This window comes from Tachypleus tridentatus, chromosome 7 (genome assembly GCF_004210375.1).
Source record: "Tachypleus tridentatus isolate NWPU-2018 chromosome 7, ASM421037v1, whole genome shotgun sequence".
Lineage (NCBI taxonomy): Eukaryota > Metazoa > Arthropoda > Merostomata > Xiphosura > Limulidae > Tachypleus > Tachypleus tridentatus.
This window is the reverse complement of record NC_134831.1, coordinates 101,178,463-101,466,820: the sequence shown is the minus strand read 5'-3', so window position 1 is coordinate 101,466,820 and position 288,358 is coordinate 101,178,463. Positions and strand designations below refer to the sequence as shown.

The 288,358-nt window shown below is 32.0% G+C and overlaps 6 protein-coding genes across 13 annotated transcripts in view; 4 read left to right on the top strand and 2 right to left on the bottom strand.

Annotated features, from left to right (window-relative positions):
* Window positions 1-65,793: 65,793 nt before the first annotated feature.
* LOC143256304 (ATP-binding cassette sub-family C member 9-like) lies at window positions 65,794-178,388 on the top strand. Its single transcript, XM_076513376.1, is given in 35 exon segments — window positions 65,794-66,313; window positions 72,708-73,372; window positions 86,408-86,540; window positions 86,543-86,586; window positions 91,865-91,921; window positions 94,954-95,154; window positions 98,974-98,998; window positions 99,001-99,122; window positions 103,990-104,133; window positions 105,314-105,448; window positions 107,786-107,948; window positions 109,896-109,936; window positions 111,117-111,254; window positions 111,817-111,939; window positions 114,255-114,459; window positions 124,869-124,974; window positions 129,584-129,679; window positions 136,582-136,747; window positions 141,756-141,893; window positions 146,399-146,608; window positions 146,999-147,302; window positions 148,476-148,708; window positions 153,215-153,375; window positions 154,281-154,350; window positions 155,248-155,405; window positions 160,477-160,569; window positions 161,730-161,832; window positions 162,709-162,822; window positions 163,601-163,724; window positions 170,266-170,387; window positions 171,828-172,015; window positions 172,584-172,687; window positions 174,834-174,883; window positions 175,166-175,312; window positions 178,109-178,388. Coding segments are annotated over 34 exon segments (4,941 nt in total). The 5' UTR covers window positions 65,794-66,313; window positions 72,708-72,796; the 3' UTR covers window positions 178,256-178,388.
* An 18,849-nt stretch (window positions 178,389-197,237) lies between these two features.
* Window positions 197,238-198,715, bottom strand: LOC143257743 (zinc finger MYM-type protein 1-like). Its single transcript, XM_076516777.1, has 4 exons — window positions 198,622-198,715; window positions 198,177-198,313; window positions 197,811-197,993; window positions 197,238-197,666 (listed from the first exon to the last, which is right to left on the bottom strand). Exons 1-4 carry the CDS (start codon window positions 198,713-198,715, stop codon window positions 197,238-197,240), a joined length of 843 nt encoding a protein of 280 aa, XP_076372892.1.
* Window positions 198,716-204,170: 5,455 nt separating this feature from the next.
* Ssrp (structure specific recognition protein) lies at window positions 204,171-237,722 on the top strand. 2 transcript variants are annotated; one of them, XM_076513373.1, is made up of 17 exons: window positions 204,208-204,301; window positions 204,558-204,646; window positions 208,168-208,353; window positions 212,829-212,934; window positions 216,644-216,834; window positions 220,955-221,049; window positions 223,046-223,181; window positions 223,734-223,837; window positions 224,046-224,174; window positions 224,569-224,790; window positions 226,675-226,747; window positions 227,825-228,027; window positions 229,460-229,592; window positions 232,312-232,503; window positions 233,158-233,234; window positions 235,907-236,075; window positions 237,415-237,722. In XM_076513373.1, exons 2-17 carry the CDS (start codon window positions 204,596-204,598, stop codon window positions 237,481-237,483), a joined length of 2,136 nt encoding a protein of 711 aa, XP_076369488.1. In that variant the 5' UTR covers window positions 204,208-204,301; window positions 204,558-204,595; the 3' UTR covers window positions 237,484-237,722. The 2 variants fall into 2 exon arrangements, with proteins under 2 accessions (XP_076369487.1, XP_076369488.1); XM_076513372.1 differs by having other exon boundaries at window positions 204,171-204,646.
* A 1,588-nt stretch (window positions 237,723-239,310) lies between these two features.
* LOC143256303 (inositol oxygenase-like) lies at window positions 239,311-245,748 on the bottom strand. The gene is made up of 5 exons (XM_076513375.1): window positions 245,511-245,748; window positions 245,016-245,096; window positions 243,519-244,090; window positions 243,108-243,272; window positions 239,311-240,704 (listed from the first exon to the last, which is right to left on the bottom strand). Exons 1-4 carry the CDS (start codon window positions 245,613-245,615, stop codon window positions 243,164-243,166), a joined length of 867 nt encoding a protein of 288 aa, XP_076369490.1. The 5' UTR covers window positions 245,616-245,748; the 3' UTR covers window positions 239,311-240,704; window positions 243,108-243,163.
* Window positions 245,749-260,550: 14,802 nt separating this feature from the next.
* Window positions 260,551-271,900, top strand: LOC143256301 (protein HGH1 homolog). 4 transcript variants are annotated; one of them, XM_076513368.1, is made up of 6 exons: window positions 260,551-260,745; window positions 261,811-261,905; window positions 263,171-263,585; window positions 264,385-264,506; window positions 268,743-268,933; window positions 269,874-271,900. In XM_076513368.1, the coding sequence occupies exons 2-6, from the start codon at window positions 261,815-261,817 to the stop codon at window positions 270,105-270,107; spliced, it is 1,053 nt and encodes a 350-aa protein (XP_076369483.1). In that variant the 5' UTR covers window positions 260,551-260,745; window positions 261,811-261,814; the 3' UTR covers window positions 270,108-271,900. The 4 variants fall into 4 exon arrangements, with proteins under 4 accessions (XP_076369483.1, XP_076369486.1, XP_076369484.1 ...); XM_076513371.1 differs by having other exon boundaries at window positions 268,743-268,998; XM_076513369.1 differs by having other exon boundaries at window positions 260,563-260,841.
* A 6,212-nt stretch (window positions 271,901-278,112) lies between these two features.
* Pgam5 (Phosphoglycerate mutase 5) overlaps window positions 278,113-288,358 on the top strand; it is a 25,179-nt gene continuing 14,933 nt past the window's right edge. For 2 of the 4 annotated variants that reach the window (XM_076513367.1, XM_076513365.1), the window contains exons 1-2: window positions 278,573-278,908; window positions 284,426-284,605. In XM_076513367.1, coding sequence (XP_076369482.1) covers window positions 284,448-284,605 — 158 coding nt within the window. In that variant the 5' untranslated portion in view covers window positions 278,573-278,908; window positions 284,426-284,447. Of the gene's footprint in view, window positions 278,480-278,572; window positions 278,909-284,425; window positions 284,606-288,358 lie in introns of those variants that run through there. The other 2 variants (XM_076513364.1, XM_076513366.1) reach the window with 2 other exon arrangements.

The window sequence follows — 288,358 nt, the reverse complement described above, 5'->3', positions numbered from 1 at the left end:
TTCTGAAGTTTCATTCTCTTACAAAGTTAACTCTCACCATTCTCTAATGAAATATAATACCAGTATTTCTCTGATTCTGAAGTTTCATTCTCTTACAAAGTTAACTCTCACCATTCTCTAATGAAATATAATACCAGTATTTCTCTGATTCTGAAGTTTCATTCTCTTACAAAGTTAACTCTCACCATTCTCTAATGAAATATAATACCAGTATTTCTCTGATTCTGAGTATTTCTCTGATTCTCTAAGTTTCATTCTCTTACAAAGTTAACTCTCACCATTCTCTAATGAAATATAATACCAGTATTTCTCTGATTCTGAAGTTTCATTCTCTTACAAAGTTAACTCTCACCATTCTCTAATGAAATATAATACCAGTATTTCTCTGATTCTGAAGTTTCATTCTCTTACAAAGTTAACTCTCACCATTCTCTAATGAAATATAATACCAGTATTTCTCTGATTCTGAAGTTTCATTCTCTTACAAAGTTAACTCTCACCATTCTCTAATGAAATATAATACCAGTATTTCTCTGATTCTGAAGTTTCATTCTCTTACAAAGTTAACTCTCACCATTCTCTAATGAAATATAATACCAGTATTTCTCTGATTCTGAAGTTTCATTCTCTTACAAAGTTAACTCTCACCATTCTCTAATGAAATATAATACCAGTATTTCTCTGATTCTGAAGTTTCATTCTCTTACAAAGTTAACTCTCACCATTCTCTAATGAAATATAATACCAGTATTTCTCTGATTCTGAAGTTTCATTCTCTTACAAAGTTAACTCTCACCATTCTCTAATGAAATATAATACCAGTATTTCTCTGATTCTGAAGTTTCATTCTCTTACAAAGTTAACTCTCACCATTCTCTAATGAAATATAATACCAGTATTTCTCTGATTCTGAAGTTTCATTCTCTTACAAAGTTAACTCTCACCATTCTCTAATGAAATATAATACCAGTATTTCTCTGATTCTGAAGTTTCATTCTCTTACAAAGTTAACTCTCACCATTCTCTAATGAAATATAATACCAGTATTTCTCTGATTCTGAAGTTTCATTCTCTTACAAAGTTAACTCACCACCATTCTCTAATTTCATATAATACCAGTATTTCTCTGTATTTCTGAAGTTTCATTCTCTTACAAAGTTAACTCTCACCATTCTCTAATGAAATATAATACCAGTATTTCTCTGATTCTGAAGTTTCATTCTCTTACAAAGTTAACTCTCACCATTCTCTAATGAAATATAATACCAGTATTTCTCTGATTCTGAAGTTTCATTCTCTTACAAAGTTAACTCTCACCATTCTCTAATGAAATATAATACCAGTATTTCTCTGATTCTGAAGTTTCATTCTCTTACAAAGTTAACTCTCACCATTCTCTAATGAAATATAATACCAGTATTTCTCTGATTCTGAAGTTTCATTCTCTTACAAAGTTAACTCTCACCATTCTCTAATGAAATATAATACCAGTATTTCTCTGATTCTGAAGTTTCATTCTCTTACAAAGTTAACTCTCACCATTCTCTAATGAAATATAATACCAGTATTTCTCTGATTCTGAAGTTTCATTCTCTTACAAAGTTAACTCTCACCATTCTCTAATGAAATATAATACCAGTATTTCTCTGATTCTGAAGTTTCATTCTCTTACAAAGTTAACTCTCACCATTCTCTAATGAAATATAATACCAGTATTTCTCTGATTCTGAAGTTTCATTCTCTTACAAAGTTAACTCTCACCATTCTCTAATGAAATATAATACCAGTATTTCTCTGATTCTGAAGTTTCATTCTCTTACAAAGTTAACTCTCACCATTCTCTAATGAAATATAATACCAGTATTTCTCTGATTCTGAAGTTTCATTCTCTTACAAAGTTAACTCTCACCATTCTCTAATGAAATATAATACCAGTATTTCTCTGATTCTGAAGTTTCATTCTCTTACAAAGTTAACTCTCACCATTCTCTAATGAAATATAATACCAGTATTTCTCTGATTCTGAAGTTTCATTCTCTTACAAAGTTAACTCTCACCATTCTCTAATGAAATATAATACCAGTATTTCTCTGATTCTGAAGTTTCATTCTCTTACAAAGTTAACTCTCACCATTCTCTAATGAAATATAATACCAGTATTTCTCTGATTCTGAAGTTTCATTCTCTTACAAAGTTAACTCTCACCATTCTCTAATGAAATATAATACCAGTATTTCTCTGATTCTGAAGTTTCATTCTCTTACAAAGTTAACTCTCACCATTCTTTAATTAAATATAATACCAGTATTTCTCTTTCTCTGTTTCATTCTGAAAAGTTTCACCATTCTCTTAAATATAATACCAGTTAACTCTCACCATTCTCTAATGAAATATAATACCAGTATTTCTCTGATTCTGAAGTTTCATTCTCTTACAAAGTTAACTCTCACCATTCTCTAATGAAATATAATACCAGTATTTCTCTGATTCTGAAGTTTCATTCTCTTACAAAGTTAACTCTCACCATTCTCTAATGAAATATAATACCAGTATTTCTCTGATTCTGAAGTTTCATTCTCTTACAAAGTTAACTCTCACCATTCTCTAATGAAATATAATACCAGTATTTCTCTGATTCTGAGATTTCATTCTCTTACAAAGTTAACTCTCACCATTCTCTAATGAAATATAATACCAGTATTTCTCTGATTCTGAAGTTTCATTCTCTTACAAAGTTAACTCTCACCATTCTCTAATGAAATATAATACCAGTATTTCTCTGATTCTGAAGTTTCATTCTCTTACAAAGTTAACTCTCACCATTCTCTAATGAAATATAATACCAGTATTTCTCTGATTCTGAAGTTTCACCATTCTCTAATGAAATATAATACAGTATTTCTCTGAGTTAACTCTCACCATTCTCTAATGAAATATAATACCAGTATTTCTCTGATTCTGAAGTTTCATTCTCTTACAAAGTTAACTCTCACCATTCTCTAATGAAATATAATATCAGTATTTCTCAGATTCTGAAGTTTCATTCTCTTACGAAGTTAACTCTCACCATTCTCTAATGAAATATAATACCAGTATTTCTCTGATTCTCAAGTTTCATTCTCTTACAAAGTTAACTCTCACCATTCTCTAATGAAATATAATACCAGTATTTCTCTGATTCTGAAGTTTCATTCTCTTACAAAGTTAACTCTCACCATTCTCTAATGAAATATAATACCAGTATTTCTCTGATTCTGAAGTTTCATTCTCTTACAAAGTTAACTCTCACCATTCTCTAATGAAATATAATACCAGTATTTCTCTGATTCTGAAGTTTCATTCTCTTACAAAGTTAACTCTCACCATTCTCTAATGAAATATAATACCAGTATTTCTCTGATTCTGAAGTTTCATTCTCTTACAAAGTTAACTCTCACCATTCTCTAATGAAATATAATACCAGTATTTCTCTGATTCTGAAGTTTCATTCTCTTACAAAGTTAACTCTCACCATTCTCTAATGAAATATAATACCAGTATTTCTCTGATTCTGAAGTTTCATTCTCTTACAAAGTTAACTCTCACCATTCTCTAATGAAATATAATACCAGTATTTCTCTGATTCTGAAGTTTCATTCTCTTACAAAGTTAACTCTCACCATTCTCTAATGAAATATAATACCAGTATTTCTCTGATTCTGAAGTTTCATTCTCTTACAAAGTTAACTCTCACCATTCTCTAATGAAATATAATACCAGTATTTCTCTGATTCTGAAGTTTCATTCTCTTACAAAGTTAACTCTCACCATTCTCTAATGAAATATAATACCAGTATTTCTCTGATTCTGAAGTTTCATTCTCTTACAAAGTTAACTCTCACCATTCTCTAATGAAATATAATACCAGTATTTCTCTGATTCTGAAGTTTCATTCTCTTACAAAGTTAACTCTCACCATTCTCTAATGAAATATAATACCAGTATTTCTCTGATTCTGAAGTTTCATTCTCTTACAAAGTTAACTCTCACCATTCTCTAATGAAATATAATACCAGTATTTCTCTGATTCTGAAGTTTCATTCTCTTACAAAGTTAACTCTCACCATTCTCTAATGAAATATAATACCAGTATTTCTCTGCTTCTGATGTTTTATTATCTTACAAAGTTAACTCTCACCATTCTCTAATTAAATATAATACCAGTATTTCTCTGCTTCTGATGTTTTATTCTCTTACAAAGTTAACTCTCCATTCTCTAATGAAATATAATACCAGTATTTCTCTGATTAACTCTCACCATTCTCTAATGAAATATAATACCAGTATTTCTCTGATTCTGAAGTTTCATTCTCTTACAAAGTTAACTCTCACCATTCTCTAATGAAATATAATACCAGTATTTCTCTGATTCTGAAGTTTCATTCTCTTACAAAGTTAACTCTCACCATTCTCTAATGAAATATAATACCAGTATTTCTCTGATTCTGAAGTTTCATTCTCTTACAAAGTTAACTCTCACCATTCTCTAATGAAATATAATACCAGTATTTCTCTGATTCTGAAGTTTCATTCTCTTACAAAGTTAACTCTCACCATTCTCTAATGAAATATAATACCAGTATTTCTCTGATTCTGAAGTTTCATTCTCTTACAAAGTTAACTCTCACCATTCTCTAATGAAATATAATACCAGTATTTCTCTGATTCTGAAGTTTCATTCTCTTACAAAGTTAACTCTCACCATTCTCTAATGAAATATAATACCAGTATTTCTCTGATTCTGAAGTTTCATTCTCTTACAAAGTTAACTCTCACCATTCTCTAATGAAATATAATACCAGTATTTCTCTGATTCTGAAGTTTCATTCTCTTACAAAGTTAACTCTCACCATTCTCTAATGAAATATAATACCAGTATTTCTCTGATTCTGAAGTTTCATTCTCTTACAAAGTTAACTCTCACCATTCTCTAATGAAATATAATACCAGTATTTCTCTGATTCTGAAGTTTCATTCTCTTACAAAGTTAACTCTCACCATTCTCTAATGAAATATAATACCAGTATTTCTCTGATTCTGAAGTGTCATTCTCTTACAAAGTCATTCTCTTACAAAGTTAACTCTCACCATTCTCTAATGAAATATAATACCAGTATTTCTCTGATTCTGAAGTTTCATTCTCTTACAAAGTTAACTCTCACCATTCTCTAATGAAATATAATACCAGTATTTCTCTGATTCTGAAGTTTCATTCTCTTACAAAGTTAACTCTCACCATTCTCTAATGAAATATAATACCAGTATTTCTCTGATTCTGAAGTTTCATTCTCTTACAAAGTTAACTCTCACCATTCTCTAATGAAATATAATACCAGTATTTCTCTGATTCTGAAGTTTCATTCTCTTACAAAGTTAACTCTCACCATTCTCTAATGAAATATAATACCAGTATTTCTCTGATTCTGAAGTTTCATTCTCTTACAAAGTTAACTCTCACCATTCTCTAATGAAATATAATACCAGTATTTCTCTGATTCTGAAGTTTCATTCTCTTACAAAGTTAACTCTCACCATTCTCTAATGAAATATAATACCAGTATTTCTCTGATTCTGAAGTTTCATTCTCTTACAAAGTTAACTCTCACCATTCTCTAATGAAATATAATACCAGTATTTCTCTGATTCTGAAGTTTCATTCTCTTACAAAGTTAACTCTCACCATTCTCTAATGAAATATAATACCAGTATTTCTCTGATTCTGAAGTTTCATTCTCTTACAAAGTTAACTCTCACCATTCTCTAATGAAATATAATACCAGTATTTCTCTGATTCTGAAGTTTCATTCTCTTACAAAGTTAACTCTCACCATTCTCTAATGAAATATAATACCAGTATTTCTCTGATTCTGAAGTTTCATTCTCTTACAAAGTTAACTCTCACCATTCTCTAATGAAATATAATACCAGTATTTCTCTGAACTTCTCTAAGTTTCATTCTCTTACAAAGTTAACTCTCACCATTCTCTAATGAAATATAATACCAGTATTTCTCTGATTCTGAAGTTTCATTCTCTTACAAAGTTAACTCTCACCATTCTCTAATGAAATATAATACCAGTATTTCTCTGATTCTGAAGTTTCATTCTCTTACAAAGTTAACTCTCACCATTCTCTAATGAAATATAATACCAGTTAACTCTCACCATTCTCTAATGAAATATAATACCAGTATTTCTCTGATTCTGAAGTTTCATTCTCTTACAAAGTTAACTCTCACCATTCTCTAATGAAATATAATACCAGTATTTCTCTGATTCTGAAGTTTCATTCTCTTACAAAGTTAACTCTCACCATTCTCTAATGAAATATAATACCAGTATTTCTCTGATTCTGAAGTTTCATTCTCTTACAAAGTTAACTCTCACCATTCTCTAATGAAATATAATACCAGTATTTCTCTGATTCTGAAGTTTCATTCTCTTACAAAGTTAACTCTCACCATTCTCTAATGAAATATAATACCAGTATTTCTCTGATTCTGAAGTTTCATTCTCTTACAAAGTTAACTCTCACCATTCTCTAATGAAATATAATACCAGTATTTCTCTGATTCTGAAGTTTCATTCTCTTACAAAGTTAACTCTCACCATTCTCTAATGAAATATAATACCAGTATTTCTCTGATTCTGAAGTTTCATTCTCTTACAAAGTTAACTCTCACCATTCTCTAATGAAATATAATACCAGTATTTCTCTGATTCTGAAGTTTCATTCTCTTACAAAGTTAACTCTCACCATTCTCTAATGAAATATAATACCAGTATTTCTCTGATTCTGAAGTTTCATTCTCTTACAAAGTTAACTCTCACCATTCTCTAATGAAATATAATACCAGTATTTCTCTGAAGTTCTCTTAAGTTTCATTCTCTTACAAAGTTAACTCTCACCATTCTCTAATGAAATATAATACCAGTATTTCTCTGATTCTGAAGTTTCATTCTCTTACAAAGTTAACTCTCACCATTCTCTAATGAAATATAATACCAGTATTTCTCTGATTCTGAAGTTTCATTCTCTTACAAAGTTAACTCTCACCATTCTCTAATGAAATATAATACCTCTGTATTTCTCTGTTAACTTCTGAAATATTTCATTCTCTTTTCACAAAGTTAACTCTCACCATTCTCTAATGAAATATAATACCAGTATTTCTCTGATTCTGAAGTTTCATTCTCTTACAAAGTTAACTCTCACCATTCTCTAATGAAATATAATACCAGTATTTCTCTGATTCTGAAGTTTCATTCTCTTACAAAGTTAACTCTCACCATTCTCTAATGAAATATAATACCAGTATTTCTCTGATTCTGAAGTTTCATTCTCTTACAAAGTTAACTCTCACCATTCTCTAATGAAATATAATACCAGTATTTCTCTGATTCTGAAGTTTCATTCTCTTACAAAGTTAACTCTCACCATTCTCTAATGAAATATAATACCAGTATTTCTCTGATTCTGAAGTTTCATTCTCTTACAAAGTTAACTCTCACCATTCTCTAATGAAATATAATACCAGTATTTCTCTGATTCTGAAGTTTCATTCTCTTACAAAGTTAACTCTCACCATTCTCTAATGAAATATAATACCAGTATTTCTCTGATTCTGAAGTTTCATTCTCTTACAAAGTTAACTCTCACCATTCTCTAATGAAATATAATACCAGTATTTCTCTGATTCTGAAGTTTCATTCTCTTACAAAGTTAACTCTCACCATTCTCTAATGAAATATAATACCAGTATTTCTCTGATTCTGAAGTTTCATTCTCTTACAAAGTTAACTCTCACCATTCTCTAATGAAATATAATACCAGTATTTCTCTGATTCTGAAGTTTCATTCTCTTACAAAGTTAACTCTCACCATTCTCTAATGAAATATAATACCAGTATTTCTCTGATTCTGAAGTTTCATTCTCTTACAAAGTTAACTCTCACCATTCTCTAATGAAATATAATACCAGTATTTCTCTGAAGTTCTTCTCTTAAAAGTTTCTCATATTTCTCTGATTCTGAAGTTTCATTCTCTTACAAAGTTAACTCTCACCATTCTCTAATGAAATATAATACCAGTATTTCTCTGATTCTGAAGTTTCATTCTCTTACAAAGTTAACTCTCACCATTCTCTAATACCAATATAATACCAGTATTTCTCTAATGAAATATAATACCAGTATTTCTCTGTTTCATCATTCTCTTACAAAGTTAACTCTCACCATTCTCTAATGAAATATAATACCAGTATTTCTCTGATTCTGAAGTTTCATTCTCTTACAAAGTTAACTCTCACCATTCTCTAATGAAATATAATACCAGTATTTCTCTGATTCTGAAGTTTCATTCTCTTACAAAGTTAACTCTCACCATTCTCTAATGAAATATAATACCAGTATTTCTCTGATTCTGAAGTTTCATTCTCTTACAAAGTAACTCTCTCTGACTGAAGTTTCATTCTCTTACAAAGTTAACTCTCACCATTCTATAATGAAATATAATACCAGTATTTCTCTGATTCTGAAGTTTCATTCTCTTACAAAGTTAACTCTCACCATTCTCTAATGAAATATAATACCAGTATTTCTCTGATTCTGAAGTTTCATTCTCTTACAAAGTTAACTCTCACCATTCTCTAATGAAATATAATACCAGTATTTCTCTGATTCTGAAGTTTCATTCTCTTACAAAGTTAACTCTCACCATTCTCTAATGAAATATAATACCAGTATTTCTCTGATTCTGAAGTTTCATTCTCTTACAAAGTTAACTCTCACCATTCTCTAATGAAATATAATACCAGTATTTCTCTGATTCTGAAGTTTCATTCTCTTACAAAGTTAACTCTCACCATTCTCTAATGAAATATAATACCAGTATTTCTCTGATTCTGAAGTTTCATTCTCTTACAAAGTTAACTCTCACCATTCTCTAATGAAATATAATACCAGTATTTCTCTGATTCTGAAGTTTCATTCTCTTACAAAGTTAACTCTCACCATTCTCTAATGAAATATAATACCAGTATTTCTCTGATTCTGAAGTTTCATTCTCTTACAAAGTTAACTCTCACCATTCTCTAATGAAATATAATACCAGTATTTCTCTGATTCTGAAGTTTCATTCTCTTACAAAGTTAACTCTCACCATTCTCTAATGAAATATAATACCAGTATTTCTCTGATTCTGAAGTTTCATTCTCTTACAAAGTTAACTCTCACCATTCTCTAATGAAATATAATACCAGTATTTCTCTGATTCTGAAGTTTCATTCTCTTACAAAGTTAACTCTCACCATTCTCTAATGAAATATAATACCAGTATTTCTCTGATCTCTGAGTTTCATTCTCTTACAAAGTTAACTCTCACCATTCTCTAATGAAATATAATACCAGTATTTCTCTGATTCTGAAGTTTCATTCTCTTACAAAGTTAACTCTCACCATTCTCTAATGAAATATAATACCAGTATTTCTCTGATTCTGAAGTTTCATTCTCTTACAAAGTTAACTCTCACCATTCTCTAATGAAATATAATACCAGTATTTCTCTGATTCTGAAGTTTCATTCTCTTACAAAGTTAACTCTCACCATTCTCTAATGAAATATAATACCAGTATTTCTCTGATTCTGAAGTTTCATTCTCTTACAAAGTTAACTCTCACCATTCTTTAATGAAATATAATAACAGTATTTCTCTCATACTGAAGTTTCATTCTCTTACAAAGTTAACTCTCAATTCTCTAATGAAATATAATACCAGTATTTCTCTGATTCTGAAGTTTCATTCTCTTACAAAGTTAACTCTCACCATTCTCTAATGAAATATAATACCAGTATTTCTCTGATTCTGAAGTTTCATTCTCTTACAAAGTTAACTCTCACCATTCTCTAATGAAATATAATACCAGTATTTCTCTGATTCTGAAGTTTCATTCTCTTACAAAGTTAACTCTCACCATTCTCTAATGAAATATAATACCAGTATTTCTCTGATTCTGAAGTTTCATTCTCTTACAAAGTTAACTCTCACCATTCTCTAATGAAATATAATACCAGTATTTCTCTGATTCTGAAGTTTCATTCTCTTACAAAGTTAACTCTCACCATTCTCTAATGAAATATAATACCAGTATTTCTCTGATTCTGAAGTTTCATTCTCTTACAAAGTTAACTCTCACCATTCTCTAATGAAATATAATACCAGTATTTCTCTGATTCTGAAGTTTCATTCTCTTACAAAGTTAACTCTCACCATTCTCTAATGAAATATAATACCAGTATTTCTCTGATTCTGAAGTTTCATTCTCTTACAAAGTTAACTCTCACCATTCTCTAATGAAATATAATACCAGTATTTCTCTGATTCTCATTCTGAAGTTTCATTCTCTTACAAAGTTAACTCTCACCATTCTCTAATGAAATATAATACCAGTATTTCTCTGATTCTGAAGTTTCATTCTCTTACAAAGTTAACTCTCACCATTCTCTAATGAAATATAATACCAGTATTTCTCTGATTCTGAAGTTTCATTCTCTTACAAAGTTAACTCTCACCATTCTCTAATGAAATATAATACCAGTATTTCTCTGATTCTGAAGTTTCATTCTCTTACAAAGTTAACTCTCACCATTCTCTAATGAAATATAATACCAGTATTTCTCTGATTCTGAAGTTTCATTCTCTTACAAAGTTAACTCTCACCATTCTCTAATGAAATATAATACCAGTATTTCTCTGATTCTGAAGTTTCATTCTCTTACAAAGTTAACTCTCACCATTCTCTAATGAAATATAATACCAGTATTTCTCTGATTCTGAAGTTTCATTCTCTTACAAAGTTAACTCTCACCATTCTCTAATGAAATATAATACCAGTATTTCTCTGATTCTGAAGTTTCATTCTCTTACAAAGTTAACTCTCACCATTCTCTAATGAAATATAATACCAGTATTTCTCTGATTCTGAAGTTTCATTCTCTTACAAAGTTAACTCTCACCATTCTCTAATGAAATATAATACCAGTATTTCTCTGATTCTGAAGTTTCATTCTCTTACAAAGTTAACTCTCACCATTCTCTAATGAAATATAATACCAGTATTTCTCTGATTCTGAAGTTTCATTCTCTTACAAAGTTAACTCTCACCATTCTCTAATGAAATATAATACCAGTATTTCTCTGTTCTGAAATTTCATTCTCTTACAAAGTTAACTCTCACCATTCTCTAATGAAATATAATACCAGTATTTCTCTGATTCTGAAGTTTCATTCTCTTACAAAGTTAACTCTCACCATTCTCTAATGAAATATAATACCAGTATTTCTCTGATTCTGAAGTTTCATTCTCTTACAAAGTTAACTCTCACCATTCTCTAATGAAATATAATACCAGTATTTCTCTGATTCTCACCATTCTCTAATGAAATATAATACCAGTATTTCTCTGTTTCTGAAGTTTTCATTCTCTTACAAAGTTAACTCTCACCATTCTCTAATGAAATATAATACCAGTATTTCTCTGATTCTGAAGTTTCATTCTCTTACAAAGTTAACTCTCACCATTCTCTAATGAAATATAATACCAGTATTTCTCTGATTCTGAAGTTTCATTCTCTTACAAAGTTAACTCTCACCATTCTCTAATGAAATATAATACCAGTATTTCTCTGATTCTGAAGTTTCATTCTCTTACAAAGTTAACTCTCACCATTCTCTAATGAAATATAATACCAGTATTTCTCTGATTCTGAAGTTTCATTCTCTTACAAAGTTAACTCTCACCATTCTCTAATGAAATATAATACCAGTATTTCTCTGATTCTGAAGTTTCATTCTCTTACAAAGTTAACTCTCACCATTCTCTAATGAAATATAATACCAGTATTTCTCTGATTCTGAAGTTTCATTCTCTTACAAAGTTAACTCTCACCATTCTCTAATGAAATATAATACCAGTATTTCTCTGATTCTGAAGTTTCATTCTCTTACAAAGTTAACTCTCACCATTCTCTAATGAAATATAATACCAGTATTTCTCTGATTCTGAAGTTTCATTCTCTTACAAAGTTAACTCTCACCATTCTCTAATGAAATATAATACCAGTATTTCTCTGATTCTGAAGTTTCATTCTCTTACAAAGTTAACTCTCACCATTCTCTAATGAAATATAATACCAGTATTTCTCTGATTCTGAAGTTTCATTCTCTTACAAAGTTAACTCTCACCATTCTCTAATGAAATATAATACCAGTATTTCTCTGATTCTGAAGTTTCATTCTCTTACAAAGTTAACTCTCACCATTCTCTAATGAAATATAATACCAGTATTTCTCTGATTCTGAAGTTTCATTCTCTTACAAAGTTAACTCTCACCATTCTCTAATGAAATATAATACCAGTATTTCTCTGATTCTGAAGTTTCATTCTCTTACAAAATTAACTCTCACCATTCTCTAATGAAATATAATACCAGTATTTCTCTGATTCTGAAGTTTCATTCTCTTACAAAGTTAACTCTCACCATTCTCTAATGAAATATAATACCAGTATTTCTCTGATTCTGAAGTTTCATTCTCTTACAAAGTTAACTCTCACCATTCTCTAATGAAATATAATACCAGTATTTCTCTGATTCTGAAGTTTCATTCTCTTACAAAGTTAACTCTCACCATTCTCTAATGAAATATAATACCAGTATTTCTCTGATTCTGAAGTTTCATTCTCTTACAAAGTTAACTCTCACCATTCTCTAATGAAATATAATACCAGTATTTCTCTGATTCTGAAGTTTCATTCTCTTACAAAGTTAACTCTCACCATTCTCTAATGAAATATAATACCAGTATTTCTCTGTATCTGAAATTTCATTCTCTTACAAAGTTAACTCTCACCATTCTCTAATGAAATATAATACCAGTATTTCTCTGATTCTGAAGTTTCATTCTCTTACAAAGTTAACTCTCACCATTCTCTAATGAAATATAATACCAGTATTTCTCTGATTCTGAAGTTTCATTCTCTTACAAAGTTAACTCTCACCATTCTCTAATGAAATATAATACCAGTATTTCTCTGAAGTTTCTTCTCTTACAAAGAATTTCATTCTCTTACAAAGAAACCATTCTCTAATGAATACCAGTATTTCTCTGATTCTGAAGTTTCATTCTCTTACAAAGTTAACTCTCACCATTCTCTAATGAAATATAATACCAGTATTTCTCTGATTCTGAAGTTTCATTCTCTTACAAAGTTAACTCTCACCATTCTCTAATGAAATATAATACCAGTATTTCTCTGATTCTGAAGTTTCATTCTCTTACAAAGTTAACTCTCACCATTCTCTAATGAAATATAATACCAGTATTTCTCTGATTCTGAAGTTTCATTCTCTTACAAAGTTAACTCTCACCATTCTCTAATGAAATATAATACCAGTATTTCTCTGATTCTGAAGTTTCATTCTCTTACAAAGTTAACTCTCACCATTCTCTAATGAAATATAATACCAGTATTTCTCTGATTCTGAAGTTTCATTCTCTTACAAAGTTAACTCTCACCATTCTCTAATGAAATATAATACCAGTATTTCTCTGATTCTGAAGTTTCATTCTCTTACAAAGTTAACTCTCACCATTCTCTAATGAAATATAATACCAGTATTTCTCTGATTCTGAAGTTTCATTCTCTTACAAAGTTAACTCTCACCATTCTCTAATGAAATATAATACCAGTATTTCTCTGATTCTGAAGTTTCATTCTCTTACAAAGTTAACTCTCACCATTCTCTAATGAAATATAATACCAGTATTTCTCTGATTCTGAAGTTTCATTCTCTTTCTGACAAAGTTAACTCTCACCATTCTCTAATTAAATATAATACCAGTATTTCTCTAGTTCTGAAGTTTCATTTTCTCTTACAAAGTTAACTCTCACCATTCTCTAATGAAATATAATACCAGTATTTCTCTGATTCTGAAGTTTCATTCTCTTACAAAGTTAACTCTCACCATTCTCTAATGAAATATAATACCAGTATTTCTCTGATTCTGAAGTTTCATTCTCTTACAAAGTTAACTCTCACCATTCTCTAATGAAATATAATACCAGTATTTCTCTGATTCTGAAGTTTCATTCTCTTACAAAGTTAACTCTCACCATTCTCTAATGAAATATAATACCAGTATTTCTCTGATTCTGAAGTTTCATTCTCTTACAAAGTTAACTCTCACCATTCTCTAATGAAATATAATACCAGTATTTCTCTGATTCTGAAGTTTCATTCTCTTACAAAGTTAACTCTCACCATTCTCTAATGAAATATAATACCAGTATTTCTCTGATTCTGAAGTTTCATTCTCTTACAAAGTTAACTCTCACCATTCTCTAATGAAATATAATACCAGTATTTCTCTGAAGTTTCATTCTCTTAAAAGTTTCACCATTCTCTATTTCTCTGACAAATTCTCTTACAAAGTTAACTCTCACCATTCTCTAATGAAATATAATACCAGTATTTCTCTGATTCTGAAGTTTCATTCTCTTACAAAGTTAACTCTCACCATTCTCTAATGAAATATAATACCAGTATTTCTCTGATTCTGAAGTTTCATTCTCTTACAAAGTTAACTCTCACCATTCTCTAATGAAATATAATACCAGTATTTCTCTGATTCTGAAGTTTCATTCTCTTACAAAGTTAACTCTCACCATTCTCTAATGAAATATAATACCAGTATTTCTCTGATTCTGAAGTTTCATTCTCTTACAAAGTTAACTCTCACCATTCTCTAATGAAATATAATACCAGTATTTCTCTGAAGTTTCTGTTAAGTTTCATTTTCTCTTTCTGACAAAGTTAACTCTCACCATTCTCTAATGAAATATAATACCAGTATTTCTCTGATTCTGAAGTTTCATTCTCTTACAAAGTTAACTCTCACCATTCTCTAATGAAATATAATACCAGTATTTCTCTGATTCTGAAGTTTCATTCTCTTACAAAGTTAACTCTCACCATTCTCTAATGAAATATAATACCAGTATTTCTCTGTTAACTTCTGAAATATAATACCAGTATTTCTCTGATTCTGTTTCATTCTCTTACAAAAGTTAACTCTCACCATTCTCTAATGAAATATAATACCAGTATTTCTCTGATTCTGAAGTTTCATTCTCTTACAAAGTTAACTCTCACCATTCTCTAATGAAATATAATACCAGTATTTCTCTGATTCTGAAGTTTCATTCTCTTACAAAGTTAACTCTCACCATTCTCTAATGAAATATAATACCAGTATTTCTCTGATTCTGAAGTTTCATTCTCTTACAAAGTTAACTCTCACCATTCTCTAATGAAATATAATACCAGTATTTCTCTGATTCTGAAGTTTCATTCTCTTACAAAGTTAACTCTCACCATTCTCTAATGAAATATAATACCAGTATTTCTCTGATTCTGAAGTTTCATTCTCTTACAAAGTTAACTCTCACCATTCTCTAATGAAATATAATACCAGTATTTCTCTGATTCTGAAGTTTCATTCTCTTACAAAGTTAACTCTCACCATTCTCTAATGAAATATAATACCAGTATTTCTCTGATTCTGAAGTTTCATTCTCTTACAAAGTTAACTCTCACCATTCTCTAATGAAATATAATACCAGTATTTCTCTGATTCTGAAGTTTCATTCTCTTACAAAGTTAACTCTCACCATTCTCTAATGAAATATAATACCAGTATTTCTCTGATTCTGAAGTTTCATTCTCTTACCATTCTCTAATGAAATAAATACCAGTTAACTCTCACCATTCTCTAATGAAATATAATACCAGTATTTCTCTGATTCTGAAGTTTCATTCTCTTACAAAGTTAACTCTCACCATTCTCTAATGAAATATAATACCAGTATTTCTCTGATTCTGAAGTTTCATTCTCTTACAAAGTTAACTCTCACCATTCTCTAATGAAATATAATACCAGTATTTCTCTGATTCTGAAGTTTCATTCTCTTACAAAGTTAACTCTCACCATTCTCTAATGAAATATAATACCAGTATTTCTCTGATTCTGAAGTTTCATTCTCTTACAAAGTTAACTCTCACCATTCTCTAATGAAATATAATACCAGTATTTCTCTGATTCTGAAGTTTCATTCTCTTACAAAGTTAACTCTCACCATTCTCTAATGAAATATAATACCAGTATTTCTCTGATTCTGAAGTTTCATTCTCTTACAAAGTTAACTCTCACCATTCTCTAATGAAATATAATACCAGTATTTCTCTGATTCTGAAGTTTCATTCTCTTACAAAGTTAACTCTCACCATTCTCTAATGAAATATAATACCAGTATTTCTCTGATTCTGAAGTTTCATTCTCTTACAAAGTTAACTCTCACCATTCTCTAATGAAATATAATACCAGTATTTCTCTGATTCTGAAGTTTCATTCTCTTACAAAGTTAACTCTCACCATTCTCTAATGAAATATAATACCAGTATTTCTCTGATTCTGAAGTTTCATTCTCTTACAAAGTTAACTCTCACCATTCTCTAATGAAATATAATACCAGTATTTCTCTGATTCTGAAGTTTCATTCTCTTACAAAGTTAACTCTCACCATTCTCTAATGAAATATAATACCAGTATTTCTCTGTTTCATTCTGAAGTTTCATTCTCTTACTCTTAAAAGTTAACTCTCACCATTCTCTAATGAAATATAATACCAGTATTTCTCTGATTCTGAAGTTTCATTCTCTTACAAAGTTAACTCTCACCATTCTCTAATGAAATATAATACCAGTATTTCTCTGATTCTGAAGTTTCATTCTCTTACAAAGTTAACTCTCACCATTCTCTAATGAAATATAATACCAGTATTTCTCTGATTCTGAAGTTTCATTCTCTTACAAAGTTAACTCTCACCATTCTCTAATGAAATATAATACCAGTATTTCTCTGATTCTGAAAAGTTTCACCATTCTCTTACAAAGTTAACTCTCACCATTCTCTAATGAAATATAATACCAGTATTTCTCTGATTCTGAAGTTTCATTCTCTTACAAAGTTAACTCTCACCATTCTCTAATGAAATATAATACCAGTATTTCTCTGATTCTGAAGTTTCATTCTCTTACAAAGTTAACTCTCACCATTCTCTAATGAAATATAATACCAGTATTTCTCTGTTAACTTCTGAAGTTTTCTCTGATTCTCTTCTCTTACAAAGTTAACTCTCACCATTCTCTAATGAAATATAATACCAGTATTTCTCTGATTCTGAAGTTTCATTCTCTTACAAAGTTAACTCTCACCATTCTCTAATGAAATATAATACCAGTATTTCTCTGATTCTGAAGTTTCATTCTCTTACAAAGTTAACTCTCACCATTCTCTAATGAAATATAATACCAGTATTTCTCTGATTCTGAAGTTTCATTCTCTTACAAAGTTAACTCTCACCATTCTCTAATGAAATATAATACCAGTATTTCTCTGATTCTGAAGTTTCATTCTCTTACAAAGTTAACTCTCACCATTCTCTAATGAAATATAATACCAGTATTTCTCTGATTCTGAAGTTTCATTCTCTTACAAAGTTAACTCTCACCATTCTCTAATGAAATATAATACCAGTATTTCTCTGATTCTGAAGTTTCATTCTCTTACAAAGTTAACTCTCACCATTCTCTAATGAAATATAATACCAGTATTTCTCTGATTCTGAAGTTTCATTCTCTTACAAAGTTAACTCTCACCATTCTCTAATGAAATATAATACCAGTATTTCTCTGATTCTGAAGTTTCATTCTCTTACAAAGTTAACTCTCACCATTCTCTAATGAAATATAATACCAGTATTTCTCTGATTCTGAAGTTTCATTCTCTTACAAAGTTAACTCTCACCATTCTCTAATGAAATATAATACCAGTATTTCTCTGATTCTGAAGTTTCATTCTCTTACAAAGTTAACTCTCACCATTCTCTAATGAAATATAATACCAGTATTTCTCTGATTCTGAAGTTTCATTCTCTTACAAAGTTAACTCTCACCATTCTCTAATGAAATATAATACCAGTATTTCTCTGGTTCTGAAGTTTCATTCTCTTACAAAGTTAACTCTCACCATTCTCTAATGAAATATAATACCAGTATTTCTCTGATTCTGAAGTTTTCATTCTCTTACAAAGTTAACTCTCACCATTCTCTAATGAAATATAATACCAGTATTTCTCTGATTCTGAAGTTTCATTCTCTTACAAAGTTAACTCTCACCATTCTCTAATGAAATATAATACCAGTATTTCTCTGATTCTGAAGTTTCATTCTCTTACAAAGTTAACTCTCACCATTCTCTAATGAAATATAATACCAGTATTTCTCTGAATCTCAAGTTTCATTCTCTTTCAAAGTTAACTCTCACCATTCTCTAATGAAATATAATACCAGTATTTCTCTGAAACTAAAGAACTCAAGTTTCATTCTTACTTAGTTTTCAATAGCTGTAAATGAGTGAACATACCAGATGATAGAAACCGTTTGTACATTTCCTTACTTTGTTTTCAATAGCTGTAAATAAGTGAATATACCAGATGATAGAAACCGTTTGTACATTTCCTTGCTTACTTTTCAATAGCTGTAAATAAGTGAACATACCAGATTTACATACAGCAGAATAAAAGTTAGAAATGCGAAGTATATTTTTACAGTTGGATTCTGTAAACCTTCTAGTATTGTAGATGCCAAAGTCATCCCATCTTCTGATGCCACTGAAATAAAAAATAAGACAAGTGCTGATCATTGATTCAGTAGTCTTTCTACCACTTGTTGAAGTGATAACCATCGAGTACAGTTGTGATATAAAATCATGTTAGGATAAGTCCGGATAAATTCCTAAAATTCTGCATATTCAGTTCATCTCTTTGGGCTGTTTGACAAATATGAATAAATATTTCTAGTCAGCTCCATTGAAAAAGTTGGAAGTTCAGAACATGCATAGGATGCATATAAACACATTGAATGACATATACAACCTGGTACACAGAGATATGTCACTTTTATGCCCTAGAAGACTTTGAACACCACTTTTTGACCGCATCATTACACTTGCATTATAACTTACATAGCCTACTAGTTTTTTAAATGGGATCCCATGTTTTTCAAAATTTACTATAGAATTCTAAGTGCCTTGGGCAGTACAGAAATTGTCCGTAAAGACGAAAAAACTCACTTGTAGAGAAAAATATATATGTAAAAACGGCTGTTATGGATAGAGAAAGCACAATGTAGAAAGGCCGAATACCGTTTCGACCTCCTTTGGTCATCATCAGGTTCACAAAGAAAGAAAGAGGTAACTGACCGATAGCTGACCACATGTTTGAAGGCGGTTGTGTAATTGAGTGTATGAATGTAGAGGGCATGCTTAGATGTTTGATTATATTTATTAATATAGGTATAAAGGTGTTTCTTTGTATTGGTTTATTATTTTGGGCTTGAGTTGTTGTATAAGTAAGGCTTCTTTAATTTTGCATTTATGTCTGTTTATGTTTGTTTCTTTATTTAGTATTTGAGTGTTTTCTACGGTTATGTTGTGTTTATTTGATTTACAGTGTTCGAAAACGTGTGAAGGTGACTTTTGTTCTTTAAATCTGGTTTCCATATTTCTACTTGTTTTTCAATATAAAAGTCGTGGTAGAAGGTCGAAACGTTCGCTCTTCTACAGAGTGCTTTCTATACCCATACCAGCCGTTTTTACATATATATACAATACAGCAATTGATTTCCAAAAGAGTTAAAAATTTGCCAACTGTTTTTCAAACATGGCTATCAAAAATCTAGCTATTAGAACAAGTTGTTTTTTTGTAGATGCATCTGTACTTTCATCAATAATTAATGAACATTTAATATTCCTGAATAGTGCTATAAAGATTTCCAAGTATTTCTCACCAGTGACATTACGAAAAACAACTGTTCCTTTTGTTCCTGCACGTTTCATTTTCTTAGCAATTTTAGAATCAAGGCATGCATTAGATAGAAAGCCTGGAAGATGATCTCGTATTGAAATGGGGAAATTGTGTTCTGTTACAAACACACACATTTTTAGTTCAGTGGAAGCCACTTGAAACATGCTATATGAAGAATTAGCAGTCCGTAAGAAATCACTTACTTTAGAAGTCTGGGCACTTGGTTTAATATGTTTTAATGTTTTCACTCTCAAGATGTTTCTCAAGTATGGTAACACTCCCACATAAGTCACAACTGCATATTTTACTAAATGCGTTATTTAAGTTTTTCGAACTTCGATTAAAACAACTAAACTTAGGATCATTTGGCCAAATCTTGTGGCAACTGACGTTTTTATTTGTAACTAGGCTTATGCTGGCTTACTTTCTTCCATGGACTTTCTAATAAATCACGATACTTATTGTTCCTTTATGCCATTGTGATCTATGGGTTAGGTTAAATGTAAATTAAACAAAATTATAAAAATTAAGCAAAACAAATCTAAAATTAAACAATACATTACACTGCAAAGTAATACTGACACTTACCAGTCACAACTCACTAAATCATAACAACAGTTATGACATACGAAAAAAAGACTAAAACAGCCACCAGGAATTATCATTGTCTGAAATTATCTTGCGCCTGCGCAATAAGTCCACATAAAGGACATTGAAACATTTAGACATCAGACTCGCCCTTATAAATCATTATCACAAGGTCAAATTTCACGTAAGAAGCAATAAATCTGAAAATCTTTCACTAGCCATGCAACAGGCAAATTAGCAAAATTTACCAAATTTGATAAAAAATTACCGGTTCGGCAACATTGATTGACAGTCCTTCTACAAACTGGGTCATCTTGTATTATTCTATAATGGCATCTGAGATCGCTTTTAGTATAGCAAAGTTATTTATTTATTGCTTTGCTTTGAGAGGCAAATATTTTAATATTGAAATATTTCTTCTCCAGAAGTATGTTTGTTTTGGTTTTTTGGAATTTCGCACAAAGCTACTCGAGGGCTATCTACACCAGACGTCCCTAATTTCCCAGTATAAAACTAGAGGGAAGGCAGCTAGTCATCACCACCCACCGCCAACCCTTGGGCTACTCTTTTACCAACGAATAGTGGGATTGACTGTCACATTATAACACCCCCACGGCTGAAAGGACGAGCATGTTTGGTGCAACGGGGATTCGAACCCGCGACCCTCAGATTAAGAGTGGAACGCCTTAACCCACCTGGCCATGCTGGGGCTATCCAGAAGTAAACAGTAATAATGTAACTCGTTGTTAAAAGAGATGTTTAATACACCAACGACTAAGCATTTTATGAGAATGAAGTTACCGTAAAGAAGCACTGTTCACGAATGTTCTTTTGTTTACTAGTGCAAACAAAAATCTTGTATAAATTCAACTGCGAATAAAAATACTATTTCGTGCAGTAGAAAAAATGGAGGAACGAGTAGAGATCTACAGATGACTAGCTCCATCTATTGACCAAATGTGATAAAAACATGAACAGCAGTAAAGTCGTACCTAGAGTATTTATAATGCAAGTTTATAAGAAGACTTTAGTTCCCATTATTTACCAGTAATGTTACCCTTGTATCTTTCTGTAACATTTCAGATACATATACGTAAATTTGTTTCCGTTTTCGAAGATTAATTTAATATCATACGTTATTAAAATAACTTTGTCAGAAGACCCTTGAAGATGGATTACGTATAAACTGAAAAGTCAAAATAAAATGTTTGTTTCCATGATGTTTTAATCACATCAAAACTAATAGAAAATAATAATTATTGATATTGAGAAAATTTTAATTCAACATTAAATGAACCTTGTTTCAGCAATATTACCTATACTGAACACAACATAACTAAACTGAATCTCAGGACAGCTGGTATGGGTATTAACACTTTTACTAATACAGCAGAGAACAGTGTTTCGACCTTCTTAGGTTGTCAGTCGAGATGTTGTTCTCTGATGTATTAGTAAAGCCCCCCCCCGCTAGTACAACGGTCTGTCTCCGGATTTACAACGCTAAAATCAGCGGTTCGAGTCCCATGGGTGGGCTCAGCAGATAGCCCAATGTGGCTTTGCTCTAAGAAAACACACTTATTAGTAAAAGTGTTAACACCCATAACAAGCGTCGTAAGATACACTTTTACTTCAAGCTGGTTTCTCGTCATCGCGGTTAAACTGAAACTTGTTAACATTTAACACAAAAACAAAATAAGAGAAAAACGTTTTGTAAGTTAAAACTGTTGGTTTGGAGATGATTTGAAAGTTGTACTTTAGTTAAAACTGTTGGTTTGGAGATGATTTGAAAGTTGTACTTCAGTTAAAACTGTTGGTTTGGAGATGATTTGAAAGTTGTACTTCAGTTAAAACTGTTGGTTTGGAGATGATTTGAAAGTTGTACTTTAGTTAAAACTGTTGGTTTGGAGATGACTTGAAAGTTGTACTTTAGTTAAAACTGTTGGTTTGGAGATGATTTGAAAGTTGTACTTCAGTTAAAACTGTTGGTTTGGAGATGATTTGAAAGTTGTACTTCAGTTAAAACTGTTGGTTTGGAGATGATTTGAAAGTTGTACTTTAGTTAAAACTGTTGGTTTGGAGATTATTTGAAAGTTGTACTTTAGTTAAAACTGTTGGTTTGGAGATGAGTTGAAAGTTGTAAACAACTGAATCTTTGTTACTCAGCCTTAATCCCGTTAGCTAATTCACATAACATGTAAAGTTGAGGGTCGGGGGTTCGAGACGCGATGGCGCCGAACACACACCGCACTTTCAACTTTGGGCGCGTTATAAAAGTGACAGTCAATCCCGTTATTTACTTCAAATAAGTTTTACAAAAACCTTGTAGGACGGAGGGAATAGTCAGTTGTTCAAACGGTCTCCGATAAGGCTGTTTGATCCACGGACGTTTATAATCCTGTTTTAAAGTTGAAAGTTTGTAATGATACTATACCTAACAGATATTTCTATTCTTCAGCAACTATCATTATTGTACCGTACCTCACAAAACTACAGAGCCTGTTTAAATCAATAGCACGTGATATAAACAAACCACACTTTAAAACTCCTTATTTCATTTTTAGTATCAGATTACTAAGTTAACAAAGCAATTTTTGCTTTGCCCACTGCGAGTATCGAAACCTGTCTTATCAGTTTAGTGTTTGTGGGTTTAAAGTGAAGCACAAAGCTAATAACTGGCTATATGTTCTTTGCCCACTACGATCATCAAAACCCGGTTTCTAGCATTGTAAGTCCGAAGACATGCCGCTGTGTCACTGGGGTAGGATATATTAATTTAATATTATGAAATATGTAAGTGGATATTTATGTGTTAGAAGTTATGAACCTGTTTCCTAAAACAAATGTTCAATAAAATTTCAAACAATTAAAGTCTAGACCTCTGTTTCTAAAACCAAATCTTCCTGTGTGGTATAAAAATAAAGTCTTTCAATGAATACATGCTCGGAAAATTTCAAAACAAAGTCGAGACGGTAGCGTCCCCAGTGGATCAGCAGTTGATTGGAAGGCTAAAGACCACGTTTAGATCGAAGTAACAGGCACAGCACGGATGGCCCATTGTGTAACTTTAACAACACTAAATATATGATTTAGAACGGTATGCAGTATAACAGCATGTGATAAAGCAAGATGTTTAGTTACTAGTATATCACGTTTGTGAACTGCTAACTAAAAACTAGAACTGTTATACACACTTTATTAACTGAATGAGGCCAACACAGCTTTAGTAAACATACAGTTACTACGTGTTCAGTTCCTCTAAACGCACGTCTATCCTCGGAGTTAGAACCGCAGAATACCACTATAACTGTTAGTAGCTTTGCAGAGAGTCTGTGTTCCGGGACGGTTGTTAGAGAGCCTATATCGATATAACTATCTGCTACTCAGTAAACACGCAGACTTTCCCCTTCCTGAAACAGGATATCCACAGTGGAAAGAAACTGTGGCCCGCCCAGTCATAATAAACCTGCTCAGAAACGAGTGCTGTCCAGATCTATGTTGAACGCCACACCCGAGGGAAAATTACAGCTCACTTATATAATATAAAAGTACTTCTTTGAAACCCTAACAAGTGCAGGGTGTGGTTCCCAAGAAATCTACCCCGGCTTGTGCTCGTTAATCGAGTGACACCCGTGGAACTGAATATAGTCACGTTTCTCAAAGTAAATCACACATACCTTAGATAGCAGCATATCAACCTCACCTTTCAAAGTTTAACTTGTCCAATCAACAACAAAGAGAGATGTGGGATATTCTTTCCCGCGTCATTTGTTTGAATACGTGACCTTTGGCTAAACGATACCGTAAACGTATTTCTCAGTTCTTTGCCAGCTTGGGACTCTGTATAATTACAGTGTCTATAAAAATGTTAATTATCGCAAAACGTTTCAGACGATGATTATGTGTCACAGAGAGAAACGCTTCTCGCTGAATCTAACACAAAATTTTAACGCTATCAACTGAGGCCACTATTATCAATGACGTATATATTACATATACTTAAGCCTAAAGTGTTTTAAGAAAACAAAACCTACGAAGACGGTAGAGACTGTGCACTTAAGACAGTATAATTTCGTCATTTGGAGTAATGAAAGATATCACTGTTAACCGACTTAACAAAATCACAAAAATTCTTGTACAGAAAGCACATTTTCCACAAGAAACTCATCACCTAAGTTTTAGTTAGGGCTACACGCCACGTAAAAATAAGTCGCCCTGTATATACCAGGAATATATACATTAAACAATACTGTCACCTAATCCAACCATCTTTAAATCATTAGACTTGTACAACCAATCAAATCGTCTTTAAATTGACTGTACAGTCTAAAGTACTGAGTATTATTTTTGTTTTTTAATAATGCTGTTAAAGACAACAAATAAAGGACACTCCTTCGAATACAACATTACTAGATTGAATAAATATGATTTTTGTACGACAGACCTGCATAATAAGGGAAAAAGTTACTCTTATTGTCTGAATAATAAATATATGCTGGACGCCCTTTCTTCACTCATCTATATAAATAACAGTCCTCAAGTGTTCCATATAAAAACAAAACAACGAAGATACCAAACGCTTTCTACAGGTGGAAGGAAACCTGTGGGTTAAAGAAAGAATGCTATTGTTATAGGTTGGATACCTAATTTTTCTTGATGTTTTTATTTCAATATTAATAAATCTTCTTTCTCAAACAAGTATAAACTTTTTTTTTATTCGAAAATGTTTTATTTTACTATAATCTCTAGCTAATATATGTATGTATGTGTAAAAGAACCACAGGTATAGGATATATATATATTTCAACCGTGAAACAACCAACCTTTTCTCTACCGTCAGGTTATGGTGTCATTCAACCCTTTATCTCGTGTAACTGTGCACTGAGATAATAGGGTAGACTTTACAGGCACGTATACGAACCTGGCCCCACACTCGCACGACTCGGCGTACGCGCAGCCAGCAGGGGCCGGGACCACAGATCCCAGGTAATTACGGTTGGCCGATAAGGTCTATCAGTAAAACAAACAAGGCGGTGGGAGGCTGTCAGGCGGCTCCAGGCGGGCGGGCCGCGGTGTAAACTGAGCCGACCAGGTAGCAGCGGGAGGTCGGCTCCAACGCCACCGGCCCAAAAGGCCTGGGATCGTCGGTTGGCAGACTCTAACCTCAGCCGTCACTCAGTGCAGACTCTTACCTCACCGACCACGGTGGATACTCACGTATGGCACCCTCTCAATTAAGTACACCTTTCCTTAATATTAACTTCAGAATTCGTGACAACGGAAAGTCATGTAAGCCTCAATAACGTTAGCACGTTGTATTAATAACAAACATTTCACATGGATATGCACAGTACTGCACACAACGAGAGGTACGTTTTAGTTTTGTTTAATAAAGAAGTTACGAAAATATATCAAATAAATGTACGAAGTGCACCACGATCAAAGTCACCAAGTAAATTACACTTCTAATTATTTCTGAATTCAAATATTGTAGAAAACTTATGGTTTAGTAACAATAGTTCGTATATAAATAATAAAGTGAGAACTGTGATAACTAAAAGGGTCGGTAACACTTACGTGTGCGTGAGTGAGTCCAACACTACGTTTAACATAAGGTTAATTCGAAAGTCATAGTATATTCTTTTGAAAAATCTCTTTTTATATAACTCTTCCAGAATGTTCGTTGTGTTGTAAATAATAAAACTATTAATGATTTTAAATATAGAGATTATATACAACTCAGAGTTTTAGGTTTATGTACAGTTAAGTTGATGTTACCGTTATAATGTGGATACCCTTTTCGAAATAATTACTATTTTTATAGAAGCTAACACGAAACTTAATATTAGAATATGAAAATTTGGTAATTATATCTCATATTCTGTATTTGCTGAATAGAAGCAGCCGCTAAATGTGAAATCTAATAACAATTAAAAAAAGGACCATATAATATGATGTAACAAGTAATGAAGAAATTCTAGAGAACTGGTGATTGCTTAACTGGGGGCAAAAGTAAGTAAATATTGGGTAATTATTGGTGAAAAAACAACAAACCAAAACTAAGAAATCATATAAAGATTGTGTTAAGAAATAAATATATTAGGTAACTATAACTGAAGAAAAATCAAAATAAGAAATGTAACAAGTCGTATAAATATTTTGTCACGTAATGAATACCTCTTCCGATAATATTCTTCCCTTGACACCTATTCCGCTAATAACAACCCCTTGACACCTATTCCGCTAATATTGTTCTCTTAACACCTTTTCCTGTGAGATTATCTCATCTACGCATATTTCGATAATATTATTCCAACCGATTATTCTCAATGAAAGAGGCCTCGACTCGTAATCTGAGGGTCGCGGGTTAGAATCCCCGTCACACCAAACATGCTCGCCCTTTCACCCGTTATAATGTGACGGTCAATCTCACTATTCGTTGGTAAAAGAGTAGCCCAAGAGTTGGCGGTGGGTGGTGATGCCTAGCTGCCTTCCCTCCAGTCTTACACTACTAAATTAGGGACGGCTAGCGCAGATAGCCCTCGAGTACCTTTCCGTGAAATTCAAAAAAAAAAAAAACTCACTAAAAGATAAAAGCGAGTAATAGTCCCCAGTTGTGCCCTACGCTACAATAAATCTTTATTAAATCTAAACAGTGTAGCATCCATACAGCGAAAACCTGATCTATCTTACATGGGAAGAGGCTAGTAAAAAGGACATTTCTGCCTTAATATTATGAACATCATGAGAGGTTAATAAATAAAGTTGGTATTCCGATAATTGTTTAATTTCAAAGTCTTAAGTTCAAAGGAGTTTCAGTTTAATATACACCCTGATCAACGTGTGTTACTGGGTTATATTAGTTACCTATCTAGTGTATATATTTTCCTTATACTAAATGTTAAGCATATTCACTCCGATAGTATGTTTCTTTATGAAACGTTAACTACATACAACTAATACGTTATTAAAATTACTCCTTTAAAAACACAGTTCTGAGTAAGTCCGCCAGGAACACAACAGGTCACCTCATTCTGTTTCTTTTCTTTTAGCAAAGTCATATCGAACTATCTGCTGTGTCCACCGAGGGAAATCGAACCCTGATTTTAGCGTTGTAAATCCGTAGACTTATCGCTGTACCAGCGGGGGACCGCCACATACACTAAAATATAACTAAACATTCGTAAAATAAATATATAAAAACTCGCGTTCGTATTGATTTTTTACGAAAACACGAGTAAAGTATAACATTTTTTTACGGACGAAAATTATAGTTTATTTTTCACCAAGTCAGTTTTATTAAAGACTACGATAAACCAGTTAATAAAATTAGGTAAAGTTCAGAAATGTTACATTATATAAAAACTGAAAATTTTGTTGTTGTTGTTTTTTTTATATTCCCCTTAATAAGTCCAATACGGTTCAAACTCGGAAGTGTTTAGAAAGTAGCATTTCAGGTCAATCTTTTGCCTTCCAGAAGTCACTGCCCAATAGGCTTTTCGTTCAATACTAGATGTCAACAGCTGGGTTCGATTATGACAAACAAAAAGCTTAATTTGTTTTATAACACCTTATTGGTTTGTTGGTTTTCTAATATTTCAGTGTTTAAACTGTACCTTCTATATTTACTGAGACTGCAAAGCACGAGACTTAAGAAGTCCAATACTATGTCTTAATTTTTTATAAGTAATAATCCCTTTACTACTCACGAGATGGATTCTCACAAAATATTTTAGCCGAAAATAACATAATCTGACAAAAAACATATTATTTCCCGTTGACAGGATTTAATAATGATCGCATTTCTTACACACAGGATAGATTATTGTGCATTTTATAAAACACGTCGAACGTAAGTTACATAACAGTCAAGTTGATTATAACATTAAGTGTTAGGACACTTGCATTATATCGACAGTCTTAATTCAACACACATTGAATAACGAGTCTATGTACTCAGAACGTGTTGTAACCATGACAACCAACGATACCATGCAGTTGACTAGGATCATTCGCGCCTAAATTTTTATATCAGAACTGAAATTTCAATAAGAAGCACTTGTTTTGTTTTTTTATATACAGTACAGAAACACAGCTAACATTGCTTAAGTCAGTTTAGTTAATATATAACCTCATTATATCACTACTTCTTTCTATTCGTTTCAATCTAAATTGCACCTCGTTTGAGGTCGAATAGGCTTGTATTTTATCTCTTCCGTTACGGATTTGTTTGAGTGCTTATAACGCTAAATTACACGTTCGGTCTGTTCGGTTAACACATAACTTACTGTATAGTTTTGTTCTCTATAACAAACAAACAGATATTTAAAGTTGTTATCCAGCCGACTGTACTGAGCTAAAATTGTCGTCGACAGTGGCTATGGTGGATAATATAGTTGAAAATCCATAATGGACTCAATATAAAAATATAGTTTTAAAAATATAATAGCCCTAATATTAACGGCCTATGATAAGTAAAATTAATTATCGTAATAATAGGACAATATCTGACCGTTTAGGCTCATCGATATAGTACCAGCATACTGTCAGAACGAGTAGAATTATATCTCTTGTAAGCCTATCTTACAAAATTATAAATTCCTAAAATGAAATGTATAATTTTTGACCGCTATATTTTCATACTAATTATTATTATTCATTAAATGGTTTAAAATATATGAAAATTTGAGAAAACGTTCAGCCGTATCAGTTGACCGATATGTTGAGCTAAGTAGCCCCCTCAACGTAAAGTAACAGATATTTTAAATTAAACAAATACAAAAATATATAACATATATATATAAATTAGGCTATGCATAAATTAATTTTTCTGTAGTACTCGTGATAACATGTATTTATGTAGTGTAGATTCTGTTTTACATTTTGGTATTCAATATTTATGGATAAAAATCATGAGAAAAATTTAATATTTTTTAAGCTTGTCATGACCTTTCATGCTTTTTGCTTAACGAGTGTAAACTTCTAGAAATCGCAAACTAAAAAAAGAAAACAACCCGTCGGACAAAAGGTTCAACAGATCAGGAAAATATTGCAGCCTTTGTGTAAACCAACTACGGCGGAAAATTTCTAACTGCACTCCTGATAGATCTCAAGGTTAGGTCAAATATGAAAGTAGGTACGATGCTTGAATAGGTAGCGTGAATAATGTCTACATGTCAGAGTAAATAATCGAACAGATAACAATTAGTTACCACAAAGAAGCCGCCAAAACCACGCATAGCCGCATCTGGGCTGCCACATAATGTCACAAAACCACGCATAGCCGCATCTGGGCTGCCACATAATGTCACATACTTATTGTTAACCCTGCTTCTTGTAATGGTCAACCACCAGAACTAATTTGTATAAACCTCGTAGGATCAGTCTCCATGTTGACCTATGTGCACCACGTGTTTTCTAATCTTTAAGTCCATGAAGATTGCAACAAATAAACATATAAACATCTACTTGTAATAAAAACTCTCCAATAATAAGCATTCCAATATACCTGTATCCCTGTGGGTAATGTTGCTTTAGCAACCACAATGAATAATATAAATAAATAAAATTTATAATAAACAACATTTATAGTTGTAGCTTTCTATAACTTTTGATAAAACAAAAGTTCCACAAATTAAAACAAGAGGGTACTACCCAATGAAAAAATAAATTACACACAAATTTGTGGTCAACCAGTTCTGAAAATCAAAACTTTTGTGTGGCGTCGAACACATAGAATGACTACAAACATAGGATTAATTAGGATGACGTCACACGTGTAGAATGATTACAAAACTCAGATTAATTAGTACATTGAAATGACGTTACACGTGTAGAATGATTACAAACATCGGATTAATTAGGATACTGAAATGACGCCATACATGTAGAATTATTACAAACATCAGATTAATTAAAACTTTGAAACACGTATTAAGTCTAAAAGTCTGCCCTGAACAAATATATACCAGTACTCAATCCCAAAGAAAGGTAAAGCATTATTTCTTTGAGAATAAACCTACATTCGAAATGTTTGGCTTACCTGTTGTTAAGCACAAAGCTACACAACAGGCTATCTCTGCTCTTTCCACCGAGGGCATCGAAACCCGAGGTTCAGCATTATAAGTCCTCAGACTTACAACTGAGTCACCAGGGTACCTGTGTTCATGGAAGCAGTGTCTGTTGCCATATATTTAAACACATATATAAAAATCACAAACACAGATCTCTGTTCGATCAATACTTTAATTTTCAAGTATCGAGCATTATTTTCAAAATGTAAATTACTGGGTGCTAGATAGAAAGCTAATGTTTATCCATACCTCTAAAGAATCTATGTTACATAGACACGTCGCATGGTCCAGCCCATCTTTCTTATACGAAACTCTGGAACAGAATAAACCACTGGTTCAGTATACAAGAGTGTAGATTAACACAGCACAAGTTTGTTTATATATATAGCATGTGCCTCTCGTACATGTATTTATATATTTCAGTCTCGTGACGAAGCCACGAATTCCATCATCAGGAAGAAAATTACATTGTCTTAATTTGAAATTCTGATAGTGGTAGAATCATCAGCGTCAACGTTGAAACAAATTGAAAATTTCGACTGTTTTTTAGCACCAAGACTATAAAGTAATCTCTGAGTGGTTTCTAACGCCACCACGCGTGATTATGTACCGCTCTGAAGGCAATAATATTGTTGTTGGAAAAATGAGTGTTGACGATCAGTGTTCACTCGCGGTGATTTACATTATCCGCCAGTGAAACTAACTAGGCGTAAAAGAACCTCTAAAGGACTGAAATAAGAAAGGGAAAAAAATCTAAAACAAGCAAGTTTTCTTGTGGTTTTAGTACATACAAAATTTTGTGTATCAGTGAGTGTAAAAACTGTATCCTAGAGTTCACAATTGTCAGTCACTTGAATAATATTTTATCGAATCAGAGACTTTGCATAACAAGTCTTAAAAAGGTATATATAACCTAGAGATACAAGAAAGATATTAAGTTCACGGCAAAGTTTGGACAATAACTTTAGATTCGTTACACACGTGAAACAATAAACAATAAACACCAAACAATAAATACACACTAAACAATAAATACACCCCAAACTGCAACTGAGTTGGAACTTATAATCGTTTGGTCATTCAATAATCTCGTTCTCAGTCTTCACAGATAGGAACACAGTGGATTTACTTTGTCCTTCGACCATGTAATAATCTCGTTGTTGGAGAGTTTGATATATTTCTGATAAAAGGTTCTCACCCAGGTGCCTGAACTAAAAGCAACTATGACCCCCATCCCTGGTGGCTCAGAGGTAAGTCTGAAGGCTTATAATGCTGAAAACTGGGTTTCGATACGCGTGTTAGGCACAGCACAGACAGCCTATTGTATAGCTTAACAATAAACAATAAACAAAAATTCAACAGATGGACAAACTGTTGGCAGATATCGTATCTTATTATAAATATAATTCAGACATGTGAAATTTACTTTATCAATCAATCTCTGAAATTAAAACTGACTTCTTACAGCTAGATAAAGAGACCTGGGTTTTTGTTGTAAGCACAAAGATACATAATAGGTTATCTATTCTGTGCCCAAAACGAGTATTAAGACCCGGTTTTTAACGTTATAAGCCTTCAGATTTACCGATGAGGAAGTAGTCAAGACAGTCACACAGATATATAGATTAATGAACATATGTCTTGAATGTATGTTCACACACACACAAAGCGTTATATATAGAATGAACAAAATCATATATAAACAATGTACGCAGTTTTCTTTAGAATCTTACAACTATACAAAAAGCCATAAGTTTATTGTGCAAAATACACGGAAATGTAATGAAAGACACCCTATTGATCTCCTATAGGGAAGAATATAAAACAGTTACAAATGACATTGTTACAAACCAAGTGTTCTAACTGACATTGTTACAATGAAAGTGTTCTAACTGACAATATCACAAGTCAGATGTTCTAACTGACACTGTTACAAACCAAATGCTCTAACTGACACTGTTACAAACCAAGTGCTCTAACTGACATTGTTACAAACCAAGTGTTCTAACTGGCACTGTTATAAACTAAGTGTTCCAACTGACAATATCACAAGTCAGATGTTCTAACTGGCATTGTTACAAACCAAGTGTTCCAACTGACATTGTTACAATAATAGCGTTCTAACTGACATTGTTACAATAAAAGTGTTCCAACTGACAATATCACAAGTCAGATGTCGCGAACCAAGTGTTCCAGCTGACATTGTTAGAAACCAAATTCTCTAACTGACGCAGTTAAAAACCAAGTGTTTTAGCTGATATTGCTACAATTAAAGTGTTCTAAATGATATTGTTACAATCAAAGTGTTCTAACTAACAATATCACAAATCAGATGTTCTAACGCAGTTAAAAAACCAAGTGTTCTAACTGATATCGTTACAATTATCGTGTTCTAAGTTATATTATTACAATCAAAATGTTCTAAATGACACTGTTGCAAACCAATTGTTCTAACTGATATTATTATAATCAGTGTTCTAACTGACATTGTTACAAGTGAAGTGTTCTAACTGGCATTGTTACAAGCCAAGCGTTCTATTTCAGTAACACATGTTTGTATCGTCTTCCAACAAGAAAAAAATGCAGAATCTCTTGTTGGGTCACCGTGTACATCCAATCAGTACGTACAGGTTATCTTGTGTGTTACAAGAATAGCCTACCTAACCGTCCATAATATATAAAATTAACTAAAAAGAAACAAACACGTCTATAAGTTGTTCAGCCAGAACTGATTCTTTATATTTTAGTGTCAATAGCACAACGATGTCAGAAAATCATAACGTTTGTAAATACCAACGAGTTTTACCGATTATGTAATGATGTTGTAAAACGAACCACAACAGTTATTAAAGGTTTTAAACCTCTGGATTACCGAATACTAACAGTGACGTCAAAGCACGTGCAAGTTAAACGAGTTACATATTCACCTGTAGAAAACATCTAACATGAGCAGACTGTTTCTGGTTATATTCTTTCCAGATTCATACAGCTCCTTTGTCAGTAAGTTTGGTCCCAAGGATAAATTAGCTTTTGACAACCTCATGTAATGAATTAAATGAACTGGGTATGGAGATTAGATTGAAATCCTATGCATATTGTGTCATTTTCAACCAATACCAAAAGGGAACGGTGATGTAAACAAACGCTCGTTTTATCTTGACGCCAGAGTACAGCTACAAGGGGACGAGTTAACTTCAAGTCACACGTCGATCTCACACAAATACCCACACTGTTTTAGCTGCTAATAGTTGATTTTGTTACTAAGATAGGCCTTTTACGATACTTGATCGCCCTAGAAATACTGTCTAGTCAAGTTATGTTTCAAACAATACACCTATTGGTTTACAATTATTTGAACAAAGATCTACTAAGAAATCATACTTGATCTTACGACTACATATTCAAGGAAATCAGAAGAGAACATAAAATTACACACTCCAAAGAAATCGAACGTGATCTTGAAATAACACACTGCAAAGAAATCATATTTAATCTTAAAACTTCACATAGCAAGGAAATCAGACATGATCTTAAAATTACACACTGCAAGGCAATCAGATGTGACCGGCCTAGCATAGCGAGATAGTTAAAGCGACTGTTAATGCAAGGGTTGCGGGTTCGAATCCCCTTCATACCAAACATGCTCTCCCTTTCAGCCATGGGGGCGTTATAAATGTAACGGTCAATCCCACTATTCGTTGGTAAAAGAATAGCCCAAGAGTTGGCGGTGGGTGGTGATGACTAGCTACCTTCCCTCTAGTCTTATACTCCTAAATGAAAGACGACTTGCTCAGATAGCACTTGGGTATATTTGGGCGAAATTCCAAAAACAAACACGTTTATTGTTTTGTTTTTTTTCACAATGCAAAATTTAGATGGCTAACATTTTTAATACCTTGAACATATGTTCCATGATGTGAATATATAAATATATACAAAGCCACATCAAGAGAATAAAGTTCAACTCTGCGTTTGTTGTCGTGCTTTCGCTAGTTTAAACATATTGTATCCAGATAAAGATCGTGCAAAAATTAAACGTCTTTGTTCCTGCAATTCAAATCTGTCGTGGTTGTCACACCAATCTGACGGTCGATACTGCGTGTTCCATTGTAGCTGGTCCGCCATGGTCAGATGGGTTAAGGCGTTCGACTTGTAATCTGAGGGTCGTGGGTTCGAATACCCGTCGTACCAAACATGCTCTCCCTTTCAGCCGTGGAGGTGTTATAATGTAACGGTCAATCCCACTATTCGTTGGTAAAAGAACAGCCCAAGAGTTAGTGATGGGTGGTGGCACCTAGCTGCCTTCCCTCTAGTCTTACACTACTAAAATAGGTACGGCTAGCACAGATAGCCTCGTGTAGCTTTGGGTGAAATTCAAAACAAACAAACAATCTATTGTAGCTTGAGTGACACATGACCTTTACAGTTGGAGAACGTTTACAATCGAACTTGGTTTTCAGAGTTTTTATGTTTATTTTTAAAATATTTGTTGGTTTTTTTTAGTCTATTTTCGGGACCAGTTTCTGTTTATGGCCGTTAGTTGTACTTTAGTTTCTCGGATTGTAATAACAATAATAACAAAACCAAAAGGAAGAAAAGATTTATTCAGAAGAACTGCATCAGTCTTTACCCATACAACTGTTGTAAATTCAGATCAGCTATATGGTAATATACATGAATATTTTGTCCATGGAACACTAGCTATTCTTCAGTCCATTACGTTGCTATGAAAATCTAACAATAATAATATTAAAATACAACACTAAACAAAATGGTGATGCGGTGATGGGCTGAAGAAAACTGCAACACTATAATTTTATAATATATTCAAGTTGTTGCTAGTAGATGGCAGCACACAGCAACAGGCTAACCACGCAACTCTATAAGAGTTGAACATTATTTTCACAGTAGGTTTTCTTTTATGCTACAATAAATAAAATAAAATAAATATCATATACATTTTATTTGACCTAAGACCTGACATACAAACGAATGAAATGTAACCTTTCACCGATTAGGTCACAATAACCATTCACTACAGTAGGTTAGTTAATTTTAAACGCTGGCTTTTCTCACTTGTATACCATGTGGAATTAGATAAAATTTCGCATTAATGAAAAAATCAAACTTCTAACTTACACAATTTTTTTCCAGCAATACTTTTGTTATTTTATTCTTTTCATTAAATAACTTCGAAATCGTTAGATGGACTGTTGGATGGATTTCGATAAATTAAATATGGTACTGTGAAAACTGTTGTATTTGGAGTTATAATTTTACGAACATTCTTATGCACCGTTTATTGGACTGCTACTAACCAACGACTCAGGTAATGCTGCAAATATTATTAGTTTGAGAAATTACAACCTCTTTCGCTGAAAAAGTCGTGGGGACTCCACTGAGAAAAATTTCATTATTTTATAAATTCTAAATAAATAGAGTTTCGTTTGACATATTAATCATTTCTCATACTATGTTCGTCGTTCTAACAAACCAAGGCATTTTGATATTATGTGTTACTTCACTTCTCTCTAGGCCCGGCATTCGACTCGTAATCTGAGGGTCGCGGGTTCGAATCGGAATGCACCAAACATGCTCGCCCATTTCAGCCATGGGGGCGTTATAAATGTGACGGTCAATCCCACTATTCGTTGGTAAAAGAATAGCCCAAGAGTTATTGATGGGTGGTGATGACTAGCTGTCTTCTCTCTAGTCTTACACCGCTAAAGTATGGATGGCTAGCACAGATAGCCCTCGAGTAGCTTTGTGCGAAATTAAAAACAAACAAACACTTCTCTCTATGTTCGTCCTACCAACAAACCAAGGTATTTTGATACAGAAATATAAAGAGATTTTGACAAAAACACTTCAATACCTTTAGGCCATTTTCGTATATCCTAAATACATAATTCAACCGTCACTAAAACATACAAATCTGACGTAAATCGCGTAGGTTTAAAATTGCGACAAATTCAACACTGACGACGATTACTCTAAAAACAAATAGATGAAACCTTTGATGATTTACGAAACCTACACAGACTTTGAACATATTATTCACCGAGCGGAAGCGACCCAAAGACCCAGGATTCGTATCAATTATTGCTCAGTACTGAAGTTACGTTTTCCGTCGGTCTTTCGAAAACGTTTCTATTTTACGTGCTATTTTTCACGACTTAACTTCCTTTATTCTTGGAGAGAAAATAAACAAGGGGAAAAACTGTAAAAATGTTATATATTTCAGGAATGTAATACTAATATAGTTGTATTTTACTTTTTCTATAGGCCCAGCATGGACACGTAGTTAGGGCGTTCGATTCGTAATCTGAGGGTCGAAGGTTCGAATCCATATCACACCAAACATGCTCATCGTTTCAGCCATGGGGGCGTTGTAATGTGACGATCATTGCTGCTATGTCAATTTTACTATTCGTCAGTAAACGGTAGCCCAATAGTTGACGTTTGGTGGTGATGACTAGTTGCCTTTCGTCTAGTCTTACACTCCTAAATTAGGGATGGCTACTGCATATATCCCTCGCGTAGCTTTGCGTGAAATTCAAAATAAACAAACAAACAAAAATTATTTTTTTCATAAGTTACTCAGTAATCCAGTTCCGAAAGCTCATAATGCCATAAACTTCTTTCAATACACGAGGTGGGCACAACCCAGATAGCCCATTGTGTAGCTTTGTGCTTAACAATAAAAGATAAAATAATAAACATTATTAAAATACGTTTTTGTGGTTAATATTGAAGCTATCTAACTAATAGTGTAATTAATTACATTATAAATAGTAAACTTAATCGAGACCTTAAAGCCCAAGTTGTGAGGTTATTTAAATATTTTAAAAAAAGAACAAAGTTCAGAACCCAGAACAAACATATAAACAAACAGTTAGACATAATGTCAAATTTTAAAACAATAAGACTGAAAACGATTCCTAAAGCCACATCTGGACAATTTCACCTTTTTAAATTGTAGGATCGCACAACGTTTTCTAAAGTCACTTGTTCAATTACTGTGTCTTCGTATTCAACCCCAAGCAAACCAGGACATGGGTTTATATAAATTTCAAACCAACTGGTTGAACTGGAATTGTATATCTGTGTGTCTTCATCTCGCCTGGAAACTGTGGTTTAATATGTAATCCATATCTGGTAGCTTGCTGGCTTCACATAATATCTCTGTTTCTGATCAGTCAGTGAAATAGTATACGTCAGGATAATTGTGTTCGCCGAGCCAGAAAGTAGCACCACGTGATTTTGTCTAAATCATCTTGTTCCACATAGAGGCTTTTAAGGGGTCTTCAATAAATCCTCGAACCGTTATGGTCAGAAAAACCGCACGGATTCCTGCCAATTCCGATTTTATGACAATCGAGGCAAGTAAGTTAAGCTCGTGCCAACAAAACCATGTGAAGCGCCTTAGTCTCGCCAACCACTTTGACCAAATCTCACTTCTCCCTGTTCTCCATCAAGCTTCCTGGATTTAAGAATACAAGCAAACGGTAAATGAGCCGTTGCTGAAAAACTCCCCACGAATATTCCCCCAATAGGGGGCAGTTGATGAGATGGTCTAAAGTCAACGAAACGGAACCGGACCGTCAATCACAACTGACAGTGAGAAATTAATTTCAAAATGTCGTTTAGTCTGCAAAACATAACCCCAAAAAGACTATCCAAAAACTAGATTCGCCTTTGTGCTGGAGTAAGTAACTCTGGAATTTTTCTGACCAAATGACACCCTCCACGTGTCCAGTAAAGTTTAAAGGCAGTATCTATTGATCATTACCACCTCACATTTAAATGCAGTATCTATTGATCATTACCACCTCACATTTAAATGCAGTATCTATTGATCATTACCACCTCACATTTAAAGGCAGTATCTATTGATCATTACCACCTCACATTTAAAGGCAGTATCTATTGATCATTACCACCTCACATTTAAATGCAGTATCTATTGATCATTACCACCTCACATTTAAATGCAGTATCTATTGATCATTACCACCTCACATTTAAAGGCAGTATCTATTGATCATTACCACCTCACATTTAAATGCAGTATCTATTGATCATTACCACCTCACATTTAAAGGCAGTATCTATTGATCATTACCACCCCACATTTAAAGGCAGTATCTATTGATCATTACCACCTCACATTTAAATGCAGTATCTATTGATCATTACCACCTCACATTTAAATGCAGTATCTATTGATCATTACCACCCCACATTTAAAGGCAGTATCTATTGATCATTACCACCTCACATTTAAAGGCAGTAATTACCACCCCACATTTAAAGGCAGTATCTATTGATCATTACCACCCCACATTTAAAGGCAGTATCTATTGATCATTACCACCCCACACCCTCACATTTTGTTTCATTTCACTCATTTAAATCACAACTGTAGCTAAGTTTCCAAACGTTTTATAAAACAAATATTAATAAAACACTAATTTCTAAATAAGCACAAAGCCACACAGTCAGCAATCGGTGCTCCGCTCACTAGAGGTATGGAAACCCGGTTTCGGAAGTCTGCTGACATACTGTTGTGTAACTAGAAGACATATAAAAACAGTAAGGTTACAATACTGAATAATATTTCACTCTCTCTCTAAATTTTTTATTTTTCTTGAAATGTACCGCGTAAGAAAGTCTTAAATATAGAAGACCATATATATACCCACATTATTTGTTTTTAAATGCAAAGCTAAATCGCATGGATCGAACATCCATTTTTAGCATTATAAGCCATCAAGCTGAGTTCTATACAAAACAGAGAGAACAAGATTATCTTATAACTGAATTATTTTTATTTTGGTCAGAATAAAGATATACCTTGTGCCTTTAATAGTCATTAATAAAGAAAGAAAGATTAGAACATCTTGTGTAGCTATGGTCTAGAGAAATAAGTGTAAAACAAATTAAAGATCAGAACATCTTGTACAGCTATGATCTAGAGAAATAAGTGTAAAACAAATTAAAGATTAGAACATCTTGTATAGCTATGGTCTAGAGAAATGAGTGTAAAACAAATTAAAGATTAGAACATCTTGTGTAGCTATGGTCTTGAGAAATAAGTGAAAAACAAATTAAAGATTAGAACATCTTGTATAGCTATGGTCTAGAGAAATAAGTGTAAAACAAATTAAAGATTAGAACAGCTTGTATAGCTATGGTCTAGAGAAATAAGTGTAAGACAAATTAAAGATTAGAACATCTTGTATAGCTATGGTCTAGAGAAATAAGTGTAAAACAAATTAAAGATTAGAACATCTTGTATAGCTATGGTCTAGAGAAATAAGTGTAAAACAAATTAAAGATTAGAACATCTTGTATAGTTATGGTCTAGAGAAATAAGTGTAAAACAAATTAAAGATTAGAACATCTTGTATAGCTATGGTCTAGAGAAATAAGTGTAAAACAAATTAAAGATTAGAACATCTTGTATAGCTATGGTCTAGAGAAATGAATGTAAAACAAATTAAAGATTAGAACATCTTGTATAGCTATGGTCTAGAGAAATAAGTGTAAAACAAATTAAAGATTAGAACATCTTGTATAGTTATGGTCTAGAGAAATAAGTGTAAAACAAATTAAAGATTAGAACATCTTGTATAGCTATGGTCTAGAGAAATAAGTGTAAAACAAATTAAAGATTAGAACATCTTGTGTAGCTATGGTCTAGAGAAATAAGTGTAAAACAAATTAAAGATTAGAACATCTTGTGTAGCTATGGTCTAGAGAAATAAGTGTAAAACAAATTAAAGATTAGAACATCTTGTGTAGCTATGGTCTAGAGAAATAAGTGTAAAACAAATTAAAGATTAGAACATCTTGTATAGCTATGGTCTAGAGAAATAAGTGTAAAACAAATTAAAGATTAGAACATCTTGTGTAGCTATGGTCTAGAGAAATAAGTGTAAAACAAATTAAAGATTAGAACATCTTGTGTAGCTATGGTCTAGAGAAATAAGTGTAAAACAAATTAAAGATTAGAACATCTTGTGTAGCTATGATCTAGAGAAATAAGTGTAAAACAAATTAAAGATTAGAACATCTTGTATAGCTATGGTCTAGAGAAATGAATGTAAAACAAATTAAAGATTAGAACATCTTGTATAGCTATGGTCTAGAGAAATAAGTGTAAAACAAATTAAAGATTAGAACATCTTGTATAGCTATGGTCAAGAGAAATAAGTGTAAAATAAATTAAAGATTAGAACATCTTGTGTAGCTATGGTCTTGAGAAATAAGTGTAAAACAAATTAAAGATTAGAACATCTTGTATAGTTATGGTCTAGAGAAATAAGTGTAAAACAAATTAAAGATTAGAACATCTTGTGTAGCTATGGTCTAGAGAAATAAGTGTAAAACAAATTAAAGATTAGAACATCTTGTATAGTTATGGTCTAGAGAAATAAGTGTAAAACAAATTAAAGATTAGAACATCTTGTGTAGCTATGGTCTAGAGAAATAAGTGTAAAACAAATTAAAGATTAGAACATCTCAAGCTTAGTGATAAGATAATACAAAAATTCAACTTTAATATTAAAACTTTCTGGCCAGGCCCGGCCTTAAGACAAAAGATACTTGACTTATAAAATAATGTACAAAAATGTGTTCATAATACTAATAGATTCTAGAAAATTTGCCTCAATTCGAGTTTTACACGTATCGTTAAAATACTTAAAATTTGAAAACGTTTACTTTCAGTAATTAAGTTGGATCCATTTTCGCGTTCGTAAACATTCAGTTGGTAACAAGGACGGAGATTTATTATTATTCATATTTGGTAAAAGATAGGTATTTAGGGATTTTAACTTGCTACGTGATTTCTTCAATCCAGGTAGACAGTTGAAATAAGTTTATTTGGAAAGTTATTAGTAATCTTAACAAAACCGTATCTTATCCTACGTCACATAGCTCTGTTTTAAACGGAGAAGTGTGACCCTTGGGAGAAAGAAAAGACGTATGACAGAAGCCCACTAGACTCAACACAAGCGTATAACGCTAGAAGCCGGGTATCGATACCCGTGTTGAGTACAGCAGAGATAGTTCATTGTGTTGCTTTGTGATTTAGTACAAACAAATAAGTTCTTGTTTTAAAAATTTGGCAAAAATAATCCCCAACCAAAATACGACTTCAAATTTAGACGTCTCGCTTTCAATTAATGCATTTTAAACTGAGGAAATAGAAGCAAACACATAAAAAACACACACAACACACTCTTTGAGTTTTGAATAAAAAGTTATTAACTCTGGTGGTGTGTAATGTTATCACATTTCTTAGGTTCGTTAATTTAGGTTGCTCAAGACATGACCTAATAGTTTGTGTGCCCATTTTATGAAGACAAATGTTTAAGGTTTGAGTCTCCGAACTTTGAAGCCTCGAATACTCTAAAAAGGTATGGCCAAGTTCCACTATTTCATCAGACTAGAGAAACGATAGAAGCTGTTGACCATCCGCCTTCTCACTAGTCTATCAGTTAAAACAAGTAACTTGAGTGTGTTATCAGTGGAAAAGTACCTATGGCATATATTACCAATGGTTTTCAAAAGTACAGAGGAAGTGCAGAACTTCATCCCTACCAAAGTTGAGATATAATTATGGAACTAAAGTTTGTCGTCTAGACGTAAGAAAGTCCGCGAAAGAAAATAACTACTTTTTTATTAAATACGTGTATTACTGTATACCTAAAGACGTGTATTACTGTATACATAAGGACGTGTATTACTGTATACCTAAGAACGTGTATCACTCTATACCTAAGAACGTGTATTACTGTACACCTAAAGATGTGTATTACTGTATACCTAAAGACGTGTATTACTGTATACCTAAAGACGTGTATTACTGTACACCTAAAGATGTGTATTACTGTATACCTAAGGACGTGTATTACTGTATACATAAGGACGTGTATTACTGTATACCTAAGAACGTGTATTACTGTACACCTAAAGATGTGTATTACTGTACACCTAAAGACTTGTATTACTGTATACCTAAAGACATGTATTACTGTATACCTAAAGACGTGTATTACTGTATACCTAAGGACGTGTATTACTGTATACCTAAAGACATGTATTACTGTATACCTAAAGACATGTGTTACTGTATACCTAAAGAGATGTTTGTACGAATGCACTAAAATCTTTAATATTTAGGGATAATTACATATATAGGATTTTTAAACTGATAAATGCCGTAGATGACATCAGATACCACAGACAAAAAAAGAGACATTGTATAAAACATTAAAGAACGACTACTGTTATTATTATTAACAACACAGCTGAATAAATTTATAATTTAATTTATAGACGTGACTATAAATTAAGTTTGTTGATTAATTAGGTTTTATTGGTACAAAGCCATAAGAACAACTTGCACCATACCATGTTTAATTTATTTGAAATTTTTGGATTTTGTTGTATAAATTACGTCGCCAGAGAGCACTCCTAATTAATACTAACCTCCGATCAAAGTAAACTATGTACTTAGAAAGAAAATAAACATCAGCCTAGCAATCAGTACACCTAATTAAATATATATATTTTCTTAACTTTATATATATTTTTGGTTGCTTCAGTAGTTTGGTACAGTTGCTGTTAACGATACTTTCGGCCGTAAACCCAATACTACGTCACAAGGTTTGTTAAACACATACAATCTAATCATACCATAAACACTGTTTATGTAATTTCAAATGACAACGAAAATTCTATATTCTCAAAGAACTTTCTAGAAACATAAACTAAAAAGGTTCGCGTGATTGACGATACAAGAAAACATATAATATATCGAGAAACGATTCCCAAGTATCCAACATCGCAAGCGTGTAAACTATGTGGACGAACATTGATGTAAGGGAGGGGGGCGCAACTGAGCAGTTCTACATTTTCTGTTGTTTTGGTTTTTATGACGCCCAGTTTCCAATAAATGTGGCTCTCCAACACTATCTACTCTATAATCACTAGTAGGAAATTGACCAAGAGAGGAGATATTGACTGCATTTCGAAACAACAAGGCCAAATCACCTCTAGAACAACTATCCATTTCCAGCAACATCAAACGTTTTTAATGGCCGGCAAATAACATGACAAAGCAAGGACACGTGCAAAGGCTATTCCCACTAACAGTGTGGCTAAAAGTACGAACACCCATCAACGCTAATTTAAATATATCGACAGTAAAATAGCTGTCATCACGGCATGTATGTATCGTTTATAGCTTGAAAAATTACACAACGTCTACATGTACATTTATATGAATATCTGACGTATTTATACCTAAGTTACTTAAACTAGTTTGTTGATTTGAAGGCTTTACTTTGAGCATTGGTGAACGTTTCGGTCGAACTGTCGCTAACAATAGTAATTTGTTCGACATTTTCATCGACGATGTTATTTAGTTAATTATATAATTAATTAACACATTATTTCCCTTATGTCTACCGCCATCATTGGTTATACATCCGTTTAACTGAACCTAAACTCACAGGCCATTAGATGTTTCAGAATTCTAATGTATTTTAATTAGTTTAGTTTCACAGTTAAAAGATGTAGTTTATAAATACAAAAGTAACATTACATTATTTATTATATACAAAGAGCGGGACAAAAGTCACAACATAATTTGTACAGTTGGTACAGTTTGAACTATACCGCTGGTACTAAAGAAAATATTATGAAGACATCTCAAACTAGTTTAATTGTTGTTTGTTTTGAATTTTCGCACTAAGCTACTCGAGGGGTATCTGTGCTAGCCGTCCCTAATTTTGCAGTGTAAGACTAGAGGGAAGGCAGCTAGTCATCACCACCCACCGCCAACTCTTGGGCTACTCTTTTACCAACGAAAAGTGGGATTGACCAACACATTATAACGCCCCCACGGCTGGGAGGGCGGGCATGTTTAGCGCGACTCGGATGCGAACCCGTGACCCTCAGATTACGAGCGCATGCCTTAACGCGCTCGGCCAAAGAAAGAAAAAACTATATTTTTTAATAATACAATAATATAGCCACTTTTGCCCCACCCTGTATACTAATAAATTAATAGTTGCGCCATCCGAGTCTTTTTTTATTTGTTGTTCTATAAAGTCTACCTAAAACTTTAAAATTGTTCGTTCATCAAAACAACTTGCATTTATTTATGAATTAATTTTCCTCGCCGAAACACGAATTTCAGTGAATTAATAACGACATATAAGCACTTCAAAGAATTTCGAGTTATTAAAGGTAAGTAAACGATTTTGTACCGGAAAAACTTGTACTTGATATAAATAAAACTGTGTGCAAGATGCAAATCATTGTGTTAACACTGCTTATAGTTAGGGTATTGTATGCCTGTCTCTCAAAGTTTCATATTAGCTTAATAGCACTTGTCAAGATACTCTCACAAACTTAAGCCTAAAGCTTTCCCATGTCGTAGTATACTTCACTAAACACATTTAATACAAAGACGAAATGTAAATTACATCACATCGCGAAGAAGGAAAGCTAAACGAGAAGAAATAGTTAGATTTTTTTAAACTAGTCTTATTACTTACATGCCAAATAAAGACTGTGAAAATAAATAAACAAGTGCTCACACTTAAACAATCCCTTCTTAGCACCATGGTCAGTACACATTTGTGATACCTCAAACGTTACACTATTGTTAGTACCCGATTGAGTTAAATTAAGACATACGAGGGCTGTTAAAAAAATACGCGGACTGACGTCATAAAACAAAATGTACTTTATTTAGAAGTTACAGGTCTGGGACTCCTTCAAAGTACTCTCTTCCCCAACGCATACACTTATCCCAACGGTGTTTCCACTTGTTGAAACAGTCCTGGTACGCTTCTTTTGTAATGTCCTCCAGCTCCTTCGTCGTATTTGCCTTAATCTCGGAAATCGTTTCAAATCTTCTTCCTTTCAAGGGTCTTTTGAGTTTGGGGAACAAGAAAAAATCGCAAGGAGCAAGGTCAGGTGAGTAGGGGGGGGGAGAACAGTGATCGAGTGTTTGGCCAAAAACTCATGAGTTCTGAGGCACAAATTTCGCAGCAACGCAGTGCATCTTCAATTTTTCGGTCAAAATCTCGTAACAAGATCCAACTGATATCTCACACTCTTCAGCAAGTTCCCTGACAGTCAGACGTCGATTTGCCCACACCAGGGTGTTGATTTTGTCGACGTGTGGGTCGTCAGTTGACGTAGAAGGACGTCCATCTTCAATGGACTGTCGACCATCCTTAAAACGTTCATGCCACTTGAAACATGCCGTACGCTTCATAGCAACATCACCGTAAGCCGTGTTAAGCATAGCAAAAGTTTCAGTTGCAGATTTTCCAAGTTTAACACAAAATTTCACAGCAAGTCGTTGCTCCTTCAGGTCATTCATTCTGAAATCCGCCAAACGAAAAAATCGCACTTCACTTAAAACCGCGTAGCTAATACACAAATGAAGATATCTGCAATCGGGAAATGGCGTCGTAATCAGCTGATCAGTGCGAACCTAGCGACACTAAGCGGATTCCCTGGAACCAACTGGAGCCGCGCAATTCAAACAGTCCGCGTATTTTTTGAACAGACCTCGTACACAATACTTGGCTTCAGTACAGCAGTTAGAATCTTGGTCGTAACTTATACACACATTCTTTAAGTTAAATCTATTTTATTAAATAGGTGTTTAAAATTTAGTTTTAGAACATTAATTATGACAATTTATCACAAAAATGAAAACTTATCAAATGATGCAAATCCATTAGCATTATTTTCCCTATATTGAATATATGTATTAACAAGTGTTATTATCGACTGCTAAACTAAGCCTAGTTCATTTGCAAATAAATAAATAAACGCGGAGCACATCGTGTTTGATACAATACTTTCTAACCTATTGAGTATTACACTTGAAATATCTCTCCAGTTAGTTTATTTATTTCTTTTTTCTTACTAACATTTCTTCTCAACAAAGTTTACAGGATTTTCAATACAGTCTAACGTTTTCGATTAAAATCGCAGGATAATCTTAAATAAATCGAAAATTCTACCAACAGGTGACGCCTATCAACCCAGAATATACCATACAAATATTTAACATGAATTTATGCTTAATAGCGCCACAATATATTTTATCTCTTTTATAATTGTCAAAATTCAACAAGTCATACTTTAATAATGTTCAAAGATTTTTGTCACTAAGTTAGTCATATTAAGAAATAGTCTAAAATTCAAATACGGACCTTTCATTTTGTAGTATGAACTTTAAAACACAACAAAAAAGAATTAATAATAAGTTAAGCAATGAACACACGAAGTTGTTATTTGATTTTTACTATAGTTTTTCGACAGTTAAAAATTGGCCTAATCAATTTACCACTAAAAGAGTGAACTTTTTAAAGCTATTTTTTCTAACAAATTGAGGGTACAGCTGTAAGTCTACAGATTTATAACGCTACCATCAAGGGTTCGATCTCCCCTCAATGGACTCAGCAGGTAGCCCGATGTGGCTTTGTCATAAGAAAACACTAATAAGTTTAAGGGAGTTAATTTAGAAGTTAGTTAAAACAAGAATGAAGAATCGAAAACAAAATAAAACATTAACCAGAGAAATATAAACATTTTGATTCGCTTGCCACTTTACAGATACAATTAGATAAAGAAATACCCATTATTTTTATCTGAATAGTTTTTTCTATAACATTGTCTAGGGAAATTGTCAAATGCTGGTTTCACAAAATGTGGAATAAAATCAATTGAGAAATACTTCACAATAAACGAGAACCACACATTATTCTCAAGAAATATAACGGGCTTGCTGTTATCAGCCGTCTCTCACTACATAACTTGTTTTCTTCAATCGAGGACCTTGTTTATTGCACGACGAAAACTGTCTCAGATAGTATTGCCATAGCAACAGTTACACCATTGATTACAGTATCAATAATGCTTCAAAATTCAGATCAGCATAGATTCAGAGATCAGGCTCTTGCGAAAAGGAGATATAAATATGTTATGATCAAATTACTGTCGTACTTTTGTTGTTCTCCGAGTTTCGTGGCGAGAGAATAATCAATGATTCGTAAACACACGCATTTCGAAATGTTTACATGGAACTTCAAATATTGATGTCAGGTGTTGTTTGTTTGGTTTCAGTTACAAAGATAAGAATGGTGTCATTTGGACAACTAAGACACTTGTTTGAAAGCGATCAATGGATTTTTGTGAAAGTATAAAAAGGTTCTACAGAGATAACGTGAAGTATGTAAATCGTGGACGACATGTATTGAATCTACTATTTGAAAATTTGCTGAAATTATTACAATTTAGTTTTTAAGGATACTGAGTAAAAATTCGTAAGTCAAAAATGAGGAGTATAGCTTTTATGTTTCTTGTCTATTTCGTAGAATTAGAGCCACCCAGATAGGGAGGGTTGATGGAATCTGTGACATTTTGTCACGGATGACCAAGAGAAATTACTGCTGAATAAAAAATAAAAAAGAGAGAGAGAAAACGGGTCAGAAAAAATAAGTTGATGAAAATAGAGAGTGGATCATATAGGATATGGAGCTGTAAACGGCAAAATGTTTTGGGTGCTGTTAATTATCTTTACAAATGACATTCAATGAAATTGCCATGACAAATTGATTAACATTATCTGGATATGCTAATTATTTAACTAATTTTCAAAATGATGTCATAAAATACATATAAGGCCCTAAAGTAAATAAATATACATACATGGTTGTTATGGAGAAGGGTCTCCATAATTAAAGTATGCTTTGACACCCTCTAATCTCTGAGCAGCCCCACTAAATACGTAACATATACGTAAAATATGTCAGACTGAAATGTAGAGAAGATATATAAATAAATATATGTCCAAATCACTGAAAATGTTAAAAAAGAAAGAAGATATTCTCTGCTCAAACGATTTTGTTTAAAGTTAAGCCTAAAGCAACACAATGGGTTACCTGCAGTTTACCTGCCAGGGATATCGAAACCCGGATTCTAACGTTCTAAATTGGCAGAAATATTGTTATGCCATTTACAAGAAAATCAAACTTACAATTATTGTTTCTTTGAGTCAAGGATACTTGATAAGTAAAGCATTTTCATTGCATATCGATTTGATTGTAGTTAAGCACAAAGCTCCGAGAATATCGAAACCTGAATTTTAGCGTTGTAAGTTCACATACATACCACTGTGGATTGTTTTGAATTTCGAGCAAAGCTACATGAGGACTATCTGCGCTAGCAATCCCTAATTTAGCAGTGTAAGACTAGAAGGAAGGCAGTCAGTCAGTCATCATCACCCGTCGCCAACTCTAGGACTGTTCCTTTACCAACGAATAGTGCGATTGACTGTAACATTATAACGCTCCCCCCACGGTTGAAAAGGCGAGTATGTTTGGTGTGACGGGGATTCGAACCCGCGACCCTAGGATTACGAGTCGAGTGCCTTGAACCACCTAGCCATGCTGGGCCCATACCACTGTGTCACTCGGGGGGGGGGGAGACTACATATCGGTCTCGCTTTTAGAATGGTAGATGACAATGTAAAACCAAAAAAAAATCAAAGCATTTTGTGCCTGTACAAAATGTACTTTTTCCACGCTATTTTACCTCGAGGAAAATAATGCTATGAATTAAAAGTGTTTCATTGAGTCATGCTAACTACTGATTTTAAAAAAAATAATGATTTGTAAATTTGAATAAAAATTAATAGACGTCCTTAGAACAACGATATTCATAATATTAGTGACATTTGTGACAATAAAGATTACTATAATAAAAACATCGAACTGATTTTTAAAATTGCGAAAAAACTTAAATTTATAGATCCTAATAAACAACACAAATCACGTTCGATTTCAAAACTTTAATAATCTTCCTCCAACAAAGGACTTATTTTGAAACAATAGAACTAACTGTCAATACTTTAGGACGTAAAACAACCGAGCGAAGAAATAGTTGATACCAATCAAGACTGGGAAAACATTTCTGGTATTTTCCATACCCCTCACTATCAAGACTGAGAAAACATTTCTGGTGTTTTCCATGCCCCTCACTATCAAGACTGAGAAAACATTTCTGGTGTTTTTCATGCCCCTCACTACCAAGACTGAGAAAACATTTCTGGTATTTTCCATACCCCTCACTATCAAGACTGAGAAAACATTTCTGGTGTTTTTCATGCCCCTCACTATCAAGACTGAGAAAACATTTCTGGTGTTTTTCATGCCCCTCACTACCAAGACGGGGAAAACATTTCTGGTATTTTCCATGCCCCTCACTATCAAGACTGAGAAAACATTTCTGGTATTTTCCATACCCCTCACTATCAAGACTGAGAAAACATTTCTGGTGTTTTCCATGCCCCTCACTATCAAGACTGAGAAAACATTTCTGGTATTTTCCATGCCTCTCACTACCAAGACGGGGAAAACATTTCTGGTATTTTCCATGCCCCTCACTATCAAGACTGAGAAAACATTTCTGGTATTTTCCATGCCTCTCACTACCAAGACGGGGAAAACATTTCTGGTGTTTTTCATGCCTCTCACTACCAAGACGGGGAAAACATTTCTGGTATTTTCCATGCCCCTCACTATCAAGACTGAGAAAACATTTCTGGTGTTTTTCATGCCCCTCACTATCAAGACTGAGAAAACATTTCTGGTGTTTTTCATGCCCCTCACTACCAAGACGGGGAAAACATTTCTGGTATTTTCCATGCCTCTCACTACCAAGACGGGGAAAACATTTCTGGTATTTTCCATGCCCCTCACTATCAAGACTGAGAAAACATTTCTGGTGTTTTTCATGCCCCTCACTACCAAGACGGGGAAAACATTTCTGGTATTTTCCATGCCTCTCACTACCAAGACGGGGAAAACATTTCTGGTATTTTCCATGCCCCTCACTACCAAGACGGGGAAAACATTTCTGGTATTTTCCATGCCCCTCACTACCAAGACGGGGAAAACATTTCTGGTATTTTCCATGCCCCTCACTATCAAGACTGAGAAAACATTTCTGGTGTTTTTCATGCCCCTCACTACCAAGACGGGGAAACATTTCTGGTATTTTCCATGCCTCTCACTACCAAGACGGGGAAAACATTTCTGGTATTTTCCATACCCCTCACTATCAAGACTGAGAAAACATTTCTGGTGTTTTTCATGCCCCTCACTACCAAGACGGGGAAAACATTTCTGGTATTTTCCATGCCCCTCACTATCAAGACTGAGAAAACATTTCTGGTGTTTTTCATGCCCCTCACTACCAAGACGGGGAAACATTTCTGGTATTTTCCATGCCTCTCACTACCAAGACGGGGAAAACATTTCTGGTATTTTCCATACCCCTCACTATCAAGACTGAGAAAACATTTCTGGTGTTTTTCATGCCCCTCACTACCAAGACGGGGAAAACATTTCTGGTATTTTCCATGCCCCTCACTATCAAGACTGGGAAAACATTTCTGGTATTTTTCATGCCCCTCACTACCAAGACTAGGAACACATTTCTGGTATTTTCCATGTCCCTCACTTGTATTTTCCTTATTCTATCATTTTCATGCCCGCTATTTAAGTAACGCTTTCTTATATTATGTGTTAGTTCGATAAATCATGTTCTATTAGAAAATAATATTTTACGCTGTCGTGCTAACAAACTCACGTAGACATAACTTTATTTGATAAAATTAGACGTACAGTAAACAATAAAGTAATTGAAATGATAATAGCGTACACAGTATGAAATAGCTATGAGTGTTCAGTGTATAACTGAAACAAAGAAACTCACAAAAACGAAGAATAAAACCCCTAAAATTAACTAAAGGACGTTTATAGTAGTCTATGAAACGAAATGAAACTAAATTGTTACAAATTAAAGTAAATGTAAAGCTATAATAAATGCTAACTTAGCTAATTATGCAAAAACGTCTAAATACGTGTTCGTAAAGTGATATATATACGGTTTTGAACGAACTGCGCATGAGTATTTTAGACCTAAGTCGACAAATCCGATAGCAATTGTATTTATTGTACTCTTATATTTTAATAGAAAATTGTGCTTTGTTTGAAATACCCTGTAAATAAAAAACTAAAGTAGAAATCGAAGCAACTCATGACGTGATAACAATGACTGAGCCATTATGTACCATACTAATTTAATAGAAAAGTTTGACTGAGCTAAAAAGAGGTAAGGTGATTTTGAATTAAAAAACTAATATGCAATTCTAACTTCTTGGAGAAAGGCCTGACTAATAAGGTTTGTAGCGTTTTATCGAGAAATGTGCGAGAAAAGTTCTGAACAGACGAACGCAAGCTTATTATTTACATAGATAGGCTTAGTTCCATCCTCACAACAACCTAACTCCCTCTACCTTTGAGAAATACTTCAGTGAAAACTCACTGTATATTATATAGCAATTATACAAGTGAACCAAATGATAAATCAAGTGACTTCAGCTACCGAATCTGTTCAAAATATTATAATACCAAAATAAACCAATGACGAAATCTTAAAGCGACTTCTAAATAGTTTATTTTATTTTGTTTTTAAATTTCGCCCAAACCTACACAAGGATTATCTGCGCTAGCCGTTCCTAATTTTTCAATGTAAGACTAGAGAGGAGGCAGCTAGTCACCACCACCCTCCGCCAACTCTTGGGCTACTCTTCTACCAACGAATAGTAGCATTGACCGTCACATTATAACGCCCCCACGGCTGAAAGGGCGAGCATGTTTGGTACTTCTAGATAGAAATAATGAATTAAAATTTCAGTCTACTCAAAGAAAATTCAGTTCAAGTTTCACTATATCAAGGCCCAGCATGGCCAGGTGGTTAAGGAGCTCGACCCGTAATCTAAGGGTACCAGGTTTGAATCCCAGTCACACCAAAACATGCTCGCCCTCCCAGCCGTGAGGGCGTTATAATGTGACGGTCAATCCAACAATTCGTTGTTAAAATAGTATCCCAATAGTTGGCGGTGAGTGATGATAACTAGCTGCCTTCCCTCTCGTTTTGCACTGCTAAATTAGCGACGGCTAGTGCAGATAACCCTCGTGTAGCTTTGCGCGATATTCAAAACAAACAAACAAACATGGTGTCAAAAATGAAATGTAATATTTTCTGTTGGATTTCAGTTACGGATTTTAACAGATATAACAAAATGTATACATATGTTATATTAACATATTTCAGTTGGAACAGATATAACAAAATGTATACATATGTTCTATTAACATATTTCAGTTGGAACAGATATAACAAAATGTATACATATGTTCTATTAACATATTTCAGTTGGAACAGATCTAACAAAATGTATACATATGTTATATTAACATATTTCAGTTGGAACAGATATAACAAAATGTATACATATGTTATATTAACATATTTCAGTTGGAACAGATATAACAAAATCTATACATATGTTATATTAACATATTTCAATTGGAACAGATATAACAAAATGTATACATATGTTATATTAACATATTTCAGTTGGAACAGATATAACAAAATGTATACATATGTTATATTAACATATTTCAGTTGGAACAGATATAACAAAATGTATACATATGTTATATTAACATATTTCAATTGGAACAGATATAACAAAATGTATACATATGTTATATCAACATATTTCAGTTGGAACAGATATAACAAAATGTATACATATGTTATATTAACATATTTCAGTTGGAACAGACATAACAAAATGTATACATATGTTATATTAACATATTTCAGTTGGAACAGACATAACAAAATGTATACATATGTTATATTAACATATTTCAGTTGGAACAGATATAACAAAATGTATACATATGTTATATTAACATATTTCAATTGGAACAGATATAACAAAATGTATACATATGTTATATTAACATATTTCAGTTGGAACAGATATAACAAAATGTATACATATGTTATATTAACATATTTCAATTGGAACAGATATAACAAAATGTATACATATGTTATATCAACATATTTCAGTTGGAACAGATATAACAAAATGTATACATATGTTATATTAACATATTTCAGTTGGAACAGACATAACAAAATGTATACATATGTTATATTAACATATTTCAGTTGGAACAGACATAACAAAATGTATACATATGTTATATTAACATATTTCAGTTGGAACAGATATAACAAAATGTATACATATGTTATATTAACATATTTCAATTGGAACAGATATAACAAAATGTATACATATGTTATATTAACATATTTCAGTTGGAACAGATATAACAAAATGTATACATATGTTATATTAACATATTTCAATTGGAACAGATATAACAAAATGTATACATATGTTATATCAACATATTTCAGTTGGAACAGATATAACAAAATGTATACATATGTTATATTAACATATTTCAGTTGGAACAGACATAACAAAATGTATACATATGTTATATTAACATATTTCAGTTGGAACAGACATAACAAAATGTATACATATGTTATATTAACATATTTCAGTTGGAACAGATATAACAAAATGTATACATATGTTATATTAACATATTTCAATTGGAACAGATATAACAAAATGTATACATATGTTATATTAACATATTTCAGTTGGAACAGATATAACAAAATGTATACATATGTTCTATTAACATATTTCAGTTGGAACAGATATAACAAAATGTATACATATGTTATATTAACATATTTCAGTTGGAACAGATATAACAAAATGTATACATATGTTATATTAACATATTTCAGTTGGAACAGATATAACAAAATGTATACATATGTTATATTAACATATTTCAGTTGGAACAGATATAACAAAATGTATACATATGTTATATTAACATATTTCAGTTGGAACAGATATAACAAAATGTATACATGTGTTATATTAGCATATTTCAAAAGTATAATATTAAACATACATCTTTAAAGGTACATCAATCAAATTATGTCTGTGCTTAAATTGCAAACACGAAACAAATAAAACATAACGTTTTAAATTTTGTTCTTGTGCTGCCATCTGTTGGCTTTATTTGTGGTTAATTAAATTGTGTTATCGGACAATTAATTCCATTTATCTTTTATATCAACTACTTGCTTTTCTTTGTACACGAAGCCAACAATTAAAACTTGTAATGATGAAAATCTGTTGGCGTGTGTTTAAAATATTAACTCAAAAGAACAGTTTTGTTGCACATCTAATAATATTGATAATAATTATCTCTGTCAATATGTCGTTTCAATATTATATAAATTGTTTTGGTTTCTTTTAAATTCCACGCAAAGCTATACGAGGGCTATCTGCGCTAGCCGTCCTTAATTTAACAGTGTAAGACTAGAAGGAAGACAGCTAGTCACCACCACCCACCGCCAACTCTTGGGCTACTCTTTTCCCAACAAATTGGAATTAACCGTCACATTATAACGCCCCACGGCTGAAAGGGCGAACATGTTTGGCGTGACGGGGATTCGAACCCACGACCCTCAGCTTACGAGTCGAATGCCTTAACCACCTGGCCATGCCGGGCCCTCATATAAATGAAATAAAACCCTTGGTGGAATAGTTCTAAAGTAGTGATCATAAAAATCACATCTCTACTGTATGTGGAAAACTTTGTTAAAACACATCTCTACTGTATGTGGAAAATTTTGTAGAAAAAAATTGGAACAAGTTTCAAGTTTAAAAACTGCAATAGAAGCTATGAACATCGTATATCACAGAGAAATACATCACGTCATCCCATAAGTGATGTCCGAAAATTTAATACAGAAAGTGCATCACAATTTCTGTCTTTGTAAAAGCTTTAATGACTAAAGTATGTAATAGAACGTGTATAAAAATGTTCAGACAAATAAAAGAAACTAACCTAACTCCACTTTTCAGATCATAAATCAAATAAACCCTTATGAAGATGGATGTGTTTGAGGAATACATCAGGCATATAATGTTTTATGTGTTTAAAAAACACAATAGTGCAGCAGAAACCACACGAAACATTCAAAGTGTTTCTGGTGCGGAGTTTCTCAATGAAAGAAAATGTTGAATGTGGTTTCAGAAGTTCAAATCATGTGACTACAGTTTAAGTGATACGCCACGTTCAGGTCTTCCTGTTGAGTTTAACGATAACTTGCTGCTGGCTGTACTTGATGAAGATGGTATTGTAACAGTTGAAGAACTAGCACAGAAGCTCAATTCAACCCATTTAACAGTTCACCGTCATCTCTCACAGCTTGAAAAGGTGTTAAAACTTGGAAAATGGGTCTCCCATGATTTGACAGAAGCCAACCTTAGAGAAAGAATGGACATTTGCAATTTTCTGCATTCTGGTGAACGTAACTCACCTTTTTTGGACAGGTTGGTGACTGGAGATGAAAAATGGATATATAAAAATGTTAAGCGCCCGCAGACAATGACTCAGTGCAGGTAAACTGGCTAACGCACAGCCCAAAATGAACCTCCACCCTAGGAAAGTCTTGTGAAGCGTTTGGTGTGATCCACTTTGAGTTACTGCCACTCAATGTAACGATTACATCAGACTTCTATTGTCAACAGTTAGAGCGCTTGAATGTTGGGGTTTGTATGATACGATATAAAGAAATATGTAAGAATCATTTATTCAATTATATATATAAGTTCTCTATACATTGTATACACTCTACTGCTTATTAGGTTTAGGTAAGATATTCATTAAGTTTCTTATGAGAACTGTTGACGAATTCTACGAAATTAACCTTCTATTCCCAAATAATCAACAGATGGCGCTACATCCGTTTATGTTTAAATGATTGTTTTGTTATTACGCTCAAATTTAAAGTAAGGGATATCTGTGCTCTGCCCACCACGAGTCTCGAAACCCGGTTTTTTGTAGTACAAGTCCGCACTGTGCCACTAGGGGCATGTTTAAATGAACTGTGTTGAATTTGCTATTTTGTATTAAATATTAATCAGTGTTATCAGAAGCGTCGCTCGGTGCTTAAGAGATTCTAGGTTCGAGCCCAGAGGCACGGCAATGTTCGTTATTTGAGTTCAGTTCCGATCACGGTTTTATATTCTGATTTTTCAGAACACTAGTTGAGGATTCGGGGCACTCAAATAAAATCATGGCAAGGATCCGAGTGCCTATTCCCAGCGACGTCTTTGAGTGTTGACACTTATACTTGTAGAAATATCAACACTAAAGATGCTATTTTGTTTTAGTGTTTCTGAGGGTAAGGTAGTCCGTACATTTTGTTTTATGTGTTATGTAAACACTAAGAAAAGCCCGGCGTGGCCAAGTGAGCAAGGCTCTCGACTTGTATTCTGAGGGTCGAGAGTTGGAATCTCTGTTACACCAAACATGCTCGTCCTTTCAGCCGTGGGTGTTTTATAGTGAGACGGTCAATCCCATTATTCGTCAATAAAAGAGTAGCCCAAGAATTGGCGATGGGTAATGATGACTAGCTGCCTTCCCTCTTGTTTTACGCTACTAAATTAGGGACGGCTAGCACAGATAGACCTTATGTAGCTCTGCGTGAAATCCGAAACAAACAAATAATATGAAAAAAAACTTTTTTTTACTTAATTAAAATAAACCTGTACATACACAGAGTTTATAAGAAAACAGAAAGGTCAATTAATGAGAAAATGTCAAGTGTATATTCCTCCATCTCTGTTATGACTCAGCAGACAAACAACTCGAATAGAAAATTAGTTTGTCTATACACCACGTGATGTTTTCTGTTGAACCCGCACACTGGTAAATCTGAAGGCTTATAACGCTAAGAAACCGAGTTTGATACCAGTGGTGGCACAGCATAGCTAACCATCTGTGCAGCTTTGTGCTTAACGTAAACAAACAAACCGGTTTACATATCCTTCTTTATTTCTGGTTTTTAACTACACGTTTTCATCGAATATTCAAGGTCAACGCCATGCTCAGAAATGTATTAAATAACATTCTTTTGGTTATGCTAGAATGAGAATTCGATTACAAGAAAGGTTTGCTGATATGTGCCCCAACGTTGAGGTCTGGGTTGTATTTTTTAGCACAACTTAAATCAGGACTCATATAATTTCCCAACATTTCTAATTGATCTGGTTTTTCAAGTAACCTATAAACAGGTTCAATAAATTCAATTACTCGTACACCCAAATTCTTTGTAGTCTAAGCACGTTAATTCTGCCCGAGATTTATTGACTTTGCCCACTAAACCAAAAAAAGAGAATCATCTGATTTATGTAGTATGTAATACACTCTTTCTAGTGGTTGTAAATGCACAATAACAATGTATGATTAACATTTCTTAAACGACAGAAAATATGGAAAGGGTGTGTCGGTGCGAGCTGAGCAAATATATCGATTACTCAGTAAATCAAGAACATAAGTGGTTGAATGTTCCGATTTGTTACTACTTATAATATGTGCTTCTAATTGATTGAACAATCTCGAATCCTTATAAATAAAGAAACAATCTATAAATGAAAAGTCAAGCACCATTTTAAGACGCGACTTAGAAGTGTAAACTGAGAATTTTGAGTTTAAGAAATTAAAACTTAAATAATAAAAAACGTGAATGAACAGGTGCATTTTCATGCCAGATTTATTAACTTTAATTGATAATAAAATTGTTTTATTAAATTTTAAATGCAGTCCTTTAAAAGGTCGTGGAATATGCACTTTGGCCTTTCCCTGTATAGAGAATTAAATGGTTCAGTTTCCTATTCATGTATCATTATGTTGTTTTAAGATTATATTTGAGATAACTTATTTAAATTTATTTGTTGGTTTAAAAGCACTTGTTTTCCTGTTTTGACACATTTGTGTGTATTTTCAGGGGAAAACAAAACATAATGAACCATCAATCAGCGTGAATTTAAAGTTCATTACAATTGAAGGTAATCGTCGGCTTGAAAATAAATCTAAAGTGGGGAACACAGAATATATAGTATTTAAATATACCGTGTGTTACTATCTTCGATGAACGTTACGGTATTTACCCTGAATGTACCCTTTGTTCTTTACATGTGAATATTTCACATAACATATGATCTAGAAAACTGTTAAACTGATTTAGCTTTCTTTGTTTCTGTGTTATTCTTGGAATGGGTGATGTCTATCACTGCCCATGGAGAATACCACTCAATATGACACACTGTGTAAGGATGTCAACAGTAGTATCCTCCAATGGTCGTTCAGGTGGTATCCACAAGTTACTACCCTACCTATGTTGTAATGAAAATAACCAGTTACATGAGTACTGCTGGTTGCACCGGATAAACGCAGTATTTATCACATGCTAAAGAGCATTACGTTCAGCAAGAATAATATGGAACATCATTTAGTCAGTCTGGTTGAGACACTCAATACTTTTAGCAGGATACAGTAAAAGCAATTATTGTATGTGAGTGACAGCAAGTGCACACTACGTGTTTGTGTTGAGTGTTCTAATAGATATTGTTCATTTCATATTACACTTTGTGCTTAGCCTAGTTACTTCACTTTACATTGATTGAGTTACGAAGAAATTTAGTAATAATCCATAATCAGTGTCTTCAGCAACTCTTTTATATAGAAGACCTGTCTAATACATCTATAAAGATAATTCAGTTTCATTTGAACATGCAACCTTACATAATACTTAGTAGTGTGAAAATCCTCAAGTAACTGTTTCTTTTAGTGCAAGATATTTTGCAATGTATAATAAATTACTAAGAAAAATGACGAATATTCATGTTGTTGTCTGCAGTATTGGGACTAATATATTGTGAAATATACACAAAAAGAGCAACACAGACAAACTTGTTGATGTATAGTTTGGAAAGATAATTTGATATTATTGATGTAGTGGATATTTTCTACATTATATATTTTTTGGTGTTACAAAGAAGGATCTTTATCATACAATAATCGAAAAGGTTCGAGACAAATGTGGAAGTAAAAAGTACATATAACTATAAGTAATTAGTTTAGTCATTCAGATTAAGGTAGTGAGATTATTCATGTCTGTTCTGCCATTTATTTACCTGGAAAGTTATATGTGTGATATTCAGGCATGTCATATGTTTTAACCCGCTCAAGTGAAAAAAATTTTTTTTTAATAATTATCTAATTTCCATGTTGTAGTGTTGGTAACATTGAGATTGTTTTATTCTAGCTACAACGTTTTTTGTTATTTCGGTACATGATGTCTATTCTGTTCAAGATAATATTGGAATAATATATATCATTCATGTTGGAATGATTAGAAGTGTAATAATATATATCATTCATGTTGGAATGATTAGCACTGTAATAATATATATCATTCATGTTGGAATGATTAGCACTGTAATAATATATATAATTCATGTTGGAATAATTAGCACTGTAATATATTTCTTGGACTGACTGAATATTGTCTAAATGGAACAATTGATCAATGCTGTGGGATAGCCAAAGTCATGAAGTGACCTTGTCAACTGGACAAATAAAATGAGTTCACCTGTTAAATGCAAGTGTCATTTCTTAAGTTGGTTCTTCTAATATATCTTACGACCATTCTCGTGCATATATTTCATAAAATGCGCAAGAAAATGGTGGAACGTTTTCTACCAAAATGTGTAGAGTTTTTATTTGTATATTCTAGTTTCAAATTTTTACTATAAATTATTGTACATTTTTAGTGTTGATTGTTCTTGCTTATTTAGTTCAACTGAGATCGAACTGAAAATTATCACATTTCAGCCCTACAAAGATCAATCTCATGAGATGGAAACTATAGGATTACACACAGCCTACTAGAAGTGGCTGTCGTTTTTTGCGTGCAATGTTAGATACTGTCCCTAGGATAATAAAGACTGTTTTCATTTCTTACCAATTGTGCGTTATTTTATGTACACTCGAAAGACTTCATTATGTTATCGAATACATAATATTGCCGGTATTTCATGATTGACTCTGCTATTATTAGCAGAATTACTTATACAATACTTTCTGGGCCATTGATTTTACTTGAAACCTGAAAGTACCACAAGTAAAGAAAAAGAAAGATTTTATGTTATAGCATCAGGATTGTTTCAGTGTTTCTGAAGTGATAAAGTGCACTAGTCATTGTTTGATCTTTCTCAAGTTTAAAGAAACACTTATTAGAAAAACAATGACATTTTTTGGACATAGAAGGACCCTCAAGCAAGAGGGGAAGATTATAAGTGAAAGAGAGATGGTTGCGTTGAGAAAATATTGAGTCTAGAAGAAGCCTTCATCTGGACATATGACTCTTGTCAATACTGCAAAGGTTCATGACATTGATTAACCTGACACTGCTAACTTAGAAGAATTAGCTAGCATCTGGTGCACCCAAAACTCTCAAGCAGACGATTTCACTGAAAATCAGTCTCGTATGAAAGGAAACATGGATGACTGAGATACTTTGAAATAGTTGGCATCTGGAGAGTTCCAAACTATATGGGTAAATCTGTACCAGACACCTAGACTGTCACCAGTCAGTACACAACATCCCGAGTCTTAGTCAAGACAACTAGCAACCAATAGATAAAAGCTGGAAGAGTTGCTGGTAGATGATTTCTGTCAGTCAGGGCTGTCTTTCCAGCTGGTAAAAACGAACAAACAAGGAGCACACCTGAGTGAAGATCATGACTCATGAACTAAGATAACATTCAGGACAAAATAGTTTTCCATGGCATAAAAAACAGTTCACTTTGTATCATCAAGGACTTTACAAGTGGGTGATCACTCTATAGCCCTGGACTAGGACCTCACTTTCTGTTGGGGCCTTGAAGTCCCTATGAGTGACTTCCACCAAGAACCAATAATGTTGACAGCACCTTCATCAGGCATTAATTGGAGTTATTAAAAAGAGAGGTTGGGTCTGGCATACAGAGTCCTGTAAGCAAGCCAAAGCAGATCACATCTTTGATGCTCAAAGAACAATAAGAGAGAACATGAATCAGGTCTAAAATGATAAGGCAATTCACTTCTTGCAATGAATGGACTCAGAAACATGGTATGTAATTTATGATCCTCATCATAGGCGATCTGGAACTCAATACTGTCGAACACTAGGATAGCTCAATCACTGTAACTTTTGCCACTCCGCTAGCAATAATCAAGCAAAGGCTCGCATGTTTCAAGGCAAGAAATTTGAAAATGTGGCACGAAACATAGAATAATAGCTCATGTGAAACTTTATAAATTTTGAATAGTAATACATAATATTATCTGAGCAATGGAAGACAGTTATATTGAAGAATAAAATCTCTCCTCAGATTACAATAAAACTAGTTATAAATTTTGTTAATTTGTTTTTTGTAGTTGGTTAAACAAGATAGGATATTACACTTCTTGTGGTATGCTCAAACAGACGTGAAACTAGTATTAAACAAAAATATATATAAATTCATTTTCAAATTATGGATAAGTGAAACTCAATCAGAAAGACACAATTAATGGATACAAATGTTTCAATCTGAAATAAAAACACTTTATTAATAAAAGAGAAAACTGAAAAATATGGAAAGTATATAAGTCTCGTTTTAAAATTAACAGCAGCATCTGTGTCTCCATCTTTCCAGTAGCAATTATAGCCTGAAGCATCAACAAATACATAGGTTTGGTTTGGTTTGAATTTTATGCAAAGCTACACAAGGGCTATCTGCGCTAGCCGTCCCTAATTTACTAGTGTAAGACTAGAGGGAAGGCAGCCAGTTATCACTACCACTGCCAACTCTTGGGCTACATTTTTTCCAACGAATAATAGTGGGATTGACCGTGACATTATAATGCCCCCACGGCTGAAAGGGTGAGCATGTTTTGGTGTGACGGGAATTCAAACCCGCGATCCTCAGATTAGGAGTTGAGTGCCTAAACCACCCGGCTATGCTAGGCCTAACAAATACATAGTAGGACCTTTAAAGCAATTCTCATCCACAACTGTCCCTGATAGTAGAATGTCATAGTGTCTGTTTTCTTCTGCCTTAATTAATATTTAAAAATCAACTTATGTATTTCATCACTCCCTGTGTGTGTGTCCTTATAACAAAGCCACATCAGGCTATCTGCTGAGCCCACCGAGGGGAATCGAACTCCTGATTTTAGAGTTGCAAATCCGTAGACTTATCGCTGTGATAGCGGAGTCATCACTCCGTATTTTAATGCAGTGAACCATTCAAGCAAGTTAATACATTTTTTCCTTACAAGCGTGCTATGTGTGATCTTATGATTAAGCTGGCATAAATACTCTCTTACAAGAAAGGTAACTTATTACATATTTAAATAAACAGTTGTTTTGTTTTTTTGTCAGTGAACCAGATACTAACTAAAGCAGTCACGTCATTTAAAATAATATATGAGTTGGGTGGTCTTCATCGGACCCCCTAGATCAGATAATCGATCAAAGAGGTAAAAACTTCACCTCTGGTCAGTGCCGCCCACAGAAGAATGGTGAGGAATACTGATGTTGTATTACTTCCACCAACATGAGCTAATTTGTTGGCAGGTGAGACAGTAAATTGTGATTTATAAAGTTGACACTCGGTGATTCACCCAAAAGCCTATCCACAAAGAAAGGTTCCTATCTGACTAGGACAAGTTACACCATGAGTTGGTGGGCAAGTCATCAACAAAAACATTTTCGCCACCAGACGAGAGAAAAGACCCTTGTGTGAGTAATCGACGATTAATTATGTGTTAATGATATTCTTAATGAATGAAAACACTCAGCCCTACTGAAAGCCAGGAGCAAAATTTCATTTTTCCATCAGTTGAGATGGCAAAAACTTCTAAGGTAAAATATGGACAATCAAGTGTAAGCTGTGGAACCTCTCTGTAAAAGAAAGCAACTTGCCAAGAATCAGAGACGAGAGATAGTTGTTAGGTGAAAGCCATCAACAGAAGCTGTGTCATCAAATGAGACAGCGAGCCTTTGCTCAAAATGTCACAGATCACTAGGCTACCAGAGAACCTCTCTTTTATTGATAAGGAGAGAACAACGTTTCGACCTTCCTAACCTGAAGATGACCTAGGAATGTCTAAGAGTTGTTCTCTCCTTATCAATGAAAGTGTTAATACTCGTACCAGCCGTTCTGAGATACATTTTTATTTCAAGTGGGTTTCTCGTCATCAAGAGAACCTCTCTGTGAAGAGAAGCCCCCAACCATCAAAGAAGGTAGGAGTGAGTACAGTGCAGTGAGTACCCAATTGTAATGAAGAGTGACGTAAAAGAGAACTTTCATAAGAGTAGAGAAATGTCACCAAGATAATTACAGGTTGTATTGCGACTAGGGGTCAAGTATGACCTGTGGAAAAAATGTGGTTCACATCTCATCAATCAAGTACTCTGGGATCAACACCTGAGTGTGAAGCTTTGGATCCAACAGACTTTACTATACTTCCTCTGTACTAGACTTTCCAGTCTGAAAAGACAGACTGTGGGTTTATTTATGAGGGATCTATGTTCAACCCACATGATCCCATGTTTAGGATAAAGGGTAAGAGAGAAGACAGATGGCTGGATCACTGTCTGACATTATTAGATTTTTGGGACAAGCAGTGCTGTGACTAATATTAAATCTCCATTATCCATGACTTAGTTTTCTGAACTATGTAAAATTAGGAAACACCTTCTGTTTCATCACCATTAATGGTCATAATAACAGAGCCTAAGGAACTGTGAATCGTGAGTTGAGACGAGCCCATGATATCAAATGGGTCAACTAGTCAACCTATACTTTAAATATTTTCTCATTTTTGTTAATGTGTAGAAAATTAATCATTCCTTCATGAACGGATGGATGATTTCATTGTTAGAAGGTTTCATTTTTGCTTTTAGCTAAACCTTTTCTCTTAAAGGATTTTTATTTTGTTTAACTCTTAATGGATCGTTGCATACTTTGTTATATTATCTCATCTTAAATGAGGTAGGTGATAATTGTCAAATGATGCATTCATATGTTTATTTTGTTTAATGGTGTTTTCTGTTGTTGTTGTTTTAGCTTTTTCATCACAAGCATTTGTTAAACTACTCCTAAAGATGAAAGTAAGATGTAACCTCGTTTTTCATGGTGTTACTGGGGTAGGAGTGACTTACTTTGATTTTAGTACCATGTGGTAAAGTTTAATCTAGCTTTTTTGTTTCAAAAGTATGGATGATTGCATCATTTTGGAAAGTAAGAGAAGAAAACATGTGTAGTGTTAAAACATACTAGTGTCTGAAATCTGCAGACACTTTAAATGGTCCTTATCAGGTTTAACAGGTCCACTTCAAGAACAGGGCGTAAATTTCTTACACTCGATGGGGAGATGATTTTTGCAACCACTTATGTGGACTGTTCAATTTGCAAATTGGTAATCTCTGATTACGTGAACCTGAAAGCTGTAAACATGTAGTCACAGAGTAATCTTGTTGCCACGATACTTGCATGTATACTTAGGCCTACTGACTGATACTTACGAACTATCGCTTAGATGTACATTTCGGCTACTGAAAAAGCCTACATCTAGGCCTAATTATGTAATTCGATTGGTAAGAACACGAGAATCACAAGAACAAACACACAATTTGTAGGCCTGTGATGCAATAAAACAATTCAACAGACCAAACTGTAGGGGGGGATGATTGTATGCACCATACCCCACACCTAAAGTGAAGGTGGGTGTATACCCCAGGATCTACGCCCCTGTTCGTTACCAAATATATTCTCTTCACAGGGAATACCTAACTAAGCAAAGTAAACCTGTTCTAACATTTTCAAAAGCTATGTGAATATACCCAAATAAAGATGCAATCAAGTTTAATTAATGAAACCAAGTTTTGTTGTTCAGTCATAATACAAACTTTACGTAATATTAATAAAACATCTGCAAGTTTTACTCTGTACGAATCCATAATAAATGATATGAAAATAAAAATATGATATTCCTAAAAAAAAACATTTAGTTTATATGTCATGGAGAGTGTTACAATTGCATAAATACATTGACAAACTTAAAAAGGCGTATTGTGCTTTTCAACAGGAATTCATGTTGCATCGTTACCAACATGTTGATTGCTGAGTCTATAGCACTGGTACTAGTAGTTATAGTTACGAAACTGTATACGTTTGTCTGAATAAAATGTTATTTGAGACCCGGTGTGATTAACATTTGTTTATTTTTAATACTTCTTAAGAGGCATTTTGAAATGTTATATTAATGTAATGAAACACTTAGTAAGTTAGTGACTTAGTGAAAACGCTACTACCACTGTACGAGTAATACCATATTACGTGTAAGTACTTAATTATGTTGGTAAAATGAAGTGTTAAAAGCTTAAGTAAAATCATTTAAGACAACACCATTGAGAACTTTCCTCATCTTCATGTGCTAATGTTCAGCTAGCTAAGAAACGTGATGGTGAGAGTGAGCGTAGGTTGGTTTTCGTTAACCTCGGTCGCGTAACGCATTCGGCCATGGCTTGCGGAGTTAAAATGTTAGACGTAGGAAGAACTGCTGATGTTATATTAACCACGACATGGGTGTTGGCGTTTTATGTCAAACTTGTATGTTATTAAGTACACTGAACTTTTCAAGAAAAGAAGAATGTTACTGTTCTAAACACCTGGTAAGAGTTGTAAAGTGTTTTGATTATTTACGTAAATGTGTGTTTTTAAGAAAAACTAAATACAGCAGTATAAGGTTAGAAATGGCGTTAAGTTGTGGTTTGGAAGAATCACTGTTTAGAAATGTTATATTCGAGTATAAATTAGTATAATAAATCATAAACTCAAATACTCAGACTCACAGGTACTGTTTTAAACTTACGAATTTTAATGTTGTTATTGTTTCTACTAAAAATACGTACGTATATTTTTGTAAGTAAACAGTCAAACAACTTTATCTGTATATGTAAGACTTTTAGTATGTATTTTAATTATTTTATGTATCATTCGGCTGAGGTAGAAAATAAATAATTTTGTCATTTGTTTTAGTAAATCATAGAAGTGTAGTACAAAATGACATAGGACAAAACTATGTTAGTGGAAAATCTGGATCATAAACATAGACAGTGTATTCTTATATTATATTATAGACTACTTATGATTTGGGATACAATCTATTTATATATTATGTTATTTGTCTTCTCTCTCTCCATTCAACCATCCATTAATATTTAAGTTATCTAAGTATATCGTTCAACATTCAGTAACTAAAAATATAACAATTATATAACTGAAGAGTATTAGTTTTACTGAGACGTTTCACATCATTTTGGTATTTTACAGTCCCACACTCTAACGGAATACTTGTAAAATAATATTTAATAATCAACACCACATATAAATAACTCAAACTATGACACTGTTAATTCTTTACATTCTTAAAGCACACTTACTTTTATAATAATATTACTAGTTGCATACTGAATTATAATTCAAGACATAATTACACCAGAGTAAGTATTCGTGGTATGAGTTTATTAATAAAAATTACAAACACATACATTATACTATACAAAAGTAATAAACATAATGTTTGAGTTGGTATGCCAGCTAATTTATAATGTCATATTCACTGCACTTTTTATTTCATTACTTTTTGTACAGAACATAAATTTGCATTTATGTTGATATATCACATAAGACATAAAAAAAATGTAATTAATGTAAATTAATAACTAAATAGTATTACTGTTTGTTGATTAAATTCTGTATCCATAACCCTCTTAAGATACCCCCTCTTGAGAAAAATCTAAACCATCTTTTTTAAGCAAATTATTATTTATTTAGAATTGTTTTTCCAAGGAGTTTAATGATTGTTAAGTGTATAAACAGGACAGGATATTGGTGTTAGAGTCCTTCCTCACTAGCTCAGTGTTTCACATATAGATTCTAAAACACAAGTTTAATTTTTTATAAGAACTTAAGTCTCATTACATTTAGGTTCCAAAGTATCGTTCACATGGATGGTAAGTAACTTAGTTTTCCTGTGACATTTCATTAACAATAAGAAATGAGTTTTGTTTTTTGTAGTTATCTGTATTTTAGTTAAATCTGAGTAAGGATGAAATTTTAAAATAAGTAGAGGTCCTCAGTGAAGTAGATGTGTTCCTGAAAAAAAAATGTTAACATAAAAAATGATAAAAACAAGATATGTTCCGGTACTAGTACCACCTTCAAAAATAAGTCCCAATACTAAGCTCAACAAATATATTACTCACTGAACCTGTTTCGAGAGACATTTCATAGTCCAGTGCTAAACTGATCCACACATTTTAAGTTAATTAATACAGAAAGATATTGTAAGATGAGGAAAAGCCTATTGGCCCACTGAAATTTCCTTCATCAGTTAAAAGAAACAACAAAAACACAAAAGATAAATGTATATCTTAATGACTTTTATTGTTATGAATAATGTATTTATTTTTACCTAGATACTTCAATAATCCATTAATAATATTTCATCATGAATTAATTTTATCACAACTCTCGAATTTGTGATTTTGAAATTTATGTGGATCACCTAAAGTAACACTGAAACAGGATATTTCTTTTGTATTTGTAACACTTGTTGTTACATCCATGATGACATGCTTTAAATTTTGGATTGTTGAACAGTAATTGATGGGATGTAAGTTTGTTGTTATTTTTTAATCTGTTAGTGTATTTTAACCTTTTGTTGGTTAAGTATGTTAACTTAGGTAGATGATCATGTAACTTGAATTCAATTTGTTGGTTGTTTTATTGTAAACTCAGTGACTCAAATGGTCATCTTTCTTTTCTTTCCCAAGGGTCAATTTAGCCCATCAAAACTCTCCCATTTTCTACTGTCACCTTGAATAGAATTTCTTTGTTTGGGCTTTGAAAGATTTGCAAGACCCCTGACACAGTTTAAACAGATATCAAAACCCCATTCAGGCATGTTGCATGATCAGCCATATAGATAAGCATACCAAACAAGCCTAGATATGAGTTTTTAAGTTGAACTCATTACCTCTAATATTTGAGTTTGTATTTTATAATTTTTCATTTCATCAGTTCACTAGTAAACTACTACCCACATGAATATTGTACTGAACCTTAACAACTACTGTCACCTGAATCAACACACCTGCGGTTGTATATATTCATGAATAACTCTCAAAAAACTTGTACCACCTTCTTTTTATCATAATTTAAATTCTTAAAACTACATATTCTATTAACCCATTTTTAAACTATGTTAATATCTTTTTAGCAATGCGTGGACTATGATACTAATGCTACATGCAAAGGTATTAAGCCTTCTTGATTTTAAATCTGAAATTTGTATAAAATTAGGAATTTAAGACTTATTTTCATGCAAAAATGGATTACAAGTATAGGGACTTCATGAATATTTGCTTACTCACTTTCAGATATGAAATAACAGTGGAATCGTACCACTGGTGTTAAATTTATGTCGTATATGAAAACCTTACCATTTAGTTATCATCAGGATATAAAGTTGCTCTATAATACGACAGTATATAGTTATACTGCAGGTTAGAAAGACCTGCACGTTTACATTTTACAAAATGTAGGTTAAGAGACAATTTTTGCCTTGTTTTTATGTCAGTTATTTGTAGAAGTGTTAGAATTCCACCCTATTTAATATTTCTCAACATGTATGTAGTGTTTACTTTCCGAGCAGTACATGTTTTACATATACATATGCTACATAGAGAACTAACTTGTAGTTACATGACAGATCATTGTGGCAAATAATTCCTAATTAAATGATTCATTGCAGTAGATTTTTATCATTATTAAAGTTTGATACTTTTCTCCATATTTCTTTATTGTAAAAATGTAAACATGAGGAAACACAAAGTTACTCAGATTAGGAAATTTCGTCAAAGAACTTGTGCCTTTGTACAAACAGTTTGCCAATTCATTAACAATTGTTATTAATAAAACAGAGTAAAAATAGTTTTATTTGTAACAAATTGAAAGACAAGCATTATTTATTTGGTGTTTTGACACATTTCATTCTTCTAAAATAATTTGTCTGTTAGTTGCAAAGCACTGATGCTGTAAATCAGGATGTATTGAGTACATCATTCCAACCACAGAGAACCAGATATAAACCCAAATAATTGTTTAGTTCAGGAAGTGAGTGGGTTGTGCTGTAGTAGCTACCTGTTTTATACCAGTACATCCAGTTACTCCTATTACTAACTCCCATGTCATGCTCTACGTATTGTCCTTTGTTGTCTGCTTTTCTGCCCTCATATCTGTCATGTTATCAAGAATCCGGTAGTACATGTAACTAGAAATAGAGAACTGAAGTATCATTGACAAATTGCTGGCCTGAAGTAAGGTAAGTGTATCTGCTAAAGCATTTTTGTCTGTACTTCAGAAGTTATCGTTGATGAAAGAACTGAATTAGGGTTCAAGTACTTTTGATGAAACTCTTATGAAAAAAGTTTGATTGAGAATTACATTGTTTTTAATGGTAACTAAAAACTTAGTGATAAATAGTTATTACTCAGTTTTTAAAACTGAATGGCTTAACTTGATCAGATGAGACATATTTATAATACTTAGCAGCCCAACCTTGTTCATTTTGATAGACATTTTTGGTTATATTTAGTTTTATTTTGAAATAGAGCAAACTGTTTTAGTTTGTTACTTCAGCCTGTTATTAATGCTATTTTGTATCACAGTATTTTGTCATTGTTTGTTTTGAAATAGTCAATAGGGTTTGTTATTTTCATTGTTCAGAATAATTTTTTCTGGAGTTGATTGGACTAATAGTGAACATTCTGTCTTTGTGGAGTTTAGTGGTGGATGGCATTTTGTGTTGAAATAGGGTCATGGAGTTTATATCATTGAGGTGCCCAGGACAACAAGACTTTTTTGAAGATAACAAAACTTAATGTATCTTGGATAGTGTTGTTTTGTTTTTCACATTGTTTATTTGTGTTGCTAAAAAAATGAAGAGTATATTTATAAGGAGTTCCTGAACATTTTGAAACTGCAGGATGTGAGAACGTTTTTGAGCTATTTTGTATTCAAGTCAGAAGTGTATGCACAAATGTACAGACAGATGCACAAACCTTCATCCATATTCACAATAAAAAATGTACTGAAGTTAGTACAACATTATTATGATTATTCTGTTTATGTGTGTTACAGAAACCTAGTAATGTTTGTCTGTAAGTTCTAGGAATAGTATGGAGTGTAAGAAAATGTACAAAATATTTTCAATGCTCTCTCTATATATATATATATATATATCTTAAATATTACAGTAATCCCTAATTGCATTTATGTCAATTATGATTTATTTATTGGGGAATGTGTGGGGTTTTACATGCTGGCCTATAAAATTGTATGGATAAATGTTAATATGAATATTGTATGAATGAATATTTATATATATAAAAACTAGTTCCAAAATTACCATTCGTGACAAAATGTTTTTCCAGTGACATTGTATTGATTGTGTTTCCTGTTAAATAAAACTTATAAAGAAAGATTTTTATTGTATGTATGAAAATATTCATTAAATTATGTAAACTTTGTAAATAATGAATTGAACTATAAATTAGGATTCATATTTGTGCGCTAAAGAAAGGTTTTCACTAAACCTTATGTGAAAAAATCACTGAATTGTGTCATATTTGCTACTGGTTAAATATATATGTGTGTGTGTGTGTGTGTAATTTTTGCTTTCCATCAAGTCATTTAATGATACAATTTTCTACTTATATGTGAAAGAGGTAAAGGTACAGTAAAGGATGTTATTTTATGAAAACATAATTTTTTTGTATAAGTTTAGTACATTAGTTAACTAATATTCTTTAAACACAGTTCTGTATTGAACAATGAAACTTTTCATAATAAAATAAATACTTCCCTTCTCCAGAACCATTTATCACCCAGTAAACATTTGATAAAAAGCTTTCTAAAGTCTCCTGCAATTCATATTGTGATGAGGTTACAATAATAAAGTACTCTCCTACAATTCATATTGAGATGAGGTTACAATATTTTATGGTATTAATCTTTACTGGTTCAGTCTTTTATATATGAGTAAAAGGCAAGGTAATGGTTGAAGAGAACTAAACTTCAGGATACAGACAATATGTGTGTGTAATACATAATTAATTTTGTTTCTGGAATACATTTCAGAAATATGTTGTGCAATCTTGGTTTTAGTTAATGGTTTATTATATATGTTCTCCTAATTATTTTAATAATTTTGTATAAAATGTGTTTGTTTAACTTTATAATATTAATGTATTCACACAATTCAAATTTTATGACATTCGTTTAGTTCGTATTGGAATAATTTAGTTCTTATATGACACACTTTGTCTTCCAAAATACTGTATTTATTGTTAGATGTATGCATTTACTTCAGGTCTCATGAGCTAAAGCTTTATCTTATGTTGCTGAGACTTATTGTTCACAAAATTATTTCAACTTATAACTCAGCTGCACCTCTTTAAATTATAAGTGAGTATTAAATATGATTTTAAAAGTTAATTGTTTTTATATCATATGTTGTATCACCATTTTAGTTATAAGAATGCATAGGGATTCCTTTAATATTTGGTGTGACATTAAAACACATCACTGTTGTATCTACCTTACTGTAGTAAAATTTTCTAACCACCTATACTTGTGTATAGTTACTCTAATGAAGTGATATTAAATAGGACATTAAATCAGGTATCGTTAAAAAGATATCTTTCCAATGTCTTGTCATTAAAAGTAAAAATGAAGAAATTGACTATTTTGGTTGCAGTACTGTTTTTATTATTATAGGCTTAACCCATCCATATAGGATGAGTATAATTTTCTATTTCTTGTAAAGAATAAAGCAGAATCAACGTAATATTGCAATATGACTTAATGTACTAAGCAGATACGGTGTTTGGGTTTACATGTACATATTTAAATTACTTGCAGTGTATGTTATAAAGTTATAGATATATATTACATATATTAAATTTCATACAGTTACATGTTTTTGTTTTTCATTTTTAGTATGTGCTAGTTGAAGAAATACTTCTGGAAAGTCTTAATGTGAAAGTTGAGCCACACCCAAAAAAAACATGTTCAACTCCTAGAGAAAGATGGTTTCATTCTGTGGAAATCCTCTTGTGACGAACGTCACTGTTGGTGAAGAAATAATCAGTAAGACTGAATGTTACATTGATGTCGCTCTTACTGTGATTAATTCACTGTTTATCTTGTTAAGTATATGCATCATATTACATCTATCATTGAAGAGGAAAAAATCTACATCAGAAAGTTACATTATTCGTTTCCAGGAGCACAGTTCACGATGGATCTTGACATTCTGTCTCTTCATGTCTACCCTGATGGATCTCGGCGAATGTATTATGGTACTGGAAAGCTATACCACATACGAAAAGTCACTTCATTCGCTTGCTGCCTCTGTTGTCTCATTTCTTGCATGTGTGTTGACTATAGTCTATTACAGTAAAGTTGAATTTGCATATAAGCCCAAGCTTTTGATTGTTTTACTGATTTATTGGCCATCTGTATGTTTAGTCAGTATTGGGAAGTTAGTGAAACTCTATAGCATAGGGCTAAATGTGGAACACCTGAAAATCCAGCTGACGTGGGCCCATATTGTTCTTTACTCTCTTCTGGGTGGTATTGAAGTGTCTTTATTGGTATTTCAGGTGAGGTGGACTTTAATAAAATATCAAGTTTCTAGATGTCATAGTATATCTGTAATGAATAAAAACATTACCATTACATGTAGTGAAATTTGTAGAATTTATGAATTGTAGATTTGTTAATATTAAGTTCAGTTCTAAACACCAACAATGTTCTTCTGTACTCTTTGATGTCGGTCATTATCAGAAATCTACCTACATGAGACTGTATGTCTACTTTAACAGTTTTGTTCCACCTCATTTTACAGAAGAACACATGAAATATCACATACACTCAGAATGACCATTTCCTTTAGTATATTACAACAAGTTACTTAAACTAAAACTGTAATTCCTCCATGAACGTCTTTATAGATTTTCACATCAACAAAACTGTTAAGCAATTACATCTGTGCAGGTCATTAAACTGTGATGTACCAATTCTATGAATAGTGATTTCTCCTTACAATGTTAAGAAGATGATGTTATACATTGTAACCAGTAGAGTCTGTCCATACGACCATCTTCAACATGTGTTTAGAACTTTATTGAGAATTCAAAATTTTTTCAGATATAAATATCGAATTTAGTTCCCTTAATAGTCTCATGCCATTTATGAGTTCTGTTGCCTAACATCTTTAATTAGCTACATTTGTACATCTTCCAGAAAATTATTCTATGGGAAAAGGAGATGCTTCTGATTCTTCAAGAGAAGCTAGAGTTAAATAAATAATGAACATTTACTCACAGTTCAGATAGTTTAAGTAGGTTTCAACTTTCACACTTTATTATGTAGCTCAGTAATATCAATAACTGATAAAAATATATTTTAAATATTTAAATACATTTTTTTTAATTTCAAGACTACAGAGTGAATAATAACAAGACATGGTAATCCTTTAACTTTATAATATTAAAGATCAAATATTTATAGGGATTGTATATTATCTGTTGGAAATCTGACGCCCTCACTATGCAGTTATTGAAACATGCAAAAGGCTACATCATTGGTTCGAGACCTTATTTGATAAGATTACTTTTAACCTATATTCATATTAATTTATTATAGGTACAAGTCTTGAGATATTTAAGTGTGATATTGACTTATCTAGTATTATTTAAAACTGCAATCCACAGTATGATATTTTAATTATTTTCTAACCTTTGTGACCTCTAATGTATACCAAGTTAAGTATTGATAGAGTATCACACATAATCAGTATTTTATTTTGTTTTAATTTATATATGTAGCAGATATATTACCACTTTGTAAACTTGGTCTTGGCTCTCCTGCCATGATACTGCTTGGAGATGTAAACAGTGATTTTTAACTTGTATTCATAGTGATTGAATGATCCACTGGTTAATTTTTTATGGAGAAAATTAACTTATTAGCACCAGTTACTGACATAATGGAGATAGAAAATGTAGAATATTAAAGTGCTTCCAAATGATAATTTTAAACTTAATTGAAAGTGCAAGATTTTCATCTGCATCAAAAGTTGTCATTTTTATTACAGGAAAACGTTTCAAAAATTTCTAAGGATATAAACATTAGATATAAACTATTTTTACTTTTTAAATGTTGACTATTACAGATGCTATGTGTTCTAAAATTTCATTTAATTTTATAGAGTGGTATATTATGTCGAAGTGTTTGCACGGAATCAGTTTCTATCGGTTTTGATGGTTTAAGTATTGTTTAATTATCATGACAATGTTTTGTGCCTATTTTTCCATTGTAAATTGGTTAACACATTTTTAAAACTGTTATGTTCATTATGGAAACAAAAATGTTAAATACTGTAAACATGAATTCCCAGTTATTGTAAAACTTCAAATGTTTTATCAAAATCTGTTAAAGTTTCAATTCTATTATTTGAAACTATATCAACAAGTTAAAAAAATGTCTAATAAATTTCAAAATCAAACAAGTATTTAAAGCTTATAAGTTTACCAAATGTCGACATGAAGATGGTTCTTGAAATTTAGAAAAGGTAGTTATTGGTTACGTATATTTATGTAAGTGGATTCATATTCTGAGGTAAACTGTGGACGGGCTTCCCAAAATTCCATCAATATGAAGTATAGATGGTAAATTATAATAATGTAAATACCAAAGTACATTTCAGAAAGGTGTGCTATTTTGAACTGCATTTTCAATGCAGTTTTCATTGGAAACTCATACTCTGATTAATAATTCATTGTTACAAATTAGAAATAATCTGTTTATGAAAATATGCGTATATGTAAAAGAGGAAGTGTTTTTCATATTTTATGAATATATGTAGGTAACAATATTGGGGCTCTAGCCCCCCCAAACCACCCCTTGGTGTTGCCACTGGGCCTGTGTTATTCCTTTAATATTAACAAATTTAATTATAACTTCAGTTAATTTAACTCATAGTGATAAATATAATCAATGTTCACAGATAGTTGACTATTTTAAATAATCAAGTGAGCTGCCCATCTCTACATTCAAAAGATATGCAGGTGATGATGACAAATCTTCTAGAATTGTTGTATATTTATAGTAAAATTTTTTATCACCCAGTCAAGCCATCTCAAAACGTTTATGTTCTTGAAAGTGGATTTCTTGTTATCAAAATATACAGGTTTCAGAAAAGAAATATGCTGAAGCTTGTGTGCAGTTCAAGTCATTTCAAGCAGTTTTAGTGAAATGCATGTTACTGGTTAAGGATATATAAATTCTAGGGTTAAGCAAATTAATTATTTTCTCTTCTTATAATAATAGTTAAATGTTTGAGCATGTAATTTTTTCATTTAAATTGTTTGAGTTATAGCATCTTACAGTAGGATTCTTTTCGACAATTGTTATTTGGATGTAAAGGGTAAAACTGGTGCTTAGAGAATGATGTTACTACAATCACTGCAACTTGTAGAAACATCATTCGGTGACTTATGTGTACAGATTTCTTTAATTTGCCCAATTCCTCAGAAATGTATGCCATAACCTTGGATACTTGTACAGTACTACGAGTTTTTTTCTTTTGGTTGGTGTTGTTTCTATTTTTCCTGTTTTACTAAGAAAAAAGTAAGAGACTCCTGTCTTTAAATTACGGTTCTGAATGAATTGTCACTTTTACCCACTTGTTGGTTAGCACTGTTACTGTTGATAAGTAAGGACTTTGTGCATTATGCTGAGAGAATATTGCTAGTTACGTATATGTCTACATTCTGAACAGCAAGATTCTTCTTTATGTGTTTGTTGAGAAAACACATAATAGTACACTTTCAAATAATGTTTTAGTTAATAATAATATCCAGAAAAATATAAACTATTAATTTATAATCAAACTATTCTGTATATTGAATAATAAGTAAAACATGTAATATAATTATAAGGTTCGTATTATTCTTCTGTCGCTTTTCATTCTCTACTGATTTTCCAAGTATTAAAAATAAAACGTTAATATATAATATGCATGCACTTTATTCACCGTGTTATATTGCAATTAATGCAAGTACTGTGTACGTGCATCAGTTTGAGGGTCATAACCTAATCACAATGTTCTGTCTGTATACTAACTCTTACAGTGAATATAAATATTGTTTGTGGTTAAGAAGTATTACCCAGACATTAAATAATTTGTGCTTTGGGTTCTCTAATCTGTAGCTTGTTATTATACGTGTGTGTGTGTGTGTAATAAAAAACCAAGAAGAGAATGTTTTTGTTGTATATAAAATTTCAAATGGTTTCATTTTTCTTAATTTTTTAAATTTATTTTTATGAAGTTACCTTGAGTAGCCATTTTTTAACCTATATAACAACAAAGAGTTGGAAAGGGATTATTCTTTAAATAAATGACCAAAAAATTTTGGCCTTAACTTGTTCATTTGTCCCCTAAAGTAGAAATTATAACCAAATCCACGTTGCACTCATATATTTTTGTATCTATGTTTTGTAAGTAGGTATAATTTTATGTTGTATATCTGCATCAAGAGTGATTAGGAAGAACACTTTACGATTCATTACATTACATCTCACAAATTGCACAACAGTGTCAAGAGTATTACATCACATCTCACAAATTGCACAACAGTGTCAAGAGTATTCTGTGGAGGAAAATCTGACGGTTGTCACCAGGAACATCGCTGTGGTTTCTTTTGCATATTTCCCATAGGTATAAATAAGCATATCTACTGTAGTGTCCTTTATTCAACTAAAATGAAACAGACAAGTGCAATAAAGAGGTGAACTAGTGAAATGTTATAACACCAGGAGATGTAAAGTTGAGGGAACTCTCAGGGAGTACAATACAGTACATAACACCCACTGAGAGCATCGTCCAGTTTCGGTGAACTAGTGAAATGTTATAACACCAGGAGATGTAAAGTTGAGGGAACTCTCAGGGAGTACAATACAGTACATAACACCCACTGAGAGCATCATCCAGTTTCGGTGAACTAGTGAAATGTTATAACACCAGGAGATGTAAAGTTGAGGGAACTCTCAGGGAGTACAATACAGTACATAACACCCACTGAGAGCATCATCCAGTTTCGGTGAACTAGTGAAATGTTATAACACCAGGAGATGTAAAGTTGAGGGAACTCTCAGGGAGTACAATACAGTACATAACACCCACTGAGAGCATCGTCCAGTTTCGTGAACTAGTGAAATGTTATAACACCAGGAGATGTAAAGTTGAGGGAACTCTCAGGGAGTACAATACAGTACATAACACCCACTGAGAGCATCGTCCAGTTTCTTAAAAGAACTTGAGGAGACAAGTTGGGATAAGCCTTATACAGGTAGTCCACTGACACCTACTGAAATTGGTTGCTTAGGTTAGCCATACCATAGCAATATAAACATCAGAAGTGTACATTTGGTGCAGCAGTATATGTTGTGTTGTTTGGCTTTAGAACTTCCCAATCTTGTCTATTTGTAAGGCTCTTCAATCAACTTTGTGAATGTTTCCTTGAAAGCTGTATCATGTTCAAACATTATAGATTAATTTAAACTGACATTCATTTTCATCACGTTTCTTGGCACAACTGTAAGTTGGTTAATGGACTGTTGAAGCATAATTCATTCTTCCAAGTGTCAACATCTGTAACTGGATCATGTTGGAAAGTAATCCATGTGTAACATATCCTACACATCTTCATAATGTTAAGACAACAGTGTTATGTTGTTTTACAACTAACTTTGTTATCAGACTGTACACTTTTGGAGAACCATAAATACATGAACCTGCATAGTGCCATGCACTATTTGCAATTAGTGTAATAATCATGCTGCATAATTGAAATATGATTGATATTATGGCTTTTATGAAGAATGGTGCCACTGTTTATATTGTTAACTGGAAAAACATGTCTTGTTGTAACACTTTCAGGACAGAATCATTTCATTTAACTCTCATTGTAAATAACCCTCTCATTTGCCAAACCTATTGTGCCAATTTCTGGCTGTGGGGCTACTTGAAGCTGTGCCTTTACCAAGGAAAGCTTGCACAATTCCAGACCTAATGATATAACTGTTTGGGAAATAGCTCGCATGCCAGATGAGATGCTCTTAAATATACACTGTCACAGGGGTACATTGTAATTTTAACACTGATCACAGTTGCTGATCAGATATTAGGTTGTAGCAGTGCCCTTGGTGGTAACAGGTGACAACTGTGCCATTTTGCACCTGCATGATACCTTTAACACTTCTATATAATTTCACCGTCCTATGTCATACAGTTGTAACATATGACATGTTGGTATGTCAAATGTTTTCTTTATAACCATTGTTTATATTGCATCTTATAAAAAAATTTTTTGGTAAAAACTTTAAGAAACATATATGGCTCAGCGTTGCCAGGTGGTTAGGGCCTCAACTCATAATCTGAGGGTGGTGGGTTTAAATCCCCTGTTACACCAAACGTGCTCATCCTTTCAGCCATGGAAATGTTATAAAGTGATGGTCAATTCTACTATTCATTGGTAAAAAGTATTCTAAGAGTTGACAGTGGGTGGTGGTAACTAGATGTCTTTCTTCTAATCTTACACTACTAAATTAGGGATGGCAAGGGACATTTTGGTATATCAAATTTTCTTTATAACCATTCTGTATATTGCATCTTGTAATAAGTTTTTTTTGGTAAAAGCTTCAAGGAACATCTTTGACATTTCTTAGGTTTCAAACAGCAATTAGAGAAAAAAAATCAGTAATCAATGAATTTGAAAAACAATTAAACTGATACAAAACATATGGTAGTTTAAGACTAGTCTGTAAGAAGATAAATTGCAAGTAAAAACACTGGAAAAATATTGTATAGAAATTATGCTTGTACATTGAAAATGATGTTGTTGGCTCAATTGTTATGGCCTTTTATAAATAACTAGTTTTATGTATACACAATATAATCTGTAGAAATCATAAGTGTTTCTGTGTGCTTATGGTCATAGCATTTAAACATAATATTTTAATAGTAAATCATGATCAAGAGAAACTGACCCAGTTTTCATGAGTGTGAAAATAAGTTATGGAAGTGCACCTGAAGTTTCTGTATTTCATAAGTTTCCAACTTCTTTACCCTGAGTGAAATAGGCATAGTTATTTTAATAAATTCACTAATGTTATCAGTTATCTGTGATCAGTAATTACATCACTGACTGTCAGTTATCTGTGATCAGTAATTACATTGCTGACTGTCAGTTATCTGTGATCAGTAATTACATTGCTGACTGTCAGTTATCTGTGATCAGTAATTACATCACTGACTGTCAGTTACCTGTGATCAGTAATTACATCACTGATTGTCATATAAACTGACCAGTTAAACAAAAATCAACTATTAAAAAATTACTGCTTGTAATTATTACCGTTTTTGAATATCCTAACAGTATGTAAATAGGTTATACTGGCTCTGGAGTTTGTTCTTTCAGGTTTCTCCTGTAGAAACCTTTCACTGCATGAGCAGGACATGATGTTCCTTCTGTCTGTCAATGTCAACACTTGTGTCTGATTATTAGCTCTACAATTTCATTACACCATTACTAATCCCTTCTTTCTGAGTGTTTTTTTCATGTATAAGGTGTGTTTCACTCATTCTTATTTGATTCCAGTTTGGCATATTGTCTTCTGGTGATTATACACTATCTTGCTTGGTTATGCATTTCTTATAATTTATATCAGTGGTCACCAGTTTGTTTGTTTTCAACTGAAAACAAACTAGTTCTGATCCCAAAATTTCACTGACCACTTTCAATATTACATTTTTATAGCACTTTTGGAATTACATTGTAAAACACTAAATTGTATTAGCTATATTTAAAAATACATTTTTTTTATGAACATCTTTCTATTTGGATGAAATCCCTGTTGACCTATGATTATGAATCCATCTTTCTAATTGGAAGAAATCTCTCTCTGCAGACCAATGGTTATGTATCCATCTTTCTAATTGGATGAAATCTCTCTCTGTAGACCAATGGTTATGTATCCATCTTTCTACTTGGATGAAATCTCTCTCTGTTGACCAATGGTTAGGAATCACTAAATTATTATCTTCAAGCTTTCTGTTGTTGTGGTTTTATACATTTTAGTTTTCTCTTGTTCACCAGTTCACAAAACTTTTATTCCATTGGTGTTCTGCTTTTTAGTATCTCAGGAAAATAACCTGAATTGAATCTTACATTTTAAGAATTAAAATAACTTCAAACATGTACTTATCCACAAGTACCCTCACTCTCACCACCTCACAACCAGGTACTTATCCACAAATACCCTCACTCTCACCACCTCACAACCAGGTACTTATCCACAAATACCCTCACTCTCACCACCTCACAACCAGGTACTTATCCACAAATACCCTCACTCTCACCACCTCACAACCAGGTACTTATCCACAAGTACCCTCACTCTCACCACCTCACAACCAGGTACTTATCCACAAGTACCCTCACTCTCACCACCTCACAACCAGGTACTTATCCACAAATACCCTCACTCACCACCTCACAACCAAATTTTCATAGTGACTGCAATTTTCAATAAAATTATCTAGATTATAATGGTAAAGTGGTAATGGAAAAGTGTTATTCAGGTAAGCAGTATATACTAGTACCTTCACATAAAGGATGTTTTAAATTTCAAGTCACATAAGCAGTATATACTAGTACCTTCACATAAAGGATGTTTTAAATTTCAAGTCACATAAGTATATACTAGTACCTTCACATAAAGGATGTTTTAAATTTCAAGTCACATAAGCAGTATATACTAGTACCTTCACATAAAGGATGTTTTAAATTTCAAGTCACATAAGCAGTATATACTAGTACCTTCACATAAAGGATGTTTTAAATTTCAAGTCACATAAGCAGTATATACTAGTACCTTCACATAAAGGATGTTTTAAATTTCAAGTCACATGTTTTATTACTTCAAACTTGAGAAATACAAATTTCCATTATGTCAGAGGGAAACACCTGTTTGAAATTAATTTTAATTCCAATTAAGTATTAGAATTTATAGTTGGTTAAGAGTACGTCCTTTTATTTTAAACATGTATTAAACTTTTAACTTTGGAGAACAAATGAAAGTTACACATACTGTATATAACATCAGACTTGTACAAAGTGAACGTTAACGGCTTTATACGTTCGTGTAAACAACCTGTTTACTAATTTTTGATATTCTTCAGATGGTAAAATTAATTTGTAACAAAATAGTGTTTACATATGAATAATGTTTACACAAAATTAGAAAAACAAATAAATTAGTGGAAATCACTGAAGTATTTCATGCTAACGTGCTAGAAGTGACCCATTAAATTTTATTTCTGGCATTTTGAATTTCATGCTTTTCAAAATCTTACCATAAAAACTTCAATAAAGAAATGAGCTGTTTTATATTATATAAGCACATGTATATATTCTTTACATTACGGTATAGATAAGCATATTAAAACACTTAGAGGAAGAACAAAAGCTCTTCTGTGGCAGTGAAGTGTAAAATGTCATTCATGTTACTTCAAGTGTGAACTTTCTTTCTACAACAACATGTTCTTTATGTATCGCAAAACATCAACTTGAAACAAACAAAATTTGGGATATTAAGTTTCCAATTTAGAAATCTAAGATTTCCTAGAAGATAAACATATGAAACAGGTGTATTTAATAAGCTTGTTGGCACTGCTAACACAACAGCAGTTATAAATTGTAATGATAGCCACACGTTTAATATCTTAGAATTGAACTGATTAATCACTTACGAGCGTTTACAAATGTAAATGTGAAATTAGATCATTAGCTGAATTTGCTCTTATCACATGTTCTTCTAAAGGAAATCTCTCTTTTTATATTTATATGAACCTTTCAAATGTTAAATAAATTATTTGATGTTTTGTTTTACATTAAAGATAAAAATGTATTTGTATTTCACTGTAAAGCCTAAAACTTTCTGGATTTTAATAAATATTTTCACAGTTTTAAAACTAAAAGTAGTTTAATTTAATTTTCAGTGTTTTTGGATTCTACAAGATGATAATGTTTGGCTGCATGTGTACTGTTGTTAACCTTTAGGCTACTGGTGTGTTGTTTTTTTTATAGCACACTGTACAAATGATGGTACATATTTCATCATACTGTGTAGAGCACAAATAGCTCTTGTGTAGCTTTGCACAAAATAATAAAAACATACTTGATAGTATTATTCTTGTGTCTGTTACAACAGTCAATGTTACACACTGGCTTAAAATTAAGTAAAGTCACTTATTGTCTGTTAAAATAAACAATAAATAAACTCTAACAATGATTAATGTTTAACAATGATTTATAGTTTTTAGTTAACATTTGAGGTATTGCCATTCTGATTTCTCATTTTATAGTTTTTAGTTATCCCAGCTAACCAAACATTTGAGGTATTGCCATTCTGATTTCTCATTTTATAGTTTTTAGTTATCCCAGCTAACCAAACATTTGAGGTATTGCCATTCTGATTTCTCATTTTATAGTTTTTAGTTATCCCAGCTAACCAAACATTTGAGGTATTGCCATTCTGATTTCTCATTTTATAGTTTTTAGTTATCCCAGCTAACCAAACATTTGAGGTATTGCCATTCTGATTTCTCATTTTATAGTTTTTAGTTATCCCAGCTAACCAAACATTTGAGGTATTACCATTCTGGATTCTCATTTTATAGTTTTAGTTATCCCAGCTAACCAAACATTTGAGGTATTGCCATTCTGATTTCTCATTTTATAGTTTTTAGTTATCCCAGCTAACCAAACATTTGAGGTATTGCCATTCTGATTTCTCATTTTATAGTTTTAGTTATCCCAGCTAACCAAACATTTGAGGTATTGCCATTCTGATTTCTCATTTTATAGTTTTTAGTTATCCCAGCTAACCAAACATTTGAGGTATTGCCATTCTGATTTCTCATTTTATAGTTTTTAGTTATCCCAGCTAACCAAACATTTGAGGTATTACCATTCTGGATTCTCATTTTATAGTTTTTAGTTATCCCAGCTAACCAAACATTTGAGGTATTGCCATTCTGATTTCTCGTTTTATAGTTTTTAGTTATCCCAGCTAACCAAACATTTGAAGTATTCCCATTCTGATTTCTCATTTTATAGTTTTTAGTTATCCCAGCTAACCAAACATTTGAGGTATTGCCATTCTGATTTCTCATTTTATAGTTTTTAGTTATCCCAGCTAACCAAACATTTGAGGTATTGCCATTCTGATTTCTCATTTTATAGTTTTTAGTTATCCCAGCTAACCAAACATTTGAGGTATTGCCATTCTGATTTCTCGTTTTATAGTTTTTAGTTATCCCAGCTAACCAAACATTTGAGGTATTGCCATTCTGATTTCTTGTTTTATAGTTTTTAGTTATCCCAGCTAACCAAACATGTGAGGTATTACCATTCTGATTTCTCATATTATAGTTTTTAGTTATCCCAGCTAACCTAACATTTGAGGTATTGCCATTCTGATTTCTCATATTATAGTTTTTAGTTATCCCAGCTAACCAAACATTTGAGGTATTGCCATTCTGATTTCTGATTTTATAGTTTTTAGTTATCCCAGCTAACTAAACATTTGAGGTATTGCCATTCTGATTTCTCATTTTATAGTTTTAGTTATCCCAGCTAACCAAACATTTGAGGTATTGCCATTCTGATTTCTCATTTTATAGTTTTTAGTTATCCCAGCTAACCAAACATTTGAGGTATTGCCATTCTGATTTCTCATTTTATAGTTTTTAGTTATCCCAGCTAACCAAACATTTGAGGTATTACCATTCTGGATTCTCATTTTATAGTTTTTAGTTATCCCAGCTAACCAAACATTTGAGGTATTACCATTCTGATTTCTCATTTTATAGTTTTTAGTTATCCCAGCTAACCAAACATTTGAGGTATTACCATTCTGATTCTCATTTTATAGTTTTTAGTTATCCCAGCTAACCAAACATTTGAGGTATTACCATTCTGATTTCTCATTTTATAGTTTTAGTTATCCCAGCTAACCAAACATTTGAGGTATTGCCATTCTGATTTCTCATTTTATAGTTTTTAGTTTTCCTAGCTAACCAAACATTTGAGGTATTGCCATTCTGATTTCTCATTTTATGGTTTTTAGTTTTCCTAGCTAACCAAACATTTGAGGTATTGCCATTCTGATTTCTCATTTTATAGTTTTTAGTTATCCCAGCTAACCAAACATTTGAGGTATTACCATTCTGATTTCTCATTTTATAGTTTTTAGTTATCCCAGCTAACCAAACATTTGAGGTATTGCCATTCTGATTTCTCATTTTATAGTTTTTAGTTATCCCAGCTAACCAAACATTTGAGGTATTGCCATTCTGATTTCTCATTTTATAGTTTTTAGTTTTCCTAGCTAACCAAACATTTGAGGTATTGCCATTCTGATTTCTCATTTTATAGTTTTTAGTTATCCCAGCTAACCAAACATTTGAGGTATTACCATTCTGATTTCTCATTTTATAGTTTTTAGTTATCCCAGCTAACCAAAAATTTGAGGTATTACCATTCTGATTTCTCATTTTATAGTATGTTGTATCTAGTATACAGAATGTAGTATGTAGTATGTTGAATGTAGTATCTAGTATGTAGTATCTAGTCTGCTTTTATTTTAGTAAAACTGACAGTTCTGTTCTGTGTAAAAATTATGCCCATTTCAAATGTATTTGTGAGTTGATTGTGTCAGTCTGACTCAGATTGTGATACATCAGGGTGTGAAAGTAATGTTTATATATAAAATTACTTTTCTCTATTGCATAGTCTGGATATGTTGTATATCTACTGTTGTTTCAATATCCCTATGTTGTACATCTACGGTTGTTTCAGTATCCCTATAATGTGTATCTACTGTTGTTTCAGTATCCCTATATTGTGTATCTACTGTTGTTTCAGAATCTCTATAGTATCTACTGTTGTTTCAGTATCCCTATATTGTGTATCTACTGTTGTTTCAGTATCCCATCATTTTGTTTCTATGTATATATATTGTGTATCTACTGTTTTTCAGTATCCCTATATTGTGTAACTGTTGTTTCTCTAGTATCCCTATGTATTGTGTATATACTGTTGTTTTATTATCCTACTGTTGTTTCAGTATATATTTTATGTGTGTATATATAGTTTTTTATTATCCTATATATTGTATATATATGGTATCCCTATATATTGTGTATATATGGTAACCCTATGTATTGTGTATATATAGTATCCCTATGTATTGTGTATATATAGTATCCCTATGTATTGTGTATATACTGTTGTTTTATTATCCCTATATATTGGGTATATATAGTATATATTGTCCAATAATTTATGTTGGACTAGTTGAAAATAGTGTGATATAAATTAATATTTCGTCTCAGCATTTTTTTTCTTTGAATAATTTTATTGACAAGTAGTAAACGTTCATGTTGGTTTACTAAACGTTTGTTATACTATTTGTGTTTATTTTAAACAAAATAAAGTTTTTATTAAAATAAACATGAAATGGTTGACTATACACCACCTGATACTTGTTTTTTGTTGTCTAATTAGAAATATTTATGGCCCAAAGCTGAAGAAGATGTATCAGTAATGTATGATGTGACCAGACTGAAATACATACATCATTTTACCACACTCTTGTCTAAAGCAACCTTTTCTTGGCTGCTTCCACTTTTGAAAAATGGAAAGAAAACCCTTTGGAATTGGAAGATTTAGGGGACTTGCCTGAAGTAAGTGATATGAAACAAATGAGTTTTTCAACAGAGATACTAAACAAGACTTAATCATTTAGGTTTTAATGAACTAACACTCAACAGTCATTCTTAGGCTTTTACACCAGGTTCATTTGTTATGGTTTCAGTTTTGTGTTCTTTTCGTAGTTAAGAGTAAGAATTGAACATAATCATATTGAGAATACTAATTTAGTGTTTGTTTTGTATTATCTTATGAGATAAAAAGTAAATACATAGAGGAAGTAACACATAAGAATTAAGTGTAAAACTTTAATGCCAAAAACCTTTTACATTTTTACATTATAACTGTTTGTCATGATTAATCACATACTGCAATTAGTTATATGATATAGAATATGTTTACTTGTTCATTGTCAGAATTATTAATATTCATATAGAAAATAATTACAATCTAGAACAGAGAGGATACCTCTGGTAAAAATAATTTATAATCTAGAACAGAGAGGATACCTCTGGTGAAAATAATCTACCATCTAGAACAGAGAGGATACCTCTGATAAAAATAATCTACCATCTTGAGCAGAGAGGATACCTCTGGTAAAAATAATCTACAATCTAGAACAGAGAGGATACCTCTGGTAAAAATAATTTATAATCTAGAACAGAGAGGATACCTCTGGTGAAAATAATCTACCATCTAGAACAGAGAGGATACCTCTGGTAAAAATAATCTACCATCTTGAGCAGAGAGGATACCTCTGGTAAAAATAATCTACCATCTAGAACAGAGAGGATACCTCTGGTAAAAATAATCTACCATCTTGAGCAGAGAGGATACCTCTGGTAAAAATAATCTACCATCTAGAACAGAGAGGATACCTCTGGTAAAAATAATCTACCATCTTGAGCAGAGAGGATACCTCTGGTAAAAATAAATTGACAGAATTGTTGAGTTAATGTTTTGGAAAACAATAAACTAGTGGATTTTTTGAAGATTTGAAATTCTTGCTTTGACTTGTGAGAATCTATAGAAGTAAGGTTTAAGAAAATGTAAACAAAATGTTCAAAACAGTTTTATATTACAGTCATTTATCTTGAAGATAGCAACATGGAATATCTTGATTATTTTATTCAATGTTAATTACTTACTACATTTGCTTTCATATTTTCGATTACTTTTGTATAAGCATTCAAAGAAAAAAGTCAAAGGTTGAATGTAGGATCTACACTGTGATAACTGAATGCAGAGTAACATCATAAAATGTCTTATAGAGTTTTGAGAAACATGACTGGAGTACTTTAAATCATGTCTTAGGTTTTGATCTGAAACTGATCCAGGAAAGTGAATTTGTGCAGATCATGTGATATAAGCTTAGATTCAGTAAAATTTTCAAAACTGTTATTAGTATTTTATCTCAGAGGTACATGTATTTTAAGAAGGATGAGATATTGAGTTTTTGCAGATAGGTGCAGAGGAACATTAAAATGAGTCTTGTTTTTGAGCCACCTAAAGCCTATTATTTTACACTACCTATTTTTGTTAATGTTGTGCATAGCATTTTGTTTTTAGTTTTGTCTTTTTAAAGTTCTAAAACTGTTACTTTGTTCTGTAATGCATGCTATCAAAGTTTACTGGGTATGCACTTTTATTTAGCAGAAAATTTTTAAGACAAGCAGTTTAACATTGGCCACTCAGAAATCCCAGAAAGATGTTAGGTTGTGTATTTTATGTGAGAAATAATTATGGGTAGAGATTGTTGTAATTTAATATCAGTTAATCAAAATTTAAAGTAAGGTTCTGTTTGTGGATTCAGGTGCTAATCAGTGTTATGATTTAGGTGAACAAGCACTACTTGAAGATAATATAAGTTTTCTTGCTTGAAGTGAAACTTTAAATACCTTAAACGTAAAATGTTTTTGTCATCTTCCTAGTACACTTCTGAAGTTGCATAATCGAAATATTGACATTAACATGAGGTTAATATGCCAACTTCTCTTCGTCTATCCCTCTTCCACTGTTTTCCTCCATTCTTCATCAACCTCAACCCCCTATTCTACATCCCAATCTCCCCATGCTTCATTTTCACACCTTAATAAGAATATCTGGCTTCACACTTAGAGTCACATCCTTGTAAGTTACTTCCATACATCCATCTTCCATGGAAGTGTACCAGTGCAAGTGGATAGTTTTATATTTCCTGCATGCAAGCCTTCTGTGGCTTAGGTGGTATAATTTCTCACCGGGGTCTCTGACTGTGAGTCTTACATCTCTTTGCTCTCCAGATATCAAGAGGCTCTCTCCCTTACCTTTCATTTTTTCAGATGCCACAGCAATTGTGCTTCCCTCTTACTGTACTCATGCATTTCCTCCAGATTCAGAGGTTTTCCAGTGAGTCCAATTCATATGGGTAGGAGGGGAAAGATCATAAAGTGAGGCAGATTGCCAAAGAATAAAAAAGATGATTGCACATACCCTGAAGGGTACCTACACATTCTATATAACAATATAGGGCCCTAAATGGATAGATAAGCTTGTTGGAATCTGTAAAAGTGTAAAGATGGAAGACAGAAGGAAGGGAAATACAAGAAAAGGAGAAAATTCTACCAAGTTCCCATGATCTTAGGGAGAAAGGAATGACTGAGAAGATAGTTAGGTTAACACAAGCTACAGGAAACATCAATGGTAAACAAATCAACATCCACAGGACAGATCAAACAAGGAGCGTGAGGAAAGCGTTTCAAACAGAGGTAAAGTTAGGCCATTGAGGACCATATTAATGTCCCAATCTGGAATGTGAGAATTCCTGGAAAACCTCATAACACTTATGAAATAAAGCATGGGTAAAGCAGAAGGGAATTAGTGCCCACCTGCCATGTCTTTAGTGAATAACTCAATATGGTTTGCTTTTGAAAATAAGGTATTGTGGTCACTTATTGCATTGTCTCTTGTGATGATATTCCTTCAGACTCTCTACTGCATTTACATCCTCATTCTCCAACTGTAGTATGAGAGTCATTACCACTTTACAGTTCCAAGCCGCTGTGGTGGTTGGCCACAGAAGCACCCTCCTGAATGGGTTCCACAAAATAATTGGCTGTAAGCATTCAGTTGGGAGTAGGATGGTGGTGTTCTGGTAGTGTAGATGCAATGAATTTATCATTCCCATTTTCTCTTGATCACAATATATACATGGAATTGATCCATCTCGGTACAGGATGATGCAGCCTCCTGATGCTATTTCACAATCACTGGAATTGATCCATCACAAATGCAGTTTACCCCTTTGATTAAATCCCTCATCTTACCTTCATATGGACAACATTTCCCAGCATTGAGTGAACCAATCAACTTAAGTCCTCACTCGTGTTGATTGTATCCTCTCTGTCCTGGATGGCAATTCATGGATTAATGAAGTCGTGATGATCCTTGTGTCGTACTCAGTAATCTATGCAGGTCTCAATCTCTGATTCATGACTTTTAGATGAGGACAATATGTCCTTTATCCTACCCTCATGTGGATGGCAGTACCCCATGATGAGGTTTTAGATGTAACTGACTTGCCAAATATGGTCCAATACACCCTAGCTATTCTATGCCTTCCAGTTTCTGCTCTTGTGTTTTATGAATTATACACACAAGTGAAGAGTATACCTGGCTCAGAAGTGGTGCTGTTCACCTTTTCTGATCTTCAGATCAGTTTCATTATCAGGGTATTCTTCAGATGCTTCTGTTGTTCCCTTCCATTGGTTCCCTCCTCCTCAGTGTAGGATCATAGGTAATCTTGTGAGTAGAGGGAGGTGGTACGCAACATGTGTTATGTGAGCATGCTATGCTATTATTGGTTAATAGATGATGTATAATGACATAGTGACCAAGTATGATCATAACAGACCTTACATTCTTCATAGAGTCATGTTATGTGGCATGCGTAAAGAAAACGTTTGCATATAGATGGCAGTACTGAACAAGAATCGCAAATATTGTGCATAGAAGGAAGTACCTATTAGAAATATACTTTCACTGTAGGAAAATTATAATATTTAACATATTTCAAACCTTAACTCAAAACTTTTAAATATTTAACTATTCTTCTTTATTCTCCTGAAGATGAATAGTCAATTATTTGAAAGTGCTCCAGTTTGGGGTCTCTTTTGGCATTTATCACACTATAACATGGGTTTTTATTTCATTACTTTAGTATAGTGTTAATCAATATATAGCCAAAAGATTAAACAAGTTTTCAGATGCTTAAACTTTTCGTGTAAAAGTTAACTGAAAAATGTCTCCATACTTTGATGTGTAGAATGGTATGTAACTGCTTTGTTCAAAGAAACATAAATATAGTGAGATTGTTTTCAACTATATAGAGCCAAAGAACACATAATTATAAAGAAGGGGGTCTTTAGTGTCTTCTCTGAAAGTTAAAAATCACAGCACATCATTTAGGATAGTCACTATCTGTAAAATAGGATAGTGACTATCTGTAAAATAGGATAGTGACTATCTGTAAAATCATACACCAAGTCAATCAGAAACATTGACTTTGTACAAATGACAGCTATGATTATAAAGAAGAAATCTCCAATTCAAAAAAGTAATGCAGTAAAAGTGGATAATCTTTTCTTAACAAGGTAATAAACAAAGAGTTTAAGTTGATAATGGTTCATAAACCAAGAAATTCATGAGTGTTTGTACATAAGTCACAAATCAGTAGTGCTTTTGTGAAGAAGTTAGTGTTGTAGTAATTTCATTCAGTGACATACCTGCCAAGTCCTAAAATTTAGCTACAGTGATTTTTGTGTGCATTGTTTGCTTAAGCTTGTGATTGAATATCATGGATCATAGAACATACGATAAACTTTGTGAAACCATTATTGAAAAGCACATAGAGCGTGGTCACTAGGAAGATATAATCTTCTGCACTGAATAACTTACACCTAACTACTGCTGCACAAAAGTGTTAGAACTTCTTCAGAAGTAGACTGTTATAATTTTAATTGTTTATATGTTTACATGTCATTTTAAAATCATATTCCTTAATATGTTTATGAATCATCTAGCAATATTAAAATAATGGAAGTTTTGTTGAAAGTTCAGTACTCCCTATGAAATATTATTGAATTTAAAATTGATTCTAACATAACTTGATACAACTTTTATCTTTTTTTTTTTCTTTTCCTTCCTGGTCAGTGGTGAATAAAATTTCTATTTATAACTGACATGAGAACGTGTAATGGGCTAACTCTGAAACTTACATATTTTATGGATAAGACACAGTGTTTATGAATGTAATATTTACTGGTATCTTCTTAGGTGGACCAAGCTGAGAATCAGTTTAAGAGGTTTCATAATATCTATTTCAAAGAAAAGGTAAGAGCTTTATCAAGCATGTACTTGTACTTACTTGTAAACTGTCGTAAAGTTTTTAACAGAATGTTATTGTTACGTGTTACAGCAGAGAAGAGCTCTTCGTGTGAGCTGGCTTTCTGATAACTGTTTGTTGTACATTGTTCTGCATGTCAACTAAAATGTGACAAAATGTCATTAGACTTGACATGCGTACCATCAGGAAAATTTATCAGATGGTTTAAAAGTTGAAAAATTCAAAGCCATAATACTTTTAAAGATCAGTTGTGATTAAAAAAAGCTTATCATATGACACAGTGTCCAAGTACGATCATAACAGACCTCACATTTTTCATACAGTCGTGTTATGTGGTCATAAACATTGTTAAACACAAGGGTACTAAACTGATAAAACCACATATTATGATTGTCATAAGTAAGAACAGTGCACTAAATTATCTGTAGTTATTGCTTGAATGATTTTTTTTAGATATGATTGATATAGATAACTTGCTATAATCAGAAGTTAGTATGAACACAAACTACATAGGAAACTAGGGTTATCCAAGTAAAGCACTTAACACATTTATACCTTACTACCAACTCTTAATACTCTTATATATATAAAGAAAGTAACAAAGTTTAAATTATCCAATTTTTGTAAGTCAAAAGTATTTTACACCTGTCTGGCTAGTTCAGTCAGCAAACATACAAAATGAGCATGTTTGGTGACACGGATTTCAATTTACAACCCTTAGCTAATAAGTCGAGCACCTCAACCACTAGACCATGTCAGGCTTATAAAAAAAACTGTATAACATCTCCATTTCTAGTGTGTTTTAATTTTAGAAATAAATTGTATTAAGTGTAATGAGTATTTTGAAGTGTATTAAAGTATGTGTTATTTACATATAAAATGTATTAAGTGTAATGAGTATTTTGAAGTGTATTAAAGTATGTGTTATTTACATATAAATTGTATTAAGTGTAATGAGTATTTTGAAGTGTATTAAAGTATGTGTTATTTACATATAAAATGTATTAAGTGTAATGAGTATTTTGAAGTGTATTAAAGTATGTGTTATTTACATATAAATTGTATTATGTGTAATGAGTATTTTGAAGTGTATTAAAGTATGTGTTATTTACATATAAATTGTATTAAGTGTAATGAGTATTTTTGATGTATTAAAGTATGTGTTATTTACATATAAAATGTATTAAGTGTAATGAGTATTTTGAAGTGTATTAAAGTATGTGTTATTTACATATAAATTGTATTAAGTGGAATGAGTATTTTGAAGTGTATTAAAGTATGTGTTATTTACATATAAATTGTATTAAGTGTAATGAGTATTTTGAGTGTATTAAAGTATGTGTTATTTACATATAAAATGTATTAAGTGTAATGAGTATTTTGAAGTGTATTAAAGTATGTGTTATTTACATATAAAATGTATTAAGTGTAATGAGTATTTTGAAGTGTATTAAAGTATGTGTTATTTACATATAAAATGTATTAAGTGTAATGAGTATTTTGAAGTGTATTAAAGTATGTGTTATTTACATATAAATTGTATTAAGTGGAATGAGTATTTTGAAGTGTATTAAAGTATGTGTTATTTACATATAAATTGTATACAGTAAAGCTTTCTTTTATGGAACTGAAACTATATAAATGTAAAATGAATGGTAGGAGGGTAAAGTATATGTCCAAAAGCATGTAATGTACAAATTTTGAAACTAGAATAATGGTAAATAAGGAATTATTTAGAGATATGACAAGTGAAAATATATTTAAAAAAAAATGAGCAAAGCTTTTCAAGAAAAGACCAACTATTTGTTAGAACTACAGAGAGATAATGAATTAACTACAGAGAGATACATATAATTAACTACAGAGAGATACATATAATTAACTACAGAGAGATCATTATAATTAACTACAGAGAGATACGAGAGATATAATTAACTACAGAGAGATACATGATAATTAACTACAGAGAGATACATTATAATTAACTACAGAGAGATACATTATAATTAACTACAGAGAGATACATATAATTAACTACAGAGAGATACATATAATTAACTACAGAGAGATAATTATAATTAACTACAGAGAGATAATAACTACAGAGAGATACATTATAATTAACTACAGAGAGATACATATAATTAACTACAGAGAGATACATGCATAATTAACTACAGAGAGATACATTATAATTAACTACAGAGAGATGCGTTAACTACAGATAATAATTAACTACAGAGAGATACATATAATTAACTACAGAGAGATACATATAATTAACTACAGAGAGATACATTATAATTAACTACAGAGAGATACATGATAATTAACTACAGAGAGATACATATAATTAACTACAGAGAGATATAATTAACTACAGAGAGATGCATTATAATTAACTACAGAGAGATACATATAATTAACTACAGAGAGATAATTATAATTAACTACAGAGAGATACATATATTATACATTAACTACAGAGAGATACATATAATTAACTACAGAGAGATACATATATAATTAACTACAGAGAGATACGTATAATTAACTACAGAGATAATTAACTACAGAGAGATACATATAATTAACTACAGAGAGATACATTATAATTAACTACAGAGAGATACATATAATTAACTACAGAGAGATACATATAATTAACTACAGAGAGATACGTATATATTAACTACAGAGATATTACTACAGAGAGTATAATTAACTACAGAGAGATACATATATAATTAACTACAGAGAGATACATATAATTAACTACAGAGAGATACGTATAATTAACTACAGAGAGATACGTATAATTAACTACAGAGAGATACATATAATTAACTACAGAGAGATACATATAATTAACTACAGAGAGATACGTATAATTAACTACAGAGAGATACATATAATTAACTACAGAGAGATACGTATAATTAACTACAGAGAGATACGTATAATTAACTACAGAGAGATACGTATAATTCTTTTCTGGAGTTTCTCTTTCTTTTTTTAGCTTAATGCAGAAAAAGCTGGTAAGGTAGTGTCTCTGTGGAAATGTTATTGGTTGACATTTTGGAAGACCTTAGCACTAGGAGGGATGATGAAAATGGTTGGTGATTTGGTCGGGTTAGTCGGCCCTATGGCCATCAATATTATTGTCTTGTATGCAGCAGCTATTCAAGAGGGGACATTATCTAAGCCTGATCCAACTAAGGTAACGTGAAAAAAAACTAACCCGATAGTTTCTATGTAAACAAATTAGTTAGTAATATATATATATGTTTGTACAGACACAAATGTGAATTTATATTTTACAGACTTTTAGTTTTATTTTAATATTAAATTTAAATTTTAGAATAATCTGTAAAAGTTGTTTGTTTTTCAATATGCAGGGAGCATCATAGGATGTGTGCATATTTTATATCAGTGACACTGTGGAATATGTGCATATTTTGCATCAGGACATTATAGGATGTGTCCTTGTTTTGTATAGAGCATCATAGGATGTGTGCATATTTTATATCAGTGGCACTGTGGAATATCTGCATATTTTATATCAGGACATTATAGGATGTGGCCTTGTTTTGTATAGAGCATCATAGGATGTATGCATATGTTGCATCAGAGTACCATAGGATATTTGCATGTTTTGTGTCCGAGTTACTTAATCCTGTCACTATGGATAGGTCAAAGTATACCTGTTATAGCCTTTTAGAGACTTGCATTCAAAAGTGAATTAAACTTGTTTATTATCCTTATATACTAATAAATTTGGCATCATAACATGATTAGTTAACCAAATTTTAATATAAGTTTTAAGTTCATGATTCATAATAAAATATTTAAAAAATCCTCAATCTTCCCTAGCATGAGTATTTTTGCATTTGTTCTCTAGGTCTTCCATCTTTTCAAATTTATATTCCATCTTTCTAAAAGTATGTCATTTAAAGTAAATTATTCATTATAATATTGATATTGCTAAGACCAAACATAACTTTACAACCTTCAGTTCTATTTGTTTACAGGACCATAAACTACAAAATCAGACCTACTTGCCACCCCCATTTGTCACATCCTCTTAACAAGGAGTCAACAGTTCTCTGTAACGTTTTATACTATATTACTTATAACCAATAGAAAGCCAGAGTTGTAATGTATCAGTTGTAATTTTTCAGAGTAATGTCTATTTTGTTACCAGTTGGAAAATTTCTTTCCTGCTATTCACATTGACAAGTTTAGCTAAATTTTAAAGGTTTTATTACACAGTTTGAAAACCAAACAAATTATAGTACTTATAAGGCATTGTTTGATTTGTGTTATTATTCTATGTTCTATGATGCATTATTTAATCAAATAAAATTTACTTAGTGTATCAGCAATATAAAAAACTAGGCTTAACTTTTATAAACAATTGTCAGCAAAAGAGAACAGAAGTAAGTATTATATTTCTGGTTCTTCATATGCATTCTTTATTTTTTGCTGTAAAAGTAGCTGAAATGTAAAAATTTGGAAACTTACTAGTTTAGATAAGGTAAGACAATGAAAAATAATAATTCTTCACAGGGTATACTCATGAGAAGATTGTGTGTTATGTAATTCATTGTGATAACCTGAACTATACATTTGGTGACTGATTTACAACTCATGTAGTGGGATTATTCATTAGCCATAGGTCAAAGAGCAATAATACAATATAATTTAAGATGTATACTGTTATAAGCTCTGAGCTATTTAGGACAGACAACTGTAGTTTTCTGTTATGATTTGCAGTTATATTAGAAAAAAAATCCTAATTTAGATTTATTTCATGCATTTTTTATGGTAATTACAAGGTCAGTAAAATTAATCAAATATGTATAAAGTTAGGGTAAAGAAAGTAATGAATAAAATACAGAATTTTATGGAAAAAGTGTAATATTTTTTTTAGGTACCTTGCAATATACACTGCTAGCCAAAATCTTAAGTTCAATGAACATAAAGAAAAAATATGCATTTTGCATTGTTAGACTCAACCACCTATTTGAGTAGAGCTTTGAAAGATGAAAATAAGAAAAGGGAAAATAAAAATAAAAAAAACTTTTTTTAGCATTTAATAGGGAAAATATGAACAATATGAAATTAGCCTAAATGCTAGCTGGTCAGTAGTTTAAGACCCTAACAAAAAGAAGTCCTAAACAGGGTAGGAAATGGCCAGTAAGAGGTCTCAGTTGTGAGTTGCACGGCCATTATTGCGAATAGCTTCAAACATTCACTTTGGCATGATCGATATAAGCGTTTGCAGAAGGCTGGCTGGAATGTTATTCCAAGTGGTGAAGATGGCTTCACGAAGATTATGCACTGTTTGGAATTGATGTCCATTTCTATAGACTTCCCTCGCCATCCACCCCCAAATATTTTCAGTTGGGTTCACTTTAGACGAACATGCTGAATGGTCCAAAAGAATCATGTTATTCTCTATGAAAAGTCCTTTGTCCTGTGAACATTGTGGATTGCAGTATTGCCCTGCTAAAATATCCAGTCATTTCCACACAAGCAATGGCCTTCAGTCAATAAGGATGCTCTCTTCAATATGCCAGTGTAGCTAACTGCTGTTTGACGCCCTTGTATAACCTGAAGCTCCATTGTTCCATGGAAGGAGAAAGCATCCCAGATCATGATGGAACCTCCTCCACTGTGTCGTGTAGAACATGTCTTCTGTGGGATATCCTTATCATGCCAGTAATGTTAGAAGCCATCTGAACCATCCATATTAAATTTTTTTCTCGTCAGAGAACAAAACCTTCTTCTACTTTTCTACATCCCATGTTTGATGCTTCTCAGCAAAGTTTAACCGAGCTGTTTCTGGTGTGGAAGGAGGCACGACCTTTGAAGATGTGTACAGTTTTTAAAGCCTTTCTCTCATAGATGCTGTCTTATTGTTCTTGAGCTGCATTCTGCATCCGTAAGGGCCTTAATCTGGTTCGACGATCAGTTGGTGTCTTGCCAGACAACCCGTCAAATCCTCCTGCTCAATACCAGCGAAATTTTCTTTTGGGCGACCACTTGAAATTCTCGCTCCATATCCCTCACGGTCTTTTAAGAAATTGGCAACAGCAATTTTACTACGCCCAGTCTCACCAGCGATGGCACTTTGAGAGAGACCTTGCTTTTGCAGCTCAACAATTCTGCCACGTTCAAAGTCTGTCAACTTTTTAGCCTTTACCATGTTTTTACCCAATGTAACACAGGAGATGTCAGTGGGAGATCTTAACAATGCCAATGCTCGAACACAAATGACTAAATTTTGTTACGTGTTTACCGATTAACGCTTTGTTTCAGTATGGTCTTAAACTTTTAACCAGCTAATATTTAGGCTAATTTCATTCATAGTGTTCACATTTTCCCTATTAAATACTAAAAACGTTTTTTATTTTTATTTTCTCTTTATTTATTTTCATCTTTTGAAGCTCTACTCAAATAAGTGGTTGAATCTAACAATGCAAAATGCATTATTTTCTTTATGCTCATTGGCCTTAAGATTTTGGGCAGCAGTTTATATAGAGGTAACACTTAAGGGTAAACATGACTCTAAATACTTTATAATGCCTTTACTGGCAAAACAATGAATATGAATAAAATAATGTATTTGTGAAACATAGAGTTGTCTTATTCTTTAACTGTATGTCTTTTGTGTCTGTTTATTATAATTACAAAGATAATATGTGGCATTTTACAATTTGTAAATTTGAAGTAAACTACTAGACTCATAGTTGCTTTTATAAAATACTCTTTAAGTTGTTATTTATGTAACATGGCATTTTCAATGAAAAACAAAACTTATCCATAATTCTTCATGTAATATGGCATATTTAATGAAGATTAAATCAAACAAACATGAATATATAGTTTTTCATTTAATATGGCACATATTATGTTAGTTTTTTTGTATAAGTAATATTCATAATGAAAATCAATCTATAAAGGAATATCTCATAATATTTTTTAGTACATTGTTATAAGTGTATGCATAATTCTATCAATTACTCTTTGGCAGCGTTACCACCCAACAACTTGGGAGTTCCTGAAAATGGCTACGTGACATCAGTTATGGTATTGATTGCAACATTTATGCAGAGTACGTTTTCAAACAATTTCAACCATCTAGCCATAACGGAAGGTGTTCATCTACGATCAGCTCTACAAGTGAGACGTTATTTCATATTTCAAAAGTCTTCACATTTATAATGCTAAAAGTAGGTGAACACAGCAGATAGCTCAATGTGGTTTTGCTATAACCAAACAAACACACATACACTTTCTAAACTTAACATTACCAGAATGTTTTTTTTAAATCATGAACTGAAATTATGATCTGTGACACATATCTTTGTATCTTTTACACGAACGTTCTTATACAGGCATACTCTATATATAATTATGTTTCTTACATGTTGTGAATGATTTTAACTCGTGCTTTTAATATTGCACACTTTACTATAGTTTACAAATATGTATCTGATTACTTTAACTTTTACAAGTTATGTGTTTTAGAACAAACCAGTTCTTTTATGGTCCCCTGTTGATAAAGTGGTAAGTTCACAGACACACAATACTCAAACCAGGAAATTGACTTCTTGAGATGGATAAAGCAAATATAGTCCATTGCATAGCTATGGATTAAAACAAAAGCAAACATTTACTTTTGAATGATATGTTTTCGACTAATTTAATACGTTTATGTTGTTTTTTCCCTGAATCTTATCACTGACACACCAGCTGAATTTTTACCTCTCTGTAAAGGTTAACTGGTCATCAGGATTACCACATTTACATTTCCCACATTATCACCACTAACATAATAGCTGTTCTCGTTCAGTGCTGCTCTTCATCTGAAAAAAAACTTGTCTGCCACAAGCCTTCTATCTCCCCTCTATTAGAATTGATTGATTCCAGTGCATTTCTCATGCAAATAATAAAGTATGAACTCTCCACCAATAAGAGTGTAGCATGAAACGTGTGTCTCCTTTTATTCAATTGTTCCAAACTATCTCTTCGAGTCTTGGCAGAAGACGATTTTCAAGGGTGGGAAGTGTGGCAGGAAGTAAGTGTCTATCGGAAATACATTTTCAACGTAGGAAAAATTATAACTTCCAATACGATACGTCACTTCTTCTTACATGAATACCTAGTTCCTCGTGTTCAATAGGTGTAATTTATGTATTCATTTAAACATTGTACAAAAAGAAAACCATTAAAATATATCAAACAGGTCCTTTTGACCAAACGGGAATATCAGTTTTTTCACACGCTCTGAATTCTCTGAACACTTTCTGCTCCTCCTGTTTTTGGTTGTTTGTTTATAAACACTTTATTTGTCCTTCAATTTACATAAAAAATGTATGTAGATGTGTGTTAGTATAATATTTGTAATATACTCTACTTTCATTATCCTAATTGTGATACTTTTTACGTTATGAGGAAAAAACTACTCATGACGCAGGGGTACGAACACTTTTTGTTGTAACTGTATGTGTTCATAAATAATGAAAACTGATATATAATAATCTCTTGTTCTTTAACACATACTGTATTAATAACATCTGAGTGGAAACAATGAAATGTTTTTTATTTAACCCTTTCACAGTGGGTCAGTGTTCATAGGTCATGTCATCGCATTTGTTGACTTGCATTCAAACTTTTATTGAACTTGTAGATTATAAATTTATGTCAGTAAGTTTGGAATCAAATTGTAGATTATAATTTAAACTTTAATATTATGTATGAGTTAATTTCTTAGTTTAAAAGTAAATATTAAAATCACACATTTCAGTATAGATCTTAGTGAGTCAAGTGGTATGTTGAATGTAGCATTGTTTAAAATTAGATGTCTGTAATGTTAAACTACTAAGTCTATAATTTCATACAGATTAAGAACTCAAATTACTAATATTAACAAGCTGTAATATAAAATAGGAACTTCATATCCTTTTATTTTGCTGAAATATGGCTTATGTACTGAACGAAACTCAGTGGCCCTGTTCACCTCTTTCTGTTTTTGGAAATGGTCCCTTACATACACTTACTTCAATACACAACATGTGATTAACCACTTGACAGCTTTGAATGCCCCCCTGTGGTTTTCTCAACCATTTTAATCTGTGTAAAGGCTGTCACGTTCTTTTAATCCATGTTTTTAAGGAGGTAAGTTGTGTCATTAGTCTGCTTGAGGTTTCATATTTTATAAAATTTAAAATACTCTCAGTTACTGAGGTTAATAAATTATAGTGGAATTTTATGATATCAGTATAGTTGTTTATGATTTTTTTGTTATTTTACTGTATATATAAAACCAAAAACAATTTTCTGTTTGATATTCTCCACGTATGAAATTTTAAAAGGCCTTGCAACCTATGTCCAGCAACAAACAAGTACAAAGGTCATAATGAGAAGAGATAATTGATTGCTTTAATTCTTGTATTTATTGTTCTATATTTTAAGAAAAACAAGTTTAATAATTTAATTCTAAATAGTAATAATCTATATACATATATATAATGTATAATAATTGAGATGTGTCTGTATATTATAAAATACTAGTCCACTAAAACACAACTAAGGTGGGAAGACTAAAGGTTAGTTTTATATTACTGAGTACATGACCTGAGTGCACATGAACCACGTCAGTGTAAGTTATGTAATGTAAACTAGACATGACTGGAAGGTCAATATAATAAAAAGTAATAAATATATATGTTCATATATAGCATCGTGAGACTTAAGCTGCTTAGACTAAATATTTGTATTTTTATGTAGTCATTCTGGCACAAAAAAAGCATATTTTATATTTATTTCCTAATTTTTTATGATGGTTACAAGGTTGGTCGAGTGAAAGACCCTACATAGTTAAAGTATAGAAAACATCATAAAATATAAAGTGTTACTGAAAACAAATGTTTAAAATGTAGTTAGGAGGTTTTAGAGATTACACAAATAATACTTTAGTTTCTTTGGATGAAGAGTAGTGTTTTTAATTATAACATGAAGTCACTTTGCACTCAGACTAGTAACAAAACAGATTCTATTTTCACAAACGATGTTTAGTAAAAATATTTCATTAAAAAAATCTGATTTTTTGTTTACAAAATACTTATAACCTTTTCTAAAAGTCTACCAAGTTTTGTGTAAATACACCTGCTGCATCAAAAGTTATAGTGCAAATACTTAACATGTGCAAATGTGTAGATGAACTTGTGTATAATATAGCGAACCTGTTGCAAAAGTGTTAATATGTGCTTTATTGTTAACACCTGAGTGGAGACAATGTTTTTATTTACCTCTATTTTTTAACAATTACATGCTGACAATAGGAGTAGATAAAAGTAAGTTGGAAATGATTTCATTTGGTAATATTTTTAAACTTGTTCACTTAAACCTAGCTTTTAAATATATTAGCAACACCAAACTTTGCAACATTAATATAAAGTAAAACATTGTGCTTGTCATTCCAAAACTTATTTCTTCCTAAGTTGTAGAACTTAAATTTTTTTTTACTGCTTGAAATCTTTTGACACCAATTCAAAATAATCTAGTATACGTTTTTCCTTAATTAGTAATTATTTTAATATAAAAAACATGTTTTTTGCTGTTTTAATTTTATATTTGTGTTCTACTTGTTATTTTTCAGGTCCTCCCACTAAAATTAGTATTAAACGGAAATTAATTATTAGGTGTTTTTTTTAAGACTGGTCTTATCTATGTCTTAAAATTAGTCAACAACTTTTAAAATTATCAGTTTTATATATGTATACACATTCTTCAGACTGGCCTTGTGCCACTAACTCCATATCTCGGCTTATAGTTAAGTTAAAGGTGCCTGTGTTGTTAAACCATACAAGCTGTGAATGGGTTTGTTACACTGTAATATTTTAAATGAAAAACATTTATATTCTGATGCTCAGAAATTCTATAATTGAATTGTATAAAGGTGTATTTCAAAGGAATAAATATTAACTATTTAATTAACATGTGTACAGCAAACAAATATGTTTTTATAAAATGTAAAAGTTTCAATCTGAAGTCAGACCAGTTTTTAAAATCATTTAAAGAATATATATGTAGAAGGCCCCAATAAAATTTAGAAGCACTGAGCTTCCATAAAAATAAATCTGTCTTTGGCTACAGGCAGTAACAAATGTAGACATTTAGTAAATGGATAAAAAAAAAATGAATAAAGAAATAAAAATAAGTGGAATAAAATAATTACATTTAAATGAAGATGAATTAATAAAATCATAAGGAAGGACTGCATTAAAAACAGCCAATCACAACCTCTGATTAATTGTATTATAACATTAAAAACAGCCAATCACAACCTCTGATTAATTATATTATAACATTAAAAACAGCCAATCACAACCTCTGATTAATTATATTATAACCATAGATTTTTAAGCCAAAACAAAACACATTAAAATTAAACAAGATATGCTGCATTTTTTTTAAAAAAGATTGTCAAGTACAAGCTACGATGTGGGATTATAAAATGTATCCAAGGTTTTGGAGGTGACTAGGATACATTTTATGATCCCACATTGCAACTTGTACCCTATGGTCTTTTTTTTTAAAACAAAATGTATTTTAATTTTAATGTGTTTTGTTTTGGCTTAAAGATTTATGGTTATAATATAAATAAAAATATATTTTTAAATTTAAAATTATGCATTACACTATTGTGTACATTAGGATAAAAGTAAGATTATTTTGTACTTTACTATCATTAACAGTATGTCAGAAAAGATCATTAATTTGTCACTGGACTTTATATTATTTTCATTACCTAACTTGGTAATTGTTAATAAAAACTGCAGTAAACTTCTGTTAACTGAGAGAATTTTTAAAACATTGCGAATTTTCATTTCTTATAGGAAATTAATTTTTTTTCTAGTTATTGTTTTAAAAGTAACAATTTGTTTTTCCCCTATTTCAGATTATTGAAAAACTGCCTGTCCTGAAACATATTGATACAATATATAAATAAGTAAACGAACATTTGGTTATGAATTTGTTCTAGTGCCTGGTGTACAAGAAAGCCCTCAAAGTATCGGGAGTGGCAGGGATCGACTCTGGAACTGTTGTTAATCACATGTCTGTAGATGCTTTCAACATGATGATGTTGTTTTCCATGGGACATTACATTTGGGCTGTGCCTTTTAAGGTATCGAAACTGTTCACTCAGAACGAAAACTTGATGTGTCACTTTAATGTCAACAGAAAGATGTGTAGTGTTGATTATATCAGAACATGATCTACATGTATATAAATGTTTAATGTGGCATACATCTTTTGAGTTTGAGAAGCATTCTTTTATAACAGTAAATGTTTTCTTCTGAGTTTCTCACTTACAGGCATTTTTTTTTTAATAATTGTAAACATCATTAATCCAACCTATGCTATTTATAATTAGTTTTTTGGGTACTATGATTTTATTTGCACGTTACAAAATATTTTCAGTGATTGAAAGGAAATTTTCGTTTATTACAACGCTGTACTTTCAGGCTACGGGTTGCAATAAAGCAATGAATGTAATAAATTTTGCTTTTGTGAATTTGAAAATGTTTTATAAACATTTAAAGTTACAGACACAAATCTTGTTCATTAGGAAATAACTTACTTTATTGACTAAAATATTATAGAAGACATTATAAATTGCAGTACATAAAGAAAATTATACACATATTAGTTACATCAATTTTTGTATTGTTTGCTTAGTATGTGAATTTATCATAAACCTAAATCTTCAAAGTTAGCTAAACCATGTAAAGTATTATTCCAGCTATAGCAGATTACACTGTTAATGGATATCCATCTGATGTAATGCATTCTAATTGTTATAGGTTTTAAGGTTTTGATATGTCACATTAATTGTCTCCATTGATTTATTATTCTGGATTATCTTTGTCTATCTGGACGATTTTTAGGGTAGATTAGTTCTGTTATATTGAATCTACTTTATGATCAGAAGTTCTTAATACATGTTGTGAATAATTGATTGCTGCTACAGTATATCTGTAACAATGATCTGCTTGACAAATTACTTCTTTTAGCACTCATCAAATTATAAACGGTACAGGAATTGTTGTATTAACATGTATAAGCCTAATCTCAGATTTATTATGATGTTCCAAGAAAGTTCTAAAGAATCAAACTTTGGACAGATCAATGTAACTGATTCCTTAAAAAATTACATACCTCTGAATTTAAAAAAATTTTAATTTATTTCAACAGTTAAGAACTTTGTTGAGTGTCTGCTTACTCATTCTTGAGTATTTAGTAGTAGGTTAAATGTAAATTTTATTCTGTACCATGCATTAAAGAACAATCTTTTCATGTTTCAGATAACCTTGCTTTTAATGCTTTTGTATATGCAGTTAGGATATAGTGCTTTAATTGGAGCAGCTACAATATATGTTCTTGCTCCAGTTCAGTATTACATTTGTAAACTTCTGTCCCGAATCCAAAAAAAAGCTTTGGTAAGTTGGATGATAGTTTATACTATTAAATGTTGAAAAGAAAATTTATAAAAAAACTACATGAATAGTTTTCAAAGAAGATTAAGTTTGTTTTGACAGTTGTGACGTATTGACAAGATTAATGACGTACCACTTTATTAGAAACTGAAATAACTGTTTAGACGTACCACTTTATTAGAAACTGAAATAACTGTTTAGACGTACCACTTTATTAGAAACTGAAATAACTGTTTAGACGTACCACTTTATTAGAAACTGAAATAACTGTTTAGACGCATTACCACTTTATTAGAAACTGAAATAACTGTTTAGACGCACTACCACTTTATTAGAAACTGAAATAACTGTTTAGACGCACCACTTTATTAGAAACTGAAATAACTGTTTAGGCGCACCACTTTATTAGAAACTGAAATAACTGTTTAGACGCATACCACTTTATTAGAAACTGAAATAACTGTTTAGACGTACCACTTTATTAGAAACTGAAATAACTGTTTAGATGTACCACTTTATTAGAAACTGAAATAACTGTTTAGACGTACCACTTTATTAGAAACTGAAATAACTGTTTAGACGTACCACTTTATTAGAAACTGAAATAACTGTTTAGACGTACCACTTTATTAGAAACTGATATAATTTTATAGTTGTGTTCCATTCAATCTCAATGTCTTGTGACTTGTGACTCATACTTGCTAACTTTCTAGATTCTTTTTGTGTAACATTTTCAAATTCAAACACACTCAGAATTGTCCCATGTTCATAACTGTATGCAAAAAATAACAGAGGCATTCCTATTTTTTAGAAATTATTCTCAACAAAATGTTTTTATACTTAGCTAATTCTAAGTGTTAAAGAAAAGATAAACCAATTTTCTAGTTGTTTACATGTAGCTTGTGATGGCTAGGCTTTGTTTAGTCGAGCTTAATTTAAAGGCTCTGTGGTCTGGCTTGACTCACAAGCTGCTTTGAATCCCATCACTGAAAATGTTTGCCCTTGGAAGGGGCTTTATATTGTTAAAGTCAATTGCACTTTTTATTGGTAAAAAAGCATTATCTCGAGAGTTGGTGATGGATGTTTTATGCAGGTAGCGCTCTAGTATCTTTACACAAAAGTAAACAATCTTTATTACAAATATTTTGTATTTTTTTGCTTTCAGTTACAATTGGGTAATGTTTTTATTGTACTTTTCATTAAAACATATTCAACTAGCCATATTATATATAATATAATGGAAAGTAGTCTGTTAATGAAGGCAAAAATCCTTAAGATGACCTCTAATGACCATGTATCTTATGAAAAATATGATAAACTTTCATAATAATGATTTATTTATTTTATTTTTATTTACTTATCGGTTTTTTCCAATCAAGTTATACTTTTTTTTACTCTCTTCATGGTCAATTTTTGGATGGTCGAACCTCTCAAATGATAATAATAAAAATGGCTAGTAGAGATAGCTCTTGTTTAGCTTTGTACAAAATTCAAAACATACCAGAAAAATCTATTCTACATGATTGTTACTGTCATGAACAAAGAAAATTTCCTGTAACCTTGTTCATTTCAGTGTGACATTGAAAGGAAAAAAGGAAATTTTTCTGGAAATTATTCTTGTGTTAATATTTTTTCTGTTAAGTAGTTAATAAAAACATAATTTATCTAAAACTGGATGTTATTTCAGAAACTCGTGTCTTGTGAGAACAATGAACAGTTTGCTTTGTACAGAAACTTACATTTACATTGAATGTAAAGTGTTAGTGAAGACAGTACTTAAACTGTGTTTTGTATCTAAAGGAAAATATTGTACCTAAACTATATTTACATATCTCAGAACTGTTTATAGATTTTTCTGACAAGTGTCTTATTGTATTAGAAAGAATTTACATGCCAAAAATAAGCCACAGCAGTTAGAAAACACTAAATGTATGTTGAAAATGTTTTGGGCTGAGAGATTTCTTCAGGTATTGCTTAAAATCATTGTAAACATAAAATAAAAACAAATTTAAAAGTCAATGTTAGAACCAAAAAGCTTGTAATACTGTTTATTTTTAACATTTTGTTTTTATTATATTACACTCTTTTATACCGATTCTCTTCTGTTTCTTTTTTATTCAGTTTATTTTCCATACATGTGAAACTTTTTGTTTTTTGTTGAACAACTTGTTAAAAACCATGAAGAGAGATATCAAACTATGTTTAGGATAGTGTTAAAGCAAAGTTTTGTGTTTTGTTCTTGGCTAAAGTATTTATAAGTGTTATTTACTTAACTTTGGTGTGATATAAGGAACATTTTATCCTTTATTTAATGTGAAAAAAATTGAATTATTGTTTCAGAAAGTAGCCGATGAACGTCTACAGCGAACCAGTGAACTTTTGCAAGGAATTAAACTTTTAAAGTTATATGGCTGGGAAACAATGTATGGAAACCTCATTCAGATTGTCAGAGAAAAAGAGCTGAAGCTGCTTCGCTCAGATGCAATTTACGTGGCTCTGAACAGTGAGTTTTTCAAGAATTTTGTTAAAAAGTTAGCAAGTCAGAATATGAAGATGTCCAAAATTATTCCTCAAGTATTACAAACTGATTTATCTATGTTAAGTATTACAAACTGATTATTCCTCAAGTATTACAAACTGATTATTCCTCAAGTATTACAAACTGATTTATCTATGTTAAGTATTACAAACTGATTATTCCTCAAGTATTACAAACTGATTATTCCTCAAGTATTACAAACTGATTTATCTATGTTAAGTATTACAAACTGATTATTCCTCAAGTATTACAAACTGATTATTCCTCAAGTATTACAAACTGATTTATCTATGTTAAGTATTACAAACTGATTATTCCTCAAGTATTACAAACTGATTTATCTATGTTAAGTATTACAAACTGATTTATCTATGTTAAGTATTACAAACTGATTATTCCCCTTATCAAGTATTACAAACTGATTATTCCTCAAGTATTACAAACTGATTTATCTATGTTAAGTATTACAAACTGATTATTCCTCAAGTATTACAAACTGATTATTCCTCAAGTATTACAAACTGATTATTCCTCAAGTATTACAAACTGATTTATCTATGTTAAGTATTACAAACTGATTTATCTATGTTAAGTATTACAAACTGATTTATCTATGTTAAGTATTACAAACTGATTTATCTATGTTAAGTATTACAAACTGATTTATCTATGTTAAGTATTACAAACTGATTTATCTATGTTAAGTATTACAAACTGATTTATCTATGTTAAGTATTACAAACTGATTTATCTATGTTAAGTATTACAAACTGATTTATCTATGTTAAGTATTACAAACTGAGTTATCTATGTTAAGTATTACAAACTGAGTTATCTATGTTAAGTATTACAAACTGATTTATCTATGTTAAGTATTACAAACTGATTTATCTATGTTAAGTATTACAAACTGATTTATCTATGTTAAGTATTACAAACTGAGTTATCTATGTTAAGTATTACAAACTGATTTATCTATGTTAAGTATTACAAACTGATTTATCTATGTTAAGTATTACAAACTGAGTTATCTATGTTAAGTATTACAAACTGAGTTATCTATGTTAAGTATTACAAACTGAGTTATCTATGTTAAGTATTACAAACTGATTTATCTATGTTAAGTATTACAAACTGATTTATCTATGTTAAGTATTACAAACTGATTTATCTATGTTAAGTATTACAAACTGATTTATCTATGTTAAGTATTACAAACTGATTATTCCTCTATGTTAAGTATTACAAACTGATTATTCCTCTATGTTAAGTATTACAAACTGATTATTCCTCTATGTTAAGTATTACAAACTGATTATTCCTCTATGTTAAGTATTACAAACTGATTTATCTATGTTAAGTATTACAAACTGATTTATCTATGTTAAGTATTACAAACTGATTTATCTATGTTAAGTATTACAAACTGATTTATCTATGTTAAGTATTACAAACTGATTTATCTATGTTAAGTATTACAAACTGATTTATCTATGTTAAGTGCTGATGAAGTAATTGTATAAAAAGAAAATGGAGGCTGAATTTTGTTTAATGTTTTGTGATGAAATTTAAACATTGCTTATGTCATTCATGAACGATCTCTCCTGCTTGGGTGAATTATCATTCATGAACAATCTCTCATGCTTGGGTGAAATATCATTCATGAATGATCTCTCCTGCTTGGGTGAATTATCATTCATGAACGATCTCTCCTGCTTTGGTGAATTAAACACTGTACATTAATTTTGGTATACATAAAAGCAATTTAAATATAGTTTTATGTTAGAGTTACACGTTTGAAGTTACCTTTGAATATCATGTTTGTCTCTAAACTTTTGCTGGTTTTGTAAGTGTTCTCCTCATATATGAGATCTAGCTCAAATTTGACTGTACTTGTTCTTTTATTTCCAGCATTTCTTACACAGGCATCTTCAATTGTGGTTACTCTAGTGGTAAGTGACATTTTACTTCATTGTACTTTGTCTCCTACACAGGTAGCTTTCTCCTTGCTCATTTTGCCACCACTTTATATTATGTAATACAAGGAGAGAAAAGTTATTTCAATGATTCAAAATAAGAATCCAAATGCTTATAATATTAACTACAACATTCATCCTTCAAACTATTTATCAGGAATCTTATTATTTAGATATATTCTGATAATGTTGGCCATATGAAAGCTTGATATTTTGTGTCACTTGTGATAAGAATTAGTAGCAACCTATTAAAGAAAGAGTGTATTAATACTCCAATTATTGTAGCTGTGTAACGTTTATGCAGAAACATTCCTAACTTAATTTTTTCCACTTGGTGAAAGGCCTGTAATATTCTAACCTTTTTATCCAAATTGAATACTGTCTTTTTTATAGACTAAAATGTAATATTTTGATAATTTTTAAAAGTTTTAAACAAATTTTAATTATCACTAGTTTATGTTTGATCAATAGATTTTTTGTGTTCTATTTTTTCAGCTAAATAATGACTATTTCATAATCATCGTTGTTGTTCAAATGAATGATGGAAACACCTGATGAAACCCTGACATTTTATACGTGATGCCTACTTATCATAAGTTAATAAGGTTTTTAAATTTGTTTAACCCTTTTTTAATTCTACTGGGCCTAGCATGTCCAGGTGATTTGGATGCTCGAATCATAATGTGCTTGCTCTCTCAGTCATGTGGTGTTATAATGTAACAGTCAATCCCACTATACACTGGTAAAACTGTAGCCCAAGAATTGGTGTTTGGGTGGTGATTACTAACTGTCTTCCCTCAAGTCACACATTGCTAAATTAGGGACAGCTAATGCAGATAGCCCTCGTTTAGCTTTGTGCAAAATTCAAAACAAACCAGGCAATTTATTTCCACTTGATTTTTACTGTCATGAACAAAGAAGACCCCCTGTAACCTTAAGTTCCACATCGTGCCAAAAATACTTGCTTATACAAACTCAAGTGTATCAATTTTAAAGAAGCAATTCTTATATTCAAACTAAATAGTACTGAAGAACCTGGTTTTTTTTAAATATATTTGTTGTTCTCTACTTTTTAATTTGTAGAATTAGAGATTAATAATTTTAACAGTTCCTTATTTTTTTTTTTATAAACTTCTAAAATTAATTTTTTTTCCAGACATTTGCATTGTATTCAACAATTGAAGGAAAGCCCCTTGCATCATCAGAAGTCTTTACTGGTCTTGCCCTCTTCAATCAGCTCACTGTGCCACTGTATATTATTCCTTTTGTTATTCCAATTGTTATCAATGCAATGGTACAGTCTGTAATGCCAAATGATTATTCTCTATAAGATTTAGTGTAACACTAAATCATTAGCTATACTGAGAGTTCTTTAACAAAACGTTTTTCAACAGTTGATAGTTGGCTTTTATATGGTTTATTTTTTAGATATAACATATTTTTAGCAAATCATTGAACTAAATCCATTATCTTATATCTACTTTTTCACTAACCTCAACATGCTATGATAAAAATCTTTTATTATGATGTAGGACTTATTTATCTCTATTGCATTATTTATGTTGACACAAACTAAATAATACAGTTGTTTAGTTTTTTATACTTAATTGTTGGATGTTATCAAAGTACAAACTTTAAATTGTTCACATTTAGTTATTGGATATTAACTACAAATTTTGAATTGTTTATATTTGATTTTTAGGTGTTAACTAAATACAAATTTGTAGTTGTTTATACTTGATTATTGCACATTAAATAAATACAAATTTTTAATTGTTTTGTACTTGACTACTGGGCATAATTCAAGTGGTCGTTAATTAGTGGATATCACTGATTGATTGTCTATTACAAACTAGGTGAGCACCAAACGTTTGAGGCACTTTCTACAGATGCCCGAAGTTGACTCTAACACTCCATGGAGAGAACAGGATAGTCCTGCAGCCACTGTTGAATACAATCCAGACAGTGGAAGTGTATTGGTATGTGCTACTGTAATGTTTTCTGTTGAGGATAAAGTATTATTTACTACTTTATTTATTTATTATTTACCCCTTTATTCTCCTGAACAAGAAGAATCAACTTGTGATGATGAGAAACCCACTTGAATTACAAATGTATCTGTGGATGGCTGGTATGTGAAGAATCAACTTGTGATGATGAGAAACCCACTTGAATTACAAATGTATCTGTAGATGGTTGGTATGTGAAGAATCAACTTGTGATGATGAGAAACCCACTTGAATTACAAATGTATTTGTGGATGGCTGGTATGTGAAGAATCAACTTGTGATGATGAGAAACCCACTTGAATTACAAATGTATCTGTAGATGGCTGGTATGTGAAGAATCAACTTGTGATGATGAGAAACCCACTTGAATTACAAATGTATCTGTAGATGGCTGGTATGTGAAGAATCAACTTGTGATGATGAGAAACCCACTTGAATTACAAATGTATCTGTGGATGGCTGGTATCTGAAGAATCAACTTGTGATGATGAGAAACCCACTTGAATTACAAATGTATCTGTAGATGGCTGGTATGTGAAGAATCAACTTGTGATGAAGAGAAACCCACTTGAATTACAAATGTATCTGTGGATGTTTGGTATGTGAAGAATCAACTTGTGATGATGAGAAACCCACTTGAATTACAAATGTATCTGTGGATGGCTGGTATGGGTATTAGCACTTTTACCAAAATAAAACAGAGAACAACATTTCAAACTTCTTAGGTCATCTTCAGGTCATCTATTCGAAGGGCTTGAGTTTTGGTTATTGTTTTTATAGGTGATCCTGTGTGTTAACTACTTAGCCTGAATGTATTACTTATCAGATTATGGAGTATTTCTGTTAACAGTAAAATGGCTTAAAATTGTATTTTACTGTTTCCAGCCAAGTAATTTTTGAATTTGCATTCACAAAAAAAATCACCATGTTTGAAGCTGAGACACACACCAAAGATAAAATATGACAACCATTAAAAGTTTTTAAACCTAGATGTTATATTTTAGTAAATATAGAATTTATATTTTATATGTCACACTGTGACATAGCTGTGTATTATGCTACTGTACAGTATGCATATAATTATTGACCTGAAAGCCAAGTCTTGCACATATTTGTTCCACAGACAATACTATACTGATTTTGTACATTTTAAATAACAAAAATAACAGTCACAGTCTTGCAATTGTTACACACTAGCCTCAACAGAGTGTGGTCTAATGATCATTGTGCCAGATAGAAGATCTGAACTTCAGTGGCTCTCTCGCTAATGCTACCAAGAAATTAGAGTAGCTCTCTACACTTTCAGCTCATGTGTACATTATAAAGATTATGGTAAAATCCCACTTCTTGGTCTGGCAAGAGTAGCCAAAGAATTGGCAGTGTAGAGTACATGAAATCAACACTGTTAATAATAGAAAATCAAAACCTCCAAAAGTGATATTAAGTATACAATGGGATGTTTTTCATGGAAAAAGATGAAGTCAAACAATAACATGGCCAGTGATCATTCTGGAAATACAGGTAGGAATGTGGCCTGGAGAACAGTGAGGTACCCATTGGCTGAAACCTGTTTCAACAGATATTTGGCTCATCAACTGATGCTGAGAAGAGGTAACCAAACCAAAAGGATAAAAATTGTCATCACGGACACTGTAACAGGTAAGGCTGGACACATGTTCATTACGGATGTATCAAAGTTGAATTGTTTGGTAACAGTTACTGACAGTTTGTTGTATGGCAGGAAATAAAATAGCATCATGGTCAATGTGTTATGCCCACTGTTGGTATCAAAACCTGATTTTTAACATTTGTAGCGATCTCTTGAGAATAATTGATTAAGCTTGTGACTGATTCTTCAAAAGATAAATTACAATAAAATGAAATTATGTAACATTATCCTTATATACATGATTAACATTATCCTTTGAGGAATATATACATGATTAACCTCTGAATGTTCCAACACAGTGTGGTGTGTACTAAATAGAGCTGCACAATTATTAGAATTTGCCAATCAGTTAATCATGAGGCTCATTAAAGACCTATAACTCTTAAATTTTAGGATTCAGTTTGTATGGTGGGCATAGTGTATATAGTTCTTTGTATTGTTTGAAAAGTGTAATTACTAGTTTTACTTTAAGGATTTAATTTATATGGTGGGCATAGTGTGCATAGCCCATTGTAAAGTACTGCTTGAAAAATGCAGTTACACATAGTTTTACCTTACAGTTACCTTTGCGTAATGTTATGGTAAAGCATTAAATATTTAATTAATTACATTTCAGTTAAATGTAAAAGACTCAGAATTAGAAAGGAGGCGGAACATTCTCAGCGGGAATGATGAGTCTGATGGTGTTTTTCTCCCCGAGCTGATGAATCAACCAACTGTGGATGGCTCAGTTGTAGTTGTTGTACAGAATGGCTCTTTTACATGGGATTCCAACTCTTCCATCAACATACTTCAAGATATTCAGGTTCAAATCCCAGCAGGTAGGTTGATGTCAACATTTCGATCAAAATAATGAAAATTGGAAAATAAAGATGAAAACTAGATATGGCTTTTAAGTTTATGCTATATGTTTCTCATCTAGGACAGGTGTTTTAAGAATGAAAAATGCCATAGTGACTTACACACTTTATTACATGATAGCTAAAATGGGTATAATTTTACCATGCTTACAACTACCAGTAAATACTTTTCTGTCTAAGTATTTGAATTGATGCTATTAAAAATTCATTCATTAATTGTTTCATACCACCCACACAAGCACATAATAACTTTACCTTCACTACTACTATTTCACAGATACAACACTTAACATTAGTGGTAGCTGTCAGCAAATAACAAAAACTGTTCATATGGTCCTCAGCTTCCACATTTGTTGTATTGAATTAGGAACTGTTAAAATAGTCTCCTGATTTCACTTTAATTTCATTTATCCAGAAACATTTGTTGGTATGAACCATTACTGGTATATTTGATTTTGGTTATTTAATGTTTTTTTTATTCCAAATAAATACCAAGCCACTCTGAAATGCACTTAGTTGTTTAAAGGTATTTAGAAATGATGATTTCACAAAGTGTAGTGGAACGTGTAATTTATGAGCCTAGACCTAGTTCTCACTTAAAGTGTATTTCATTACAGTACTTCTAATTAGCGACATAAAGAAATTTGAAATAATTATACAAATACCAAACTTTCCTGTTCAGTTAGGTGCATAATTTAGAGAAATTCTTACATAAGAAAAACAGAATGCATGCTAGTGCTTTAGGTTACTATTTTTTCAAACATTATCTGATGATAAGAGAAAAACTTTTACCCAAATCCCTGTAGTGTTTATTCCAAGACCTGTTGTGTTAGAGCCATTAATCTAATGCCAAGACCTCTGTTCAGATGTTTCCTATGTGTGTCTATATGTAATATTGAAAGTGTCTACAATATATCTGAAACCTCTTGGAGTTGTTCTATTATTACAGACATGTATTGCATATTGTCTGCATTTGTTTTGAATATATCTACAATGTATATGTTACCTGTCCAAGTAATTTTAGTTTTAAAAACAAGTGCTGCAGGTAAAAATTAATGGTTATATTACAATATTTGTTCAAATAATTAAAATGTAACAAAAACTGTAAAATATTCAAAGTTAAAGACAAATTGGAATCTACCCAGTCTTTAAAATTTTGAGAAAAATCACATATTTATATATCCCATAATAGAATAGTTGTCTTTTTTTTATGTATAAAAAGTGGTTAAGTTGCACTGACAATAACATTGACAATAAAAATGTGATTTATTTCACTCAGAAGCATATACAACAAAACTTGAATGACTGGTTATATTAATGGTTATACAACAAAACTTGAATGATTGGTTAGTTATACAACAAAACTTGAATGGCTGGCTAGTTATACAACAAAAGCACATTAGGCTTATGTTATCAGGGAGGTAGTGTGTGTAACTACCTAGAGAAACGTGTTTTCTTGATGTTCTTTTCATCTTTTGTGCTCCCCAGTAGCATGATACCCATGGTGGGCAAAGCATAGATAGCCCATTATGTAGCTTTGTGTTTAATTCCAAATAATCAAATCAAGCATCTTTTGCTGGTCTAAAAACTGTGAGGTCATAAAGACAAACAGTGGAAGGTAGTGAAATAAGATATAAATCTTTACTTAGTTCTTGAAATTAACAATGTTTAAACTTCGAGGATGATGAACTATCTGTTATGGCTTGTGAACTATACCAGGCTCAGAGATGTGTCTAGTTCCTAAAAGATTAAACTGATAAAAGCTTAACTGTGGTCAACAATAACACAATTTTAGTTGTTGGTAAAGCAATAATTTTTGTTATTATTATTATTGTGAGATACTACAGAAAGTTAACTTTAAAGAAATGCTTCAATGTGCTGTACTATGGGTCTGAAAGTCCACTCTTCACATGGGCCCATTATATATGGTTGTTGGTCAAATCTCACTTTTCACTCAGACAAGAGTAGCTCAAGAGATGGCACTGGGTGCTGTTGACTAGCCCTCTTCCCTCTACGTTGTGAGTTCAAAATTAGTTATAGCTAGAGTGGATAGCTCTTGAGTAGCTTTGTGGGAACATTTAAAAACAAACAGTCAAAAACTGAGCAAATTGTTTTCAAATCCAAACATTTATGGGCATTATAAAAGTAGACCTAGTAAAGAAAACTATAATAAAAGTATCAACATTTTGTTCACATACTCTTACAGTTGCTTCAAATAAAAGATGGTTGAATGGGAAATATGACTCAAAGCCTTACTTAGGTGAACTTATACCCTGTTGGCCTTGTTTCCATACAAAGCTAGTAGTGCTTTTTGATATAAAGTGTAAAATGTTGAAATGATAGTAAATAGAGCTCATCTTGATATTTGTATATAATCTTCTGATCTCTGTCAAAGTTCCTGATGATACTCCTGAATCCTTTCGTACTCTGTATTAGTTTTGGATATATGGGCAGCCCAGTCTGTTATTCAGTTTATAACTTGTCACAGAGTTAAACCTGTTTCTAGGAATTGCATCGTTCATTGGTAACTCTGGACAAGAAAATTAAATGGTTCCTACTCACATTCCAGTTATTCATTTTAAACTGTTTAGGTTTGGCAGCACTGCTCTTTTAAAAACGTTCAACAGCTTCTCAGGAAACATTCCACAAAATAATAACTAATTTTATAAAAGTACTATTGCCCTGTTCACATAATCATCAAAGATAGGAATTATAAACAGACAACAGGCTTCTGTATACAACTACTTATTGTAAGGTTGTAGCAATGGTCTCTCAGTTGTTATAATTAGCAACATATAGAGTCACTTAATTCTAATTATTAATAACCTAATTTTATTTTTATGTTATGTAATAATCAATCTATTTAATTTGTTTTCGCTTCTGCTCTGTTTCCATTTTTGGGTAAGTACTGAAAAGGACTTTTTGTTCTTCAACCCACTTAAAAACCCAGTGTAGAACAAACAAGATGCTATTTGTAATGTTTCTTGTGAATGTTGGCTTCAGTGTATAAGAGAAATAAAAAGAACTTGGAAATATTAGGATTTAGGATCTTACTACATAAAACAATACTGTAATATTAGGATTTAGGATCTTACTATACAAACAAGACTGAAATATTAGGATTTAGGATACTACACAAACAAGACTGTAATATTAGGATTTAGGATCTTACTACACAAACAAGACTGTAATATTAGGATTTAGGATACCACACAAACAAGACTGTAATATTAGGATTTAGGATCTTACTACACAAACAAGACTAATATTAGGACTTAGGATCTTACTACACAAACAAGACTGTAATATTAGGATTTAGGATCTTACTACACAAACAAGACTGTAATATTAGGATTTAGGATCTTTCTACACAAACAAGACTGTATTATTAGGATTTAGGATCTTACTATACAAACAAGACTGTAATATTAGGATTTAGGATCTTACTATACAAACAAGGCTGTATTATTAGGATTTAGGATCTTACTACACAAACAAGACTGTAATATTAGGATTTAGGATCTTTCTACACAAACAAGACTGTATTATTAGGATTTAGGATCTTACTATACAAACAAGACTGTAATATTAGGATTTAGGATCTTACTACACAAACAGGTTACTGATACAGGTTGTGTATAATAGAGTCTATATCAAAACCATTGTACTACTGATACAGGTTGTGTATAATAGAGTCTATATCAAAACCATTGTACTACTGATACAGGTTGTGTATAATAGAATCTATATCAAAACCATTGTACTACTGATACAGGTTGTGTATAATAGAATCTATATCAAAACCATTGTACTACTGATACAGGTTGTGTATAATAGAATCTATATCAAAACCATTGTACTACTGATACAGGTTGTGTATAATAGAATCTCTATCAAAACCATTGTACTACTGATACAGGTTGTGTATAATAGAATCTATATCAAAACCATTGTACTACTGATACAGGTTGTGTATAATAGAATCTATATCAAAACAATTGTACTACTGATACAGGTTGTGTATAATAGAGTCTATATCAAAACCATTGTACTACTGATACAGGTTGTGTATAATAGAATCTATATCAAAACCATTGTACTACTGATACAGGTTGTGTATAATAGAATCTATATCAAAACCATTGTACTACTGATACAGGTTGTGTATAATAGAATCTATATCAAAACCATTGTACTACTGATACAGGTTGTGTATAATAGAATCTATATCAAAACCATTGTACTACTGATACAGGTTGTGTATAATAGAGTCTATATCAAAACAATTGTACTACTGATACAGGTTGTGTATAATAGAGTCTATATCAAAACCATTGTACTACTGATACAGGTTGTGTATAATAGAGTCTATATCAAAACAATTGTACTACTGATACAGGTTGTGTATAATAGAGTCTATATCAAAACAATTGTACTACTGATAGGGGTTGTGTATGATAGAATCTATATCAAAACCATTGTACTACTGATACAGGTTGTGTATAATAGAATCTATATCAAAACCATTGTACTACTGATACAGGTTGTGTATAATAGAATCTATATCAAAACAATTGTACTACTGATACAGGTTGTGTATAATAGAGTCTATATCAAAACCATTGTACTACTGATACAGGTTGTGTATAATAGAATCTATATCAAAACCATTGTACTACTGATACAGGTTGTGTGTAATAGAGTCTATATCAAAACCATTGTACTACTGATACAGGTTGTGTATAATAGAATCTATATCAAAACCATTGTACTACTGATACAGGTTGTGTATAATAGAGTCTATATCAAAACAATTGTACTACTGATACAGGTTGTGTATAATAGAATCTATATCAAAACAATTGTACTACTGATACAGGTTGTGTATAATAGAGTCTATATCAAAACCATTGTACTACTGATACAGGTTGTGTATAATAGAATCTATATCAAAACCATTGTACTACTGATACAGGTTGTGTATAATAGAATCTATATCAAAACCATTGTACTACTGATACAGGTTGTGTATAATAGAATCTATATCAAAACCATTGTACTACTGATACAGGTTGTGTATAATAGAGTCTATATCAAAACAATTGTACTACTGATACAGGTTGTGTATAATAGAGTCTATATCAAAACCATTGTACTACTGATACAGGTTGTGTATAATAGAGTCTATATCAAAACAATTGTACTACTGATACAGGTTGTGTATAATAGAGTCTATATCAAAACAATTGTACTACTGATAGGGGTTGTGTATGATAGAATCTATATCAAAACCATTGTACTACTGATACAGGTTGTGTATAATAGAATCTATATCAAAACCATTGTACTACTGATACAGGTTGTGTATAATAGAATCTATATCAAAACAATTGTACTACTGATACAGGTTGTGTATAATAGAGTCTATATCAAAACCATTGTACTACTGATACAGGTTGTGTATAATAGAATCTATATCAAAACCATTGTACTACTGATACAGGTTGTGTGTAATAGAGTCTATATCAAAACCATTGTACTACTGATACAGGTTGTGTATAATAGAATCTATATCAAAACCATTGTACTACTGATACAGGTTGTGTATAATAGAGTCTATATCAAAACAATTGTACTACTGATACAGGTTGTGTATAACAGAGTCTATATCAAAACTATTGTACTACTGATACAGGTTGTGTATAATAGAATCTATATCAAAACCATTGTACTACTCATACAGGTTGTGTATAATAGAGTCTATATCAAAACAATTGTACTACTGATACAAGTTGTGTATAACAGAGTCTATATCAAAACTATTGTACTACTGATACAGGTTGTGTATAATAGAATCTATATTAAAACCATTGTACTACTCATACAGGTGGTGTATAATATAATCTATATCAAAACCATTGTACAACTGATACAGGTTGTGTATAATAGAGTCTATATCAAAACCATTGTACTACTGATACAGGTTGTGTATAATAGAGTCTATATTAAAACCATTGTACTACTGGTACAGGTTGTGTAATCCAGTTCTCCTGAAGTAGATTTATTTCTTTTTACATTAATGTCTGACTAACTTTCAGACATGAACATTCACATGTTTCTTTGAGGTTTAAAAATGAGCCAGACACTGAAGTAATTCTATCTTTAGACATACCTCTTGACTTCACAAATCAGTGAAGTAATTCTATCTTTAGACATACCTCTTGACTTCACGAATCACTGAAGTAATTCTATCTTTAGACATACCTCTTGACTTCACGAATCACTGAAGTAATTCTATCTTTAGACGTACCTCTTGACTTCACGAATCACTAAGGTAATTCTATTTTTAGACATACCTCTTGACTTCACAAATCACTGAAGTAATTCTATCTTTAGACATACCTCTTGACTTCACAAATCACTGAAGTAATTCTATCTTTAGACATACCTATTGACTTTACAAATCACTGAAGTAATTCTATCTTTAGACATACCTCTTGACTTCACAAATCACTGAAGTAATTATATTTTTAGACATACCTCTTGACTTCACAAATCACTGAAGTAATTATATTTTTAGACATACCTCTTGACTTCACAAATCACTGAAGTAATTCTATCTTTAGACGTACCTCTTGACTTCACGAATCACTAAGGTAATTCTATGTTTAGACATACCTCTTGACTCTACAAATCACTGAAGTAATTCTATGTTTAGACATACCTCTTGACTTCACAAATCACTGAAGTAATTCTATCTTTAGACATACCTCTTGACTTCACAAATCACTGAAGTAATTCTATCTTTAGACATACCTCTTGACTTCACAAATCACTGAAGTAATTCTATCTTTAGACATACCTCTTGACTTCACGAATCACTGAAGTAATTCTATCTTTAGACGTACCTCTTGACTTCACGAATCACTGCAGTAATTCTATCTTTAGACATACCTCTTGACTTCACAAATCACTGAAGTAATTCTATCTTTAGACATACCTCTTGACATCACAAATTACTGAAGTAATTCTATCTTTAGACATACCTCTTGACATCACAAATTACTGAAGTAATTCTATTTTTTAGACATACCTCTTGACTTGTACATAAACTTCATAAGTTTCTTGATTCACTTTCAGTAAAGTATAGTTAATACCTTACAGGTTCACCTTTAAGTTCTAGTATCAATCTATGTTTGTAAGGGTAATTACACTTTTAAATTCTGTTTTTAAACTGTACATCATGAAGATTATTACTGTATGGTTCGTGAGACTTATTGCACTTTTATATTCTAGTTTTGATATAAGCAGTTAAAAATTATTTAACCTTGAGTGTTATCTGTTGTTGATTAGGTTTTGTCACCTTTAAAATCTAGTTTTAATCTAGGTTCAAAAGTCATTTTACTCTGTAATATTAAAGTCAGTTTTGTAAAGGTTATTTTATACAGAATTAAATACATTGGTATCCTTAACACTAATTTGTGAGAGCAGTTGTAATATTAGTTTTTGTTGTTTATTTTCTCTTATTATTAACTCTGTAACCAATAGCATCATAGGCCCACAAAAAATCTGATCTATGAATGGTTTAGATAATTGTTTAAAAAGCACATATTATCTGTTTGGATCTCAAGTGTATAACATACGACATAATGAAGAAAGGTTTGATTTAACTCTTATGGCCTGAATCTTGTATGGGTAAGCAACAAAACTACTTCAGAAAGATCTTATGGCCTGAATCTTGTATGGGTAAGCAACAAAACTACTTCAGAAGGATCTTATGGCCTGAATCTTGTATGGGTAAGCAACAAAACTACTTCAGAAAGATCTTATGGCCTGAATCTTGTATGGGTAAGCAACAAAACTACTTCAGAAGGATCTTATGGCCTGAATCTTGTATGGGTAAGCAACAAAAGTACTTCAGAAATATCTTATGGCCTGAATCTTGTATGGGTAAGCAACAAAACTACTTCAGAAGTATCTTATGGCCTGAATCTTGTATGGGTAAGCAACAAAACTACTTCGGAAAGATTTTATGGCCTGAATCTTGTATGGGTAAGCAACAAAACTACTTCAGAAGGATCTTATGGCCTGAATCTTGTATGGGTAAGCAACAAAACTACTTCAGAAAGATCTTATGGCCTGAATCTTGTATGGGTAAGCAACAAAACTACTTCAGAAGGATCTTATGGCCTGAATCTTGTATGGGTAAGCAACAAAACTACTTCAGAAGGATCTTATGGCCTGAATCTTGTATGGGTAAGTAACAAAACTACTTCAGAAGGATCTTATGGCCTGAATCTTGTATGGGTAAGCAACAAAACTACTTCAGAAAGATCTTATGGCCTGAATCTTGTATGGATAAGTAACAAAACTACTTCAGAAAGATCTTATGGCCTGAATCTTGTATGGGTAAGTAACAAAACTACTTCAGAAAGATCTTATGGCCTGAATCTTGTATGGGAAAGCAACAAAACTACTTCAGAAAGATCTTATGGCCTGAATCTTGTATGGGTAAGCAACAAAACTACTTCAGAAGGATCTTATGGCCTGAATCTTGTATGGGTAAGCAACAAAACTACTTCAGAAAGATCTTATGGCCTGAATCTTGTATGGGTAAGTAACAAAACTACTTCAGAAAGATCTTATGGCCTGAATCTTGTATGGGTAAGTAACAAAACTACTTCAGAAGGATCTTATGGCCTGAATCTTGTATGGGTAAGCAACAAAACTACTTCAGAAGGAAAAGGGTGACATTTTGAAAGACTTCCATCATTCATCTTCATATTAGCTTGCAATGATTTATATGCTAACAGAGAGGATGAGATAGACATGGAATGGTTGGTTGGTGGTCCTTACTGTTTTTGGTGGAGGAAATAATGATTTGACCAATGATATCCACAAATTGTTGATTTCTAGGTTTGCATGTATTTAGTAATTGTTTCACTGTATTAATTCAGAAAAATGTTTTCCTAAAAATATATTTAGGTCAATGATTCTGTACTTTTCCCAATCTATTTTATGTCCAGTTCACACAGCACTGGTGATGAATCTAAGATGTGTGCTAAGTTTGCAATTCTTAGGCAGGATGTAAAGCTGTACAGAATAGTTTCTGGTATTTTGCAGATTTTTGGTCATGTTTTCCACTTGTTTAATGGTTCATTTGGTGAATCTTTCTGTTTTTCCCATTGTTGAGGTTTTTTATTGGTAGCTAATGGCTTTCTGATCTTTATGTTGTAATCACCTGCTTATAAGATTGTTGTATTATTTCCTTTATCTGCAGGCAAAAATGTTAATATTATTTTCTCATTTTAGACAATTCAAGGTGTTAAATTCCAGTATTGTGAGGCTCTGGACCTCAGATTCTGTGGTCTTTTTTTTCACCATGGCAACTTTTAGTAGTTTAGTTAGTGGGTGGAACAGTAAAGTTTGGGTCCTTTTCTTTTCAGTGTTTGAAAGGATTCTGGAACAGAAGTTGAATACTACATCAGTGGTCTGAGGTACATTATGTACAGTTTGTTTTTTGACTTTCACAACTTGTTTCTTTTTGATATTCTTCAGGATGATTGTGTAGCATGTCACATGAAAGTTAAGCAGGATAATTGTGTAGTGTATGATATAAAGGTTTAAGCAGGATGATTACATAATGTGTCACAAAGGTTTAAGCAGGATGATTACGTAGTGTACTACAGAAACGTTTGAGATGTTCAAAGAGCTTTTGTCTTGTTGGAAATTTTTCTTCTAATTTTAAATGTTGAGTCTTGAAGTTCATGAATATACTTGAAGTACTCCATGTATTATTCTATATTTACCCACAAAGAGTTTTTTTTTGTTTCATTTAGTAGTTTTGTGATTTGTCTTGTTTTAAAAGAGGTGTTTTTTTAAGTTTTAAAAACTTTGGGGTAATGTTGAAAGCCCTGTGGCATGGTAAGAAGGTCAGGCCATTGGACCAGTATGCTAACATGGTTAAGTTACTGTTGTAGTTGTAAACCTTGCTGATGGAAGCTAGTTCTCTAGATGTCCTTTTATAGGTAATTTACGCAGAACGTTATGATGAACAGATAAAGTTGTAATGGGAAGCAGCTGCTAAGTTCAATATAATGCACTTATAAAAGGTCTTGAAGGACTAAAATACATATAAACAAGGTATTTAAGATGCAGTAAAGTTTAAAAATCTTTTTTATGTTATAGGAAATAACTTCAATTTTTAATTTTACCATCCTTAGTCACATTCTACCAACTGTGTAATAATGTGCCAGTGTTTTTTTGTTTGTTTCTTTATGAAATTAAAACTAACATTTTGTCAGTATCATCTTATTTTTAATTTTAAAACAAAAATGCATGTACTACAGTTTTCTTTTATCTTTTGACAGGAAAACTCACTATAGTCATTGGACAAGTAGGATGTGGAAAAACTTCTCTGCTGTCTGCTCTGCTAGGAGAGATGCAAACTTGTAAAGGAGTGGTCCAGTGGGCAGGGTAAGTTGGTTGTGTGCATTTTGGTTTTTAACCTCTAGTGAGTTAGGCCTAGCACAGCCTATTGGTTAGGGTGTTTGACTTGCAATATGAATGTCGGAGGATCAAAACCCATCCCCAGAAGTGCCCTTTTGACCATAGGACATTATAATGTAGTGTTCAATCCCAGTATATATTGATTAAAGAGTAGTGGATGGTGTTAACTTGCTTTTTTCACTATAATTTATCACTTCAAAATTAGTAACAACTAATACATGTGGCTCTTGACATGGTTTACACAAAATTCACAAATAAACAAGATAATGAATTCATAATGTATGTAAATTTCTGTAAAGTAACAACATATTAAACACATAGCACATCAGGATTGTCAGAGCATTCTTAAACATGAAGAACAAAAGTAGAGAAGGTTAAATAAATGTATCAGGTGATTTAAGTCTTCTTTTATTAACTTATTATTTATCATACATTGATTTATGATATTTTTCTCTGTCAGTTACCAAGCTGAACCCTCAAAACAGCTTCCAGAAAATTTCATAGTCATGTGATTTTAGGTTGTAATATTACGTTTCTATGTTTTAATTATACAAAATATTATTATGTCATTTGAATGGTGGGTATTTCTCATCAAAGTGTAACTGTAAATGTTTCATTGATTTTACTGTTCATTTTTGGATTTTTTTTCTCTCTCACCATTGCTTTACACCCTGGATATTTATTAACTTTTGCATCATCATGTTTATAAACATTCTCCCAGTATCCGGTTTTACTATCCAGTTGTTTATCTCAAGCTTACAACAGTTAAAATTTGGGAACATTTGAAATAAAATTATCTTTCTTAATGGTGGTACTAAACACCCAACTGGAATATTGTTAATATGAAGGCTAAAGAAACAAAAGTTTATTTAATTATTTATTTCACATTTTTGGAAGTTAAAATTTGGGGTGTTTGAAATAGAATACACTTTCATGATTTCCAAATCACATGTGATTAAATAAGTTTATGTAGTGTCTCATATATGTGGCAGTGAAAGAGTTTCAGAAACACACAGATGTGGATGTGATACATCATATCATTTACCATATAATATACTTGTATTTATGTTAGTCTTAGCACATTATACAATTTATAATGTTCAACACCTACTAAATTGCCATATAGATCTATATATTTTAAATCAACATGACTGGGAGTAAAGATATGACTGTGAAAATATAATCCATACACTTAACTTAGAAAAGAGAAAAGTTGCTGTTCAATTAATTCAACCTAAAAAAAGACAGTACTAAACTACCACTTTACCCTGTGTTGTAATGTTTAGAAATAGTTTTCAGTACTAAATTACCACTTTACCCTGTGTTGTGATGTTTTGAAATAGTTTTCAGTACTAAATTACCACTTTACCCTGTGTTGTAATATTTTGAAATAGTTTTCAGTACTAAATTACCACTTTACCCTGTGTTGTGATGTTTTGAAATAGTTTTCAGTACTAAATTACCACTTTACCCTGTGTTATGATGTTTTGAAATAGTTTTCAGTACTAAATTACCACTTTACCCTGTGTTGTGATGTTTTGAAATAGTTTTCAGTACTAAATTACCACTTTACCCTGTGTTGTGATGTTTTGAAATAGTTTTCAGTACTAAATTACCACTTTACCCTGTGTTGTAATGTTTTGAAATAGTTTTCAGTACTAAATTACCACTTTACCCTGTGTTGTGATGTTTTGAAATAGTTTTCAGTACTAAATTACCACTTTACCCTGTGTTGTAATGTTTTGAAATAGTTTTCAGTACTAAATTACCACTTTACCCTGTGTTGTAATGTTTTGAAATAGTTTTCAGTACTAAACTACCGCTTTACCCTGTGTTGTAATGTTTTGAAATAGTTTTCAGTACTAAATTACCACTTTACCCTGTGTTGTAATGTTTTGATATAGTTTTCAGTACTAAATTACCACTTTACGCTGTGTTGTAGTGTTTTGAAATAGTTTTCAGTACTAAACTACCACTTTACCCTGTGTTGTAATGTTTTGAAATAGTGTTCAGTACTAAATTACCACTTTACGCTGTGTTGTAATGTTTTAAAATAGTTTTCAGTACCAAATTACCACTTTACCCTGTGTTGTAATGTTTTGATATAGTTTTCAGTACTAAATTACCACTTTACCCTGTGTTTTAATATTTTGAAATAGTTTTCAGTACTAAATTACCACTTTGCCCTGTGTTGTAATGTATTGATATAGTTTTCAGTACCAAATTACCACTTTACCCTGTGTTGTAATATTTTGAAATAGTTTTCAGTACCAAATTACCACTTTGCCCTGTGTTGTAATGTTTTGAAATAGTTTTCAGTACTAAATTACCACTTTGCCCTGTGTTGTAATGTTTTGATATAGTTTTCAGTACTAAATTACCACTTTACCCTGTGTTGTAATATTTTGAAATAGTTTTCAGTACTAAATTACCACTTTACCCTGTGTTGTAATGTTTTGAAATAGTTTTGAGTACTAAATTACCACTTTGCCCTGTGTTGTAATGTTTTGATATAGTTTTCAGTACTAAATTACCACTTTACCCTGTGTTGTAATATTTTGAAATAGTTTTGAGTACCAAATTACCACTTTGCCCTGTGTTGTAATGTTTTGAAATAGTTTTGAGTACTAAATTACCACTTTACCCTGTGTTGTAATGTTTTGAAATAGGTTTCAGTACTAAATTACCACTTTACCCTGTGTTGTAATGTTTTGAAATAGTTTTGAGTACTAAATTACCACTTTACCCTGTGTTGTAATGTTTTGAAATAGTTTTCAGTTCTAAATTACCACTTTACCCTGTGTTGTAATGTTTTGATATCGTTTTCAGTACTAAATTACCACTTTACCCTGTGTTGTAATGTTTTGAAATAGTTTTCAGTACTAAATTACCACTTTACCCTGTGTTGTAATGTTTTGAAATAGTTTTCAGTACTAAATTACCACTTTACCCTGTGTTGTAATGTTTTGAAATAGTTTTCAGTACTAAATTACCACTTTACCCTGTGTTGTAATGTTTTGAAATAGTTTTCAGTACTAAACTACCACTTTACCCTGTGTTGTAATGTTTTGAAATAGTTTTCAGTACTAAATTACCACTTTACCCTGTGTTGTGATATTTTGAAATAGTTTTCAGTACTAAATTACCACTTTACCCTGTGTTGTAATGTTTTGAAATAGTTTTCAGTACTAAATTACCACTTTACCCTGTCTTGTAATGTTTTGAAATAGTTTTCAGTACTAAATTACCACTTTACCCTGTGTTGTAATGTTTTGAAATAGTTTTCAGTACTAAATTACCACTTTACCCTGTCTTGTAATGTTTTGAAATAGTTTTCAGTACTAAATTACCACTTTACCCTGTGTTGTAATGTTTTGAAATAGTTTTCAGTACTAAATTACCACTTTACCCTGTGTTGTAATGTTTTGAAATAGTTTTCAGTACTAAATTACCACTTTGCCCTGTGTTGTAATGTTTTGAAATAGTTTTCAGTACTAAATTACCACTTTACCCTGTGTTGTAATGTTTTGAAATAGTTTTCAGTACTAAATTACCACTTTACCCTGTGTTGTAATGTTTTGAAATAGTTTTCAGTACTAAATTACCACTTTACCCTGTGTTGTAATGTTTTGAAATAGTTTTCAGTACTAAACTACCACTTTACCCTGTGTTGTAATGTTTTGAAATAGTTTTCAGTACTAAATTACCACTTTACCCTGTGTTGTGATATTTTGAAATAGTTTTCAGTACTAAACTACCACTTTGCCCTGTGTTGTAATGTTTTGAAATAGTTTTCAGTACTAAATTACCACTTTGCCCTGTGTTGTAATGTTTTGATATAGTTTTCAGTACTAAATTACCACTTTACCCTGTGTTGTAATGTTTTGAAATAGTTTTCAGTACTAAATTACCACTTTACCCTTTGTTGTAATGTTTTGAAATAGTTTTAAAAGTTCATAAAGTCCTCGTAATAATATAAATATATTTCTGACTGACCAAAAGTAATTAATAAGTAACCAATAAGGTTATCTTTTTTGTTAATACATACAGTGTGCTTTACTAATTTTCAATATGTCTTTATGAGAGTTTATTTTGTATTAATGATACATATTAGGACTGTTCACATCTATTGAAGTGTAACTGACTTTACATGTAGTTGATTTAGTTGAAATAAAATATATATCTGCCTTACAATTTTGAATGAAACACAAGGTCTAACTTTACATGGAATCATAAGTTATTCATAAGTTTTTGTACAAGATATGGTTGTTTATGACATTTTTGAGCTAGATCATAAAAGCAGTAGGTGAAAATACCCCCCTTTGTTTTGTAGGTGCAAATATCCCCCCCCTTTTGTTTTGTAGGTGAAAATACCCCCCCCCCCTTTGTTTTTCCTGGGTCTCTTGAACTGTAATTCATTCTGTTCTTACATTGTAATTCATTACAACTGACCCCACTGTTAAAGGATTTTTTTCATTGTTTTTATCTTTATTTCTCTCTTTTTTTAATGTGAAATATAAAAAATATCTATAGAAATAAAAAATTAATTTTTCTTCATAAATGTCTGTACTTTTAGCACACCATCCGTTGCCTATGTTCCTCAGAAAGCTTGGCTTCTTAATGCAACTTTGAAAGAAAATATTCTCTTTGGTCAGCCTTATGATGGACGAAGGTAAGGACATAAAGTGGTACTGTCTGTTTTGTAATATACCAAATAATAGTAACAACTTATGATAGACAAAGGTAAGGACATAAAGTGGTACTGTCTGTTTTGTAATATACCAAATAATAGTAACAACTTATGATGGACAAAGGTAAGGACTTAAAGTGGTACTGTCTGTTTTGTAATATACCAAATAATAGTAACAACTTATGATGGACAAAGGTAAGGACTTAAAGTTGTACTGTCTGTTTTAAAATATACCAAATAATAGTAACAAGGCTACATTAAGAGAATATTTTTTCACAAGTTTTAACAGAAAACATAAATATTATCATCTTATTTCCAGAGATAAATGTTATGTAAATATTTGATGTTTCACTTTGCTAAGGATAAGGCATCAAACTATGTTATTTAAAACACTTCATTGAGAAACATGAAAACTGTGTTAGTTTCTGGTGAAACTTGAGATATCTTTTTTTTCATTTGGATTTTTTCAGATTTAAAGGAATTTTAATGTTAATTTTTTGCATTGGATGTTATGCATGAGATTTAAAAGTGAATCCCAAATTGGTTTGTTAATCCTAAAACCCCTAAATGGTAGATTTTGTTTTGTTTTAGAATTTTGCACAAAGTTATACGAGGGCTATCTGCGCTAGCCATCCCTAATTTAGCAGTGTAAGAGTAGAGGGAAAGCAGTTAGTCATCACCACCCACTGCCAACACTTGGGCTACTCTTTTACCAACAAATAGTGGGATTGACTGTTACATTATAATGCCCCCATGGCTGAAAGGGCAAGCATGTTTTGGTACGACAGGAATTCAAACCTGCGACCCTTAGATTACGAGTCGAACGCCTTAAACCACCTGGCCATAATGGGCCCCTAAATGGTAAAGTTGGCTATCCAAAGTTAGTTGTTTCAGAAAATAATGATATAACCAAAATGAATGGTTTTAAGGGATCAAGAAAAAAACTGAAATATGTTTTAGTTCCTAGTTTTTAAACAAGTGTTTTTGTTTTACAAACATTCTGGAAGTTTCCTTTACTGTACTCACTGCATTGGTGGCAAACAACAGTAGTGATATAAAGTTACAAATTCTGTCAGTTTCATAAATTTTTCTGAAAAAAATGCATGATCAAATGAGATTGCAAATTGCAGATAGAATGAGATATTGAGCGAAAGCTTCAAAAATTATCAAATGATAGATTTAGCAAAAAAAAACAAACTATTATTTCTTCGTGTATAAATATATGTGCGTGATGAGTATGAACCTCCTTGTTCTTAAAAGAATTAAGATTGATTTGAGAGCATTAAAAAGTAGAAAAAATTAATTTAGGAACTGAAGGAACAAATATGACTCTAAGTTCTTTAAAAATACTCTTGTCATGTTTTGTTTTGTAGTGTTTTAGCTGCTCATAGAATGTCTCTTTTATTTTGTTTTCTAGTACAAACTTTATAGCTCCATCTCTGTAATTACAGCAATTCTTAGTGAGGCTTCATTCCCCTCTTGTTTTTTTTAATATTAAGTATTTTAACGTTAAAAAACTTATATAACATATAATGTTTCTATACAGTTCTTGTTCTAGTTAGGGAAATTATCCACCTCTTGACCAATGTGAGATCTAATTACAGCTGTAGCTGTTGAAGATTCCCTCTTGTTTTTAATATAAAGGACTTTTAATGGTAGAACAAAATAATTTACAACACATATGGAAGGAAAAGAATTATGACTAAAATATTAAATGTATTAAACAATTTTCTGGTATTTCTTAATTGTGTGAAAGTTATATTTTATTCTCTTATATTTTTACTATAATTCCTAAACCACATACATTTCCATTTTCTACCAACTAGTTACAATATTTTCAGATATTAAGAACTACATTTTTCTTATTGTTTAGAGTTACCAATCAAGTAACAATGTTTTATGGTTATTTGCTTTCCAACTCAACTTCTTGAGTATTTTCAACTTAAGTTTTTTGGTTCAAAATGGTACACATGATTTCACTAAAGAACCACCACCATGCCACTGTTGGTTCCAAATGGTACACATGATCTGACTAAAGAACCACCACCATGCCACTGTTGGTTCAAAATGGTACACATGATTTGACAAAAAGAACCACCACCATGCCACTGTTGGTTCAAAATGGTACACATGATTTCACTAAAAGAACCACCACCATGCCACTGTTGGTTCAAAATGGTACACATGATTTCACTAAAAGAACCACCACCATGCCACTGTTGGTTCCAAATGGTACACATGATTTGACTAAAAGAACCACCACCATGCCACTGTTGGTTCAAAATGGTACACATGATTTGACAAAAAGAACCACCACCATGCCACTGTTGGTTCAAAATGGTACACATGATTTGACTAAAAGAACCACCACCATGCCACTGTAGATAAAATTTAGTAAAACAATTACATTGCAAGTTTTAACTCTTTAAGGAAAACTCTGAAATGGAAAAAAAGTAAATCAGATTTATTTCTGAGTAAATTGTTTTAAGTCAAGTTTCTCTAATAAATAGAAAAATAATAATGCATTTCACCATATCTTGTAGTTAATATTATGGCTACAGATCATAGCTAATAACATAGTACATCTCAGTTTGTAGCTGAAATGTAACTGTGGTAGAACTAAGTTATTCAACCTAAACTAGAACTGTAGCAGAATCAAGTTCTATCTAAACTATAATTGTAGAAGAACCATGTTATCCCACTTGAACTATAACCTTATTTCAATTATTGTTGTGACAGTTGGAGAAGAAATCCAGTCAGTGAATGAAAGAGATGTACATGTTATCATTGTTTATTAAGTCAGTGAATGTGTATGTTATCATTGTTTATTAAGTCAGTGAATGAGAGAGATGTGTATGTTATCATTGTTTATTAAGTCAGTGAATGAGTAGGATGTGTATGTTATCATTGTTTATTAAGTCAGTGAATGAGTAGGATGTGTATGTTATCATCGTTTATTAAGTCAGTGAATGAGTAGGATGTGTATGTTATCATTGTTTATTAAGTCAGTGAATGAGAGGGATGTGTCTGTTATCATTGTTTATTAAGTCAGTGAAGGAGTGAGATGTGTATGTTATCATTGTTTATTAAGTCAGTGAAGGAGTGAGATGTGTATGTTATCATTGTTTATTAAGTCAGTGAATGAGAGAGATGTGTATGTTATCATTGTTTATTAAGTCAGTGAATGAGTAGGATGTGTATGTTATCATTGTTTATTAAGTCAGTGAATGAGTAGGATGTGTATGTTATCATCGTTTATTAAGTCAGTGAATGAGTAGGATGTGTATGTTATCATTGTTTATTAAGTCAGTGAATGAGAGGGATGTGTATGTTATTGTTTATTAAGTCAGTGAATGAGTAGGACGTGTATGTTATTGTTTATTAAGTCAGTGAATGAGTAGGATTTGTATGTTATTGTTTATTAAGTCAGTGAATGTGTAGGATGTGTATGTTATCATTGTTTATTAAGTCAGTGAAGGAGTGAGATGTGTATGTTATCATTGTTTATTAAGTCAGTGAATGAATAGGACATGTATGTTATCATTGTTTATTAAGTCAGTGAATGAGTAGGATGTGTCTGTTATCATTGTTTATTAAGTCAGTGAAGGAGTGAGATGTGTATGTTATCATTGTTTATTAAGTCAGTGAATGAATAGGACATGTATGCTATCATTGTTTATTAAGTCAGTGAATGAGAGAGATGTGTATGTTATCATTGTTTATTAAGTCAGTGAATGAGTAGGACATGTATGTTATTGTTTATTAAGTCAGTGAATGAGTGAGATGTGTATGTTATCATTGTTTATTAAGTCTGTGAAGGAGTGAGATGTACATGTTATCATTGTTTATTAAGTCAGTGAATGAGTAGGATGTGTATGTTATCATTGTTTATTAAGTCAGTGAAGGAGTAGGATGTGTATGTTATCATTGTTTATTGTCAGTGAAGGAGTGAGATGTGTATGCTATCATTGTTTATTAAGTCAGTGAATGAGAGAGATGTGTATGTTATCATTGTTTATTAAGTCAGTGAATGAGTAGGACGTGTATGTTATTGTTTATTAAGTCAGTGAATGAGTAGGATTTGTATGTTATTGTTTATTAAGTCAGTGAATGAGAGGGATGTGTATGTTATCATTGTTTATTAAGTCAGTGAATGAGTAGGACGTGTATGTTATTGTTTATTAAGTCAGTGAACGAGTAGGATTTGTATGTTATTGTTTATTAAGTCAGTGAATGAGTAGGATTTGTATGTTATTGTTTATTAAGTCAGTGAATGAGAGAGATGTGTATGTTATCATTGTTTATTAAGTCAGTGAAGGAGTAGGATGTGTATGTTATCATTGTTTATTAAGTCAGTGAATGAGAGAGATGTGTATGTTATCATTGTTTATTAAGTCAGTGAATGAGTAGGACGTGTATGTTATTGTTTATTAAGTCAGTGAATGAGTAGGATTTGTATGTTATTGTTTATTAAGTCAGTGAATGAGAGAGATGTGTATGTTATCATTGTTTATTAAGTCAGTGAATGAGAGGGATGTGTATGTTATCATTGTTTATTAAGTCAGTGAATGAGTAGGATGTGTATGTTATCATTGTTTATTAAGTCAGTGAAGGAGTAGGATGTGTATGTTATCATTGTTTATTAAGTCAGTGAATGAGTAGGATGTGTATGTTATCATTGTTTATTAAGTCAGTGAATGAATAGGACATGTATGTTATCATTGTTTATTAAGTCAGTGAATGAGTAGGATGTGTCTGTTATCATTGTTTATTAAGTCAGTGAAGGAGTGAGATGTGTATGTTATCATTGTTTATTAAGTCAGTGAATGAATAGGACATGTATGCTATCATTGTTTATTAAGTCAGTGAATGAGAGAGATGTGTATGTTATCATTGTTTATTAAGTCAGTGAATGAGTAGGACATGTATGTTATTGTTTATTAAGTCAGTGAATGAGTGAGATGTGTATGTTATCATTGTTTATTAAGTCTGTGAAGGAGTGAGATGTACATGTTATCATTGTTTATTAAGTCAGTGAATGAGTAGGATGTGTATGTTATCATTGTTTATTAAGTCAGTGAAGGAGTAGGATGTGTATGTTATCATTGTTTATTAAGTCAGTGAAGGAGTGAGATGTGTATGCTATCATTGTTTATTAAGTCAGTGAATGAGAGAGATGTGTATGTTATCATTGTTTATTAAGTCAGTGAATGAGTAGGACGTGTATGTTATTGTTTATTAAGTCAGTGAATGAGTAGGATTTGTATGTTATTGTTTATTAAGTCAGTGAATGAGAGGGATGTGTATGTTATCATTGTTTATTAAGTCAGTGAATGAGTAGGACGTGTATGTTATTGTTTATTAAGTCAGTGAATGAGTAGGATTTGTATGTTATTGTTTATTAAGTCAGTGAATGAGTAGGATTTGTATGTTATTGTTTATTAAGTCAGTGAATGAGAGAGATGTGTATGTTATCATTGTTTATTAAGTCAGTGAAGGAGTAGGATGTGTATGTTATCATTGTTTATTAAGTCAGTGAATGAGAGAGATGTGTATGTTATCATTGTTTATTAAGTCAGTGAATGAGTAGGACGTGTATGTTATTGTTTATTAAGTCAGTGAATGAGTAGGATTTGTATGTTATTGTTTATTAAGTCAGTGAATGAGAGAGATGTGTATGTTATCATTGTTTATTAAGTCAGTGAATGAGAGGGATGTGTATGTTATCATTGTTTATTAAGTCAGTGAATGAGTAGGATGTGTATGTTATCATTGTTTATTAAGTCAGTGAAGGAGTAGGATGTGTATGTTATCATTGTTTATTAAGTCAGTGAATGAGTAGGATGTGTATGTTATCATTGTTTATTAAGTCAGTGAATGAGTAGGACGTGTATGTTATCATTGTTTATTAAGTCAGTGAAGGAGTAGGATGTGTATGTTATCATTGTTTATTAAGTCAGTGAATGAGTAGGATGTGTATGTTATCATTGTTTATTAAGTCAGTGAATGAGAGGGATGTGTATGTTATCATTGTTTATTAAGTCAGTGAAGGAGTGAGATGTGTATGTTATCATTGTTTATTAAGTCAGTGAATGTGTGAGATGTGTATGTTATCATTGTTTATTAAGTCAGTGAATGAGTAGGATGTGTATGTTATCATTGTTTATTAAGTCAGTGAATGAGTAGGATGTGTATGTTATCATTGTTTATTAAGTCAGTGAATGAGTAGGATGTGTATGTTATCATTGTTTATTAAGTCAGTGAATGAGTAGGATGTGTATGTTATTGTTTATTAAGTCAGTGAATGAGAGGGATGTGTATGTTATCATTGTTTATTAAGTCAGTGAAGGAGTGAGATGTGTATGTTATCATTGTTTATTAAGTCAGTGAATGAGTGAGATGTGTATGTTATCATTGTTTATTAAGTCAGTGAAGGAGTGAGATGTGTATGTTATCATTGTTTATTAAGTCAGTGAAGGAGTGAGATGTGTATGTTATCATTGTTTATTAAGTCAGTGAATGTGTAGGATGTGTATGTTATCATTGTTTATTAAGTCAGTGAAGGAGTGAGATGTGTATGTTATCATTGTTTATTAAGTCAGTGAAGGAGTGAGATGTACATGTTATCATTGTTTATTAAGTCAGTGAATGTGTAGGATGTGTATGTTATCATTGTTTATTAAGTCAGTGAATGTATAGGATGTGTGTGTTATCATTGTTTATTAAGTCAGTGAATGTGTAGGATGTGTATGTTATCATTGTTTATTAAGTCAGTGAAGGAGTGAGATGTGTATGTTGTTTGGGAGATGGTTAATTTTGTTGTGTCATTTTAAAAAACATAAGTGAAGTTTAGTTGACACCTTAATGTTTCTTGTATGTAACAGATATTACCAGGTTGTTCAAGCCTGTGCACTTCAACCAGACATTGAACTACTCCCTGCAAGAGACATGACAGAGATCGGAGAACGAGGTGTGAACCTGAGTGGTGGTCAGAAACAACGGATCGCTCTGGCTCGAGCATTTTATTCACAAGCCAGAATTGTCATATTGGTTAGTATTTAATAGCAGTCTTGAATTGGAATTAAAACTCGTAATGTATTTTGGATTTTCTTAGTTTAGGAAAATTTAAATGTTCCATAATATGTACAAAATATATACAGTATAACATTTAAAGATTAGTTGCTGTCTTAATATTTAACCAGTTTATTTAGGTAAATTAAAATTATGATTTGTAATCACTTCAGTATCAGCAGATCACAAATAAACAAAAGCACGTGTGTACAAGTTCCCTATATGGATGACGAGAAAAAGTGTAGAAATATAAAAAGTTTTAGCTTTAAATAAAGTTGTGCACGTACTGAGCCTAAACTTAACTGATATATAAAAACAAAGTTAACACAATTACACAGTGTTCAATTAATTTAAGAATGTGCTACAAACCAGATTTCTACCACTCAAAATGATATTTTACTTGTTATACTCAGTAATTTTACTGTCATGGTTTAAAGTTTCTTTTCTGAGATCAACAGTTTATTAGTTGTACTGCTGCAATGTGACATTTCTCTTCAGCAATCTACTGTTTTCTATTAGTTGTACTGCTGCAATGTGACATTTCTCTTCAGCGATTACTGTTTTCTATTAGTTGTACTGCTGCAATGTTACATTTCTCTTCAGCTATCTACTGTTTTCTATTAGTTGTACTGCTGCAATGTGACATTTCTCTTCAGCGATCTACTGTTTTCTATTAGTTGTACTGCTGCAATGTGACATTTCTCTTCAGAGATCAACAGTTCATTTCAAATTGGGAATTACATCTTATTTACTTTCTAGAACATTTTTATGCTGTGTTTAAAACACAAAAAGATTAAAAGAGACTCTTGAATAAAAATGGTGTAATTTGTTGAAAGTTTCAAGTTCAAGCACTGAAAAAGAATCTTAACTTTTGACAGTTATAAAACTATTAGGTTTCTCAGTGAGACTACCAGAAGTTACACAAAAGAAATTGTTTATAACTTTACTGTTTTTCAGTTGTTTTTGTCTTTGTTTCAGTAAGTTTCTCTTCAGGTTACAGTATTATTAGGTTTGCTTGATATGGGTATGATTGTATTCTGATTTTGACAGTTAGAAGTGTATACAAGTAATATAATTTAATTCAGAATTATCAAACTTAAGAATACAACAATAGCAACTTTTACAGTAGTGAAATTCTGATATTCGTGATTACATTTTGACCAATAGTAGCACATTGTAATAATTAAAATCAGAATTTCCATAGTGTAAAGAACTGATGTTATTCTATTTTTGAATGAATTAATAGGAAGATTGCTCAAAAAACATTGATAATTGTTTATTGTTTCTAACAATCTGTCAAGGAACTGTATAAATTAGATTACCTTTCATAATTATTAAATTAGTTTGTGTTCTCACATTTCACATTGATTGGTCTATCTTTTCTCAAGTAATTTATCCAAGTTGGATTGGACAAGAACATGATCCTGCTTCCAGCAATCTTGTTCTTTTCTTCTGATTATTCTTAGTATAGTTATTATTCATTCTTGGGGTATTTTGGAATTTGGGACCATTTAGTTGACATAATACATACATGAATAAATACTCTATATTTGTCCAGTTACTATTTGTCTCTAAATCCTTTGTTATTTAGTCCATGATGATGAGAAAACCCACTTGTGGAGAAAATTATATATTTAAAAACAGCTAGTATGGGTAGAGAAAACACTATGTAGAGGAGCGAACAAGGTTGAAACATTGTTTGCTCATCTACTAGTGCTTTCTCTACCCATACCAGCCATTTTTAAATATATAACTTTGTTATTTAGGCTTTCAGTGTAGTTCCAACAATACAGAATGTTCACATCAGTCATATTTTTGTCACTTCACTGTGCTGATTGTTTGATTTTTGTTTTGAATAATGTTCTGTGATTCTCTGCTTATTTTAATTGACACAAGTGAATAATGTTTTATGATTTTATTTTAATCGACACATGTTAATAATGTTCTGTGGTTCTCTACTTACTTCAGATTGGTCTAAATGTAAAGAGTTTTTATATATAGATAGACAAAGTGTTGTCTGAGTTTATAAATGGTTGATTGGCTTTGTTGGTTACCACTCACATTTGTAAATTTAAGAACAGTGGTTTTTTGTGGGTATGTAGCTGACAAATCATTCAATACAAGGAGAATACATAATGGACTTGTATTATCCTCAAGGTCATCTAAGAGCACTTCCATATTTGGCAATGACCCGTCCAGCAGTTTGCCTGTATTAGCAGACACTTAGACATTTGGCAATCGATGGTTCAGATTGTATGCAAAGTATAACTATAATGAAAATGTAATTTTGTCAGTTTTAATCATTTTTACTGATAAATTCCTAATACAGATAATAAAATAATAAAAAATGAAATCATTTATGAAATAAAGTGGACTTGAAGTATAAAAATATCCACATAGTCATTGTTCCAACTAATAAATGTATTTCCAAAAATTATGTTAATGCAATTTGTGTGCAATATCTATACCAGTATTTAACATGTTTTATATTATTTTCATCATTAAACAATGGTGCTGATGTGACTTGTTACTCAACTGGAACATGTTTTATATTATTTTCATCATTAAACAATGGTGCTGATGTGACTTGTTACTCAACTGCAACATGTTTTATATTATTTTCATCATTAAACAATGCTGATGTGACTTGTTACTCAACTGGAACATGTTTTATATTATTTTCATCATTAAACAATGGTGCTAATGTGACTTGTTACTCAACTGCAACATGTTTTATATTATTTTCATCATTAAACAATGGTGCTGATGTGACTTGTTACTCAACTGGAACATGTTTTATATTATTTTCATCATTAAACAATGGTGCTGATGTGACTTGTTACTCAACTGGAACATGTTTTATATTATTTTCATCATTAAACAATGGTGCTAATGTGACTTGTTACTCAACTGGAACATGTTTTATATTATTTTCATCATTAAACAATGGTGCTGATGTGACTTGTTACTCAACTGGAACATGTTTTATATTATTTTCATCATTAAACAATGGTGCTGATGTGACTTGTTACTCAACAGGATCCAAACATCAACTTAACAATTTTGTAACTTTTTTAAATATACAAAACAAATTTATTAGATTTTTTATGGAATTTGGTGAAAATGGAAACATTAATTTTTGGACTTAAATATCAGCATAAATAATGATAAGATATTCCTTCAAAATCTTCATAAAACCAACTAACAGTGTAACAATCATATATGCTTCTTCAAGACAAAATAACTTACAAATTAACAGTGAATTATTACCATACCCTTGTCGTATGAAGATTATGAAACTAAATTAAAAACTATAAAAGAAACTGCTGTTAACAGTAATCATACAACAAAGTTAATTGGTACATTGTTTTTTTAAGAAATTGAACGTCATAACTTTAAAACCAATATACCCACATACTGTACCAAACAACAACAACTAAAAAACAATGGTTTAAAATGAGTTACAGTTTAAAACCTTCTCACAAAATAATGTATAACACACTGAACAAAGATTTCTACAGACTGGCCTTCTACTGTGAAAACAGCTAAGGAAAAATTTGTGCAACAACAAATGCAAAAAAAACACAAATCAAAACATACCACAGTAGTGGTGTTTATCATTTAATGTATCAAGACTGTGCGTGTATAAAGGTAAAACAGGACATTCCATAGAAACGAGGATTAAAGAACATTCTAGAAATAGGAACTATTTATTCAACCTTTTTATTCTGCTTTATTAAAATTAAACACCAATATGATCCTGAATAAACTGCAAAATTTAAGTATTTGTGAAAGCTCGACAGTTGAAAAGTTTGAGAAATAACTAGAAGTCTAAAAGCAAATCCAGAGCAAGTTCTGAATGACTAAACCAACTTAAACTCTTGTCTCTAGGTGAATGTCATTTTTTATATTTTGTTTTAAACCCTGGTATAAAACATTCCAGTCTTTATATGATGATGCTCTTAGTGGCAAAGCAATGGTCTTAAAAAGTGACGTATTTGTGAAATGTCTTATTTTTACTTATTTCTGTAATTATGGAGTTACAGCAAGTACCAACAGCTTTGAGTATCAATTATATCTTAAAATAATCTTTGTTACATATTATTTCTTATTTGTTCTATTAATAACGTCATTCATTATTTTGATAGATTTTATGAAATATTTTATAATAAATAAAAATAAGACATCATTTTGTCTATCATCATACAGCAGTGTTCTTACTTCAAGATATTTTCATGTTAAACTGTAGCCTGAACCAAGTTTTGAAGTTTCTTATTTTCTGGTATTATCAGTTGAAATGTTGAAGTGATATTAGTTATTTAGAATTACGACAAAAAATTAAAATATTTGTTAGAATATAGTCATGCTTACGTTGGGCTTTAGACCTTCAGGTCTATGTCTTATATAATCAAAATTTGAATATGTTTCACATATTTACAAGAATTTACAGTTACAAGGTGTATAAAACCAGTGCTTTCAAACTCTGGTTTCAACTGCAGTGGATGCCAATCTGTTAAAGGTTAACCCCTTAGTTAACAGCTAGGTATTCATCATACAACTTAGTCATCTAAAGCAAGTGGGTACAACAACATGACATAAACCAGTGTTGAATTCATAACCACCTGACTACCTGTTCATAGCCACTGCTGGCCTACTTATGTAATAAGTAATACCACTTTGCTGCATCTGTGTTTTCTCCTGTTTTCTCTTTTGTTTTGGACTGTTAAGCATCAGTAATGCAAAAACTAAGAAGTCATTAGATTCAGTGTTTTTTAGTTTCAGTAAAATGTAATACAACTTTAAACAAGTGGTAAGATAAACAAAATGCATGCAATGATACTAGAAATTACTCAAAACCTCTGAATACACAACAGTGAAAAGTAGATAAATATATGAATGTAAGAAACTTGTTTATCTTAATGGACATGGTTGATTCTGAATTATTTTTGTTTTTTATTTTAGAATGTATTTTTCATGTTACTTTCAGGATGATCCCCTGTCTGCTCTAGATGCTCATGTTGGAAGACACGTCTTGGAACACGGCATCAAAACACTTTTGTTACGTCGGTCTAGAACTGTCATTATGGTTACACACAAAATGGAATGTTTACCATTTGCAGCAAAGGTAGGCTAAACTTGTGTTTTTGGAATATTAAATTATACATTGTTTAGGGACTTTATTAGGATCCCTCCTTAACCTTTTTGCATTGAGTAAGTCAAAGTGCACATGTCAGAACCTTTACAAAGATACATTTGATTAAACTATGTTATTAATGTGTATGAAAACTTTGGCATCAAAATGTGATAAATCAGATTATTTAAAAACTCCTTAATCTTTCCTTGTTTGAGAAATGTGGCATTTGCTCTCTGTCTTCCCTCTTCTTTACTGTAATTATTGTCCCTTCAGGAAGTATGGAACTTAATGTAAATTATTTATTATAAATATTACTTGAGCAAAGCATAATTGTTGTAGTCTTCAATCTTATTTGCTTATGGAGCCGTGAATGAGAAAAATCAACCCACTTACCACATCCTCTCTTTACAAATTGGCAGTAAGTTTCTCTTACATTTAATACTATATTATTTATAACCAACATAAAGCCAAAGTTTTAATCTACCTAATGGCATTGTTTTAAAGTTTAGAAAACTGTCTAATTTTCTCCAAGTTCAAACTTTATTCCCACAAGATACACATCAACAACCTTAGCTGAATTTTAATAGCTCTTATTATAAAGCCAGAAAAATTATTATATCCAGAGGACATTAGCTGATTTTTGTGTGTTATTATTTGTGTTCTTTGGTGCAATATTTAGTTACATAAAAATTCTTTATTGTGGTTCTATCATTACTATCAAAAATATACTTTAGTTTTATTGACAATCAACAGGAAATAAGAAGACCCATAAGAACTATATTTTTTTTGTTTTTCACATGTATTCGTTATTTATTATTAAGACCCCTGGTTGAGAAACTGACCCAAAAGTAGGGAAACAAACATCATAGCTGAGAAACGTATTAGAAGCACCAGACTAAACAACCATAACCTAATAATACAATCTAAAAAAAGCTTCTCATAAAAAGAATATACTAATTAGTTACATCTGTAAAATGCTTTGCTGGAGACATAAGTGTAAAAATAAAGGAGACTGCTTAACTTGTGGCATTTCCAGATGCTGCTTACATTGGAATTCATGCTCAAATAAAGCAAATTGTATTAATTGTAAGAAATGACATTGAAAGTGGAGAAGGAAGAGTAATAAAAGTGGTTGAAATATTATTTCATTCTATATATTATATTATTATTATGTGATATACATTGTGGAGAAAATAGAAATGTTGAAGCTTCTAAAACTATCACTGTTATATACAGCTGTATCTTCATTCTATATATTATATTATTATTATGTGATACATTATTGGTACAGTAACAACATGAATTTGGTGAGAAAAAAAGTTTGACAAGATTAGTGAATGTAATAAATGACTTGTCTAGGTCCATGCTAGATGCTTCAGTGTGTCTTGTTTGATGGTAACTTGTTTATTCAAAAGTAAGAAGGTGCTTCAGTGTATCTTGTTTAATGGTAACTTGTTCATTCAAAAGTAAGAAGGTGTTTCAATGTATCTTGTTTGATGGTAACTTGTTCATTCAAAAGTAAGAAGGTGTTCCAATGTATCTTGTTTGATGGTAACTTGTTCATTCAAAAGTAAGAAGGTGTTTCAGTGTATCTTGTTTGATGGTAACTTGTTCATTCAAACACAAGAAGGTTCTTCAGTATTTTCTATTTGATGGTAACCCATTCATTCAGGATTAAGAAGGTGCTTCATTTCTTCTTGTTCGATGGTAACTCGTTCACCCAAGAATAAGGGCAGAAAGTTGTGAACACTTGTTAAAAGATGAATATTTTAGTAAAAATGATTGTCATGTTCTTGGGAATTTTGTTGGGTCTCTAATGTTCTTGTGGAAAAGCTTTTACCATTGTTGAAATCCAACACTCTCAGTGTTGTTTTTTTCACTAACTGTGTTGAAGTATGACCTCAATGTTACTTTTGTTCAAGATAATAAAAAACGTCTTTGTTTACAACTACATCTGCTTATGCTGTTGGAACATTTAAGTTTATATGTCTCATAAAGTTTGCTCCATCAATTTATCTTTAATATTGTCAGTACTAAAAGGGATGTAAAGGAATTTGTTAGACCACTTTTCATATTTGAAAGTCATTCATTGTGAATAGTCTGTTTTCCTTTGAAATGATAGTTGTGAGAATTGGCTTGTGGAATTTATTAGAAAAATCTATGTGATGTCATTAAAGATGGATAATGATCATCACTTTTGACAAAACAGTTAATTATATCATAGTCTATAATCACCTGTCTGTAATTTTGTCCAGTCATTTTTTTTCTCTTACCAACTGTTAGCAGCTACAGTACTTAAAGTGATAGTTACGAAATAGCAAGAAAACATTTGCTCTTTTAGAAGTGTAGATTGTGGGAAATGGCAGCCATATTTCAGGAGTAGCTTAAACTTTTACATTTAAGAAGTACATCAACTAATAATGACATCCAGGAAGTTAGGAAGAGCATTATTAGAGTAAAAAGTAGTGAATCTAGTTACAATGAGCCTATTTTGTTGAACAGATTTCAGCCCTTGGCTTCTGTAGATGAGAAACTATTGGAGGAAAAGAAAACAAAAAGTATCATAGAAGGAGGTAGATGATAAGGAGGTTATAGTTGTATAGAATAGTCTGTGGGGTAAATAGGGTGAAAATAGGGGCAAACACTCCTCATATAGTCTAAATAAGTAAACTTGGAACACAAAAAGTGTCAGAGAAGGAGGTAGATGATAAGGAGGTTATAGTTGTATAGAATAGTCTGTGGGGTAAATAGGGTGAAATTAGGGGCAAACACTCCTCATATAGTCTAAATAAGTAAACTTGGAAAACAAAAAGTGTCAGAGAAGGAGGTAGATGATAAGGAGGTTATAGTTGTGTTGTATAGAATAGTCTGTGGGGGTAAATAGGGTGAAAATAGGGGCAAACACTCCTCATATAGTCTAAATAAGTAAACTTGGAAAACAAAAAGTGTCAGAGAAGGAGGTAGATGATAAGGAGGTTATAGTTGTGTTGTATAGAATAGTCTGTGGGGTAAATAGGGTGAAAATAGGGCAAACACTCCTCATATAGTCTAAATAAGAAAACTTGGAAAACAAAAGTGTCAGAGAAGGAGGTAGATGATAAGGAGGTTATAGTTGTGTTGTATAGAATAGTCTGTGGGGGTAAATAGGGTGAAAATAGGACCAAACACTCCTCATATAGTCTAAATAAGTAAACTTGGAAAACAAAAAGTGTCAGAGAAGGAGGTAGATGATAAGGAGGTTATAGTTGTATAGAATTGTCTGTGGGATAAATAGGGTGAAAATAGGGGCAAACACTCCTCATATAGTCTAAATAAGTAAATTTGGAAAACAAAAAGTGTCAGAGAAGGAGGTAGATGATAAGGAGGTTATAGTTGTGTTGTATAGAATAGTCTGTGGGGGTAAATAGGGTGAAAATAGGGCCAAACACTCCTCATATAGTCTAAATAAGAAAACTTGGAAAACAAAAAGTGTCAGAGAAGGAGGTAGATGATAAGGAGGTTATAGTTGTGTTGTATAGAATAGTCTGTGGGGGTAAATAGGGTGAAAATAGGGGCAAACACTCCTCATATAGTCTAAATAAGTAAACTTGGAAAACAAAAAGTGTCAGAGAAGGAGGTAGATGATAAGGAGGTTATAGTTGTATAGAATTGTCTGTGGGATAAATAGGGTGAAAATAGGGGCAAACACTGTGGGGGTAAATAGGGTGAAAATAGGGCCAAACTCATATAGTCTAAATAAGTAAATTTGGAAAACAAAAAGTGTCAGAGAAGGAGGTAGATGATAAGGAGGTTATAGTTGTGTTGTATAGAATAGTCTGTGGGGGTAAATAGGGTGAAAATAGGGCCAAACACTCCTCATATAGTCTAAATAAGAAAACTTGGAAAACAAAAAGTGTCAGAGAAGGAGGTAGATGATAAGGAGGTTATAGTTGTGTTGTATAGAATAGTCTGTGGGGGTAAATAGGGTGAAAATAGGGCCAAACACTCCTCATATAGTCTAAATAAGTAAACTTGGAAAACAAAAAGTGTCAGAGAAGGAGGTAGATGATAAGGAGGTTATAGTTGTGTTGTATAGAATAGTCTGTGGGGGTAAATAGGGTGAAAATAGGGCCAAACACTCCTCATATAGTCTAAATAAGTAAACTTGGAAAACAAAAAGTGTCAGAGAAGGAGGTAGATGATAAGGAGGTTATAGTTGTATAGAATAGTCTGTGGGGGTAAATAGGGTGAAAATAGGGGCAAACACTCCTCATATAGTCTAAATAAGTAAACTTGGAAAACAAAGAATTACTGGTGTCACAACTGCTTCGATTTTGTTATTAAAGTGTTTTTTTTATTACACAAGCTGATCAGATAATAATCCTTATACATGTTTCACACCTAACCAACCATTCTTACTGGTGTTACAAAAATATGATTTGATCTTGATTCTCAGGTTTTGTATGTAGATATAATTATAGAAAACACAATATTTACTTGCTGTTTAATGTTTGTAGATTCTATTGTTAGAAAAAGGTCGTATTAAACATCAAGGAACTTTAGCAGAGCTGGAGAATTTGGACAAAGAGTTTTTTGTAACCTACAGAAAAGCTATGCAGAAAGAGGAGAAGGCACGACAAAATCCGGATGATGAAACAACAAGAGAGAGACACAAGCTAGTCCGTATCTTGTCAAAACAAACTTTGTACCGAACAGCTTCCACACAGGTTAGACAGTTAAATTTTAAAATTGTTTAAATTGATCACATTTGAAAATTATTTTTTTAATTTAAACTTTTTTAAATCATATATTAACAGAAGAACATCGTGTAATTAATAAGTATTTTGATGTTGAATATGTCTTGTCATGATTATTTCCTTGTTTTTTATGAGAACAACCTTACTTTTTTTACTTTTTTAAATCATTTGCCTTCATTTTCAGATTTTTATTTTCCACTTTTGAGTATTTATAATTTTACTTTTTCCGTTTTAATAATAGAAACGGCCTGTGTTCTTTTATGTTGCAAAAACTAACAAACTTTTATTGAACCAGCATTATGACCTAATACACTTTAATATGTGAACATTATTAAAATCTATTTAAAATTTATTTTTCAGGAGATACGTCCTCGACCGAGGCTAGTTTCGTTGAGTAGACAAATGTCTCATGATCCTTCAAGTCCTCTGCCTTGCCATGACTGGGGAGATTATGATGATCCGTTACCTCCAGTTTTAGATCCTGAAGACCCTGCTACCGGTAGACCAAAATTTAGCCGAATGCAATCCAGTGACAGCACTCGTTCTCATGGAAGTGGTAGCATCCATCTACGTCATTCTTGGCGCCGTCCTCCATCACGACTAAACTCTAAGATATCTGTTCGAACTTCGGAAGATCTAATAGAAGAGGAGGACGAAGAAGAAGGTATTATATTATTTATATCATTTTGTATATGTATACTATATGTTTTATATTATATCATTTTGTGTATGTGTATACTATATGTTTTATATTATTTATATCATTTTGTGTATACTATATGTTTTATATTATTTATATCATTTTGTGTATACTATATGTTTTATATTATTTATATCATTTTGCGTATACTATATGTATGTATTATATATTATATTATTTATATCATTTTGCGTATACTATATGTATATATTATATTATTTATACACGTGTATACTATGTTTTATATTATTTATACACATGTGTATACTATGTTTTATATTATTTATACACGTGTACACGATATGTTTTATATTATTTATATCATTTTGTGTATACTATATGTATATATTATATATTATATTATATTATTTATATCATTTTGTGTATACTATATGCATATCATTTATGTTTTTATAAAGTTGTTTGGTTTGGTTTGAATTTCACGCAAAACTGCACGAGGGTTATCTGCGCTAGCTGCCCCTAATTTAGCAGTGTAAGACTAGAGGGAAGGCAACTAGTCATAACCACCCACTGCCAACTTTTGGGCTACTCTTTTACCAATAAATAGTGGAATTAACCGTCACGTTATAATGACCCCATGGCTGAAAGGGCGAGCATGTTTAGTGTCATGGGGATTTGAACCCACGGCCCTCAGATTATGAGTCAAGTGCCTTAACTACCTGGCCATGCTGGGCCTAAAGTTACTTATTGAAAAATGAAAAGTTTTAAAAATAAATTTCATGATATAATTTACTTATCTGTTTGTTTTAAGTAATCTTATCAGATATTGAATGTCCAACTTTTAATGAGCTCTGCTTTTTTATTATCTGCTTCCCAGTGGCTCAGTGGTAAAATATATAGACTTTGAACATTCAAAATCAAGTTATAATACCTGTAGTAGGTTCATCACAGATAGCCCATTGTTTAACTTTGTGCTTAACAATTAACACAAATATTATTATATAGTGCTGTTTGCATTCCTGTGTAAACTTTTTGGTTGACTTTCATCATTCTTTAGAATAGTAATACAGATTATCCTTGTCACCTTCAACACTTTTAAAAATATTCTCACCAATCTCATATGAATGAATCCACACTTTATATATTGTTAAAGTAAGTATTTTATAAACCTCTTAGAAAATAAAGACGTTCCTGATGCTTCGAATGGGAAGCTTGTGACAATGGAAGAAAGAGAAAGGGGAAAGATCGCAAAACGTCTTTATATTACCTACATGAAAGCATGCAGGCTTCCGCTGGCAATAGGAGTTATTCTGTTGATTATTGTAACTCAAGCCATCCGTGTTGGAACAGACTTTTGGCTGTCTAAATGGACGAAACGCTCTGAATCCAGAAATGACACAACATTATGGGTGAGATTACTAATAAAACTATGTTATGCTCAAAGGCTGATATTGGACATTAGTATGTGCTACGTCAGCAAACATCAACATTTTTATTGTGTAAAAAATTAGTTATTTTCTTTACATTGTGTGTTTTTAAGGATATGTATAAGTGAGTTGAAATTAGAGGGGTTTCTATATATAAAAAATATTTTTTTAAAGTTTGAAATATAAAAATATATCTTAAAAATCTCACTACACAAATTTTTTTTAATTCTTTCAAATAAGGTATAACAGTATACATGTGTATTGCTTTGTTTAATGGTAGTTTAATTTGCTATTAGTAACAAAAATGTTTGGTTTAAATATAAGACAAGCTGTTACCTGCTAGTTATGAAAGTTACCATGAAAAAGACAAAATATCAACTTTCTTTTTTAAATTGCTAGTCATTATTTTTGCTCATGTAGTTATATTCGAAGCAAACATGACATAGTTATATAGGTTTGTTATTTAATGAGATAACTGTAGTAAAAATACCTTTGAACACATTTCTCATTTTTCAGGTGTAAAAGTGTTATAAAAGTGAGCGTCAATCCCATTATCTGGTTCAAAGGGCTAGGCAAAGCTTTTATGGTGGTAGATGCTGCTGGATGTCTGTATCTTAACTCTAGGGTTGTCTGACCTTGACCTTTAGTGCATATGTGTCAAGGCGCTATCCCAATTTCTTTTGAGCCTGTATATCCCAGTCAGCTTCCATCAAATAAAATGATGTGATATTTGATTCTAACCTTGTACCATAATTTACATTATAGTTTAGTATATAGATTTAACATGTATACCACTAACTAAATAGCAATTATCAGTCAGAGGTGTCACACAGTTTACCCAAGAAAATCTTGTGATGACTGTAACTTAAGAATGGCTTTTTGTCTTAAAGCCAACATGGATTTCTCAGTTGAAGGCCTGAAAATGTTGCTCATATTTATTCAGCATAAAGCTGTGGAGTCATACAATGTGAGACTGAATAGCAAAGTTTGTTAAATTGTTGTACTATCTGGACAGTTCATTCAAATTAAAACTTACAGCTGGCAACCATATAAATTTAACAAACATACTAATGGTAAAGTGTACAAGTGGGATCAAACTGTGTTCATTTCTGCTGATCATAGCTTAAAATGACTTTATACACTGTGTGATGTGTCTTTTTAAACTCCCACCAAATACCAGGTTCCACCACTGTAAAAGCTGTTTTGGATGGCATAGGCTCAACAAATGTTATAAGGTATCCTATTTGCTGTAGTACATTTGTAAGAATGTGTGGATTTTGATTGGTAGAGAATTACGATTGTAAATGCAACATTCAAGTTTGTTCCAAAGGTCCTTAATCAGAGTTAGATCCATCTGTTTTTCTGGGTAAGGAAAGTAACCAAATCTGTTGTGGTGTTTCTTGAGCTAATTTTTACCAATGCAAGTAATTAGCTTGGTGCATTTTCATTTTAGAAGAACCCTTATCTATGATGGTGGTAAAACAATGTGTTAACTTGATACATTAATTATGGTGAGATGTCATTTTATTGAATATGTTTTAATAGTACTTGATTACTCAGATATGGTAAGGGTATCAGCAGTAACTAGTTACAGACCAGGTAATACATTAATAGTTACAAGGTTAATTTTCATAATTTGTGTGAAACATGTGAGTATCAAGTATTAATGGAATTAACAAACCTACTGGAAACCTGCTGGATAATAATTAACAAACCTACTGTTAACCTGCTGGATAATAATTAACAAACCTACTGTTAACCTGCTGGAAACAAACCTAGTGGAAACCTGCTGGATAATAATTAACCCTACTGGATAATAATTAACAAACCTAGTGGAAACCTGCTGGATAATAATTAACAAACCTACTGTTAACCTGCTGGATAATAATTAACAAACCTACTGGAAACCTGCTGGATAATAATTAACAAACCTACTGGAAACCTTCTGGATAATAATTAACAAGCCTACTGTTAACCTGCTGGATAATAATTAACAAACCTACTGTTAACCTGCTGGATAATAATTAACAAACCTACTGGAAACCTGCTGGATAATAATTAACAAACCTACTGGAAACCTGCTGGATAATAATTAACAAACCTACTGTTAACCTGCTGGATAATAATTAACAAACCTACTGGATAATAATTAACAAACCTACTGGAAACCTGCTGAATAATAATTAACAAACCTACTGGAAACCTGCTGAATAATAATTAACAAACCTACTGGATAATAATTAACAAACCTACTGTTAACCTGCTGGATAATAATTAACAAACCTAGTGGAAACCTGCTGGATAATAATTAACAAACCTACTGGAAACCTTCTGGATAATAATTAACAAACCTACTGGAAACCTGCTGGATAATAATTAACAAACCTACTGTTAACCTGCTGGATAATAATTAACAAACCTACTGGAAACCTGCTGGATAATAATTAGCAAACCTACTGGAAACCTTCTGGATAATAATTAACAAGCCTACTGTTAACCTGCTGGATAATAATTAACAAACCTACTGTTAACCTGCTGGATAATAATTAACAAACCTACTGGAAACCTGCTGGATAATAATTTATAGTTCACTTGTAGGGATGATTCCAGAAAACACCATAATTCTACACGATTAGGTACATGCCAGTGTGTAGGGGTGTAGATTTTTTACACCCGATGGAGGGGATGATTTTTGCAACCACTTATGTGGTCTGTTCAATTTGCAAATTGGTAATCTCTGATTACATGAACCTGAAAGCTGTAAACATGCAGTCACAGAGTAATCTTGCTGCCACGATACTTGCATGTATACTTAGGCCTATTGACTGATACTTATGAATTATCGCTTAGATCGAAAAGCTTAGAAGCACATCTATATTAAAGATGTACATTTCGGCTACTGGAAAAGCTTACATCTAGGCCTAATTATGTAATTTGTTTGATAAGAACGCGAGCATCACAAGAACAAACACACAATTTGTAGGCCTGTGATGCAATAAAACAATTCAACAGACCAAACTAGGGGATGATTGTATGCACCATACCCCCACCTAAAATGAAGGGGGAACATATTCCCCCCCCCCTCAGGATCTACGCCTTTGCCTGTATGGTAGGTATACATGCACCAGACATGTCTTCATGGAAACCATGGAGGTATAAAACTGGTTTAAAATTAAACATTTACCTTTTGTGTGTTTCCCTGGCAAAAATAAATACATTGAAAACAGATGATATGGAAATTCTTTGTTTCAGTGGAAGATAAAAATAAAATCATACAAAGCTTACTCAGGAAATGCACTTTGAACATCGTGACAGTCTGGTAGGGGACAATAGTTTGGTTACTGCAACTGAATTGTCAGCTGTGTAATGTATAATGCCATGTTAACTGGTAAACTAAACATTAATCAATGGTCATAAACTTTCAACATTAGGCACAAACTTGATGCTATTTGGCTGTCTTGAAAGAATCAGAAAACCCAGTTTATACCATGAAAACATTTCTTGTGCCATCATCATACTTCTATGAATTTGCATTATTGAAGCATTATTTGTAGGGTTAAATGCCTGGTGTTTTGGTTTTCTTTACACATTTGTTCCGTATTTCAGTACGTAATAAAGTGAAATATAACTCGCCAGACTGTATTAAATGCATTGTTTGCTTGCAACTGAGATAAATCATTTTTATATTTTGTTTTTATTTCACATCAAAGTTTTTGTAAACATATTTCTGCATGGAGTCTGTTGAATTCTGACTAATATGAAAAGTATTAGTTAATTAGTCAGTTCCATTTTCATGTTCTGTCCAATCATCTTGTCTGTTGGTCAGCACCTGGTGACCACAATTGCCAGAATTCTTGTTGATGGACTTTGATGAAAGCCGTTTTTGAACAGCCAGTCAAAGAAACAGTGTTTGGTTGTGACACTCCTACTAAATGAGCACATGTTATCATGTTCCTTGGGAAATCCTTCCTTTATCATTGATACAAAATGTCCATATATTTATCTATTCAGTTTTAATATGTTTGTGATTTAGTATTGGGGTGGGGGGATATACAGAGGATGCACAATGTTTTCATGCCCCTGGCCCCAGGAATTCTTAATCCACCTCATAACTAAGACATCCTGTTATCTACATTCATGTTGCAATATTCTTGTTTGAAGTAAAGTATTTATTACTGTTTTTAACTAGATTTCAAGTCAGAGTAGTCTTAACATTATGAGAAAAGTTTTTAATATTTGTCATGTTCACACATTTGGGTAATGTTATGATCTAATTCACATTTGGGTAATGTTATGATCTAATTCATCAGCTGTTAGCACACCATTGATATATGTCTTATTCTCATATCCTATTAATAATATTTGTCATATTCACACATTTGGGTAATGTTATGATCTAATTCATCAGCTGTTAGCACACCATTGATATATGTCTTATTCTCATCTCCTATTTTCTAGTAACAATTTGTTTATAATCTTTTAAAACAGAATACAGACATGCAGTATTACATGATTGGTTATGCAGTTTTGTCTGGAGTAAGCATTATTCTGTCTCTGATTACCAATCTTGCAGCCCAGATGACATCCTTGATGGCTGAACGTATCTTACATGCAAGAATGCTGAATAACATTGTGCGTTGTCCTATGAGGTGAGACCTGCATGATGTACAAGCTAAGAGACATTATTGTTTCATTTTTGAGTCTCCCACATTGCCTTTATAAAGTGTTAAAAGTCAGTGATGTTGAGAAAACCCACTTGTAGAGAAATAAAATAAAAATATAATTGTTTCAGGTATTATATATAAAAACAGCTTGTTTGGGTTGAGAAAATATTTTACATAGAGGAGCAAACAACGTTTCGACCTTCTTCGGTCATCGTCGAGTTCACAAAGAAAGAAAAAGGTAATGTGGTCAACTTCCGGTCAGTTATCTCTTTCTTTCTTTTTGAACCTGACAATGACCGAAGAAAGTCGAAATGTTGTTTGCTCCTCTACGTAAAATATATTCTCAACCCAAATGAGCTGTTTTTACATATATATAAAGTGTTAAAAGAATCTCAAATACAAAGTTCCATAGCATATCATATATGAACATTTTAAGCAAATCATACTGAGTAAAATCATATACGATTCTAAAAAACATGCTTCTGTTCTGGTAATAGTGCTGCTACTGGAGTTGTTTTGTATTTAAGCTAGATTGTATGAAAAGTGTAAAGATATAATTTATAGAAAAATTGGTGACTTGAAATACCAAGAAAAGACATAATATTTGATCTGCCTTTTTTTTAATGTGCATTTAATAAGCCTCTGATCAAGCTAATCAGACCAGAAAATATTAAGGTATGTAATTAAATCAGGAAATGTGTAAAATCAGTAACAATAAGAATGACATCAAGGTATATATTAATGTTTTGTATTGTATAAAGCTCTGAAAGAGTGTATGTATTTTACTGTAAGAAAAATTCCCTTAGCTTTTATTGTTGCGATTAATAATAAACACATTCGAATTTAAAAGATGTTCCAAACACAAATAATAAAAGAAGTTTCTTTATCAGGTTTTTTGACACAACACCTGTAGGCAGAATTCTGAATCGTTTTTCTACAGATATAAACACCATAGACAAGGTATATGGTGGTTTTTATATTCCTTGTGTTTATGTAACATAGTTGTCGTTGTGAATGTTTGAAAATAAATGCAACCACAATGAAAACAAGAGGATGGACAATGAAATTAATATCACATGCTTTGTGGTAACAAGAAACCCACTTTAAGTAAACTGGATTTGGTCAAAACGTTGTTCTGTATTTTTTTAAATTAAAGTGCTAATACCACCCATACCATCTGTCTCGAGAATACAAAATTAATATTAATTTATTAACTAAAATTTCCAGGAAACAAGCAACATGATGTTTCAAAAATAAAATGATGTCTTTCAAAATAATTTATTTTAATTGTATTTAAGATAAGAATTACTGGACATAATATAGTTAATCTAAAATAAGTTCAAAAGTTAAAATCTTTATGAATTAAATGAATTATTTTGCTGTACTTGTGATTTAACTCTCACCAAGGGTCATACAGGTAGATTATAATTGACCAGGAACTATAAATCTATATTAACTTCAAATCAGAGCAAGTTACTTTCTTTGATATAAACTAAAAATCAACTTGGTAACGAATACAAATTTCACACAGTTACAGTCATATCTCCAGTTACAGATTTTAAAAAGTTAAGAATTTTCTCTGTTTTCTTCTGCTTAAAACAGTTAATTTTTTTAAATGTTTTTTCCTTTTTGTTCTCTTCAGTTGCAATCTGTGTGGCATTGAACAGGAATTGTTTTACAAACTGAAGTTTCTTTGGATAATTTTCAAAACAATGAAATCAAGAAAAACAGCAGGCAAATTAAAAAACAAAGTCCAGTACTCGTGTTGAATCACTGCCTAAACCTACTTTAAAAGAACAATTCTTTTACAATGTTGTAGCCTGTAGTTTTGATTGTTATTTTGATTTGTATTTTCAGAAACTTCCCGTGACTCTGCCAATTCTTCTACGTTTCTTGCTTCTGTGTATTTCAGCCATTGTTGTCGATGTTATTGTCAACCCAATATTTATTTTTGCTGTTTTCCCTATTGTTGGAGTGTATTACTACTTACAACACTTCTTTCGCTTCACTTCTAGGTAATTATCTTCATACAGTTTTAGAATGTTTATCTTTATATAGTTTTAGAATGTTTATCTTCATATAGTTTTAGAATGTTTTCTGAAGGCAGCAGGATCTAATGTTAGTTATGTAGGGAAACACTCAATTTGTTTGCAAGAATTGTGAAACTGTTACTGTTTTAGGAATTTTTTTTAAAGTGTGAGCTATCTCTGTGTGCACGTATTTTAAAGTGTGAGCTATCTCTGTGTGCACGTATTTTAAAGTGTGAGCTATCTCTGTGTGCATCTCTGTGTGCAACGATTTTAAAGTGTGAGCTATCTCTGTGTGCACGTATTTTAAAGTGTGAGCTATCTCTGTGTGCACGTATTTTAAAGTGTGAGCTATCTCTGTGTGCACGTATTTTAAAGTGTGAGCTATCTCTGTGTGCACGTATTTTAAAGTGTGAGCTATCTCTGTGTGCACGTATTTTAAAGTGTGAGCTATCTCTGTGTGCACGTATTTTAAAGTGTGAGCTATCTCTGTGTGCACGTATTTTAGTTCATTTATATTAAAGATAATGAGCTTCAATAGCTACATTTTTTGTACCTGTGTGCACTGATTTTAAAACAAAGTGTGTACTATCTGATTAAAACAAGAATTTAAAGTGTGAGCTAATGTGCCCTTAAAGTGTGAGCTATCTCTGTGTGCAAGCAAACCATTGTGAGCTATCTCTGTGTGCAGTATTTTAAAGTGTGAGCTATCTCTGTGTGCACGTATTTTAAAGTGTGAGCTATCTCTGTCACAAAGTGTGAGCTATCTCTGTGTAAAACAATTTTAAAGTGTGAGCTATCTAATTTTAAAGTGTGAGCTATCACAAAAAATCCATTGCTGATTTTAAAGTGTGAGCTATAACCCTTGTGTGAGCTGTCACAAGTGTGACCATTTACTATTAAATGAGCTTCATGTCACAAACAAACCATTTACTGATTAAAACAAGAATTTAATAACCCTTGTACTGTCACAAACAAACCATTTACTGATTAAAACAAGAATTTAATAACCCTTGTACTGTCACAAGCAAACCATTTACTGATTAAAACAAGAATTTAATAACCCTTGTACTGTCACAAGCAAACCATTTACTGATTAAAACAAGAATTTAATAACCCTTGTACTGTCACAAGCAAACCATTTACTGATTAAAACAAGAATTTAATAACCCTTGTACTGTCACAAGCAAACCATTTACTGATTAAAACAAGAATTTAATAACCCTTGTACTGTCACAAGCAAACCATTTACTGATTAAAACAAGAATTTAATAACCCTTGTACTGTCACAAGCAAACCATTTACTGATTAAAACAAGAATTTAATAACCCTTGTACTGTCACAAGCAAACCATTTACTGATTAAAACAAGAATTTAATAACCCTTGTACTGTCACAAGCAAACCATTTACTGATTAAAACAAGAATTTAATAACCCTTGTACTGTCACAAGCAAACCATTTACTGATTAAAACAAGAATTTAATAACCCTTGTACTGTCACAAGCAAACCATTTACTGATTAAAACAAGAATTTAATAACCCTTGTACTGTCACAAGCAAACCATTTACTGATTAAAACAAGAATTTAATAACCCTTGTACTGTCACAAGCAAACCATTTACTGATTAAAACAAGAATTTAATAACCCTTGTACTGTCACAAGCAAACCATTTACTGATTAAAACAAGAATTTAATAACCCTTGTACTGTCACAAGCAAACCATTTACTGATTAAAACAAGAATTTAATAACCCTTGTACTGTCACAAGCAAACCATTTACTGATTAAAACAAGAATTTAATAACCCTTGTACTGTCACAAGCAAACCATTTACTGATTAAAACAAGAATTTAATAACCCTTGTACTGTCACAAGCAAACCATTTACTGATTAAAACAAGAATTTAATAACCCTTGTACTGTCACAAGCAAACCATTTACTGATTAAAACAAGAATTTAATAACCCTTGTACTGTCACAAGCAAACCATTTACTGATTAAAACAAGAATTTAATAACCCTTGTACTGTCACAAGCAAACCATTTACTGATTAAAACAAGAATTTAATAACCCTTGTACTGTCACAAGCAAACCATTTACTGATTAAAACAAGAATTTAATAACCCTTGTACTGTCACAAGCAAACCATTTACTGATTAAAACAAGAATTTAATAACCCTTGTACTGTCACAAGCAAACCATTTACTGATTAAAACAAGAATTTAATAACCCTTGTACTGTCACAAGCAAACCATTTACTGATTAAAACAAGAATTTAATAACCCTTGTACTGTCACAAGCAAACCATTTACTGATTAAAACAAGAATTTAATAACCCTTGTACTGTCACAAGCAAACCATTTACTGATTAAAACAAGAATTTAATAACCCTTGTACTGTCACAAGCAAACCATTTACTGATTAAAACAAGAATTTAATAACCCTTGTACTGTCACAAGCAAACCATTTACTGATTAAAACAAGAATTTAATAACCCTTGTACTGTCACAAGCAAACCATTTACTGATTAAAACAAGAATTTAATAACCCTTGTACTGTCACAAGCAAACCATTTACTGATTAAAACAAGAATTTAATAACCCTTGTACTGTCACAAGCAAACCATTTACTGATTAAAACAAGAATTTAATAACCCTTGTACTGTCACAAGCAAACCATTTACTGATTAAAACAAGAATTTAATAACCCTTGTACTGTCACAAGCAAACCATTTACTGATTAAAACAAGAATTTAATAACCCTTGTACTGTCACAAGCAAACCATTTACTGATTAAAACAAGAATTTAATAACCCTTGTACTGTCACAAGCAAACCATTTACTGATTAAAACAAGAATTTAATAACCCTTGTACTGTCACAAGCAAACCATTTACTGATTAAAACAAGAATTTAATAACCCTTGTACTGTCACAAGCAAACCATTTACTGATTAAAACAAGAATTTAATAACCCTTGTACTGTCACAAGCAAACCATTTACTGATTAAAACAAGAATTTAATAACCCTTGTACTGTCACAAGCAAACCATTTACTGATTAAAACAAGAATTTAATAACCCTTGTACTGTCACAAGCAAACCATTTACTGATTAAAACAAGAATTTAATAACCCTTGTACTGTCACAAGCAAACCATTTACTGATTAAAACAAGAATTTAATAACCCTTGTACTGTCACAAGCAAACCATTTACTGATTAAAACAAGAATTTAATAACCCTTGTACTGTCACAAGCAAACCATTTACTGATTAAAACAAGAATTTAATAACCCTTGTACTGTCACAAGCAAACCATTTACTGATTAAAACAAGAATTTAATAACCCTTGTACTGTCACAAGCAAACCATTTACTGATTAAAACAAGAATTTAATAACCCTTGTACTGTCACAAGCAAACCATTTACTGATTAAAACAAGAATTTAATAACCCTTGTACTGTCACAAGCAAACCATTTACTGATTAAAACAAGAATTTAATAACCCTTGTACTGTCACAAGCAAACCATTTACTGATTAAAACAAGAATTTAATAACCCTTGTACTGTCACAAGCAAACCATTTACTGATTAAAACAAGAATTTAATAACCCTTGTACTGTCACAAGCAAACCATTTATTGATTAAAACAAGAATTTAATAACCCTTGTACTGTCACAAGCAAACCATTTACTGATTAAAACAAGAATTTAATAACCCTTGTACTGTCACAAGCAAACCATTTACTGATTAAAACAAGAATTTAATAACCCTTGTACTGTCACAAGCAAACCATTTACTGATTAAAACAAGAATTTAATAACCCTTGTACTGTCACAAGCAAACCATTTACTGATTAAAACAAGAATTTAATAACCCTTGTACTGTCACAAGCAAACCATTTACTGATTAAAACAAGAATTTAATAACCCTTGTACTGTCACAAGCAAACCATTTACTGATTAAAACAAGAATTTAATAACCCTTGTACTGTCACAAGCAAACCATTTACTGATTAAAACAAGAATTTAATAACCCTTGTACTGTCACAAGCAAACCATTTACCATTTAATAACCCTTGATTAAAACAAGAATTTAATAACCCTTGTACTGTCACAAGCAAACCATTTACTGATTAAAACAAGAATTTAATAACCCTTGTACTGTCACAAGCAAACCATTTACTGATTAAAACAAGAATTTAATAACCCTTGTACTGTCACAAGCAAACCATTTATTGATTAAAACAAGAATTTAATAACCCTTGTACTGTCACAAGCAAACCATTTACTGATTAAAACAAGAATTTAATAACCCTTGTACTGTCACAAGCAAACCATTTATTGATTAAAACAAGAATTTAATAACCCTTGTACTGTCACAAGCAAACCATTTATTGATTAAAACAAGATTTTAATAACCCTTGTACTGTCACAAGCAAACCATTTATTGATTAAAACAAGAATTTAATAACCCTTGTACTGTCACAAGCAAACCATTTATTGATTAAAACAAGAATTTAATAACCCTTGTACTGTCACAAGCAAACCATTTACTGATTAAAACAAGAATTTAATAACCCTTGTACTGTCACAAGCAAACCATTTATTGATTAAAACAAGAATTTAATAACCCTTGTACTGTCACAAGCAAACCATTTATTGATTAAAACAAGAATTTAATAACCCTTGTACTGTCACAAGCAAACCATTTATCCTAATGAGCTAACAAAAGAAACTTTACCATGTGCAAGTGTTTTAGATCTTGTTTTCTACTTTGTGATCCTTGATTTTATTTATGGTACTCATAACTTCAAGTTAACTTCAAGAGTTTACCTGTTTAAACATCTGTAGATGTTTGTGAATATGTGTAACCAACTTCATGTTTTGTAAAGCAGAAACTTTTGAAGCCTTTTGTTGTGTTTAAATGTAATTTCTTTACATCTAAGACCTTATAACAGCTTAATGAGTAATAAAATGTTACAAAAGCCATAAAAATAGATAATAAAATATTTCTAGTGATAGTTGTACCCTAACTTAGAAGATATGTTTTTATTTTTTCAGGGAGTTACAACGGCTTGATAGCATTACAAAATCTCCTATCTTTTCTCATTTCTCAGAAACACTTAATGGTCTTTCAACAATACGAGCTTTCAGGTATGTATTTGTATGTTTCTATTTTAAACATACTGTATACACATGGATAATAATCATTGTAGGTTCGTAAATATTCACAAACTTTGTTGTAGAATGTAACACAAATAAACATCTTTGATTAAAATGATGTGCAATAGGGTTTTTCCATTCATGGATATAATGTTTAGCACACGTTTTTTATTCAACTACACCAAAACATATTGTAGTCTTGTTTGATATAACCTCTATCTTATTTTGTTTTGAGCATTCTGAAGCTACTTACCTATTGTTCTACACTTTCGTTTATATTGTCACAAATCGAAATTGTACCTTGACTACTGTACTTTTGTGAAAAAAACAGAGATTTAACCTGCACATCTATGCACGTTTTAACAGTTATTATTCTGATAGTAGTATCTCACAGAGTTATGTGGTTTCATTTATCTTTTGTTACTATATTAAAGACTGAAAGAAGAATTACAACATTGTTTTCTTAAATGTAAAGATTTAACATTCAGACTCTTTAAACAAAAAGCTATTGACCAGCAACTGGTTTTTTCTTGTGCTGTTTTCATATTGAATATCTAACTAAGAGAAACAGGAATTTACTTGTACTTTATTATGTCTTATTGATTAACCATTATAAGTTGTGGCAAGTTATTTATTTTGACAATCGTGTTACCTTTCAAATGTACTCGTTTTGTTTTTTAAAGTTAAGTCAACAACAGAAAAGGTACTTAATTATGTTTATAGACTCCATGCATGGAATTAGAAATGTCTGAGAGAGTATTCAGACTTTCCTGAAATAAGAACATTTACATCAATATGTGGACCACAATACACCTTTATATATAAATACACACTGTAGTTTTCTATTACAAGGTTGTTTCCAGTGCTATCTTCCTGAAAGGTGCTATACAGCTTCATAAGGGCTCCAGTACAGGTGTTTAAAGCAAGTCAATAATGTGATAATTGTGTGAAAAATATTATCTGTTAGTGTGGAAATGAATATCTTGTTTGTTTTTATTGTTAAAAACAAGTAGTTTTTAAAAATCTCCATTTATGAAATACTTTGAATGATTAATGTATGAAACAGAAGAATATATTTTTTCCTTTAATTTAGTTACATCTTATGAAAAATAAAACTGTTATTGTTTTTATTTTCCTTTTTATATTTTTAGGGATGAAAAGAGATTTTTTGAAATTTTGACAAACTTTATCAACATGAACAACCTTGCATTCTTAATGGTCAACTGCGCAAACTGCTGGTTGGGAATAGCACTTGTAAGTAGAACTAGCTATAACCAAATGTGTGTACAATATTGTTACTGTTGAACAGATGTTTTTTTTATCATAATATTTTTAAAAGAACTATTGAATATGTAAATGTTCATGGTCTAGCATAGCCTGTTTGTTGGAGTGCTCCACTCACATTCTACAGGTCACAAATTCAAATACCTATTACAAAATGTTCTCAACCTCATTGTAGGGGAGTTATAATGTCAAAGTTGATCCACTATTCATTGGTAAGAGAAAAGCTTGTTTTTTCATCAGTTCTTTCTAATACTTCCCTACCCTTGAACCAAGTTGGGCATACTTGTTACATTACAAGATTTAGTGAAATGGGACCATGATATCACTAGCATTTGTCACAAATAATGGGGCCCAGCATGGCCGGGTGGCTAGGGTGCTCATCTCACAATCTGTGGGTCAAGGGTTTGAACCCACATTCCACCAAACATGGTTGCTCTTTCAGCTGTTGGAACATGTAATGTGATGGTCAATCCCATTATTCATTGATAAAAGAGTCGCCCAAGAGTTGATGGTAGGTGTTGATGACTTACAATCTTTCCTCTCGTCTGTCATTTTGCTAAATTAAGGACAGCTAGTATAGATAGCCCAAACGTAGCTTTGCATGAAATTTAAAACAAACCAAACTGAAAGTACTTTACAAAAATGTGCATGTATATTACTGTCACATATATTACTGTTACTTTAATTTACAAAGAAACTTGATGCAGAATTATATTGTCTAGCATAAAACCTTCATAGTCTTATATTGAAAAATTCTTCAATCCATGACTGTTGAGAAGTGTCTAGAAATATAGGAGTTGTTGGTGATAACATTCCATTTTAACTAATATCTTTTATCTTTTAAAGGATTATCTTGGTGGGGTCATCTTGTTCATAGCCACAGTGTCAACATTAACGATTGCTATTTACGGTTACGTGACTCCTGCCTTTCTGGGATTAGCCTTGAACTACACTCTTCTTGTAAGTTTCTAAAACTGTACCATTATTGTTGAGTATAGTATCTGAAGTAACATTATAGTTTTTCATTTAAAATCATGTAATAAATAATGGGTTGAGCTCATTTCAAAAACAATGTTATAGTTGAGCATCGTATCTGAAGTAACATTATAGTTGTATAGTTTAGCTATATATACAATTGTTAAACAGTTTGTCCACTGTATAATATTGAATAATGAACTTGTAAAATGTCCTAACACTTACATATTTAATTTAGGTTGCTACATCATAAAGTAAAATGGATTCAAAACTCCATAGATATTATATACATTTCACCATTATAAGAGGCCTAACTGTATTTCTTTGGTTTGCTGGCTCAATCTATGCTGATGGCCCTTGGAAAAACTACAGTCCACAGCAGAGTGTTCAGCCAATCAAAGAAAACATAAAACCACTGGTGAAAAAATATATACATAATCATTATTGCTTCCAGGGTAACCTTATTGTGAAGTATTGTTTCTAAGGTAACCTTATTGTGAAGTATTGTTTCTAAGGTAACCTTATTGTGAAGTATTGTTTCCAAGGTAACCTTATTGTGAAGTATTGTTTCTAAGGTAACCTTATTGTGAAGTATTGTTTCCAAGGTAACCTTATTGTGAAGTATTGTTTCCAAGGTAACCTTATTGTTTAGTGTTATGAATAGAATGTAGTGTACACAAGATTAATTAAGAGTTTGTGGAAAGGATTTTTACAGAAGTGAAACGTATTGATGGAACTCGTTTCATGTTTTGAATATCATCAGGTTCCCATCTATTTAAACTGGGTGGTACGAAACATGGCCAGTGTTGAAATGTACATGTCGGCAGTGGAACGAGTGGACGAATATTCCCAGTTACCAACTGAGAGTTATGGGGAAGATGACACAGGTAAGGTTTTGCTTCTCTACATTTGAGGTCCAACAACGTATACTTTCGCACTTTATTTCTTGCTGGAGATGACCTAAGAAGGTTGAAACTTTGTTCTGTACTTTATTTTAATTATAATTGTTCTTATTTTACTATTTTGAAGTTAAGCAGAAAGCTCCACAATGGGCTATCTGTGCTTTGCCACCACATGTATCGAAACCAGGATTCTAGCATTGTAAGTCTACAGACATACCGCTGTGCTATTGGGGCACTTTAATGAAAGTTTTAATATCCATACTAATTGTCTTTATAATATATTTTTACTTCAAGTGGGTTTCTCATTATCATGAAAGAAACATGAAGTTGGACCAAATTACATAGTTTTGTTGCCACAGCACCTACTGTAAATTATATTATACTATTGTAAGTATATGTAACATTCATAGAATTAGAAACCATTGTGGATACTATATTATATTATACTATTGTAAGTATATGTAACATTCATAGAACTAGAAACCATTGTGGATACTATATTATATTATACTATTGTAAGTATATGTAACATTCACAGAACTAGAAACCATTGTGGATACTATATTATATTATACTATTGTAAGTATATGTAACTTTCATAGAACTAGAAACCATTGTGGATACTATATTATATTATACTATTGTAAGTATATGTAACATTCATAGAACTAGAAACCATTGTGGATACTATATTATATTATACTATTGTAAGTATATGTAACATTCATAGAACTAGAAACCATTGTGGATACTATATTATATTATACTATTGTAAGTATATGTAACATTCATAGTGCGAGAAACCATTGTGAATATTCTATTATATTATACTATTGTAAGTATACATAACTTTCATAGAACTAGAAACCATTGTGGATACTATATTATATTATACTATTGTAAGTATATGTAACATTCATAGAGCTAGAAACCATTGTGTATGCTATATTATATTATACTATTGTAAGTATACATAACATTCATAGAACTAGAAACCATTGTGGATACTATATTATATTATACTATTGTAAGTATACATAACATTCATAGAACTAGAAACCATTGTGGATATTATATTATATTATACTATTGTAAGTATATGTAACATTCATAGAGCTAGAAACCATTGTGGATACTATATTATATTATACTATTGTAAGTATATGTAACATTCATAGAGCTAGAAACCATTGTGGATACTATATTATATTATACTTTTGTAAGTATATATAACATTCATAGAACTAGAAACCATTGTGGATATTATATTATATTGTACTATTGTAAGTATATGTAACATTCATAGTGCGAGAAACCATTGTGAATATTCTATTATATTATACTATTGTAAGTATACATAACTTTCATAGAACTAGAAACCATTGTGGATACTATATTATATTATACTATTGTAAGTATATGTAACTTTCATAGAAGTAGAAACCATTCTGGATACTATATTATATTATACTATTGTAAGTATACATAACATTCATAGAACTAGAAACCATTCTGGATACTATATTATATTATACTATTGTAAGTATATGTAACATTCATAGAGCTAGAAACCATTGTGGATACTATATTATATTATACTATTGTAAGTATATGTAACATTCATAGAGCTAGAAACCATTGTGGATACTATATTATATTATACTATTGTAAGTATATGTAACATTCATAGAGCTAGAAACCATTGTGGATACTATATTATATTATACTATTGTAAGTATATGTAACATTCATAGAACTAGAAACCATTGTGGATACTATATTATATTATACTTTTGTAAGTATATATAACATTCATAGAACTAGAAACCATTGTGGATATTATATTATATTGTACTATTGTAAGTATACATAACATTCATAGAGCTAGAAACTATTGTGGATACTATATTATATTATACTATTGTAAGTATATGTCACATTCATAGTGCTAGAAACCATTGTGGATACTATATTATATTATACTATTGTAAGTATATGTAATATTCATAGAACTAGAAACCATTGTGGATACTATATTATATTATACTATTGTAAGTATATGTCACATTCATAGTGCTAGAAACCATTGTGGATACTATATTATATTATACTATTGTAAGTATATGTAACATTCATAGTGCTAGAAACCATTGTGGATACTATATTATATTATACTATTGTAAGTATATGTAACATTCATAGTGCTAGAAACCATTGTGGATACTATATTATATTATACTATTGTAAGTATATGTAACATTCATAGAACTAGAAACCATTGTGGATACTATATTATATTATACTATTGTAAGTATATGTAACATTCATAGTGCGAGAAACCATTGTGAATATTCTATTATATTATACTATTGTAAGTATACATAACTTTCATAGAACTAGAAACCATTGTGGATACTATATTATATTATACTATTGTAAGTATATGTAACATTCATAGAGCTAGAAACCATTGTGTATGCTATATTATATTATACTATTGTAAGTATACATAACATTCATAGAACTAGAAACCATTGTGGATACTATATTATATTATACTATTGTAAGTATACATAACATTCATAGAACTAGAAACCATTGTGGATATTATATTATATTATACTATTGTAAGTATATGTAACATTCATAGAGCTAGAAACCATTGTGGATACTATATTATATTATACTATTGTAAGTATATGTAACATTCATAGAGCTAGAAACCATTGTGGATACTATATTATATTATACTTTTGTAAGTATATATAACATTCATAGAACTAGAAACCATTGTGGATATTATATTATATTGTACTATTGTAAGTATATGTAACATTCATAGTGCGAGAAACCATTGTGAATATTCTATTATATTATACTATTGTAAGTATATGTAACTTTCATAGAACTAGAAACCATTGTGAATATTATATTATATTATACTATTGTACTATTTTCATAGAACTAAAACCATTGTATACTATAACTTTCTATTGTAAGTATATGTAACTTTCATAGAAAACCATTCTGGATACTATATTATATTATACTATTGTAAGTATACATAACATTCATAGAACTAGAAACCATTCTGGATACTATATTATATTATACTATTGTAAGTATATGTAACATTCATAGAGCTAGAAACCATTGTGGATACTATATTATATTATACTATTGTAAGTATATGTAACATTCATAGAGCTAGAAACCATTGTGGATACTATATTATATTATACTATTGTAAGTATATGTAACATTCATAGAGCTAGAAACCATTGTGGATACTATATTATATTATACTATTGTAAGTATATGTAACATTCATAGAACTAGAAACCATTGTGGATACTATATTATATTATACTTTTGTAAGTATATATAACATTCATAGAACTAGAAACCATTGTGGATATTATATTATATTGTACTATTGTAAGTATACATAACATTCATAGAGCTAGAAACTATTGTGGATACTATATTATATTATACTATTGTAAGTATATGTCACATTCATAGTGCTAGAAACCATTGTGGATACTATATTATATTATACTATTGTAAGTATATGTAATATTCATAGAACTAGAAACCATTGTGGATACTATATTATATTATACTATTGTAAGTATATGTCACATTCATAGTGCTAGAAACCATTGTGGATACTATATTATATTATACTATTGTAAGTATATGTAACATTCATAGTGCTAGAAACCATTGTGGATACTATATTATATTATACTATTGTAAGTATATGTAACATTCATAGTGCTAGAAACCATTGTGGATACTATATTATATTATACTATTGTAAGTATATATAACATTCATAGAGCTAGAAACCATTGTGGATACTATGTTATATTATACTATTGTAAGTATATGTAATATTCATAGAACTAGACACCATTGTGGATACTATATTATATTATACTATTGTAAGTATATATAACATTCATAGAACTAGAAACCATTGTGAATATTATATTATATTATACTATTGTAAGTATATATAACATTCATAGAGCTAGAAACCATTGTGGATACTATATTATATTATACTATTGTAAGTATATATAACATTCATAGAGCTAGAAACCATTGTGGATACTATATTATATTATGCTATTGTAAGTATATATAACATTCATAGAGCTAGAAACCATTGTGGATACTATATTATATTTTACTATTGTAAGTATATATAACATTCATAGAGCTAGAAACCATTGTGGATACTATATTATATTATTCTATTGTAAGTATATGTAACATTCATAGAACTAGAAACCATTGTGGATACTATATTATATTATACTATTGTAAGTATATATAACATTCATGGAGCTAGAAATCATTGTGGATCATATATTATTTTATACTATTGTAAGTATATATAACATTCATAGAGCTAGAAACCATTGTGGATACTACATTATATTATACTATTGTAAGTATATATAACATTCATAGAGCTAGAAACCATTGTGGATACTACATTATATTATACTATTGTAAGTATATGTAACATTCATAGAGCTAGAAACCATTGTGGATACTATATTATATTATACTATTGTAAGTATATTTAACATTCATAGAACTAGAAACCATTCTGGATACTATATTATATTATACTATTGTAAGTATATGTAACATTCATAGAGCTAGAAACCATTGTGGATACTATATTATATTATACTATTGTAAGTATATGTAACATTCATAGAGCTAGAAACCATTGTGGATACTATATTATATTATACTATTGTAAGTATATGTAACATTCATAGAGCTAGAAACCATTGTGGATACTATATTATATTATACTATTGTAAGTATATGTAACATTCATAGAACTAGAAACCATTGTGGATACTATATTATATTATACTTTTGTAAGTATATATAACATTCATAGAACTAGAAACCATTGTGGATATTATATTATATTGTACTATTGTAAGTATACATAACATTCATAGAGCTAGAAACTATTGTGGATACTATATTATATTATACTATTGTAAGTATATGTCACATTCATAGTGCTAGAAACCATTGTGGATACTATATTATATTATACTATTGTAAGTATATGTAATATTCATAGAACTAGAAACCATTGTGGATACTATATTATATTATACTATTGTAAGTATATGTCACATTCATAGTGCTAGAAACCATTGTGGATACTATATTATATTATACTATTGTAAGTATATGTAACATTCATAGTGCTAGAAACCATTGTGGATACTATATTATATTATACTATTGTAAGTATATGTAACATTCATAGTGCTAGAAACCATTGTGGATACTATATTATATTATACTATTGTAAGTATATATAACATTCATAGAGCTAGAAACCATTGTGGATACTATGTTATATTATACTATTGTAAGTATATGTAATATTCATAGAACTAGACACCATTGTGGATACTATATTATATTATACTATTGTAAGTATATATAACATTCATAGAACTAGAAACCATTGTGAATATTATATTATATTATACTATTGTAAGTATATATAACATTCATAGAGCTAGAAACCATTGTGGATACTATATTATATTATACTATTGTAAGTATATATAACATTCATAGAGCTAGAAACCATTGTGGATACTATATTATATTATGCTATTGTAAGTATATATAACATTCATAGAGCTAGAAACCATTGTGGATACTATATTATATTTTACTATTGTAAGTATATATAACATTCATAGAGCTAGAAACCATTGTGGATACTATATTATATTATTCTATTGTAAGTATATGTAACATTCATAGAACTAGAAACCATTGTGGATACTATATTATATTATACTATTGTAAGTATATATAACATTCATGGAGCTAGAAATCATTGTGGATCATATATTATTTTATACTATTGTAAGTATATATAACATTCATAGAGCTAGAAACCATTGTGGATACTACATTATATTATACTATTGTAAGTATATATAACATTCATAGAGCTAGAAACCATTGTGGATACTACATTATATTATACTATTGTAAGTATATGTAACATTCATAGAGCTAGAAACCATTGTGGATACTATATTATATTATACTATTGTAAGTATATTTAACATTCATAGTATATATAACATTCATAGAGCTAGAAACCATTGTGGATACTACATTATATTATACTATTGTAAGTATATATAACATTCATAGAGCTAGAGAAAAACACTAATAATTATACTCTTTTACATAAAAATTTAATATTATGAATATGTAAGAAAATGATGTAAAAAATATGTAAGTTAAAGAATTTTACGTTTGAAGTTTCACAACAAGTACATATATTGGCCTCTGAAATATTTTTACTGTGTATAATCAACTTTCACTATTGACTCACAATTTAAGAAATCTCAGGAATTCTCAAGAAGACATTCTGACTTCTTCAGACCCCAAGTTATCATGCTGTCTGTGTTTTATGTAAAGCTAAGTGATCCTTTCATTCTTACAGGTGTTTCACAAGATTGGCCAGCCAATGGAGAAGTGACTTTTGAGAATGTGACACTTTGTTACGATAATGACTTAGAACCAGTATTAAGGAATATAACGTTAAACATCAAGCCAGGAGAAAAGGTGAGTCTTTACAACTAACTTGTGAATGATGAAGTAAAACTTCCTGTGATTATTGTACAAAGTTTATTAAAATGTGTTTGTTAATTTGTTCTTTTCTTTATGTTACATATGTAAACACGTCACCTATCAGAAGGAAATGTGGTAATAACATCATATGATCTGCATTCTAATTATAATATTGTATAATAATAAGGATCAAGAAATTATACAGTAACAGTTACCCTATAATTTGACCTTTTACCTTTATGAACATTTAATGTAAAGGGACTTTTAATGTTTGTGATACACAAACATTATTTTTGTTAATTAAATCTCAGACGTTTTATCTACTATGATAGATAAGAAAAATGTGTACGTTATGTAAATACGGTTTTAATGAATCCTTTTTTCTCAGTAGAATTTTAAATGTAGTAATGAAACTGTTACTGCTGAGGTCACAGGTTGTTGAAGATCCAGTTCATAAGTTTTAAAGTGTAAGCCAGTTTTTGGCATGAAGAGAAGTATTGCAGGAATTGTAACGATCTATTGTTTAAGGAAAGTTTGAAACCAATCACTAGTTAAACAGAGGGATGTTTCAAATGTAACTGTTTTGGAATTGTAGTGATTAAAGAAAGATTTAAGATTGTTGATAGTTGGTAACCAGCCACTAATTAAACAGGGGGATGTTTTCCTCCAGGGTAATTTTATTAGTACTGCAGTGATTAAGGAATGATTTAAGACTATTAATAGCTGCTAACCAGCCACTAATTAAACAGGGGGATGTTTTCCTTCAGGGTAATTTTATTGGTACTGCAGTGATTAAGGAATGATTTATGACTATTAATAGCTGGTAACCAGCCACTAATTAAACATGGGAATGCTTTCCTCCAGGGTGATTTTATTGGTACTGCAGTGATTAAGGAATGATTTAAGACTATTAATAGCTGGTAACCAGCCTCTAGTTAAACAGGGGGATGTTTTCCTCCAGGGTAATTTTATTGGTACTGCAGTGATTAAGAAATGATTTAAGACTATTAATAGCTGGTAACCAGCCACTAATTAAACAGGGGGATGTTTTTCCTTCAGGGTAAATTTATTAGTACTACAGGAGTCAAGTGAAAATACACTTGGCTGTTTTCTTTTTTATTATTATAATTATTATTACTGTTACTGATGCTAAATTTTGCTAATAATATATATATATTTATATTTTTACATAGTGATAAAAGGACTCTTGAAACCTGTATACAATCATAGTTAAAACGTGTATCTGAAATGCCTTTATAAATACATCCTCATCTGTTTCGGGCTAGTTTCTCGTTTTAAAAAAAGAGTGTTTGCCCAAAACATTGCCAAGGAGAGTTAGAATGAATTAAAGACTTTAAAGATGATAAATCTCCAAAAGTCAAATTTCCTTGGTTTATCATATGTATTTTTCTAGATTTTCGTACATGTTTACAGGTAGGGATTTGTGGGCGAACTGGTAGTGGAAAGTCCTCCTTAGTCATGGGCTTATTTCGGCTTCTGAAAATCTCGGATGGCAAAATCTGTATTGATGGTGTAAATGTGACCGACATTCCCTTGAATACGTTAAGAACAAAACTGTCCATAATTCCACAGGATGCTATCATGTTTTCTGGTACTGTGAGGTAACGTTTTTTTTTTTTTTCTCATTTAAAAATAGTATCTAAAATGTACATCAATAGATAACTGAGTTCATCTTAAATAATTTTCTATAAATAAAATTTGAAACTAGTTTGCATCTGTCCTACTTTTTTAAATGCAGTTTACACACTATTTTGAAAACAAGATGCTAGCATAACAAACACTGTCACAGAATTCATTCAGTAATTACACTGACTTATCAGACAGTTTGATTATTCATAAGTTCATAGTCCTAATTCAGCAAACTATGTGATATGTTAATTTTACAAGTGAAATGAACATTAACTCAGTAAAGTTTAATTATATGTCTCCAGGTCCTACTAGAATTTGGGTATTTTACCCAACTACTGTTAATCTGAAACAAAATTAGCTGAAATATAATCACTCTTTCTTCCTTTTTGTCAGAGTTTTCAAAATAATTCAGTATTTTTAGATTGCTTAATGTTTGACATGTTTGGACAATAAGTACATGTTGAAAAGAAGTCAATTGTGGGTTAAAAAATAAAGCTGGCTTTCTATGTAATACATGAAAAACGTTTATTGGATTTGTAGAGAAAACCTTGATCCTGGAAATGTGCATACTGATGAAGAATTGTGGAAAGCACTTGAAACAGCCCAAATAAAAGACTTGGTCACTTCATTCTCTGAAGGTTTAGGTAAACCATACCTTTTGTAAAATACTTATTTCAAGCTTTGCACTAGAACATGAAACTTTGCTGACTGTTTAAAATCAAATAAGTAATTAAAGTGCATTGATTTATAACTACACTGTTAGAAATTTAATGAAGCCATCAATGGCTTTCACTTAAAGGCATACGTTTCATGTATCAATGTGCTTCTATGTCATCTTTAGGAATTACTTACAGGACAGTTGTCATACCATATATTAATTAAGTAACTTCATAACCATCTCAATAAATTAGTTTTAAATTTTATTACTTCCATTATTTCTTGGTTATTTAAAGCTGTAACGTTATTTGGTTGAGCTAAGCACTTATTTTTGTCTGATAAAATTGTACTGAGTTGTTTTGATGCATTTTACCAAAGCAGGAACATATATGATACATAACAAATAGTGAATTAGAAAATTCACTAGTAACAAGTACAAACAACATCTGTACACATGAAGAGATGCTAAATGTTCCTTCAGCTAAATATTCCTTCTATATTTAGAAATAGTGAATTAGAAAATTCACTAGTAACAAGTACAAACAACATCCTTACACGTGATAAGATGCTAAATGTTCCTTCAGTTAAATGTTCCTTCTATACTTATCAAAATCTTGTGAACATTTTCTCCATTCTCTAACCTCTGGTTTAAGTGAATCTCGAAATATTTTTAATTATGTAAAGACAGGAGAAACTTACAGAATAATTTGTTTTTTAAATCATAAGTTAAGGTCTAGAAACTTAGCATTACAATCTGTTGATAACAATTTACTTAAGAAGTAAAAACTAAATTTTTACATTATCACTTCCAGACAATATATCTCAGCAAGGAGGCTGACTACATAACTTTTAATGGATCAAAAAATGTTTATATTAATATTTTTACACATTGAATAAATTCTTATAATAAGTTAGCTTATAGATGATAGTAACAGGGAGACTTTTGCCCACCATCAAGGAAAGTTTTACCCACCATCAAGGAAAGTCTCTTACAGAATTTCTTTTTTCTCAAATGATTGTTAAGCTAGTTATCCAGTGGAGAATCTTTAATAATCTGAGCAACTTATTAACCTGAAATATAACATAATGTATATTTCTATGTAAAAGTACAAATTTATATGTGTAGTTATTGTCATGATGATAGATGGTATTATTGTTATTTTATGGTTTATATAAAGTTCTTAACATCTGCCACAGAAGCCACACCAGCATCTGTTATTACACAGCCAAGGATGGTTATCATAGGATCATTCTGGAAACTGGTGATTTAGGGTATAATGAATCTCAGCACAACCTATAAAATCAATAAAAACTAAATATTAATTAAAATAAGACATGCTATATGTGGATTATACTGTGGTGGTATCGTAGTGGGTATTATATCATCCTTCTTGTATTTACTTGTCATTGCAGAAATGACATTCTTAATTTGAGAATTGCTAGGGACATCATCTTGTAATGCACTGTGCATCTGCCTCAACTTCAACACTACATCTATGGACTTTACTGTGTCATTAGTTCAACACAATATTGAAACTAATAATTTCTTACGCATGATTACAACTTTATTTTTGAAGATACTGATATTATTGTACTCACTGTTTTATGTTTTGCTGTCAGTGTAGTAATCAGTAGATGAATCTCAAACTCAGCTCCTGTGTCATATTGAAATGGGATATATCCAAATAAGATTTTCCCTCACTTACCTGGACCAATAGTTCAGCTATATCTCTCCACTTAAACTATAATATTCACAACCAGATGTAGAACATTTAGACTTGTTTCCTTGCTGTGTTATTTTACTTTTCATTTACAAGTTATCTTCTCCATGTTAGCTCTCATGATCACAGATTTGGTCCAATGACCTAAACATTGAAAACAGTACCAAATGTTTTCTTTTAGTCTAATCAAAACTACCCAAACCTTTACACAGTACATCACATTTTTCAACCCTCATAAAGATGCCCGTGTGGCAGGTGTTTTTAAAATAAAATATAAAAATCCATTTAAACAAGATGAATCTGGTTACCGTCTTATTGTTCTGGTATCACATACTGAGCCTCACATGCAAATGAAATACTGTATTTTTATTTACAAAGTCTGTATGTACAAATGTGTTTTGTCACATGCTAGATTCTGTGGTGTTGGAAGAAGGAGCAAACTTCAGTACTGGTCAGCGACAGGTGAGGCGACTCATTTGTTTTAATTTTCTTTTTCAAATGCCAGAACATAAAACTTTTATTAACTTGATTCCTCAAGAAACAGAAGGATTATTGATAGATTTACTTTTCTGCTTGCTATTTGAAGTTTTACTTGATACTATGTGTTTTAGTTTGATTTGAAACATTTCTACATCTGAATTAGTTGAACTTGGTTGTCCATAAATGAATTTTGCTGACTTTATTTTTTAGTAAACTGCAAGGCCTTTCTTTGCTTATCGAAATTGATTTTTACACAATTTTCAGCTCTTTTGTCTAGCAAGGGCACTACTACGACAGAGTAGGATAATCGTGTTAGATGAGGCCACTTCGTCTCTTGATCGAGAAACTGACAAGGCCCTGCAGACAGTGGTCACTTCATCCTGGGTTGGCTGTACTGTTCTTGCCATTGCTGTAAGTATTTACAGTGTTTATAGAATATGGCAGCATTGTAATAATATTTTTAAAAAAGGACTAGATAATTTGTCTTCTGAATGGTGTGACAAAGTTAATGTTTTTTTCTAATCTTAATGGGAAATTCATTAACACTTTCCTGACACTATGACAAAAATTGTGCTTAAATTATTTACCATCTTTATATCAAATGTCATTTTTAATGTGGTAAAATAGCGATATATATGAACCACTCAAAGGTTTAAGTACCAAATATTTTAGTAACATACAGGTTGTGAAAAGCTATAATAACTGTGGTTATCAATTACTTAATACACTGTTGATCACTCTGTTAGCAAGTATGAAATATTAAATACGGTACTGTTTGCCAGGTGTAATTACTACAGTTACTACATATGGTACTGTTTACCAATAATGTTTGAAGAAAATCCTCATTTGTGTAAAACTCCAGTTAGTTTAATTAGATCTGTCATTTTGTTTTCTATCCTTAACTGTTCTTTGCAAAAGCATCCTAAACAACAGAGACACCCGTTCCACAAAATGATAATGACAACCATGTGCTCCTTTTGTTTAAAGAATGAAATAGCATTCTGTCTACAGTAGGTGTCTTGTTAGTAGGTTATGTGTATATGTTTGTACACACATGCATGTGAATGCAGTTATTTTGAAAAGTTGTATAAATCAAAATCAGGATTTGATGTTTTATGACTTTTTTACATATATTTGTACCTATATGTAGGTTTGCTGTGAAAACATTTTCTTGTGAAATCTCAACATACCTTTCTGTATGGTTTAAAAACAAAACAGTAGCAGTAGATCTTGGTATATCTTTCTTGTGATATGACACTGTCAGCATAGTAGAAATGTTCGTATCCTTCACATTATCTACTCCATTACTACTGTCAGCACAGTAGAAATGTTCGTATCCTTCACATTATCTACTCCATTACTACTGTCAGCATAGTAGAAATGTTCGTATCCTTCACATTATCTACTCCATTACTACTGTCAGCATAGTAGAAATGTTCGTATCCTTCACATTATCTACTCCATTACTACTGTCAGCATAGTAGAAATGTTCGTATCCTTCACATTATCTACTCCATTACTACTGTCAGCATAGTAGAAATGTTCGTATCCTTCACGTTATCTACTCCATTACTACTGTCAGCATAGTAGAAATGTTCGTATCCTTCACGTTATCTACTCCATTACTACTGTCAGCATAGTAGAAATGTTCGTATCCTTCACGTTATCTACTCCATTACTACTGTCAGCATAGTAGAAATGTTCAGTATCCTTCACGTTATCTACTCCATTACAGCATAGAAATGTTCTGTATCCTGTCAGCATAGTAGAAATGTTCGGTATCCTTCACATTATCTACTCCATTACTACTGTCAGCATAGTAGAAATGTTCGTATCCTTCACGTTATCTACTCCATTACTACTGTCAGCATAGTAGAAATGTTCGTATCCTTCACCTTATCTACTCCATTACTACTGTCAGCATAGTAGAAATGTTCCTTCAGTTATCCTTCTACTGTCAGCATATCTACCTTCCATTACTACTGTCAGCATAGTAGAAATGTTCAGATCCTTCACTTTATCTACTCCATTACTACTGTCAGCAGAGAAATGTTCAGATCCTTCACCTTATCTACTCCATTACTACTGAAATGTAGAAATGTTCTATCCTTCATCATTATTACTACTGTCCATTACCTTCACTCTACTCCATTACTACTGTCAGCTAGAAATGTTCGGTATCCTTCACATTATCTACTCCATTACTACTGTCAGCATAGTAGAAATGTTCGTATCCTTCACTTTATCTACTCCATTACTACTGTCAGCAGAGTAGAAATGTTTGTATCCTTCATGTTATCTACTTCATTACTACTGTCAGCATAGTAGAAATGTTCGTATCCTTCACGTTATCTACTCCATTACTACTGTCAGCATAGTAGAAATGTTCGTATCCTTCACATTATCTACTCCATTACTACTGTCAGCATAGTAGAAATGTTCGTATCCTTCACGTTATCTACTCCATTACTACTGTCAGCATAGTAGAAATGTTCGTATCCTTCACGTTATCTACTCCATTACTACTGTCAGCATAGTAGAAATGTTCGTATCCTTCGTGTTATCTACTCCATTACTACTGTCAGCAGAGTAGAAATGTTTGTATCCTTCATGTTATCTACTCCATTAATACTGTCAGCATAGTAGAAATGTTCGTATCCTTCACATTATCTACTCCATTACTACTGTCAGCATAGTAGAAATGTTCGTATCCTTCACATTATCTACTCCATTACTACTGTCAGCATAGTAGAAATGTTCGTATCTTTCACATTATCTACTCCATTACTATTGTCAGCAGAGTAGAAATGTTGGTATCCTTCACATTATCTACTCCATTACTTCATTATTCATTTTTCTATATGTTTAAGTAAGACAACATAAGTAATTCAAAACTTAATATATGTGCACTGATGGTAATGAGTTTACATTTAGATGTAAAACTTATTAAACACCTTGGTTTTGTAGGAATCCGTGACTTGCTGGCATCATTGCGGTATAGTACTCTAAATTTGAAATCTGCCTTTTAAACATTAAAACCGGTATATTTTAGTACACCAGACCACCACAACACTGTCTGTGATATGTTAACAATAATATGTTCTACATATGTATTGTTAAGATCAATGCATCTAAGTTGTTGACCACAACACTGACTGTGGTATCTTTACTGACCTAAACCATGATTTCTTTTGTTTCATTGAACAGCATCGTGTCACAAGTATTTTAGATTTTGACAAGGTGATTGTCTTGGAAGCTGGACGTATTGTGGAAAAAGGTTCCCCAAAGGATCTTCTTAACAAAAGAGGAGGCACGTTCGCTTCACTTTTGCGAGCTTCTCAGCAACAGTCATAAAAGTTAGATGAAAATCGAACTTACTTCTTCTTGTTGTTTTTGTATTGTGCTGGACCTGTTTAATCATCATTTAGATCAAATGATAAATGAAAATATATATATATATATATATATATATATATACTTAAACACCCGTTAATTAACACTAAAGTTGTTTGTATTTTTGCAGTTGAGAGTTATGAACAATTAATAGATTACATTATAGCTTGCTGTATTTTTTTGCAATCATCAAGATACTGGTATTTATTTCAGTTATAAATCTTGTTCACATAACACTGCTTTATTTTTAAAGCACTTTATTCTACTTCCTCCCTTCCTTTTGGCTACTTTTTATTTGAAGAATGAATTTCTCTGAGTGCTTTCAGTTTACAACATATCACAAGAATAACTGTGAGCACACTGACTCATTTAAAGGTATCCACACAATCCATTTATTAATATATTGCAAACTTACAATTTCATATATCTGTAATCTAAATTGAATAAGGTAATATTTTAAAGGGTGCTGTCATATTTCTTTGGGGGTGGGTGGATTCTCAGGAATGCATAATTTCATTCACCCGCTTTTTTCAAATAAGAAACACTGTTTAATGTAAGTTTACTATAAATATAAATGAAGTAAATACATGTATGTATTTATTTTATCACAGATGTTTCAAGAACAAATTATTTCTTAAGTTTGTTTTTGCTGTAAGATAATGGAGGCTATAGTATTATATCTAACCAATGGAGTTAATCATTGTAACATTGTAATTTGTAACGTTTAGATTTGTGGAAGGAAAGTTTAGTTCACTCTTGGTTTTTATTGTTTCATCTAGATGTAAGACATTGATGTAGGAAAATGATGAATTAGAATTTGGAACTTGCTGAGTAGTGTTCCTTCTAAGTTTGATAATTCAATGTACAGAAACAAATGATTAAAAATTGAGAATTGTTGAGTAGTATTCTCTCTAGATGTAATAATTTTGTATATGGAAAAGACATTGTTTGGAACTTTCTAAGTAGTATTCTCTTTAGATGTAATAATTTTGTATATGGAAAAGACATTGTTTGGAACTTTCTAAGTAGTATTCTCTTTAGATGTAATAATTTTGTATATGGAAAAGACATTGTTTGGAACTTTCTAAGTAGTATTCTATTTAGATATAATAATTTCATGTATGTAAACAGCACTGTTTGAAACTCACTATATAGTATTCTATCGTTAGATGTAATAATTTGATGTATGGAGGTGACTAGATAACGTCTGAGGCTTGTTAAGTAGTATTCTCTGTAGATATAATAAATTCATTAGTGGAGGTGACCACATAAAGTTAGATATTTGCTTATTGGTATTCTCTCTAGGTGTAATAATTTCATGTATGGAGGTGACCACATAAAGTTAGAGACTTGTTAAGTCGTATTCTCTCTAGATGTAATAATTTCATATAGGAAGCTCACTGAAGTGTATGCTACAACTTAAGACATGTTTTTTAGTTTATATTCTAGTTGGATAATATTGTAACATAATACCATTTTGTTTATTATACCTTATTACATAGTTTTCTTACATTTTTCTACATAATAATGTAGAATCTTATAATGATGTGGTTTACTAATTATTTTTTATAATTTAAGGCTCTCAGGTCTTTTCACTGTTTATAATCACTTCATATTGATGTTATGTAGAATTGTGATTAATTGTACAAGTTGTAAGTTAATTAGGTGGTCATTTGCGGCATAGTAATACAAGGACTTTTGGTTTTATAGACCAGAATCCAGTGTTTATCATATGTACTTCTTAGTAATATTGGTAATATGATAGGATAACTAAAATGTCTTTATCTTCCCACAACTTCTTATAAAGATGATTTATGTTCCATGTCTGAGTCATGTCACTTACGATCTTCACAGGTTGTAATAATACTGTTATGTCTATACAGTTTTATAGTACTCTTAGTCGTCATTAAACTGTATTATTCATGTGTGTGTGTGTGTAATGCTACAAGTTTTAAAACTGCTTTTATATCTGTGTCACATTATCTCCCAGATTTTAACAGTGCTCTTTTATGTCTTAGATGTTTTTGTGTTTCCTATAATCACAACAAACTAATTAGTATAATATGTTGCAGACTTATCGCTTGAAATCATCTTCAGTAACTAAAATCAGAGTGTCACAGTAATGAATTATGTAAGTCGAGTGTCACAAACATTCTGCAAAATGTAATTATTCTGCAGAGTTTGTAAAATCATGATTTTTCAGAGCTGGGTGTCACAGATGATCATTCTTTATATTGTTAAAATTATGTGACTTTAACATTTTTTTAAATACTGTACATATGAATGTAACCCAAAATCTAAGATAAATGTGTTTATTACATTTGTTAAAACTTTTACAGATAATAGTTATCTGAAATAAGTGAGAGTTGTATCCTTTCTCTGTATGGATTATAAAAATGAAAAAGATATCTGGAAAAAGATGTATTTGAATTATATGTTTGTCAGCTATAGCCACTAGAAATATAGTTTAAATAAGATGGTATATGTTGCTAACAGTTCTTGTAAATTGTTATCATATTCCTGAAACCCAATGCTACAGACGTTTGACAGAAAATTGAAATGTATTCCCATTATTCTCCACGTTAAAATGTAGTAATCTTGTAAATTCCTGAAATCCAACACTACAGATGTTTGACAGAAAATTGAAATATGTTCCTATTATATTCCACATGTTAAAATGGAGTAATCTTGTAAATTCCTGAAATCCAACGCTACAGACGTTTGACAGAAAATTGAAATGCTCCCATTATTCTCCACATGTTAAAATGGAGTAAATCCTCCTCTTGATGGTTAATTTGTTATTTTAATAACCTCATAGGTGATTATCTGTATTATTTATACCTGTATTAGTTCTATTTTACATTGGTCGTCAGCCAACCTTGAAAGTAAATGTTACTGGCATTTTTTAAAGAGAACATAACATAGGAATCCAATTTTGATTAACAGTTGCTCTAGTGACCTCAAGTACACAACTTCTTGGCTTTACAAGACAAACTGCATCAATGGTTATTATAGCATGGCAATAATCTCATAAGCCTAACAGTAAGAGTAACAATGATTGGAAGACTATCACAAGTGAAAAACATTACTGTGATCTTTGCTAAATTATATCTTCCAAGAATGGAACCTGTGTTATCAAAATGTTACAGATGCTCTACTATAAAACATAGAGAAAGTTATAATACCCAGAAGTGGAGTTGCGTATTATTAAGCTGTTCCCACAAACAGTTTATTATTTTCTTTTAACCCTAGATATATATATATAAATTAAACTATCTTTATACTGAATATCAGTTAAAAATGTAATTTACACCAATATAAAAATTAACTTACTTAAGAATGTAAACACCACCACCATGATAAGCCACCTGCAGTATGTTAGAAATGTTACTATCTTTTTGTTTCATTTTTTAAGACCTGTGTGATGACCACTTAGTTTTGTGATCATTTGCATTTCAAGAGTTGACTAATTTGATAAATAAGTATTACATAATAACGTTTGGATTAATTTGGGGTAGAAATCAGATTAACTATTTGTGTGATTCTTTGTCACTTTACGTGAGAAGAAAAGAAGGGAAATAATGGTATAAAATAATTAAAGTTGTATTAGTTATCTTGTAGTTAACTGATGATGTCTGTTTCTTTCATCAGCTGGAAAGCACAAGTTGTTATTAACTACAGTTGAGTGGGTACAATAGTTATCTTGTAGTTATGATGATGTTAACTGATGATGTCTGTTTCTTTCACCAGCTGGAAAGCACAAGTTGTTATTAACTACTGTTGAGTGGGTACAATAGTTATCTTGTAGTTATGATGATGTTAACTGATGATGTCTGTTTCTTTCATCAGCTGGAAAGCACAAGTTGTTATTAACTACAGTTGAGTGGGTACAATAGTTATCTTGTAGTTATGATGATGTTAACTGATGATGTCTGTTTCTTTCATCAGCTGGAAAGCACAAGGTGTTATTAACTACAGTTGAGTGGGTACAATAGTTATCTTGTAATTATGATGATGTTAACTGACGATGTCTGTTTCTTTCATCAGCTGGAAAGCACAAGTTGTTATTAACTACAGTTGAGTGGGTACAATAGTTATCTTGTAATTATGATGATGTTAACTGATGATGTCTGTTTCTTTCATCAGCTGGAAAGCACAAGTTGTTATTAACTACAGTTGAGTGGGTACAATAGTTATCTTGTAATTATGATGATGTTAACTGATGATGTCTGTTTTTTTCACCAGCTGGAAAGCACAAGTTGTTATTAACTACAGTTGAGTGGGTACAATAGTTATCTTATAGTTATGATGATGTTAACTGATGATGTCTGTTTCTTTCATCAACTGGAAAGCACAAGTTGTTACTAACTACAGTTGAGTGGGTACAATGTTCATTTTCTAGAGAAAGTACTGCTTGGTGGAAAACATTTGTGTTGACTTACAGTGCCCCCTTAAGAAGCCTGTTTTAATTCAAGGCTCCATCAGAGATTAAGTAGTAATTGGTTTATGACCTCTTATATTATGTGTATGTGTAGTTAATTTTGTTAATGATATTGAAACCTTTAAATATATCTCTGTTTTTACTTCATTACTAAATCAATAAACGTAGTGTATTTACTGTTAACATTTAAGTATTAAGTTTGTTACATGAAATACTTTATATGAATGCTTAATGAACAATATAAAAGGTTACTAAGAGCCTATACTGACCATACGTTTTTCCTCTTTCTGTTCTGATAATCAAAAATCGAGAAATTAGTTTGAGTTTATGAGCAATATTTTTGTTTTAGTGGAAAGCAAATAGCCTTCTATTATTTTTAATTCAAAGCTCTTATCACTTGATGTAGTACAAGGTTAAGTCACTGTGCCCACTTCTTAAGCCTAATAATTTCTACCTGTAGTTAATATTACTCAGCTCACACTCTTGTGAAACTTTTCCAAACTTAAGAATTACTGAATATATTTCTCAGAGTTTGAATTAAGTATGTTTTTTAACAAGTTTTTTTCCTTATAACTTAGTAATTTATATATATTTTTGAGAATTATAATTCAATACTTACATTTTAAACTCATATTAAGCTGCATATAAATCTAATGATGGATATTTTATGTTTCAGCCACAAGAGAGTGGAATTCATATAATAAATGTTTATATGTTCTTTTTCTTTTAATATATTCACAATATATATTTTATTACATTTATACTTTTATATTAGTTTTTACAAGAATTCTTCATACTTTTCTTTGATTCATAAACAGCAATGTGTAAACTTTGCTATAAGTCTGTTAAACAGTAGTGTGTATCTGTAGACTGCATTACCAAGTCTGTTAAATTGTAATGCGTATCTGTAAACTTCATTACCAAGTCTATTAAACAGTAATATGTATTTGTAAACTTCATTACCAACTCTATTAAACAGTAGTGTGTATTTGTAAACTTCATTACCAACTCTATTAAACAGTAGTGTGTATTTGTAAACTTCATTACCAAGTCTGTTATACAGTAGTGTGTATTTGTAAACTTCATTACCAACTCTATTAAACAGTAGTGTGTATTTGTAAACTTCATTACCAAGTCTGATAAACAGTAGTGTGTATTTATAAACTTCATTACCAACTCTATTAAACAGTAGTGTGTATTTGTAAACTTCATTACCAACTCTATTAAACAGTAGTGTGTATTTGTAAACTTCATTACCAAGTCTGTTAAACAGTAGTGTGTATTTGTAAACTTCATTACCAACTCTATTAAACAGTAGTGTGTATTTGTAAACTTCATTACCAACTCTATTAAACAGTAGTGTGTATTTGTAAACTTCATTACCAAGTCTGTTAAACAGAAGTGTGTATTTGTAAACTTCATTACCAACTCTATTAAACAGTAGTGTGTATTTGTAAACTTCATTACCAAGTCTGTTAAACAGTAGTGTGTATTTGTAAACTTCATTACCAACTCTATTAAACAGTAGTGTGTATTTGTAAACTTCATTACCAACTCTATTAAACAGTAGTGTGTATTTGTAAACTTCATTACCAACTCTATTAAACAGTAGTGTGTATTTGTAAACTTCATTACCAACTCTATTAAACAGTAGTGTGTATTTGTAAACTTCATTACCAACTCTATTAAACAGTAGTGTGTATTTGTAAACTTCATTACCAACTCTATTAAACAGTAGTGTGTATTTGTAAACTTCATTACCAACTCTATTAAACAGTAGTGTGTATTTGTAAACTTCATTACCAACTCTATTAAACAGTAGTGTGTATTTGTAAACTTCATTACCAACTCTATTAAACAGCAGTGTGTATTTGTAAACTTCATTACCAACTCTATTAAACAGTAGTATGTATTTGTAAACTTCATTACCAACTCTATTAAACAGTAATATGTATTTGTAAACTTCATTACCAACTCTATTAAACAGTAATATGTATTTGTAAACTTAATTACCAACTCTATTAAACAGTAATATGTATTTGTAAACTTCATTACCAACTCTATTAAACAGTACTGTGTATTTGTAAACTTCATTACCAAGTCTGTTAAACAGTAGTGTGTATTTGTAAACTTCATTACCAACTCTATTAAACAGTAGTGTGTATTTGTAAACTTCATTACCAACTCTATTAAACAGTAGTGTGTATTTGTAAACTTCATTACCAACTCTATTAAACAGAAGTGTGTATTTGTAAACTTCATTACCAACTCTATTAAACAGTAGTGTGTATTTGTAAACTTCATTACCAACTCTATTAAACAGTAGTGTGTATTTGTAAACTTCATTACCAACTCTATTAAACAGTAGTGTGTATTTGTAAACTTCATTACCAACTCTATTAAACAGTAGTATGTATTTGTAAACTTCATTACCAAGTCTGTTAAACAGTAGTGTGTATTTGTAAACTTCATTACCAATTCTATTAAACAGTAGTGTGTATTTGTAAACTTCATTACCAACTATTAAACAGTAGTGTGTATTTGTAAACTTCATTACCAACTCTATTAAACAGTAGTGTGTATTTGTAAACTTCATTACCAACTCTATTAAACAGTAGTGTGTATTTGTAAACTTCATTACCAATCCTATTAAACAGTAGTGTGTATTTGTAAACTTCATTACCAACTCTATTAAACAGTAGTGTGTGTTTGTAAACTTCATTACCAACTCTATTAAACAGTAGTGTGTATTTGTAAACTTCATCACCAACTCTATTAAACGGTAGTGTGTATTTGTAAACTTCATTACCAACTCTATTAAACGGTAGTGTGTATTTGTAAACTTCATTACCAACTCTATTAAACAGTAGTGTGTATTTGTAAACTTCATTACCAACTCTATTAAACAGTAGTGTGTATTTGTAAACTTCATTACCAACTCTATTAAACAGTAGTGTGTATTTGTAAACTTCATTACCAACTCTATTAAACAGTAGTGTGTATTTGTAAACTTCATTACCAACTCTATTAAACAGTAGTGTGTATTTGTAAACTTCATTACCAACTCTATTAAACAGTAGTGTGTATTTGTAAACTTCATTACCAACTCTATTAAACAGTAATATGTATTTGTAAACTTCATTACCAACTCTATTAAACAGTAGTGTGTATTTGTAAACTTAATTACCAACTCTATTAAACAGTAGTGTGTATTTGTAAACTTCATTACCAACTCTATTAAACAGTAGTGTATTTGTAAACTTCATTACCAACTCTATTAAACAGTAGTGTGTATTTGTAAACTTCATTACCAACTCTATTAAACAGTAGTGTGTATTTGTAAACTTCATTACCAACTCTATTAAACAGTAGTGTGTATTTGTAAACTTCATTACCAACTCTATTAAACAGAAGTGTGTATTTGTAAACTTCATTACCAACTCTATTAAACAGTAGTGTGTATTTGTAAACTTCATTACCAACTCTATTAAACAGTAGTGTGTATTTGTAAACTTCATTACCAACTCTATTAAACAGTAGTGTGTATTTGTAAACTTCATTACCAACTCTATTAAACAGTAGTGTGTATTTGTAAACTTCATTACCAAGTCTGTTAAACAGTAGTGTGTATTTGTAAACTTCATTACCAACTCTATTAAACAGTAGTGTGTATTTGTAAACTTCATTACCAACTCTATTAAACAGTAGTGTGTATTTGTAAACTTCATTACCAACTCTATTAAACAGTAGTGTGTATTTGTAAACTTCATTACCAACTCTATTAAACAGTAGTGTGTATTTGTAAACTTCATTACCAACTCTATTAAACAGTAGTGTGTGTTTGTAAACTTCATTACCAACTCTATTAAACAGTAGTGTGTATTTGTAAACTTCATTACCAACTCTATTAAACAGTAGTGTGTATTTGTAAACTTCATTACCAACTCTATTAAACAGTAGTGTGTATTTGTAAACTTCATTACCAACTCTATTAAACAGTAGTGTGTATTTGTAAACTTCATTACCAACTCTATTAAACAGTAGTGTGTATTTGTAAACTTCATTACCAACTCTATTAAACAGTAGTGTGTATTTGTAAACTTCATTACCAACTCTATTAAACAGTAGTGTGTATTTGTAAACTTCATTACCAACTCTATTAAACAGTAGTGTGTATTTGTAAACTTCATTACCAACTCTATTAAACAGTAGTGTGTATTTGTAAACTTCATTACCAACTCTATTAAACAGTAGTGTGTATTTGTAAACTTCATTACCAACTCTATTAAACAGTAGTGTGTATTTGTAAACTTCATTACCAACTCTATTAAACAGTAGTGTGTATTTGTAAACTTCATTACCAACTCTATTAAACAGTAGTGTGTATTTGTAAACTTCATTACCAACTCTATTAAACAGTAGTGTGTATTTGTAAACTTCATTACCAACTCTATTAAACAGTAGTGTGTATTTGTAAACTTCATTACCAACTCTATTAAACAGTAGTGTGTATTTGTAAACTTCATTACCAACTCTGTTAAACAGTAGTGTGTATTTGTAAACTTCATTACCAACTCTATTAAACAGTAGTGTGTATTTGTAAACTTCATTACCAACTCTATTAAACAGTAGTGTGTTTTGTAAACTTCATTACCAACTCTATTAAACAGTAGTGTGTATTTGTAAACTTCATTACCAACTCTATTAAACAGTAGTGTGTATTTGTAAACTTTATTACCAACTCTATTAAACAGTAGTGTGTATTTGTAAACTTCATTACCAACTCTATTAAACAGTAGTGTGTATTTGTAAACTTCATTACCAACTCTATTAAACAGTAGTGTGTATTTGTAAACTTCATTACCAACTCTATTAAACAGCAGTGTGTATTTGTAAACTTCATTACCAACTCTATTAAACAGTAGTGTGTATTTGTAAACTTCATTACCAACTCTATTAAACAGTAGTGTGTATTTGTAAACTTTATTACCAACTCTATTAAACAGTAGTGTGTATTTGTAAACTTTATTACCAACTCTATTAAACAGTAGTGTGTATTTGTAAACTTCATTACCAACTCTATTAAACAGTAGTGTGTATTTGTAAACTTCATTACCAACTCTATTAAACAGTAGTGTGTATTTGTAAACTTCATTCCCAAGTCTGTTAAACAGTAGTATGTATTTGTAAACTTCATTATCAACTCTATTAAACAGTAGTATGTATTTGTAAACTTCATTCCCAAGTCTATTAAACAGTAGTATGTATTTGTAAACTTCATTACCAACTCTATTAAACAGTAGTGTGTATTTGTAAACTTCATTACCAAGTCTGTTAAACAGTAGTGTGTATTTGTAAACTTCATTACCAACTCTATTAAACAGTAGTGTGTATTTGTAAACTTCATTACCAACTCTATTAAACAGTAGTGTGTATTTGTAAACTTCATTACCAACTCTATTAAACAGTAGTGTGTATTTGTAAACTTCATTACCAACTCTATTAAACAGTAGTGTGTATTTGTAAACTTCATTACCAAGTCTGTTAAACAGTAGTATGTATTTGTAAACTTCATTACCAACTCTATTAAACAGTAGTGTGTATTTGTAAACTTCATTACCAACTCTATTAAACAGTAGTGTGTATTTGTAAACTTCATTACCAACTCTATTAAACAGTAGTGTGTATTTGTAAACTTCATTACCAACTCTATTAAACAGTAGTGTGTATTTGTAAACTTCATTACCAACTCTATTAAACAGTAGTGTGTATTTGTAAACTTCATTACCAACTCTATTAAACAGTAGTGTGTATTTGTAAACTTCATTACCAACTCTATTAAACAGTAGTGTGTATTTGTAAACTTCATTACCAACTCTATTAAACAGTAGTGTGTATTTGTAAACTTCATTACCAACTCTATTAAACAGTAGTGTGTATTTGTAAACTTCATTACCAACTCTATTAAACAGTAGTGTGTATTTGTAAACTTCATTAACAAGTCTGTTAAACAGTAGTGTGTATTTGTAAACTTCATTACCAACTCTATTAAACAGTAGTGTGTATTTGTAAACTTCATTACCAACTCTATTAAACAGTAGTGTGTATTTGTAAACTTCATTACCAACTCTATTAAACAGTAGTGTGTATTTGTAAACTTCATTACCAACTCTATTAAACAGTAGTGTGTATTTGTAAACTTCATTAACAAGTCTGTTAAACAGTAGTGTGTATTTGTAAACTTCATTACCAACTCTATTAAACAGTAGTGTGTATCTATAAATTACATTACCAAGCATGTTAAACAGCAGTATGTAGCTATAAACTGCATTACCACATCAATTAAACAGTAGTGCATATCTATGAACTGCAGTAAATGTCCCATAAAAAATAGCATGTATGTTGTAACATCAGATATTTATCCAAGCATGCTTACAGTTAAACAGCAGTGTGTATAAACTGTAACACAAAGCTTTCAAGATTGATATAACAACAAATACTTGGTTGGAAACAGAGATGAAAGAACTGTAGTTGTTATATTATAGGCTACTAACATTATTCACTGACAGAATATCTTGAAACATTTGTTGTAAAGAAGACTTGAATATAAAAACTGATAGTACAGTAGTGTTTTAGCTGACAGTAACAGCTAAAGTAGTAATATATCACAATTAAAGATGATAAGAAAATTTGCCACATCAACTAATTCATGTGAATTGTTAATAATATGTTTATTTATTTGCATAATTAAATAATAATTATACAACCAGTTGAAATAAACCTTTGGATAAAGCCATGCAGACCCAAAATGTAATGTTTTTCTTCTATTTATGTGAATTTACTTAAGTCCACATTTGTTCAAAAAAGTGTGTTTTCACTATTTCAAAATGCTAACGTAGAAATATTACACTGTTGTTCTTCATATAATTGTTAAATATTTTTATATAAAAGGCAGTTTATATGAATGTTTCTAGTTATGTTGCTCAGTCAATAATACATTTGTGGTTTTTGAAGTAATGATAAAGTGTTTGTATAATCATCAATGTTAGTAGTAATACCAACTGCTTACCATTTTCAATAACTTTGTTAAACTTCATTTCACTCATGACTCAAGTTCACAGTATGAACGTCTGTAAGACTTATTTTATTAAGTGTCTTGTTTTATGTAGAAACTGTGTTCAGAAATAGAACTTTTGTATTCAAACACATCATTTCTGACAGACTCAATCCTGTGATATTGTGCATACAAAAATTTACAAATATTACCCTATATGTGTGTGCTTGTGAATTATTCTAAATCATTGAAAGAGAAAACTGTAAAATATTTACACGATCAAAATTAGCATCGGTTATTTTTTATGCATTGCAGGAAGAAGTACGTTATTAAACTCGGGTTGTCCAGATCTTTATGTCAGATTTATTAAGTAGATTACTCATGCAATTGGTCTCAAAACACAAAGTGTATTTTTATACATATGTATTTAGTACCAGTAATGCATATTTTAAGGATTGTTAGATCTGGTTTGTCTACTTTCTCATTGATGGATGTGTTTGTACTTGTACGTCACATGTATTTCTAGGTGTTTTTATAACTATTAACATTTTGAAAGCATATTTATATCAGTTTCTTTGAAGATTCTTTCTTGTAGGTCAATATTTTTTGTTATGAATTTATAGTTTAAGACAAGTATTATCAAAACCAGGTTGTTTCATGAATATACAGTTTAACTGGTATTGTTTTTAATAATCAGAATTATGAAATAATGTTCAATTTCATTTTTTAAGCTTTGATTTACTATAAAAACTAAATGTTTTTCAGGGTATCTTTGATCATATGTAAATTAATTTGCATATCTATAGTTTTTACCTTTATAGTTTGTTTACAGATGACACTATCAAGTTATAAGCTCAAAAACAAAATATCTTACTTCTTATAGAAACTTGTAAAGTTATGGTCAAATAGAAAAACTGTAATGTAAGTTTTTAATGTAAGTTTTAAAAATCTTTTCACAGTTTGTAAGTACTTTAGTAACTTATGTAATTTGTATCCCTTATTGTTTTTAATACCAACTGCTTGTATTGTTAAAAATAAAATGTATATTATTAAATGTTGAAATGTTTTCTTCATTGTCTTCTTTGCAGTTTTTTATTGTTGTTGAAGTTAAGAAAACACTAGCTGTTTTTCTTTTATGTATATTAAACAAAATATCCTAACATGTCTTTAGTTTCAGAATTATCACACAAAGTTATCTCTGAATTCTAACTGATAGACTACAACTAGTCAACAGCCCCTGCTACCAACTTTGGGCTACTGTTTTCTAAGTCACAGTGGAATTTAACCTTTCAACTCATGGCCCGAGATACATGGAGGTTTTTGCAGCAATGTGACGTGTTACTAGAATCATCAGATTTGCATTCTTAGTACATAAACAAATAGACTAAGCCTGACATATTGAATGCCTGGCTTAATTTATAAATTTTTATTCCTGTAATTTAAAAGTATTTCAACTGAACCCTCTGTCTGCAGACATGGCCAGTAAACAACTATGTTTTTCTTAGGTTTAACCTTTTAAACATCCTGACTGTAGAAGAATTGTTAATCTCCACTATGAGTTGGATTGTATTTGAAACCAACCTGTAGTAAGTCCTCTTGAACATTAAAAACTTTCATAAAATATTATAAAAAAACATCTAGAGTATCTTAAATTTACAACTAGAATACTCGGTGGCCCGGCATGGCCGAGCGCGTTAAGGCATGCGCTCGTAATCTGAGGGTCGCGGGTTCGCATCCGAGTCGCGCTAAACATGCTCGCCCTTTCAGCCGTGGGGTCGTTATTATGTGTGATCAGTCACACTATTAGTTGGTAAAAGCATATTCCAAGAGTTGGCGGTGGGTTGTGATGACTATTTTAATTTCTCTAGTCTTTCACTGCTAAATTAGAGATGGTTAGCTCAAATAACCCTCCTGTAGCTTTACGCAAAATTCCAAACAAACCACACTTATCGATCACTTGAGAAACAAACTTGCTAATCCTTACTGCCTAACTAAAATTATTTAAATAGCATTGTTCTCATTAATTCTACTTCGCAGTTTATATTTTACCAGTGTTTCCAACACAATAGTACAGGAAACATTCTACAGAGACCTAAACTTTCTTAAATCTTCGATTTTTCACTTCACGTAATCGTTTCGCCATGTTAATAAAACTTCATACTGTGAACAAAATACTAAAAACCCAACTCACAACGATAGAAAACATTTATAATATAGAGGGCATCAACAATGAGGTAATATAGTATAAAATTTGTTGATCCAGGCTGGCATTCGTGGCCTAGATACACTACAAAATATGCTCGACTTGCGCGGAAATCAAATTTTTGTAAAATGTATTTAAAAGCTGTTGCATATAATTAAAATGAGTTTTAACACTTGAAAATAAAAACTGACAGAAGGTATATACATACTTATAAAAACTGACAGAAGGTATATACATACTTATAAAAACTGACAGAAGGTATATACATACTTATAAAAACTGACAGAAGGTATATACATACTTATAAAAACTGACAGAAGGTATATACATACTTATAAAAACTGACAGAAGGTATATACATACTTATAAAACTGACAGAAGGTATATACATACTTATAAAAACTGACAGAAGGTATATACATACTTATAAAAACTGACAGAAGGTATATACATACTTATAAAAACTGGCAGAAGGTATATACATACTTATAAAAACTGGCAGAAGGTATATACATACTTATAAAAACTGACAGAAGTCGATACACGAAATAATTGTAGTACAGTTAATTTTAATAAGAATAATAAATAAGAACAAACCACGTGTATCTAACATACCACGTGTATCTATCTACTATAGTAGATGAAACTTAAGTTGATCCTATTTCAAGTGAAAATTATGGAAGAACCATTCGCATTGTTTGAAAGGGTAGAGTTTCTTATTATTAGCGGTGTATTTGGGCCTTTATCTCTTTTTATTTACATTAATAATGTTGCTAAAGGTACAATTAGTAAATTTTAAAAAAATGCTTTTGACAATAAATTATCGGATACTTCAAGCTGCGTTGACATGTTGTGATGTTACAAAATGTGTTGAATTAGTTGGTATTGGACAACGGTTTGACAGACGACCTGTTATTGTATTAACTACAAAATAATGTGCCCTCTCGTGGCACAGCGGTATTTCTGCGGACTTATCCTGATAGAAACCAAGTTTCGATACCCGTAATGGGCAGAGCACAGATAGCCCTTTATGTAGCTTCATGTTTAATAACAAACAACATAAAGTAATGTGTTTAGGTTACCAAAATTTGGTTCACACGTTTATATAAATAGAAACGCAACAAACTAACTGAAGAAATAAACTTTGGCGTAATGAAAATTACTTCCTGAAATGTGTAAGATGATCGGTAAACCTTTAAAGAATGGGTAAATGTCTGTCATATTGAAATTCACTTGCTTCCAGCAAAATAAAAGAGATGGAATTGTAGAATAACAAGGAGTTCAACAAATGTTATTGCAGAGGAAGAGCTTGGCTTTTCCTGCTTTAAGTCAGGCACAAATAAAAAAGTCTGAACACAAGTTTGCACACAGCAAAAATTTTTATTTGTATGCACAATCAAAGTTAAAATGTGACGCATCTTTAATGGAAAGAGATGTGCGAACATTAAGTTTAAACTAAGTTCACAACATTTCAAATTAAAAGTAAATTGTAGTTAAAGCTAAGAATGTTCAAGTTGTTGAAAGTTAGTTCAAAGTTAGTTGTTGAAGCTTTGAATCTTATTCTTAAGTTATTGAAGTTGAAGTTGTTTGGCCCCTGACTGAGAAATCATGGTGTTATATACATATATAAACAATCTCAGTTCTCTTTAGGAAACACATGCTACATTTTTCTATAATGATTGCCAATACCACGTGACTGGCAGTTTTCATTCAATGACGATAATTATCTAGATTTTGATTTAACTTCGGTAGATGTTTGTTTGTTTTTGAATTTCGCGCAAAGCTACTCGAGGGCTATCTGCTCTAGCCGTCCCAAATTTAGCAGTGTAAGACTAGGGAAGGCAGCTAGTCATCACCACCCACCGCCAACCCTTGGGCTACTCTTTTACCCACGAATAGTGGGATTGATCGTGACATTATAACACCCCAACGGCTGAAAAGGTGAGAATGTTTGGTGCGACCGGGATTCAAACCCAGGACCCTCGGATTACGAGTCGAACGTCTTAACACACGTGGCCATGCCGGGCCCAATAGATGTCAATCATGAAAAGTGTCCGCATTGTGTACTATTTCTAAAAGTTTTGGCTTTAGAGTGCATGCTTCCAAGTAAACTAAAACTTGTAAATCCTGTTATTATTTTACCAGAAAGTTAACAGAATTGAAAGAACAAAAAGGTACACTTTTGAAACAAGCACCAATACTAAGCAATGCTTTGCTAGCATCCTACAAGGTGACATATAGAGTCGCGAAATGTAAAAAGCTTCACACCATCGCAGAAAACTGATTTTATTGGCTGCAGTAGATATAATGAACATTATGGTTGGTGAATATGTGGGAAAACTGCTTCCAAAGGTGCCTTTATCCAACAATACTATCAGTCGTAGAATCCAATGCATGACCAAAGATCTCAACGATCAGCTAACTGCAAAAATGAAAGGGAAGGAGTTCGGATTACAGTTAGATGAGGTAACAGATTGTAACAAGGATGTTCATTTGATCTGCTACACACAATTCGTGGATAGTGACAAAATTGTGGAAGACCTCTTTTGTAGAAGTACCACTGTAGGTACAAAGGCTCAAGACTTGTTTGGGATCCTTGACACTGTTATGTGTGAAAACAACTTAGACTGGACTGCATTGGTGTCTGTATCGATGGTGGTTGCTCTATGTCCGGCTGTTATGGAGAGTTTCAGGCACTCGTACGAAGCAAAGCTCTTGATACACTGTGGACCCACTGCATAATCCACAGGGAAGCCCTTGCATCAAATCACCTGAGTTCTTTACTGAACCTAGTCCTGGAAAGTATGTTGAAAGTGGTGAAGTTTATAAAAACTGGCTACAGAAAGCGAGGTTTTTTTTAAAAACCGTGGGAGGATATGAGATCTGAGCACACATCTTTGTTGTACTACTATAATTCGCGATGGCTCTCCAGTAGGAATGTACTGTCCCGTGTGTTTGAATTACGACAGGAACTCTACTCTTATCTCGAATAAGAACACGAATGTGCTAGAAACTTCTTGGATACTGATTTTTTGTCAAAATTAGCATACCTATGTGATCTCTTCGAAAAACTGAATGCGTTGAACCTCGCTCTGCAAAGAAGCAACATGCACATTCTTAAACTCGCAGAGAAGGTTTCAGCCTTCAGAAAAAGTTACTACTATGGAGAAGAAAAGTGAATGAAGATGATGGCAAAGACAGTTTCCCCTTATTGCAGCAGTTTGTTACATCCAATGAAGTTGATTTGACCTACGAACTAAAATCTGTTTTTGAGGAGCACCTAACACAGCTTAGTGACTGGTTTGAAAATTATTTTCCAGAAGATATGGAGAAGTTTATATGGATCTAAGACCCATTCAAGACTAAGGTCTCATTGAAGTTTACCTCTGAAAAAATTTTATTGAGCTGTCTTGTGTCAAGACTTTAAAAACAAAATTTGGCAGCATGGAACTAACTGAGTGTTGTATATCAGTAAAAGGTGAATATCTACTGCTAAGTGCTAAAGCTCAGCGAATCCTAATTCCATTTGCGACGTCATATTTTTGCGAAGCTGGGTTTTCGACGGTTGCTGTGATAAAAAGCAAGTACCGCAAGAAAATTAATGTGAAACAGTAAATGAGGATGACGGTGTCCAATCAGGTTTGAGAAACTGTGCAGTGCCGAACAGGACACACATCCTGTTAGTAATTGTGGTTATTTAAAAATGAAATAAAATATTGTTTTTACTTTTAATTTACATGTATTATCCTTTCAAACCGCTATTAAGTTGCTAGGACATGAATACTTATTAAGTTGTTTGAATCTAACTACTTAATAAATGGAACTGTTAGGTTTTTCGTTTCGCCTTGGGACGCCGTGAAGAAATTGATGAGACACTAAGAGCGCCGTAAACCTAGAAAGTTTGGGATACGCTGGGCAGTGGAAGCGCCAGGATATTTTTGTTGGGAGGCTGAGGTAAACTGTGGAAGGGCTTCCAAAAATACCATCAATATGAAGTATAGATGGTAAATTATAATAATGTAAATACCAAGTTACATTTCAGAAAGGTGTGCTATTTTGAACTGCGTTTTTAATGCAGTTTTCATTGGAAACTCATACTCTGATTAATAATTCATTGTTACAAATTAGAAATAATCTGTTTATGAAAATATGCGTATATATAAAAGAGGAAGCTCACCTAAATTCCACCCAAGGTAATACATAATAATAAAGAAAATCAAGATTACTTTAGATTGAACATTCAATATACCATTAAGAGTAAAGCTACAAATCAAAAGAAATATAACATAAAGACATAGTTTATATAGCAGAAACGAATTATCCCATGTGAAGTTAATACACTCTGAGGAAAAGTAAGGTCAGTATCAGGCTAACTATCTTTCATCATGTTGTGTTTATAGTCAATATTACTTTAAAACAATGCGCCTGTTCTGGTGATTGGCAGCAAATATGTCTATAACAGTATTAATATCCAGTTGTTTTGCCCTCCTAGAATTTACTGATATGACAGCAAGGTTGATGGTGCGGATGTTACCACTGCTGTTGTACAAGTATGTCTTGAGAAGCTTTAAACATTAGAAACTTCTCTCACAGGCAGCTGAAGTGACAGGCAGGGTCACAGCGATGCATACAAGTTTGTGGAGATTCATGAAGGCATCCTTGTATGGCTCTAGCATGGTTGCGAGCTCCAATGGTGTAGATACTTCCTGCCCCTTGTCTTTCTTCCTGTCAATTAGCTGGTTCAACTGGTGGACCTCCACTGCGTAGTCATCCTCTGCCACACCATAGTTTGCTGCCATTCCTAAGAGTGCTTGCTTGTCCAGAAATGTGGAGTGTTTGGGGTTCAATGCAGTTGCACCCATCAGAACACTGCAGGCATCAGAGGAGAATCTTCTATTCAGCTTGTTGAGCATCCTATCTATGTTGGCATAGAAGGTATGTCTCGTGGCATCTGGTGTTGGTTCATCTCTTTGTCCAGTACTAGATGTGATTATGAATTCCTCCAGGTGTCTGGGGGCAGATCACTTTCCACCTTGACGCACCGTCTCAGTGCATATTCCCACTTTCTTATATATATCCTCAGCAGACTCTTTCAAGTCTTTCCATGCTGCTTCAGTTCTCATTTCTGAGAGACCAGAGATGATAGATTGTACAAGGCCAGCTGCAGGTCATGTGACTGGAGGTGGTCTGATAGCTGTTTTGTCATCAGCAGTAGTGTTTCTATGGACACTAGACTGGTTACGAACTACTGATCTAGGAGGATGCACAGGCCCTTTGATTCAGTAACTCTGTAAACATTGTCCCCCTCCACAAGACGCTTTAGGATTGTCACAATGGCAGGGAAGGTTCTTTTCACAGCCAGACAAGCAGCATGTTGGTAGGCCCATCTTGTGTTTGACAGTCGCTTCAACTCTATGTACTGGTTCACGGGTTCAAGCTCCTTCTGTACCTTCAGAAATTCTTCATGCACAACTGATGTAGAGAAAAATTTGTACAGCTTCTGAATTGTCACAAAGAACTCTGCTGCAGCCTGGACGTTGTGCACACAATCAACTAGCACAAGGTTGAACCTGTGTGCATAGCAGTGGACATACACAGCCTGAGACACCTCTCTCCTAAACCTCACCTGTATGCCACTGATATGCCCTGACATGACTGCAGCTCCGTCATAGCACTGGCAAATGCAGGCATTATGGTCAATACCACATTTAGCCAGAGTCTCCATGATTTTCTTGAGCAATGAATCTGCATCCAGACCCTCAGCAGCTGTGAAGTCCAGGAACTCCTCGTGAAGGTTCTGTTGGTGGAGATACCTTGCCACAATGGACAGCTGTTCTTCTTTGCTCACATCCTTTGTTTCATCCACTATTAGAGCAAAATGCTCAGCTTCCATGACCTCTTTGCTGATATCCTTCCTGATCATTCCAGTTATGATGTCAAGCTGTTCGTTTTGGATATCATCATGCGTGTACTTGTCATTGGCAGGACCACTCAGCTTCTTCTTCAATATTTAATCATACCTGGAAATCATGTCAAGAAGTTCCAGGAAATTGTCCCTGTTATCTGACTGACTACCTTCCCTGTGACCTCTCTGGGCTTCATTCTGGCAGGCTGTGTAGAGCAGTGCATCTATCACGGCTCTTATGTAATGTCGGTTTTCCTCCACAGTTTAAGCATGGCTTGCATCGAGAGCATGTTGGATCCTTGCACCCTTTATTTTCTGCAATTTAAACTCTGCCCAAGCTTGCATGGCAAACTTGTGTCCTGCAGAGTTATCATGGGACTTCAGTAATGTGGTCGTCTTCTTGCAGTTCCGGAAGCCTTCATGGGTGAAGGACTTCTCAGTTTTACTGAAGTGTGTGTGACTGAAAAATCGACATGCGAAGCAGAATGCAGCATCTTGGGTTACAGAGTACTCTAACCACGAGTCTTGATCACGCCAATTCTTGTTTATTGACCTTGACTGGCCGCTGTATTCTGTGACCAGGTATCTCTTCAAGTCTGTACAGGTAGGACCACTATCTGGAAGCTGGCTCAGGTCCTTGGGTCCTGGTGGTAGTTTTCATCCTGGGTGTGAGTGGTGCCCTCTTGCGGCTGGGGTCCCGCACTAGTCGTGTCAGCATTCTCACCATCACGATCACCACTGTCCTCCTCACTTGCACCACATGTGTTTGTAGGACCATCTACTCGCTGCTTCTTCTTGGGTAGCAGGTAGTGTTGCATAATCAACCCTATGTGTAGTATAACCAGTTTGTTTTGGTGGGTGATGTCTGACTCTTGCCTTGTGTGTTGGTGTTGCTGATTTTGATTTCCTTTTATTAATCCAAACTGAGTGTGTGTTCCAGTGTGAGGCCGAGTACCAGAGAGAGCGAGAGCTGTGTAAACAAACATAACTCCCTTTTATACAGAGCGCGCAAACGTCAAAGTGACCTCCGAGCCGGCTGACTGCTAGTACCACTTTTTACTTCCAAGTTGTGTTTATATGAAACGAATGGGAATTTCTCTCCTTATATTGGCATTATGGCTTACAAAGAATATTCATTTTAAACATCGAAATCTAAGGAAAAATATATAACGTACATACTATTGGGTCATTTCATGAATAAAGAACAAATAACAACTAAACATAGTTCAACATTACGAACAACTGCTCTGCGGCATTGAAATCACCAAATTATATTAATAGTACATGAAAATCCAGAACATATCCGTGAAATACTGTTAGAGAAAGTGTTTATCTTTAACCATACAGCACAAGTACTTAATTAGAGGGTAGTAATAATGTAAAATTACAGGGCTAATTAGGGAACACAAACACAGCTTTGATAGGGCGTGTTGTGAAACTGTGGACAGCTAATGAGAGTGAGCGGGGGGTAGCGTGCGGCTGGCATCTGAATTTCGATTGGGCTGAGCCATACGGATAGTATACACCATGGTCAGTGGCTCTGTGATCATACGCTTAAGGCATGTGAGGAGGGAACCGCGCGCTTGAACAAAGCAAACCCGCGGCCTGGACATTGAATGATCATAGTAGCACCAAAACAAAATGTCTAAATTGGAGTTAACCATCACAGAAAGGCTGGTTTCTTCATTAATTCACATTATTCATACAGGCCAAACTGTGATTGTGATATTGTTCTTATTATCATAAGTGTGACCTGTTACAATAATGTAACTACTACATTACATTAAATTGGGCACTTCTAAATAGCCCAATGACAATTTTAAAATTCATTCTAGAATTGTTTAGAAATATTATTTGGTCAGTTAACATGTAAGGTTATTATCTAATCATAAGTATAACATTAATTGGATTGTAAGTCACAATTTTAAGTGTATGCCACAATCATCAGTACAATTTTGGATGGTTAATACACAATGCAAAATGATCTCACAGAGGACACAACACCAGCTAAATGCTTCATAGTTTTGACCTATACACAATACACTTATGCATGCATGCTTTACTTTTCAATAAAAGATAAATGATATTAATGGGTAAATACCTGTGGAACCTTTGGTTTATCAAGTAAGATCCCTGATGATCTGTTGTAACTTGAAATCAACGTGGTTGTCTAATCTTCGTCAAAGCTCAAGATAGAATGGCATTACACAGGGAGCGGCAATACAGCACATGAATTTCAGTACATTCAGTACGTTGCTATGAAACGCATGACACATACTTCCGTCTTAATGAAGACGTTGAGTTCTACAGATCTGTCTCTTTTGATGTTAATTGTTAAGCAACAACGATAATTGTGTTTTCCATATTTTATGAATATATGTAGGTAACAATATTTTGGGGCTGGGGTCTTTGGCTCATTGGGGGGGCTCACGCCTCCCCAAGCCCTCCCCCCTTGGCGTCGCCACTGACACTGGGCTATTGACATCCTTCACAATGCACAGCATTACAACCATAAGAGCCGATGGGTACAACAAGAGTTAACTTTATATGATGACAAAGGAATAAAGACAAATACAACTAATAAATCAACTTAATAACTTTGTAGACTATGTGTTAGGCAAAAACCGCATAAACATATAATAACTGATTAATTCAGAAAACAATAGTATGCTAAAATGGAAAGGTTCAATTTGCATGGTATTCTTATATGCCACACCATAAGACATGTATTTAGATTACTCAAGTAAGTTGTTGCCTAATCTTTCATAAAATAACATACTGCGCAACAGGCACGTCACGTGGTGTCAAAACTTCATATAACTACTAAATATCTAATATACCTATACCGAATAAAAAGAAGCATAGCCTGTAACAGTACACACAATCCTTGTCTGTGTAATGACGAAATGTTGCGATATTACTCCATATATGAAAGGAGGATAGTCTGACCTTGACTAATGATAAAACTCCACTATCATTTAACCATAACCAACAACGTAAATGATCGATATTTTTATATACTACCAAAATTATGTTCATTCAACTTGTTCTTGCATAATTTAATGCCAAGTATATTGTTTTAACAAAGATATTCTGCTAGCAGGTTAAATTATCTAACGAAAGTCATTTAATGTCCAGTCAACACAAGAATAATAAATTATTTAATTTCCTCCTTTAACGTTTCTACAAACTTGAACACTTCTGTAGGTTGTTGTAGGCCTACGTTTAAAATGACATTAACCAGTTAGTACAAAGTAATCGTGATAGCTGTTCACTCTTTATTTTGAAATCAATTTAAACTTTCTAACTTGCTTAGCAACTTATATTTATAAGCAACATTCGAATATATTAAATAAAACTTGACGTTATATTCTTCGAATTTTTTAAGTGTTCTACGCCATCTAACCATTAAGTTACAACATTAAAAATATTGCTCACAACGCTATATTTTCATCCTGTAAAACCAGACGACATTTATGATGTCACTAAACGTCCTTCAAATAGGATACTCATTCGATTACACAACCATTTCTAGTTTGACCTTGAGGAAGAAAGGTCCAGCTTTCGAAAGGGCCCGGTTTATAGTGTTTTTATTTATTTCTATTTCAGAAGTGAGTAATACAGTGGCTTAGGTGGCCCGGCATGGCCAAGCGTGTTAAGGCGTTCGACTCGTAATCTGAGGGTCGCGGATTCGAATCCCGGTCGCACCAAACATTTCGCCCTTTCAGCCGTGGGGACGTTATAATTTTAGGGGCGGCATGGCCAAGCGTGTTAAGGCGTGCGACTCGTAATCTGAGGGTCGCGGGTTCGCATCCCATTCGCGCCAAACATGCTCGCCCTTTCTGCCGTGGGGACGTTATAATGTGACGGTAAAAGAGTAGTCCAAGAGTTGGCGGTGGGTGGTGATGACTAGCTGTCTTTCCTCTAGTTTTACACTGCTAAATTAGGGACGGCTAGCACAGATAGCCCTCGAGTAGCTTGGTGCGAAAGTCAAAAACAAACACTGGCTTAGAAAAATGTGTTTAGTGATATTTATTACATGGATACTTTTAATGGACCCTAAAAGTATCTCATAATCTTCGACATTTTAACTACATTCAAAAATATACATATTTATGCATTTAATTCTTTAATTGCAAAGTATGTAATAATATACTAGCTACTAAGAAAAAATTAAACAACATTGCAGTTATTGTCATTAAGTTTGGAATCTTCTATGTATTTTACGTCGATAATGTGTAAGTTTATTCATTTTTAGTTATTTTTTACAACAAGAAAAGTATAAAATTAGTCAAATTGAAGCAATATGTTGATCCTACTGGAAGTGAGCAAAATAAAAAAAATTGTAATTTGTGGGTTACTGTGTATGAACATGTTCAGCATATAATACTTATGAGTAGTATACAGTTTAGCAATTTATATTATTAATTAATCTAAGGTTAATCTCTTAACTTTGAAAATTCCTTATGATTATTTCTCTGATTTAATTTACGGGAAAATGACATCACAAGTTAAACATCAGACATTTCTACTATGAGTTATCAGTTAAATTGTTCAAAGTAAAATTATGTGAAATCTAAAACATAGTCTACTTTTACCATTACTCTTTCGGTTGTACCAGTACCTTACTATGCAACTATTACTAAACTCAAAGGATTGAATCTGGCTATATAAATATAACTCTTGAAATCAAACTGGGGCCTGGCATGGCCAAGCGCGTAAGGCGCTCGACTTGTAATCCGAGGGGCGCGGGTTCGAATTCCCGTCACACCAAACATGCTCGCCCTTTCAGCCGTGGGGGCGTTATAAGTGACGGTCAATCCCACTATTCGTTGGTAAAAGAGTAGCCCAAGAGTTGGCGGTGGGTGGTGATGACTGGCTACCTTTCTTTAAGTCTTACACTGCTAAATTAGGGACGGCTAGCGCAGATAGCCCACATATAACTTTGCTCGAAATTCAAAAATCAAACGTTATTGGTAATGAAAAAAAAAAGGAAAAATCTTATTTAATATGAAATAAATATTTTTTTTAGCTCTCGAAAACAACTTGAACAAATATTCCAGTTTGATGTTTGTTTTAGAATTTCGCACAAAGCTACTCGAGGGCTATCTGTATTAGTCGTCCCTAATTTAGCAGTGTAAGACTAGAGGAAAGGCAGCTAGTCCTCACCACCCACCGCCAACTCTTGGGCTACTCTTTTACCAACGAATAGTGGGATTGACCGTAACTTATAACGCCCCCACGGCTGAAAGGGCGAGCATGTTTGTCGCGACTCGGACGCGAACCCGCGACCCTCGGATTACTAGTCCCATGCCAGGCCACCAGTAAGTCCATATATATGAATAAAATCACGACCTATATCTACCGAATGTAACTTTATTAGCTCAATGTTTTGACATTAAAGCTTCGTCAGGAGCTATTGATATCCTATAAGTTCACACTGATTTAAATTAAGGGAAAATGGCACCACAAACTGAACTTCAGGCATTTTTACCATGATATATCAGGTACGTTATTCGAAGTGGAAAATATTGTGAAATCTTGAAAGATAATGTAATTTACACTAACTAGTTTTACGCTTTTGCTCAGTCCCAATAGCATATTTAGGTAGAGGACAAAAGGAGCTAAGCCCTCGGACTCATTCTCTTAATGGAAGCCCATTGATAATTTTATGCTAAGTAAAATTTCATGGGATGTTGGGCCTGCAAAAAAGTACTAACCCCTCGGCACACAAAACTTAAATCCGCCACTTTTCAGTGTTAGTAAAGACTAAAAAGTGAATGAAACCATACATTATCTATGTATAATGCATAGAATATCTCTGATGTATTTATTGAGATTAACTGCAATGGCAGTATTTTCTCTGTTTGTATTTTTCTTTGTAACTCGTATATTATTAAAGACATTTTAAACAAAAAATAAATGTATAATTAGTTTTAAAAAATGAATTTAAAATGCCAAGGGATATGAGGTATTTTAAGGGTTCATTTGAAATAGACTTGTAATAAATACCACTAAACACATTTTTGTAAGTCTGAGTATTATTCAATCCTAAAAATAAGGTCGTTAACAATATTTTTAATGCTTAACTTGTAGGAAACCAACAGCTCCTGACAAAGCAGTAATAGCATATTATTGAGCGAAATAAGTTACATCCTGAACAAATAGATTTACGATTATAGAAATGTTTCATAATAAACTCCGGTTTGCGTTAAACAAAATTCAGAATAATAATTAATTTTACAGATTTGGAATAATAAATAGCGCTACCTACAGAAAAAAAAGAGAGATTCTAAATCGTTTAATGAGTTAAAACTGAAGCTGGTTGAAGTAGTGTAACGCGGGAAATAAGGTGTTGCTAAATTACAGTGATTAGTAAATACTGAATTAGAAATAGTTATAACGTGAGTTTTTGGAATGATTAAAAATTGGGAAAATACTCGTTAAAGAGCACTTTACCTTAAAAGAAAGTATAGCCGACATATCTTTTTTTTTTTTACTTTAAGTCTTGCATTACCGGTTAGTGTGTTGCGCGTATTGAGTAGCCCTTTTTTAAATATATGTATAAACTATAATGTTAGTTAGTGACATTGTACATAAACACCTTAAATAATTACAGTTTATACAATATCTTTGACTTTTCGATTTTTTTTTCTGAAGTAGAACTGTGGTAAAAATTAGTCTGAAATTTGGTCTTGATGGATTTTTTGGAATTTCCTGATATTTTCAAAGAAGACAGGGGTGCAATGGTAAGCTATTTAATAATAAAACGCTTAGGCCTAGATGATGTTTTATATAACTTAGGCCTAGAAAAAGTTAAAAGTAACAGAAAAAGAAGATAATATTTGATATTGATTCTGTAATATTTTTCATATAGAGTAAGCTGCAGACAAAAGCATTTGGATAGTCAAAAAAAGGTCAAAAATAAATTGATTTATATTTGTGATTTTTCTGTTAAACTAGAGTCATAGTTTTATAAAACGCAATATGGAAAATTTATATGTTGACAAATGTATTTGGGCAGTCAACATATATCAAACCAATTTGTTATTAATTACTGTCATAAATGAAAACCATCACCCAAAGATAATTTTGTAAGTGCTTAATAATCAAGTACTGAAGTGTAAATTGGAAGTGACACATTAAACTTAAAATGAAAAACAGCATAAAGACTTGGCTTATGAAAAATCATTGTGTGGACTATTATTGACAATTGTATGGGAAATGGAATTACTGTATCAAACTACACGAGTAGGAGACCAAGCAAGATTTCTCAAATATCTGAAAGAATAATTGTTTGAGCAACTTGACAAAGTCTGTGTGTACTACAAAAGGTTTGGTTCAAAAATTTAGAGAAGATTACCAAGTTTGCAAACAAATAGTTTAATTATACCTTAAGATAAACGTCCATGGGAAAAAACAAGGATGCAAAATTTTGTTAAAAATAATACACAACAAAGTGTTTAGAGTTTTCCATTGAATAATTAAATAAACCTGATGAGTTTTGTCAACCAAAGTCTGTGAGCGGACAAATCCAAACTGGTGTTGAAAACAGTTGAGATTGTATGATGGTATGGGCTTGTTTTTCTTTCTTATGTACTGGGACCCAGTATGGCCAGGTGGTTAAGGCACTTGACTCGTAATCTGAGGATTGAGGGCTAAAATCACATCTGGCACTATAACTGCTGTGCCAGTTGGTAGTCGACTTGGAGTGAACAATGGGAAAATAAGCTTTTCCAAATAGAACCCTATATTGGACTTTGGCCATTTTGCTTCCATAAGGATTGGAAAGAGGAAGTTGTTCTAACTAAACTATGCATTGGTCACAGTTTTTTATCTCATCATTTTCTTTTATCTGGAACTGATGCACAAGTGTGCAGTTTGTGTAACACTCAGATCACATTTTACTTTCTTGTCATCGTTACAATTCATAACGACAGCACCATTTTAAGCATGTTCTGATGCAAGGTTTGTCCATAGCTTTAAACAGTGTTATTGGTGATGGTTATACTGTCAACCTTGGACATATTTTTAGATTTTTAAAGGCTATTGGCCTTTTTAATGCCATTTAAGTTTTTTAATTTATAAATTAAACATTTTTTTTAATGTGATTCCCTTTTAAGAATTACAGTCCAACTAGTTTGATTTGAAATTAGAAAATAGCTGTAACATCAAATACTTCGAAACCAGGACTGGAAAGGCCAACTTCAGGTGACCAGCGCTGCTGTTTGAACTAGCCATTAGTCATCCTGGCGAGTTATTAACATTTTGCTGCAAATCTTTTTAAAACTTTAATTACTTTACTTTTTCAAAATGGCTATAATGACACAAATCTGAACCAGGACTGGAAAGACCAACTTCAGGTGACTGATAGTGGTTTTTGTACTTACTTGTTAAGTCTTCCTGGGGAGTTATGCCGCAGAAAGTCCTTTAAAACTTGTATTACTGTAGTTTTTCTCTTAACGTTGTAGATTAGATGTAAACATTAGTTTTATGCTATTTGTGTTTTTTTTACTTTTTGTTTTACCTTAAGTTCCTTTTATGAATTTTACTAAATTTACTTTAATTTTAACTTCTTACCAGATGTTTGGTGCAGATAACCTAGCTGCTGTGTGCCATAAAATACCAAACTGACCAACCAACCAATCGAATCCACATCACACCAAACATGCTTGCTCTTTCAGCCATGGGGGTGTTATAATGTGAAGGTCAATCCCACTATTTGTTGATAAAAGAGTAGCCCAAGAGTTGGTGTTGGGTGGTGATAACTAGCTGCCTTCCTTCTAGTCTTGCACTGCTAAATTTGGGAAAGGCATAGCACAGATAGCCCTCGTGTAGCTGTGCACAAAATTCAAAACAAACTAAGGCTTGTGTACTGGAAGTATTTAGAGGCATCAGCGTTTGTTAGAAAATATCGAGAAATTTGCTACTCAATGATAGGAAGTGTATTAGACAGAAGTTTTTATTCTAGCAGGATAATGACCCTAAGTATTCTGTATAGAGGAAAAAAAAAACCTTATAGATTGTAGTCAGTTCCCAGTGTTGAATCCCATTTTGAAATTGTGGATTAACTTAGAACCACTGTATCAATAGTGAAACCAAAGTTAATTGTGGAACTTGAAACTGTGTGTTGAAAAATAGGCTGAAATATATGAAAAATGTTTGTCAGTAGTCATGGTATTTGATAAATGAAGATCCAGTTCGTAAGTTGTTTGTAAACAATTGTTTTGTAGCATATTAGTTTCAGTTTGACAACTTAATGTGTTTCATACATAAAGAAGTTGAGTAATATGGTAGTGTTGGTCATCTTGAATGTTTTTATGTAAATGACTTAAACAATGCAGTGAACAAATAAAAACCCATTAATGATGTGACATTTAGTGTTTCACCTTGTGTGATTTCTCCTGCATACAAAACTAATGAAACTTGACAAAAAATTTATATATGTTGTAGTAAACTGAAATTACTTATTTAGGACCATTGCTCCTTTTGGAACATTGACGACACTTTCCTAGTGGAATTCATGATGAGAAACCTGCTTGAAGTGAAAACGTATTTTCAAGACAGCTGGTATGGGTATTAAAACTTTAAAGTACAGAACATTTTGACCTTCTTAGGTCATATTTAGGTTAGCATCTTCTTTATGACTTAAGAAGGTCAAAATGTTGTTCTGTACTTTATTTTAATTATAGTTTAAATTCCCATACCAGCTGTCTTGAGAATACCTTTCTAGTGTGTGTGACACTGGGTCATTTTCTCCAGTGTTCTTCATGTGCAACCATCTTTCTGTCTGTGCCTCAAAGTCGTGCTTCTAGGTGTCTGTTTTTCTTTATTCCAAGTGATGTTAGAGACTAGCTTTCCACATTGTGCCTGGTGTAGCCTCGACCTCCCCTTAGGATTTCTTTTTCAGCAGTCTTGCTTGCCTCTATTAATTGTGACCAGTAAATCTGAAACATTGTGCAGAGACAGATTTGTATCTTTGCTATTATCATCCACATTTCGAAGCCATGAAAAATAATTAAATTCAACATATTTTTCAAAATTGTAAAATCTATCAAATACCAATTAGAAGAATCCAAATGTTACCAAAGACAAGTAAAATTTCACCAAAGTCTGGCTTAAGTATATTGTAATGAAAGGCTAAGATACATGACAATCTCTTTTGGTAAATTCATTATTTGATTGGAAACCCACTTGAATAATGTGATGTGAGAATAGGAACATGTGCAGGTTTTTTTTTGAACCTATTATTTTCTATTCGATTTTCCAGAATCCTGGGCGCTTGAAAATGACAAACCAAGGAGTTATCTTTAAGAATAGTAAAACTGGAAAAGTTGAACAAGTCCAGGGTTCTGAAATGGAGAGTATTTGTTGGCATAGGTTAGCTTCAGGATTTGGAATCCGTATCATGATGAAAAATGGACAAGCTTACAGATTTGGAGGCTTTGGTGAACCAGTAAGTAGTTTGGAAGTATAAATCAAACAGAATTTGGAATGGTGATTAAAGGGAAGCTTTTTTGTTTTTCACCCTCATCATGTTATAACTTACAATTAGTCTTCATTGTATATTAATAGCTGTTATCTTAAGTGTTACATAAATATACATTGTTTATTTTATTAGCTTTTAATATAGTATCTTGAAATTTAATATAGTTTGTTTTTCTTTTTTAGTTTTTTGTTTCTGAAAGTGAAAGCAGGTCATGTTTCATCCAATGTTGTACATGTATTGACATTATTTTTTAAAGTTCTGTTAAACAATTTTCCTGTATGCTTCATATAACTTTGCAAGCAGACAGTTGTATTTATCCTTTCAACTGTAGGACATTAAGGTGGATATAAAGATTAAAAATCAACTGTTATACCTTATTGTTAATTTGTTGGATTAATTGGAGATACACTTTTGAGTTGATTTACAGTTTTTTAATGCAATTTTAGAAAATATGCTTAATATTATCCATATTTTCTCAGTATCCATTAATATGGTTTGAAAAGTTTCCACTGTCATCTGTGATTTTTCAAATTCCCTGATTTTTAAATTAAATAAGTGAGTTGTAAGAATCATCTAAGTTAGCTACTCTATATTCACTTACAATATTCCAAAACAAGCAGGAGAATTAACAAGAGAATTGCCAGAGAAATCTCTTTGCAAAATTTTTGTTTTCCGTAATAAAGTATAACTGTCTATTTACCCACCTTTGATGGGGGAAAAGAGTATGGTTTCTCAAAACTGTCTGTATTCTTAGTAATGAAAATGAGTTGTTTTTTTTTTAAAAGAAGAACTGTTGTAAACAGTGTAAATGATTGTAAAAATGTGTCCTCCTTCCCAACCATTAGTCTTACACCATAGTTTGATTAACATGTTTTTCTGTTGTTAATAATATTGGTAAATTACCCTGAATGTTAAACATTTCATTTCTTAATGGTAAAAATGCTTTCCATTTAAGCATATAGTCCAAAACTTGAATCGTGTTACATTGCAAGAGTCATACTCAGTGGAGAAGCCATAAGTTAATGGATCCTTTTGAAAAATGGTTAATTTTGCTTCCCAGTAAGATTAATTGTACACACACAGTTGAATTAGGGTACTGCCAGATATGAAACACTGTTTAGTTTAGGTAGCATTATTAATTATTTTGTGTTTAATTCATTCATATGGAGATCTCAAGAAGGCCTAAGTGATAAACTAGGGTGTTCTAATTGTGGAATCTGACAGAGATAAAGTGAATAATTTGTATTGTCAGAGGGTGTTCTAATTGTGGAATTTGACAAAGATAAAGTGAATGATTTGTATTGTCAGAGGGTATTCTAATTGTGGTTTTGACAAAGATAAAGTGAATAATTTGTATTGTCAGAGGGTGTTCTAATTGTGGAATTTGACAGAGATAAAGTGAATAATTTGTATTGTCAGAGGGTGTTCTAATTGTGGAATTTGACAGAGATAAAGTGAATAATTTGTATTGTCAGAGGGTATTCTAATTGTGGAATTTGACAGAGATAAAGTGAAAAATTTATATTGTCAGAGGGTGTTCTAATTGTGGAATTTGACAGAGATAAAGTGAATAATTTGTATTGTCAGAGGGTGTTCTAATTGTGGAATTTGACAGAGATAAAGTGAATAATTTGTATTGTCAGAGGGTGTTCTAATTGTGGAATTTGACAGAGATAAAGTGAATAATTTGTATTGTCAGAGGGTGTTCTAATTGTGGAATTTGACAGAGATAAAGTGAATAATTTGTATTGTCAGAGGGTGTTCTAATTGTGGAATTTGACAGAGATAAAGTGAATAATTTGTATTGTCAGAGGGTGTTCTAATTGTGGAATTTGACAGAGATAAAGTGAATAATTTGTATTGTCAGAGGGTGTTCTAATTGTGGTTTTGACAAAGATAAAGTGAATAATTTGTATTGTCAGAGGGCGTTCTAATTGTGGAATTTGACAGAGATAAAGTGAATAATTTGTATTGTCAGAGGGTGTTCTAATTGTGGAATTTGACAGAGATAAAGTGAATAATTTGTATTGTCAGAGGGTGTTCTAATTGTGGAATTTGACAGAGATAAAGTGAATAATTTGTATTGTCAGAGGGTGTTCTAATTGTGGAATTTGACAGAGATAAAGTGAATAATTTGTATTGTCAGAGGGTGTTCTAATTGTGGAATTTGACAGAGATAAAGTGAATAATTTGTATTGTCAGAGGGTGTTCCAATTGTGGAATTTGACAGAGATAAAGTGAATAATTTGTATTGTCAGAGGGTATTCTAATTGTGGTTTTGACAAAGATAAAGTGAATAATTTGTATTGTCAGAGGGTATTCTAATTGTGGAATTTGACAAAGATAAAGTGAATAATTTGTATTGTTAGAGGGTGTTCTAATTGTGGAATTTGACAAAGATAAAGTGAATAATTTGTATTGTCAGAGGGTATTCTAATTGTGGAATTTGACAGAGATAGTGAATAATTTGTATTGTCAGAGGGTGTTCTAATTGTGGAATTTGACAAAGATAAAGTGAATAATTTGTATTGTCAGAGGGTGTTCTAATTGTGGAATTTGACAGAGATAAAGTGAATAATTTGTATTGTCAGAGGGTGTTCTAATTGTGGAATTTGACAGAGATAAAGTGTATAATTTGTATTGTCAGAGGGTGTTCTAGTTGTGGAATTTGACAGAGATAAAGTGAATAATTTGTATTGTCAGAGGGTGTTCTAATTGTGGAATTTGACAGAGATAAAGTGAATAATTTGTATTGTCAGAGGGTGTTCTAATTGTGGAATTTGACAGAGATAAAGTGAATAATTTGTATTGTCAGAGGGTGTTCTAATTGTGGAATTTGACAGAGATAAAGTGAATAATTTGTATTGTCAGAGGGTGTTCTAATTGTGGAATTTGACAGAGATAAAGTGAATAATTTGTATTGTCAGAGAGTGTTCTAATTGTGGAATTTGACAGAGATAAAGTGAATAATTTGTATTGTCAGAGGGTGTTCTAATTGTGGAATTTGACAGAGATAAAGTGAATAATTTGTATTGTCAGAGGGTGTTCTAATTGTGAAATTTGACAAAGATAAAGTGAATAATTTGTATTGTCAGAGGGTGTTCTAATTGTGGAATTTGACAGAGATAAAGTGAATAATTTGTATTGTCAGAGGGTGTTCTAATTGTGGAATTTGACAGAGATAAAGTGTATAATTTGTATTGTCAGAGGGTGTTCTAGTTGTGGAATTTGACAGAGATAAAGTGAATAATTTGTATTGTCAGAGGGTGTTCTAATTGTGGAATTTGACAGAGATAAAGTGTATAATTTGTATTGTCAGAGGGTGTTCTAGTTGTGGAATTTGACAGAGATAAAGTGAATAATTTGTATTGTCAGAGGGTGTTCTAATTGTGGAATTTGACAGAGATAAAGTGAATAATTTGTATTGTCAGAGAGTGTTCTAATTGTGGAATTTGACAGAGATAAAGTGAATAATTTGTATTGTCAGAGGGTGTTCTAATTGTGGAATTTGACAGAGATAAAGTGAATAATTTGTATTGTCAGAGGGTGTTCTAATTGTGGAATTTGACAGAGATAAAGTGAATAATTTGTATTGTCAGAGGGTGTTCTAATTGTGGAATTTGACAAAGATAAAGTGAATAATTTGTATTGTCAGAGGGTGTTCTAATTGTGGAATTTGACAAAGATAAAGTGAATAATTTGTATTGTCAGAGGGTATTCTAATTGTGGAATTTGACAAAGATAAAGTGAATAATTTGTATCGTCAGAGGGTGTTCTAATTGTGGAATTTGACAGAGATAAAGTGAATAATTTGTATTGTCAGAGAGTGTTCTAATTGTGGAATTTGACAAAGATAAAGTGAATAATTTGTATTGTCAGAGGGTGTTCTAATTGTGGAATTTGACAAAGATAAAGTGAATAATTTGTATTGTCAGAGGGTGTTCTAATTGTGGAATTTGACAAAAGGCAGGTGATTATTGTAAGTTTGGTGTACAACTGTGATAACTAATGAGACAGTGTAGGTAAATTGTACAAGGATACTGTTGTGATAAGACATAAATGTACTATATAGTGTTTGAGATGTAACAGAGATCTCCATTGTATAAAGAATTTTTGTACATACATTTAACTTATTTCAAATATATATTATTTTAAAAACAAATGAAATGCATGCTGTTCTTCTATTGCTGAAATTGTAACAACCTAGTTGTAGACATTACAAGAATCCTTAGCCCAACACATGCATTTTTTTACATTGTGTAGTACCACTGACAAGATGTTTCTGACAGGTATGAATGACAATGTTATCCTTAAAGGATTGTTTGGAATATTCTAAGTTATATTTAAAGTTTGTTTGGATAAAGAAATGTTTAAAATATTGTGAGATCTGTGTGTAAAGCTTTTGGCTTGTACCATTTAATGACAGAGGTATTTTCTTCCAGGATCATGACAAGCTTGGAAAATTCTTTTCTCACAACTTTGACCTAGAGATGAAAACAAAAGAATTGTGTTTAAAGGGTTGGAACTGGGGAACAGCAAAATTCAATGGTAAGGACTGAGGACCATAACTGTAAACCATTTTCTATGGTAATTGGACAATACAGAAATTAATAGATATCACTGAAAAAAAGGTTATTTAAAGTTAAAGCTGTTTTTTATTCAGTGAATATTTACATCTATATTATCCACTTGTTTAACACTTTTGTTAACATCAATATTATCTACTTGTTTAACACTTTTGTTTACATCTATATTATCCACTTGTTTAACACTTTTGTTTACATCTATATTATCCACTTATATGACACTTTTGTTTGCATCTATATTATCCACTTGTTTGACACTTTTGTTTGCATCTATATTATCGACTTGCTTAACACTTTTGTTTGCATCTATATTATCGACTTGCTTAACACTTTTGTTTGCATCTATATTATCCACTTGTTTAACACTTTTGTTTGCATCTATATTATCCACTTGTTTAACACTTTTGTTTGCATCTATATTATCCACTTGTTTAACACTTGTTTGCATCAATATTATCCACTTGTTTAACACTTTTGTTTACATCTATATTATCCACTTATATGACACTTTTGTTTGCATCTATATTATCGACTTGCTTAACACTTTTGTTTGCATCTATATTATCCACTTCTTTAACACTTGTTTGCATCTATATTATCCACTTGTTTAACACTTTTGTTTGCATCTATATTATCCACTTGTTTAACACTTTTGTTTGCATCTATATTATCCACTTGTTTAATACTTTTGTTTGCATCTTTCTTATCCACTTGTTTAACACTTGTTTGCATCAATATTATCCACTTGTTTGACACTTTTGTTTGCATCTATATTATCCACTTGTTTAACACTTTTGTTTGCATCAATATTATCAACTTGTTTAACACTTTTGTTTACATCTATATTATCCACTTGTTTAACACTTGTTTGCATCTATATTATCCACTTGTTTAACACTTTTGTTTGCATCTATATTATCCACTTGTTTAACACTTTTGTTTGCATCTATATTATCCACTTGTTTAACACTTTTGTTTACATTTATATTATCCACTTGTTTAACACTTTTGTTTGCATCTATATTATCCACTTGTTTAACACTTTTGTTTGCATCTATATTATCCACTTGTTTAACACTTTTGTTTGCATCTATATTATCCACTTGTTTAACACTTTTGTTTGCATCTATATTATCCACTTGTTTAACACTTTTGTTTGCATCTATATTATCCACTTGTTTAACACTTTTGTTTGCATCTATATTATCCACTTGTTTAACACTTTTGTTTGCATCTATATTATCCACTTGTTTGACACTTTTGTTTGCATCTATATTATCCACTTGTTTGACACTTTTGTTTGCATCTATATTATCCACTTGTTTGACACTTTTGTTTGCATCTATATTATCCACTTGTTTAACACTTTTGTTTGCATCTATATTATCCACTTGTTTAACACTTTTGTTTGCATCTGTATTATCCACTTGTTTAACACTTTTGTTTGCATCTGTATTATCCACTTGTTTAACACTTTTGTTTGCATCTGTATTATCCACTTGTTTAACACTTTTGTTTGCATCTGTATTATCCACTTGTTTAACACTTTTGTTTGCATCTATATTATCCACTTGTTTAACACTTTTGTTTGCATCTATATTATCCACTTGTTTAACACTTGTTTGCATCTATATTATCCACTTGTTTAACACTTTTGTTTGCATCTGTATTATCCACTTGTAAGTTACTTACTACAACTCTTTCATTGCCAAGACAAAGCATAATTTTTATGAATGTTTGTTTTGTGTTACAGAAACATACAAACATAGAAAAACACACTCCCTCTTGCCACACTTACCTATCACATTCTCTCTTTCAGGAATTGGCAATAGTTCTGTCTGATGTTTAATAACATTATATTACATTGTTTTTTGTACAGAGAATTGTCTATTTCACTTCCAGTTCAACATTTATTCCCACAGGAAGCACAGCATTGAGATTAGTTGAATGTCTTGTTATATAGTTAGAAGGCTGGAAAAACTGTTAGTTATGGGTTTTTTCTTGCTCTTCATGTTATTATTTTATGTTCTTTGATGCATAATTTAATTAAAGATAGGTGTTTAGTGTAATAGCACCATCAGATAAAAAATAAGGTTAAGTGTCATTAAGTTAACAGTGTTTAAGAAAGACACAAGTAAGTACTGTTTTTTATCTTTATTCTTTATTATAAAAAACTAAAATGTCAAACTTAGATTCTTTTTAGATTAGATAAGGTTATGCTGGGTAAAACAAAGAATTATAATAAAATGTTCATAAGTAGCTCATGCATTATATAATTCATTAGAGTAAAGTAATGGTAATTTGAGCTACAAGTGATATACACATTTTATGTTAGACGCATTTAAAAAAGTAATGAAACAAAATTTAAGTATAATCACATGTGTACTGTTACAAGTTTAAAAATACCTAGAATAAACAGGTGTAGTTTCATGTTACAATATGAAGGCATTCTAGAAAGCAAGAAGTAATTTAAACTTTGTTTTTCCTTTACAGTGCTGACGAGATTAATCAGCCTTGTACAAAGTTAGAATAAAAATATTAACATTTTAAATATAAAGTTCCACTAAAACTAATTTATTTCAGACATTTTAGAGATTAAGGAAGTGAAATTTGAGATTTTTCTAATGAAAGAAAGTATTTGTAATGTTAACATGAATATAACTAACTTGTTACATTAATGAAGAAAGTTTTAGTGAAAATGATTTCTTAAAAATTCTGATATTTTCTCTCTGACAGTGACTTAATGATTGGTGAAAGCTCATAAAATTAATTGAAGATACACAATATGTACTAGAAGTTATGGAAACTACAAAGGATCAGTTTGGGTTATGATTCAAGAGTCTGTAGCAACAGGGTTAAGCTATAGTATGGACATTTACTTTGTTTGAGGATTCTAACATTTTACAGTGAAACAAGATGTACAGTTCATGCTTAAGACACTTGTATGTGGGCTGCACCTCTGGACATAATGAGGTCGTTCAAGACATTTTTGCAAATAGTTTCATGTATAGAATAGAGCAGTTAAAATAAGTCTCCTGTTTAAAATAATTCTAATTACATAGGTTTCACATTCATAAGTTAAAGTATCAGAAATAAAGTAGACTGGAGTATAAAACTTGAGGTATAATTTTTCTCAGTTAATATTTAAACTTTATAATATGGAAAGTGTACTTACATATTTTGTTAATTAGGCCTTTCCCAATGGGTAGATCATAGTCACACACTTTTCTAGAGTTACATTTGAAACATAATTAAACTTCTTCATTATGAATAATCTTAGCTTGTAATATTTACTGAAAGCTTGCCAGATTTTGTGAAAATACACAAAACATTATATCATGGAAACTGAATTACTTGTTACAAGATTGAGTGGTCACATGTGGAAAGAGTTAGAGACAAATCATTATTTTCTTGTTATAACTATCTGAAGGATATTCTGTCTGTCTGTATGGATGAGGAATTTTTTATGTAAATAATTATCTGAAAACTAAACATGTAGCTGAAAATTTGATAATTTTTTGGGGTGACCTTTTAGGTGTGTGTGTGTTTGTGTTTGGAATTATTTTTCTGAATAACACATGCTTTATTCTTTAAATAGGAATTAAACTTTCTGAGGATTCCCCCTTTGTGTTGTTTAACTTTTATAATGTTAAAAAAGGAATTATTTCTAGGGTCTGTGTTATCTTTCGATGTTGACAAAAACAGTGCTTTCGAGATTCCGCTAGGCAACGTGTCACACTGTACCACAACCAAAAACGAAGTGACTCTTGAGTTCCACCAGAATGATGATGCTGCTGTGTCTTTGATGGAATTACGTTTTCATATTCCTACAGACAACTCTTCAGAAATAGACCCTGTGCAGGTGAGAATTGTTCCTCCCAAGGGTTTAGTAATTTATGTAATTGATAATTTAATGCTTTCTGGTCAGTAATAACATTAATAATATCAGAACTTATTGGAACCAATTCTTAATTTTTTTATGAAAAGTATTTAAGCGTAAGAGTCTTGGAAGCTGCAGTTTATTACTAAGTACCGGTACAAAAACAAAAAGCTATCAGACTATAATGCTCATGTATTATGGTACTTACTGATTCACGCTTGCACAAAACGATGGTGCTTTCTTCCATGACAAGCCAATTTGTCTTTTCAAATTTTTGTATATACACACACAGGTCATGGCTAGGTGGTTGAGGTACTTGCCTTGTAATCCGAGGGTCGTAGGTTTGAATCCCTGTCACACCAAATATGCTCACCGTTTCAGCCGTGAGGGCATTGTGCTGTGACAGTCAATCCCACTATTTGTTGATAAAAGAGTAGTCCAAGAGCTGGTGGCAGGTGGTGATGACTAGCTGCCTTCCCTCTAGTCTTACACTGCTAAATTAGGGATGGCTAGTGCAAATTGCCCTTGTGTAGCTTTGCACAAAATTCAAAAACAAACACACACAACATGCAATACTTTTGGCATGTAATTGGAGTTGAGGTTAGGTTAGTAGAGAGTATAATGAGTAATAAAACCTAATCAGATACTTGTACACACCACACTTGGTAATACCAGTACACATAATCATTGGCTATATTCCCCATTAAACTTGTCTTGTTGTCAAGAGGTCATATTGATGTAACCTCCCCAAATTTTGTATAGTCGGATTCTTCGGCTATACTACTATAATAATCTGCATGTTTTACCTCCAGCAATTTTCAATTTTGAAAATACCGAAAGTAAAGGTCACTTCATTAGCTTTGCAGGCTAACAAAACCAAAACTAAGAATACAATCCAAAGAGAAGACCTTGAAATTCATAATAGAATTCACTTCCTTTATCATCACAATTAATAACTTGCAACATCATATTGTTGACCAAGTTGGAATACGTCTTTGAAAATCAGTTTTGTTGTTTCAATTATAAGGATTTGTAAGAAGAACATCTGAACATCAACACTTAATAACTGTTTTCATGAAGTATTAGAAATAGGGTAGTCATTTTTCATACATTTTAAACCAGTTATAAATGAAGAATCAGAATAATATAGTACACCAATTTAAACTAGTTATAAATGAAGAATCAGAATAATACAGTACACCAATTTGTTACACAAGAAATCCTTTTGAATGAGTTTAAAACAAATTTTCCTCACATATTTGGTAAATTTGTCTTTTATGACAGTTATATAGACTTTAATGAAATTATATAAATTTTTTTAGACATCATACAAAAATAACCAATCTTTTTCTTGATGAGTTTATTAATATAAGAAATAATTAGTCACAAAGTATTTATTTGTTCTGACATTTCTTCTGTCAGAAGATTTCAGATTGATGACGTGTGAAAATAATAAAATATTTTAAAGTATTATTGTTATTGTATTTATGATCTAGAACTTTTATCAAGAAAATACTTAATATTACAAAATAATACATTATTAGAATTAGTACAAATTTTATCAAAATGGATTCCAGTCATTTTTTTCCTTTAACAAAATTTCCCTGTATACTTCTAGAATGTTTAGATTTACTAGTTATCTGTACCCCATTAATATTCTGTCAAGTTGTCTGCTTCATTGTTTTCCATGTAGTAAATCTTGTAGGACTAGTGTTATATGTAATTACTTATGTAATGGAAGTTTATTTTGTTAAAGACAAACAAAAAGTCTGCTTGACCAATGGTAAACTGTTTTTTTTTTTTTTTTTTTTTTTTATTAGGCTTGGCTGTTCTATAAATTTAACAGTGTAAGAGTTAACACGTTGTTGTATTTGTTTCAAGGTAAAAATATTCTACATTGAAAATGCATTGAAGGTGAAAGAGATTTACAGTGCTTGTACAAGAAATTCTTTTTAAATCAGTTCAGTAGTGTTGCTTTAACTCAAAACTGGCAGGATATAATCCTGTTGTGGATAATTAGTGTTTTGTTATTAGCTCACAAATATAAGGTATACACAACATAGAATCAGTAATGTTAATGTGCACTAGATTTTCTACCTTCTTCAACCCATATTGGCACCAGTAGTGGACTTGTGTTTGCCATTAACCCACAAATTCTTTCAAACTGACATGGCTCAGATCTTGGCCAAAGTAGAGAAATGCAGAGACTTTTCACAATATGAAGTCTGTATGGATTATTGTAGTTTTTTATTTCCTGGCTAGCTCACACTTCAGTTTTCAGAATGGAAAATTACCTTTGAGCATAGTTTTTATGATATAATAATTTACGACTACTTACAAAATAGCTTTTCTCAATTAGTACTACCCTCTATCTGTGTAAATTTTCAATGCTTGCTACTAGACTTCCACCTCTTACTTGTACACATCATTATGGTCTGTCGTGCCTTAAACACTCGACACTCAGAGGTCCCATTAAACGGTGATACACACCCAGAGGTCCCATTAAACGGTGATACATATTCTGCAGTTTCTTCATTTCCTCCACACACACACACACATTTTATGTTCAAGACACAGTCATTAAAGAGAGAAGGGTGTACCTGGATCAGATGATGTGCTGTCTCACAGGGTTTTGATATTTTCTGTCTTATTTCCACATTTTATATGCAGTGTATGTCATCTGACCAATCTTGAAGTGATTAGTAAGTGAAGAGAGCACTCATTGTGATAGAGGTTGAGCTGTGATGTTATTGGTGGAGAGCTGCTGTATAATCAGTTACATGTGGATACGTATAAGTGAGATGTAAAATGGTGGAGAGCTGCTGTATAATCAGTTACATGTGGATACGTATAAGTGAGATGTAAAATGGTGGAGAGCTGCTGTATAATCAGTTACATGTGGATACGTATAAGTGAGATGTAAAATGGTGGAGAGCTGCTGTATAATCAGTTACATGTGGATACGTATAAGTGAGATGTAAAATGGTGGAGAGCTGCTGTATAATCAGTTACATGTGGATACGTATAAGTGAGATGTAAAATGGTGGAGAGCTGCTGTATAATCAGTTACATGTGGATACGTATAAGTGAGATGTAAAATGCTGGTAGCAAGCATTGAAAATTTGCACTGAGAGAGGGTGATACTAATGAAGTAAAGCTATTTTGTGAGAGGGAGGTGAGTTTCTATTAGATACACATTTGTAGTTCACACTTTAACACTCCTACGAAAAGTGGGGCCTAATAGGCCCCAGAGCAACTTGAAAGGTTATTAATATTAGGTTAATAATTTTGTATTTAAATGAAATTGCCATTTAAATCCATTAATGAATGGATTAACGAGATTCCCACTGTCCCTATCTACTATCTAGCGAAACCACAGCCAGGGGAACGGGCTTGGAGAAATCAGGACCAGAAACATCTTTTCGTAGGAGTGTTAAGGATATTTGTTTTCAGAATGTTAAATGTCAGATATTTCAAGGCTAGTTTTGTGGATTTTTCTATTTACTTAAACACAGTTTTGAGAAATGTATCTCAGCTCAACCATACAGTTTTATTTATTAAATTGTCATTTACTTTAATAGTACTTTATATGTACCTCTATGACTGTTCACAAAACTAAAATATTCTGTCTTGAGTGACCAATTTTCTTGTCAGTTATCCTTTAAAAAAAAAAAAAAAACAGATTCGACAACAATAGGCTTGTTAAGCAGAGCCTGTCATATTTAACTCTGTTTGTTGACAAATGAGTACTGAAAGCATTTAATGCTGGGAAGTGGTCTGCAAAGTTTTAAATTGCATATTTTTACCACATTGATGGATGTTGTATGCATGAGTTGTATCATATGTCTGATGATTAATAGAAATTTGATCAGTAAATTTATTGATTAGTTGTAATAGTGTTGGAGTGATTACCTAGAATTTCAAGTTTTCTGGAATTTGTTTTATTAAATATTTCATTGATTTGTATATAAAAGTGAATGACAAGTAGCCTATAACCTTTAACACATGTCAAAGTTGATTTTAGATTTAGCATGATTTATCTTCATATCAGCAAAGTATTTAGCATCAGATGGTGTTAATGCCACTTTCTAAAATTTTACAGGCATTTAATGACAATGTTGTAGCTAAAGCCAGTATTATCCAAGCTACAGGTGATGCTATTGCAGAATTCAAAGAACTACAGTGTCTTACACCAAGGTGGGTTTCTACATGTTTATCTTTGTGTATTAAGTAATTATCTGTAATATTTGTTGGAGTTGTGTAATGTATGTATTTGTATTTCATATTAGTTATGGATGTATACTCATTTTGATACAAGTATCAACCTCAGGAAATACTTACTATTTTTTTTCTCTCCCTTTCTTAGAGAATTGGGAGTGCTACAAACATTTATCTTCTTTAAAAGTAACTGTGTCACAATTATTTATTTTGTGTGTTAAAGTTTAATAAATACTGGCATGTAAGCTTGTTCTGTCACATTTCCTTTCCAGATATTTCTTTCACTATCAAAACTCATTTTGATAATCATTAATCCAAATATTGACAACCCTCATGATCTTTCACAAAGAGAAACTTAGTTAATGATATGTTTATTTACATTTGAAAGTTCAACACTTATTTCTTATAACAAGCATGTATTTGTAATTGTTACATGGTTTAGTAATCAATATGTGACTCGACAAGAGTCAAGTAGGGGTTGATCAGATGAGGGCATGATTGTGTTAGCACTTACACTGTGTACTCTAGGGAAGATCTCTCAAAGCATCTCCACTTGGTGTGGTTACCAGTTTTACTGGCATTACGGATGCTAGTGTAAACCGTAACAAATGTCAAGAGGTCATCAGAGCGATTGCTGTTCTTGTGTTTCACACTGATGATACATTAAAACATGATGAATGTTACATTCAAGAAGTAAGTCATTGTTTTTAACAAGATGATGAAAATGACATCATTGTTAGCTTTCATGCATTTTTTATAAATATTGATGACATACAATAACCAACTGTTAAGTTTGTTAGACGAAATTCTGTAGGTCTACCAGTTGCATGCCCAATCTTACATTAACAGACACACACACTGTAATTGATATCTATTACAATAAAAGTAACTGATTCGACTGTTCAAATGTCTTAATAATCCAGGAGTGATCCATCAGAAGTATTTCCTTCTAAAACTTTAAAGGTTGGTGAGGTTTCACTGTAAATGCAACTGCTTTTATTTTAACCATTTCACAAAAGCTAAAAATTTGGTCTTCTGGGGTGACAACTGGTATATCCAGGTCAGGAACACCTGGATTGACAAAATCTGCATCATGTTACTGTTATTTGCTACTCTGTGCTAAAAAACAGTATTTTATTATTCAAGGTTACAGTTTAAACACTGAAGTGAAAAATATTGGAAACTGTTAAGCCTAATATGCGTTAATCATGTGCAAATTAATAGTAATGTGGGAAAAAGTAACTGATGTATGTGATTTTAGTTTTGTTATTATGTCATCTGCACAACCAATTTTACACAATGTTTAACCAAGAGTTGAAACCAGATATAAGGATAGCTGGTAGACCCATGTGGTAATTATTTTGTTAACTAGTCAAATGAGTTGAAATTCTAGTCTCTCTCTTTTCCCATTTACAGATACATAGCCTTGGTATGTGCTACAGCTTAAATGGGAATTGCAAAACATATCTTCACATAGTGAAACAAACTTGCTAATCACAATTATATTACCTTTTATAGTCGGGATTTCACTTTATAATTGATTGAAATACGTGTATCATGGGTGCATTGATACGCAACGGTAACAACGTTTGAAACCTTCCTTCTGAAATGTATACTAGTAGTATTTTGCTAGGGCCTTTTAAGTTTTACTAGGACAATGGACACATTAACCAGAAATGTGCTAGTGTTAAGTGTGTGGATACATACAACTCATTACCTTGTTCCAGATTAAATGGATTTTAGTGTATGGTTCTTGTTATCAGCTGATTTTTAAAGAACAAATTCTGGTAAAACAGTTGAAGATAATTAGATTAATATTTAAATTTCTGACATTGTTTTAAAATACAACTATTAAATGAATATTTATTGGATTATATGTTCAATTGAAATGAAATTTATTGTTTGTCAACAAGTATGTATCTGAGATTTCTCATGCACCTTTCCAGTAGCTGTTTTTCTTTCTTTCTGGTTTTAGAGGTCGATACGACATCAAAATGTTTCCATCTTTCATCCAACTTCATGGCAAGACTTTTGACTACAAGATACCTCTGACAACTGTCTTGAGACTTTTCCTTCTTCCCCACAAAGATGGTCGTCAGATGTTTTTTGTGGTAGGTATCAAAATGTTATCACAGGTAACTCTACTTGCACAATCTATAAAATATATGTTTTGGCAAATATCCAGATAAAGAGTCATTTTGTTGTTGAACAACTTAGATGTCACTGAAAAAGACGTTTGTTATTATAAATATCTGTTTTTCATTTATAAAATAAAAACCTAAAATCCATCCAGTCATCCCAGTCATTTAGTTTTAATTCATTCATAATGTTCAGTTTATGTACATTTTACATGAAAATATGACTAAAACATCTAAAGTTTATAAAAGAGCAGACATAATACAGACACTAATTCCATATTGTTTGTTTCTCTATAACGTACCACATGTTGTGACAGTTATGATTGTCTGCTAAATAAACAGTATGAGGTATTTGCAGCTTTCTTCTATAAATTTGTAACTTTAAATACATTCATTATATTTTAACAAAGGAATGCTTCAGATGTTTTCTTAAGGTTGTATTTGTTATTTCAGTGTTAGACTTATCAGTTTTGATTAAATACAAGATATTGTACAGCTCTGTTATTCAGATCTCTCTCTTCCCAGATCAGTTTAGATCCACCAATTAAACAAGGTCAGACTCGGTATCACTTCTTGATTTTGTTGTTCAGCAAGGAAGAGGAAACAACATTGGATCTGAGACTCACTGAGTAAGAATTTCAGAATTGCTTCCAATACTATAGTGGGAAATGTTAAGTTAAAGATTTCTTTTTATCCTTTACTGTTACAGCTGAGGCAGTCTTCAGAAGGTTCACACTAGGATTTAATAGATTAATCTCACTTTCTATGTAATATTTACTCTAGGGTTGTTTATGACTGATCGTACTTTGTAAGTAATTTCTGTGGTTTTCTCTTCAGGGAAGAAATCAAGGAAAAGTATGAAGACAAGTTACAGAAGGAGATGAGTGGACCAACGTTTGAAGTCATCAGTCGAATCATGAAAGCTTTGGTCCAGAGGAAGATTACAGTTCCTGGCAACTTTTGTGGGTTAGTATTCACATAAGTACATTTTACCTTAAAAAACAGAGATAATCACATATGACGTACAGTCATAATAAGTTTTAAACTTATTATAATAATATAAATCAACTATGAAGTATTTGTGTACAATAAATCATACAACAGTGGAACTCCATTATTATGTTCTTTCATATTGAAGATCTGCATTTGTATCAGCTCATTGGGGCATACAGTTTGGATAAAAGAGGTTCTACTGTTATTTCTCGAGTAATTAGGGCACAACAAAATATTTTTTGTAAAACCTAATTCATAAGTTTTAAAACTAATGTATAGTAATTATTAAATGTTTCTAGGCTATTAGCTAATGAAAGTCTGATGTTTTTTGTAACTTCATTAGACATCTTTTGTTTTTTTTCCACAGCCATTCTGGGACTCCTGCTATCACGTGTTCCTATCGTGCTGGAAATGGGCTACTTTATCCCTTGGAACGAGGAATTATCTTTGTTCATAAACCTCCAGTTCATATTCGCTTTGATGAAATAGCTAACGTCAACTTTGCTCGAAGTGGTGGAAGCACCCGATCTTTTGATTTTGAAGTAGAAACTAAAAATGGTGTCGTTCATACATTTAGTAGCATTGAAAAGTGAGTAGATTTGTCTCTGTTCACACCTTTAGTAGCATTGAAAAGTGAGTAGATTTGTCTCTGTTCACACCTTTAGTAGCATTGAAAAGTGAGTAGATTTGTCTCTGTTCATACCTTTAGTAGCATTGAAAAGTGAGTAGATTTGTCTCTGTTCACACCTTTAGTAGCATTGAAAAGTGAGTAGATTTGTCTCTGTTCACACCTTTAGTAGCATTGAAAAGTGAGTAGATTTGTCTCTGTTCACACCTTTAGTAGCATTGAAAAGTGAGTAGATTTGTCTCTGTTCACACCTTTAGTAGCATTGAAAAGTGAGTAGATTTGTCTCTGTTCACACCTTTAGTAGCATTGAAAAGTGAGTAGATTTGTCTCTGTTCACACCTTTAGTAGCATTGAAAAGTGGGTAGATTTGTCTCTGTTCACACCTTTAGTAGCATTGAAAAGTGAGTAGATTTGTCTCTGTTCATACCTTTACATGTAGCCACACAACTCAGTGGTAAGTCTGTGGACTTATAATGCTAAGAATTGGGTTTTAATAGCCATGGTGGACAGAGCACATTTAGCAGCTTTGTGCTTAATATCTAGTTTAGGTTCATGAACATTTCACAATTGTTGTTATAACAAACCTGTCTAGAGCATTTTGTCAAAATTAACATTTAACTCGATCTGACTTAGTTCATTTCTAAACATTTGTGAGACCTCATTATAGTTTTTTGTTAGAGATTCACACACATATGTATATTACCTTTTAAGCAATGGATATTATGTGAGGTGAAACATATATTTGTTTATATTCCTTTGAAATTTTCTTTAATGCAACAATGGTTTTAGTTTTTATTCAGTTCTAAATGTATAAAGAAACTATTTTATGATTAAACTATTAGTTTGTTTTTTGTAACTACTAAAGTTTAGTATTCTTAAATGTTATGTTTAAAGAGACGTCACTGACACACTAAGTAAGGAAAGAGTTTAAGTACAAAAGAAATCTTTAAAATCATTTGAATTCTTAATACTGTTTTGTATCTCATATATACACACTCACATAAGCTTAAAAATCTTCCCACTTTAGGAACTCTCTTGCAAGGTGTCCTTGAATTTATAAAAATGTCTTCAAATGTTCTTAAATATCAAAAATTAATATATTTGAATATTTTACTAGTCGGTTTATAATTTTTTAAAATGTTCAATCTCTCACCCTCCCTATAAACAGAAAAATAAATATAAAAAAAGCCTAAAATAAATTGTACATATGTCAGACCTAAATATTGCAACAAAAGTTTATTTTCTGTAAATCAAAATTATCATAAACAAAATGTATGTTTCATACACAATTTAGGTGAATTTGTAACATATGTAATTCATTCAAGGTTTTTAAGTTATGAAAGTTGTTCTTAAAATTAGTAACAGAAAGAGCATGTAAACGTTTTTTTATATGTTTTAGAGGGCACTTTTAATGTATGCATGTATAGATAAACCATGTATAAATATGAACATGTATATATAAACCATGTATAAATATGAACATGTATAGATAAACCATGTATAAATATGAACATGTATAGATAAACCATGTATAAATATGAACATGTATAGATAAACCATGTATAAATATGAAGTTTTAGGAAAAAACGAACATTTTTTCTAACTGACTTCCTCTTAGAATCAGAGTAGTAATACTTCTATTGTGTACTTAACCTGTCACAATGAATAATGAAATTGGTACAAAACTTATACTAAGTAAAATAAGTTATAATGACAAAGTGTATGTGATGAAAAGTGTCCAAACATTCATGAAGAAATAAAAAATTTTTCTAATTTTTAGTCCATTTCTTTTTTTGTTGTTGTTACTTGCATATACCTGTATTAAAATTCATTGTGCCTTTTCAGGGAAGAGTATGGAAAGCTGTTTGACTTTGTTGATAACAAGAAACTACGTATCAAGAATCGTGGAACTTCATTTGTAAGGATTAGTTCTTTTATTAATATCTCTCTCTCGTTATTGATGAGTAACTTTTAATTACCAGTATAAATTAATATATTTTATAAGTGTTTGTTATATTTACCCTAAATTGTTTCATATCTCTGCAACCAGTGAGCTTTCATTGTTCACTGTTAAAAGAATTGATGCTTTAGGAAGGGGTGGGGAAAATTACAGTAGTTAATCTTCTGTGAAATTGTGTTTATTTGTATAGTCAGGGTAAACCTATCCTAATTTGTTTCAGCCAGACTTGTGTGTTCTTATCTACAACAACTCGGCTTGACAGATGATTAGGGCACTTGAGGGCCATGGATTTTGAATCTGCACCCTGCCAAATATGCTCACCCTTTGAGCTGTGAGGATGCAATAAAGTGATTATCAGTCCCACTATTCATTAGTAAAGTAGTGGTGGTTGGTGATGACTAGCCACTTCCCTCTAGTAATAAATAGTGGACAGGTGGTGCACGTAGCCCTTGTGTAGCTTTGCACAAAATTCAAATATTCAGTTCAGCTCCTACCCATAATATGTATCAATCTGCCTAAGTGTCTTTTAATTCACCAGTATTCTGTCAGTTCCAACATTGAATGAACACAAAGCTTCTGATTCACAACTATATATGTAAAGTAGGGTTTTAGATGTCTGATAACAAGCAAGTTGACCTGTATTTTGGTTTTTGTTAAATGCTCCCATAACATGTTAATAATAGTAGTAACTGTCTGACTTGCATGATCAGAGAGTACAAGCCAAACAGTCATCGATTATGTGTAAGTTATCAAGTTCGTTGCATTATACATCAGTCTGGCTAAGTACTTTATAAACTATGGGGCTGAACAGAGGAATCAACCATGCATTAAAGTTACTCATTCAACTTACATCAAGGATTTTTAGTGCTCACCATAAAACAGCTGTGATCGATGTGGAGGGAAGAGCCCTTGTCATTTGTTTTATTTTTAGCATACATTAGTTTTGGAAGAAGTGGTAAATAGTGTGGGCATGCCTTGATAGTAGTGGTATTTACATATTGTTTGTGTTTAAAATGTGGTCCTGTTTGTAATAAGGAAAAACCCAACACAACATACAATGAAGATGAACTTGTGGATTCAGACTTGGAGGATGAGCCAGTTCCAGATGCTTATCTTGCTCATGTGAAAGAAGAAGGAAAACAAAGGGAGGAAGAAACTGGAGGCATGGGAGGATCTTCAGAGGATGAATCAGACGAATCTTTTAATCCAGGAGATTCTGGCAGCGAAGTGGCAGAAGAGTAAGTTAATGTACAGAAGGTAAACGTTAAACTATTTTATGAACAAGGTTTGCCAGGATTCTTCACTGTTATTGAAACTTTTGAAATAAACTACAAAGTCTACAAAGGTAACTATGTTTTGGGCCTTTTGGTCAGGAATGTTTGAAATTTCGTGATCAAAAGTAAACTAAGAAATTTAAAGTGTGCATATACTGTTTTGTGCCATTTTCCTGATTGGCCAATCACGTTCCTTGATGTTCTGATAGACTGTTAGGTTATCAGTTTATTTTAAAAAAAAACCATTTGTATTTACATCAGTTTTCAAAAGAAAATGTCATACTAAACTCTTATGACCACTATTGAAATGGTTTAAGTAGGTTTTTGGTAATATTTTATGTATTTCTTCACAATTATAAAGTGTGAAGAAACTTATGTAACAGAAGCTGGCTCAACATACTGAAGTACAAAGCCTTACACTACCTGCTCTGTTGTAAATAAAATCTTACGTGACATAACTATATTAATATATTACTTCGTCTAATGAAGAACTAACTTATGTAAACTCTGAAACTTTATGAATTTTGTGTTAAGACTAGTCTTAGATATTCATTTCAGCAAAATGACAATGATCCCAAGTTGTTGAGGCCCGGCATGGCCAGGTAGTTAAGGTGCTGAACACGTAATCTGAGGGTTGCTGATCTGAATCCCCGTCGCACCAAACATGTTTGCCCTTTCAGCCGTGGGGGCGTTATAATCCCACTATTCATTGGTAAAAGAGTAGCCCAAGAGTTGGCAGTGGGTGGTGATGACTAGCACAGATAGCCCTCATATAGCTTTACATAAAAGTCAAACCAAACCCAAGTTCTTGAGGATTGTTTATCTTTGTAATTAAGAAGAGTATTTGGTTATAATTAAAAAGTAAACTACAGCTGAATGTTTTATGTGGTTCACCTGTAATGGATATCTACGTTATTTGGTTTCATCTCATGTGCAAGTATTACAGTTGGCTGCCGTCTTTACTTAATCTTTTAGGCTTAGAGGTTTAATGTTAAATTCATGTCAGTAGGCTAAATGAAATTAAAATTAGATGTATATTTTGAAGGTTGAATGTTAAATTCATGTCAGTAGGCTAAATGAAATTAAAATTAGATATATATTTTGAAGGTTGAATGTTAAATTCATGTCAATAGACTAAATGAAATTAAAATTAGATGTATATTTTGAAGGTGTAATGTTAAATTCATGTCAGTAGGCTAAATGAAATTAAAATTAGATGTATATTTTGAAGGTATTATGAATTGTTTATAAAATAAATAATAATAGCTCTATTCATAGGTTAAGTTTTCATCACTTGGTCTTACTGCATTAGTTCCATTTGTGATTGTAACAGTGGGTTTTATTGAAGTTTGGTTTCTCTAAAGAGGTTTGTAACTTCATCATTATTTGAATGTAGGTTTGATAGTAATCCACCAACAAGTTCAGATAGTGATGAAGAAGAAGATGATAAGGCTTCAGGATCTGATGATAAATCATTGAAGGAGAAGAAGCCTAAAGAAAAGAAGAAGAACAGAAGTGCTAAGACAGTGGTAAGTGTTGTTATACTGTATGCTTGGTAAGTGTCCAGTGTGGGCTGAAGAAGTGTTGTTATACTGTATGCTTGGTAAGTGTCCAGTGTGGGCTGAAGAAGTGTTGTTATACTGTATGCTTGGTAAGTGTCCAGTGTGGGCTGAAGAAGTGTTGTTATACTGTATGCTTGGTAAGTGTCCAGTGTGGGCTGAAGAAGTGTTGTTATACTGTATGCTTGGTAAGTGTCCAGTGTCGGCTGAAGAAGTGTTGTTATACTGTATGCTTGGTGAGTGTCCAGTGTCGGCTGAAGAAGTGTTGTTATACTGTATGCTTGGTGAGTGTCCAGTGTCGGCTGAAGAAGTGTTGTTATACTGTATGCTTGGTGAGTGTCCAGTGTGGGCTGAAGAAGTGTTGTTATACTGTATGCTTGGTAAGTGTCCAGTGTGGGCTGAAGAAGTGTTGTTATACTGTATGCTTGGTAAGGTCCAGTGTGGGCTGAAGAAGTGTTGTTATACTGTATGCTTGGTAAGTGTCCAGTGTGGGCTGAAGAAGTGTTGTTATACTGTATGCTTGGCAAGTGTCCAGTGTCGGCTGAAGAAGTGTTGTTATACTGTATGCTTGGTGAGTGTCCAGTGTCGGCTGAAGAAGTGTTGTTATACTGTATGCTTGGTGAGTGTCCAGTGTCGGCTGAAGAAGTGTTGTTATACTGTATGCTTGGTGAGTGTCCAGTGTCGGCTGAAGAAGTGTTGTTATACTGTATGCTTGGTGAGTGTCCAGTGTGGGCTGAAGAAGTGTTGTTATAGTGTATGCTTGGTAAGTGTCCAGTGTGGGCTGAAGTAGTGTTGTTATAGTGTATGCTTGGTAAGTGTCCAGTGTGGGCTGAAGAAGTGTTGTTATACTGTATGCTTGGTGAGTGTCCAGTGTGGGCTGATGAAGTGTTATGCTTGTTTTTCACCGTAAGTAGGAAGTGTTTAGTGACGTCACATGGGTTAAAAACGTGTTTTTGCTTCACCTGAAGGTTTTATGGAAATTTCAGTTTGAAAATGAGTGTCACTCTAAGTGTGGAAACTTGAGTCCAGGATTTGTTCTTATCTGTCAAAAATACTTGATTCTTTTGGTTTAATATGTTTCTTCTCCTAAGGAACAAAAAACAGAGTCTGAAGAACAAAGGGTTTATCACCATGTTTTGATCTAATTTTTTAAAATTGTTTGTATTTTGAGCTACATAAATTCACACATCCTTTCAATTCTTTACTCAAACAATGTTTCCTTTTAACTACCAATAAATATTAAAAATGATCGACTGGTATCTTGAAAAGCTTAAATCTAGAAAATCAACTTATTTTAATGCTGTATCCAGCTTTGATGTAACAGATTAATAATTATTACTTAACATAGTTCTTGTATAATCTAACAATACAGGCCTTTCATTTTGAAACCTTTGGCGTTGGAAATAAGTGATGAACATCAGGTAAATCTCTGTATATAAACTGGTATGTTAAAAATCAGTTTCAACATAAACTAAAAGACTTCTAGGAAGGACATTGTAATGTTTTCAATAAATAATCTCTAGTGTATTAAATATATCATGCTAACACAGATGAATCTTTTTATTTTTGGTACACAATAAATTGAAATTGCATTATTGGAGTTGTATGAAAAGGGTTCCATTCTAACAGACTTTATTTAGAAGTGTTATCTAGTTAACTGCATAATGTAATTTTTCAGATATTAAACTGTAAATTCTATAAAGTTAAACAGTGGCCTACAGTAAAGTGTGTTTAAATGTCAAGGAGGACTGTTTATAAAATGTTACTGATGTTTTAGTGTTGTATTTTAAACTACTATCATATTTAAATAAATCTAAGATAACTGATCAAATCTTAAATTTGTTATGAAATTATATCTTGACACAAGCGTTGTGCTGTTTTTGATAGCCAGTGAATGTTTTTGAACTTCAGTGAGGTTTGTTATACACTTAAAAAAAATAACTTATTTCTTTTTGCCTTCACAGTGTAATTTTATATGTGTTCATTGTTAAGGCTAATTAGATGTATAGTTTTTTTTTTAGTTGTTTGTTTGGCAGTTAATTTGTTAGGGGTATTTGTAGTATAATTGTATGGGGCCTGTGATGTCCTTGTGGTAATTGTGCTCAACTTGCAACCTGTGTTGCTAAATGAAACACCTGTTGCTAAACAACCTCTAGTTATTAGCTATAGACAAACAATAAAATAATGATGTGGGTTATATTGTAACAGAACGGCCATAGAAAAGTTACCTTCTCTCTGTTCGGCAGTTCAAAATTAGGTACAGCAACAGATATGTCTGAGTTGAGTTGTAATACATATGCAAAGAAGAATCATGTAAGAAAATGTATTTTTGTCATCAGGTGTTGTTAGCCCACATTTTATGTACCCATATAATGTTTAAAATTCTGGTTTTAGAACCCATACTTATATAATTATTTGAAGCTAATTCATAATGATAGAAGCTATTGTAAGCAAAATAATTTCTTGACCTGAAACTAGTAGGAATACTGTAGCAATATCTTGAAGAAAAACAATAGCCGTCATAAAACGTGACAAAGGAAGGAAACACTTTGAAGGTCGTTAAAGTGAAGTGGGATATTTTAAGCAAGTTGTTCGAAACCTGTACATCGAAAAGCATTAAAAGAATATAGACGTTTTAATAAATGTAAACTTAGATTTGTTTTAAACTGCAGAGTTGTTTGAATTTCAGAAAGAACCAGGATTAAAGAAAAGACGGAAGAAAAAAGAAAAGGATGAAAACAAACCAAAGCGACCACAAAGTGCATACCTTCTGTGGCTGAACGAGAACCGCGAGAAGATCAAGAAGGAAAACCCTGGTATCTCCATCACAGAAATCACTAAGAAAGGTGGAGATATGTGGAAGGAACTAAAAGACAAGTCGGTAATAACGAATAAATAGATAGCTCGGGAGTTGTTGAGAAGGATAAATATTACTATTTCAATGGGACAATAAAAAAAAAAAGCATTACTTCATTCTCTGTTGTTACATTGGTGGTAACTAGAAATGCATTAAAGATACTTGTTTTTAATTACATGGTCTGTTTTATTCCACTAAATGAAAAATTTTACGATACAAAGGACTTCTTCAGCTATTTTTTCTTCAGTAAAATGCCTCAGTTTCACTAAACCAGAAGAACTAAACCTAGTTTTTACAGCTGATATTTTGATTAAAACTATTTTAGAATTATTTTTAGGATATCTGTTTAAAATAAAATAATTTATATAATGGTAATGTCATTTAGTGATAAAATAATGAAATACACTCAGTTTTAGTTGTGGTAGAAATTATTCTTTTCAGTTCTGGTCTTGACTGTACGTCCACTTCAGTAGGACTAAAGTCACTTTTACTGAGTTAATTTAGTGTACTGGAAGAAACACGCTTGGTAGCAATAATGATTTATGTGGAAGATGTCTGTGTACATTGTAAGGTGCATGGTGATGTTAAAATGTAATCTCTTCAGTCCTAATGTATTTACAAGTTTGTGAGTTTTTTAGAACCAACATTAATGATATTAATTAAATGTGATGTATTTAGAAGTGGGATGCAAGGGCAGCAGAAGCAAAGAAAGAATACGAGAAAGCTATGGCTGAATACAAAGCTAGTGTTGGAGGGTAAGATTCATCATATTGAGTTGAAAACAAAAGAAATAACTAATGGTATTGTTTTGTAATGACTGTTTATATATGTATGAAGATGTGATGTTTACTGCCAATGTATTTAATGAGAGACTTGAATTTCAACTGTGACCAGTTAAGGCATATTTAGAAGCTTGAGGACAAATGAAGTGTCACTTTTCTCATATATGTTTTGATAAGTTTAAAATTGGAAGGTTAAAAGGGTTTAACTTGACTGGTTCAGTGACATTTTTAAAGTGTTTTCATTGACCAAGTGTAGTATATTGGGCTATAGATCATAGGTTAAATTTGTGATGCTACTGAATATGACCTGCTCATTTAGCTATGTGTGACAGCCAGTTCTGATGCTTCAAAGAACCAAACAAGGGTCTTGTGGTAGACTTATCTGGTCATTTGTTTAGAGTTAGGGACATCCATATATGAACTCTTGAAATCTCTGACTTGGTCACTTGGCCCATATATTCATAAGGTACTGTTTAGTTTGAACCATTTTGGTCACTTGGCCCATGTATTCATAAGGCACTGTTCAGTTTGAACCACTTTGGTCACTTGGCCCATGTATTCATAAGGTACTGTTTAGTTTGAACCACTTTGGTCACTTGGCCCATGTACTCATAAGGTACTGTTTAGTTTGAACCAATTTTGTCACTAGGCCCATGTATTCATAATGTACTGTTGTTTGAACCACTTTGGTCACTTGGCCCATGTATTCATAAGGTACTGTTGTTTGAACCATTTTGGTCACTTGGCCCATGTATTCATAAGGTACTGTTTAGTTTGAACCACTTTGGTCACTTGGCCCATGTATTCATAAGGTACTGTTTAGTTTGAACCACTTTGGTTACTTGGCCCATATATTCATAAGGTACTGTTTAGTTTGAACCATTTTGGTTACTTGGCCCATATATTCATAAGGTACTGTTTAGTTTGAACCATTTTGGTCACTTGGCCCATGTATTCATAAGGTACTGTTTAGTTTGAACCACTTTGGTCACTTGGCCCATGTATTCATAAGGTACTGTTTAGTTTGAACCACTTTGGTCACTTGGCCCATATATTCATAAGGTACTGTTTAGTTTGAACCACTTTGGTCACTTGGCCCATGTATTCATAAGGCACTGTTGTTTGAACCACTTTGGTCACTTGGCCCATATATTCATAAGGTACTGTTTAGTTTGAACTACTTTGGTCACTTGGCCCATATATTCATAAGGTACTGTTTAGTTTGAACCACTTTGGTCACTTGGCCCATATATTCATAAGGTACTGTTTAGTTTGAACCACTTTGGTCACTTGGCCCATATATTCATAAGGTACTCTTTAGTTTGAACCACTTTGGTCACTTGGCCCATATATTCATAAGGTACTCTTTAGTTTGAACCACTTTGGTCACTTGGCCCATGTATTCATAAGGTACTGTTTAGTTTGAACCATTTTGGTCACTTGGCCCATGTATTCATAAGGTACTGTTTAGTTTGAACCACTTTCTTCTTATTTCCATGTTGAATAAAACATTAAAATAATTCTTTAACATAGATTTATAAGGCTCACTTTGAGCTTGCAAGTGAAAATTGATTGCTGTCCAGTTGAAACTTCTAGTCTTAAATATTTGGACGATTTCTTTACGAACTAATTTTTGTTTTCTTGTTATTAATTATGATAATTACTTATAATAATACTTCAGATTTTAATATGAAATGCATTTATGATATCTGGTAAGATGTAAGTATCATGTTTTTACTCTGTTCTTTAAGTAAATAAGCTTAAATGTGGAACAATAGATTTTTGAAATTCAAAGCTATCTTGTGTGTAAGCCGAAACCAAGACACATGATATGAGAATTTAACCTAGAAATGAAAGAAAAATGTTTGTTGCCAGTTGTTCTCAACATACGTTAACCAATAATAAAAAACGTCTGTGGTCATAGCACCTAAAAGCTTTGGGAATGTTCTGTCTGCCACATGTGGTCCAAGTGCAAATGTCAAACTCTTCTGCTTTGATGGAAGATCAAACTAGGAGTCAGGTGCTTTGACCCACTACATTTTAACTTCTGCCTTCTGCTGTGTGAAGTAATTTGAGAGAAATGTGGCCACCTCTAATAATTGGATGTATTAAAATAACCTTGTCATAGAAATATAGGGTGGTTTATTTATGTGACAAGGTTATTATAGGGTGGTTTATTTACGTGACAAGGTTATTATAGGGTGGTTTATTTACGTGACAAGGTTATTATAGGGTGGTTTATTTACGTGACAAGGTTATTATAGAGTGGTTTATTTATGTGACAAGGTTATTATAGGGTGGTTTATTTATGTGACAAGGTTATTATAGGGTGGTTTATTTATGTGACAAGGTTATTATAGGGTGGTTTATTTATGTGACAAGGTTATTATAGGGTGGTTTATTTATGTGACAAGGTTATTATAGGGTGGTTTATTTACGTGACAAGGTTTTTTGGGTGGTTTATTTATGTGACAAGGTTATTATAGGGTGGTTTATTTACGTTACAAGGTTACGTTAAATTGCTAGTGATACAAATCTCTAAGATTTTCAAACAAATTTTTACCTTTGTTAACTAGTGCTCATTTCTATATACATCCAATGTAATTTATAACATATAGACACAACTTTTCTGTGTATTTATATAGCACCACAACTACCGAGAGAGGAACGAAAAGAAAAGATAAAAAGGAAAGTGACAAAAAAGCCTCTCCAACCAAATCTCCAGGAACTTTCAAAAGTAAAGAATACATTAGCAGTTCGGGCACTTCTAGTGAAAGTGACGATGAGAAGCCATTAAAACCAAGAAAGAAAAAGGTGTGTGTGTGTTTGTAAACTATTGGAAAGAATAAATGTGTTTGTGTGTAAATGACACTTTATGATATATCCTTTGTTTCACTATACTGGTCAGTGCACTGAGAAATGTGTTTGTGTATATAAATGACACTTTATGATATATCCTTTGTTTCACTATACTGGTTAGTTCACTGAGAAATGTGTTTGTGTATATAAATGACACTTTATGATATATCCTTTGTTTCACTATACTGGTCAGTGCACTGAGAAATGTGTTTGTGTATATAAATGACACTTTATGATATATCCTTTGTTTCACTATACTGGTTAGTGCACTGAGACCTTTGATCTCTGTGGTTCTTTAAAGGAAGAAAAAAAAAGTCACTCTTTGTGGTCACAAGGTGACAGTCAAGTTCCACTACTGAGTCTGAAAAGAGTTTATGATAAATGTTGTGAAGAAGTGTTTTATGTATCTCAAGTATAATACCTGCTGTGTAAATTAAAAACTGTACAAGCTATCTAGCAACTTATATAAAGTTTAGATATATAACAGTAGACCAAAACTTTAGTGTTATAACTTGTATCTGTGAGATTTTAGTGCTGTTCCATTATTGTGGATTTAAACCACCTTGTAGATTACATGGTGTAGTGTATTTATCTGATATTATCTAGTAGTGTTTGTATGTAAATGACGTTCTAACTAAACAGTAGTGTCTTTATTTCTTGCCAGTATGTTTATGTATAAATGATGTTCTAACTATAAACAGTAGTGTCTTTATTTCTTGCCAGTATGTCTATATATAAATGATGTTCTAACTAAACAGTAGTGTCTTTATTTCTTGCCAGTATGTTTATGTATAAATGATGTTCTAACTATAAACAGTAGTGTCTTTATTTCTTGCCAGTATGTCTATATATAAATGATGTTCTAACTAAACAGTAGTGTCTTTATTTCTTGTCAGTATGTTTATGTATAAATGATGTTCTAACTATAAACAGTAGTGTCTTTATTTCTTGCCAGTATGTCTATATATAAATGATGTTCTAACTAAACAGTAGTGTCTTTATTTCTTGCCAGTATGTTTATGTATAAATGATGTTCTAACTATAAACAGTAGTGTCTTTATTTCTTGCCAGTATGTCTATATATAAATGATGTTCTAACTAAACAGTAGTGTCTTTATTTCTTGCCAGTATGTCTATGTATAAATGATGTTCTAACTAAACACTAGTGTCTTTATTTCTTGCCAGTATGTCTATATATAAATGATGTTCTAACTATAAACACTAGTGTCTTTATGTTTATGTTCTGTATTTCATTTACTTTATTTTGTACTTTTTCTCTGATTTTTTATTTTAGAAATCTGAAGACGAAGCTTCTGAGCCAGCTGAAAGTACGCCACCATCATCAGAAGAAAATTCTGAATAGACTGATGAAGTATCAAACCTTTAGTTCAAAACCAGGTTCAGAATGTTTCATTGGAGAAAGTGGTTGTGTCAGTAATTTTTCTATTGAATATAATAAGTATTCACTTTTTTCTTAAAACAATGTAATGACCACTCCAGTTGTCTTTATCATGTTACCATTTTATAAAAGCTTATAAATGGTTTGGTAGTTATGTAAAAAAAAGTTGTATCATTTTTTTATAAATACCAATGTAGAAGGTTTATCTTGTTCAATTTCATTTGAGTGAAACTTTAGTGTTATTAAAATTACTGTATAAAGTACACTGTGTTCATAGCTTACAGTCGGTAGATCTTATCATTGACATGAAAAGTAGAATGACAGATGCACAGTAGGTTTTGTTACTCATGTTAACACACCAAGTATGTGTACACTCGTCTCCAATGTTATATACAGTTACATACAAATAACAATTTCATGTGTTGTTATGAAGTGATAGAGCAGACAATAAAAGAAGACCTCACAGTGTAGTTCAAAATATTCTGTGTAAACATCGTATATATGGCATACACAATGTACACAATGACAACATTACTCAGGGGACATGTGCAAAATGCAGATAACATTTTGTAAAAGTGCCACCAATGTACTGTTGACTCATTGATATGCTGCTATACCATGATGCTACAAAACTTGATCTTGGCAGCTTTAAGTGCCAAGGAGTGCCCTAGAGAATGTGCTGTGAGGGTCAGATCTACAACTAAGTAATAAAGATAGCTGAATATGGATACATATCTGTTCCTTCTTTACCAGGTATAAATAAGTCTGTGATGAATTTCATAACTTTAAATTAAGTAGCTTGTATGTAGAAACCAGATGTCCATAGCAGATATTTAGATATATGCCACCAAAGACTTGCCATATGTGCCACTTCTCCACACTAAACAATCATTGGGCATGAGAGTGGCAACAGGCTTCCAGAGAATAAAATTCAGACCAGTCCAAATCAAATCCAGTATTCTATAAAAGTTTGTTCTGTAAAATGGTCTGTGGAAGACAGAACTTGAGTTTTAAAGTGTTTGTTCAACATTACAGATGGTCTTAGTAACGTCAGTACTGTAAGCTAGTGTTTCTCACATTTGGGTCTGTAAGTCATGTCCTAAATTTCATAAACAAATATTTTTACAGTAATTTTGTGTGTGTGAATTAAAACATTTGGTTTTGGAATACAGCTTTTTGTGTACACAATTTTTTTAAGACAACATCAATAGATTTGGGGATCCACAAAAAAAGGGGTACTCAGGTTACTTAAGTCTGAGAACCACTGCTGTGAGCTACTTTTTAATAAACACTAGTGAAGTATTACTTAAAATATTCGTCAATTCTTGTGGTTTTTGGTTCTGAAACTAACGCTAGAACTCTAGAATACTGCAGGGTTGATATGTTTGGAAGCTTCATGACATTTAATATCCAAAATTCATCAGAGTGACCAGGCAGGGGTTAAATATAATTCAAAGATATTAGAGGTTTCACTGACGGTTACTACTGTAGGCTTGGTAATATAAATTGTGCTCGGTTGGATCTGTGTGTTGTACTTAATACGATATACCAGTTTCCTTAACTGTCCTGTGCAGGACCAACTCGTTGGAGAAGAAACCTTAACTATAATTCTTAATTTACTGTTATGTACATACACGAAGTATGGTTAGTAAAAAATGTGCAAGTCTGTTCTACACTCAGAAACAAAAATTGTGGTGTTAAAATTATTTGTACTCCATAGTTTTGTAAAAGGATAACAGTTGGAGGTTCAAGTGTGCTATTCATGTGAAGAATAGAAAGAACATAACTAAATTTTCATAACATCTCAAATGGGTATCTTTATTTGCTTTTTTCAGCATGTTTTTAATTTAACTTAAAATTAATAGTTCATAACTCTATTCAGATATATAACATATAAATGTCTAATAGGTCATGCAATGTACACTTTGACCTTCACTGGTACACACAAATGTTCGGTTCGTTAATTTTGTACTACTTCCAGTAAATGAAAGCATTTTATGGAATACCACATAAAATTATTTTTATTTAAACGTTTGTCCTCAATCACGAAATTAAAGAAAGATTCAAGATAATGCGTACTTTGGGAACCAACTGACACGTGTGTGTAATCCAGTGTAATGTCCAAACGTTGTTGGAAATCAGATTACAACTACATTCTACAGTTTACCGGATGTTCAGGGCATTTTGGTACTTAGTTTAAAAAATTCAACAACCTATGCCATTTACAACTGCACACCAAGCAACACAGGAACATCAGCGATTTTGTATAGGCCAAGGTTATGGTATTTTATTTCTGTTGATGAAGATTTATATTATCTAATCCCAAAGAATTTCAAATGACGTTGATATTAATTAGAGGTACTCGTGATGTTTTTCGTAGATAGTCGAACACATCTGGATCCCAGTAAGTTCAACAACTTCATAAATAATGTTGGAAAAAGAATCATCGTCTCGGAGAGAAAGGTTAAAATCGGACGAATTATATTACAAGTGCTGTCTCTCCTTGGTTCTGATGAAGTTTTCTTTTCCTTGCTAAACATAAGCTCGTGTTGAAGATTGTACATCATCAACTAGTTTCTTTTCATATACTTGCCAAAATCTGAGTTTCTGGTTCCTTGAGCCACTGGTAAACGAAGTGTGTCAAAAACAAAATAGCGCAATTTGTGGGTCTCGGGTTCGAATTCCAGTCCAACCAAGTATGGTTGCCCCTTTCATCTGTAGAGACTTTATAAAGTGACGATCAATTCCACTATTCGTTGATAAGAGTCGCCCAAGAGTGACAATCTGCCTTCCCTTTGGTCATTCACTGCTAGATTAGGGACGGCTAGCCCAGATAGGCCTTGTGTGCATTTACGCGAAACCCGAAAAACGGTATGGAGCAGCATTATTGGCTTTATTATAATACAATCGATATCACGAATTAAACCAGTGAGGTCCCAAACATTTCTTACGAAATTTGATTTTAAAAGTACTTTCGACGGAATAGGCCCATGTCTTGTAGAGATACTTCTGCAAAAGAGATCCAGTGGTTTCAAAGTCATGACTGCTTCACTTACATTCTGCACTTGGAACGAACTAACATCAGAACCGCGGCATGTTGGAGAACATGCGCTTATTCTGAAATGTTGTAGAAGGTTTAGTTACATCACATGTCGAAGATGTTTCCTTCCATCCATTAGGAACATCTGAAAATATAAATTATAGTTAGTTGATTGTCATATCTTATATTCATCGCTTCGTGTTTTTATTGCACAAAATTTATATTCATTAATTAATAAATTAATTTACACAAAAATATTCAAAAATTTTACAAATGAAAAACATAATAAAATAAATATATAAAAAAAATTATTTGAAGAAAGGCTGTGATTAGGACAAAAACTGTTGCGAAAGTCAATATAAGTAAGCTAATACACGAATGGTTAATTTATTTTAAGTTAACTGTTGGTGGCTTTATTGTTTCATAAGTTGCAATTAACAAATATTTTGTGTCTAGAGAAGCAAGGATTTCGAATGACCGTAATAATTTGACTGTCCAAGAAGCGTCAGATTTTGTTTTTCTTTTTATTGTTACATCTCCCCTTATTTGTACGCACTTCACAAAATCTTTGAAGATAATTTTAACACAAACTAATTCATTAGTTATTCGTCAGTTTGTGTTTTTTTAATTTCGCGCAAAGCTACACGAGAGCTATCTATGCTAGCCGTCCCTAATTTTGCAGTGCAAGACTAGAGGGAAGGCAGCTAGTCATCACTACCCACCGCTAACTCTTTTACCAACGATTACTGGGATTGACTATCACATTATAAAGCCCCCACGGCTGAAAGGGCGAGCATGTTTGGTGCGACAGGGATTAGAACCCACGACCCTCAGATTACGAGTCGAGCGCCTTAACCCACCTGGCCATGAGATTGGTCGAAGATGTTTTACGTTCGTTATAAAAGAAATAATAACAACATCGTAACAACTTAAACAGCTTTAAACCTTTACGACTTAAACTCTCTATCAATTCACCTTACATGTTTGTCCAAGAACACGCCCCCTAGTGGTACAGCGGTATATATCTGCGGACTTAAAACGCTATAAACCGGATTTCGATACCCGTGGTGGGCAGAGCACAGAGATCCCAATGTGTAACTATATGTGAGGCAAATTACTTTTACGTGCGGTTTAGGTAAAACACTCGAATATAACTGTTATTATTGAAAAAGTATTAATACATGTTTATGCGAAACCGGACTATTTACCGTGTCCATCATAGGGAATCGACCCGTTGATTTTAAGGGTGTAAGTTCGTAAACTTATTAAAACTTATTTTTAACTCGTTCTCCATGAAACAGTTTTATGTTCAGTTGCTACCTGTTAAAATAAAACTCAGAACGCGGCAATTACATCATAGAATTTCACGTGAGAATTACTATCTGTTTAACACGTCAAATATTTCGTAGGAATTCAAATTTATTTACATGTAATCATTTTACTACTATTGTGTAAAGTGACGATGGCAAAGAAAATACTGGGTATATTTGAAAACATATTGTAAAGATGTAGTTTGGGGAAAAGTGTGTGCACCGTGACATAATATAATATATAGTGGAAACTTGTTTGGTTTAAAGCGACGCCACGTTGGTCTAGCAGCTCTACCAATTATGGGGAATCAAACCCCAAATTTTTACGTTATAATCCCATAGACTTACTGCTATTTTGTCATAGTACATTACTGAAAAGTGTTAACCCTTAAACGGCGGCTATCATTGATTGATGTTGTTATCTACAACATTCCTGCTGTTTAAGGGTTACGTAGCAAGGCCACGTTAATCTAAACAGTTGGTAATTGGTGTTTACTACATCGAGATGACCTACGGGGTAGCTGAACAGAAGAGTTCGCCATATTTCCGAGAATGTTAATTATTAAATCAATCTTGTTATAAATAAGATAGTTTCTACAATGCTTCAACCAGAAATTAAACGTTAAATTTTCAATACCGTCAACTGACATAGCGATTATCCTAATTTAACATTGAAATTACAATAACGGTCATTACCATCTATTGTACGTTTCATGTTTCTGTAATAAACTTTAACGACAGTGTTAATGATACCGTTCAATGGTTAATGAACAGGGTTTTTTTGTTTTGTTGTAAACTGTTGTTAAATTGTTGTTTTATTGTAAACAGATAAGTCACGCATATTTTACACCTAGTGTGACTGTAGGGCATAGTGGAGGCATTTACACATTTTGTCAGTAACGGCACAAAAAAACAACAAAAAACTTTGCTTTCCATGTAATAGTAATAAGTTATTATTATTAGCATCTAGTGAATAAAGATGGACTATTTTTTTCTAACTATAGCGTCAGTATATTGATGTTTACTGTTTGAGACCAAGTTCTGAAATCATCGACGTGTATACTTTGTCACTTTCTTAAGGGAGTTGTTAGGGTTAGCGACAGACTATTTATTTTTCCTTAGGAATTTAAACACTTAGTTAAATATTTATCGAATAAAGGCATACATTTCAATTTCATGACCTAGCGTTATTCATGCTGGTATATATTTAAAACAGTTAAAATCTAAACAAAGCATACATTATTTTCAGGATGTCAAAGAGCAGCTTGTGAAATCTTCAAACCTTCTACTTTGTTCACCACCGTACAATTCCAGGAATGTATTTGTTTACCAAAGACTGGTAGTAAGAAGTTAAACTGTCGATATCTGGTATGTCTTCTGACTTGGAATAAAGGTCGAATTTACTGTAAAATCGAATAAGAAAATGTTAGTTTTCGATTGTAATATCGCAGAATTCTTTAAATTAAAAAATAAATACGAGTTATTATACACACAATCTCAAAATTATAGAAACCTTAGAGGTTTCGATCAATGAATTTGTCTTCATCAGGCTCACTCTCGAAAGATATGATGATTTTATCATCTTGTATTGGAGTTAAGAAGATGTTGCGTATATTAACTCTAAATACCCTTCCACAGAAACAACTCACTTGAATTCCCTGATCCAAGGTAACATCGAAAGGTCCTTGTTGTTACAGAGATAGAGGTAGTCTCCCCCCGTATGCCAGGGGTAAAATGAGTGAAAGCGGATAATGTACAGAGCTTCTTCTGGTAAAGAGGTTTTGTGGTTGACCAACACCTGGTACAGATACTCATCGTGACCCCATGACATCAGAACGTTTTCTAAACCACAGTGTTCTTTGTACATTCCAAATCTGGTGCTGTAACGATTGTCTTTCTGGTCAGGATTATCTTTGAATGTCGTGGCTTTATAAACTACCGAGTCAGCAACAGAACAGCCCAATGGATAAGTGTCCCCTACCACTACCCACTGGGGTTCGCCGTAAAGAGCCATCACTTTTCCCAGATCGTGAATCAGCCCAGTTAGGTGAAACCAATCTAGATTCGGATGAGCTGTACGAATTTTCTCTGCTGTCTGAAAAGCATGGATGATGTTAGGGAGATCCACATCTGGGTCACTTTCATCTACTAGTGCATTTAGCTTCTCTAAAGCCTCCATGATTGTCATCTGTGTTTTATTGAAGTTGCACCAGTAAGTTTTCTAAGATAAAAACAAGTTAACATTTATAAATTTCGAATACTTACAGTTTACGATAATGAGTTTATATTTATAAGAAATTGAGAAGAAATGTTGTATAAGAACAACCTTTTTAAATATACATTTTTAAAACTCGTGCTATTGAGAGTTACAAATATCTACTTGAAACTGTGATATAAACACACGATTTATAGGCAGCAAAGATTAAATTTAACAGCGTGTTCTACAATTAAGTAAGTAAGATTACAAAAATGTATAAATCTTTTTACTAAAACTAGTATAAAATATCCTCCGTAATTTACATAGGATCAAATGTACCAATCAAACCTGCCGCGACAAAGAGAGATTCGTCATACGACTAAAATAGATCACCTGTAATCCGTATGCAAGGTATGGCCCTGTAAATTCTAAAATTGTGAGAAGAATTCTGAACCATACAAATCCATAAACATACGACATGAATTAATATAGGGCAGTGATTTGTTAAATATTGTTTGGGGTTAATCAGTGATGTCGAGAAAACCCACTTGTATAGAAAAATATATATGTAAAAACGGCTCGTTTTGGTTGAGAAAATATTTTACGTAGAGGAGCGAACAACGTTTCGATCTTCTTCGGTCATCGTCAGGTTCACAAAGAAAGAAACAGGTAACTGACCGGAAGCTGACCACATATTTGAAAGAGGTTGTGTAACTGAGTGTCGGAATGTAGAGGGCGTGCTTAAATGTTCGACCAAAGAAGGTCAAAACGTTGTTCGCTCCTCTATGTAAAATATTTTCTCAACCTAAACGAGCCATTTTTACATACATATTGTTCGGGGTTAAATTAAACACCTTATCAATAGATACAATTTTTCCAAATTTTAAGAGTAAGTAAAGTTGAATGTAATTTATCGTAATATTGTTAAAATTACTATAAACTTACTTACTCTGTTTCGAACGAAGTCCACCGTTTGGTTCGTGTGCATTTTCATGTAAGTTTCTCGTACTCTCCTTTGAATATAACTGTCCTGGAAAGAATGTTAAAGAACAAGTAAAAGTTCCGTCCGTACACATTTTCCACTGATTCATGTAATGCATTGGTACTGAAGTGCACACGATTTTTTACTTTTGCAAAGGCTAGTTATGACTTGCTGCCTTTCTTCTAATCTTACACTGCAAAATTAGGGACGGCTACCACAGATAAGCTTCGTGTAGCTTTGCGCCAAATTTAAAATAAATCTAATCAGCGTCATCTACCCACATAGGTCATAACTAAAATCAATCCAGTAATTCTACTATTTCATTCTTATTTCCAATATTACTTAATATTACCTTCTGGTCAAAGACTGCTTGATATTTCATATCTAAGGATAAATCTGGTTGACAAGTAATTCAGTAAAATATACGTTTCATTTTTATAAACATTAGAAATCTACTCTTACCTCTTCAGCACTAAATGTTCTAAATTCTTCCATTTTCTTTTTCTCTGGCCGATAATGCTCAGACGGGTCTAACAGCATTATATCCATAGTATTAGGGCTCTCCATGTTGTAGGATGTGTACTTTTTTCAATTTAGTCTTTGGTGATAAAAAATATAAATAAAAGTTTAGAGTTGGCGAAATTGGTGTTCGACATATTTGTAAAAGCGGTGTAGAATGGGAGGGGCAAAATTCAATGATTTCGTTGGTTACGAGCTTACTGCCCATCGAATAGAAAAAGAGAGGCGTGACGTCTGTGACAAATGTTAAGTTAAAACTAGTTTTAACCGGATTCTTAATGTAAATTCAGAAAACCTCACGAGTTCAATATTATATTCATCCCTAATTAAGGTGTCAAGTTTTTTGTTTGTTTTAACTGGTTAGTAAATAATTCACTATTTTAGTCTCACGGTGCAACATACCGATTCACGTACAAGCTTGGTTGAAATACTTAAATATATAAGAAATTCTTCAAAATACATCTTATTAAAGAAACGTTTCTGACCACCACAAATTGCCTTTCAAGTCACAAAATATTTTCTGAGGCTTGAAATACTTTTAAGCCTAAGTTCTTGCCACGAATTTGATTTGATTTAACCTCCTATTATCTTAAAGTATTTGTGTAGTTCTGACGTTCTACACGTCCCAGTGTGTAAGTTGTTGCTCTGATGTGTTCTGGTTAGTAAAAAAGTAACCCAAGAGTTGGCAGTGGGTGGTGATGACTAGCTACCTTCTTTCTAGTCTTACGCTGTTGAATTAGGGACAACTAGTGCAGACAGTTAGTTCTCTTCTATACAATTAGTTGCACACAATGGAAAGAATAAATCACAAAACAATAAGTGTAGCATGAAAAACGTATTGTCAGAAATTGCAGATAAAAAGTTTTTATGGGAAAAGAACTCTTCTGAAGAAATGCTAAAAATAATAAAAGGCTATAGATGTGGGGAACATGGCAATTACAGCCGAGACGGTAAGAACACAACAGCTGTTACCAAGTTAAAGATACAGAGCTCAACTAGATCAAAGGAACAACATAATTTAGTATATGTCAATAAAACATGAACTAACCGCACGTTTGAGGTAAAGTTGAACTGGGAATATTCCATCCATTCTAAATGGAAAATCATGTAATATGCTAAGTGACGCTGATTTGTAAGCTTTCTAACCCAGTTTGATAATGAAATATTGTATATTGTCTCTATATAAAGATGAAGATGAAATTGATACAAACAGGAAGTTAACATATGGTTCCGGCGACAAAGAAGCTAAGGTTAATCCTTTCTATAGGTAACATCTGTGTAGCTCTTGATGCGTGAGTAACTCATATCGAGGAGGAGCGCATTTTGGAAACTAATTTCATGTGAGGAGACATGGGCGTAAGATTAGGCTAACTTGAAATAACTACATAGTTTATGAGCAGGAAATCCCTGTGCACCAAATTCAAGACGATTAGTATACAGACACTATAGACACAACGTTGCAAACAGATAAATATACGAAGCTAGAGGAAGATTTTGTTAACCGGTTGTAACTAGTTTATCACACCCTGATCAGTTATATTCTTGGCCAACATCATGAAGATAAATAGCAAACCAAAGCAATATATATTGTGCAACATGTAATTGAACGGTTTTGTTTTTGTCGCATCAAAACGTCACGAAATTTTACGTGTTGCAAAAAATTGGAAAGAGGGAGAAAGGTCATGACATAGTGGAAGCAAATATTATCCCAAGTAACCAATAGCTGGAATATATCCTGTGGCTGTATAGAATAAAACATGTAATACATTATGTAACCCATGGAAGAAGTAAACCAGTTTCGGATAACACAACTGTTAGTATGATGTACCAGTTTCGGATAACACAACTGTTATTATGATGTACCAGTTTCGGATAACACAACTGTTAGTATGATGTACCAGTTTCGGATAACACAACTGTTAGTATGATGTACCAGTTTCGGATAACACAACTGTTAGTATGATGTACCAGTTTCGGATAACACAACTGTTAGTATGATGTACCAGTTTCGGATAACACAACTGTTAGTATGATGTAAATGGTGATAAATCTGGATTTTGATGAAGTAATGTTGTACGACTAAACATTTCTTGTCACAAGTGAGAGGAAAAACACATCAAAAATGAGTAAATGTTCAAAGGACAGGCAATCAAAACCAAAGACCATCCAGTGTGATTATCTTTGGAAACACATCAGTAAAAAACGGCTAAGTTGGTAATTACGAAGACGAACTTATCAGTTGAACTGCGACATTTGAAAAAGCTTAGAGTCCAGACTATTTCCAGTGTATTTTCAAAACTAGAGTTGCCAGTGGATTCATCCAACCACCTATCCAAGATGAACTTATCTTGTGACAGGATGACCAGTGATAACTAGAAATATGATGTCATTCCATCAGCATACTGTGCCCTCAGAAACGAAAACTATAAAATCGACTTGGTAAACGGATAATGTGCTATTTATTATTATTATTGTTCATGAGACTTCTCAATTCAAGAAGAGAAAGAGGCAGTATTATATTTTTAATGCTGTAATTACATTAGACCAAGAATATTCGGGAATATTTATGAACGAGAAGCTATGCAAAATATCGAGAAAAAGGTTTCTAGTTTTAGTTTTTTTAATTTCGCGCAAAGCTACACGAGGGCTATCTGCGCTAGCCGTCCCTAATTTAGCAGTATAAGGCGAGAGGGAAGGCAGCTAGTCATCAACACCAACCGTCAATCGTTGGTTACTCTTTTACCAACGAATAGTAGGATTGAGCGTCACATTATGATGCCCACACGCCTGAAAAGGCGAGTATGTTTGGTGTAACGGGGATTCGAACCCGCACCCTCATATGACGAGTCGAGTGTATTAACCACCTGGGAATGCCGAGCCCAGTCTTATTTGTAATCCAGTCCTTGTTCTTGGGGCCCGTTCAATCCCACTATTCGTTGGTAAAAAGAGTAGCCCAAGAGTTGGTTGTGGGTGGTGATGACTAGCTGCCTTCCTTCTTGTCTTACACTGCTAAATTAGGGACGGCTGGCGCACATAGCACTCGAGTAGTTTTGCACGGAATTCAAAACAAACTAGATAGACAAGAGTGAGCCAGTCAATTAGCTAAGTAAGCTTGTAATGTAATATAAAAGCATAAAGAAGATAGGAGATTGTTTCAGTCAGTAGAATGAATCAATCAGTATTGACGTTTTTGAAAGTGTTAGCTATCACACATAGAATTATTTCGTGCATCTGTAATACAAGTAGCGTGGCTGTAAATGTAGTCTTATAACAAGTTACAAAGTGTACAAGTCTGTAAAAGGGAAAACAAAACTAACTTATTATTGTTACGTGACTTGAATGTTAAGTTATTTTCACTAGATAATTTAAAAGAACATGCTATCTTAAAAACAAACAATGTTACAAGAGAACTGTATTGACTACAGTTAGGTATGTTCCATCTTTTGTCTTAAACATAATTCCACCATGAACTAAAGTTGTAATCAAATATCCATGATAAATGGGAATGTGATTACAACTTTCACAACACGAACTATTTAATTAATAACTCCTTTTTCTCTTCTAGTTGTTGTTCCATATCGATTTTAATCTGATAGTAACCATTATATCAATTTTTTAACCTGAAGTTGGATAACTAAAACAATCCATATCATCACATGTTTGTATCTATTTACCCACTAAATTTAATACTAGTTTCCGAAGATCGAAGATAAAAAAAAACGACAACAAAAACTACAGAGGTAATACAATAAAGTCATCACCTTGTCACGAGACGTTCAACACAAGATTAGTTATGTGGGAAAAAAACATAATTTTGAACACAAACAAGTTTTGATTTATTAACAACATTCTCATTTAACATATTGTAAATGTTTAAAATGTATCGAGAATTGTGGGCGTATTTTATTCACGAAATAGATTATCAACAAATACAAACCTTGCGGTATCTTGGTAAAATACCTAGCGATACCGCGTCGAACCTGTTCGTTCTTTGTGTGTTGATTTAGGGTAAGCGGCCAGGTCAGACTTCAAAGATTAGGGATAGGCGTCTCTAACGTGAAAGTATCGATAATATATAATCACTTAATATACCCATATAGTGGCCTTGTTTTAACAGAATATTAGTACAAACTGAGACTTATTTATTGTCATTATAGCTGAAAGTGCAAGATGTGCTCAGCGGGCTACTTTGTATTTTTTGTGATTTGTATTGCTACATGACAATCGCTAGTTTTAGCCAGGCCCTATCAAATCATTGGTCAACAACAACGTGCATTGGCTTCTTTATTGTACTCAGTATTATACATGCGTCGTAAATAAATAACTATAAGCAAGCTATCTTTCGTTACCTTGAAGGAATCGCCTCATTGCGACACTCTCGTGAAAACTTAGATGAAGCGTCACCTTATGACACTCGCCTGACTTTCTGCTTACAAAATTGTGATCACATAAGGAGATGAAGCTAGAGGAAGATTTTCTAACCGGTTGTAACTGGTTTATTACAGCCTGATTACTTATCTTCATGGTCACGATCATGAAGAGAAATAGCAATAACAAGCGATATATTGTGCAACGTGTAACTGATTTTATTTTGTCGTGCTATTTACTGGCCACATAACTTTACGTGTTTAGTAACAAGCTAATTTCGTTGGACTCTTTTACTTATGTTAATAAGTAATATGGTAGTACAGCGATGAAAATGGGTAGATCATCTCAGAGGAACTAAAATAAAATATGACTTGTATTTGTCTACCATGATACTAGTTCTGTGTCCCCGTCCAGCAACCAGTATAATAATAAAACTATTAAACAGCCTTACTGGCCAATACTTTTATACCTAGTATTAGATTACATAATGAAAAATTAAAAAATTAAAAATAAATTCCACTCACATACCCCAGTTTTTCCGAAACATCGAACGAAAAACAATGTTTTAGTAAGCCTAATACAGTCCCACATCAAGTTTTATTCAGTCAGTGTATGTCGACCAGCGAACATCATACCCCACATACCCTGCATAATATCAACACTTACTGGTACATGCTCACAGCACAATGTTCACAGTTGTATATATCATCATCACACCACACATACCCTACATAATATCAACACTTACTGGTACATGCTCACAGCACAATGTTCACAGTTGTATATATCATCATCACACCACACATACCCTACATAATATCAACACTTACTGGTACATGCTCACAGCACAATGTTCACAGTTGTATATATCATCATCACACCACACATACCCTACATAATATCAACACTTACTGGTTACATGCTCACAGCACAATGTTCACAGTTGTATATATCATCATCCAAGGTGCAATAGCTTCCAAGAAACATGAGATCTAACACATAATCATGACATAATCGAAGAAACTAACCCTCACATTATAACAGTAAGAGAAACTCTAATATACAATACCAATAGATTTAAAATACCAAATTATACAACAATAAGGAAAGACAGAATAAACAAAAATGATGAAAATAGAGGCATTATGCTGCTCTACAAAATGGAACTTTCAGCTGTAGAAATTAGATTGAGCAGTAACAACGAACATGCTACAGCCGATATTAATCAGTAACAACGAACCTGTTACTGTCGATATCCTGCAAAGAAACAATAGTAACTGTAGCAGGAGTATACTGCTCACCTAATAAACAACTAGATGTAGCATTACTCAACATCTTTTCCTACAACCATAACTTTATAGCCATGGGTGACGTAAATAGTAAAAATGTTAAATTAATGCCAGAGTTCAAACAACAATGGTAGAAGCCTATTACAATTCATAGATGACAACAATATAGCTTTATTAAATGATACCACCCCTACACATACAGCGTATACCACTAACTCCAGTGACATACTAGACCTGTGCATGTGTACTTATAATCTGAGCCAAGAACTAAGTAATTTCCAAGTGGGAAAAGATGTTGACAGTGATCACCTACCAATATTTTGTGTCTTCGATCTCGCCCCCATAAAAAATATAACACTTAGGAAAGAAAAATTTAATCACAGAAAAGCAAATTGGCAATATTCTAAACAAGAATTAGACAACCTATTACCTAATAAAGTTATAAAAGATGTTAAAACCCATATTGAAATGGATAACTACTGTCAAACAATAACGGAATGCCTTTAGAAAGCAGCCAAGTTAACAATACCAAAACAACAAACAACACATGGAAACTCAATACCGAAATAATCAATCTAATCAAAAAACGAAGACAATTAAGAAGACAGTACATGATAACAAGAGACAGAGAAACAAAAACGCAAATAAACAATATTAGAAATCACATCAGAACACAAATAAAACAACAAAAACAAGATAAATGGGACAACTACTGCTCAAAACTAAATGATACAACTGACCCGAAAAAATTCTGGTCACACCTTAAAAGACTCACCAATGATAATACAGACACAAAGAAATATCCTTCACTTGAACATAATAATACTACAGCACACACAAGTAAAGAAATAGCCGAAGTTTTCAAAGATCAACTTCAAAATACATTTAAAACTCACACTGATCCAGATATGGATACATATTTCTACAGTAAAGTCACTAGTCACATATTAAATAATAAACAACAATTTGAACCAATTTTTCCAATAAACGTAACTGAGACAAACGCAAGTCCTACAAGAACTACTTGAAGCAATAAGAAACACAAAAAACAAAGCACCAGGTGAAGATGAAATACAAGCTATCCTTCTAAAAAAAAGAGCACTCAGAAATTATTTGACCACCTAAAAACACTTTTTAATCTATCTCTATCCTCAGGATGCATCCCAGTTTCTTGGAAGCTTGCTAATATATTAATGTTCCATAAGGAAGGAAAGCCAGCAAATAAACCTAATAGTTACCGTCCAATCAGGCTGACCAGCTGTGTAAGCAAAATTCTTGAAAGAATAATCAGTAATAGACTCTCCACATTCTTGGAGATAACATCAAAATTACCAAAAGAACAAAATGGATTCAGGAAATTTAGATAAACGATAGATCACTTTATCAGATTAACCGAAACCATAATGGACAGCTTCAATAAACAAGAATGTACTGTCGCTTGCTTCCTTGATATCAAGAAAGCATTCGACACTGTATGGCATGATGGTCTAAGGTTTCGAATGAATGAAATGGAACTACCGCGAGGAATTATTCGCTGGTTATCTAACTTTTTGGAAAACAGAAAATGTAGAGTAAATGTAGAAGGAACCTTTTCTGAGTACTTTACTCCAGAAGCTGGTGTCCCTCAGGGAGGGGTAGTTAGCCCTATACTCTTCATCATGTATGTAAACAACATGCCACTGAGGGATCCGAATCATGGATTCTCTTCACAGTTCGCAGATGATGTGGCAGTCTGGAAAAGTGCTGCAACACCCACGATAGCAGCTACGAACATACAACCACAACTAAATAGAATAAGTGAATACTGTCAAAAATATAGAATAAAAATAAACACAGCAAAAACACAACTTGTAGTCTTTACGAAATTGACAAAACGCAAAAAACAACAGCCAGAACTATATATGAATGGCACACTACTCCAGATTGCCCCATCGGCAAAATTTTTAGGTCTGACCTACGATTCAATATTAACTTGGATCAATCATGTTAACGAAATTAAAAACAAAGTCTGGCGAAGAACTAACTATGCTAGGAGTCTAACTGGTAAAAACAGTAGAACATTTACAGACAACATACTAAAAATCTATAAAACATATATTAGACCAGTAATAGATTATGCAGCTCCAGCATAGATAACTGTAAGCGATAAAATAATTAAAACCAAACTACAAACAATCTAAAACACACTCCTCACAACAGCATACAGAGTTCCAAGAACAATATCATCTCAATTCATACATAAATATTGAACATACCAACCATACCAGATAGACTCCTACATAGTACAATAACGTAATTCTATAAGAATTGGATAAAAATGAATTACTATTCGAACTAGACAGGTACCTCATACCATGATGAAGTTAGTCCTAAACATCTCTCTTCAGTTAATTTATATTTTAAACATAAAAATAAATGCATAAAATTAAATAAATTAAATAAAAAATAAATATTAAATAATAAAAAAAAATGCTACCAACAAACTTGACATCCTGCTGATAGAATAAAATAATCACTATATACGAGCCACAATACATGGACATTGCCCTGAAAAGGATCAAAATAATATTCAGTTCTACAATTATAAATACCAATTTGACAAGAACATGAGTACGGGGAGGAGGAAGAGGTCACAGAGAACCTGACCTTCCAGGGTATGAACTTTTCTTACCCAAACACCGACAGAGAGAGAATAATAAACGACACTCCTGCAGTTTTGTTTTATGTATTTCTCATTTTCAGTGCTGCATGTAGCAAATTTCTTTCTAAAAGAACATTCAGATATTCACTGTTTATGTTGTAAATCTATTTTTATTTTTTTGTAAGGGGAAGCCACTGCAAAACAGTATTTTAAACTATTCGAAACAATTATGTTTGATTTAATTAATCCACCGGTTCTACAGGGTGGCCCGTAAGCCCCTACCCATCCATACGTTATATTCAATTACGCATGTATTATAATTTTTTTATTTTTTTCAGAGAAATATGGCCGATGTAAGCCAATTTACACTTGAAGAGCGTATTGTGACAAGTACGTGGGTACATGAGCTCACCGAGAATGAGGGACAGCACACAGATACACTGGATACATAAGATATATGGATGGGACTTACGGGCCACCCTGTATTATACAGCAGGATGCTATTGGCAACCCACCTCAACGAAGAATTCGTCGAAGCTACAAGAACGTCTCAGCAACTCGCGCGTTGCTCGACGGGAGAACCATAAGAGTGTGGCAGACTTCGTGGTGTTAGCTGGAATATTCGTCTTAATATTATTAAAAACGCTGCATGTACACGTAATGTTACAATATTACATAAAATGTTTTCAATTTATGTTGCCAATCTATAGAAGTCATGTATTGTCAGTTAATAGATGATTTAAAATATTTTTGTCTTATTTTAATTATTTATGGTATTTTATATAAAACGTGACTTTTTTATGTGACTGTTTCTTTTCACTGTATATTCTACGCATGAGTGGTGATTTTCCTGTTAACCTTATGCCGATTTTCCGGGGATTTGTCTAGAAGTATGAACACCCCCCCCCAGACTTCTAAATCTGAGATTTACTTCGAATCACGTTTGTTGAAGATGATAAACATAAAAATTATTTATTTAGTTTAACTGGCAGGCAATACTTAATATTTATAAATTCGCATATGATGAACATTTCTGCATCTACTCAAGAGCCACCTGCGCATAACCGTCCTTAATTTTGAACGTATAGATTAAAAGGAAGGCGGGAACATTCTTGTCTAAATAAATCGTGAGATTTGACCATCTTATGGTTTCCAGTTAAGTCACAGACAGGTTAATAAGAAGTATCTGATATTAGGGTCTCTCACAAACTGTTTGTTAACGACGGTCTCATATTTTTGAATTTGTAAAGGTGGATAATCAATCATTAACAATCTAAGTTCACGAGTTCAAATGTTAATTGACAGTGTGTGTATTATGTAATAAGCTTTTTTATGTTTTAATATAGATGTTAGCCAAAGTGCACATGACGTTAAGGTAAAAAAAAAAAAAAAAGAATACAAGCACGTGAAAGTAGGCCTGGAATATTCTAAAACTGACGTCAAGAAAACCTGGAGAGTTTGTGGTGAACAAAGAACAAGGATTAGATTATAAAAACGGGTGGAATATTCAACTGGCTAATTTCTATTGCATATAAATAATGAAGCAAAAAGCTAATACGGATTTATTTTCTAGCCGGTAGCGGCCCGGCATAGCCAGCTGGGTGAAAGCGTTCGACTCGTAATCCGAGGGTCGCGGGTTTGAATCCCGGTCGCACCAAACATGGTCGCCCTTTCAGCCATGAGGGCGTTATAACGTGACGGTCAATCCCACTATTTGTTGGTAAAAGAATAGCCCAAGAGTTGGCGGTGGGTGGTGATGAGTAGCTGCCTTCCCTCTAGTCTTGCACTGCTAAATTAGAGACGGCTAGCGCAGATAGCCCTAGTGGAGATTTGGCGAAATTCAAAACAAACAAAATAATCTAGCCGGTAGAGTGAATCAGCGTTTGTATGTTCATAGATTTATTTTCAGCACCATACGAGTATGTGTTTTTCTTATAGCAAAGCCACATGGGGCTATCTGCTGAGCCCACCGAGGGCAATCGAATCCCTGAGTTTAGGGTTGTAAATCCGGAGACATACCGCTGTACTAGTGGGGGGGCCTACCATACGAGCCTAGTTACTTTGTACAAGTAAGTTGTTTTGTACCTTAATGTAGTGCAGATAGCGTGATTGTTAACATTGAACTACAAAGTGTATAAGCCTATAAAAAACATTAAGGAGGGTTGGTTTGTTTTGAATTTCGCGCAAAGCTACTCGCGTGCTAATTTAGCAGTGTAAGGCTAGAGGGAAGGCAGCTAGTCATCACCACCTACTCTTTGGATACTCTTTTACCAACTAAAAGTGGGATTGTTCATCACATTATAACAACCTCCACGGCTGAAAGGGCGAGCATGTTTGGAATAACTGGGATTAGAACCCGCGACCCTGTGATTACGAGTTGAGTGGCTTAACCACCTGGCCTTGCTGGACCCATTAAGGAGGAAATTAAACTAATTTGTTACCAGATTGGATGTTGAATTATTAAACTAATTTGTTACCAGACTGGATGTTGAATTATTAAACTAATTTATTACCAGACTGGATGTTGAATTATTTTCATCAGATAACCTTTAAAAAAAAACTCCAAAGAAACAAAACAAAATACTTTACAATACACGCCTCAGAAGTGAGATTATTTGGGGAAAACTAAATCGAACTTTGACAAAGTTCAACTTTATCAAGGAAGATAAAGACCGAGAAGAAGTGAAAGCATAGTAAAAGATGACCATAACCACAAAGACACAAACCGAGGTAGGTTTGTTTGTTTTGAATTTCACACAAAGCTACTCGAGGGCTATCTGTACTAGCCGTCCCTAATTTAGCAGTGTAAGACTAAAGGGAAGGGAGCTAGTCATCATCACTCACCGCCAACTCTTGGGCTACTCTTTCACCAACAAATAGTGGAATTGACCGTGACATAATAACGCCCCCACGGCTGAAAGGGCGAGCATGTTTGATATCACCGGGATAACTGAGGTAGGAAATCTGATGGACGATAAGGAAATGAAAAGCTAAATAAACAGAAAGAGACAGAATATTTAACAAGAAAATAACAGAAAACAAGAGAACGTAACAAAAATTATAAGAATTAGATAGGAGATAAAGGAAAGTAAAATGTTACTTAAATAAGAACTAAAATTTAAAATAAATCTGATTGAAGATAAAATGGATAAAATTATTGGAGATGTGCAGAAAAATTAAGACTGCAAATTTGAAGATATTTGGAATGAGAAAAAACATGGAGATGCTGTAATGACGGAATTAGAAAAGTATAGCATGGCTCTTATGACAGAATTAACAAAGAAAGGCATGAGCGAAATGGAAAATAATGTCATTGAATATAAAATAGGATATCAGCATGAGAATAGAAGATCAAGTAAGTGAATTATCAAATGCAACTAGAAAATCAACCCCCTATTTCTACATTGGCTCCAAAAATACTGTATGATATGCCATCTATTATAAATATATATGAATTTAAAAAAAATTAGTTGGTCTACACATATTATTGCTATTGTTTTGAAACCTGCTACAGAAGAACTTTTCTGGACTTCTTTAGTTATGGAATTATTTAATCTAGTCCAGAAATTTAGACGACCTGCTCATCTTTGGCCAGTTAAGAAACCAATGGACTATGATGGTAGAAACTGTCAGGTTTTTATTTATTGTTTGTGTGCATAATTCTTTAGCGTAAGTGTCTGTGATTTATTGGCGATAAAGTTCAACAATAAACAGAGAGCACACAATCCACTTGTTTTAAAACAATGTGTTCAAAACAAGTCAAACATATATTTAACTTATTGTTACACAGTTAATCACCACAGTTGTATCCAGAGCTTTAAATAATCGTCTCTTTTCATCAAGAGTTCACACAGGCTGGTTAGTTACTTTAGAACCCAACTGACAAGATAAATTACTATAATAACAGCTATCAAGTATTGGAAGCTATATTATCCAACAGGTTTGGGATGTTGCACAAGAATAAAGTTCCAAAGCAAGGTGTGAAAGAAAGAGGAAACTTTAACTGACCTTGCAGAAGGTTTGCCCTATTATTTTACCCAGATGTTCGTCGAGAAATTATGGTATGAAAAAAAGGAAAATTTTAAATGAACTCGCAGAAGACTCAGAAAGGCTTATCTCATTGTCCTACCCAAGTACTTCTCTCAAAATGATGAATTTGGTGTCACAGAACAAATATACGGACTACAGATGCCATACTAAACGAGGATATATGAATCAGCCTGAAGCAAAGTAGATATACGTCGTTAAAAGAAGCAATGCAGTTGGCAATGCAATTTGAATACATCAAAGCTGTATATAAATTACTAATGACACTATACAGAAGTTACAAGAATACTTGATCCTATGGTACTGAAATATCAATTTTATCATCGATAGTCTTAAAAACCTGAAAGAATTAATCAGATTGTTAGTCATGGGGGAAATCTACCACAAGTGGTAAGTGTAACTTAAAAGGACATATTGCCAGAAGCCACAGGCAAAGTTCTATATGAAATAAGAACTTTTAAACAATAATAAAAAGAACTTTTAAACAATAATAAAAAGAGGTATCTAAATAAGAACTTTTAAACAATAACAAAAAGAGGTATCTGTTACAGATGTTTAGAACCTAGTGAGTAGAGTTAAGACGGTAAGAAACCAGCAGTAGATCTCAACTCAATAATAACAGAAAGCAACAAAACATAAAAACGGGCGTTAGTTGGATCTATGAAATAAAATTCGTCTGAAAATACTATATGATAAAAAACGATCGTTATTTTAGAAAAAGTGTTCAAGAAACCATGAGCTTACTGGTGGAAATTCTTACAGTGTGCTAATTGTCATTGGTTTAATAGCTACAACTGTTTGCCCCATTTTGGTAATAAAGCTTTGAAAATTGCCTCTAGAGATTAAGAAAGATGAGAGATCGATGCAAACAGAAAATAAACATTAAATTCTGCCTGGAAGGAAACTGTAAGCTACCCTTATGGTAGAAATCTTTTCCTTGTTACATGATGCCGGCTGAAAGTTAATTTATAGGGGAGAACATGACTTTGTGTGCTAACACAATAACAAATACTTGTGTATAGAAACACATAACACAAAAAGAACTTGTAAGCATAATGAAAATTATTTTATGTAAAGAACATACATTATAAATACTTCAACAGACCAATGTTGAAGTCTGAAATATGTTATATACATAAAATATGAAAATAATTTAATAATGTTTACAAATCGTTGTTTGTCAGTTTATTACAGTAACCAACCAAGTTGCTCACAAAATGCTCATTATGGACGTAGCTGTTGTCCATTTTCTCTTCACAACACAGTAACAAAGAATGTCTCTGAAAAATTTGCACACGAAATGAAATACTTATACAGATGATACAAAACTATCTTTACATGATTTACTGAAACCCTTGTCACTTATCATTAAAATGTCTAAACACTTGTTAAAAGAAAAAGCTTGTTTTGTTTAATTTCACACAAAGCTACACGAGCGCTACCTGCGCTACCCGTCCCTAATTTTGTAGTGTAAGACTAGAGGGAAGGCAGCTAGTCATCACCACCCAATCCTAACTCTTGGGCTACTTTTTTACCAACAAATAGTGGGATTGATCGTCACATTACAACGGCTGAAAGGTGGAGCATGTTTTGGTGTAACGGGAATTCGACCCCGTGGCCCTCAGATTGCGAGTTTGTACCTTAACCACCTGGTCATCCTGGTTATATATGTATTACATGAAGACTCTCAGTTAACTTTTTCAATCTAAATTTTATCCTCTAACAAACATCTCAATAAATAAATTAAATAAATATAGCTCACAGTAATACCTATACCTATATTTCTACTTTGTTGAAAACTCTGTTAGTAAAAGCAGCATAAAATTAACCTGTCTTGACTTTGATTCTTTTTTGTATTAAATAAATGCGATTTCACTTTGTTTTATATTGCGCCCAGTCTCTGTCCTTTTTAACATAGTCGAAGTAAGGAAATCCAGGTTTAAACCTTGATACACTTCCTGTTTGATTTTTCTATTTTCCGGGGGTTCCTATGTGATTATTTGATGGAAAATAGTGAGCCTGAAAGTCACAGAATGGTCATCTAATCGGTGATGAGCATTCAAGAAACAAACAACTTTTTTTTATGTTTTGTAAGTTATATTATATCCGTCCTGTAATATTAATTTCAATAACGTTATTGGCTGACATTTAATACATATGTGTATCGATATTTGTTACATATTTACAAATGGGGATTATTTTTAATTGTTATATCAGTATATAGATTTATAACTGACCTAACTCTCTTAAACGGGTTGTTTGTAGAATTAAGGATAAATATATCGCTAATTTTAAAGGTACTCTTTTTTCTAATTGCGCAGTCATGTCGTTTATCTGTTAATGTATTTTTAAAGCACTTATAAATGATCTTTTTATAGTAAATCAGCTATTTTCATTATTGAGTTTTTAGTTCTGATTAAAGTAAGTAGATTGCTTTGGTGAGAAGTTAAGGATAATTACTCTTATTGGAATAACATAAATTTGAATATCAAAAATTAATACAGATTTGTAATAGTTAGTTTTTTTATCATTTCATGCATTTTATGTTATATATATGTTTTTTCACAAAATGCAATATTTAATTTATGGGCAATAAATACCAGCATCGGATGGAGATATATCTGCAAATGAAATATGAATTGGGGTTAGGTAGCGTTGTGTGTTGATGAGGTGTAGTTAGTCATGGTGTGAATTAGAAACTGTTGTAAAAAGTTAAAATATTAATATTTTTCTGTGAAACATTTACATATATATATTATATATATATAACCTTGCCAATATAAATTATATATTAATTCAACTGCAACGAAATAGAAGTTAAATTTGATGATAGGTAATGTATGACATTTTGTTTAACCCAAACATCGGGCAAGGTATTACTAATGCTCTTGAATTGTATATGTAACTAACGTTGTTGGATTGTTTGTAAGTAAGTACAAACATTATTAGTAACAATGTAACTTATAATTAAACAATAACAATACCTGTACTATTAAATTAATATTGTGGATGCATTGCAAAGAGTATTTAGTTGTCAATATTTATATTTTATTGTATTATTAACGTTCCCTGGTAATTCATGAATTTTTTTGTAGTAGGTAATCTTTATTAGTAGTAGTATAATCCAAGATAAGAGTTTGAGTTTCACATTATTAGTGATATATGTATAAGATCATTGTAATTTGTCTACTCTTTACTGATGCTAATAATAGAATAAAAGGAATCATACAGAATGTTTGGTACTTGTTTAGCATGTAGACCTAAAAGTGTGGTTAAATACGTGACATTTGATAATACATGTTATGTGAAAGTCAAAATATTAAAAGAAAGGTATATTTCCATATAAATGCAACCACAAACTTAGAAAAAGACAGGGACATATATTCAGGTTATTTCTCAGAAACATTGTCTGGATTTTTTATGAATGTATTGTAATTTGCTTCCTGATATTGTTTTATTAAATATATAAAAATATTATTAGATATTTATTGTAATATCACTGTATGATCAGGGATGAACTGAAAAGTGAACCATATTGATTTCATTATTAATACTTGTTCTTCACATGTTCGTATGGTTCATTTTTGTATAAATATATAGAAAGTGGAATTGTAAAGTAATTAAAACCTATAATTAATTTAAAATACAACATACCTTTATTATATTTTTTACATGTTATAGTTCACTCAAATCAAACTGAAAAATATTTTTAAAGTTTCATTTTAAAAATGAATAATTAAAACTTTAACTGAGTAAATAAAAAAATAATTTTTTTATTAAATAGGTATGAATCTCATTTTAATAATGTTCTGAACTGATATTTATCTGAGCTTAGTTTTTGGTTTGTTCCTGTGATTAATTACTGATGGATAATTCATTCAAATATTTCTTATTTTAGGAAGATGGAGGACTCAGCTTTAGAGGAATTGTTACAGATACTCGAGAAATCAGAATCGCAGATTTTCAGACAACATATTTTAGAGAATTTGTCAGGTAGATATTTGTTTCTTAACCATCCTGGTTTATAAAAACAGACAGTTATTTATAAAGTTCAACAGCAGTAACAGTAATAAAGACTTAGAGGGCTACTAAGATTAGTCTAGGTGGTTGTGGGAGGGGTATGATAAGGTCTGTTTTCTCTTGAGAAAAGAAAGAAAGAAAGATAACCGTATTGAATTTTGCAGGATTATTTGTTGGAATGACAGATTAAATGCCTTTTATTTGTTTTGTATTATGAAAAGAACAAGATGATGGGACATAAATTAATATTTGTAAAAGACAGGGTTGCTTCCAGTTAAGACATTAGTAGTGGTGAGGTAAGCACATTATTAAAAGCTTAAGAAAAGAATTAATAATTTCCTGAAATAAAATTTGATTTAAGTTTATTATTTTTAATTTTTCTTCAGAATGAGTGTACAAGGGTACCCATGAATTGTGATAATGTTATGAGACATGAAAATCAATAAAAGAACATTTAAAATACAAATATTTAAAACCAATTTTTCTTTTTTTTTTAACTATTTTTGGACTAAAGTTAGTGTGTATAATCGTTTATAAATGTTGTACAAGTGGAACTGTTGTCACCAAAGTTGGATGTAGTGCTGGGACTATTGTAATCACCCAACTTGACATCTAGAGTTGAAATGATTGTCACCAGACTTGACCTGTAGAGTTGAAACAATTTTGACCAAACTTGGCATATACCTTTAGAGCTTTGGGAAAGTAATGTAAGGAAGCTAACGTTTGAATTGGACCTCCATTTGCCACTTTCCGAAGGATCCTTTGTTTTTTCTATGTGTTGAATGGTAACATTTAGTAGTTTTCAGAACAGTCTAAAGAGCATTAATATGAGAAATTTAAGGTTTAGAGCTTTGAATCAATGATTTAGTTTGTGTTTCAAACTTGTACATAGTTTGTAGATATATTGAGATAAGTCATGTAAATTGAAAACAACTTTAATTTGTGACTTAGAATGAGAAAATTGTTTAACTATATTAAGAACAACTGTTGGTTTATTGAAAGTAAACTATAAAACCATATTAAAAGACACTTTGTTGTGAGAAGTATTGCATGTACTTTATAACATTTATCTGTGCAACTATAACTTAATATGGATTTGACTACAATATGTAGAATATTTTGTAAACTTTGATCAAAGTGTTGAGTTGTAGAGATATGAAGATGAATCTTTTCAACTGTTTTGCACTATTCATATATTTGCACATGCATAATTCTGTAACATTTTCTTTTTTCATCAGGTTTAACAGGTACAAGAGACGGACTGAACTGTCTTTTGAAAGCAAGTGAAAAATGTGTGAGTGTTTTGTGTCAACTGCTTCAAGAAGAAAACGAATCTTTAAGAGAGAGTGTTTTAAAGTGCCTGATAAATATGACATCGGAGGAACTGTTTACTCAGCATGTAGTTAAAGATATTCCAGTTACTGACCAACTATTCAAATGGATTATTCATAAAGAGAAGCTTGCTGATTTATCATGTAGAGTTTTATCTAATATCACCCACTGGAAGTCTTGCTGTGAACAAGTTGTACTGTATCTTCAAAAAGAGAGACTGGAACATTTAGTAGATGTGTTATGTGACATGGACCACCATACAGACTACCATTATCTAGCATCTGTGTTATGTAACTTAACACAGTTATCTGTTGTCCGAGAGTTAGTATAACTTGCATGACTGATCCAATAGAAAAATAATCTTAAGTTCTGGACTTCTTTTTTTAATATATAGTATTGGTAGGAAATGAACAAGTTCTTAAGCATGTAAATCATACTTTGATAAACAACTATTAATTGTAAACTGCACAGTTATACTGATAAGGTGTATGGTATGTTACATGTTGCCTTGCTTTTAAAAGGCACAGTTTCATAAGAGTTGTGTTGCATCATATTTATATTAAAAAAAACAAGTAAACCTCGGCTCAACTTTTGGCACCATTTTGAATGCATGAGCACTGAAAACACATCAATTTTTTTTTTTTTAATAAGTTAGTACTTATCAAACAGAATTGAATAAACTGCTTGGTATATTTTTATGATAGAAGTATCAGAACCATTATTAAAAAGAAAGTAATTTTACCCAACATTTATGTCTGGAAAAGTCGCATTATTACATGCAGTCTGAAACTGTATATTGTGATCTAAATACATAGCAGGTGCTGACAAATTTTGAAACTTGATACTATTAGAGGATGTATGAATAAAATTAAAGCTATTATCATGCATCAAGAACTGTTTTATAAATTATTAGATAGTTCAATTTCTGACAGTTTCAGTAGGCCTCATACAAACATGGGAATAGCACCCATTAGTCCTAGTTTTATTATTGGAACACAACAGAAGGATGCACATGTATCAATAATTTTATATATTTCAACAAATGTTAGCATTCTTGTTTGAATCCTTCTTATTAGTACTGGGTATAATAAATACTTTGTAAAGTATTCTACTTTTCCAGAATGTTAATGGATCAAGACCTCTGCTGGCTTCAACGGTTGTTGCCTTTTACTACTTACATGGGTTCGAGAGTAAGACGTGCAGGAATTGTGGGAGTATTAAGAAATTGTTGCTTTGATACAGGTGAGGGACCAATGTGTATTTACATATATAATAAATGACATATTTAGCTGTCACGAAGAAGATGAAAATTGTTTGAAAGATTTAATACATTTGCTGTATTTGTATACTAGTTGGACAAAAAATTAACACAACCACTAGTTTTAATAGGCTGTTTAACATTCCTTCTTTTAAGTATGAAAATGTAAATTGTTTTAACCTCATTGTCAGGTGTGTAATTTTTTCACTGCTCCTGTGGTGTCTCAGTTTCAGGCATCATGTCTGCCAAAAGTATAAGACAAATAAAAGATGATAGCATAGGAAGTGCATCTTTAATCGAGACTCCATATGTTGGTTGTACGGCAATAGTTTGTAAAGAATGTCAGCACATTCTGCAATTTATGAAACCTCAGAGAGGCGGCAGGATGAAGACTATGGAACCTGTGCATTTTAAACAGAACTGAAATATCCTTAGCTTAAATGTTAGATGTTATGAAACCTCAGAGAGGCAGCAGGATGAAGACTGTGGGTCCTCTGCATTTTAAACAGAACCAAAATATGCTTAGCCTAAATGTTAGATGCCAACAGCTAGCTTTAATCAAAACTGTACAAAAGCTCAACTATTGAGGTCAAGGATGTAGTAATGAAACTATACACTCAAAAACAGGGTTTTCACAGGTTCTGGAATTTAAAGACTAAAATATTTAGGCCTTAAAAGTCTTGGAATAATTCATTGTGTACATGAGAGTCATGGAACGTGCTTAAATTATTGTCAGTTTTATCCATTTTGTGTGCCAGCTTATATTATTAATAAATGTATAACTTATTTTAATAAAAATGTGTTTTTTTTATGTTTATGATTGACATATAATTATGCAAAACAGTTGAACAAATTCAGTTTATTAATCACTTACAAAGATGAGTTCATTTGATTCACTGAAATGAAACCAACACACCTAGAATGTAGTTTTAAAAGTTATTTGAAGTGAAATATTACTAGACTTACAGTGTGAAGTTACTTTTCTCAATAGTAGTTTGTCTTAAACATGAAATACAGGTTGAAAAAAATTATGTTTCAGTATAAATTCTGATCAGAATGTCATAATATGAACTGTATAATTATACATAGTTCAGCCAATGGTTTAACAAAAACTTATCTGTAGCTAATGAAAATGAATAAAGTAAACCATAGTTGTGGTTGTTGTTTTTTCTATCTTCTAGCCTTTTCCAGTTAATAAGTTTAACTGATAAGAAAGCTAACACATAGACAAGTTATCATACTTGAGTATGTGAATTTGATTAAGAAAGTTTGGAAGGATAATCATACTTGGTTGAAGATTTTTTGGACCTTTTTACTGGTTTGTTATTAGGCTAGTTTGTTCTTCCATCATGTAGTTAGTTTGTTCATTATTTTGAATCAGTTCAAAAGGGACTTTGAATGTATTTCCACAATTCATTTTAATTAGTTCATAAATATCACACTTCTGAAAAATACACATACCAGTACTAAGTATGTGCATAATTCAGTATAATTGAAATCTCAAGTTTTAACACCAGTGTTCTTTAACAGTGACTGATTAATTATGAGTTTGTATATTTCCAGTGTGATTTGGCTCACTGGTGCACAGTTATAGTTACGATAGAAACATACAGTGCATTGGAAGATGTATTTAAATAACTTTGACATTAACATCATCAGAGAAGCAACACTTATGAACCACTTTAAACATGTGAAAGAAGTAACATTCTTTTAGAGTGAGAGTTATAGATTCTTTTAACATGTTTAGTACTATGCCTAATCATGGTGCTAGTGTTATGTTCGTGATAACACTAAGGAAGAAAATAAGACAGCAAGCAGTGTGTTTAGTAGTACAAGTTTTGTCATTTGTGTTAAGCCTAGGTCAACATGTGAATAATTCTACTATTGTGGACAAACAAGTGAGAATTTCCATGTCTGATATTAAATATGGGTTGCTTTTATGATATATACAAGTTTTTGGCAAATATAAGTAGCTAACTTGCAAGTAAAATAATATACAGAATACAGTTATGTTTCTTAACTCCTCAAACCCAAGGAGAGGCTACCCATTGGACAGTGACACTAAATGCTTATCGGGAGAGGTTTGAGGCTACTTACTCAACAGTATTTCATGTGGGTACTTCTAATAATGAAGAGAAATATAAAATTGAAATTTTATAAGACATGGTGATAAATGTTAGGAAACCATGAAAATAGTTCTTACAGAACATACAGAAAATTACAGGTTTAAGAAATGATTCTTTATATTTTTGTGTTGACATACAAACTACCTTTCTACACATGCTTGTTGTTACATCACTTGTAAAAATACTCTCGATTAATGGTATTTAAAATTGTAATTTAAGTGATCATAAAAATGTCTGGATAGTATAGTTTCAGTTTTGCTTTTGTGTGTGTTCTGTGTTTATTTGCTCTATGCTGCCTTTGAAAACCCCAGTTGTGTGTGCCATAGAATTTCCTGTAATGGAAAGTGTGGAACTCTGTCACCATAGCTTGTTAAGAGAAGAACAGGTGCCAACCAAAATGGGTTGATATTTACCTTTCTTCCATTAATTAGTTGTGCACATGCCTAGAGACAGTCCAATGAAATGTACATTTTCAACTGAAAGACCAGTTGTTTCTATTATATGGTGGGTTGTACTTTGTTTGTATGGAATTTTTAATAACTGGTATTAATGAAGACATCTATGGTCTCCACAGTTATCCTGTTATTTTACGTAAATCAAGATAGTAGTGCACGTACCTGTACTTTCCTGCCATGCTCAGTCATCAGACAATAGCTTCTTTAGCTTATGGTCAGGTATTTTAACATAACATCAGTGAAGGAACCATAGATCATTCTTACTGAAAGAGTAAAGAAAAAACGTTTCAAAAAATGAAGTAAATGTAGGGATGGCATTTTCATCATCCACCCTATAACACAGGCACACAGTGTACTAGAGGAAAACATGATAAATTAAACTAAATGCTGTGTGTTAATTCTTGTATGGGCAATTATAATGATACAAATGCCATCTGTACTATGTTGTTAGGCCTAGCATGCCCAGGTGGTTAATACGCTTGACTCATAATCCAAGGGTCAAATATCTGAATTCCCGTGCACCAAACATGCTTGCCCTTTCAGCCATGGGGTCGTTATAATGTGGGACTATTCAATGGTAAAAGAGTTGGCGGTGGGTGGTGATGTCAAGCTGCTTTCCCTCTAGTCTTACATTGCTAAGTTAGAGATGGCGAGCTCAGGTAGCTCTTATGTAGCTTCGTGCAAAATTCAAAAATAAACAAACTATCTTGTTTGTATTGTGTGTGAAGAACTTGTATTAGTCATCCCTACATATACATCTTTCTTTGAATACTTTTTTCTGTACTTGTTTGCTTGTTGTTTTATTATGTGTTGTTCCAGTAGACATAGAAAGATTGTATTTATAGTGAAGTTCTAAATACAGTGAGGTTATAATTGTAATATATTTACTTTGTATCTGTTATTGACTGGTAATCCCCATTTCATGCTGTGTGTAACTGTGGTAAAGGGACACCATATGTCTGTAAGAAAGCTAACTTCAAGAGGTAATGATAACATCATTTACACTAGAATTATGATTTTTTTTAATAACACTTATAAAAGTGGACAGTCTGTTTGAAACTATGTTGGTTGATGATGTTATGTAATAGAAAGGAATAAAGAACAAATTCAAACTTTTTGCTGTAAAAGTTATAGACATTCCGTGAACTCAGTCATTATGTAGATATTGTTATAAAAGGAACACTATATAGTACTCATATTATAATTTATTGAGTATGTTTAAAATATCATTTTGACAAACTGTCCAAGCTATCCTAGTGCTACCAATGAACAGAAAACTTATGGAGGTGATCCTAATAACATTGTTTTTAACTTCAGTCCTTATTCACTGTAAGTTTGTCTCTTTCAAATGCTCATAAATAATTATCCATTAAGAACATAAATATTATTAATATAATTGTATTTATTGTACTCTTGGTGCATTTCTTTGAGTAATAAAACCTTCAGGGGCCATGTTGTTGGTTTTTCAATCACACAACATAAATGAAAGCTGATATTTGGAGATCTACATTTATTTCTTACACCAAACTGAGATGAAGTTATTCTTGATATAATTTTATTTTGGTTTTTCCAGATATAAATGTTAATGGTGTTCTAAAACTGTGTTAGAATTAAATACAGAATCGGTGCATACTTTCAGATCGTCATGAATGGTTACTAGGAGACAGTGTGGACATCCTGCCTCATCTGTTGCTTCCATTAGCAGGACCAGAGCAGTTTCCAGATGATGAGATGGAAAAATTACCAATAGATCTTCAGTACCTTAGTGATGATAAGGAGCGAGAACCAGAACCAGATATAAGGAAGATGTTGATAGAAGCAGTTACTCAGGTGTTTTCCAAATTTTATGTTATGTTTATCTCATCATCATAACTGAAGAACACACACATATTGATGTATGTATGTGCCTAAAAGCTAACTTTGTATAATCATTACAGTGTTATATATAGCTGTCACATATGCCTGAGGTGTAAACTATAACCAACACTTAATTGAAACACATTAAGTTGAGGCACACCAGAATCACTGTGCCTATTAACAAATAAGTTATATATGCCTGAGATCAGTACCAATAATAATAATGTGTTTTAGAAATGCTAAGATATGAAATCCTTAGTGAAAATATAAATACACAGTCACATGTAGGTTATATTAAAGCATTACTGTCTTACATAAAAGAACTCTGCCCTAAATAACATATATTTTGCTCTGCGATCATGTTAATTTTGAAGGTAAACTAATCAACATCCGTACAAACAGCGTCATTGGTTTTAAGGTGCAAAAATGCACAGGGATAAGAAAATAACTTTCTCTTGTTTGTAAATAGTAAGAAATATGAATGAATGTAAATATGCTACAATATGTAAACCACACTATATTCAAAAGTAAATCAATCTATTACTACAGCTTCATTTGGTATTAATTGGTGTCTTGAATGAAAGTGTTTAATATTACTCTGTAATACAATTATATCAGTTTTAGTAATTCTTCCCCCTAATTCTTGGTATCATATGTAGAAATTACTGAAATATTCATGTTACAATGTGAATGTTGAGTTAATATTCATGTTACAATGTGAATGTTGAGTTAATATTCATGTTACAATGTGAATGTTGAGTTAATATTCATGTTACAATATGAATGTTCAGTTAATATTCATGTTACAATGTGAATGTTCAGTTAATATTCATGTTACAATATGAAGGTTCAGTTAATATTCATGTTACAATATGAATGTTCAGTTAATATTCATGTTTATATCATATTCCAGCTGTGTGCTACAAAATATGGGCGAACTTTTCTACGGGATAAACAGACGTACATTATTATGCGAGAGTTACATAAATGGGAGAAGTGTTATCCTGTGTTGTTCGCTTGTGAAAACCTTGTGGATATCTTGATTGGAGATGATCCTGGAATGGAAAACCTTAAGAATGTGGAAATACCTCCTGAACTTACTGAAAAGTTTGAAAAAGAAGACAAACAGCTTTTAAATATAGAGTGAAATGTACATTTTCCAACCAAGAATAAAACATGTGACACACAAATTAACATAATTGTGTTTATACTTACTATTTTAATAACAAAAGATCAAAACATTCAAAAGATCTTTCTGCTTCAGGATGTCTTTAATTAAATGTTTTGACCACATTTGATGTTATTTAGAATATTTCAATTTAAGTAAAATACAAGATGTTTTATTTTATAAAACACGTGATTCATTTTGATGTAAATTTTTCTTTATGTTTTTAATTTTCAAAACAGATATATCAAAAAGCCTGAATAATTGTAAACATTTTAAAATTACAAGAAGGATACGTAACCGTATGGAAGTTAAATTTAAGGGTTACTGTCTTGTTTAAAAATTCTTCCATGAAAATTTGGTTTGGTTTATGCTTATTATAAATGAATTGTATATTTGATCTTTTTTGCATAATCAAAAAACAAACACAGAAGGTGTGACTTCAGGTTAACAAATTACATTTACAGTAGTAATTTGCTCTAAGTACAGAAAGTTGTAGAAATAACATGATTTGAAATGAGAAATATAAAAAACTTATTTATTGCTATATTAAATTTAAATAGAGTCCAGTAGTTGCCAAGGCCCAGGTGATAAGAGAGTAAGTTTTCAAATTTTAATTGATCTAATTTCAGACATCAGTTTGTGGTAGTTTTAGAACAGGGATATCCTACAAGCAGCACCCTCTGGAGAAAAACAGAAAATGAAGCATACACTGAACATATATATAAGTGACAGAAATATTAACTGTGTTTTTAATATTTATATTTTTACAAAAGCTGTTAATAAAGAACTGTATGCTATTACCATTTTATAATTTGATAAAATTTTATACCTTAATAAAAGCCCACAAAAGATTTTTTTTTCAAATTTAATTTTCTTCAAAATACTATCAATTGCTGTTGTAAAGCAGTCCGGTATTATTAAATATTTTTATCCAATTTCTTCAGTATTTAAGACAGAAACTATAAATAATCTACATAATAAAGGTTCCTTGGTGTGGCACACACACCCATGAAGAAATTATGAAATCGGTTTAAGAGCCAGGCAAAGCATAGTTAGATAGTTCATATTAAGAATCACAAATCAGAGTTATAAAAACCAAAACTGACACTTAGTACATCCATAAATAGATTTAGATGAACCCCAGCAAAGGACGGTCACAAGTTTGATCATGACAAGTTACTGATGCTGCTCTAGTAACACAAAAAAGGTTACAAAAAAGAATTTTACAACATATATAAACCAATGAAGTGTCAGAGCTACATGCAGGTAACTATGCACACTACTTGGAAACTTGTAAGAATACAGAGAAGCGTTGTATAAAAACTTTTGTCTGAAGCTGAAAAGTAAGTTCTCTGGGACTAATGGATGAGTTCTCAAGGGGTAAAGAGAGATCTCCATGAAGCTGTCCAGCAAGAATTAGTTATGCTTTCAAGATGTTATTCCTCTTACAATGAAGCCAGGTCACCTCCTCACCATTGAAGTAAGTTAAAGCTGCTGTTTCTCTCCTTTGAATAATGATGTCAAAAGATATGGAATTAAAGAGAATTTGTAACTTGAACTAGTAACTATAACATTTTTATATATCATATGTGGATTGAGAAAGTACTGAGAGACAGGTAACTTGATGAGCTTATAGAAGAATTTCTAAAAGAAGTAACAGTATTTAATGTAAGTGTATTTTATAAGTAACATGTAAATAAAAGTTGATGTTATTTAATGTAAGTGTATTTTATAAGTAAAATGTAAATAAAAGTTGATGTATTTTTGTGGGATTTCAGTCTCTGTTGTTTTCTTTGGTCTAACTACAGTTAGTAACTTGTATGTTCTACTTGCAACTGCACATCTTCACTTAAATGAAATTTGGTGTAACTGATAGTGAGGTCAAAACTTCAACTATGCACACTGAAGGGGCCTGCTCATTACAATTATTCATTTCATTTGAAACAATTTGAAAGAAAGAATCAGTGTTGCACACTGAAGGGGCCTCCTCATTACAATTATTCATTTCATTTGAAACAATGTAAAAGAAAGAATCAGTGTTGCACACTGAAGGGGCCTGCTCATTACAATTATTCATTTCATTTGAAACAATGTAAAAGAAAGAATCAGTGTTGCACACTGAAGGGGCCTGCTCATTACAATTCTTCATTTCATTTGAAACAATGTAAAAGAAAGAATCAGTGTTGTTGCACACTGAAGGGGCCTGCTCATTACAATTCTTCATTTCATTTGAAACAATGTAAAAGAAAGAATCAGTGTTGCACACTGAAGGGGCCTGCTCATTACAATTCTTCATTTCATTTGAAACAATGTAAAAGAAAGAATCAGTGTTGCACACTGAAGGGGCCTGCTCATTACAATTATTCATTTCATTTGAAACAATGTAAAAGAAAGAATCAGTGTTGCACACTGAAGGGGCCTGCTCATTTCAATTATTCATTTCATTTGAAACAATGTAAAAGAAAGAATCAGTGTTGCACACTGAAGGGGCCTGCTCATTACAATTATTCATTTCATTTGAAACAATGTAAAAGAAAGAATCAGTCTTGCACACTGAAGGGGCCTGCTCATTACAATTATTCATTTCATTTGAAACAATTTAAAAGAAAGAATTAGTGTTGCACACTGAAGGGGCCTGCTCATTACAATTATTCATTCCATTTGAAACAATTTAAAAGAAAGAATCAGTGTTGCACACTGAAGGGGCCTGCTCATTACAATTATTCACTTCATTTGAAACAATTTAAAAGAAAGAATCAGTGTTGCACACTGAGGGGGCCTGCTCATTACAATTATTCACTTCATTTGAAACAATGTAAAAGAAAGAATCAGTGTTGCACACTGAAGGGGGCTGCTCATTACAATTATTCATTTCGTTTGAAACAATGTAAAATAAAGAATCAGTGTTCTAAATAACACTTTTTTTATTTGTAATCACATTCATTTCAAAAGTGAACCAATCCACAGATTTACTGAACACTTTCACTAATTTTAATACGTAGAAAAGAAAATAGACACAGACAACGCATGCCAGTAAAAGTAAGATGGTACAGTCTGACGTGCCACACCAATAATAATTAGTGCCTACACGCTGCTCTGGCAAATCTTTTTGTTAAGGTTATTTTATGTGTCATTTAACCACAATGGTTTTTACTGGTATTTTTACATGCCAAGTTATATTATTGTGAAAAACACAGCTGTTCATGCTACTGTCAGGTGGGATACACATACATGATTTAGGTAACACCTTTGAAACTATTATAACCCAGAAAATGTTTCTAAGTCACACTTAAGTGGGTTTATTTTTTGTATTAACTGTAGAAGTTGTCAGTATTAAAATGTTTATATTCAAATGTTGGCTTACATAAATTAAATTGATCTGTATAAAATGTGTGGACAGGTGGATGGATATGGAGAGAAGGGAGAAAATGCTATTTCTGTACTAGTAAGAAATTAAAGTTAGTTTCACCTCTGGCAGCAAAATAATTTTCTATTCTTTTCAGGTACCTTCAACCAAATCCATTTTCTTTCTTTACTAGTCACTAAAAAACATTCTGTTCATTTCTACAGTTTAAAAAAATCTGAATATTTGGGTTTTTGACATTCTAATGAATCAGTTAATTGTCTTTTTTCAAAATGAAACTACAAGTGTTGCAACAGGTTTTGGATAGAATTTGTTGTCTTCACTTAGTTTCACAATCACAGCGATCTGATCTATAAAAAACAAGTCTAGAGATTTAGTGTTGTAGTATATAAAATGTTATCAAGTGTTACATTGCAAGGCCAAGTGGAGTGTATATAAATCTAAGAACATATGAGTGAAGTAAGAATATTGAACAGTATGTTAAACACCATATTTGTTATATCAACACTGCTTTTTACCCAACACTAGGCCTCATCAAGATAGATTGGATACAACAGACTCAGTGATTGAGCCTATATTTATATTACCAAATTGTATGAACAACTGCATTGTTATGGTACAACTTATACAATCATCAAAGTGATGAATAAAAGATTATCACATGGACAAAACTTTACCAGCAAGTCTGAACTCTTCCAATATTTAAAGAACTGTTGATTATCACATGGGCAAAACTTTACCAACAAGCCTTAACTCTTTCAATATTTAAAGAAAAATAGTCCTCTCACATTAAATATTGATAAGAAGTGCAGTGATGCCCTTAATGATTTACCCAGTCACATGAACAACTAAGACAAAAGAAACTTTGTGATTCACTCGATTGATATTCTGTGTTAAGAGCAAAAACCTGAAGGATATGAAAATTTTTAATTCTATATTTAGTAAATAACTTGGTAGAAAATGTATGCCAACAAGGCACCTACAGTGAGGAACTGCTTGTTTTAAAAAAAAAAAGAAAGGTGGGGTAACAGAAAATGTTATATTTAATACTTATAAAGACTTATTAAACAGGAAAATCATGGATAAAAGTTGTCATTTTAAGAAATTTAAATCATCAGATAGCTTGGAAGATTTACAGAGCTATATTAAACGGGGATTTGGTTGAAATGTAAATTATCAGTATTAAATGGCCTAATCAGACTTTGCAGAACAATGAATTTGCAATGCAAAAACTAACAATAACAAAAACAAGTTATAAGTATGTTAAAAGTAACTAAAACGTGAATAAATCCCATAAAGTATACAGTTAGTAAGGTCTTTGTTAAATTGAAGACTGAAATGGCTGAGCTTTTAACTAAGTATTTTATGTTTCTTTGGAAAATATTGGAATTCGTATGAACCACGTGAAAACGTAAGTGGAACATAGAAACACTGAGAAATTAAAAATGATAAAATATCAGAGCCAGACAGTATTTTTCTGGTGATTTTAAAGGAGATCTAGATTAGATATGTGAACCTCTCTGTTTTTCTTATCATTGTTAAATCAACAGACATACAGTTGGCAGATGCATAGAAATTGGAGAGCCTATTTTTAAATGGGGAAACTTCACAAACTCCATTTCGTAAAATATGATATACAAAATAAAAGCCAAAATGCTTTTACCAAAGGGAAATATTGTGATATTGATCTCTCATATTTTTTATAGGATGCTACTTATTTGGTCAACGGAAAGACTGGTTAATTGGATTCTATTTTGTAGTGTAGTTGAATGGTAAGAACCAAAAGGTTATTATTATTGTAAATTATATTTTTAATTTAAATTTTAAATGTTAGCTATTTGTCATGTGGCGTTAAAATATGCCCAAAATGTTCTTCATTGCACCATAAACATCTTGTAATTTTGATAAATATCTAGAAGTGAGACATTAGATGTAAATACGGCAGTTGGGCTAGTCAATTAGTAAGCAAACATTCAATCAGTCGGTTTTGCCTTCAAAGGTAGAATGCAGTTAAGTATTTGAATTAATGCCAGCCTTAACAATGTACTAGCAAGTTATTTTTTAAGTCAGATGTAGAACAATTAGCGAGATATTTCCATTTGAACGTCATCTGTAAATTTAATAATTAGACATAGTTGTTATAACAGCGTAAAAAATGAAGCATAGAAATGTTAAGGAAGAAGTAAACTAATTTGTTTTCATTACATTGGTCGGACCTCTGATTAATTTAGAATAACCTATCCAATGACAGAACAACGTCACATTACTAATAGAATTCAGTTTAATTGAATCTTTGATATAAATAGAGCTATTATAGTAGAAAAATATATCAATTTTACCCTTCCATAAATAATATATAATGTATCTTTATTTAGTTACATTAAGATATTTATTAAAATAATTATCCGTGTTTTAGTCGTATATTGAAAGGTCATAAACACCTATTAATCCTTTAATGCATATACAACAGCTAAAAATGTTTATCTCCCTTGTTCCTGTGTTTGCTCTCTGGAATGAGCAAACCCATCTCAAAGGGTAACAAAGGTACTTGAACAAATTGGTATGACTTAGTATTTTTCTCCTTCTTAAATGTGACCTTTAATAACCAGTAACATGCATATACAATATCGGGTTTTGGCGTAAAACAAGTTAGATCTTTGTTTACATTTGGTGTGGTAAATTATAATTTATCTTGTCTTTGTCCTGTGTGGACATGAAAATTGTTTGTTTGTTTTGGAATTTCGCACAAAGCTACTCGAGGGCTATCTGTGCTAGCCGTCCCTAATTTAGTCAGTGTAAGACTAGAGGGAAGGCAGCTAGTCATCACCACCCACCGCCAACTCTTGGGCTACTCTTTTACCAACGAATAGTGGGATTGACCGTATCATTATAACGCCCCCACGGGTGGGAGAGCGAGCATGTTTGGCGCGACGGGGATGCGAACCCGCGACCCTCAGATTACGAGTCGCACGCCTCAACATGCTTGGCCATGCCGGGCCGGACATGAAAAAAGAATCCGTCTAAATTTTGTTCTTTGTGTGGATGTATCTAATTCTTTTGCTTTTCACTAGTGCCGAAGCGTAGAAAGTCTACCACAGTCAGAAAGTTCAGTAGGTGAAATACACCACATTATATTATATTTCGTTTTGTCTGTCACGCGTGCTTGTTTTTCATTCTCTGCTTGGTTTCGATTTATTTTTTACTTTAAAATCCGAACTTGGAAACCAGTGTACGCGAGTACCAGAGTTCCATTGGAATCGGTGTTTAAGTCATTAGTTTTTCTCTATTTTTAACATTATATCGATAGAGTGTAACTATTTACTCTGATTAATAAAATAGTCATGTTTCACTCTTCCATAACTACTTTAGAATATGTTGTGATATTTCTGTCAACTGGATGTAGAAAAGTCGTAAACACACATTAATCCTGTTACTCAGGCAATATTTGTATATACGCCAATGATGAAAAATTCACATTACTTTCGCCTTCTATCAGAAACTCCTGGAGTGGTTGAGATATTTGTACAACTTGGTATGAGCTAGGATTTTTTTTTCTCTTTTATAAATGTTATTTGTGTGTGTGTTTTTCTTATAGCAAAGCCACATCGGACTATCTGCTCAGCCCACCGAGGGGAATCAAACCCCTGATTTTAGCGTTGTAAATCCGGAGACATACCGCTGTACTAGCGGGGGGCAAATGTTATTTGTACTAGTCAGTGACTTTTGCAGCATAGAATTCTAGTCTACTACATCTTTAAAAGTTTGTCCAAATTTCTGCTGTATAATTTTCATGTCTTTGTTCTGTGTGGAAACGTCTTAGAATAACTTACTCTGAACCCTAACAGAAGTTCAATGTACTATTAGGACTTTAAGCCAATTAGCAAATATAATAAAATTGTTTATTTTTTTACGTATTATTATTATTTGCCGCACGTTTTTTTTATTATTATTTACGCTCTATAAAAGTTCCAGCAGTTGTTTTTGAAGGTACTTTTAAATTTATCTGTTTGTTATAAATCGCCCTGAATATCACATAAATTATGGGTGTCTTATTAATAAAAATTACGAAAACCAATTTAGTGAATACAGTGTGGAATAAATAATGCCTTTCTTCAAACAAGTATTCATAGACCATAAATTATAAATATGCGCCTGGCTTCTTCTAGCTATTTTCCCGACGGGACAGCGGTAAGTCTTCGGATTTACAACGCTAAGATCAGGGTTTCGATTCCCCTCTGAGGACATAGCAGATAGCCCGATGTGGCATTGCTATATTGCTATAAGACAACACATACACTTCTCTAGCTAACCAACAAAATGAATCCAAAATCCACTTTCATTATAAGTTCTTATTAGATCATACTCAAGAACTAATATAATTTAAACAGATCTGTGTATCACAATGATTTTTTTTTTTTTTTTATGTATGATGGGTATTACTGGGAATGATACCTTGCAATTTCACTTGTACATATATATTTGAATATGTAGAGAAATAATATGTTTTCTCTGTTTCGAACTGATTTTTCATAAACACGTTCGTGATACGTGAAACTGATAAAAGTTAAACAATTCACATTATCAACGAAAACCCATTGCTCATGGCTATATATCTAAACCACGGACTAATCACAAACTGAATGCAATTGGATGGTTTCAGTTATAAGTACCGTGACTTGTTTCATGGCAAAAAGGTTTTATAAATAATGTTAAGTATATATATAGGGATGAATTCAACAGTTCTATATCAGTATCAAATTTATGATGTAACTATTAGCTTTTTCTGACTTATGTAAAATATTAGTGTAAAGTTATTTTCTCGTTTGTTTACTGGATACATCAAACACCAGTACTCTTGATCAAACCTCGTAAACATCTCTATTATTAGAACGTTAATTTTGTACAGAGGTTTACGAAGAGGGAAAGATAAATTTGTAGGCTTACAGACACAGGTGGAATTGTGTAAACATATTAAAGAAAAATTACGGTGAGAAGCCTCCAGTTACTCTCTGTATTGCATTTATTATATTAAATACATATTTTTACCATTGTGTTTACTCCTGCCCCCTCTCCTTTTGCCACAGCCCAAGAGTAGGATTTTAGTTTAAAAATCTGTAACTTACAGCGTTAAGTGTATTACAGATGAATTAACAGTAAAACTGATCGAACTGATGTTGGTCTAGGCTCCTGTACTTCACTACTTCTTTCTTACTTTCTTGATATGAATTTTAATTTATAAATTAGTAAAAATGTTTTGATACAGCTTATCAATATTTAACTGCACCAAGTGATAGATACTAAAGTACTTTTGCCAGTGTTAGTGGTATCTGTACGAGAAGTATATGATCTATGTATATTTCCGTCAGCGTCGTGGTTTATTTTCCATATGGATTATTTAGTATTTTGTCTGTGTATGGTAGGTATTGTACTGTTTGAACTTTCCATATCATTTCTCTAATGACAGGGCTAATGTTTCGTTGTTCAGTTAAGCCTTCACTATTGCCAATTTTATTTATTAAAGTTAATATGAGTAGGATGAGGGATCTGGAATAATACCTCAAAAACACCTTTTGAGAAATTCGGAGAATTTCCTCTAAACTAAATATTGTGATATTTAAATAATAATATTATTTGATAAGTGACTGGCTTCTTGTAATATTAATTAATTATTTATATTTATTACTGAAGTTGACAGACAGTAGTATAATTTTAGTATATTTTACTACTGTGTTTATTACTAACTTCAGTTCAGATCTAGTGTGTTATTTATTTTTGTTAAAATAACTGAAAAAATTTGTGAAGTATGATGCAATGTAAAAACAATGTATTTATACAATTTGCATGTATGATGCAAAAATGGGTGTTGTTTCTCTATGTGTGCCCTGAAGATCTTGTTACTCAAGAATGGATTTTAAAATTCAAATAATTAAAGCATAAACTTGCATAACTTGTATAAATAAATGTAATTATTTGTTACATAATTATTGTATAATTGTGTGTTGTAAGACATCATAAACTATTGATGTACTGTTATACATCCTGGATAAGAGAGCAAGCTGTAGTTCATTAAGAGATGTGATTCACATTTTATGTTGCAAATTCTTGACCATTTAAAGATGGCTATGTTGTTGCTGCACTTGTATGAGCTGGTGAAACATGTTAAGAAGGATGCATGCATGGTGAAATAACAAAAAATGTGAAGTGCAGGTTATATAAGTATCAAATATTGCTGCATGTAGCAGCATGATCAGTATTATGATATTGGCATACGTTTGCCATATGGAGTTATAAATAGCATCCAAAATATATTGCCATTGGTACACCTTAGCTCACTGGCTTGGTTATCCAGGCTTTGGGATTCCCCACATTAAGGGTAGTTGAAACAGCTGTTTCTGTTATAATTTATAAGACTTTGTGTAATTAATAAAGTATACAGTTCCAAGTTAGGAAACACATTATTATAAATTAGATTCTCTATTTCCTTCCATATTTTTGCCATCATTTTATTGTTAATTTTATCTTTTATAAAATGTGGTTAGACTTTCTTAACTTTTATCACACTTAAGTCTTTTATGTACTGTACACATGTTTTTTGAACAAAATAAACCTTTTACTCACAACTCGGTTATTATTATTGGCTAATTGTTAAGACTAACTCCTACTGAACATCTGGTTTTGTGATGTTGACATCCATGCCTATATATTTCATTACTCTTATTAAATGTAACCCTTCATTCTTTCAGGAAAATAAACATACCTCTGTGTTCTCCTGAAAAAGAATAATGAACTATTCAAAAGTGCTTGGATTTTGGGTCTTGTTTGGAAACCATTACAACTTCTGTATGTGACCCTGCGTTCTAATTTCTTAATTAGAACTTCTAAAGAACTTTCAATATGTTTTATGCAAATATTAAATGTATAGGAAGCTTATGTCAAATGGCATAGACTTGTACATTGTTTCTAAATTTACAGATTAATTTGTTAGATAAGTAATAAAAATGCTTGTGAATATGATCTGGTTATATAGGTTTGAAATATTTTTTATCTTTACATTTTTAATATAAACTATCAGTTAGCCAATAAAACATGTGAAATTAAAACAAAGGTAAACTTATACTTCGTTCTTGCAGAGTCTGGGTGATGTTTCACAGCCCAAGGTGAATTTTGTTAGCTTTGGTTGTTTGTTTCACAATGCTAAAATAGCTATAATTGAATACTTAATGCCCAGTTGGTTGATAGAACACAAACAGTTAGGATTACCAAATTTTCAGTGAAAATCTGTGGCTTTCCCTCCCAATATACAGTGTAGATTATAGTAACACATCTTTTATATTTGCTAAATAATCTAATATTTATTCGACTGTGTTTTAAAACTGAACGTAATTTGTTAAAAGCTTGTTTAGTTCAACCTACTCAAAAGAAAATTGTTAATTTATTGTTTTTATTTTTATGGCTGGATGTGTCTATACTGCAGTTTCTATGGCTAACCAATGACATTTAAGTTAAAGAAAATGTAGTTAGTGGCAGGAAGCATTATTCAGTGATGTGTTGTTTGTCAATGATTCTCCAAGTGGAATTTGAAAGAGCTGTTTATGGTTGCAAACTGTACATATTGTACTCGTGTGGAGGTACAGAGAAACTGAGATGGTTTAATACTGTTTCTGATTGGCTAAAAATTGGTATGATCACAGTTTTATCAAGACATCTGGTAACTCTACAAGTTACATATCCGAAGAACTGGCGCTTTCGACTCCTTCATCTTTTTATATCTTCTATTTAGTTTACATTAAAATGTAGGTAATTTTAATTCTAGCTACAGACAAGTAATTTTATAATCTTTCATACATTACACGTTACTACCCTGGTAGATGAATTATTGTTTTTACATAAGAGCATAAATACATTAAAAACTATAGTATATAACATTAATTCAACCTTTTGATCACTCTTAGTAAAATAATTTTGTTTTATCAGAACATTTTTTCTGTAGTTTTTAATTATAAATTTTAGAGATGAATTGTAGTTTCATAAACAGTGTAATAAAGAAGTTGGCTATTTGTTACTGACCTTAGTAGTCTTTAAATAACTCTAAAGTGATGTAACACATTTTGCTTTTATATATAACTAGAACATATACAACATATATAACTAGAGTTTTGAAAGTTCCAACTATAAGTCTACATTGAATAAAATTAACAAATCATGAAAATCCTGTATCTCTACTCAGCTGTAGATGATTAGTTGGATATCCTTGTTTTCAGTGGTGGTTTTGGCCCTTTATTCAAGAATGCTTTTTAATATTGGGCCTGCATAGTAAATTACTGAGAACCAGAACAGAATTGACAAATATAGTTTTATGTACTGTACAGTGTTTGGCTAATATAATTTTCATTATTTAACTAATGGTATGTGTTAAATGTAACTAATCTAACTGACTATCATACATGTACAGTGTTTGGCTAATGTAATTTTCATTATTTAACTGATGGTATGTGTTAAATGTAACTAATCTAACTGACTAACATACATGTTCAGTGTTTGGCTAATAACTTAATTTACATAAACACATATAAATTAACCTCTGATATAGTAAGTAGGAACTGCAGGCCCATCTGTATATGATCTTTTGTGCTGTTGGATAAGTGCTACTTATATCAATCTGCTAGCTTATGTGAGGTGCCCTTGCTAAAATAAGTCTATCCAATGGCCAAACTACAATATATTCTTATTGAGAGAACAAATGGAAGATGACCAGTTTTTAAAACTGAAAAACAATTTTAAAAGTTAGTATAAAACTTAAGGAAACTTAGATATGTTGTATATAGTTTTACATCTACGAAGTGGTAGATGATTAGACTTATGATGGAGTTTGTGATGTTAAATAAAGATATTTATATCTTATAGAGAGACTGTTAATTATATGATCAATATTGAGTCAAAGATCATACCATGACATGATATTGACCCAGTGTAGCTTTTAGTGGAGTGTAATAAAATTATAACGGGTGTACATTGGAGTATATGATGAAAAACTTGTATGATTATAAGAAAATATATGTACGTCATAAGTTTTCAAGAATGTTACAGCTTTTGTTCTTCATATTAGCTTGTGGTTTCTTGTCAGTCAATACACTTTCTTAAGATAATTGATCCTTTAGACAATAAAATATTTTTTCTTCTATTTTAATATTGATTTGTTTTGTTAGGAATTGCTGTAAGTTCATGAACCTTTAAACAGTGGGGATGTTATAAGTAGCATTACTTGATGATGGTTTCCATTTAAGGTTAATTACACAAACTAATACAGAGGTTGTGGCTGAGAATAAAAATTACTTGGTATATTGAAAGGAAAAAAAGAAAATATAAAAATTAAACTAATAAAACATAATTCTTATTGCTTGGAGTAACTAATTCTAAAATTGTAAGCAATCACAGTATACACATCAACTAAACTTGTACAGCACTAGTCAGGTAAAGAAGGTTACTTACTGTTCAACATCATTTTCTATGTTTATGTGGTTATATAAAACTGGAACCAACAGCATCTTATCCAAAAATGTATCAGTCACATTCAGCTAGCCTGATAAGCCCTGGTATTGTGTGAAAAGCATCGTAGGCTCAAATGTAGCAGTTATAATGAAGTTATGTTTTGTATATTCTTCCTCACTTTCACTTAAGTTCTAGAATGTGCATGCTGGTTTAGTTGTACCCATTAAACTAATTATGAATACATAAAGTATTTCTGATAAATGATCTACCCTTTCTACAACATAAGAACCATGTATTCTTATGCTTGCAACACACATATATATGTTCTGCATGTGGTTAATGACATTTTTGTTATTCAGATGTCATAAACATGTACTAATTGTTTTGCTTAGGTTAGGGTTACATATACATGTATATACACCAATGATTATCTCATAGAATCTTGTACCAATTTGAACCTGTGTCTGTGTCAACCCTGTCAGGGAGTGCAAGATCATCTCAAGGGGTAAAATAAGAGTTTGTACATGCTGGTAATAGTTTGTGACTTTCTTGTTACTTATTTTAAATAGTTGTTGACACAAGTAATCTGAAGATTGTGAGATAACAAAATTGGGCCTTTTACAGACTTGAAAGTATTAGTCTTCAACTAGTTCTTTGCAGACATGTTTTTAAAACTTCTATTTCAGCAGTTATTAATAGGTCATAATAAAAGAAAAGGTAGCCAGTTTGGTGTCAGATGGAAATGATATTTTAAGGAACAGTTTGGTTAATTTGTTTGTTTTCTTTTGTTGTCCATATTCAATTTAATTTCTATGAAGCATCTTCTGAACCTGCCTGTTTTTGTTTTGAAACTCTTGTATCAGTACCTGAGTACCATAAGTACTTACCCTGCTGTTAACATATTGTGTAACTTGTAACCACTATACCACCACATGGAAATGTCTGAATTGGGTCATGGTGTATTTTACCATTATTTTGGGTCACCTTGCCCTTGTTCAAACCGATCGCTGCAAATGCCAATTTCCTCATTTTAATATAACTCTTAAACGTCCATAAAAGCGGGCATGGCTAGTTGCTTGACGGAAGTTTTGGCACAAACGTGTGCTGAAGGATGCCATTGATATAATTCAATAGTTTTGCTGTTGCTGTAGTATAGAAAACTTCAGTTGTTTCTTGATTGGTTTCAGCAGTGTATGTGTACAGAATATATCATTACAGTATATAAATGTAATGCACTTTTTTGCATAAATTCAGATGAAGTATATTGATAATTCTCACTTAATCAACTTTAAATAATCACACAAACATTCATATGTTTACCAAGTTTCTTATAAAGCTATATTTCATGGTATTTTAGTTTGTGGTATTTTCATGTTATGAAACATGAACAAGTTTGTATCTCTAGGTAATTTCTTACAACACTGTTGTTTATGTATATATTTAGATAGTAGAAAAGGGAAGAAAACATGGTTGGAATATTTGGAAGACGGTTGTTTTTTGGAATTGCAGGAAGTGGTGTGTCTGCAGGGTTTCTTTGGGGAATTTTTGAAGAGAAACCGCAAACTAATACATTGTTAAAAAATAATCCTGATTTATTTGTTAAGTGGGATTTCAACTGGGACAGGTTAGTTTGTTATCATTTTGTCTTTATATTTAATAAAATATTACATAACATTAGGAACAGAAGTGTTTTATTTTGTTAATTTTGAAAGGAAAATTGAGTTTATATATAAATAATCACCATTTTATAATAAAACTAATTGTTTTGTAAGTAAATCCAGATGTTATACATGTTACTGATTGTATAATTTTACAATTATTACTTTTTTTTAAACGTAGTTTTAGCACTAAAATTACATATGTGAAACAGAAGTTTTAACAGATTCTATAACTTGTTTAGTTGAGAAATGTTTTAAGTAATTTGATGTTGGATCATTGTGGTTAATGTTTTAAGTAATTTGATGTTGGATCATTGGGGTTAATGTTTTAAGTAATTTGATGTTGGATCATTGTGGTTAATGTTTTAAGTAATTTGATGTTGGAACATTGTGGTTAATGTTTTAAGTAATTTGATGTTGGAACATTGTGGTTAATGTTTTCAAGTAATTTTGATGTTGGATCATTGTGGTTAATGTTTTAAGTAATTTGATGTTGGATCATTGTGGTTAATGTTTTAAGTAATTTGATGTTTTAAGTAATTTGATCATTGTGGTTAATGTTTTAAAGTAATTTGATGTTGGATCATTGTGGTTAATGTTTTAAGTAATTTGATGTTGGATCATTGTGGTTAATGTTTTAAGTAATTTGATGTTGGATCATTGTGGTTAATGTTTTAAGTAATTTGATGTTGGATCATTGTGGTTAATGTTTTAAGTAATTTGATGTTGGATCATTGTGGTTAATGTTTTAAGTAATTTGATGTTGGATCATTGTGGTTAATGTTTTAAGTAATTTGATGTTGGATCATTGTGGTTTATGTTTTAAGTAATTTCATGTTGGATCATTGTGGTTTATGTTTTAAGTAATTTCATGTTGGATCATTGTGGTTAATGTTTTAAGTAATTTCATGTTGGATCATTGTGGTTAATGTTTTAAGTAATTTGATGTTGGATCATTGTGGTTAATGTTTTAAGTAATTTGATGTTGGATAATTGTGGTTAATGTTCTATTTTGTATTTGCTGTGAAAAGTGATAAATGTTTGTTCAAACTTTTCTGTCCGCAAAGTTTCTGAAATTTAAATATTTCTGAGGTCTTGTTTTTTGAAGATATTTGTGTTATAGGAAAGTTTCATAATTCAAATATTTTGTCTTGCCTTCTCTTACATAATGGCTTCTCATGTTCACATCCAAGTAAGCATGTAGTAATGCTCCACAATAGTAGGAGTGCAACACACTCTAACTACACAGGTTATTCTCTCTAATCTATTCAGCCTAAGTGTCGCTTCTCATTTAAGCTCTGTTTTTAGTTGTTGTTGAATTTCATTCATGGTTTATTTGTTTCTCATATTTGTACCAGCTTAATATTTGTTGTTTCTCAGAATAGCAATTTTGAAATAATTCAATATTTCAGTTGGATTAAACTATTTAATTTGATCTATGAATAGTACTAGTTCAAATACTGTTTCTCAGGCTTCAGGTTCTATACTTTCAGCTGAAGAGGTTTCAGCCTTAGTGTGATGGGACTTTGAACACTACATTAGACAACAATCTTCTTCCAAACTTGGACAAGAACTTCCCTGATGAAACTGTGTAGAATGGATGGCAACAGATAGTTGTTATCCATTCTACAAAGTTTCATCATGAATACTCTGCCTAAACAATTTATCAAGTTACTTGTAGTTGTTATCCATTCTACAAAGTTTCATCATGAATACTCTGCCTAAACAATTTATCAAGTTACTTGTAGTTGTTATCCATTCTACAAAGTTTCATCATGAATACTCTGCCTAAACAATTTATCAAGTTACTTGTAGTTGTTATCCATTCTACAAAGTTTCATCATGAATACTCTGCCTAAACAATTTATCAAGTTACTTGTAGTTGTTATCCATTCTACAAAGTTTCTTCATGAATACTCTGCCTAAACAATTATCAAGTTACTTATAGTTGTTATCCATTCTACAAAGTTTCATCATGAATACTCTGCCTAAACAATTTATCAAGTTACTTGTAGTTGTTATACATTCTACAAAGTTTCATCATGAATACTCTGCCTTTCTAGAAGAACTTGTTTAAGTTATTTGAAGAGCCTTCTCTCTCTTATGTTGTGCAATCCCATACATTTCCTGTGGAAGCAGCCAGATCTCTGTTGGCTTTTTTGGTTATGATTTCACAAGTACACCTCCTGTCACACATTACCCTACATTTTCACTTTTACACATGGCTCCCACATTGGAATAACTCATTTTTCTCTCCCTCCACATATCAGTTACATGCTGACATGTCCAAGCTCCATTATGCTGGTTCTAGCATGCCTTTTTTCCCCTTCAGCTTTGGATCTTTTTGTTTAGAGTTATTGTCAAGTAGATTTTCCTCTTCTAGTAATTCAAACCCTTGGAGTCTTTAATGCAACTATAGTGGACCAACTTTGAATTGCTGGTTAGGTTTCTCCAGACTCTGGCTTACCCTAACCTGAGCCTTTGGTATCTGTTTACCACCCACCTCTCACTGAGGCTCTTCACTGATCCCCAGAGGGGTTTTTAGTGGACATTCATATCCTCATATTCTACACAGTGGCATATTTATCCTCCTTGGTCCTCTCTATCCAAACATGGCTCCTCTGCTGCTGGGATGTTCTGATCAGGAACAAACTTTGTTTCATTTGTGCCTACCAATAACTTATTTGCACAACCTTCGAGTGGCACCATTTTTATGGAGATCTGTTTTATTTTGTTTTTTGATATCTCTAGAGTCACAGACAATCTGTATAGCAACATTCTTTCATTTCTTCCTTGGTTTCCAGGTTGTCTCAGACTTCACCTTCCCCTGTTCATTGTCACCATATCCTGTGTGCTTTACTCTCTTGTTGGGATTCCACAAATTGTCAGTGTCTCTCCAAATCAGTTCAGAAAAAACACCATGTTAGCTGTTCCACTTCTACCTACTCATCATGCATTTTACACCTTTTCACGTATGAGTTTGGAGCATTAGGAGTTTTCAGGTCATAGTTGTCTGGTCAAGGCAAATTTAAATATCATCATCTTGGAACTAATGTCAAACTTTGGATCATTTCTTTCCCTCAGTTCAGGGCAAATTGGTCATGATCCATTTTGATTATTCAACATTTGTCTCACACATCAGTATACAGGGTTGCACTCATTTCCATTCATTGTGTTTTTGGACACTGTAACACCTTTTTTTGGGGTCATTGTTTTTTCACGTGTCTAGTTACGTGTCTTATACACAGTGCATTCAATCTTGTCGTGGGTAGGTTTTTCTCATCCAACTAGGTCTTCCCAAAGTGTGGTCCCTCAGTGGGGTTCTTCTCATATGGATGCATTTATCACATAACAAATTACCACTATTCTGGTCTGTGGTATTTCATCCCCAGTCCTTGGCTATGGATGATCTCAGTCAAGCTTGGACCAACCACTACCTCTGTACCTATCCTTCAGTCTCACTCTTACCAAAGGTGATATTCATAATCCATTCTGCTCTATGTTACTTTTCATTGTATTCTGTCTACCATCTCTTCCTTAAAACTTACTTCCTCCTACTTCTAGTCTGTGGGCATTGGAGGTTATACAAAATTGCTGTCACCATTTCATTTGCACTTTACCACCACACATATGTTCTCTTTTCTATTTCACACTTATATTCCCATTCAGATCTGGATAGACTTCTATGTCCAGTTTTTTTTGCTCTTCATTGTGGGTTT

Excerpts from the sequence above, each read along its gene's own strand:
- LOC143257743 (XM_076516777.1), bottom strand. The coding sequence starts at position 198,715 with ATGCAACACTACCTGCTACCCAAGAAGAAGCAGCGAGTAGATGGTCCT. Across the intron at positions 198,314-198,621 it reads GGACAGTGGTGATCGTGATG|GCTTCCGGAACTGCAAGAAG; the intron begins GTGAGAATGCTG and ends TCACCCATGAAG. Across the intron at positions 197,667-197,810 it reads AAGAACAGCTGTCCATTGTG|TGCTATGACGGAGCTGCAGT; the intron begins GCAAGGTATCTC and ends TGCATTTGCCAG.
- Ssrp (XM_076513372.1), top strand. The coding sequence starts at position 204,596 with ATGGATTTTTTGGAATTTCCTGATATTTTCAAAGAAGACAGGGGTGCA. Across the intron at positions 216,835-220,954 it reads CAGAAATAGACCCTGTGCAG|GCATTTAATGACAATGTTGT; the intron begins GTGAGAATTGTT and ends AAAATTTTACAG. Across the intron at positions 224,175-224,568 it reads GTTCCTGGCAACTTTTGTGG|CCATTCTGGGACTCCTGCTA; the intron begins GTTAGTATTCAC and ends TTTTTTCCACAG.
- LOC143256303 (XM_076513375.1), bottom strand. The coding sequence starts at position 245,615 with ATGGAGAGCCCTAATACTATGGATATAATGCTGTTAGACCCGTCTGAG. Across the intron at positions 245,097-245,510 it reads GAACATTTAGTGCTGAAGAG|GACAGTTATATTCAAAGGAG; the intron begins GTAAGAGTAGAT and ends CATTCTTTCCAG. Across the intron at positions 243,273-243,518 it reads CCTTGGATCAGGGAATTCAA|TAAATTCGACCTTTATTCCA; the intron begins GTGAGTTGTTTC and ends TCGATTTTACAG.
- LOC143256301 (XM_076513368.1), top strand. The coding sequence starts at position 261,815 with ATGGAGGACTCAGCTTTAGAGGAATTGTTACAGATACTCGAGAAATCA. Across the intron at positions 263,586-264,384 it reads CAGTTATCTGTTGTCCGAGA|AATGTTAATGGATCAAGACC; the intron begins GTTAGTATAACT and ends CTACTTTTCCAG. Across the intron at positions 268,934-269,873 it reads TGATAGAAGCAGTTACTCAG|CTGTGTGCTACAAAATATGG; the intron begins GTGTTTTCCAAA and ends ATCATATTCCAG.